The following is a 245,150-nucleotide window of genomic DNA, read 5'->3' as shown; positions in this document are numbered from 1 at the left end:
TGACTGGCTTTATTTGCCAGCGTGTTTCCAGAGTGGAGGAGAAAGAAAAGGATGGAAAATCCAGCAATCTGCAAAGCTCCCATTGCAATCCCAGTCTGCAGGGAGGAGCGGGGGCAAGAAGGGGGATTTCTAGTGCTTTAAAGGAAACAAGGGGCTGAGCATGCGAAGGAAAATCAAGGGGAGGAAGGGGCTCTCTCCTTGCCGTGTGTGAGACAGAGGGAGGGAAAGGAACTGAATTGATGGAAAAAGCTGCTCTGGGTTCAGTTTGGGGCTCTTGGTGTTGCTGAAGAGGAGAGATCGAGGGAGGGAGACCCAGGGCAGTTGGAGGAAAGTGGACTCTATCGCCCTCTCTCTGGCGGCTGCTCTGATCCCTTCTCCTCCTTTTTTTTTTTTTTTTTTTTCCTTAAATAATCCCAGCCAATTCCATTTTGCAAGAGCAGCAGCAGCAGGAGCAGCAATGCTGGAGGGGGGAAGCAGGCGCCTTGCCCTGGTGCTGGGGACCTGGGAAAGGGGAGTGGAAAGGAGAGCCCCATCCAAGCAACGCCCTTTTTCTCTCTCCCAGCCTTTCTTTCTTTCTTTCTTTCTTTCTATTTGGCTTTGGTTACTCCTTCACGGCTCCCCCCCTCGCACCCCCAAGGCTGGGCTTTGCCTGCAGGAATTTACAGTCTGCGCTGAAGGAGAAGGGCCAGTAGCCATGGAGACTGCTTCCCTGGGAGCAGGGAGGTCAGGCAGAGACCATGGGCGATCAATGCATCAATGCAAAGCCCCCCGCAACCCCCAGACCCACCCTGCACCTTGCAGCCCCTCGGCCAGCCGAGGGCTTGGGGTGGTGACAAGGGGAGGGGGGCCAGGGGGAGGCGTATGGCATGGGAAAAGGCAAAGGGTAGAAAAGAAAAGGAGAAGGAAAAAAATATATATAATTAAAAAACCCAAGAGTTTGCAGATGACACGACCTGGCTGGGCTTGGTGGCTGCGGGAGCATCTCGGGGTGCTGGTCAGGGGAAAACAAGGCCGAAGAGCAGCTCTGCTGGCTGCCCTGAGAGGTGGAAGAAAGACTGGGAATAAGGGTGGAGGGGGAAGAAAAATAACTTTCTGATATATTCAGGGGCAGTTTGTTTGCTTGTGGGACCTTCTCACAGCCCAGTCCCCTGGAGCTGGGGGCACCCCAGGGAGGCAGGGTCCCTGTCCCACCCGGGATCGTCCTTGCGCTGGGAGCTGCTGGCACCATCTCTTTTCCAGGGTGTTCCTGCTCCCCAAACTGGGAGAGGCATCGCCAGCCAGGAAACTGCAGTGGGAGATAAGGCTGGAGCCAGGAGCAGGATCGGGAGGAAGGTGTGCAGTTATTCCACCTGTGCAGGGATAGCGTCCGACAGCCCTAGCGGTCATCCTGCCCACAGGGTCATCCTGCCCACGGGCTCCCTCCCAGCCCACTGTGCTGCCCCTACACCCTCCCCTTTTGTCCTAATAACCCCTGAAGATACCACAAAGGGGGCTGGAGGCAGTGGGAAATGTCCAGCTAAGCCAAAGCACCCACGGTGGAGAGGAGGGACTGCAGCTGGACAGGAGGATGCTGACGACTCACTGGGTCTTCCCCTACAAAAACACCCCCTCCCTGGGCTGCCCTCATGGGACAGGGACTTTCCCTTTGGGAGGGAGTTTGCAGGAGCGCACCAGTAGCCCAAACCCATCCCTGGCACAGCCAGGCTCCATGGGAGCTGGTAAGGGGCAAAGGTGCACGAATGATTCCTAAAGCTGTAAAAAAATGTTGTACATAAAAATATGAATGTGGAGGTGCTGTCCTTAGAATGTGTTGGGAGAGAACTGTGACCCACCAGTGGCAATGTGCTGACCCACCAGTGGCAATGTGCTATCCCACTGAGCACTGCCACTGGAGGAAGCCAGCTCCAGTCTGTACCAGGAGCTCCTGGGTACAAAAGCTCCTTCCCTGAGGTGTGGAGCAGGATGGAACTCTGGTCATTGCAGCCCACATCCTGATCTGAAGACATCACCAGTGGGGTGCCACCACCCTCCTGTGAGTATCAGATCAGCAGCTGTGGCACTGCTTTTCTTTCTAGGCTGGATTTTGCTGCAGAAACACAAGTCTCTTATGGCAGAGACTCATAAGAGCAGAGTTAGAATGGAAACTCGGCTCTGGGTTACGGATCTCTGTGCTCAGCCACCGCACCTCGCACCCCATCCTGTGATCCTTTATCATCATAACCAGAGAAAAACTAAACAGTCCTCCTTTTTTCTCCTCTAACCTATCTTCTAAATCTGGAGACCAATCTTATGGCACAAGGGACAAGACCTTCAGCAATGTTGATTTATAACTGAGCTTCTAAATTGCAGGTTTATGCATTAGTATAAACACCCATAAACCAGCCTTAAATACACAGGACCATGTGTAATTAAAACGCCAAAACACTGAGCAGCCACGTGACAGCACGGGGGAATGAACAAACTCCTCACTCGCACCCACACTGCCTCCGTGGGGACAGGTCTCTGGCCCAGTGCTCCCAGTTAAACCAGTGCCTTGCACTGTTAGGGCTGGGTCAGGAACCAAGGGGCTGACCTACATGTCTCACTCCTCCAACGGGGTTACAAAATACCACAGCAAAGCAGTGGGGTTGGAGTGAACTGCTGATGTCCAGGAATTCCCAAAAAAGCTCTGGAATCTTCCTTTCTTCCTAAAGCACGCTGCCCGGCCTAGTGGCCAAAGGGCCAGCGGTGCTGCCAGGGCTGGGCATGCCTTGGTGCCCCTCCAAGCACAGGGCTGTCCCCCAGGGGGAAAGTCAGGCAGATGGGGATTCCTGACATCACACAGGGATTGTCATGGATCACTCTGAAATCACCTGCAGGACAGCCCAGCGCTTTGGCCCAGCGGCTCCTCACCAGCTCTTGCTGCTGCCTCACAGGGCTGGCATGGATCCGTGCCCAGGAGCTGTCTCCAAAACCCTTCTCAGGCATTGGGACAGCCCTGCCAGCCCGAGCCGTGTGTGTGTGTGTGTGTGTGTGTGTGTGTGTGTGTGTGTGTGTGTGTGGTGGGGAAGGAGGTGGCAGGACTCTCCTCCCTGCTGCCTCCACTCCCCGTTGTGCACTTCTGGGCAAAATCCATTTGCTTTGGCTTCATGTAGGGCCAGAAGATTCGGCCCATTGTGCTGTGGCGCTGAAGAGCCGGCAAGGAATTGTCAGCCATGCTGAAACGGTTACATGGGGAGTCATGAAAATTTACTGCACCACTCTCCGGTCCCTCGCCAAGAAATAAAAGCAAAAGATCACAACAGGCATTTTTTTAATTTGAAGCAAAATTAAAAAAAGAACGGATCTGCACTCAGAAAACAACAACCACATCCACAGATCAAAGCAGCTGTTCTCCTCTCATTCGGGGTTTTAAGAGGTTTCTGCAGCTACAGAGATGTTTACACAGGGAGAGAGATACATACATTGTGCTGTCTTGATGCTGCCTCTCCCCCCTTCATCTGGCAAAACATTCCCTGGGAGGCGATATGAGGTCATTCCTAGCCCCTGCCTTGTTTTCCTCAAGCTGCAAGGCTTCGGGGCAAGAGGCAATTCAGTTCCTATTAGCACACACACATTTGAGCTTGGAACCCTCCCATGTATATTTTGCCTGGGGGGAGCTCGGGATGGACAGGGAACCAGCCCTTGCCAGCTGGTTCCCAGAGGGAATTCCAGCAGCCGGAGGAGCTGCCGTGAGGGCCAGGGACTTTGGCAAAACCCCTGGGAAGGGACACGGAGCCGGGAGGTGGGCTGGCATCTTCTGCAGACCAGCCGTAATGTTTCTGTGGCTTCCACCACTTTTACGACGAGAGGGGCTGAGCGACTCTGGGGAGCACTAATGGACTGTAAAAGGCTTTTTCCCCTCTGCCTCCTTGGCTCCAGCCCAATTCTGAGCTGCAGTGAGCCCCACTCCGGTGCTTGCGCAGGGACGGAGGCCGTGGGAACGCGCCAGGGCAGGCTCTGCCTTCACCTCTTGGCATCAGCACCGTGGTCCTGCTGCTCCGTGGGCAGCACCCGCTTTGGCAAGCAGATGGATTCTGGCTGTGAGCCAGCCTGCACTGTCTGTGCGAATGATAAAAGCCTCCGAGACGATTCTCCCCACCTCTAGCATGGATTTAATGCCATGTGCTAGGAACGAGCTGCATCTTCAGCTGTGTGTGCTTGTGTGATGCTGAGCCAAAAGCAGTTTCTGAGGCTGCACAAGAAGCTGCTGAGAAGCAAAAGTCCCCGAGGCCCTTAGGGTTTGCAGAAGCAGCTATTGAACCAGGCAGGGATACTGCAGGCACAAGAGTGAACCCAATTTTCCCTTCAGTCCATGAGAACCAGAGGATCAGTGCTGCCAGTCCAGGGCAGGACCCCTCTCTTTGCCAGACCCAGCAGTTGGGGGGATGGATGCTGGCACCACATCCCCACCCTGAACATTGGAAGGTGCTGGCTTGAGAAAACAGCAGCCCAGACATTTCAATGCCCCAGCGAGGGCTGTGGTCTACAACTTGGAACAGAATAGACTATTTTTAAAAACCGAGAGGAAAACACAGTATTCCCAGTAACACGCCAACAGCCCAGGCTCATGCGGCTCAGCCGGTCCCCAACACTCGTCCCTCATTTCCCCAGCCTACAGTTGTATCCAGATGCCTCCAAGGTGGGTAAAAAAGCATCAGATCCCACTAAATGATTGCCTGGCACCTTGTGACACCTTTTTTCCAGAGTCCACAGGGCTGCCTGCGAAAGCCCTTGTTTGTAATTCCCAGTCTGCAGCAGGAGAAGGTGACACACACTGAGGTGAAGTGACTTACCCCAGCGTCACCAGGAAGGTTGATGGCAACGCCAGGAATAGCCCTGTTCCCTGTTAACCACTAACCACACTTATCCCAGAATAAGGGTCCCTTTTTCCAGCTGAATTTATAACAGCTTTCCAAGTGACATAAGGTCTTACAGAAATAGGCAAGCTTTTATTCCAGAATAATTACTGGGAGATCAGACTGGAGCGTGTATAATTACGCTGGTGTCGCTGCTGCCGGTGAGTCGGACCCTGTGCCACTGGGAGACAGCTTTTATCTCATCCTACTTTTCCACGAGCACATGTACGTCAGCTGGGAGATCTTCAGGATGTGGGTGGAGCGGGAAGGGGCTTTGGGTAGAAAGGAAAGTGATGTATCACTCTCTACAGCTCTGTTAATCACATTTCCCATAGAAGACGATAAAAGGTCTTCAGCTACTGAAGTCAAAAGGAGTCTTTTGGGGTGTGCTGGGTCACACCCCAGATGGACCCAGCAATGCTCGGTGCATCTGCTTTGAGTCAGATGCAGCTTTGGAGCAGGTGGGTTTTTTAAAATACATTTGATGTCCCACACTGGTAAAATCAAGCTCCGAGTCCAGGTCGAGGCTGAAACACATTTCTGACAAAAGCTGTGGGAAGACATCGCAGGATAGCATCCTTTGAAAGTGACCTCATCATTTATCAGGTGTTGATGTGTTTGTGCACTGGCAAGAATGGTGCCTCCAGGAACGGGGGTTGGGGGGGCTGTGGGGGGCTGTGGTGGCTGCTCTGCTGCCCACAGCCATGACAAGGCAGGGGTTAACTGTGACACCATGGGAACTCCAGGACCCAGACACACATGTTTAAAAGTAGCACTTCTCTCCTTAAAATAGTTTATGGATCTTACTTGGGGATAAATCCAACACCCTGGAGCAGAAGGAGACCTATTAATTCCTGAGTTTTTTCACGCCGTAGTAAAGCAGTGGTTTTATTTGCCTGCCTTGTGTAAGATGTCAGTCATTTTCCCACTTGCATTTCCATCTACAATTTAACAAGGCAGCAGTTTATTTCCAGAAGCCCCAGCCAGACCCCAGCCAACTGCGTCAATATTTTGTTGCTTACACAAATGCCACCATTAAAGTCAATACTGCGTTCCGGGGGAGTCTTTTTCCCTTTCTTTTTTGTTAGATGATGCATGTACAGCTCTGGATTTAGAGAAGGGTAAGAGCAGCCTCTCTGAGCGTGTATCTGGTGCAGAGGCACGGGCACACTGCTCAGGGCACTGACCTGACCAAAGGCATTTGCTAATTAATACATTGTTCCAAGAGACTTAACTGCATCTTGCTTTTGGAAACCAAGGCAAAACCCGAGCCTGTCAGAAAACATGGAGAGATCCTTATTGACTGCAGAACACTCCAGAGGAACGAGCAAGCTGGTGCCAGCTGCGGAGCCAATGGGGGCAGGTGTCCAAATCATACCGGCTTCGCTCTCCCACACGGCTCCTCAGTGCCACTTTTGGGGTAGAGAGGCAGAGCTTGGCTGTGCCAGGGGCTCCCCACCTTCCTCAGCCTCCTCCTACAGCACTGGGGTGTCTTTCCTGTGCTGCAGCAGGTCACCATGGGCTGACCACGGCTGCTGGCTTGTTTGAGGGATACTCCTGCAGCCTGCACAGTCTTGTTGCCTTTGGCACACTCTCCCAAAAATCCTCATAGGTTTTCTGGTCCAGCATGAGCTCATCCCTCTGCCCCAGCCTCCCTGGGGCTCTCAGGATACCCCCAACACCTCCCTGAATCCACACCCACCCACACCCCCAAAAACTGGGGGGGTTTTAACCCTACACATTGCTTAAACATCTGATAAAATCCCAAGGGGAACAAGGAGAACCCAAAGAACAAGGGGCTGACAGCCCAACCAGCTGGGGAAGCCCTGCAGGATCTCCTTCCTAATTCCCGAATCAGAGCACTTTTGCATGAGAACAGAGCGGCCTTAGTGTGTCAACAAGCCCTAAATGCCCGAGGGCAGCTGGAAGTGAGATGACATTATTTTTTTTATTTAAAACGGACTTCTTAACCTACAGGAAAGTAAATGTTCTTCTAGGATGGCCAAGAAAACCACACTGGGATTTTCCAAATGGGCATGACTGACTGTTTATGAGCAGAGGCTTCCAAACGCAGGAATAAACGGCTTGCTCTCAGCAGGTTTTCCTTTCTATATTTACCCTCACCTGAAATGAACATTATTGCACACTGCAACACTTATTCCCTCTGATCAGGGGAGCGGGTGAAGAACTAACCAGCCGCAACATGTCAAATAAATTGTTAATCTGGTGTTTGCACGGGCAGGGGGAGGAGGGAGTCCCCTGGGTTTGGGGCAGGCCCCAGATCCTGCTTACAACTCCCATCCCAGCTCTGCAGGAATGCTTTGCTTGCCTGCTGCTGCTCCTGGCTGCTGAGAGCTGGAGCTGGGCCCTTCATGGATCTGATCCATTGGTCCCCGAGAAGTCTCCAGCCCTGTGGCACCCAAGCAACCCTGATCACAGGCAGCTGGTGGAACGAGGTGGCATCTGCTGCAAGGACCTGCCCAAAGCTGCATGAGAAGACTTTTGAAGAGCAAGAAAGCGCACACAGATGGCAGGTGAAGGTTCAAGCATTAGATAACTCTCTCCAAAGGACTGGGCTTTGCCACCCATCTCCACAAGTTCCAGGTTTCACACTGGGTGTTTCTCTGCCTGTTCTCAAGGTGGAAAGTCCCTATGGATGCAAAGGGGTGGTGCCTCCCAGGGACAGGTCCCCCACAGGCACAAACAGTTGCAAAAGTCTTCTTGATAAGGGGCTGGGGGTTGAGCCATTGTGAACCAAACCTCACCATGAGGCTGGTCACTCAGCTGTAAAATCTCTCCTAATCCCAGCCCTGGGGAAAGGAGAGGACAGGGAGATCACCTGCCTCCCCAGGACGTCACCCACATCACATGGCTCCCTGGGTCACGCTCACACCCAGCACCACTTTCAAATCTGGGCTTGACCTCCAATTTACCTTGAAGTTCACTAACTAATTGTGCCATCCCGCACGCCAGCCGGAAAAGGGGCTCACATCACTCCAGGAAGAACGGGGGGATTAATTCTCCATGGTAGTGGGGGAAGTTGATCAGTCATTAGTGTCTGTGGGTGCCAGGGGCACTTGGATGTGGGCAGCAGGGATGAAACAGCCTTATTCTTCTCACAAGGCTTCCATGTACTCATGCCAGACAGGACCTGGCTTTTTTTTTCCCAGATCAAACTTTTCACTTTTGGAAAAGTCTGTCCTTGTCAGAATAGCTGAGCAAACCCTTCCCCAGCCAGCCATTCCAAGAGAATTTGTGTTAATCCAGATTAACGAACATAAAGCAATCTAGATAAACCACATTAAGCCAAAACCACCTTTGAACTTTTTTTTTTGCATCACAATCCCTCCCCGAGCTCTGTGTGTGGTTTGGGCCTCCCTGTACCTTCAGCTTCCCCAGAGCCATGCTCTCCACCAAGCAACAATTAAGTCAAGTCAGCAAATACAAAGATTATCCAGAGCCAGCGGCACCAACAGCAACCCACTGCTTTGCACAGGGAGCCCAAACCAAATTTTGGGTGTGGAAGTGTCCAGTGGGGTGAGATGGCACAAGAAGCATCTCCCCAGCTCCACGCACAACTCCCAGTCACAATGCCTGGGCTGTGGCCAGGCTGCCCATGTGACCATGAACCAAGCTCCTCCAAGCCTTAGTTTACCCAGCACCAACCCATCCCTAAACACACAGATGACAGATTGGTCTGGAATACCCTGAGACCGGGCACTGCCCACAGGAGGCTGGACGGGACAAGGGGTGGTTTGCTCCCATAGCTCAGAGACGTCCACAGGAAGGATCATGCACCACATGAGGAGCAGGGAATTGACATAGCTGCTGGTGAAGCACATGGTGTGTTATGGGCAGATACACACCTTGCATGCCCACACCAGGGCAGCACTGCAGCAGGCATCCACTTCTCCAGAGGACTCCCAACCAAAATCAGGGACTACAGCAAACCCAACAACAAGACATCCTCTCACCTGGACAAGGTGTAAAATACCCCTTCACACGCTTGCTGGGACACTGGGAGCTCCTCAGGATCCAGCTGTCTGACCACGTATTTGCACCAGCATCCAGCACGGGAACAATCCAAACCTTGTCTGGCGCCCAGGAGCTCCTGCAAAAATAGCTTTCCTGGCGAACTGGGCAGAGGAAAACTCCAGTCTTCCCCTGCCCTCCCCTCCACACCCTCCCAAAACACCTGCTAACACTTTCTGCCCTCCACCCCCATTGCCTTCCTCCTGTAAGGCAAATTTCTAACAGCCACAGATGCAGGCTCCAAATTCTGTCCCGTTTTGGAAGTGAGGGCTGGGACACCACCAGGGCTCTTCCTCTCCTGTTGGGACGGGGTGTGCTTTTTCACAGAGAGCCCTCTGCAGCTGCTCAGCATGGCAGCACACAGCTCGGAGCACTGTGCCTCACTCCCAGGTGATTTGGATTGGGATACACCAGGAAGTTTGCTTTCACCTCCTCAGTTGGCGCGTGGGCGTGAAAACAGTGACCAGCTTCTCCACTGGTTCCACTCCTTTAAATGGAGACTTTCATATTCATCAGGCTTGGAAAAACATTGCCATCTTTTAAACAAAAAATCCATTTCCCCTTCCATGGGGAAGGTATTCTGTTTGCACTGGCAGGCTCTCCCCCTTGCCGCGTCCAGCACAGTGATGACGGTGGGGCTGCAAAAGCGTGGCCATTCCACAGGTGAGAAAGTCCAGCCATGGAGCTCTCTCTGCTCCTGCCAGGACAATGGGAGCCTTCTTGGAAAGCTGAGCCCTCTGCACCAGGCTGGGTTTAATTTTTTAGGGAACCTGCTTCAAGCAGGGCAGAGGAGACTTGCGTGGGCTCTCCACAGCCCCTCACTGATGAGGTAAATTTGCAGCCCAAATGGTCCTTTTCCTATGTAATCACCAGGGTTACAAATTTCCAAGGTGATAAAAGGGCAAATTGGAAGTCTCCCTATGGAGTTTGCTGCCTAACACTCAAAGCGCCCACCCTGAAAAACTCAAAATCCCAATTTCCTCTGTTGAGATTTCAGCTAGATGGTTTGGCTAAAATAAATGAGATTAATCTAATCAGAGAGATGGATGGAGCTCATTAAGACAGTAGATTAAAAGAACCCACCCAGCCCTATTACCAGTGCTTATGAAGTCCTCTGCCTTTGTGGCAAGTTAAACCCACTCAGGAATTAGATTGCCTTGCAGAAATCTGCAGGAAATGCATTAAAAATACATTCTGCTATTACAATCCTTCATGTCACCAGTCACTTGAGAAAGGAAATTAATGCAGGGCAAATGCATATATATTTAAATACTTACTATTGCCTCCTCTGGGATCAGGATTTATAGGCTGGAAGCAACGGGCTCTGCTGTGTTACAGAGACAACTGCAGTCCGCTCAGGAGCTGTGCTGTTCTACTCTCTATAAATGCTATTTCCCCATCCTCAGCTTCCCCATGCAAAGCTGAGGATCAGAAAAGGGCAGGAGCTGGGTCTGGCACTGCACACAGAGCACTGAAATTCCTGGGCAGGATTTGGACCAGGTGGGTCTCATAATGAGTTTTACTGGTTTTGTTTCTGGTGCCCAGTTGCTTTCCCACTCTCACAAGCTGTCCCCACGGTTGTGAGCAGCCTCCCCATCCCCGTCCTCGTCCTCTTCCCCATCCCCATCCCCATGCCCTGTCCTGTGGCCCTGGGGGCTCTGTAATCCCTCAGTGCTGGCTGGCAGCTGTCATGGATGCTGAGGAAATAAATTAAGGGGGAAAAAATGCTGGGAGGGAGAAAAAGGGTAAACTGTTTAATGGCACACAAGTAGCATCATCCTAGGGTTCGAGGGTTTGCCCTTCGGAAGGTTTAACCTCAATCCCAGAGAAGTGCAGGAGAGGTTACAGCAGGTGACCGGAGTGAGGCCTTTCCTTCAGGGCCCGCCGGAAAGGAAAAGGGGCATCCTCAGAGGAATGAGGAAGGAGGAAAGATGCTGCGGTGGCTGCACGGCCAGGAGCGCTCCCTGCAGCTCCCGCTCCCCACAGCTCCCCGCAGCCGGGCCCCGCCGCAGCTCCCGAGATAGCAGGGCCGGGATGGCCGGGATGCGATGGCAGGGCCAGGATGCGATGACAAACCCCGGGCTGCCCCGGGCCTCGCCGTCGCGGCCGCCCCGTCCATCAGAGCGGCGCCAGGACCCGCCTCACACCGGGGCCATCTCCCCTCTCGCTCTCCCCCCCTCCGCCCCTAATGGGAGCGCCCCGCCGCGCCGCCTCGGCAGGGAGCCTGGTGCGGCCCATTCGCAGGACAGGGGGGTCCGGCCCGCCGGGCCCGAGGGCGGCTTTGGGGGTGGGCGCAGGACCCCAGGGCAGTGGCCGGGTTAACTCATTCAGTGCCGGTGTTAACTCTCTCAGTGCCGGTGTTTAGTCTATGTGCTCCAGGCCGGCACTAGGGGTCAGCCCCGCGCCGGGGATCGCGGGGACGAGAGGAAGGCGGGTCCCCTCACACCCTCACTCGGCAACGTGATTTGTACACCAACCTCACGTTTTCACTCAAAAGCTGCTCAGTAAATGCTTTAAACTCCCTTTTCCTCAAGAGGCTGTGGTTCGCGTTCCTTCCTTTACTTTTATCCTGCTTTTCTGCTTCCCTGCAGCAGTTCTTTCCTAGAACCAGCTACGGGCAATCACTGGTGACATTTCCGTACTGACAATTGTGCATGAAATTGTCCTTAGAGTGACTTTGGACTGCAAGGGCTCAGCTTCTTCCACACAGGTGTGCGTGTATATAAATCTATATATCTATATCTATATCTATTTTTTTAATATATATATATATATTTCTCTGTCTTGTAGCACAAAAATGTGTAAGAATGGAGGCGGGTTTGGGTCTGATGTAGAAGTACCAAGAAAATAGGATAGCTCCTGGAATAAGCAAAATAAGTTGGAGCCTGTTTTATTTATTCATTGCTTCATGATTTACTAAGAAGTTCTTAAATCTGATGAGTGTCAGGTATGAGTCACTAATATGGAAAGATTTGAAGGCTCTAGCTGTGTAAGCTGTGATCAGGAGATGAACAAAGCAGACTCTGCAGAGGAGCTCTTCTCAGAGGTGTTGGTGTCTCAGCTGAAGAGCTGTTTAAGTGACTGACACTCTCTCGCTGCAGAAACAAGCACTATTAAAACATTCTGTTGGTCTTCATGAGGGTGGGGAGTGTTTCTCTGAGAAGTGCTGTGCTCTTTTTACCCCTCAACTAAGACAGGGGAAGCGCTGCATTTGAACTTTCTCAGCATTCCAAAATAGCCCCACTTCACAGCATTTATTGCAGTGTAGAGCTTTCAATTCACTGTCTCATCCCAAGATTTTTGGGGTTTTGGACTTGTTCAATGTCACCATCCAGAGCCACTGCACTCACTTCAAGATCTCAGTGTCCAGGATGAATGGGAAGAAATTCCAGGAGCTCTTGAATAAGCTGCCTGTGAAGTCAAGGAGAAAGGGAGAGAACTGGTCCTTCTACAGGAGCTACTAAAGCACTAAATGGACCCTGGTATTCCAAAACTGATGCTTTCATCACCTGTTCAGTAACAGATGAGAGAAATGTCTCTAACAGCCAGAGGCCTTGTGGATCCCTCCCTCAAGGCCTACCACTGGCACATCTCACACAGTGAGCCTCTGCTCCTGCATGCAGAAAAGAGCTGAGAGCCTTCTCAGGAGGAACTGGGAGTTCTCACAAGTTTGAAGGATTCTGAGATCCTGTGAGGAATGAGGGAATGCAGTTAGGAGGCCTATTTAAAAAAAGAAAAGGTGCATTTTATGTAGACATCTTTTTTCCCTAGCCTGAAAAGACTTCTCCATAGCTGCCTGTCTCCTTCCTCAGACTTCATTAAAGTTCCTTCTTGAAGGCTGAAATCCTCTATCCAGTATAACATTCTGTGGATACCAGTCCCTGGAGCCTAACCATGTGCTGGGACACGAGTGCTGTGTCAGGGTAAGCAGTTCCCTGCTCTTCCTCCCCCACACACAAATCCCCTCAACCTGCAGTGCCCCAAACCTGCTTCTTGCTGGCTGAGCATGACCAGGCTGATCCTGCAAACATTTGGTGTGTGTGTTTATTTCCCTGGATCACCCCAGAGAGGCTGAGCAGCAGCAGCCCCTTGGCAGCAGCCCTCACCCCACAGTCAGAGAAGCACAGCAGAGCCAGGTCTCACCTCCTGGTAAACCAAGGATCCATGGATCTGCCCTGCTGGGAGCCTGGGCAAAAGGAATTATTCCTTGAGGTAGGAGAAGGGCTTGAATACCTTCACTTTGAATACCTTCAGCTTTTTTTCATAGAGACACACAAATAAACACAAATAAACAGCTGTACTGCCTCTGCACCTTCTATAGAAGGATCTGGCCTGACTCTGTCCCCTCCACCCCACAAGTCACTGATGTGGCTTTTTCCTGCATGAAAGAAATTGGATGTTTGACAATGTGAGACGGTCCAAAGATTCTCCCATCTGTCTCACAACTGTCTCAAGGACAGAGGCTGAGACCCTGAATATCACAAGGGGTTTAGGGGTTCAGGCCTAACTGAGGTGGATGTTTGCTAAGTGATTGTTTGCAGGTGGTTGCACGGTGCACTGCTCTTGTTCCTGCTGGTGAGCAGAGGTTTGTGCGTGGTACCCTGCACAACGGGTTTCCACGACACATTGCCCTCATTCCTGCTGGTGAGCAAAGACTTGCAAGACGTGGTTCGCCCTGTACCCTACACCTGCCCCCCTGCGCAATAGAATTCATCACAATGATCATCAATCTCCTGTTTTTGGCCCTGTGCCCCTTGCTCTGCAAAAGACTATAAAATTATACCCCAAATTTACCTTCCTTTGAGATCTCCCCAATGGACAGAAGACTTTGCATCGTTGGATGGCTGAGTGGACTTGGACGTTGGTAGCTGTAATCCCCTTACTCTCTTTTCCTTATGCTTTGCTTTCTCCTCTTTTCCCTCTATCACATATTAGTGCTGATGAGCACTCAATAAAATGTGTTTTGCTGTTTAAGTCCTTGGTTTGCTGATAATCTTTTGTACTCCAAGACCGACTAAAAGAACCACATCACGAATCCCACCTTGCGGATTGTGACAGACAAAGAGAAAGCAAGGTGAGTACACCTGATCCTGGAGTGCTCTCAGGTGCCCCACAGCATCACCTGGGTTCCTGTGCTGGATGCTGGTTTATCTGGCATCCCTCCAGAGCGTTCCTGGTTCCTACAGCATCCTCCTGTAACTTGGCTGTCCCTAATCTGCTCCTGGCTGTGTGAGGAAGCTTCTCTCACAGAAAATTTCAGTTGATGGACCAATTTTTTTTTGTTTCCATACTTTTCATCCCTACAGGGCAGTGGATTCATTCCCTCCTCAGTCTTTTAGTTTTCCTCAATGGACAATATTCTCAAAAAGATTTCCCAAAGGGCCTTGGTTCCATTCAGGAGGAGCTGCTCGAAGTTGGGTATGGGTTTGGAAGTGTGATCTACAACAGACAAGAGTTTGGGAATTCTCAGGAAGGTACTTCTCCCAGCTGCAAGCTGGATTATTTCTGATCACATTCTCCACATACCAGGCAGGGATGGAACCCATTCTCCTCCAGTTTCTCAGATCCTGCCTCACCTTGTAAAAGTCCATCCAACAACTCCACCGAGGCCAGCAGGAGGTTACCCTTTGCACATCAGGATCTGAATAAACCTCTCAACTAGAAAAAGCAGTGTTTTTTTTCCTCAAAAACCTGTCACTATTTGGTGGGGAAGGCAAAGGGCTGTGGAGCTCACTGAACTGCAGTGCAGATCAAGCCTTTTTAACTCATGGTGTTCATTCTGCAATCTGCCCACGGCCTGTAACCTTGCTGAGGTGTCAGTCCCAGCCAGGGCTGTGGCTGTGAGGGATAAAACCTCATGATGTTTCAAACCATTAAACCAGCTCAGTGTATTTCATGTCAGCCTGAAAACCTGACTTGCCTTGTTATTAGAAATGGAACATACGGTATAAATTTAGCAATCCCCGGTGTATTTAGCATTTCACATCAGTTAGATTTTACTTGACATGAAAATCTGAACTTTAACCTGTATTTAAATGTCTGGATTTCTTGCTCTAATTTTACATACTGAAATGTCCTAGTTCCTGGCAAGCCCCAGGTCTTTGCTGGGTAAATGTTCTGGCTGCTGGTGGGTACTGGTGCCACAGGAACCGCTCACTGCCACGCTGCAAAAAGGGATTTCAGTGGCTATCCCCAGTACATGACAGCCCCCAGGGACACAGTGCTTACAGATGTACATTAGTGGGCGTAAAAATGAGCTTTCATAAACCCCCATCACGTGTAGAACACACCCACAATGGCTGCAGACCCTTGTGCTGTTTTTAACAGAACATTTGGATGTGATTTTACACATAAATTAGTATCAAAATAATAATAATATTTAATGTTTGGGTCATTGTGACTGACTGCAAAAAAACCAGCTTCAACCAAAACTCCCAACCCCCCCCCAGGCAGTGTCTGCAGGATGAGAACTGCCCTGCTTTGACACAGACCCCCAGTGGCACAACACTGGGGCCACACACAACAGCACACACGTGTGTCTAAGGTTGTTTATTAATTCGGTCTGTTCTAAGTTGTACAATTTTGAAAACAACAAAACGACTGCTGGAAGCCCAGGAATATTTACAATCTCGCCTTGTTGTAGTGAGGTCAGTCTATGTTGTTGCACAGATTGGTTATGTTTGGTACCACAAGATGTTTAAAATTCAGACAAATTTGAACAGATTAACAATTGTATATACAGGAAATAAAAGGAAATTCAAGTATCAAAATACAGACAGATTAAATAACATTTGTATTACAAATCAGCCCCACTGCCATACATCACAATTAGCAAAAATGTCCACATTGCAAACTGAACTCGACTGTCTCTGCCCTGTCAGGGAATCCCAGGTTATTCTTCTGTGGGTAAGAAAAATGTCTGAGCTGGGTTGACTTAGCGAGAACAGCACAGGTACTTTTCTTTTGGGAAAAAAAAATTTCAGGTAATACCAATGTGAGATCTAAAAGGGAGACCTTTGCAACACGACAGCTTTGTGAGCGCTGTGCTGGCTCCAAAACACGGATCGGAGCAGAGCCGGGGAAATGCTGCTGCTGGAAACTTCTGAGGTGGGTGGAAGGAGCATTAAAGCATTGGCTCCACCTCAGCTGCACACAGAATGGGATGTGTTTGGGGCTTTTTGGCATCTGCTCTGTGTCTCAGCAGCCTCCTGAAGGTACAGACCACTACAGGTACAGCCTGGAAGGTGCTGCATCTTCTCCCTGGGAGGGGGAACAGGTGTGTACACCAAAAAAGTTACATAATTTCATTTAAAAAGAACAACCCCAAAGCAAGTTTAAGTCAGTTCAACAGCTAAGATTAGCGCTGTTTTTTTTTTTTTCCTTTGTAAACACAAAATAAAAAAAGGATAAAGCATCTTCAATTTGAAAAAAAAAAAATCATCCCCTCCTATAAAAAGAAAGACAAAACTCGGCAACTCCATTTGCCGGCTGTGAGTGAGGGCTCAGCCCACAAACCAAAGTCTGCGAAAGACAATCTGTCTTTAAAGAGAGGAACAAGGCCCAGGGCAGCCCCAGCTCCTCCCAGGCAGGTAACACAGCAGATGCAGTTGGATGCAATGTTATGTTCAGCACCAGAAATCTGGGGCACTTTCCTCCAGATAGCACAAAACCCTGCAGGGAGGAAGAGCCCCAGCAATGCACAGTGAGTGGGTGAGGGTGGCCGGGAGCCAGTGACTGGCACAGCCCAGGGTCTGTCTCCAGCACCGAGTCCCGAGAGAGACCACACCACACTGAACTGCCAAAACAACTGCTCTGTCTGTGAGATGAGAAAGGGAGTATCTGGCTAAAGAATGGATCACTAAAGACAACCATAGGTTTACACGTGGGGCTGGAATGGACCACCAGGGTCACCGAGCCCAGTGCCTGAAGACTGGAGTCTTCATCACCATGTCACCTCCAAGCCAACCTCCCAAAAAGCTCACGTGTCAGAAAGGAAAGGTGTCCCTCCTCCCAAGCAGAGTTTCAATTTGCAATCTCACCAAAGACTTGTTGCCAACACACCAAATATTTACACTTACACCAGTATGAATTGCAACATGTGCATAACAAGGAATGTTAGGTTTCCTAAATTTATCAGCTTAACCCAAAATCTCCACTCCCCCTTCCCAATCCTTTACAGGTCTGTGCCCCTGGGATTATGGTTCACTTCTCTCCCAGCCTCACTGTTGAGAGAGACTAAAGGAAATCCTGACATACAGCAGCAACTGGAGTTAAACAGGAATTACTCGGGCACAGCATTCCCATGTGGCAGCAGGTCCCACAGCCCTGACAGGGCCTGACGAGATCACGATGGATGCGCTGCGCTACACTTTGCATCTGAAGAATTCAAATCACAACCATTTTAACATTCTCCCCAGAGGGGAACAGTCTGAAAACACGTCAGTCACAGCCCAAACCATTGTGAAACACTGTAATTCGGAATAAAAGCAAGCACACAGCACCTCTGAGGTGATTGTCTTTGGGGACACTGGGCTCGGACAGGGCCAAGCCACCCTCAGGCTGATGTGGTTTGTCCTTGGGGATGGACTGTTTCAGTGTAATGCCCAAAATTTAACTCCATATTTGTTCATCTTCTGAAACGGTTGCACTAATAAAATAATGAGCTAGTATCAAAAAAGTGCTAAATCACAATTGAATATACTTAAAAAAATCCCAACCCTTCAGGGCATAACTGCATTTAAAAACAAGACAGGTGCACAGAGGCTGGAGCAGGGAGTTGTCCCCAGGAATTCAGTGCGGAAATGGGAAGAAACGGGGTCCTTGCCATAGAAATGTCAAGTATTGCAACATGATAGCTGGGGGAATAAGGAAGCTTTGTACCATTGGGGGTATTGGCCACAGCTGCTCTGGGGTGAAAAATCCTTTGCAGATTCTTTTCCTCAATTTACTTCCATTTGCTACAAAAGCTTGGAGTGGCTTGGAGAACAGGATGCAGACGTATCTCACCAGGTTCTCACGTGGGAGGAAGCGATCTCTGAGAATTTGGAGTTCTCTCCTGTTCACCCAGAGCTGAAGCAGAGTAAGTACCGTCAGAAATGCGCACACCACGCCCCTGCTAAGACTTTCTATCATGCTCCTCGCCAGACTGCGGGATTCTCAGTAAATAAAAATTCGGTGGGGTTTTTTTTCCTCACCAAAAAGCTGCAGTACTACCTTAAAACCATGAACCGGATTTGCTCTGTGTCACTTCGTTAAAAAAGAAACGGGTTGAAAGACATTTTGTCTCAAACTAGAAAAGGCGACATCACTCTCGGCCTCCGAGTCTCGAGTTTTCCTTCGCTAGGAACGGAGAGAACGGCTTTCCTCGGCGGAGGCTGGGTCCCTTCCCCCAGAGGGCTGCTCTGGGAGCTCTCACCGAGCAGCCATGCACCCACTCCGAGGCAGCCACCCGTGCCAGAGGGAGATGATCTTCGTGTCAGGAGGCCACCGCGTCCCAGGTCTCTGCCCCGCTACTACATCCCGTGGTAGGAGACGGCTGCCCGGAGCTCAGCTTCGCAGAGGCAAACAGAAAGGAAGACAATGGAATGAATTTCCGAGGCATACAAAAAACACGTGCTGGGAAAGGCGAGAATGGCTCGCAGATGGGACACAAAAATCGTCAGGGCTACGGACACAGAGCAGCAGCAGCGCGGTTTGGGAAGGGCTGCCTGTGACCCTGCTGGGTTTGGTCACCCTTAGAAAGGCACGTGCTCTCGTGACCTGGATTTAGGGGGCACGGAGGGACCTGCCCTTCCCAGCTGAGAGCAGGGGGAGGTGAAGAGCTCAGAGCCTCTGACACTGGGTGGATGTGTGGCAGCTGCGTGATGAACACCCACACGTAGAAACTGCTCTGCCACCCATGGCAGGGACTGAGTTTCTCTTAGAGGAGCACAGAAGTTTTCAGGGCACTCTTACAGCTTGGAAAAGTGCTGATGGAACCCAAACCCAATCTCCTGGAGCACCTCAGCATAGCAATGTTCTGCTATCCACAAGGGCTAGGGTGGCAGGGTGGGACTGCAGGCCCTGGGCAGTGCTGACTCTGTGGCATATGAAATGTCTGTACTAGACTGAGCTTTCCTTTGTGTTTTTTTTGCTTTAAGATAACACTTTTAGTCCTCTCACTGGGCTCCCACTAGATGAGCCCTCAGTCTGAGGTCATTTTGCCATTAAGTTGCAAATGACTTGGGAGATCCAACTCATTCCTGAGAAAGAGCTAAATAAGGACCGAAACATCAGATTTCACCGCAGGAAAGGGGGAATGGAAGCTCTGAGGCAGCAGTTCCAAAGCCACAGCAAAACTCAGACAAGCTGCTGGGCCCTAACACCAGGGGCAAATAACCCAGGGCTGCTCTCTGACCTCTCCCTGCTGATGCTGCTTGTGGTGTCCAGCTGACACCTTCCCTCCCCAGCCTGGGGCTAACAACAACATGTGCCTTTGGAAGCTTAACCACAGGCTGCCACTTGAGAACTACACCCAGCGCTCATGGGAAGCCTGGTGAGTGTAAACACAAGGACTATGAGGGGAAGAAAAACCTACAAGGGACTGAAATGCATGCAACCAACCCGCACCTCATCTCCGAGGGGAAAAGCTCACAGTGGGAACGATCACACCTGGCCCAAACCAACGCTCCCCCACCACCCAGAGCAAGTTCTGTGCTGGGTTTTGAGGAGGGAAATTGTGGGCCAGGGTGGCCGTGAGGAAATGGAAGTGCCCGTGTGTTATCTGCAGAGAGCATCACAGTGGTTAGTGTCGGTTCGACTGGCAGGGAAGGAGAGGTGAGTTCACTGAACAGTACACAGCCGTGGCTCAGTCGGGAAGAGGAGGATCTAGGAGGAGGGAGCGTGTGCACCGTAGAGACAAGAGGTCTCCATCAGTCCAAGGACAAGGTGAGATACAAAAAAAAGGCCTGGGGAGTATCACATTGCCCCAGGGATTCACAGTGCCAGAGTGAGGGGAGAAGACGTGAAAACGGTGGGCAGCTTTCCTGGATGCACATCTCCGACCGGCAGCCTGCCCTCTCTGCTCCTCCCGCCTCACGGGCAGCTACGGCGCGTGACCCTCGTTTCTGAGGAAGGAGATTCACAGTGTTCAGCAGTGATCAGGTACAAAAGCCTTTAAGTCTACAGTCTCATAAGTGCTGCTGCCTTGGACGCGGTGCCTACGCGGGCTCAGGGCGAGCAGCTGGAGGAAGAGGGAGTTTAGAAGAGCAGACAGATCAGATCGCAAAGGCACGGTTAGACGGGGCGGACACGGGCGTTTGCTTTAGAAGATAGTGGTCTCATACTTAGTGCTGAGGGTCCGCTTGGAGTCCTGCTTGGGGTCCACGACCCAGGAGACACTGGCATGAGACTGGGAGTCTTGGTCCACTTCAGGGGGATCCAGCTAGAAAATAAGGAGAGACAGGGCATCTTAGAGGGCATCTTAGGACACCCGTGCTTTTGGGACAGAATGAGTGGGGACTCAAAGCACGGAGCGCCTCTCTGCCTATTGCCCGTCCCAAAAATGTGCATGTGTGCAAGGAAGCAGCTCTTGCTGGGGAGGCATTTGAGTCCTTCACAGCTAAAACATGTCTGGCCACGTCAGTCTCAACCCAGCACCCCAAGATGACTCCCTGCATTAGGCTGTGAGTCCCTGTCACCATCAGCGACAGCTTCGCTCATCTCAAACAAGCATGAAAAACGGAGCGCTACAGAAATGGGACAGAGGGAGACAGTTCCTGGCAGGTGAGCTCCCACGTGATTTACCCTCCTGACCAAGCATGGCTCTTTCCTCTTGTCCTGCTAAATCAGGGTGCCAGGGGGAAATTACCACCCCAGCAGGAGCAGCGGGGTTAGCTGAGAGCTGCCACACTGCATCAGCGGGGCGGGTGGGAGCGGCAGGTCCCCGGGGTTCATCCGAACCCCCGGCGTGGGCCACAATGAGCAGGGGGAACAACAACAGCGAGGCAGGACACGGGGGCACAGCAGGAGATAAAGGAAGTGGGAAGGCAGCCCGGGTCAGTTCGGAAGGGAGGATGGCAGGAAGAAGGGTAAAGACCTTCGCTCCAGGACTAACAGACTGCAGCGGCAGGTAGGAGGGGCGGTGTGTTGTACAGGTGTGACAGTAACAACAGCGGGTGTCGGGAGGGAGCGGCACCTGAGCGGGGGGAGCAAGCAGAACACAGACAAAAGGAGACATTAAAGGAAGGCAGTGGCTTGTGCAGCAGTCCCTGCTCCTCAGCAGCTCCTCAGCAGCTGTGTCTTGGCTGGTTTTGGCTATGGGGAATCCCATACTGCAGCTCACCTACATATCTCACTGCACCTCTGCAGGGTTTGCACATGGAAGCTTGTGCTGGACCCAGTAGGGCACTAAAGCCCCATCCCACCTGGGCTATTTCCACCTCTGCCTGCCCTCCTGCTACCAGGAGAAGCTCCAGCCCCACAGCAGAACTGACATAGGCCCAGGCCTGCAGTACCAGCAGCAAGACAGGCACCTGGACCACATCTGGGCTCCTCCCACCACCCAGGGGAGGCGCAGGGGTGTGGTGCCCACAAGAACCCCCAGCTCAGCCCAGCAGGTCGCTCCTGCCCACACCCACATACCACAGATTTCCTCATGCCTGCTCGTGGTTTAGGCACCGGTTTGGAAGATTTTGTTTCAATCACTTCTCCTGCTCCAGCACCCACAGGCTTTGCTCTCTGGGCTTGCAGGGCGAGCTGGTAGGCGACCTCGAATGCCTGCCCCAACGTGAGGATGATCTCGTACGTCAGGTTCTTTGAGAGAACAGAGAGAACACACAGCTGTCAGATCACCCTGTGTACAGTCCCCCTTGTGCTCAGAAGCTGCTCTGGGCTCACAGACCTTGGCAGAACTGGTAGCAGGGTGACCTGTCAGCAGGTCATGTCCTGCTGTGTCCCTAAAAGCCACTGAGTTCCTGCTGTGGGGGAGCTGGGACCACGCTGCCTCCCCCAGGGCCCCCTGCCCACCTGTAAAGCCCCACCAGCATTGCAGTTCAGCAGCATAAAGAAAAATAGCCCGAAAGTCTTGTGCAATTTTGATTCTGCCCAAGTATAAAAGCTAATCACATTTCTACCCTCTCTGAGTTAAAAGGTTGTTAAATCAGCCCATTACGCTCAACATAATTTAGAGCATGTTAGGGGCTTGTGCACGGCACATTTCCCCAGGAGGGAAAGCTCTTGCCCTGCTTTATTCAATGCTGGAGATGGCAGTAATGAAGCCATACAAATATTCTCTTTGTCCACAGAGGTCCAAAGGACAGGCATTTGAAACCAAGACCACTTTTTGGTAAAAATGGCTGAAAGAACCCTAGAAAGGAGCAGTCTGTGACTAACCAATAAAGCTGAGGGATGAAACAGATGGGCTGTGAAGGACTGGGAGATGTGACATGACAATGCACTCACCACGTCCACAGTGCTAAAGACATGGCAGTAGTGATGGCTGGTCTGCAGGTCCTTGGTGATGTAGGCAAATGTGCAGAGATCCTCAGGGTCCTGAGCAGCACAGGAGATGTTCCGGATCTCGTGCTCAGCAATGACATTCTGCCAGGGTCAACCACAAGCACCCGTCACCCTTCTGGGGATGGCAAACACACCTGGCAAACAGTGGCTGTGGAGGGTGTCCTGGGGACAGGGAAGGGGAGTCTCCCAGCCAGACCAGTCCCAGTTCCCTCCCGTGGCAGGAATAAATGGGAACGTGGTCTACAAGCAGCCACTCTGCCAAGCCTTTGGCACTCAGGTGATTATCACCACCTTGGTGTTCTTCTCCAGCCCTAGAAGCTCCCCAGGACCAGTTGTGGCTTCTGGAGCCACAAGAAGTGAACTGCAGCTTCCCAGGCAGGTGGGATTGCAGGCTGTGTCCCTCCAGACACTGACTGAGGCATCTGCAGCTCACCTTGTTGGAGGCATCAATGAACTTCACCCCTTTATACGTGATGGACAGGATTATGGTTGGGATCTTCTTCATGTGCTCCGTGGATTTCTTCAGAAATGAGAATATTCAAGTGACCAACTGTGAATGGATGCTCCCTCTTCACCCCTGCCTTGCCCCAGCCCACCCCACCCCAGAGACCCCCAGGCCCCTGCAGGAAGTTCTGGGGATCTGGGACCAGGAGGAGGAAAGTTTGCTCCTGGTAGAAGCAGAGGGGAAGAGACAGGTACCTGAAGAGAACCCAGCCACCACCTCCCCAGTGAAAGCACCCACTCTCCCACAGACCTTCTGGATACTGGGAACAATGCTGGGAAGGGGCAGTTCATCAGACAGTGGCATTGCCTGTTTGGTGATCTGGGTTTGGGGAACCACTGAGTTCCCCCCTCCCCAACCCACATCATCTACCACAGGCTACAAGTGAAGCCCCCGGCCCCAGAGTCTCCGTACCCTCATCTTGGCACAGGCGTCCTGTGTAGACTCTGTCCCTCGGAGGTCTTTGATCAACATGGAGCCCAAGTACTGTGTGAAGGAGGGAGAAATGTTAAATCCTGCCAATCTCAAGGCAATGACATTGCCCTGACCCTCAGAGCCTCCTCATCCTCACCACCCCCACAAACCAAAAGCCACTTACGTTGGCCTCATACCCGCAGGACTCGAAGATGAGCTTCTCGGGCTGGTGCTGCCAGTTTTGAACGGGGGCATATGGGGCTGCCAGGCTGGGGGGGCGCAGGGTTAGCCTGGACTCCCGACGGTCCTCCTGCATGGGAAGAAACACAGATGTGAAGCCAAATGGGGTTCAAGATGGGTTGGAACAGCTCTCAAGGGGGCTTTTTGAGCTGAAGGGACTGAGGTTAGCAATGGCCAAGACCCCCAGGAGATGGGTAGAGGCAGCACATGGGGTTAAGGTGCCAGTGCTGATACAAGCGTGAGCTATCTGTTTTTGAGGTGAAACTGAGGCACAAAGGAGCAGCTGTCTCTAAGGTCTGAGGGAAACTGAGCCTGACCAGCTCCCTCCCTGAACTATCGTCCCTTCTCCCCAGCGCCAGAGATGGGGGAGCCTGTGCAGAGGGCCCCCAGGACACACAAAAGCACCCACTCACCTGTGCTTTGTAGCGCTCAGCTCTGGAGTAGGGAGCAAGCTCAGTGCCACGATCGTGTTGCCTCTTGGCAGTGTCCCCGGAGGGCAGCAGGAGGTCAGCAGATCTGCCTGTGCAGGAGTCGTTCTGGCTCAGGGGCGACGACGCCTGGGACATCAAGTCCTGGCACTGCAAGGAGCAGACACCACCAAGTGAGCTTGGGCTGTGCTGTGCTCCCCATCACTCCCTCCGCATCGCCCGACACAGGGTGCACTGAGTGGACTAATGGGGTCAGCTCCTGCTCTGGGGGCTCCTGCTTCAGTGCCAATCCCACCCTTTACCTTCTGTATGAGACGCCTGATTTGCTCCAGGATGGTTTCAGCCATGTGCTCAGCCCTTTGTGCTCAGCATGCCTCTGCCTCCATGAGCTCATCCAAGGAGGGCAGGGGACACATTGGGCTGGGGGCAAGGTGATCCCAGAGGGGTGGGTTCCCCATAAGCACTAAGCTAAGCACCCGAGGGTGATGATGATCAGTCACCCCAGCAGAGGAGCCCCAGGAGCCACCGCCAGAGCGCGCCCAGGGCCCGCAGGCATGGCCAGAACCTCAGCACAGCTGCGGCCGCGTTAGTCCCATTCAAGCCACTTGCTTGATTTGCCATTGACGTCCGCCTGTCTCCCGCGCCGCAGCCAGCGCTGGAGCTCACCAGCTGCAGCGCCAGGAAATGCTGCAAATGGCCCGTTCTCCCACCCAGCCCCCCTGGGCAGCATCTCAGTCAGCTGAGCCACACCAAAGCAGCCCTCTCTCCCTGCCACCTTCAGTCTCGCCCAGCTCACGGTGCAGATTCTTGGGTTGGTCCTTCCTGTGCTCTGAGGTGTTGAGCAGAAGGTTTGTACTGGGCACCCTCCCAGTGCAGCACCAGTGTGAACTCTCTGTTCTCACAATTGAATCTAGCTCCTAAAACATCCCATGTCAGCAAGCAGGGCACAGCAGCCCAACTCGCTTCAGCTAAGGCTGTTTGGGTTGGAAAGCCTTGGGAATCCAAGAGGGCAGAGCTCTGCAGCAGGGCAAGGACCAGATGTTTAGGATGGGTAAACTCTAATCACTCCAATTCCTGCTCCAGGAAGCTGATTAGCAATCTCTTGGAGGAGGCAGCATGACATACTACCCCATTCCTGAGGTCACAGGGTTGCTCTGAGCCCAGCAGCTTTTGCCAAACTCAGCTCTCCAAAGCCAGTTTTCAGGAAGAACGGGGAATGTGATGCTTCCCTCTCAGCCAAGCCCCATAACAAGGACCTGACATCCAAATGGTGCCACTCCTGCAGCAAAAATCAACATCCACATCTTGTCGAGTGTTATTTGGCAGCGAGAGCGGGAGCTCTCAGCAGCCCAGCCGGGCCAGGGAGAGAGCTCCGGATCCCAAGGGTGCAATCAAACACCAAGTCCCAGCCGCAGCCCCTCTCCAGCTGGGCTGGGTCACTCCTGCCTGCTGAAAGCTCCCACATCTCTGACCAGGAAACAAGGGCAAGAAAGTGGGCTCAGAGCTCCCTTCTGTGCAGGGCAGGGGTGGGAGTGGCACCCTCCAGTGCAGGCACCTGATCCCAAGGGGCAGCCTGACCTTTCCCATGGGGTCAGCATCCAGAGGCTGACCTGCAAGGGCTGGAATTATCCTTCCCCACTCACTGCAAGGCTGCCCCTGCACAAGTATTTTCTGCCTGGGTGGCTGGAGAAGATGATGTGAGCAGCTGAATGGGCACTACTGGCCATGGCAAGATTTCTCCCAGCACTGACACACGAGCCAGGCAGGGAACCAGGAGCAGGGACTCACTCTCAGCTGTGAGAATCGTGGTGGCTTGGCCGGTGGCTCCTCGTAGGGTCTGTCTGCCAGCGAGGCGATGATCCTCTTCCGATGGCCCAGCAGGTTCACTTTCAGCACCTGCAGGGAGAGATCATGGTCACCATGGGTACAGAGCTACTCAGAGAGACTTGGAGCAAGTCCCAGCCCCAGGGAACAGGGCAGGATCTTGCTGCCCTGGCAGGAGAGGGGCAACACTCACGTTTACTATCTCAAGCTCCCAGAGGTTTTTCACAGTGTCGATAGAGCTGTAGCCACTGGAGAGGAAGGACTGGATGTAATCCTGCAGCCCCAGGGAGTCGAGCCATGCAGGAACTGATGGCTGGCTATTCCCATCACAGCCCAGGGGTTTCAACTGTGAAAACACAAGAAAGGTGTTAAAAGCTGCAGGAGCTGGGATCCCAAGGGATAGGGGGTCAATGAAAATCAGTTTACAGGCCATCACGATCTCCATTAGCCAGTAAAAAAAGCACTGTACAAAAAGAGAATGTGCTTGGGATCAAGACTGGCAAGAGGAACAGTCCCAGCATGGAGCTACCACCATCCACATAGCCTGGAAGACCAGTATAATCCTCCCCCTCCTCCCTGCTATTCCCAAACCCTTCCCACAGCCCCGGAGATTCCTCCGTGGCCAGAGATGCAGGGTCTTTTGTCTCCCCTGTGTTCACAGCCATGCTTGGCAATGCCCCATCCTCGGCTGGTGCTGACCTTTGGGAGGGAGCGAGCAGCCTGGAGCAGCTTCCGGCGGTGCTGAGGGTCACCGATCCCGATATCCCGAAGGTCCTGGTCTTCCATGACATTACAGCCCTGTGGGGACAGCAGGGAGCGACATGAGAGCAGGGGACAACAGGAGCCACACAGGTGTGTGAATGGACATCACACAGTTATGGCATCCTCCTGACTTCACCTCCAGCACATCCTGGGAGCAGGAGGAGGAAGAGCGGAAGGATAAGGAGGGCTTCCAAGGCTGGGAACTCTGCCCCATGTACCGACCTTGGGCACAGAGAGGGCTGACATGAGCAGAGCTGCAGCACTTGGAGCACTGCCCTCCCCTCCCTGCTCCGGGAGCTGCTTCCAGCCTTTAGCCCGGGGCATGGCTTAGAGCCTCCCGTGAAATTAGACACACAGAGGCTTTAAACATCCTGTAACAGTGCCCAGGCAAATCCAACCCCCTCCATGCCCGAGCAGGAGCTCTGGGTTCTGCTCAACCTCCATGGCCACCGGGAAACCTGCACTGCTTTCCCTGGCAGCAGGGGAAGGTCAGGTGTCTCCTCTGGCCCTGGGCAGGGCCAGAGATGCTCCAGTCACCCCCACTGTGCTGTTAAAACCCATTTTCTGCCCCCTTCCCCCTGCAGAGCAGAAGCCCAGGGACTCCACCAGCCTTTAAAAGCCTCTGTCACAACCTCCTTCCCTGGCCTCCTACCTGGGCAGAGCTCAGCAGGACATGTCTCCCCACACCTTGCAGAGCCACTCTGCTGTGTAACTGAAGGCTTCAGCTCCAGCCCAGAGCCCGCCCTGGCCCTGCCTCCCTCTGCTCCCCAGAGAGTCCCAGCAGGTGTGTGCCGACAGCACTCCACTGTTCCACATTTTATTTTATAAGAGAAACCCAATTAAGGCCGGCCGCAGGGAAGGTGAGGGCAGGTAAAATTGCCAGGCAGCCTCCATAAAGGGCAGCAAGGGTTTCCTACCCCTTCCCATTAACACTTTGGTGGGATTTCAGCACTTTGCTGAGTGCTACCTGCTTTAAATGCTGCCCGAGAGCAGCCACCTCCCGAGCATGTCCTTGCTCCCGCTGCTCTGCCACTTCCATGGGGTGTGGTGACAGCAGAGCAGGGTGGCACATGGCTCTCCACCCAGGAGCTGCTCTTCCCAGGGAAACAGGGAATTAACACCAGAGATAAGAGATGCCCAGATATCTCTCTGCCACACAGGAGAGCTGCTCTGCAGCCCACACTAGTCATTTAGCAAACAGCAGTGGCAAATGAGCAGCGAGTGGCAGGAGGCAGAGCCCTCAATGCCCCCGACAAAGCTCCTCTGCCTCCCCCTCCCTTGGTGGGTCAGATCTCACACACTTCATTCCTGGAGAGCTGGGAAGGGACAAGAGAGCAGAGCCTGAGCTGACAGCCACGGCACAAAGGCATTTATTTGTCTGTCTGAGAGCTGTTTAAACAAAAGAAAAGCTGGGACTAAATGGCTCTGCAGCCCACAGAGTGGGGGGTTAATGCTGTGTTTTCCCAAAGGCCAGTTCACAGACTGTGCCAGTCAGGGCCATTGTGCTGGGAAGAGTTAATGCCACTGCCCCGGAGTCCCTGTGGACACCTGACCATGGCCAAACCCATCTGCCCCGCACCCCAGAGCCTGGGAGCGAGGCCAAGGGCACCAGGGGCTCACCTGAGTGGTGACACTGCACACCAGGAGCTGAGAGGATGGAACCACATCACATGAACTGTTTTGTGCACCCCTCAACTGCACAAAATCAGTAAGAGGCAGGTTGTTGCTGAAAGCTCCAGGCTGCCCATTTGCTGCACAAGCAGCAACTCTCTTGGACTGGGAATAAACTCCCAGCAATTAACACAAGCAGCTGCTGCTGCCAGGGCAGTGACCTCTGGCTGGTGGGCAGCAGCATCCCACCAGAAAGATGGAAACATCCCCTCCCCTTTCATGTTCATGAATTTTAAGCCAAAGAGCCACATTTAATGTGCATTCCTGTAACAGCAGGAGATTGTGTGCTTCAGGGAGGAGGGAAGGGATTAATGGGGATTAACTCCCCTGACAGACACCTCACCTGGCAGGAAGTGTGTGCAAGGAATTCACCTCCCAGAGAGAGATGGCCTCGAAAGGGCTTTTTGAAATGGACCAAGAGGGCCAGAGCAAGTGATGGGATTTCTCTCACAGGTTTGGAAAGCAAAGTATTCCTGCCCTGTGTGGGGGAGAAACAGGGAGGGACTCAAGTGCCCACAGCAGGTCACACCTCAGCTACCTGAAACCTGAAGTTCCCAATGCCTGGGCCTGCTCTGCTCCCTTGACCTGCCCATCTTGGTGCTCTGTGGCTCCATCCCCCTGCAGAGAGCCAGGGCAGAAGCTGGAGTAGTGCAGAGAAGATGCTGGCAAGGGCACAGCTCACAGGCAGCCTTCCCTTTGTGCCACCTGCACAACAGGAACAGTCAGCAGCCAAATGAGCTGTGACAACGGCGATGTGTAATTTTTATGTATCAAAAACAAGCTTGCCAATCCTATTCACATTTTCACTCACGCTCACTTTCCAGTGTTGAGCCTTTTTTAGTGCTGATCCCCTCTGGCATGGCTGCGATCCTACATGAGCAGCATGGAGCTGGTGGCTCTCACTCTCCCACAGGGCACCAGTGCCAGCCTTAAGGCAGGGCAGTAGGTGCTCTCCGACCTTTGGCATCTCAAATTCGAAGAAAATTGCTTGCTCTGTAGCAAGGATACAAGGTGGTTAAACACTGTGAAGCCTACAGCTTTCTCCTGCACTCCTTATTTTTATGTGTCACGTTAAATTCCCTAGGTGGCAGTCTGTGTTCCCTGGGTACTTAACAAGGATAGACAAAGCGTAGCAGCTCTGAACAAATCATTCCAGCCCCTGGTGCAGGAGAAATGTCCTTCAAACCCATCTGGATTTCAGCTCCCATGAAAAACAATAATCTGCCACTAAAAGAGAGAATTAAATACAAAGACACTTGAGATCTTTTAACCTTTGCCAGCCACACAGAGGAGCCAGACTTTAAACCTGTCTGCACTCAACCTCAGACAAGAACCAAGGGGCAGAGCTGCTCTGCATGGGCCACTGTTGCTTTTTTTTGGTTTTACCCAAAAGCTCCCTTTGGTGCTGGCCACAGGTCAGCAGATGGCATTTCCCAGTGCCCCCCTGAGAGCACAGAGCAGCCCCAGCTCCCACCAGCCCCTCCCCAGGTCCTCTGAGGATGGGCTCAGTGGGAAGAGCAGGGCTCTGGGATGTGCTCTGCCATGAGCCCAGTCCTCCAGGAGCTTCCAGCAGCAGCCTCAGAGATACCCATTAGAATCAAAAAGACTTTCCCAAGATGTGTTTCCGATTTTATTCCTTGTGACAAGTCCTTTTATTCCTTGTGACAAGTCCTTTTACCTTGTTCCTCCTGGGTGCCCCAGCTCCGTAGGCCTGAGCAGAGCGAGGGATGCTCAGGGCTGGCCCAGGTCAGAGCTCTCATTGTCACCCACACTTTGGGGCAGTGAGGGACACCCAACAGCTCCTTCATCCCAACATCTCACCCTATGCTCTGTCAGGAAGCAGCCCCTGCCTGGGCTCAGCCAGGGAAGAGACACAGGGGAGGAAAGGCATTACCTGGGGCAGAACTCTGCTCCAGGCAGAGCAACTTTGGTTATTTGAAGAGCTGAACCATCAGCCCAGTCAGACACCTGAACCTGGGTAGGCTGAGTCCAACCCCAGGTCCCAGCTGGCACAGACTGGCTGCCAGGCAGTCAGAGGGGCCTTCATCCCCCACCATGGCCTTCAGCTTCCTCCAAGCCAAAGTGAGCCCCTTCCATGGAGAGACACAAATACACAGCACCATAAGGGAAACTCCTGAGCCCTGTCTCTGCCCTCCACAGCACCCCGAGGGAGGGCAAGGATCTGCCAGTGACCCGTGTCCTCACTGGGAGCCCTGCGCGATGCTGGTGCAGCTGACCTGCCTGCAGAGACACGAGTTCTTGGAAAAAGGGCTGGCTTTGGTCACGCCTCACTGCCTGCACTATAGTTAAACAGCCCATGAGGCTCCAGGTTTCTCATTAAAGGAAAAAAAAAACCAGTCAGAGGGTACCTGGCAGAAGGCAGCATGCCCTCCTCCTACTGAGGTGACCCCAAAGTGACTGAACCAAAGGCAGCGCTGCCAAAATCTGCCAGATTCTTCCTCCAGCAGGACACTCTGCAGGCACTTAACTACCCAATTTTCAGATGCTGCTTCTTCCCCAGAGCCTGGCATCTGTCCATGCTTTCATTCCAGCTAAGGAAGGGCCTGAGGCACCGAGTGTTCCGTGCAGGACGCGCGGCTGGGCTGGCAGCGGATGGACCCCGATGCCAAGGCTGCTGTGAGCACACCCTGCATGAGCAACCACAGGGAGAACGGAGCAGGACGTGTCTGCTATCAAAAGCAACAGATGCAAAACCCAAACATGGCATTCCCAGACTCCAAAGGCTCCTGCAGACATCCCAAGCAGAGAGACAGCTGAAGGCTCTCTGTGCATACAAAGTGCACACAAAGCTCTTTTTCTTCTTCCCCTCAGCGCATTCGAGACAATTTGCATCTTGTCGTAGATTCTGCTGTCAGTGCTGTTACTCTGCTTTTGGCAGCCAGCATGTGGGAGATGGAGACGTGTCCAGCTCACAGTTGGGCCCTGCAGACCCAGATCTCAGAGCAGGGGGACCCCATTTGATCACACAAATCTGTGTATGTAATTGGCCTTGTGATCTGTGGGGTTTGGTGCCTTCCCTTAACAGCATCTGCAGTCTGGGGTACTTGAGTGGAAAGCAGGGCAAAGGATGTCTTTGGCCATGGGCACGATGATGAAGTCCCAGCTCTTCACAAAGCATCGACGGGGAAAGGGGCTCATACACAAAACCCCACAATAAATCTGAGATTAGCACACAGCCACTTCATTTTTGTTTAATTTTCTTCCCCATGCAGACTGGCAGTGTGACAATGGCAGTGGAGGGAATCGGTCATGGTTGTCAAGTTCAGGCAATTTTATTGAGAGAAAAAAAAAATTAACTGCAACTTTAATGGCTTTTGTAATGTTTATGGGGCCTGGAGCTACTAATGAATCAAATATAAGTATCATCTAAATTGCCAGTTCTGGTCCACCCACTTTGCTCCTCAAAATCCACTCCATCCTCTCTGCGCCCCATGGAGTCCATTCCTATTATCAGGGGAACTTTGGCACAGCTCTGCCACATTTCCCAAGATTCTCAAACTTCCTTCAGCCCCAGACTCCTGCATGCCTCTGCTCTCACCATTCCCTTCCAGAGACAACACAAACACCCCTACCATGGTGGGTAAAGCACAGCCCTTGGGAACCTCCCAAGGACCAGCCAAAACGCACTGGGGAGATGTCAAACAAAACTAATTTAATTGAATAAAGAAATTCCCACTCAGGGGTTTGGCAGAGACCCTGACCCCAGGGTCCAAGTCCACTCTTAGGGGCTCATTCAGTGCTGCACAGTCAGTCTGGGGACACTGGCATGTGTTCCTGGGGGCTGGCAGCAGTGACCAAATCCAGAAACAGCCACTCAGAGCTTCTGCCCAGCTGAGGAGAGCTTTCACTAGTTCCAGCCTGACACAGCCCAGGCCTGAGCTACACAGGGCTCACCTGAGTCTGCACAAAAATCCCTGCACCCACTGTGGTTCTTGCCGTGTTTCAAAAAGAGCAGATGCAGTAAAACCCTGTCTGGGGTCTCTGGTGGGCCCCTGTTCCTCAAAGAGCATTCCTGGGTCCAAACTGATACCAGAACGTGTTGGTGCAGTTTTCCCCAAATGGCTACTATAAAAGGACAAGTTCTGTATGAAAATAGAAAAAAGCTCTAGGGCAGACACATTCCCAGAGCATGTCCAAAGCCTGGCTGCTGCCCAGGGGACCAGCAGCTGTGCACCAAGCTGGGCTATTCAGAACTGGATCAGGCAGAGCTGAGCGACTGAGGACACAGGAGATGCCAGTGCTCCAGCAGGGCAGGTACCAGGTGAGAATGAGGATCGTGCAGATGTCAGGCCACACCCAAATCCCAGGAACCGAAGAGCAAAGGAGACCTGGCTTTTTTCACGTCCAGTCACATGTGGATCAGGCTGTTCTTGGCCTGGGAAGGCACGAGAGGCGCTGAGCTCAGCTCACACCCCCAGCCAAGGTGAGCCAACCTGAGCCAAGACCTCAGCTCCACATTTATCCTTTTTTTGCCTGCAAACACAGAGAGGAGAAGGGGGAATAAAGGCTGTTCCGTTAGCTAACAACACCACAGGCTAACATGGCCTTGAATTGCATTTAATCAAATTAATTGCATTTAATCAAATTAATGTCAGTGCTCTCAATTATTTGCAGACACCCCATTCTTCCACCACCATCATTTTTCTACCACTTCTCCCCAATTATAAAAAAATAAATAAAATGCCCCAGAGGAGCCCAGGGCACTACATGCAGAGAACAGATTTCCCTTTCTGACGCTGTCTCATTGAATCAGCATTATCTGCTTTCCACACACTCCATGGGAATCCAGGCTTGAATGACAAAAAAAGCCATAAAAATTGGTTTATGTTCTATTTTACCTGCTCATTTGTGATTCAAAATATCTTTGAACTGAATAAAAAGTTCAACTCCAGAACACTGGTACAACTGCCAGAGCACGCGGGGTTTGCCCTTCTCAGATATCAGCCCAGAGGAAGCTGTTGGGGCAGCAGCAAGATCCTGCCCTCCGGGGGAAGGGGAAAGCTTTTGCAAGCATCTCAGACACATTTATGGGATCTGTGGGATCACAAAACACTGTGTGAGAGAATAGGTAAATGGCATTTCCTTCCCCACTGCTGTGGAGGAATTCCACCATCAGTTATTACAACTCCTTCTCATTACAATGGCCACGTCCTTGTCCTCTCCAGACGGGCAAAATCCAGTCTGTTGTTTCCCTGGGTTAATCCCTGTTTGCTGCAGGGACCAGGAATGCACTGAGCATCCCAAAATCCATTTCCTATGGACTTCCCAAAAGGGGCATCTGTGGCAGATGCACTGGTGAGCACAGCAGACATGATGGGGCCATGCTCCAGGAGCAGCAGAATCCCTCTTGGTCCATACTCCAGTGACATTTTTCCTGCTCTCCCAGCTCCCCAGCTCATTGCCTGCCAAGGACAATTAAGTCCATTTATTGTGCACTTTTCTGGATGACACTTCTCACTCACTGCTGCAGTTTTGTGATCTGACCTTTCATTCCCCTCCTCTGGTGAGGGATGAGGCAATGAGGCTCCTGGAACTCAGCGCACGCTATGGGGCCACGTTCCTCCACGTGGGAAGCACCTCCTGGGTGGTGGGGTGGGCGTTCCTGGTTCACTGGAGCTGTTCACATTTGGCAGGCAATGCTGCTGAGGGTTTTACCCTACTTACAGAGCTGTATTTTTGCTAAGTCAAGGACAGTACAGCCACTGCCGGCTGCTTCGCCTCAGTTGTGTTCACCCACCGCAGAAATAAACTTTCCCCTCTGATGAAGGAATCCCAGCGGGCTGTGGAGCAGAGAAGGAGGATTGGAAGCACTATCTCCACTTGAGCTGTTCCTAATCCCAGCTGCCTGCACAGGCTGCTGCCCAATTCCAGCTCTATATGAAAAGCAGCAGCTGAGTGTCCCAGTCTGACTGCCCCGTGGCAGGGGTGCTGGCCATGAAGGTCACTCACTGCCAATGCAGAGGGTGAGGGAAAGAAGCTGCTGTCATGGAAAGTGGGGTTTGTGCTCAAGAGCAGCAAAATAACAGGGAAAGCCTGCTCCCTGCCTTCTCCATAAACATGGTGTGGCTACTGTAGGCAACTTGAAGGGAGTAGCAGAATTTCTGCAGACACAGAGATGTGGCCCAATATGCAGATGTGGGAAGAGAACTCCAGTGCTTTGGAAAGCTAAGCTACCTAAATCCATCTTTTATCACCCCTTTCTTCCCTCAGCCAAGAGAGAAGATTACACAATCCAAGATCTGTGTAGACCTTGGTCCCTTCCCAGGAACACGTGCACAGACGAGGGCGCTCCAACGTCACGTCACATCCATGTCCCAATAATCCTGCTGACTTGTGCCAGTGATACCCACCCCCAAGCAAAGCCAGTGCTTCATCAGGATCAGCTCTGTCCCAGATGCAGAGCTGGAACTCCCAGAAGCAAAGAGGAGGTTCCAGAACACCTTTCCCTTCCACAGCACAGCCTGTGGGACATGCGTGGCTCCCGTTGTCACCTGCAGGAGCTGTGGGTCCCCCGAGCCTCTCCCAGCTGTTGGTCAGCAGACCCTGAGAGAAGCAGGACTCTCACCCCCTCCCTGCTGCCCACTCCAGCTGCAGCCTGTCCACTGAGGCAGCCGCCACGTGGCCAGAGCACAGCTAATCCCCTAATCCCCACTTCCTGGAGTTCTGAAAATAACAGAATTATTATTTTTGGAAACAACACATGTTTCTGCCTTCCTATATTAACATCTAATTAAATAACCAAATATATTTACAGAGCACTTTTCAAACTCCCTTTACACACAATGTGCTCATGAACCATTTCCCTACCTGGGGGTAAAGGCCTTTGTGACATGGGGCATAGATTAACACAGGAGCCAGTTGAAAATACCCAGGGAATCAAAAACTCCTGAAACCAGACCCGGCTGCAGTACAGGCCACCAGAACATCAGCAAGCCTGGCACCCCCAGTTTGTGTCTCTCACAGCCCTGTCCCACACCCAGGGCAGACAGGACACTTTGGTTCTCCAGTGAAGAACAGCACCAAGCACCCTGGTGCCTGCAGACACAGCTCTCACAGGTCTCTGCTGCAGTGACAGGACACACTCCTTGTTAGACTGTTCTTAACCCTCCTCTAAGTATCTACAGGATGAGGATCTTCCTTAGTAATTAAAGGGCTCTTTTAGGATGCTGCCCTGTTCCGTAGCCACACAATCTCTGCACACTGAACACACTTCTTCTGCAAAACTCCTGGTTTGCCCCCAAAAGATACCTGGGGACCCCAGAGCAAAGGGACCATCCTGGCACGCCAGAACACCCTGCAGCTCTCTGAGCAGGGAGCAATGCAATGCAAAATCCTGCACAGAAAACACGTGTTTTAATATCAAAGGACTCAAATTTCCTAGTTTGGGCTACTAAAACTTAATTAACCTCATAACCCACCTGGCGATTTGCAAACCATTACCCGGCATTCTTTGGACCTCGAAATATTGAACACAGTAAGGGGCCCTAAGAGAGACTAATCCTTTCATAGAAACTTTAATTCCAGGAAAGTAACACTCTTAATTTGGAATATTCTCTGTTAGAGACTGAAAGGGGCAGCTAATAAAGCAATGGTTGTGCAAAGGACTGGGCAGCCCAACACTCAGAGCTTGCTGTCCTGAGCCCCTGCTCTGCCCAGCTTCAGTGTTCACAGCAGTTTTAATAATTCATCCAAGAACATCAAAAACACCACTAGAACCAAATTAACTACTTCTTCCTCACTTGTGTTCTGTCTGAAGGTTTTGCTCCCCCAACACCAGAAGCTGAAGGCAAGGAACACCACAGAAAGAAAGATTCTAAATAATTCAACTTTCCTGCTGGGCTGATGTATTAGCTTGGAGTTCTCAGGGCTGGGATGAATGGATTTAAACTCAGGGCTGGCACAGGTGCCAGGGTCAACTCCCTAGGAAAGGAGATAAGCAGCATAATGGAAATCAGCTGGGGTTTGCAGGAAATCTTTGTGAAATTATTTGAGCTTTTAAATTTGAGAGGAATGAGTAAATGAGTGTGCCATCCCCTGGATCCAGCAGCAGCCAACCTCTGCACTGGGAGCAGCCACCCAGCACTGGACAGGGACGAAAACTGTCCAGCTATGAAGAGAGACAATCCTACCATGTACCAAACACCAACACATAGAGGGACACACACAGGAACCTTTGCTACTGGAGTTCTGAGCTGAGTGAGGTCCATCACACCTAGGCAGGCAAGGGAAAGGTGTTTTATCTGCAGCTGCTGGGTGAGAGCAGCCACTGACCCCACAATGATCACAGATCCATCAGCAGGGGATCCCAAGAGGATCCACAAGGTTATTTCATTTAAATTTGTTGTACCATCTCCAAAGAGTCCCAGCACACACAGGGATGCTGAACCCTCACACATCCCTGGCCAAGAGTCCACTTTGTCGTTTGGGACTGCCAGGATGGGACTCAGAGTGAAAACCACAGCAAACCCCAGCTCTGGAGGAGAGTTTTGGCCCTGCCAGGGGAAGGGAAAGCAAATGGCCTGGCTGCTTTCTGTGGAGATCAGGAGGCACAGCTAGATAGATCCCACAACACTTATCCTCTTGGCCAGGTCATTTTTTAAAGTATAATTACATCCTGCCTTTAAGTAGCCCAACAGATGCTGCTCAGGTGTGCACTTCTTTGAGCCTCCATCCCTTTCCTGGCTTCCTGTGTCTCTCCAGCTGCCCCTCATACCCTCCCCACCAGTGATGGCCACCGTGTGTTCCCAGACCCCTCACCCAGCTCACATCCTCCTGGTGTCACCTCTCTGCAATGCCCCCAGCACCAGAGATGTCACCGCTCCCATTCCAAGGCAGGATGCTGCATTAGCCAAAATGACTTTTACAAGGTTTATGTCCATTTTCTGTTATTTGCCAAACTTAGAGTCCACATTCAAAAGCATTTTTTTAAGCCGTGCAGGGAGAACCCCTCCTGCAGCACCAAGATTTTCTCTCTTTGCAGTTCATCCATCATTTCACACGAATTCTCGGATTTTTACACCATGCTGCTGTAAGTTTCTAGATGCTGGTTATTAAAACCCCTCAACCCTCAGCATTACCATGTCGTCATCATTAGGTTTCAGAGCCAACAGTGTCAATGCAATTAGGTACAGCTCATTAACATACTGCCTGCATGCTCTGAGCAAGTACAGTTCCAACAAGAGGTCTGCTGCCTCCTTCACAGCCCAGAGCACAGACTGCTCAGGGGTTCCATCAAAACACCAGCAAATTTCAGTTCCCATTTCTGGAGTAAATTGGATAGGCAAAGATTTAGGGGGCAGATTAAATAAAATTTTCCATCAAAATTTTAGCAAGAAAACCAGTAACACCTGAATTAAACGTGAAGATCCAACATAACCCTCATCTATTCCTTCTGCCCAACCTTCTACACCCTCCAAGACCGTTGTGCTGGGCTGCAGAACCCGGCTCTGCCCGGCGCCCACACGGGGAAATGCGGGAAGCTTTGGCCAGCCTGTTCCTCAGAGCTCGGGGTCCCTGCCCGGGCACTCACCAGGAAGCGAACATCGTCGAAGCCATTCAGGAGCAGCTTGCTCTCGTACTGCTGCAGGCCGATGGACTCCAGCCACTCCCCGACACTCTGCTCCAGCATCCGCGAACCTGACGAGAGAGGAATCGGCAGCCGCTTGAACAGAGAGAAACCGTTCAGGCGGTAGCAGCGGCACTCTGAGGAGGACAGATGGCATTGCCACATCATAGTCATTACCATAAAGAAACTCAAAAAATTATGCTCAGAGTACAACAAATCAACGGGCAGACAATTCCTCTTGTGTGCACAGAGCATGGACAACAAGCTCTCAGTGCCTCCGTGGGCTCCGGGCACCAATCTGTACTGCAGTTCACACTCAGCAAAGAAACTCCTTGCCCGGGCAAAGATTCAGAGGTGCTGCTGGGGCACTGAGATCACAGGCACTGCTGTCAGGGCTCACGAGTTCCTCGCCAGGCAAGCACATGAAGCCCAACCCCACGGGGATGCGGATCCACTCCTTGGCTCAGCGGAAGGGGGCGGGAGGAGAGCGGCAAACTTCCACCCGAGGCATTCCCAGGCAGTCGCAGGTGCGAGGGAAGGGAGAGGAGCTCTGCCAGTCCTCTCATCCGCGCACCTCCGGACACAGCCCCAGCTCAGCGGGGAGCACGGAGCAGCCTGAGAGACAACAGCTTTGGACACGGCAGATGCTCGGGAAAGCAGCAGGAGCCCAGGCAGAGCGGCTGTCCGCGGGAAGACACGCAAGACAAAGGAAGCACAGACTGCAGCAGCGGAGAGTAAGGGCTTGTGCTCTTCCTCCCCAGCAGTCCTGAGAAGCAAACCATGGCAGGAGCTTTGTCTCACCGTTACTGCGTTATGGAGACCCCAGGCACACGGCCAGCAGCCCTGGCTCTGTCATTCTACCAGCGATCCCGTCGCTTGGCGTTCCAGCATGCTGGCCCCAGAGAGCCCAGCCCCAGCTCTGCACTGTGTGACAGCACAGCCAGGATGGTTCTCACCCAACACTGCTGGTCCTGCCAGGTGTTGGGCACACACCTGGATTTGCCCTTCCTTCATTTCCTTCGGCCGAGCGCAGCCGCCGCATGTAGCCCCTCGCTCAGACGGGGAGTAGCTCTGCAGGATGGAGGCATCTCGGTTCCCTGCTTCTGAGCCACGGCAAAAGGAAAAAAGCAAATGCAAGCACACTCTCTCCTCTTCCTGCAGCAGCTCAAGTCCGAGCTATGCCCTGGCACCTCCTCTTCAGCCTCTGATAAAGGAGATTCCTCCCAACACCTATGGAAGCCCTGGAAGATAAGCTCTCCCTTCCCTCACCCCTGGGATGAGTCCAGTGACTTGTTACTCTCCTCTAGTAAAGCTCAATACATTAAGTATGACCAAAAAAAAGTTCAGAGATCTCCTTTTCATCAGGGAATTTGCTACGCAAGACAGGCAGATTTCCAGGCTCCTTGGCATGTCTGTTTCCAGCACGGATACAAAGAAAAGGATGATCAGGAGACCCCCGTTTGCTTCCTTTGAACCTTCAGGTCAGCTGAAGCAGTTTGGTACCTTCCAGCCATCCCTCCCCACTGTGCTGTAATGGCTGCACACACAGAGCTCACGGTGTCACCTGCAGATTCCTGGGGTAATTCCTGCTGTCTGGTCCCAGGGGTTGCTCCTGTGCCGGTATTTGGGAGCGCTGGCCGGTCCTTCCAGCGTACGCGGCAATGCCGAGATCACAAAAGGCTTCTGCCTCCCTCCCCTGAGCCAGCCCATGCTCCGGGGCAGCAGCTAAGCCCGGACTGTGTGCCAGGAGCTCCTGCACACCAGCTCTCCATCCTCCCCTCCATCCTTTCCCCCTGCTGGTGCCTGCGCTCCGCCGGCGGCTGCAGCGGCTTTGTCTGAGCCGCGAGCCCCACACTGTCCCTCCCTTCTCCTCATCCTCTCCCCCCTCCCAGCTCTCCCACCCGCTGGAGGGAGGCAGCGGCTCCGTAACTCTCCAGTGGAAATCACTGACTCCTCAATATTTACTTGATGATGGACAACATGGCTTGGGGGTTTTAAAAAATGATGTCACAGGTCTGCTGTGACAGATCCAAGTGATTTGTGGCTGGCTCAGAATTAATTTATCAAGAGAGAGGTAAGGAAGTGCTTGCTGCCTACCACAGCATTCCTGGGAGCTGTTGGGGTATTGGCAGGGAGAATGAAACCACAGCAGCTCCTTCACCTGAGCTCCTCAATTTAATTTTTAAAATTACTTACTTTATTCAGCCTTGCATGCACTTGTAAATACATTTCTGCTTTTAAAAGGGAAGCCCACAGTGACACCAAGTGCAGATTTTCTGTTTGCAAAACCCTTTCAGGTCATGACAAAATGAAGAGAGGGAAGTATTTGGAGGGAGGGAATGGAGGGATTTCCTTTACAAAGAGAAGAACAGACACCTAAAACATCCCAGGCTGAAAAGTAAGATGCCCCAAATATTCCTGATATTTGTGTGATACAAGGATGATACAAGAACAGAAGAATCACAGTACTTTGTGCCCCCTGGCAAGACCCTGATCACAATTTCTGACTTGTGACATCACAGCATTCCCAAATCTGTGGTGCCTCCTGCAAGGCTCTTCTCAAGTCCCACAGCACAGAGAGGAAGAGGCTGCCAGGGTTCAGGAGGAGCCTTCAGGTTTTACTGTTTCAGTAACAATCTTTAGTGAAGTTTGCATTTTTCTGGAGGATGAAATCAGTGCATGGGCTGTGCTGGACCAACATCACCCCACCTACTCATGGAAATTTGGTGCAGAGAGACACAAACATCTCTTCCAAGGCCAAACTCCCTTAAGAAAAAGGGCAGGTGGAGTTTGATATCCCTAAAATGATGGTGCTCCAAGAAGGCCTTGCCAAGCCATTACCCAGACACAAGGCAGTTGTACAGAGTAACTGCTCATACAAGCAGCTCCAAACACTCTTATCCCCACAGGAACTCCCAATAAGGCATTTCACCTTTCCAGACCCCAAGCTAGTCACAAGCCCCAATATCCTCAAACCTCACTCATTTTAAGTATGCAAGAACATTTGGAGAGCTTGCTGCATTTCCCTGCACATTCACCATGACCTGAAGCACAACAGTCCCACAAAGCCCTGTGGAGGAAAAGCCAAATGTGTGGGAGCTCCCAGGGAGGAGCTGGCAGAGCTCTGCCTGCTCCAGAGAAAAGAGGGACAAACAGGGAATGTGCCCAGCAGAAGATCTGCGCATGAGGGATCCCAAACTGAGTGTGACAGAGCACTGCCTGTGGGAAAACCTCTGGCTCCAGGACACAGCAGCTCCCGTGCCCACCTGCTCCAGGGTGTCCATCTTGCTGAGTGCTCCCTGCACAGCTGCAGCTCTGCAGGAGCACTGGCTCTTCCTCTTCCCTCCATGTCAGACCTTTCCCTAGCGCTATCGATCCATCACAGCCCGGACTGGCGCAGGGAGGCTGTCAGAGCAGGGAGCACAAACCCACACAGAGCTCCAACTCCTCTGCAAAGCCACCTGACCCTGGAATGCAGAGCTCAAATCAGGCTAAACTCCCACTGGGAACAGTGGGTTCCTCCTCACCTAAGAAAAAACCTGAGTGACAAATGGGTATGAGGTGAGCTCTGTCACAGCCCGTGTGAGCTGCGTGTGCGGATCTGCATTAGCATCTCATCAGGAGGAGCTGCTGCCCACCCCGAGTCAGAGCTGTTCTGCTGCAGCAGCCTGGAGGTGAAGGATTTAAAAGGACAGAATCCCTTGTCATGGCAGCTCTCCAACAAGCTTGAGTTCTGCTTTTGCTCACAAATCAAAGGCACAGAAGAGAATTCACATTTTAAGTGTCCTCCAAGAGCCTTGTTCAGTGGGTACCAATAGCACTTAGAAATACCCAGGAGCCTCCCAGAGGCACCTGGCAGATTAACCACATGCAAAGGGCCACCATGGCACCCATACTGACCCACCACTGGCACCACCCAACCCTGCTCTGCACAGCTGCTGCCCTGATGGAAAGAGCTAGGAGGAAAATCCTGCAGCTGCATTCAGTAAAATTAAAGGAATCTTCCCAAGGAGTGTAGAATTAAAATTGCTGGCAGCAGCATTGAGCATCATGTGGGAACCCAGGTCTGCTCCTCCTGTGCCAGAGCATTCCTCTCCCTCCCAGAGCCAAAACAGGTTACAGACATCCACACACAGGAGCCAGCACCTTGTTTGTGTGCAGAGCACAGCCAGGACAGACGGACACATGCCGGGTACACTACCTGAGATCCTGTGCTGCTCCTGGGAAAAGTCAATGCCTTCGCCGATGGAACTCATGATCTTTTCAATCTGGAAATAAAATAAAAGCACGTGTTGCATTATTCATAAAGCCTAAGGAAAAGGCAAAAGCAGCCCAGGATTTCACCTCCCACGTGACAGCTAAAGAAATCCAGGAAAGGATGTTAAGGTATCTCTGAACCACAAGAGGTACCCTGAACACCTTGCCTGGGTAAGTCTTTGTTGGGATGGATGGCTCAGAAGGGATATGTAGAGGTTGAGGCTCTGCAGAGCATTCCCTTCCACAACTTGCCAGTGCCTGGAAATAAAAAGCTTCAACAAATCCATCCCTCTGGAGCACAGCCTGGGGGTCAGGAAGGAGCCCCAAACTCTTCACTCACCCTGTAGGGCACACAGCCCCCTACACCAGCAGCAATGCTGTCACCCACTCCTTCCCAGCAAGCAGACTGGGAACTTGGTTTCCCCACACTGTTTTGTTGGGAATTTTTGTTTTGGCTTGATTTATCTTTTAAACCACCACATTTCCCAATCCTATGCAAGGAGCTGTGCTCCCACTGGAGCAGGTGCTTCTAAAGGGTTTGAAAACAGATCATTTGGGATAGCAGCACCATGAGACAAATGCCTGAAGGACCCGGGAGAGGGAGCAGGAGACAGCTCCATCTCTGATGGAAGCGATTCACAGTCTACAGCTCCAGGGAAACCTCAGGCAATGAGGAAGAAAAGGTACAAACTCTGCTGGAATGGGTTTGAGTCCACTTAAGAGCTGCACAAAAATGGCTGCATTTGCTACACACACAAAAGAATAAATTCATGTGGCTTGCAATTCCCAGTGAACCTTTAGGAGATACCTCCTTAAATGAGAAGAGAAACTTTTCAAGCAATTCTTGAGCATAATTTGTAAATCAAGGCTTCCAGTGTAGTGGTGCAGAGGGAGAACTGATAATTCCCAGGTTAGTTTGTAAGAGGAAAGACCTGACAAACTGCAGCTCAGCTGGTCAGTTCAGACACTTCAATACTCTCAGCACTGAAACCCACTGTCTCTCAAAGAGTGACACACTCGAGAGGCTCAGGGCTGGTTGCTTACCCCACTCTTCAGTCCATAACTGAGCAGGAAAGGAACAAAACAAAACAAACAAACAAAGTGCCTCCAGTAAGACTCCCAGAAGGAGATCTCCCAAGCAAACACCCCTGTGAGGCATTTCTGAGTAGCTGCTGCTGAATGCAAAGTGACTGGCCATAGAGTGGGGGAATAAACCTCAATTCTTACTCAACTTTTTTTCTCCTGGTCATTTAAGGACATAGTTAGGGAAGGAGTCCAAGTTTCCCTGGACTTCACCCTGGGCTGCCTCGCTCCCTATGTGATGCTGCAAGAGGCTGTATCTGACTGCCATGCACACTCAGGGACAGCTTGGAGCTGAGCTCCACCAGAGAGGGGTTTTGGTGAAACAAAAAAAACCTCTTACAAGGCTCCTGCCAAGGCAGATCTCCAGGAAACCCCTCCTCCTGCAGGGAGCAGTGGACATGGCACCTGCAGTGTTAAATCTTACCAGGGACCAGGCAGTCCTGTGAGCTCTAACAGAGCTATTAAGGATAGGATTTCCTCTGCCCCTGGAAAACCATGAGGATGAGCACCTCTACTGGACTTGAAATACAGTTAATGCCCGTTTACTGGGAGATTTCAAAATTATCCTGGAAAAACAATCAGAATCCCAACACATATAGCAGAAAAGGGAAGTATGATCTAGAAAGAAGGGGTTTGGAGTCAATGGACACACAGATCCTGCCCTAAGGCAAAAACATTCTCTGCTCCTTGGCCCCTGGGCAGAGCCAGGACCTGAACGTAACCTTTGCTGGAACTACTGGGAGACAGCTGAGGCCTGCTGGATTCATTCCAACAAGAACCACCAAAGCAGATGGTTTTGACCCCTAAAGCAGTAAATTTTCTCCAGCAAAACCTTTGAATTTCACAGTGCCCTCAAGTACCATTCTGGCCACGCAAGACTGGAGGGAAATACAGGGATGGTGCAGAACCAGCTCCATTCCCAGGTACTGGGAATTCTCAGGGCCCTGGCACTGGCTGCTCTACTCCCTTCCATGGACAGGCACTGAGCCCGAGCTGCAGAGGATTTCTGGGACACTGCCGCAACCCGAGCGATTGCTGCACAATTTGGGTCTTGAGGTAAATTCAGTTCAAGCTCCAAAAGTTTAAGGACATTAAACTTTGCAGATTGGCGCCCATCAGCTTCAGGACAATGTATATCTCTGAGCTGGATCTGCTCTTGTACCTTGTCTGGGAATCTTTAGCTGGATTCAAATTTCAAATTAACTCTGAGGCGAAGTCCCTTTGTTTCCATCATGCTGCCCTCTCCTAATTTGAGAGACTTGATGCTGTCCAGGCTCAGCCCCCAGCACTGCCAGCTCTGCAGTCCCAACACTGCCTTGAGGACTTGCAGGTGCCTCTGATGCACTGAAACACCCACAACCTCTTCCTCAAAAGCAGGGAATTGCCTTGTGCTATATAAAACTGAATGGAAATTAAACAATCACGTGGCACAGGATTACCTTTCACAGCTCTCCCTTGCCAAGTGCCGGTCACGGTTACGCACAGTTCCAGCTACTACCATTAATGCCCAGGGAAATCCTGCCCTGCCCTCGGCTCTCCACAAAAAGCAAACACCTCAAACAGACTCACACACCACCTCAAACACAGGTTTATGGCTGACCAGCTCGATTTAACTGTCAGGACGCTGCACAGAGAAGAATGAGGAGAAGGACAAACCTGGAGAGAGAACCACTGCTTTAGAGCATCCCTATCCTCTGCAGCCTTTCCTCAGCTGCACTCCAGCATGGACTTGGGGCTGAAGAGAAGATACCTTGAAAATAGCCTATGCTACAGTTTTTTAGGCTGTTCTTTCCCACTGGTTAATTATTAAAATACAAAAATATCATGTTTAAATATAGCGCTGCAGCTCAGTCTTAGTTGTAGCCTGAACACTCAGTTCCGATTTGTTTTGGCTTAACCTGTATTTTTCCACTGAAGCACCAAGTGACCATCTCTGGTTGTGCTGTGGGGCTGGTTTGGGGTGGGGATTTTATGGTTTATTTGTTTTACAGCCACAGAAAAAAAACCACAAAATGCTTCCACCTTCTAAATTAATACAACCATATCTGTTATCCCTAATGCAGGGGGACAGCTGGCTCCAGGCTGGGATAGTGATGGGGAGCCAATGAGCCCTCAAACCCCACCAGGGAAGCTCCTGCACAGCTGAAGTGCTCTGGGAAAAGGAAAGGCTGCAAGGACGGGTGAGTGTCCCTCATTAACCCCATAGCAGGAATGTGCCTGGAAGGAGCTGTGGAGCAGTTACAGGATTGGAGCTCTTGGATCTATTTTCACATTTGCCTACATTTGGTACAAGATACAAATTCTCCGAAAAAAGGAGCTGGGTGCGGCCAAGAGTCCGGCCGGGGCTGGGGCAACCTCTTCCAGGCAGGCAGGTGGCCATGGGAACATAGCAACTGGCCAGTGACTCCAAAACAGAATCTGACTCAAAACAAACCGTCCCAAGCAGGGTTCTGTTAACACAGGAACAAGCATTTGTTTGCAGAAGGCCAGCGAGGCCAAGCCAGCCTTGTGGCATGCCGAGGTCTGTCCTGCTGCAGGACAGGAGACATTTCCACAGCAGTATAATTCCCCACCCCCAGTGCTCGTGGCAGGAGCAGCCAATAGCTTCATACATGGGTAGGATGAAGGATATCTCCTCTTTGATCCCAGCCTGCAGGAGCAGCAGGGACCCAGAGATGGACAGGTCCCACATCTGTGTAGAGGGCAGTGACCCCCTGTCCCTGAGGGCACACAGTGCTCTGCAGAGGCTCTGCTCCACAGCCAGCCCCATTCCACACCCTGCCCTGATGGCTGCCAAACGAGGGTGTCCATACTGATCTCTCCAGCTTTTCTTCCCCAAGCCACTGCTCAAGTTTGAAGCCAATAAATCCATTGAGAGAGACTGGGGGCTATTAAAGCAGCCCCAGTGCTTTTGTCCCCTGAATAAAGAGCTTCACACAACACAGGCTGTCTGCCCACACACAGGGCAGGAGCCTTGTTTGGACAGCACCAGACTGACCATGACTGTCAGGGTGACACTCACCCTGTCTTGGAGACAAGATGATGCTCCTGGAGCTTTCTGAATGGGGCTTCACAAAACCTCACCTTACAGTCAGCATCAATGCAAATGCCAAAGTTTGTCCTCAGTCTCTGCTCACAGCATCAGGGACTGCCAAAGACACAGCAAGGTCACCCTGAGCAAATTAAAATCCTCAAACAATTTGGGTTGGAAGGGACCTTAAAGCTCATCCACTCCCACTCCCTGCCATGGGCAGGGACACTATCCCAGGTTACTCCAAGCCCTGTCCAGCCTGGTCTTGGGCACTTCCAGGGATGGGGCAGCCACAGCTTCCCTGGGCAACCTGTGCCAGGGCTTCCCTACCTTGTGTGGGTCAATGTTTTTTGCTTCCTCTGTGGCCCCTTCCCAAACTGGCAGCTTAAAAATCACCAGTGATTCCTGAGCACCAGGAGGAGGACCTGCAGTGCACCTGCACAGGCCTCAGACTCTGAGCAGTGAAGTTCCTCAAATAAATGTCTGTAATTAAATAAAACCACACAGAACCAAGCACACACTATCTGCCATATGGAGGGCATTAGTGCACTATAATGACACCATGCAGCAGGAGTATAATTAAGAATATAGCAGGATTCCCATTATAAATCCTTATTACTGAGGGTTCATAACCTATTGTACAAACCTGCCTGGGGCTCAGGCTCAGCAGACTAGAGCAGCTCCAGCAGCCGATTTCAGTCTCAAAAGCTATTTACAAAGTTGGGTGGAAAGGTTATAGGTCTTTTAAATTTCTGCAATTCCAGGAGAGTGTCAGGAGTTAAGACTTCATTATTTCCAAGCTTTAACAGCTGGGGGATGGGGCAGATTTGGTTTCAAATTATAAAAAGACCAACCCTCAAACAAGCTGCTTCTACAGTTTCAAACCCCTTTGAGCACAACAAACCCTCAGTGATGATGTGAGCAGCCCCATCACAGCCCAGCAGGTCAGCTCTAAACTCCAGGGGAGAACTATCAGGTCGACGGATGATGCTGGGGCAGCACAGAATCATTGACACTTCCATTTTGCACCAATACCACAGCAAACCTCATATTACTGACTGATACTGCACCCTTGAAAGAGGAAGGAAGGCTGCTCAGACTCGGCTGGGATATATCCAGGAGCAGAAGAATGGCAGGATTGCAGCATCCACCAGCGTGTCTGAAAGGGATGGAGCAAGAGTGGGATCTGGGATGATACCCGCTGACTCCTTAATACAGGTACAGACCTGAAAAATTTGGATTTGGGCTGTGAATCTCATTTCTAGGTTGGTGACAGCCCATAAACCACTTCTGGTTCAGTTTATGATGCTTCAGCTTCTGTTCTCCCATTGCCATCTCACCGAGCACACGGCTCATATTTCACTACTCAATATATTCCATGTCTCCAAAAGACACCAGCCTGTATGAACTCAGCATAACAAACACCAGAGGCCTGGAAAACATAACGCTCCGTTTATTAATTCAAAGCTAAACTGCACCAGCCAGTTGTTCACGGCACATTTGAGCACTCGAATCAAGAGCTGCTGTGCTCCATCCTCCCCCAGCAGCCTTCCACACAGCATAGAGACTTGCTGAATTTATTTCAAATCATTCTGCAACTGTTTGCCAGTGATAAAGGCAAACAAATTTTCTGGCTTAATATGGTCTCTGAGAAATTCATTTGGATGGGGACCAGGGCCTGTTGCTTCACGCCACTCTCCAGCCCATGTTTTTCGTACAAATCCAAACACGTAGCAAAAGGAACTTATGGTATAAACTTGAATTTCACAACAGCGTGTGATGGATCCGCAGTATCACAGCCCTCCAAATATCAATGTTGTTTTGACAAACAGTAAAATCCAACGCTGACACGATAAAGAGAATGGCCAAATGCAGCAACACATCTGTCCACAGCAGGGAAACAACTGGACAATGGCTACTCTGACTCACAAGAAACAAGGCAAAGCCCTGGAAAGCATTGAATCAATTCACTGTCTTTCCATATTCCTGCATCCTAACTCAAACCCCAAAAGCAACGTAAGGTTCTCAAGCAAGGCTGGCTCTGGCCTGTGTGAAAGAGCAGTGAAGCTGCTCCAGGCTGGAGAGAGAGATTTAAAGACTCTTTTTAAAATAAAAACTTGAGAAGTGCTGGAAGATGCAACGCAAAGCGGAAGAGAACATAATGAAGGACTGGATTTAGCAAGGACACTGAGGCCGGACATTCCTGTTCCTGAAAAACAAAAACGTCCCCAAAAACGCCAATGATCACAAGGTTGTTACATAACCAAAACATCCGTCAGAGCACGAATCATTCACACAAGAATCAAAAGCTTCTGATTCACAAATATTGAGTTCACACACTTGAGTAGCTCCCACAAACACACAGAGAGGTGGATGGAGCTGCTCTACTGGCAAATATATTGTGTGCAACCCTTGCTGCTGGAACAAAGCATGCCTGGTCTTTACATCTGCCTTTCAGCACACTGGTTTTCCAGTAAAACCAGTAATTTGTCTTACATTGGCTTGGATTGGCTTAGTTCCATTGGCTCACAATTCCAGCAGGCTGATCCTTTGCATCAGATTTAAAAATGGTGGAAACACAAAAGCTTTCACTTCAAAAAGTTCATCAGGCTGGAGGAAATCTCACCACTGGGGGCAAAGAGAAGAGATTGGACATAGGGATGATGTAAGAATTCCTGACCTTAGCACAGGAAAAACAGGAGGAAACACTGGGATCTGGAGACAATAGAATAATCAGCCCAATAATAAAGCTGATTAAGACCCTGATGGCCATGCTTGCTTAGCAGAAATCAAGACAAAAAATACTGACCCCACTACTGCTTCAGCCCTAGACAAAAGTAAATCACAACTATTTCAGGCAAAGGAGAAACTGGAATGTGAGCTGTGGGTGAGGGTCAGCTTGGGGCAGGGGACACCTGGGGACAATTCAAGCCACCCTGCGTGGTCCCACCAGCCAAACCCAGGGCAAGGTGAGATTTGAACACGTGAACCAAGAGAATAAATGAAACATTTTGGGAGGCAGAGGCTGACGCCTGAGCTTTTACACCATGCAATTTCACCAGGCACAAAACCAGCAGCTCTTCCTGAGTAACAAGGGGAATATTTGCATTTTCTTTCAATGGTACTGGCTGGCAGCTCTGAATTTTAACTCCTGGGTGTTTTTAAGGCAGGTTTTGCATCAAAAGCTTTCCAGAAAGTTTCACATTTCAATGCAAATGTTGTTAATCCTCCACAGTAAGCCTGTAATTAAGACACTGATTCCACAGGGTGCTGCAGCACCCAACAGTCCAGATGAGGTTTAAAGGCACCCACCCACAGCAGCCACAACCTCCATCAAGTTGCTTCCCAGCTCCAAGCCTGAGGTGGAAGGCACCACAGATATGCCATCTGCTCCTGGCATCCACCCTCGGGGGACACCAACAGCCCCTGAAGAGGTCAGGAACCGGTGAAACACCACATCCATGGTTGCTGCAGATGCAAAGCATTCCTTTCAGGAGACATGGAGTTAGTCAACATGCAGCTAGTCATCAGAGATGAATGTCCAGTGCCATAATTAGCTACAGAATATTCATTAGCTCCTCAACTAATTCACTTGGGGAAAATAAAAAGTGGACTGTGCACCTCCTTTTTTCTAAAACAAAAAAAATAAAGTAACGTGCATGTTTTATTCAGTTCCCTAAATTTTTTCTGAAGGACATTTAATCTCTTCCTAAGAGGACTTAAGTCAGAACACAGAACTACAACCTCATTTTGTGAGATGGATACTCCAAAATTCAAATTCAGCATTGACTTGATAGCAGGCAGCTGGAAGTGGAGGATGTCAGGGGATGTTAAGGGATGTCAGGAGCTAGGTCTGAGGCTAATTCCCAGCAGCCTTCCTTGTTTTTTGCCCTGATCATTTAACAGATTGTTTTTCTTACCAGCACCTACAAGGCAGAAGAGCAGCCCCAGGCTTTGACTGCAGATATCCCTGCTCGGAGCCTGGAGCATGAACCAGGCTGAAGGGCAGGTCTGGAGCTGCTCCACAGAGCAGAAAGGCAGAGCAGAAGCAAATTAATCCACCCTGAAAAGGGGGCTGGCAGTGGGGCTGAGGGCCAGAGCTCCCCTCCCTCAGAGGTGCAAATACAGCTTGTTCTGAGCCAAACCCCTCCATGAACTGCCGCTGCCCCACTCATCCTTGTCTGCTCAATATTCATGAGCCAATGATGAACACCAAATCCATCACTTCAGCCCTCAGACAGGATTGGAAGGATTCAAATATTTATGCTGACTGAGAGCTCAAGCCCCTCACATGCCTCCTTGCCCCCACCCTGCTTCCCAATAGAGCAGGACTGAGCATTTTCAGTCCTCACCTCCCCGGGCAATACGTGGATGTTTGATGCAAGAGTTTCTCTGCCTTGCTCACACAGAAGTCCCACCTGACAGTAGCTGCAGGGGCACCACATGTGCGTTGCCACTCCAGCAAGGAGCAGGGGCTCAGGAGCAGATGGGACGTGGGCTGATGGGGCTACTGGACAGTACAGAGCACAAAGTAACACTCTGGGCCAGGCCCTTGGAGCAGGGGAGCTGCAACTGGGAACAGGGATGAGCTTTGCCAAGTGAATCATTCCTTCCCCATCCCACCCTTTTGGCAAAGCCAGCACCACCTTCCACTTCCAACAAAGGGCATTGGCAGCGCTCGGCCAGGGCAAGGATGTGACCCTTTGCTTACAAGCAGCAGATTTTCTGCTGTCCCCAGTCAGCCACCACAGCCCAGAGCAGGATCAGGATCTTGTCTGTCCAGGGACACCACAGATCCCTCCCCAAGCCCCTGTGCCCTGCACAGACACACCTACTGCTGACCAGACCATCAGGCAGAGTCCTCAGCTTGCCTGGTACAGCTGGAAGCCACAGAGAGCTGCACAAAAAACACCTTCCTCCTTAGTCATCTGCGTAAAGGCCATTAAAATTAATAGAATAATATAAATCTGCTACTGTTTCCCCTCAGCACAGAGGGAAAGCCAACCATTGCTGACAGGGGTGGCTCAACAAGGTTTATATTGCCCTGGTAAATGCAGAGGCTGAAAGTTGCCTTCAGTTCTGAGCAGCTGCATTATCCCATCCAGGGAACTAATTCAACACACAACCACAGAATTACATTTATGTTTAAATCTCACTGTTGCCATCACAACCAGCCAGACTTTCAAAAAAAGTGAGACCTGCCCCATTGCAGACAGATGTGAATTTTTCACATTCTTTCTCTGATTTCCTCACCTAAACATGAGGGGAAGGAAAAGCAGATTCCTCTCCTGGGGCACATCTGACCACCTCAGGGGAAATGAGGGATTTGTTTACAGGCAGGAGGAAGCAGCTCCAGGGTTCATCTGAGCAGAGGAAGCAGAGGCAGTGCAGGCAGCCCAGCACTTGACCTCTGCTACCAATACAGTCGTGCCAAAGGCTTCTGCCCTTTCAGTGTCTGCTGCAAACAGCTCAGATAAAAGCACAGGGAATTATCCAGCCCTTCCAAAGAACCTTCTGCTGCAGAGCCATTCCCTAAGCCATAGTACAACTGACCTGGGCAATTAACAGTGAAGCCTCTCCAGCCCAAGCAGCTGCAGAGGAAAATATCCATTTGGCAACCCTGAGACCCGGCAGGGAGTGAGGGGGAGGGAGAGAACAGACTGAGGGATGGATTCTCACGTTGCTCTTAGCATCTCCAAATATCTCCCTCCTCCCTAGATTATAATTTTCTCTCTGAGTCAGGGTTGGAGAGGCAGCTGAGCATCAGCCAGTGAAGGGGCACAACCCTCCCCCGGGTTTCCACACCCAACACACGCTGCTCCACACCCACAGTACCACCCCAGGGGTCTTAGTTCCTTTCAGAGTACAAAGAGTGGTTCATCCGAGCTTATCTCTTCTGCAGCCCCGGCTCTCCCAGCACAGAATCATCCCCAAAGAATGTTTCAGTAATGCTGCGGTGCTGAATTTCAGAGGGACACTTAATCTTGCCCCGGTGGCTCTCCAGGGCCAACTTTCTGAGCATGAAATATTTAACTGTCCGTGGGCGTCCGATATGATAATAAAGTGACAGCTAACCAGCCGCTGAAATAAGCGTGTGAGGAGGAGAGCGGGAGCTATCAAATACACAAACCAGCCTAATTACTGTCTTTCTTCCACCCCCACGAACCCCTGGGCACTGCTCACACTCCCCAGCAGCAGGGACCCAGCAACACAACACTTCCAAGACATTGGGATAGTCAACAGGGAAGAACTGGAAGGAGGAAATCAGGAGAAAGGTTGGTGAAGGGCATTGTTATCAAGTCTTTCTCGTTTTGGGGATGTGAAAACATCTGGCTTGCCTAAAAGAAACCAAGCCCTGTATTTGAGTAGAAAACTTTGAAACTGCTTGCAATTCTGCTACTCCCCCACTCCAATGAACTTTTATCTTTTGGCATTTGCAGGCTCCCAAGTTAGCACGTGCCTGTCAATGCCTTGTGAGAGTTCGCAGAAGCAATGGAACCCACCCAGGACCCCTGAGGGCAGCATGGCAGAGGGGAGCTCCAGCTGCACAGTCATTCCTGGCACAGAGGCTCTTTAGCAAGCTCAGCCTTACCTCATCCCACTCTGAAGCGAAGGATGGGGACTTCTCCAGCCGCTTCTTCCCGGTGCTGCAGTTGGAGAGCGATTCACTCCGGCTCCCCATGGCATCGTCCTCCGTTGGGGAGCAGGTCAGCAGGTCAGAGTCCGACTTGGACAAGCTGCGGCTGAGTTTGAGCTCAGCTTTGGGCTTGCTGCCCGGGTGGGCTCTGCCCACAGCTCTGTCCCCCTCTGGCTCAGCACTGCCGGGGTGCTGCGGCACGTAGGGCGTGACTACGGCCGCGGGATCCGCCCGGCTGACGTGCTGCACCGTGGCGTACACCACTGTCTGCGTGGGGTCCGGGGAACTGCTCCGTGCTGGTCCTGATGAGGGTAACTCAGCATCCTCCAGCTGCATAGCAGCGGGGTGGCTCGTGGCTTCCGTGTCCCCCTTCTCCGCAGAGGAAATGAGCCTGAAAGGGTCCTCGCTTATCTCACAGATGGGAGAAGAGCCATGGAGCAACCCTGAAAACTGCTCTGGCACCTGGATATCCTGGCTCTCAGCAGAGTCCTGGCTGCGGCTGCCGCTGCTCCTCCTGTGGTCTTCAAGGGGATGAAAACAGAGAGGAGGGGGAAATTCAAAACATGGAAGAAGCAGCAGCAAAATTCCAGCTCTCTCCCTGCCCTCCCTCAGCAAGGGAGGGAGAGATAAAGAGAGAACAGTTCCGTATTGTTCCGTGTGCTCAACTTGTACCCAAAGTCATGGCATTTATGAAATTCCAAACACTGGCCCGATTTACGCAATCTGGCAGCTCTCCGTGTTTTTTATTCCTGTTAACACTAACTATCAGGCCTTGCTATATAAGGCCAAGAGAAGTGCTAACTATATCCTGCAGAGAGAGCAAGTGAGGTGGGAGCAGCAGAGACGGAGGCTCCTGGAACATCTGATCCGTTTCCATAAAGGCCAGAGCGTTATTTAGAGCCGTGCGCCTGGCTCTTGGCACAGGCTGCAGGGTGGGAAAACGCCTGGACTGTAATTGACCTGCCAGTTCCAAAATCCGCTCCCAAAAAAACCCACTGCTTCCCTCCCTAGTGGCTTCCGAGTTTAACCTCTCCTCCCTGCTCAGGGGAGAGAAATAAACAGTTTATGCAAGAAAAAAAGCTTGAGTAAAAAGTCTCTTTTGCAATGAACTGAGCACAGAGTGGTCAGAGCTGGTGGAGCACCGGCTGCCCCAGAAACGTGACACTGGTTCCCAGCTACTCCTGCCCCAGCAGCCTTAATATCAGGTACCAGGGTCCTACATAAACCATGAACAATTGACTGATCCAAAGTGCTGAGCGCGCGCGCACACACACACACACACACACTCACCTTCGTCACTGCTGAACGAGCATTTCAACTGCAAAAGCAAAACTTTGTCAAGCCAACAAGTCTAACTTTGGTTTCCTAGGATTCCTTCACCCTCCCAGCATTGCTTGTGATTTTAACTGCTTCCATTTAGTGCTGAAGACTAAAAAATGATGCTGCAAGGGAACAATACAGTGAAATACTCCAATAATGAGGCTCTGAAGTGCAGGGAGGATGTTTGGATGTGAAGAGGAAATCACTTGCTTTGCAGACAGCAGCTATGGGAAGCCAAGGCAAAGGAACCCCCCTTTCTGTGAGCAAAATAATGAGCTCTACTCTAACTAAAAGCAGTCTGTTAGCAGCAGCAGAGAGCCCAACCCAGCTCCCAGCACATTTCCAGCACCAAGCCTGACCAGGGGATTTTCAAACACCAACACCCACTGGGCTTTGTGGTCTGTCCTCATACCAGAAATGGGCAGGAAAGGGCTAAAATAGTCATTTGCCTTTGTGTGGGGGTCCCAGGTACCCCATGCCTGATGAGCATGGTGAATCCTTCTTGCAGGCACAGGAAGGCCAGAAGCAGCCACAGCCCTCAATGGGATCGAGTGATGCGAGGGATTATCTCATCCTGGATCCTATGAGTTAGAGATTCCAGGACAGTGAAGTAGTTGTTGACTCTCTTGCACAGGCACATAAAACACCACTTCTGTGACTGGAGCTGCCAAGGGGAAGGCAGGTCCCAGAGCTGGCTGAGAGGGACCAGCTCAGCACCCCACATTACAAGGCCAGACTAAACCCAGTTACTCAGCACAAAGCTCTAAAGCTCTGATGCTGGAGAGAAACCTCAGAGGACAAATCTCAGAGGAAATCAGATGTGCTGCATTCACAGGACAGAGTGGTACTAATGCAAAGCCACAAAGAGGTGAGCATGACAGCAGTGATGGGACAGTCACATAAACCTGTGGGGAAAGATGAACTTTTGCAGGTTTTCTTTCCAACCTCTTCCCTTCCTTGGAAACCGTTGCTTCCATGCCCCAGCCAAACCTTTACTGACATTTCTGCTAAAGGCAGAGAGGCAGCTGGCCAAAGTTTGTGCCATGTGCTGTAATACTTGAGTCCAGCCAGAACAAAGTGCTTCAAATCCAGCTCCAGCACCTCACAAAAGGGCTCCTGTTGGACAGGAATCCCAATCACCCATTCATCCATGAGCTGAAGAGGGACTCTGAAACACAGGGCAGCTGCCAGGGAAGGAAGGGATGGAGCGAGGGCAACAGCATTTGCTCAGAAGTTGTGAGAAACATCTTGAAGGAGACATTTCAGAGCCTGCCCTGAAAGCTGCAGACAGAAGAACTAATACAGAAAGTCATCTCAGTCTTTTTGTCACTGAGGCGCACGCAGCAGGAACATGCAAGGCTCTCTACACCTCTCCTTTTAGGGGATCTGAAAGAATCATTCTCCTCCACTTGCACCTGAGTTACACTCAGAAAGGGTCCTTAAACAGGGACTTCTGCCCAGCTCCCTTCATGGATTTCAGTCCCTTTGCTGTTTTACACCCCAGCACAGATCATTTGACAGATCCTGCCTTTTTCAGCCACAGCCTGATGCAGGTCTCACCCACAGGAGAAGCTGCTCCCAACCCTTCCTGGGTAGAGACTGTCTACATCCCAGGGAGGATTCCAATAACAGCTTCCCTGCCAGCAGCCTGAGGACTCCAGATATGAAACACTTCCCTAAACACTCTGTGCTGAGCTGTAACTGCCCTGCCTCCACCGGATTTCTTTCCCTATATATCAACAGCAGGATTTGTCTCATGACCCTGGATTAGGAGAATGAAGCTGTTCCTGCAGCTGCTGCCTGCTCAAGCTCCCCAACCTTAAAATTAGTGAGGACATACAGCAGACTCTTATTTGCACGTGGAAAAGGCTGCCCATGTTACATCATGCCAGAATTTGTCCAGTGAGGAGCAGGCAAATCTCCCTCCTGTGAAACAGAAGGCCAGAGGAAGAAGCTGACCCTAAGGGGTGCAAAAAGATCCTTCACCTACAACAGAGCCAAATACAGGCCCATTCCACAGCCAGCTACCTGTGGAACCCAGCTGAGGATGGCACACTCCTGTGTTAACCTCACCAAGCTCAGTCATTCCAGGCAGAGTTTATACACCTGAATTTGTGCTCTTTTGTACTCCCCTCTTCAGAAAGGGCAATGAGACCCTGCTTAGAGAACATTAATGTGACTCTGCACAACAGAAGACAGCAGAACCACAGGCTTGGGCCCAGGATATGGGACAGAGGTCTGTCCTCTATCCATGATAACACCACATGAGGACATGTATGCTGCGGGTTTGTACTGTCCTTCATCTCACAGCAAACCAAGAGCTGTTCCCAAACCTTTGCCTGCAATAACCAAGTGTCCCCACAGAATCCCCACAGTTATGGCCACCCTGCTGCTTCAGCAGCCACATTCTGGCTCTCAGAAAAGAGTTTCTTTCAATCTCTCTGCAGCATTTTCTGACCTTATTGCTGGTTCATTCCAGCTCTCTGGTTAGCAGCACAGTCACACTGTGCTGGTTGAACCAGTATAACCACAAAGAAAATTTCTAACAAGAGGAAGGGCAAAGTGGGGACTTCAAGCTGGACCACCTATAGAAGCAGCACAGAACAACCTCAACAAGTATCAGTTTGTAATAACTACCAGAAGGCACCAAATCAGTCCTACCTGCAGCTGATCACTGCTGACAACACCTGGGTGTGACTCCTGAGAAGCCAAACAGGTCAAAACTCAAGTGTTTTCACCCTCCTTAAGTCTCTCTGGAGGCAGCAAGAGCTGAAAAGCCTCCTCGTGGTCACTCCACACACATTCCTCCGCTTTTCCCTTATTTTCACACCCTGTTACAGGGCCTGAGTGCCCTGACTTCACACATGTGACTGCACACCAAAGTGGATGGGAGAGCATTTGGCTTAAGCCACTTCTGATACTCTGCCCAAAACACGAGGCCAACTTCTCCCAGTGCTCCAAGCATGTGACAGCGAGCTGCTCTAACAGACACAAAGGCCACCAAAGCCAGTGGATAATGCTACATTCATCTGCTTGCTGGACACAAGACAACTGGCAGCCAGAGGAACAAAGGCAGCTATCACAGATGAAAGGCACCATTAAACCCACTTGCCTGAAATTCAGCCTTTCCGCTGCCCTGAAACGCCCTTTCAACAGCCACAAGAACCCAAGCCCTCCTCTCCTGACCAAATGCTGCTCCAGAACTCATGCAGAAGGCCAGACCTTCAGACTGAGAGCCAAGAAGCAGTTCAAAGCCATGCTTCAGCCTGTTCCATGTCTTGAGCGATTGAGCTGCTGCCTTTGATGTTCCAGGACCCTTCTGACCCAGAGGTGGGAAAATTCTCCAACACCCCAAGTAAGGCTCTGGTCTCTCCCTCAACTCTCCTGTTTAATTCTGCCACTCCTTAAATTTATCTTCCCCCCCCGCCCCCCATCAGCCTCAGTGCTGACTGCGTTTAAAGAATGGGAAAGTCAGGGAAGATGAGGAAAAACTCAACTGAATCCTTGTATTTCTCCCACTGTAACAGTGGGAAGGGTTCCAAGCTTGTTACCAACACTTTCCATGGAGTGCAAACCGTGAAGTAACACTTTTGATCTTTCCAACTGTACATTAGAAGATGGGACTCTGCTCTGGATCTATAAAAGGATCCATAAAGATCTTCCTGCAACCTCTCCTGTCTTCAGGTGTTCAGTGGAAAAGATCTGCATCAAGAATAGGCAGCTGTGTTACTCTCAGGTTTTATATTAAGCTGACACATAATTAGGACACACTTCCACTCTTATCAATCAAGCCTGGACACAGCAGCCAGGGGAAGGAGTGGAGCAGTTGGAATAGCTTGTGCCTGAATAACCAGCAATAGCTGCCCACTGATGAAAGCCTGAAAGCCCAGGCTCAGTGGCTGCTGTACAAGGACTGTTCCTGGCCCAGACTGCAAAGCATCAACCTGAAACGCTCCCAGAATTTGCCTCTGGCAGTGAGGGGCTTTGGGAAGTGCTAGTGGAAACACAATGACCTCTTGTGCCACCCTGGAGCAGCCAGGAGAGCAGCAGGACCTGAGCAATGATAGATATTATGCTGCAAGGAGGGGAAAAAGCTGCAGGTCTGACAAAGCAGTCAATGAGGCATCAACTCAAGTCCTCGTTAGCCCTGTCCATCCTCAGAGGGAGAGGGGTTCCAGTGTGAGAATTCAAACTAAATCCACCCAAATTCCTGCTCAGGACTTCTGAATAAAGCAGAAATCTTTTCCCTCTAAACAAATCTTTTGTTGTTATTGTTGAAGGAAAGCCAAAAAGCCAACAACAGCCAAACACAAGAGACAAGGTGTTCCCAGAGGCTTTGTAAAGCTCAAAGGTCCTTCCAGGGAAGGAGAAGCTGCCTCAATATCAACCTGTGTACCCCAGTGGTCTCAGACAGTTCTAGTTCTTGCTCTACACATTTTTATTTTCCTCCTCTGTTAGTTTCCATCTCAAATTAGCTCTAACATAGAGCAGGATGTTGATTTTACAGCAGGACAGCAGAAATCTGCAGCACCAGCTGGATGGAGAACACGGCTCATTGGAACACTCGTGTTGCTCATCTTCCCAGGCAGAGGCGCAGCCCCCAGCCTCTCACCCTCTGCCTTTGCTTGGTCAGGCATGAGATTTGGGCATTTCTGAGGTCACAGAGCAGATCCTTGCAATCTCTGAACTGTCCCTTTCTCCACGTACAGTCCGTACAGGAACGCTCAGAGCTCTCCTTTACAGAGAGATTACCAGGAAACACAACAATCACCCTCCAGCCCCCACCCAGTAGAGACTTCCATTGTTTCATTTGCCCTCTGCCCCCCATGCTTTCCTGAAGTGCATGCAAGCAAACAGCTTTGCTTTTTGGATGGTCACTCACCTTTTGTTTTCCTGTCCACTGCAACTGGCTTTTTAGTTTCTGCTGTAAGCAACAGCTCGTAGGGGTGTTCCTCTTCCTCAGCTCCACTTCCCCTGTTCCTCCCCCGGGCAGCAGAGGCCTAATGAAGAACAGCACAATGTGGTGCTCTGCAAAGCAATGCTTTGTCCCAGCATAAACCCCACAGCCTCTATGCCACGGGTTAAGCAGAGGCAGCAGCTTCACTGCAGAGTGTGAGCCAAAATGTAATACTCCCCTTCGGGTTTTTTTAACCCCCTCAAAAAAACCCCACCCAAACCCCTTTAATTTTTAGTATTTCAGGCTGCTGACAGCTTTCCAGCACTGACCAACTGTGCAAGTTGGCTGCAGACAGCCTGGGAGGGGGAAAAGAGCTGAGACCATTATTCCTGTTCATCCCATCGCACACTCACTGTTGCTATTGGAATTTGCATCGTCATTCACTTTTTAGCTGCCGGCCCTATTAGGACAGGGCCAAAAAGAACAAAAGCCCAAATCCCCGCCACCGTCTCAGGCATCTCAGATCTGCATTTGTGACCTCAGGATGTATGGCATATTCAGAACTAAAGAGTCCTCAGGAAGCACTGTATGAACTCAGTTTAACTTCAGGATGTGCAGCAGTGATTGTGCTCATTTAAATCCCCCAAAGCCTCTACTTAGAGTTGGTTTGTAACCCTGGCAGTTTCTCAGCTGTTCTGGAAAGCCACCAGCCATGTGCAGGGATGAGGTTTTGGTGCAAGATCCAGACGAATCTTGCTGCAGACTCGCACATGTTGGTCTGCATCAATGCCAAGGATGAGAGGCACTGGATACCCTCGTGTGCCATCCCAGTGCTGAAGGAGCTAAACTGGCCCAGTCGGCTGAAAACAGCACAGTCGGCTGCCTTTCAGCACCATCTCCTGGCCAGATCCTGGCAGGTTGATGCAACCCTGTCCCAGGAGCTCAACGTGACCCAAGAATGCACCCTATGAGGTTCCAAGAGAGCTGGGGAGGGGCATGGAGTGAGAGAAAATTGTGAATGCCCTGGAAGCATTCAAGGGCAGGTTGGATGGGGCTTGGAGCAACCTGGGTAGTGGAAGGTGTCCCAGCCCATGAGAAGAGCTTGGGACTGGATGATCTTTAAAGTACCTTGTAGCCCAAACCACTCTGTGACCCCAATGTGTGACTACACCCAAACCACAGTGGGACAAACCCAAGCCAGAAAGCAAACAAGCTGCTGCCAGGACAGGGAACAATAGGTCTGAACAAAACATGCCCTCTGGGAGGGCTCCTACTGCTCAGACCCCTGGACATGCCACTGCCTTGCCAGCAGAGCACAAACCACCTCCTGCTTCTCCCCAGAGTGAAAGCATCAGAGCTGCTCCAAGGGCAAACCGGGGCCTACCTCACTGCAACCCAGCCAGGAGCCCTGGAAGCTTAAAGGAATCTTGGAGAGGCACCCAAGAGTCAGTAGCACAGACAGGATTCTGACATCCATGTGCTGTTCTGCAAGAACCCAGCTGGCTTTTAAAGTGACTTTCCCAATGGGAGAAAATGGGCCATGTCCAACATGGAAAATATTTATTCTACCTCCTTTGAGCAGGAGCTGCCAGGTAGACCTGCTCCTTTCCAGGTGAAGGAGCTCATAATGAGCAAGTTAGGGAAAAATTCTGACCAGATGGTGACACAAAACCATCAGACCAGAACAGCAGGTAAGAGGTTCTTGCCAGTGATCTTGGAAAAATCCTGCCCAGCAGCAGCCTGTTAGCACAGCAGCAGCCTGGACCTTCAGCCAGGCTCTGGTGCTCTCCTGACACTCCTGTGGATGATGACTCCTGTGCTGTCCTATTTAAATGCACCAAAGGCAGAAGCTCTCCAGCAGCACAGTTCCCAGCTGCTACTCTATGAACTTTCACAGGCCTGGTGATACTTGATTTTCTCCATCTATCATCCTTCCAAGCTCTAAATAGTGTTCCAGGTTCAAATTCACTCAAAACAAAGACCAGTGCTGCAGAACCCTGCTTGCTCTGTGGGCTTTGTGACCAGGAGCAACACCACCAAGTAAAGCTTTCATCCAATTCAGCTTTTAGTTCTTCACCCATGCTGTTTGCACGTATAAACATTCATTGCTAGCAAAGCCCAACAATAAGATGCTGTGAATAATGAGGATGCTCTTTAAGGTATACTTAATCCACCACAGAGGACTTTGAAAGACTTTTTAAAGGGTAACTCATCCTTTCCTCTCTTCTCCCTCCCCAGAGATGCAGACCAAACTCCAGGAGCCAACGTGGCGCCTTGTCCTTGATCTGCACTTCCCTTCCAGAGACAAGCAGTAAACAACTGGAACTGAAGTTTAATTTGACAGTGCAGACTCTTACTCAGCTCCAAACCCAGAAGGTTTCTGCAGATAGTGAAAGGCATCACTCAAGCACCTCCAAACAATTAGCTCCTTTGCCTGTTTGTACCAATGCTTTTCCGTGATGAAAGTGAAGTTTCTTGTTTAGGCTCAGCTGTTTTGACTGATAGCCGCAGCTTGGCAAGGAATAAAAAGACTACTTTGGAAAACCAGAGTTTGGCCCAACCCCAGAACACTCAATGACTAAGTGTCCTGGCTCCAATGGGAGAGTAGGGCTGGAGAGTGGCAGATTGGGATGCTGCAGCAGAATGTTTACAGCATTCCCAGAGCATGTGCACACCTGCCTGGCCCAGGGAGAGCAAGCTCTGAGGTGATAAAAGATGGGCAAGAGTCAGAAAAGCAGAGCAGGACAGGAGGAACAAGCAGAGTAAAAGGATCAACCCAAACTCCTCATCAGTATGTCCAAAAGGTCATCTCCTGTCAGCCACATGCTGCCTGTAAGTTTTGTCACTGAAGTTGGTCACAAATCAAGATCTCCCCAGCGAGTCACTCTGCCATTTGCCAGCAAGATTCCCTTTAATGGACTGTGCTTCCAAAGCCATTAAAGGCAGGACAACACAGCAGGTGTTTGGTAATTAAACATGGCAAGAAAGCTCAGCAGGAATGGTCAGAGCACGTTTCCCTCCCTCGTGTTTATTGTCATAAACAAGTTCTGCTTCCCAATTACTCCATGACCTGCTGCCCAGCTCTCCTCTGCCAGAGCCAGGCACAGGACTGGTCACCATCCCCTGCATTTGAACAGCAGTGCAGGGATCAGTCCACAGTGCCACATCCCAGTTTCCTTGCTCACACGCAGCTCAGAGTTAACTCCCTCTCTGCAGTCAGTTCTACTACAGCAGGCCATGTTCACCCATGTCTTGTGTGGATTTCACACTCTCCAGAAAACAGATCCCATTTATGCCTCCAGCAGATCAGCACATTCAGAGAAAGCACCTGTGGAACCAGAGCCTGCTCTGACAGCAGAGGTGGCACACGCTCCACAAGCTTCACACACAGCCCACTGCCTTTGGGAGAAGGCACAGAAGCACAGAAATCCACAGGATTTGGATTTGCTTTGAAGGTTTTCTTAGGTGTCAGCAGAAGTTGCCAAAGCACATTTGTGGTTTCTCACTGCCGTGTCTCCCAGAGAGTCCTTACATCTGAGGTTCACAGGCCGGTGAATAAGACAAGCAACAGCCCCAGCAGCAACAATATGAAATGAGAGAGCCTGAGCTCCATCAGAAAGCAGCTCACATGCACTGACCCCTGCAGAAGGCAACTTTAACACATGCTGGGCCAGATCTTTGGCTGAATTCAAGCCCCTGATCCCTGCTGATGTCAGTGGGACCCACAAGCCCATGAAGCTCCTCCACAGCTGGGAGCTCAGAGGAAGCAGGAACTCACGGCCCCTCTGTGTTTCAGTCCAACTGAAGATGCCTGTGGTGGGATCATTGCTAGTGGGCAATGGTCCACATTGCAATGTGGGTCAGAAAAATCTCTTCCTAAGGGAATTCTCAGCCAAGAATAGGAAAGTAAGGCTGAAGGTCAACTCTGAGGTGCCTTGGAAGAACCAGACAAAGGAAGTTCCCATGGTAAGGGACAGCAGCAATGCTGAGTGCTGGAATACTTCACATTCACAGCCCAACGAGCACAGGAGGTAACAGCATCCTTAGCTCCTCCCAAACTAGTAAAACTGATGTTTAAACCACTCTCCCACAAAACACCCCAGGAGCCAGCCCCATGTACCTCACAGGGAGCACTCTGGCCTGTCTTCTTCTCCACATTCTGTTCCTCCTCTTCATCAGGCGGAGGCTTGGCCGGCGGGGGAGGACGTTCTCTCTGCAGGTGAGACAGACACTGTCAGCTCATCCCTTCTGCCCCTACCAGCTCTATGTCCCCAGTGCTGCGGAAGCAAGGACCTCTTCAAATTAATCTGGGTGGAGGAGAAGTTCAGCCCTAACAGCACAGAGCTGGGCAATGGCTGCTGCCTTTTGTTCTCCTCTTCCTCAGGACACCGATCTGTTCATGCCAGTCTCACTCAGACCCAAACCAGTATCTCCACAGCATTACACACGGGAGTGAGCAATGAGCTGATAAGAAGAAAGGGTTTGCAGCTTAGTGAAACTGATGCCAGAGGCACCTTTTATAGTGGAAAGCTCTAGGGATCAAGAAACTATGCTGCACTGCTCTCCTCCAATATCCCGGGATTGCAGCTGGGCAGCTGGAGCTGCTGCCTGGTCTGAGCACATCCTGGGCCACCTCCTGCCCAGCCACAGCTCCATCTAATGGCAAAGGGAGCAGCAGAGCTGCACTGCTCAAACTCCAGCGAGCTACTGGATCATGTCCCTCTTCCTGCTCACTTTCCACTGCAGTTCAGCTCTTGTCTTTCCTTACTTGTGACAGAACTGAGTTCGTTTCACACCAGACACCATCAGCACAGGACAATGACAAGATCTGATCAGTAGCAGCACTGCCTGGTACTGCACACTTGAGAGATTTGGCCAAAATGTCCATCATCCAAACCTTTTCTCTCATTTCTATTCTGCTTGCTCTCAGCACAAGCCAAAGGCTGCACCTCTTTGCACAGAGGGGAACCATGGTTACTGTGCCCCCAGCAGTTTAATTGTTCACTGCTGCTCTGCCTTTTGTTCAAAAACGCCTCCACAGAGCAGGCTTTGGAAAACCAACCAGAACACAGAGCCTGAAGCTGACCTAGCACTGCAGGGCCTGTGTCCCATCTGCCCCACAGCAGCCTTCCTGCTGATTGCTACTGGGGCAGCAGATGCAGCTGACAGAAGGTGAGGAAGACTTCTCTGGGGACAATTCCAGGAGCTCAGCACTGCCTTGTAAAGCCTGGAGTACCCTCTAGAGCCAGGCAAGTAATACACAAAAAGAAACCTTCCTCTGCCAACTAGCCTCCAACAGGTTATTACAGATAATTTCCTGAGAACCTTTGCTTTAGTAAAGCAGTGAGACATGAGAAGATTCTCCACACAAGTTTCCAGAACTGTTTTCAGAACAAGAAGTCAGCCCTTCTACGAAATGCGATCTCCTAATAGATCACAATTCACCTGCACCAGTGAACTGCCAGAAAACAGAAGGATACAGTACAAGGTGAAATGAAGCAGCAGCAGCTTTTAGGCAATCCCTGTGAATCGGGCAGGGAAGGAGAAGCACCTGCCTGCTCTCATCAATGTCAGGAAAGGATTTAAAGATTTCCTCAAGCTTGGGTAGCCTGCTGCAAAACCTGACCCTGCAGATCAGCCCCCTGTGCCTCTAGGGCAAGCAGGGGTGAGCTACATACAGGCCTGACTCCGGCTGCTTTGAGGCCACTTGGTTCAGTTTCTTTATTCACAGATTCCCGGTCGGAGGATCTCCCGCTGGCCAGGCTATCCAGGGAGTGGCAGGACGTGGCATTGTACAAAGCTTCGTATGGGCTCTCCTCTTCGGGGTTCACATCGAAATCGATGATCAGCTCTGTGACAGCTTTGTCCACATCACCTGTGGGGGGAAGAGAGAGCCAGGATTGTCACTGGATCTCCTGACCTCAGTGCTGTCAGGGAGAGGAATGCTGGTGATACCTACCCTGAGACATCTGGCCCGAGGGATCGGTGGCTGGAGTGAGTGGGGCTGGAGTAGATTTCTCCACAGCTTTGGCACTTTTCTTCCCAATGGTGTAATCTGCAAGGGGATTGGGGAACAGGGTCAGCTCACATCAAATCTGGTTTTCTGTCCCCTTCAGCACATGGCACTTCCTCCCTTGCAGGTGGAAGGCCAACTGTCAGCTTAGTAAGTGTCAAAAAAAAAAAATAAAAATTAAAACTTGCAGCTAAGATCCCAAAATAGAAGCAGGCAGCCTCTTTAATCACAGGCACTAGGGTAGGGATGGTCTTTTGAACTTTCAGAGTCTTTAATCAGAAATCTGCAAAGCTGTTGCATGGACACAGAGCCATGGAGCAAATACGTATTGTAGACACAAACTCTATCACTGAACAGAGTCATAACAAGAGAAACCAATTCCAGCTGCAGCCCCCAGCCACAGGCAAATCCAGAAACATTCAGCTGATGTAACAGCCAACAGCAGCTCCCACCCTGGGAAAACATCCTTTACCTGCAACACCTTCAGTTTTAAACCCCATCTTTGTCTTCAGTTTCAGAATAAAGCTCAAACATTGCAGCCTCATAGGCACAACTTAGTTAAAAGTCTGAGAAGTGCTTTGAACCTGCAAAGCTCCCAAATGCTCAGCATGAATAACACACCCCATCTCTAAATGCTTCTGATCCTCCCCACAGCTGAGAGGAAATGCAGACAGCGTAATTACAAGGTATGAATTTAGCCAAGATGTCACATTCCATTCCCGAGTTTGGACAGACACAATGGACCAAGCTGCTTTATAAAACACAAGTAATCAAGGCCTTTTCTGTAAATCTCATCTGCAAATTCCATGCCCAAGCCTCACAACAAGGCGAGGAGCAGGATGTGAGATCTGTGGACAACAATTTGTGTACACAGACACGTAAAGGGGAGTTACACCAGAACCATTTCTAAAGCTGTTACTTTGCATTCTGCAAGCAGATTTAGGCTATCCTTAATTTTAATTAACTTCTAAAGTGAGCTAAACAAAGCTCAATTAAGCCCATTTAGACTGTAAAAGTCATGTCACACTCCCTCAGCAAAGGGCTTATCCTCCTAAATCCCCCAAGTCGTCCTCCTCCAAACATTTGGTCTGGAGAAGCTCACCCCAGCATTTCAGCACAGGTTCTTCCAACACAGCCTGAAGCTGCTTTGCTTTCAGCACTTTCCAGGTCTAGAAAAGCACATCCTGTACCTGCCCTGGCACAATCAACACCCCAAGCTTTCCCCTCCTCCCCAGAGGCAGAGATGCATTACCCACCTTCAATGAGAGCTGCTATGTGCTGGCTTTTCTGGGAAGGGAGCTCCCTCACAATGTCCAGAGCAGTCAGGCCTCTGTTATCCTTTATGTTCACATCAATACCTGTGGCCACAGGGGTATAGAGGGCAAAAGCAAGAATATTGTCTGTGTGCAAGTTCATGTATTTCATCAAGTCACATCTGTGATCATCACTGGGGGAAGCTAAAAGGCACTCTAGAGACAAATCTAAAGCCAAACTCCAAGAGCCAACCTCTCCTATATCCTGCTCCAAGGAGCTCCGACAGCTGGATGGAGAAACCTGCTGCACTAGAAAGGGATTTCCTCAAGCTCTGGGTGAAGGCATCACCACATTAGTGCTTCAAAGGGGGAACATTCTCTCACCTGCAGCCAGCAATATTTGTACCACATCTGTCTTGCCAAACAAAGCAGCTTCGTGCAAAGCACTGCCTTTCTCAGTCTGCAAATTAAATGGAAACATAGCATGAAGCCAGACAGCAGGGAATGGTGAGGGAGGCATGGCTTAGAGGGTTACAGAAGCAATAAATACACGGTGTTGTACACGAGGTGTGGGCAGCACTGCCTACGGCTGAGGACAGACTATCAATGTTATTACAGTGCTGAGGATGTGGGATGGAAAAATGGGGATGGTTCCATCAGAGAGACCAACAAAGGGCCTTCCACAGCTTGGCAAGAGGTTTCCTGACAAGGAAAAACGACCCACATACAAGCCATTGCTGTGAAAACATCACATTCACAAGTGGCTTGATAGGAAGAGACTTGTTTGCCTGTCAAGAGCTCACAGCACTGCAGGGCAGAACAGCTTCGGCCACAGGGTGTTTCTCTCCCTCGCTCCGTGTCTGGGGCTCTGCCCGGCCCCTGCGCAGGCGTGAGGCATGCACAGCACCCGAGTCCCTCCGGGCAGCCTCCCTGAGCAGCCCAGAGCTGCACAGACAGCCCAGCAGAACACAAAGCTCTCCTCAGCTTCTGCGAGCGCTCCCTCCGTGAGGAGGGTTGGTGGAACTCTCCAATCCCCAGCCACCGGCCCAGTCCCACTCAGACACACCAGATACCTGGTAGTTGCTGTCCATGCCAGCATCTAGGAGGACGTGGACCACTGCTTTGTGACCGTTCCTGGCTGCCAGGTGCAGCGGGGTGTGTTTCTTAGTGTTGCAGCTCAGCAGGTTTGGGTGGGCGTTCAAGAGCATCTTGACCACTTCCAGCCTCCCATAGAGCGCAGCCAGGTCCAGGGGGGTCTCAAATTTGTTGTTTCTCATGGTGGGGTCAGTGAGCTCCTCCAGCAGCACCTTCACCACCTCGGTGTGGCCGTGCTGGGCCGCACAGTGCAGCGCTGTCTCGTTGTCGTTGTTCTGCGGGGCACAAGCGGCAGCGTGTCAGAGCCGGGGCAGCGGCCACCCCGCACCTCGCTCCAATATTGAAGTTCAAATGCAAAAACAAGACAAAAAAAGCAGTGGGGAAGCAGAGAGCCCAGTCTGAACCAGCCTGAGCAATGTTTCATCATCTCCCTGGGTGTTTAGCATCCCCCTCACAAGCTCATTGATTGGCCAGCCCAGCCACAGCTTCGGGTATGTTCAGAACAAAGCACTTCAGCTGTGGGAGAGGCACTGCAGGTGGACCAGCCTGCTTTCCAAGTACTAGGGTCAGAATCCAGGGACCATGCTAAAGTTTAAGGGATGTTGAGCTGTATACAGACTCTCATTAATGCTGCAGGCACCCAGGGAAGCCAGTCTGGTATCCTGGCAGCATCCACACTTCAGGGTGCCACAAGAACTAAAGGCTGAATATAAGGCAGGCAACCTGTTGTGTGAATTGTATTTGCCTGAGCTTCATCATCATCATTTTATATTTCAACTTCAATTGTTTCAAATCCTACTTATAACAGTCATTCCACCTCTGCAATTCTGGCTGTTTAGAGAAAGGATGCACCCAGTCCCACGCAGTTTGTGAACCAGAGAGCCGTGCAATTCCACCACCGCAGGAACGAGCCAGGGCTCAGGTCTCAGCGACAAGGGAGCACCCCCAGCTGGAAGCCAGACCCAAACCAGAGCGTGCAGCAGCAGCCAGGCTAAGAACCAGCAATGCAAAGCCCAAAAATGAGCAGTCCAACACCCCGCATGTGTAGGTGCAAAATAGGAACATGGCCAGATCTAACAGGGCCTTTTCTCAAATTAAGTTCACCTCAAGTTTCTAGTTTTACTATTGTGTGCCATTCACAGAGGTAAATTTGGTTTAAGCACTTTAGAAACAACTATCCAACAATACAATCCCCCAAAAAAGTTTAATACAAATAGTTACACACTTCAACTGAAAGAATTGTAGTTGAATTTGTCATTTTAACAACATTTCCAATAAAATACACAGAATGTTCTTGTCCTGCTGGAGGCAGTAGCACCACTGCAGAAGGGAATTTGATCCCTGCCCGCCTGCTGTGAGAGCACACTTATGCCTTGGGACACTGCTCAGTATTTTGCACCATGTCACAAACCCGTGAGGCTGCACGAGCACTTGGATCTTGTTGAGGTGTTCAACCTCTCAGGCTGTCAGGAGTCCCTGTCAATCCCCCAGCTGTTTGCATCTGGCTTTTGCATCGCCTCTCAGCCACAGGCAAAGCAGGAGGGGGGCAGGAGCTGGGAGAGGCTTGGGCAGCTGCAGTTTGTACAGCAGTGAGGGAAGGAGGCAGAATCAGGCACATGCAGGGGGAGGGGGCAAAGCATCACTGCCAGCACAGAAGATCCAGGCTCTATCATGGGGGGAGGCACATACACGTGGACAAAGGGTACTGCAGGATACAGAAGTCTGCACAAGAAATATACAAATGGAGTGAGAGGGGACAGAGTAGAGAACATCAGAGCTTGCACCTGCCTGTCAGCTCACACTGCTGCTCTCGGGCATTTACAGGGTTGGCAAATCCCATTATTTCCGTTTGACAGGGTCGGGAAAGCAGGGATCAGGGAGCCCACGACAGCTGGGCCCAGGCTCTCATCCTGCCCTGTGGCACGAGGGATCCTCACTGCCAGGCTTTGTGGAAAGACTGGATGACCCCAGCCCCTCTGAGCAGCAGGTCCCTGCCCCAGAGCTGTGGGGGCACACAGCAGGCCAATGCCAGCCCTGGCTACTGGGGATTTCCTTGGCTAGGACTGCCCCCCTCTCCCTTCTCCCTAGCACAGTGTATGTATCACTCAGGGGGCTTTAAAGCATGCAGCAGCTCCCAGCACCTGCCTGAGAGGTCAGAAATGGCAACACAACATCATTTAGAAATGTAATTTTTAGAGACTTCCCTCATCTTCTCTGCAATTCAATCCAATTTTCCTTAAGCAGATTTGGGCTCCAATACCCGAGGCAAAATCCCCAGACTTTCCTCCTGCAGCAGAGATCACCAGGCAGTAAAACTCCCCTGAATCATCACAGCAAGCCTCTCCCAATTCCAGACTGTGCAGTGAAAACTCCCACTACTGCCTGAGTCTTTATTGCCTCCATCTTGGGAGTTTTGAGCAGCCAAGAATACTACAGTTCTTCCAGGCAAGGGAGTTTGCTCCCTTCCAGCGTCACCTCTCCAGACACAAACCAGAGTAGCAAGCAGGAGTGCTCAGACCTACAGATGTATCAGAGATGGAAAAGCAAAATTCCATTCCAATAGCCAGAAGGCACATGGCTTCAAATTTCAGAATTAGTTAGAAAAATAGAGCACTCAGGAGGGCCAAGGGGCTGCATTCCTCCAGAAATCCTTGCATTCCCTCAGCTCTCAGCTGGAAGAGAGGAGTTGGGAGCAATGCCCGTCTGCAGAGCACAAACAGGACACGAGCAGGGATGGCTCTGCTTTCTTATGGGCTCCAGCACAGGTTTCAAGCCCTGGTACTGTGATACCACTCACCACACACAGCCCTGCTGCTCCTCATCCCATGCTCAAGTGGAGAATCCACAGCCCCTTCAAGAGCTGTGCCTGTTCTGCACCCCCTGCTCCCAACACACCATGAGATGGCTCCGAGTGAGCAGATGGAGACTTGGGTTTAAATAAGGGAAAGTTTTCTGACCTGCAAAGATCTGAAAGGTTGAATGAACTGCCAAAGAAAGGCCACAGAGCTGTCCCTCTCTGAGGTTTTTGAGAAGTTGGTGGGCAAACCCTGGTCAGGAACGGTGTAAGGAAATGATTGTGCCCCAGGGTTGGGGAAAGTGGCTACATGGCCCCTCAGTCCCACCCTCCCTACTTTTAAGACTCCTTGGTGGGATTTTTGTCGGTGTCTGAGTGTCCAGCAGAGTCCTGCCCTATTGACAACCTGCTGTTTGGCTGCTCCTGAGGAAACACCAGAGTCTGAGACATGTACAACTCCACAGGCTCTTTATCACACCTGGCCAGGAACTGGTGCAAAACTCCTCAGAACTTGTGATGAACTCAACAACTGTGTGAAAATCATCTCTCTCTTTTTTAAAACCAAAGCAAAGATTCCCAAAATCTTGTCTTGCTCTAGAGAGCACCTTGGCCATTGTGAACACTGAACTGAGGCTTTAAATAATGCACTTCTCCACAGTATAAAACCCAAATTAGCAGAATCTGTAAAGAAAAATTCACAAAAAAGGAAACTCCCTGGATATTCCCTCTTTACATTCCTTCTTCATTCAACATCCCAATACTGGAGTGTGTAAGATTTTATTTGGTTACAATATTTTAAGAAGCTCCTTTCAGGCAACTGAACTGCTCAACTATGATGTTTTCACAGAAGACATAAAGGCATAGAATTCCCACCTGGATTTATAGAAAAATCCCCAATTTGGATGAGCTTCACTGGATGCATTTGTGCTCAGAGGGTGGGCACTGGACCCTGAAACAGGGTTCTGCAAAGCCAGGCCTAACTCCCCACAAGCACAGGAGCTCTGGCTGTGTGTTTATAAGGTCCTGCAGACCGAGCAGAGGGAAACTCTGAAAGACAGAAATCTGCCATGGATGGCTGGATCCAAAATAACTGGTTGAAAGCAGCTGTGGCACGGTGGCTCACGGCAGAGGTGTCTCAGGACAGAGCAACAGATTATCTGCCACACCCGGCTTGCAGATTCACTAGAAATAAAACTGAAAAATGGTGTCTGAGAAACCACAATTTGATCTGCTTCTTCAACAGCTCAGTCTCAGCACATTGCACAAGCTCATGTTGTGTCTTTTGTAGCTCAAAACAACTGAAAACAAGAGAGGAGCAAAACAGGCCAGAAAACAGGAACAGGAGACCACAGCTGAAGGGTCAAACAACACCACAGACTGAACATTAAAAGAGAGACTGATGTAATAAGCAGGGCATGGAGGACTTGGGAAGGGAGGCAGGAACATCACTGCCCTCCCTTCTCCCCACCACCACCACAGGAATTAACTGTCCACTCAAACAACACACAGAGCATTATGCATTTGGTAGGAGAAAAGGCATCAAAATTCACTCCAAACAGCCCACAGAGAAAATGCAACCATGGTTAAGCAGGGGAAAAAATTCCTTCTCTTTGCATTTATCAGCAACATCAGCACATGAAACAAAACCTACAACATTTAATTGAAGTAACATTACCTTTGGGAAGTCATCCAGCCCAATCAAGCAAAATGACCATCACTGCGAGTCCTACAAGGCTAAGCAAGGAAGGAGCCCCCAGGAAAGTAAGGAAAAGCTTCCCTTTAATTATGTTTCTATAACTGCTTTGAAGAGAGAAACCCACAGTAAATCAATGGTCCCATTTTCCTTTTGTCCAAGCAGCTGCGAAGTGAACAGGTATTATTGCACCTGGAAGCACGCGAGTGCAGCTTGGAGTGATGATGCAGTGAAATGCTGACAGCAAAGTACACACCTTGGCATTGATATATGGGTCAAAGGGGCCGTACTTTTTGAGTTCTTTGATCTCAAGAGCATTCTACAAAAAGGAAGAGGAAAAAGAAAAAAATGTGATAATGAAATGGGTGAGATACAGCAACAAAGCAATGGGTGACTCCAAGGGGTGGAACGCCAGGACATAGCATCTTGTTCCAGTCAGAGCCATGGCCAGCAAAAGCCATTCCAGCTGGGATTGCTGTAACCTGGACCAGGCTCCAAGCACAGGCTCCTCAGCTGACTTCTCTCATTTAACAGGGTTCCTACTGAACAGACATTAATGAAACATTACCTGCAAGGATCATACTAAGCTCTGGATCTTCTGCAAAGATCACCCCTCTAGCTGCCCTACTCAGAGCAGCACATTTACACTACGGGCTCTCACTCAGTTCTTGTGTGATTAAAAAAGGTTACCTGCACTCAAGCCTGTGTAAGTGTGAGTGCCTGCAGCTGTGCCTGGAGACATGATTAACCACAGCCCCAAACTGGAAAACTGTCACCAGAGACATCAGAACACACATTCGTCCTTATTCCTGGAATAAGGAATGATAGAGAGTTGCACTACAACCAGATTTTTCATTCCATGATGTTTTAGCAGCATTTATCCCTGGGGCAGCCTGGTGCATCGAGTTACCCGTCCTGGGAAAATTCAGTGTGGCACTTGGGTCCCCATAAAGAAGGGCTGGGATTCCTGAGGCTGCCTCTGAAAGGAGTTTTCTCCCCAGCCTTCTGAAAAACTACTATGGAGCAAATCAACAGCAGGGACTCCCCAGCTGCTTACCTTATCTGTGAGCTGAACTCAGGCCAGGTGTATCTGACCTACCTGGGAATTACTTCTGGAACAAATATCCAGGTTTAGCTAGCACCAAGGCAGGGAGACCTATTTTGGTTTTTTCCTTTCCTCCTGAAAGAACACCTGAATGATTTGGGAGTTGATTCACAGGGACATCAGATGTTCTTGCCTTAGGGACAGGACAACACAGCCCACTGCAGCTTTAGCCACCTGATTTAGGCCTGTCACTCTGTGTCTGCCAGACTCACCCAGGGAGCACTCAGCTGGCCTCATTCATGAAACCAGTTCCTGTAAATAAAACTCTGCAACAACAGGAATATCTGGGCCTTCCAGCAGTAGCATTTCAGAAGTTCCCAGGAATTTTAGGATACCTCTGATGCCCATGGGGCAGTTCCACAGGAGCCAGCCCTCTGTAGTGGACACAGCTGTCTCATAGTCCTCACTCCCTCTGCAGCTCAGACCAAAACTGTCAGCTTAACAAAATGAACAAATCCAAGAGGTTTGGTTTTTTTTTTTCTTGCCTGATTGCAAAAATAATTCTTTAAAATTAAGCTAGGGATTTATCTGAGGGCAAGACTTAACACTTTAAAATTATCTTAGAACTTACAAATTAGTGAACTGGAGCAAGTGCCAGAGACAAGCCAGGAGAGCAGCTAAGAGAGCACGGCCAAAGAGACTGAACAAAGCTGCTTGGATTAATTCCCAAAGGAGGGAGCCAATGGATCCTCTGCAGAACTAGAAACCTGCTCAGCTATCCAGCAGCTGAAAGGAAAACTGTGGGTTAGTTTTAGAAGCCCAGAAGCAGGAGACCACTTCCTAAGTATTGAGCAATTCTCATATTTCTGTGTCTCTCTATAAAACTTAAATACCTTTTCATCCTAGCACTAACTCAGAACTGAATGTATTGCTTTATGCAGTGCCCCTCTTACCCCACCAGCAAGAAGGACCTCACAACCATTGCTATTGGTTTGGGAAGGGTCAGGATTCAGCTGAAGGAGTCTCTCTCCATGCCAGGGAAGTGATTCAATGATACATTAGAGAAAATCAGGCAGACCTGCTCATTCACTTTGGTGTGCGAAGGGCCCTGGTGGATGAGGAGCTTCACTATATCAGCATCTCCCTTCCAGGCTGCCAAGTGCAGGGGGTAACAGCCCTTACAATCTGCCACATTGGTGAGAGCATCGTTCCTCAGCAGAACTTCCACGACATCCCTGCAAGAGACAGGAACCTCAGTGAGACATTCAGTCCTTGTTTCACAGCTCACATTCTGCAGCAAGTACTGAACAAGAAGTTAAACTGGAGTCTTTCAGAGACCCTCCTGAAATGTGATTTTTAAGTGCTCTTATTAAAGAAAATGGAAGAAAAAAAGCCGACATGAGCTCAGGGAAGATCCGTACTAACTCCATCAGCCTCTGCCATTAACAGCCTCTGCGACAAAGTGAATTGCACCAGCACAACGAGGGTGAACAAAGATTTCAACTCTATTTGATTTCTCAATACCTCAGACAGCAATGAGCAACATGAGATCTACCACACTAAAATTTCTTAAAAATGTGATATGCACACAAAGCAACTGTAAAGTGGTGCAGGCCCAGAGCACCCTGGACACCAGAAAGACTGTAGGGACTGTGGCCAGAGGAGCCCCTTTCACACGCTTAAACAAATTGCTTAGAAATAAAAGGGTGGTTGAAAACCTCAGCCTTTTGAGATGTAAGATCACACATCAGCCAAAGCACTGACATTCTCCACTTCCCCTGAAGATGGAGTAGTGCTGCACCAGTGCCTCAGCTGCTGAATGAGCCACACAACGGTGGCCACGGAAACACAAAGCATCCACCCCCTGCGACCCCAGGCATGGGACCAGGACTCACTTGTGGCCGTTCAAAGCAGCGTGGTGCAGTGGGGTGTATCCAGTACTGTCAACGCAGTTCACGTTTGGCCCCCTCCAGATGCTGCAAGACAAAAAACGGACAGGGAACACTTAGTCAAACACCGAACAGGGACAGGACAAGGGCAGGGCCAGCACAGCTCACACCAAGGTGAGTATCTGACAGCTGTGGTCAGGGCAGTCACACGGAGCAGAGAAGAGGGGTCAGTGCGTCAGCACACAGAATCACTCCCCTGCTTCAGCTCACCCTCCTGCTTTCCAATCAGAGCTCCCACATCCTTCAGCCACACACAGGCTTGCCAGAAAGCATCTTCAGAGGAACACGTCTATTAGACTGAACCACAAGAGACAGCAAACCATCAACCCACTGCTAATTCACACCCCACAGAAGAATTCTGATGGCTCTGGGAAACTGTCCTTCTCCACAGCAAGAGTCACAAGGGGTGGGTGTAAGTCAAAGACTGTGGGATACAGAGTCTGCTCTTGGTCACCACTGTGATTCCACACTGACTTCTCACTGTCCCAAAATCACTTCCATCTGTCAGCTGTTGGCAGTCTGTACCAAAGAGTAGGTGGTCTCCCAGCACTTCTAAGAGCATTAACTTCCCTCCCTTGCTCAAAAGTCAAGCAGCAGAGATTTAAGTATTAACCCTGGCAAGGATTACTCTTCCCCAGCCCCTGCAGGGTGTCCAGCTCACATCAGCACAGAATAGCACAAGTAAGAAGCAGGAATGTGGTATCTGCTGTCCCTCACCAGGGTGACCACCCTCTTCCAGAAGTAGCCATGAAACTCAAACCAGCACATTCTTATAAGCAAACTGGAACTGTTCAACTTTCATAACAATGGCCCTCTCCAGTACAACACATCATCTGTGTGTGCTGGCCTGTTTTACATGCCATCCTTTTAGGAATTACACGGGGCTTATTACAAGCCCTGACAATCCCACTTGTGCTAATGTGGTGCATCTTCCTGCTTTGTTACATCTGGGGGTAAAACCTAACAGCACCTCTGATAACCAGCTGAAATGGTATCAAATCAGCCAGCTGTGGCTCTGTTTGAAGCTAGCCTTCTCTCAGCAATCCATTTCCTCCCCAGCATGAAATCACAACGATTCACATGGCCCAGAAGCTTTCTAAAACAGCAGTACTCACTGCGGGACTGCTAGCCAGGAGCACCTCAGTGCCATGAAGCAGGAAAGGCACCAAACCAAACCAACAAGAATCTCTTGCAGACTGAGAGGAATTCCAGAAGGGAATGAAGCAGCAGGCTCACTCTGCAGCATGTTTCAGTGGGAAATGGAAAGTCTGTCCCTGTCCCTCCCAAGTGACTCCTGATCTGCAGAGCATTATAAAAGGCTTTGCAGTCCTGAGACGGACCCGAGCTCTGCTAGAGGAGAGGCAGCTAACGGGAAGCTTTATCCAAGAGGACAGGCAAGTGAGCCACAAAATCCAATTTACAAAGGATCAGAGGCTTATCCTGAGGCATACTGCACGCCACACACCATCCTGTGCTCCAGGTGGATACACACATGCAGATGCAGATCAATACATACATGCAGTGCACCTCCAGCACTAACAACATTGTTCACAGGATGGCTTAAACTACATCCAGAAGGTCAGTGAGACACCAAAAACCCCCACTCAGAGTGTGTGGGAGTGCCCTGCCTGATCCAGCTCTGCAGTCCTGAAGTATGAAGGGGACTGAGTAGCACTCAGCTCTGGTTTGTTCCTGGCAGCGGGCTCTTGCAGTGTGGTTGCCCAAATAATTTATTGCTGGATTTAACGTGGCAATTAATGGTTAGAACTCATGCCAGAGAGCCTTGTGTGCAGTCTAGAGCAGTTCTAACATTGCACCTGTGCTGCCTTTGCTTGGGCTGTAACCCAGGCAATGCCAGCGTCCCGTGGTTTTACACATTAAACTGAGCTGTGTTTGGAAGCTGAGCTCAAACTGCTTGAGGGTGAACACATGAAAAACCAGCAGCAATTAACACAAATGTTTCTTTCAGCTGAAGTTATGAAATGAGGAAAACCAGGGTCAGTGGTGCAGTGGGCAGGGCTGGGGACCAGAGCCTGGGGCATCCATCCCCATTGGAGCGTGGTGTCCCCATGATAAAACACTTCCTTAGAAATCTTCAGGTCAATGCTTCAGAGTAAAATGCAAAGTTTATTCAGGGAGCTCAGAGGAGGAGAAAAGCTGGAGCCCAGGAGGGAGCTGGCCCAGCAGTGAGAGCTGGGTGCTGCAGAAACCAATTGCCAGAATCTAAAGATATTTTTTAAAAAAATCTGTTGTGTCCTCTCCTGCCCTTTGCCTTTTTATTCCTGCAAATAAAGAAAGCTTTTATCAAAGAAAGGTCAAATCACCCATAAGATCAGACTGGAAGGATACAAGAGGAGAACTGTTTATATTTAGATGTGGGGACTGCAGTGAAGTACATCACTCCCTTCCCTCCTCTTCAGCTCTGCCAGAAAGGCGACACAATTCTCCTGAGATATGGAAACTGGTACTGAGAAAAGCAGAGCACAAAGCCCAGAACTCCCTGTGACTTTGGGCTGTTTCTGATTAAACAGAAACCCCAATCCCAGCACAGGCAAGAGAATGCTGTAAATACAGGTCCCCAGTAAAGGTCTGGAGCCAATTTGACCATTTCTGCTTTTTGATTTCTTTTCTTCCCCAATCGTCCAAAACATCTTCACATCAAAGGAGTTTTTGCTTTTACCCTGTGGTCTCTGTTCTCAAAGGATTACCCAGGTCCCACCTGCCCTTTGCTGCACCAGGGCAGCATCTGAAGATGCTCCTGATGGCATCTGCTTAAGAAAACTAAGACTGAACATTGAGGATGTCAGGAAAGTTCTGAAAACAGCAAAATCTGCTCCATTTAAACTATTTATTGTGCGCAGCTTTCTCTTGCTCCATGATTCAGCAAGTGCTGTAAGCCTTAAATAAAGCTTCCTGCTGTGAAAACTGCTGAATAAAGCATATGCTTTAGGTCACAGTAAAACCCCAAAGTAACTTTAAACAGGACCATATTGTCCTCTTGCTTTTCCATTTCTTTCTTCCCAAGTGCAGTAGTAACTTTTCTCACAAAACCACCCTAGGCAAGGAGCTAAAGCAGGGCCAAGCCTAGCGAACAATGTGGGGTTTTCAGCTCAAATGATGAACCTTTGGGGCTGGCTTCTAGTCTCACTAACATGGGTTAAGGAAGCACCAGGAGAGCTCAGGGTGCTCATAGAGGCCATTGGACCCCCTGTATTTACACACCCAACACCAAAGACAAAACGCACAATCAAACACCAGCAAACATGAGGGGCTTGGCCCAAAGGCACCAGGAAGTTTAAAGCAGCTGAGCCTCAGATCATGTTTGTGTACTTCACTTAAAACCTTAGAGACAAAGTGTCGGGAGGACAAGTGAGGGTTGGAGTTGGATTCCCTCGAGTCCATTGCCCAGAGGCCACCACAGCAGGTCACTCACATATCCCAGCTATCCACGTCCATACAACCGCTGGATTCCTGCAACCAAACACGGCCCTCGCTTGGTATTTCCTGCTTACACAGGGAACACAAACAACCCAAAGGCTTTGGGCAAGGCCTCAGGGTTAGGAAGCTGCTTATGTTTTTCTCAAGCGTGAGGAAGGCACTGCTGCAGCCACCTCGTCAGCAGGCAGGGTTTGGCATGGTGGGACTCCCAACAGAACAGAGACAGTGCTTCTTATGTGCCCCAACCCCAGAAACTACAACAGCTTTTATAAACAAGTGGCTGATGCAAGGCTGGAGAAGATTAGAGTATTGCTGGGGCAAGGGACTCTTAGCCCCTTTTGGCAAGTTTTGAGAAAGCCCAAGGGGTACAGCTGTCAGACTCAGCTATCAGAGTGGCTGCAGAGGAAGCCAAAGCCATGAGTTTCTGCACTCCTCAACTTCTTGGCCCAGATTTTAATTTGCAATAAGAAAAGTGGTAGATTTTCCTCAAAGTCAAAGGGTCATGAGCTCAAGTACAAGATGCCAGAATGCACAGGCAAAAAGCAGGGACCATAATAAAGGCAGGACACATAGAAGTGACCCAGCTGACATTGCACAACACCACAGCCAGAACAAGAGCTGCCAAGCCTGGGCTCTGTAATCAGACCCACTTCCAGCAGAGCCACTGAGCAGGGATCCCAATGAAAATCCTCAGGTTCAGTCCACTTTGACTGACACACTGCAGCAGTCAGAGCCACGCCTGGCCCTCTGCACAGAGCCAGACCTCAAGCTCCCACTTCACCAGCTCATTCTGAGTGAAGCAATAGCTCTCAACAGCAATTGCCAACAGCTCCAGCTTCGTTGCCCAACACCTGCAGACAGTTCAGCCAGTGTAAGGTCAACAGGGCACTGAGCAGCAGCAAATCCTCTGATGGCCAAATGATCCCTTCTCCCATGGAAAGGAGCAGAGCCTTTTGTTCCTCAGATGTAGCAGGTGACCAGGAGCAGGAAACCTGCATGGGTTTGCAATGTGACAGCAGCCTGTGAAGGATCAGTTCAGGAACTGAGATGCAGAAGGTGAGCTCATCTGCCTCCCTCAGAAGCAGCCTACCATCTCACACTCCTCATTTCCAGGGGAGACTGCTTTGGGTTGGCACAGACCCATGACAACCACACATTTAACTCCTGGGCTTGCAGACCACACTAGAAAGGAGCCAGACAGGGTTGGCATCGCTAATAGAAATGTGTCCATCCAAGCTAAAATCCCCCATTAGGAAGAGGCCAGCCCTAGCCTTATGGATGGCTCCTGGCAGTGAAAATGCATTTATTTAAACTTAATGTATGGTGGGGGGTGGCAGCGGGGACAGAAAGGCTGGGTCAGGCAGGCAGCCTATGCTACCATCAGAGAATCCCTCCAAGCAGGGGCAAATAAAGAGCTGCAGGACAGGAAAAATATAGGTCCGGCTTGAGTGCATATGCTGCTCTTTATTCTTAAAAGCATTATAGGCACTCTGCAACCCACTCCCATTAAGGAGCATTCCCAGCTGATGACAGGCCACAGAGCAGGGGCAACCCCACAACACAGGCTCCAAAACTGGCTCTGACCTCAGGGCCAGAGCCAAACAAGCTTTGCTGGGAGAAGTGCAAAAAGAGTCGGTCACTGAGTCAGAGAAATCCAAGCAGTGTCTTTGGGAGGGGTCCAGGAGCTCTGGGGTCTGATGTGCGCAGCAGCAGGAGCATCCCACTGTCCACACCTGAGCCAAAGGCAGCATGATGACAGGGGAAGAGCAGGGAAAATGGGAAGGCAGGCACCCAGCATGGAGATGGGAGGGTTTGAGATGAGGTCTAGGCTCTTTGAAGGCAGGAAAGTGACCCCTAAAAGAGGACAGAGATTTAACATTTGCCAAATGCACACTGACAAACCTCTCACTGAGGTTTACTGAACACGGATTGGCCCATTCTCTTCTTTTGCATCTGACTAGATGGGGTTTTGAAGATTAGGAACAAAAGGAACCAAAACATTCCTGCAGAAATTCAGTGAATTGAGCAGCATTATCAATGTCATAAACCAATATCCCGGAACTGCAAACAGGAACCAGAGCACTGCTCAGGTAAACATTCCCCACTCTCCATTTGCAGCTCAGCTCTCCTCCCACAGCACTGGAGAAAATGCACTAAGTGGAAGAAAATACAATATTTAAAAAATAAATAAGATGCAGGGAAAATTAGCAAGACACATGTAGATGGTGCAGGCCACTGGGTTCCACTGAAACACAATTCCTTAGAAAGGTGCCAGACTTTTCCGTTGGCCTTCCCTTCATTGAGCACTTCCAGAGAAATACAAGGAAACCCTGTGAAGCCACAAATTCCTGATCAAAACCACCAAGCAGCTGATGCTGCAGCACTGAGCTGGCTACAGCTGGCAACCTCGAACCAGGCTTTCCCTCCCCCTTCTTCTTTGTGAGATGATTTAACAAGCTGCAGAATCCCACGGGACATGTCAGTCAGCCAACAGCAATGGAGCATCGTGTCTGGAGCCCAACATGTCCATCTGCGCTGTTCCCTTCTGACAGGCACAAAGCTCTGAGCTTGGAGTAAAAATGTCATCAAAAGGAACTTGTGCAGAAGGAATTGTGGTAAAACACGTGCCCTCCCCCACCTGCCAGTGCCCTTGCACGGGATGGATGTGTCAATTAAGTGTTTTGGGATGGCAGAAAACGTGTCACCTTGTGCTCACTGTCAAACAACATCAACAGGATCAGAACACCTCAAAGTTAATGTTTGTTTCCAGCACTCACAGAGATCTGATCCAATACACATCTTAGTGGGAATTTGGGATTTCTAACACCTTGCACTTAGAGAAGGGTATGGGGATGGTGTTGCTTTATTTAAACACAGACACCCTCCTCCGGGTGAAGTCTCAGACCTCTCTACAGAGAGACAGTAAATCACCCCACATTCTCCCCATCTCAGCACTAAAAGACTTCTCAGGGTCTGCCAGCTCAGCCCAGCCAGCCATGCTCCAATGCTCCTCTGGGCCACCATGGCTTCTTCCTGGGCACTGGCATTGGCCAGCTTTGTGCCATATCATGTCCTCCTCAGCCTGGCTGTTGCCCACCCCTTCCCAAATCCTGCTCACACCCCTCTCTGCTTGGCTGCTGCTCAGCTCTTCCCAAATCCTGCTCATACCCCTCTCTGCCTGGTTGCTGCTCAGCTCTTCCCAAATCCTGCTCACACCCCTCTCAGCCTGGCTGCTGCCCAGCCCTAACGCCTGGAACACTGAACTGCGACGTGTCTGACCTGGGGCGGATGAAAAGCAGGTAAATAGGCCAAGTCAAGCAGAGACAGAGACTCAGGGACCGAATTACCCCTTCCCTACAGCAATTAAAAAAGAAAATGCAATTATTTTCTACCAACAACTGCACACAGAGTGCACTTTTGCCTTAGGGAGACTGAAACCAGTGAGACAGAGATTCGCACGACATCGCCCTTCCCCTGTGACATTGCCCAGATCAGTGACACAAGGACTCTGAATTGGTGCTGGCACTGCAGTGCTCAATTCTGTGCACATGGGGAGACCCAGGACGTTGGGAGGGACCCCTGGGCTGCAGCCCAGGATATCAGGACAGGCAAGAGAAACACGGTGCTGGAGTGAAAAGGAAATGAGTTGCTCTGATACCAAACAGCAGAATGACAGGATGAGAAGCAAGGCCCTCGAGGAAGGGGACACTGGAGTGGAGAATTGAGAGCCACAACAAAGCTTCCACTGAAACATTTGGAGCACACTTTACCCTTGAACACAGCAGCCCAGCCACTCACCCACATGGCTCCATTTAAGCCTGTATCAATCCCAGCTCCAGCTTAAGCAGGAGTCCCTGAGGGCTAAAGAAAGACACAGTGAGGAGAGATTAACTGGCAACAGTGGGGACACAAACAAGGCACTGACATACCACTGACTCCAGAAACATTCCTTCTTGATGAGTTTTTTAATTGGGTGCCCAAAGAGCAAGTGACAGGGAAAGGAGAGAGCAAAGACAGTGGGAGGAGGAGGAGGGCAAACAGAGAAATGACCCCATGGTGGCTCAGATGGGAACACAAGAGACACACCTGAGCAGCCACAGAGCTCTGTGACCTGCAACTCCACCAGGAAGGCTATAAAGCAGAGAAAGAACTGACTTGGACAACAGTTCCTAAGGAAAAGCAGGATGGAAATCAGAAAGGACATCCTTTTTCTCCAGAAGTATCCTTGAAATCCAGTCTGTTAGAGAGCAGGAACGGGAGTGAACGGCCAAGGCAGGAAATTATTCCTGAATCCTGAGATAGCTCCTAGAAGTTGTCATTACTTGTGTGCACTATCTGAACAGAGATAAGGTTAGAGCTGAAAAACAGTGCTGAGAGCTGAGGGCATGAGCCAGGCAGTCAAACAGAGGGATGGATCGTGACAGTCCTGCCCTGCTCCAAGAGCCCTGGGGAAGGGTAGAGACTACTCCCCAAGGGCCACCAGAGGCAGCTGCACCCACCCCTGATGCTAAAAACTGAACCAATAATGGAACAGGGCGCAAAGAGAGATGTTCTCACATATTTCATGGTGGATCTGCAGCTTCCAGTCCTGGTTTCACCCAAATGCCAGCTCTGATTCTGCCTACAATGACAGCCTCAAACAGCTTTTTTCCTCACCAAAAAAACCCGTCATTCTTTTGGGAACATTTACAACATAAGATGCTCCAAACCCCTTGAAATATTTCCTCCTGCTTCTCTGCAAGAGTAACAGACCCGGCTCTGAGCCTTTTCTCTGTTCAATACAGCTCTTCCAGCCAGAAGCTGCTTTCAGCAGCAGAGCCTTTCCCAGCCTGACATTTTTAATGTACAGAAGGAATGTACATATGCCAGTCAGACTCCTAAATATATGCAGGATAAAACTCCCCATTACTTCAAACGATTTCAGGGTTACTGTGACTGTCCCAGCAAATAATTATATCTCAGCTGTAACAACTCACACCCATATAACACAACCAGGATCCTCTGAGCTTTTAAACCAATTCTCTTTAGTCTTTATTTTCAGGGAAAAGGAATGTCAAGGTCACATCCTGTTTCACTCCTTCTGTGAAATAATTTCTGTTGAGATTAGAGGAAATATTTTCAAAATGCCAAATCCAGCATGAATTCCACACATCCTCCAAGTTCCATTTTCAGCTGTTCTGACCCAGAGCAGATGAGCCACGGGAGCAAAGACACAGCTTCACAGCCTGCACCAGGCTGAAAAGAGCTGTGAAGGGGCACAGGGGCAATGCAGTAGCTGAAAATCATGCAAAGGTGGTTACTAACAACACTCCAGGACATTCACAAGTCATCCATGGGGATCATGGGATGAATTGAGGTCAAACATCTCTCACAGGGTAGTCAACTCTACCAGAGTCCCCACCGTGCAGTGAGAAACCGTGGCTTAAGAAATCACTGGAAAGAAGCACTAGGAAAAAGCCAACACAAGTCCACAGGACTTGTCTCTTATTTAAATCATCTGATGGATTTCACTGTCCTTGTAACAGAGCCAAGATCACAATGCAAAGCTTTGAAGTCTGCAGAGCTTAAGGCTTTATCCTAATCCTGTTCCTGATTCTTAAAAAAATTGTGCTGATTCCTGAAACTGAGAGCATTGAGGAAGAGCCTGTAGAGCTCACCTGGGTCCCTGCATGGTGGTCCTTTAAACCTCAGCAGGCACCCAGCCTCTGGAATGGGATTCTGTTCTAAAATGAGGCACGTTGTAATGCCAAACTTGAGCGGATTTCTCAGTGCCTTAATTAGGATGAGGCAAAAGTCAATTCACCTAATTTCCAACCCACTTCAATATTAGATTTGAAAGACCACCTATGACATCTTCAGCCTTGCTTGCCTCAGGAGCCTGCACAACAGCAGCCAATGGGATTAGATAAAAATCCAATGAGATAATGTATTTACATAATATTTATGGCATTCACTCTCAGACAGGGTTTCGTCCTTGTGTCCTCAGTTCATGGCACTACAGACGCTCCATTGGAACTGGAAAAAACTTGAGGTTTATTTTTAAATCTAATTTCCCTTTAGAAGAAGCCATGTATTTAAATAATAAGGGAGGAGTGTGGATGTACCTGGGCTTACCAAACCTACACACCAACTCCAGCTCACTTTTCCTTCAGCTGAATAACTCAGGCTCCTGCAGTGTCCAGTAAAGCCATGCACAACACTCCTCCTCCTATAATTCCCTCAGCATCCTGCTATGTCAGATGTATACCCCAATTTTCACCTGAAAACCTCAACAGCAACACGACAGCAAGCCAAGCATGCACCTAAACACACAGTCCCAGCACTTTGCATCCTGCAGCCTCCCAAGCATTTAAACAGCCACCTTAACATCCTACATGTACCAGAGCCAGCTAAAATACTTGGCTTAGGAAAAAGTAAAAACCACACAAAACTACACACTGCTGAGGCAGCAATAGTTCCAAACTCAAGTCCCTTATCCAGTAGTCTGGAGGCCCAACTGGATTTTCTTCCAGGATACAATCACCTGCAGGAATCCCTGCCAAGCATCCATCACCATGTTCAGTTAAAGGGCAATCGAAAAAGTTTAACTCCAATCTGATCCATCCAAATTTCTCAAAGCTGAGTATTTCTCATTGAGTTATGGCACCAGGACAAATTAATTTTGGATTGAGGTCTAGAAACATTCATGTGATGTGATGGATATCCTGGTACCATGTGGCATTAATGTCCTGCCTGACCCAGGGCAGGGCATTTCCCCACCCATGAGGGTGCAGGAGCACAACCTTTTGGAAGTAGGACATAAAGAGCTCTGAGGTTACCCAGGTTTTGTGAAGGGCACATTCACACAGACCAGCTCAAATTTCATTCCAAAGGCAGCTCACACCTTCCTGCCCTGTCTTTATTTGAGCCTTTGCCCCCTCCCCAGCCCCCAGGCTCTCTGCTGCAGACAGCCAGCCCAGGTGCACCGACATTTCCAGCTCTGTTTTCCTCCCTCCTGCACACAGCAGCTGTGTTCACTTTGCCAGTCGGTTGCTATAGAAACAAATCAATCCTCAATAGTTTTATTTTTACCAGTTTCTGTGAAATAGGATTTATCTCATTTCCATGACTAAGCTGTACTCTGGAGCGAGCTCTTTGGGACAGTGACAGTGCCAGCTCAGCATCGGGCAGAGCTCATGCTGCAGTGACAAGAGCAAACTGCCATCACCCATGTTCAGAGGCACCTTCTCATCTCAAGGATGGTTCACCTTGAAAGGATTCCACAGCCAGAGCACCACAGCACTCCACAGCTGCATGCGAGGAACAGAACAGAGCAGGTGGATGGCACAGCCTGGAAAGGCAATGGGCTCACATGGAGTGGAGGTGTCAGCACATGTTCTGTACTGAGAGCCAGCCTGGCAGTCCCTCAGGCACTGCCACTGGAGGGGCTCAGCCTCCAGGAACTGCCTGTCCTTTGTCCCAGGGCAGCTGAGAGGGGCTTTCCTTCTGGTCTGGCATGACATGGATGCATTTCCTCCATTCTGTATTACTGGCAATCTGTGTCACACCTTTCACCTATGTCTTTTCTATCCTGTTTGTTTGTCCTTCAGTCTCACTGACATGAGACCTCACAAAAATCCAGCTGGATGAACGCTGTTTCTTGGCTTGGCTGCTCCCAGTACACCAAATACTGTTCAAATCATTAATCTCCAGAAAGTTCTGCTTCCTGCCAAAGGGTGGAGGGGACCTGTGACAGCGAATGGAGCAGTGACACGCATTGCTGGGGCACAACCGGCTGCACACAGGAGCAGAAGGCAACAGGAGACACTGTTCCTCCTGCCTTTCCCTCCTGCTGGATCCAGGAACTGCAGCCTCAGGAGAAAGGAGTTTGTTAGACCTGCCAGCTGCAGTGTTTCCCCTGGCACAGCCAAACCTCGAGAAGAGGAGCTGGGGATGGCTGAGCCCCTCATTCCAGCCAGGCCAAGCTGAATTCTTTACACTGCACTGTAAAGTGCACAGACCCAGTGTCAAACATCCAACATCCAGCTGAGTTCTGCATCACTCCTGCTTTCAGAACGCAGGGTGCTCTGGCTGTGCTCAGATCTGCAGTGATATTTCTTCAGTTTTGGGACCAATGACACGAGTGAAGGCCACAAGGCCATGGAAACATCAGGATCTCATCACCCCAGATTGGGTGACAGGCATATCTGTGTTTTGTTCCCAACAGCTCAATGGCAGGATAAGAACTTGGGGTACCCAAATCAAAAAGTCATCAGGGAATCTCACAGACATCCCCTCAGGGCACTCGAGTTTCAGAAACACCTGAGCAGAAACAACCCAGGCTTCCTACAGCTGATAAGGATCCTCCAGCCAGCACTGGAGCCGGGCCAGGGCATGGCATAGGAAATAAGTAAATGCATGCAGTGGATGTGTTTTGCTGCTCTTTCCATGAGAGGAAAGAGCCCAAATCTTAGGTGAGCCCTGCAAACACTCCCAGGAAGGTGTGTAAGCTGGCAACTGCAAAAACACCTGGGAGCCGTGTGCCTGGGTTCTGCTCCAGCCCCCAATCCCTGCCATAGTGGGACACTGTGACTGTTCACACCCTGCACCACCAGAAGTAGCTGCATTGGTTCCAACATCCTCAGCATCCTCAACACAATGAAGCCCACCTGATGTTCCTCACCTGAGACCAGGACCCCCATGACACTCCTCACACCACATCTTAGCTTACAGCTACTTCCTGATGGAGCATTTGAGGTAACCTGCATGAGCATATGGATATTTCCAAAAGTCTCTTGGCACTTCAGAACACTCTCAAAGCAAGGCAAAAACTGAGCTTGTGTTCTCATCCTCTGGCTGACACAAACTCGATGACACATTGACATTCCCAAGACAGCGAGTCCCAGAGCACCAGAGGACGCAGCATGTGGGTAAAGACTGATGGGAAGCCAGTACCTGGAAGATTGTTCAGCCCCTCCCCAACACCCACCTGTGCAGAACCTTCCACTTCCAATCCCCCTCTCTGCCAACCAAACCCTGGAAACCCAGGGTTGCCACAGCCCATTGGGAAGGGAGAGAGACAGGGCTCTCTCAAGGGGGTTTCACAGGAAAGAACCCACCCACCCATCAATTCCCTCATGTCCAAGAAAGACCCAGGTGCTGTGAAACCACAAGTCCTGCTTTGCCCACTGGCTTGGGCGAGTGGAGCAGGGCAGGGCTAATGCCACTGCTCTCAGGTCCCTGAGCGAGCAGAGCCCGCTGCTCCTGACCCAGCCCTGAACACGGAACTGCGCTGACCACAGCACGCAAACAAAAACTTTCCAAAACTGCATCACAACATCACACAGAGACAAAACACTGCAGAGTCACAGCCAGTATCTGCAGCCTTTGAATTCTTAAGGGAAGTACTTAGGAAACAATTCCCAGCCGAGCGCCGGTGCACACCTGTGCCTGTGGCACAAGCATCTTCAGCAATCCCTGTGCTCAGGTGTGTAATTAAAGAGGGACCTGTCCCACCTTGCCGTGTGCACGGGAGGGTGTGGAGAGGAGAAGGTTTAAAGTGGATGAGATGATTAATCACGGCAGCAGGACCACGGGAAGACCCAACGTTGCCTTGTTTGTGGGAATGCAGCAGGAGCAGCTCCCTTGTGATGGGGATGGGGAAGGGGAAGAGAGGGAAGCACCTTGCTTGCACAACCCTGGAAGCTGGACCTTGGAGCCTTCCCTGCTGCTCCTGCAGGAATTGGGGCTTACCCACAAGGAGGGACAGACCCCCCCACAACAGCCCGACCCTGACCTCAGACAGGGCAATCCCCCCCCCTTTCCTGGCACCCTGAGTGTCCCTTCCCCTGGGAATAACAGCAGACAGGCACAGTCAGAGCCTCTCCCACAGGAGTACACATGGCACTACCAGATCCCTGCTGTAAACCATCAGCCACACCAGAACAAATACCAAACCAAACAAATACCACTGTTTTAAAAAAGAACTCATTTTTCTGACTCCTAACCACACTTGGACTGTTGGAAGCCACCTCAAGTGTTCTGCCATCCCACCACGTCATTCTCTAAACCAACCAGACCCCTCACCAGCAGCAAACGCTGAAAATGGGCTGGAACAAGAGATGTGGCTTCTGTGGAGCAGCACTCGACCCTTCCCACAACAGATGTGCACCCAAACTCCTCATTCCCAGCAGAAGCATCGCCTTGATACATTCCCTGGGGACTGCATAGCCCATCTGGGGCTCAGAAGCAGCCTCAATTTCCCCCTCTGGCAACACAGATCCAGACTTTTTCACAGCAATAGATGAAAATAAAAAGCCACTTCTGCAGATTTGGCTTTAACACAACCCATCCCTCATTGCTCCTGGCAAAACCTCCTGAACGCATCCTGATAGCTCAGCCACAGATTGTTCTGTTGTTTCCCGCCTTTAACTTCACTGTGAACCACCAAAAAAAATACAATAAATCAAATTCTGCAGCCTCGATGCAAAAGTGGCTCATAACCCCAAGAAACCTCAAGGATTCACAGACCATTTCTGATTTCTGGACTTGCTGCTGCTCATAAGCTGCACAAGCACAGAGTGGGTTTTCTCTCTGGCTGCTCCCTGCTTCTCACACAGTGCTTCTGCCTGTGCCATGATCCATGGCTGGAACCAGAGAAGCCGAGATCTGCTCCTGACTCCTGGGCCAGGCCTCCAGCAGCTCCCCAGGCCCTGGCAGATCCCAGGGGCTGCATGGATGCCGGCAGGGAGCTGAGCCTCCCAAACCCTGGCAGCCATCACCTCTTTGTGAGCCCACCATCTGCTCTGGCAAATCCACACTCCCATTTTCCCCCTCCTGCATCCTTCTCATTCCACCAGCCCGCTGTCAGCACTCCCAATTCCCATCAGCTTCCCACTGGGATTTATTTTTCTGCCCAATGCCCTGAGTGTTACACCCTGGCACATTCACCCATTGAGAGAGACTTAAATTGTCTTTCAAGTTCCTCCTCCTGTGGCTTATCCCACTCTATCCCATGCTGTTTCCTGCTCACCTGAAGCCATAGGTAATTGGAATCTGTGCTGCCTCCACACCCAGCAGGCCCTGCTCAGCCTGGGCAGGAGCAACGCCGCCGTGACAAAGTTCACATTTAACTGATAACAGACGGATGGCAGTTCAGGTTACTTGATAAAACACCACATTCCAATGAACTTACTGCCAGAGGCATCTTTACCACTTCATGGAGTAGCACTTGCTCTCTTTGGAAGAGAAATGGCCCAAAACAATGAGTGCCAGCTCAGAGCAGGTGCCAGCTCAAGACGTACCAGGTGTCATGTGGGAATTCCTGGTTTGTACCCCATCCAAAATTGTATCTTTGAGACACTTGAAATGCAGAACTGACAGAAAAAGCTGTGACAGGCACCTTAGGAGCCAAGAGCTTTGGGAACAGGTTATCCAAACAGCGGGACTTTAAAAAGAAATAAAATAGGAACCTTAAATCAGGTAGAGAGAAGAACAAAGGTGCCGGCCCAGCAGAGCGTTCATGATCCTATTCTGGGAATGAGCTCTGGGGGTGGAGAGCAGCTCAGCAGTTCCTGTGTCAGGAGAGATCCTTACAGACACGAGGAGCCTCAGCAGGACTAGGGATCAGCCTGAGCAGGGCCAGGGACTGCCTGAGGAAGGGAAAATATGGAGCATGCAGACCTGACTGAGGACAGGATTCTCCCCATAAACAAGGAGGGCAAAATCCTACATTAGAAAAATTCCCATGTTCTAGCATTGGAAAAGGTGAGGTTTTCTCCACCCTAAAATTCATCTGTCTGGTCCCTACAGCCTGTCCCAGCCTGTCTCCTGCACCCTCTGGCCTCTCCTTGCAGGGACACCCAGCAGCTGCTTCTCATCAAAACCTCGACACAAGCTCCTCACCTGGAGGAGTCTTGTAACACAGACTCCAAAACATGGTTAGCAGGTGGGAAACAGTCACAAAGCCCCTAAATGGCAGCAGCTGGCACACAGGACACATTGCCATGCCCCACAGTGTGCAGTCAGACCAGTGTCACTGGCACAAATCCGACCTGTACAGGGAGAAACAGGTTCAGGGACTGGGACATGGGCAGGGGAAGGGGGTAGTTCCAGTGTCAGCAGCAGGCACATCCAAGAGCCACGGTCCTGAACACAGAACATGAGTGACAGCTGTGACAGTCACTGTCCTTCACACACACGTCTGTGCACATGTTCACATGTGAGAAACACAGCAACAGGTCAGAGTCAAAAGGATGGCGTGGCTCACTCTGGCACCACGGGACCACTCCAGGACCATGGCACCATGGGCACTGTCCCAGTGAAAGGCAGGGAAAAGACACCATCGTGCTCAGGTGCTGTCAGGCAGTGGCAGATCTGCTTCAGCTCACAGGGTGTTCAACTGCACTGACCCTCTGCACTGATCTGAGCCCCCTGTGGGCACATCCATCCCACTCAAACAAGGGCTCAAACTGTTTAATATATCAAAAGAGAAGAACAAAGCTCGACCCAAGGGTAGATTTACGTTTCAGAAAGGGAAACATGTGCCCCAGGGTAGGATGAGCTCTCGAATGTCTGTGGGCCTCTGCCACCAGCACAACCTGCAGGTATCCAGTTGGCTTACATGAAAGGAAAAGCAGATCAAATTCGGCCAAAAGGGGCAAGACACATCCCTCTGAACAGTCAGGCTGCGTGTCAACTGTGTCACTTGGCACTGGACACACATCTCCTCCACACCTCCCAGTACAAACCAATTGCTTATGGATCTGGAGCGTTCCCGGCAGAGGCCGAAGAGGCCCAAAGCTGCAGCTCCAGAAGCGCAGCAGTGAGAGATGATGCCAAAAAATGGGGAAGAGAAAAACAACAAAAGTCCAAGAGCTTCAACCAGCAAATTCCACAGGCGACCCCAGATCCGGCAGCGTCACCGCCAGCCGCGACAATGCCAGCGCAGGGCACGGACACCCGGCTGCACACCTGCCCTGGAAAGTCACCCCGCAGCTCTCCCACCGCTGGAAGCTGCCCGGGCCATGGAGCCCTCCCAGAGCAGCACAGCTTCCCCGTGCCGCCAGACTGCAGCATCCGCACGGCAGCGGTTTGATGCTGGACAGGGGAACAGGCAGCACCCAGCCCTGGCAGTGCCGCCTCCAGACAGACAGAAAGTCTCTCCCCTCTCCTCTCCCAGCCCACCAGCCCCTAGCTGCGAGCACAGCAGCCCGAGGAGTTCCGCCGCAGCTCCCTCCGGCACGGCCCCCTCGCATCTCTGCTTCCCCAAACTCTCAGGGGTGCCCAGCTCACACGCCCCTCACAGCCCGCTGCAATGTCTCATCCCACCCCCTCGGCCCTCGATTCCTACCCGGGGAGCCTCCAGCTCCGGCCCACGCCCCCGGGCACAGACCCCGGCGTCCCCCGCAGCTCTGCAGCCCCAGGAACCCCCGGCATCCCTTTGTCCCGCAGCCCTCTCCAGGAGCACATCCAACCCCCACAGCCGCCTGTCAGCCTCGCTCCCCTGCAGCCCCCAGCCCCACGCACGCCCTCTTCCCGTCCCACAGCCCCACAACCAACTCCCGGTCCGCGCAGAGCCCCCACCTCATCTCAGACCCCTCGCTCCCCGCCCCCGGGGCCGATCTCACCTGAGCAAGCTGGACAGCGGGTGCCCCACACCAACGCTCCCGCCGCTCCCGCCACCGCCTCCCCCCGCGGAGCCGCCGCCGCCACTGCCACCACCACCGGAGCCGCCGAAGCCGGAGCTGAGGCGTTTCCCCGAGAGCAGCTTCTCCACGGCCGGGAGGTTCCCGGTGCGCGCGGCCTCCAGCAGCTCCTGCTCCTTCCCCATGGCCGGCGCGGCCCGGGCGCCCGCGCGACTTCCGGGGCGGGGCGGGGGCGGGGCGGGGCCGCAGCCTGGTGGGCGGGGCCGGGCCGGGGCCTGAGTGGGGGTGTGAGTGGGCGTGGTCTCGCGCAGGCCCCGCCCCCAGCGCTGCCCGGGGTCCTTCAGCCGCGCTCGTTTTGGGCGGGTCTGGGGAGGTTTCCCCTGCGGGGCCCGGGCAGCGGGGCCGCTCTAACCCCGTGTCCCGGCAGGGTCCGGGTGTGGGGAGGGCGGCTCAGAGCGGGGCCGGCCGGTCCGAGAGCGCAGGGCCCGGGGCTGAGCCCCGCAGAGGCCCCCCTCCACAGTCCCGCTGCCATGGCGACAAGCCCCGCCCCGGGAATCCCCTCGCGGCGCCCGTAGCTGTGCGTCAATACGAGGCGCCGTTGGCGCGCCGTTGGCATGGCGACATGCTCCGCCCATACCGCGGCGCCCGTGGAGTACGCCATTAGGATGCGCTGCCGAGTCGCTATTGCCATGGCAACCGGCACCGACACCACCTCCCCCCCTGGCGCGGCGCTCGCAGTCCTTTGTCATCAGGAGATGCCGTCGCATCTCTGTTGCCATGACTACAGACTCCACGGCCCCCAGCGTCGCCGGGAAATGTGCGTCATCACGAGGAGCCACGCGTTACCGATCCCGAGGCGATAGGCTCCGCCCCCTCCCGGCTCCCGTAGTATTTCGTCATCAGCACGCGCCGCGGCGCGGCCATGGCGGATCCGGCCCGGGATGCGCTCGGTGCCGCCACTGTCCCGGAGCCGCCGCCCGCAGGCTCATCCCCGCCCGCCGCCGGCGATGGGGTGGTGGCCGCGGGAGAAGCGGCAGTCGCAGAGGGAGCGGGAGAAGGCGAGGTGGGGGAGGCTGGCGGTGGCAGCGAGCTCAAGGCGGAGGTGGCGGACGGGGAGGTGAGGCGGGAGCGGGAGCGGGGCCGGGCCGGGCCGCGGGGCCGCAGAGCGAGCGCTGTCCTCTCGCCCAGGTGAGGAGCGCGGAGGGGGAGGCGGCGGACGCGGAGGACCCGGGGCTGCAGGCATGTGCGGCCAGGAAGGTGAAGCTGGAGCTGAAGGAGCGGAAGGAGAAGAAGCAGAAAGTAGACGAGGATGAGATCCAGAAGATGCAGTGAGTGCCGGCTTGGCGGTGCCTGGGAGCTCGGGAATCGTGAGCCCGATCCCGAGCTCACCGCTCCCGATGCCCCGTCCCAGATTCCCCCTCCCACGGCGCTCCCCTCTCCTCCGGGCCCTGGGAGGGCCTTCCCGCGGCTCTGAATGATCTTCGTCTCTCCCGCAGGATCCTGGTCTCCTCCTTTTCCGAGGAGCAGCTGAACCGCTACGAGATGTATCGTCGCTCTGCCTTCCCCAAGGCCGCCATCAAGCGGGTACGAGGAGGCAGCAGGAGCCGAGCGGGGCGGGCTGGGCTCAGCCCATTGTTCCGGGACAGCTGATCCCGATGGATTCCAGCTCAAATTCCCGCACCGAGACCTGGTGCTGCAGCTCGGGCTGGGCCCCGAGCACCCCTGAGGGGCTGGGCGGGGCTGAGAGGTCACAGCGGGTGGGGCTCTGACTGTCCTCGCCTGTCCCTGTCCTAGCTCATCCAGTCCATCACCGGCACCTCCGTGTCCCAGAACGTTGTCATCGCCATGTCGGGCATCTCCAAGGTGTTTGTTGGGGAGGTGGTGGAGGAAGGTGAGTGGCACCTGCTGAGTGACATGTGAAGGACCCGGGGTACATACCCTGCTTGGAGCAGGACGTGGAACAGGACCAGGTTTTCCATGGTTCTCCCTTCCAGCAGCAGCCCCTCTGATCCCACCAGTGTTGCTGCTTCTCAGGCAGAGAACCTGGGGTGGCAGCTCTGTCCCTCAGCCCCAGAGCAGCTGCATAATGAGGATCTGTGCTACAGGGACAGAGGAGTTCCTTAAGCCTCTAAACCTGCCCCAGTCTTTCCTTCTGGGACAAGCTCGGAGCAGTTTGGTACAGGGGCTGGGAGCTGAACCTGTGTTGTATCCACAGCCTATCCAGCCCCCAGGGCCCCAGAGCAGAGGCTCTGAGCTCATTCATCCCCTGGATCCAGCATCTCCACAGTGCCTGAGTGCTTTAGAAGCTTTTTGTCCTGGTTGCTGTCCTGGGACTCCTGTCAGGGAGGAGCTGGTGCAGCAGGTTCATTCCTGGCTCTGAGCTGCAAAACCCCAAACACAAATGTGACCTGTTTCAAACTGCACTGAAGCAGCAGCAGGGGTTGGGCAGAGCTCAGCTGGCCCCTGCCATGACCTCTCTCTCTGTTTGTCCAGCTCTGGATGTGTGTGAGAAGTGGGGGGAGCTGCCCCCCCTGCAGCCCAAGCACATGAGGGAGGCTGTCCGGAGGCTCAAGGCACGCGGGCAAATCCCCAACTCCAAGTACAAAAAGATCATCTTCCACTGAGAAAGGTTGAAATGAGCTTTCTGTAGGAGGTTCCCAGATGGACTCTTCCATAAGGCCCCTTTGGGGTGGACTGTGTGACCTCAAGGATGTTCCTGATGTCCACACTGGGCAGAGCCTGGATGCACCCTTCACCTGGACTTGGGGTCTCAACACAGCAGGGAGAGGAACATCCAGGGGCTGCAGAGCATTTCCTGCTCTGTGCCCAGATGTGTGGCTTTTTTGTACATTAAACTTATTCTTGTGTTTGTAACCTGACTGGGATCTGCTTGTTGTGTGACCCAAGGTGCTCCCAGAGCTGCTCCCAGCCTGGGGCAGGGCTGGTTCCCTGGGAACATGTGCTGGGAGCTGGGACATCTGCAGTCATGGCTCAACTGTGCTTCCAAATTCAGTGTTCCAAATCCAGGAGCTGCCCTTAAAACAGCAGCGTTGGGAAGGGAGGGGGAGGGAAAAGCAGGAAAAGAGGCCCAAGCATGGAAGGAGGTTAATGAGTTTAATTTTGCTGGTGGTTCATAGAACCAATAAATGCATCAGTGGAAACAAACTGCAGCAAAGTTGCAATACTGCCTAAAATTCAAATTCAAGTTCAGACTTGCACATTTCCTCTGTCCCCTTCCAGGGGCCCTAGGAGTTTCTCCTGACCCTGTGAGAGGTGCTCAGGCCACGTGCTCTCCTGCAGCACCTGTGCTGGGCAGGACTCCCTAGGCTCTCCCTGGAACAGAGGAAGAATCCTTAAATAAGAGGCTCCACAAAGTAAACTTTGATATTTACAATCTGTGGGGATCCAAGAGGTTTTGTCCTCCCACCTGTGTGGATTTTGGGTTAGTCCTTTTTTCTGATTCTTCAGAGCAAAGGAAATGCTTGAATTCTTCAACAAAACCCATTGACTGAAGTTGCTGGAGCAAGGAATTTGCTGTAAACAACTTGGCCCCAGCTGTGCTCAGCCTGCACACATGGGAGGAGCTGTGGGTCCCTGCAGGTGGGCAGCAGGGCTGGGCAAACCCTTGGCACACCCTTCCCATACTCACACAAAATGATAGGAAAATTTGAAAAAGCAGAAGAGAGAAACCTCCCATTTTCAAGCAATTAATGAAAAAAAAAGCAGGAATACTGTGGCATTCCACCTCAGGCAAGAAGTTCTCGGAGCTCTTGCTCCCCACAGGGAGAGGGAGCTGCACAAAGGTTTGGTGAAACAAAATCCAACTTCTGCTCGCAGGCTCTGGGCAGTTCTCAGCAGTGCTCACACAGAGCTGCTCCACACGGCTGTGTTCCAGTGTTTTCCTTTTGGGATCAGGGCTGGCAGGTGGTTCTGGTGCCCCTCAGCCCTGCTGAAAGATACCACCCAGTGCTGAAAACCCCACAGCTCCTTCCTCAGCAGCTACGGCTGCTCCCCCTCCCCCCTGGGGAATTTGGGCACACAAAGAACTGAGGACAGGGTGCATCCCAAAAATCACTCAGGTCATCTCCTGAGACTGAACCAACCTCCCTCACCCTGTTCTTTGATAGTAAACTTGGAGTTTAAACAGTGCCTTGTAAGGAATTAATTCCTGCTTCAATAAAGCTGAACACTGGGATTAAGTGGGAATAAATTGGACTAAGTCTTATACACTGCATCCATTTCTACACAAGGAATCATTGGTGGAAAAGGGAATCTGAAGGAATTTCCATACTATCTTGACCCCCTTGTGGGATAGTGAGCTGTGTGCCCTCATTCTATAGTGGGAAATTCCATCTCTGTTTCCAGGTGATGGCAGCCCTGCTCTCCCAGGAGAGCCCTGACCCTTCTGCCACCCCTGTCCTGTCACTGCCCACGTGCTGAAGAGATCAACCTGCTCCTGCCGTGGCCCCTGGTGAGCACAGCTGGGCAAGAACACAACAAGGAAGGGTAAAAAAAGCAGAAACCCCAACATGGACCATCTCCAGATGTCACCACAAAAGCTGGAGGCTGAAAGCCACCCACAGATGAGGAGACATGGGGTGTCCCCCAACATCTGATCTGGTGTTTGTGGGCTGACCATGCCCTGGCTCAGTGCAGCACTCCCAGGCCAGAACAGAGCAAACTCCTCCTCTTTCTTCCGATTTGTCTCAGCCAGGCCCCCTCCCTCCCTCTCCCCAGTCCTCTGCAGTCACAGCTGCTTTCAGCCCTGAAGCTGGACCCGTTTGGCAGCGAAATGACCAAACCTGCCCTGCTGGTGCTGGTCCCCTGTCCCCGGCAGTGCCGGCACGGTCAGAGCTGGAACAGGGGGTTGTACTTCCTGATCTCCTGAAGAAGGCGAGCCTTGTCCATGTTGGCTTCTGCCAGGGCCAGTTTCATGGTCTGGAGCTCCCTTTGCAACTCTGGCACTTGCTTGAGCTGCAAGAAACAGGCACAGAGCAAGGCAGGAGTCTTCAAGGTACACAGTAAGCTGCTCCACAGAAAACCAAAGCAGGAGCTTTTGGGATGAATTACACACTGAGACACAACCACACCGACAGAATTTTTTTTGGGAATCTCTCAAGTTCTGTTTTTGTAACTGGAACTGGACACAGTGGGGAAGATGGAGCCAATCAGAAAACAATCCCTAACCAGATTCTGAAAGAGAACAAGTGAGTTCAGGCTGGGCAAGATGCTCTCACTCCTCAAAACACTCATAGGAGGAGGCCCAGGCTGCTCCTCGGGGCACTCCCTTCCTGCAGCTCCCCACACCTGCCCAGGACTGCAAACACATGAAGGCAAAAGAGAATTTCCAGCTCTCTGTTGTCCAGATAGCAACAGGCAGCAGTGACTCACCTGCAGCCCATGTGCTCCTCCTGTTTGGGCTGGTGAAACAGACTCTGATGGGGCCTTCTGCTCCTCAGGGACTGACACAGGTTTTTCCTGTTTCACTGAGTCCTTCCCCTGGGAAGCTGGAAAGCAACAGAACCCACTCAGGTGTGGACATTCATACAACAGAGCTCTCAGAACAAAAAAATAACTGGTTCATTTCTTTCTTCCTTTTTTTTCCCCCCCTCTTTTTATACAGGGGAAATAAAATTCTCTCTCCCCTTTTAAAATAGAGAAACTAAAAGGTAATAATGGATCCAATATGTGTATGCTTAAGGAAACATCAGACACGAATTCTCACACCAGAGTGAGGCAGGGACTGCTCCCACAGCAGGAAACACACACAAGGACTGATCCCTCCTCAGAGCCCATCCTTCCCAGCAGCAAGTTACTGACCTGTGAGATAGAAGATGCCGTCATCCCTGCGCCTCACCACGACGTGATCCATTGCCAAGGTGATTGGGACAGGGCCAGGGGAGGTGGGGTACACTGGGGGGCTGTCATCCTGGAGAAACATGAAGCACAGAAGGGATGAGCAGCTGTGACAGCTCTTGAAAGGACTTCCCTTGCCTGCAGCATCCTCAGGAGCAGCATTCCTGACCAGCAGCACCACCAGACTCATGGGGGTGAGTCCACTCTAGGGAAAGGCCTGGCTTTATGAACAGGGTGTACAGGTACACACTTCCCTCGTGTTCTTCATTCATCCCTAGGGCAACTTTCAGAAGCAAAACCAAACAGTCTCAGGAAAAGAGAAGCTCTACAGAGGCCCCCAGCAATCCCACAGCATCCCTTCCCAAGTGGAATCCTGCGAGTGAGCTCTGCCCTGGGGGGAATCTCTCACCTTCAACGTGATTTTGGCATCCACCACCTCTATCTCCATGGGGATCACCTCTGGGATGATTTCATCCTCTAGGAAGGGTCCCAGGCTGGTGAGGCAGGACATGCAGAGCTCTGTGGAGCGGCTGTGGAGCAGCACCCGGAGGAAGCCGTTGCGCTCAGCCAGTGGTGAGTGAGCAGCCGCACATGGACCCGACTCCAGGCGCAGGCACACCTCGGGATGGGGCTGCCTGGGCTCAGGGCTCGCAGGCTTCTCCACACCTGGATCTCCTAGAGCTGGGGCAGAGAGATCTCGCTGCACAACAGGACGCCAGTGATCAGATATCAGCTCAGAAGGCGCATCATGGAACACCCATTTCAGTCCAAAAGCAGCCGAGTGACCTTGGTCTGACATCATCCCTCACATGACAGAAATCCAAATTTCGAAGGACTAAGAGCCCACACCACTGAACTGGCACTGGAGCTGGACCATTTGAGGTTCCAGGCACATCCCTCTCTCACCACACTATAAAACTGGCCCCTGTTTTGCATGTGCAGGACCTTGCCAATGCCTCATTCATTTTCCAGAGCTGCCTCAACTCTGCCCCCCAGAACTGTCCCAGCTGTCCTCCACAGTGTCCCAACTCTGCCTCCACAGCTAACCCAGTGTCCTGGTTCACTCTCCAGAGCTGACCTCATCCCTTTGCTTCACCATGGCCACTGGCAGGACTGGGAAAGGCAGGATCAGCAGCCTGGAAACTACTCACACTCTCACTTCAGCTTTGGGGTTGGAGCTACTTTCAGTTTTGTTTGGGTTACATTTTATGGGGCATTGGGGAAGATAGTTGATTGTTTTTAGGTTTGGCTTGGTTTTGTTTGTTTTTTTTAATTCAAATTTAGGGGAAGTACTGTAGACCAAAAGTATTTTTCTCAGAGCAGGAATAACTTCACGGTTTCCCTGGATAGCTTTATTCACTCTTTTCATGCATCCTAGCAGCAATTTAAAAAATCCCAGTCAATGATTACTAGGCACCACAGAGCCTGACTGTGTAGGCACTTGGGAAACATCTTTCAAATGCCAGATCTGAACCCTCACACATGACTTGTTAGGGTGTAACCACCCTAAACACTGAGGCCCCAGTTAATGGAATATTCCCTGAGGGAGGCTGGTATAAAAGCCACTTCTAACAGTGCAGCTGAGTCCCAGAGCAGCATCATACCCACGTAGCCACGCAAGAACTGCCACATGCCGACGTTGTTCAGCTGCTCTGGAACCACGTTCATCACTTGTAAAGCCACAGACAAATCATCACCTTGTACTTCTATTGCACAGTTCACATCATTCATCTTCAGCACAAGGACAGACACCTGGAACAGCCACCAAGAGCTCATTGGTTACAGCAAACACCTCGCTTCCAGAGCCCCTCAGGGACACAATCCCAGTGCCAGGTACTGACCAGCTGCAGACTGGGGTCTTCACTCTGGGACGTGGAGCTGTTCACCTCAGGGGACACTCCACCCTCATCCTCTGCCACCAGGCTGCTTCTGCTGCCCGTGTCATTGTGGGCCTGAGGAAGCTGCCCTGAAGAAAGAGGGTCCAGGCTGGGTTCTGAAATGGAAGCAACAACAATTCAATTCCATTTCTTTTTCTGGAAGTCCTGATGTCAGCACCTGCCTGAGTCCAGCCTCTCTGGAGGTACCATCCTCTGGAGAGCTCTCTCCAGCTGCTCAGATGAGTTTAAGCATCACAGGGTTGAAGTGAAAGATGTCCAGAGTGCCCAAAATCCAACCAGCCCTCCTAAATGCTCTGGGCAAGGTGCCCTTACTAGCACATCACAGCCCCTACAGCCCTCAGGACACCACTGGGATGTGCAGGGTCACCTCACACTGATTTACCCTCCTCCTCTCAAAGAAAAGGCACCTACAAAAGCAGAAAGAGCCACTGTGAGGCAACTCCTTAAGACCTTCAAAGTGATTCCCAAAAAGTGATTCCATAGGAACACAGCATGGATGAGTTGTCTGTGGCACAAAGTTATCACCCCTGTGAAATGAGGAAAAGCCAAGGGCTTTACCAGAGTCTGTGAGCATCACGAAGCCATCACTGCCATCACTGTCCACAGACAGCCCGTCCTCAGGGCCACTCCCATCCACGGATGTGGTGTCAAAGGAATGCTGGGAGGAGGTCCTTTTCATGGAGAAGAAACGCATCCGGCTGCTGCCTGCCCCGCCTGGGGTCACTGCTCCTTCCTCTGCTTTGGGCACGGAATCCCTATAGAAAAACCCAACAAAAGCCAGTGATAAAGGCAGGCAGCTGAGCCTGCAGATTGGGTTGGTCTCTGACCATTTGCAAGTCAGATTTCAGTACCCTCAGAACAGCCCCAAGAGATGAACACTTAACCCATCTCCAATCTAAACAAAATGGAAAGAAAGCTGGTCCCTGTCTTCCCCTCCTGCAGCCCGGGAGCCTGGCCTGCTCACCTGGCTGGGGGCAGGGACAGCATCCTCTGCATGGTGGAGGTCATCTTGTCCCGGCTCAGGCTCAGGGCGTCCTTGGTGAGGGACATGGCCTCCTTGGTGAGGTCCATGGTCGCGTGCAGAGCTTCCTTTGTGGCGTCCTTGGTGATGTGCAGTGCACTGGAGAGCTCCACCTCGATGTTCCGCAGTGGGATGAGCTCTGCCTGGCCATTGAGGGCGGTGCCTCCTCTGCCCGAGGGCTGCGTGTCTGAGGCTGGGCTGGAAGGGAGAGCAGGGGGGCTCTGAGGGTGGCTGCTGGTCTCTGTTGGTCCTTCTGCAGCCAGGGCTTCCACAGCTTCGTGCGCTTCCTCTATCAGGCCTTTCTGCTCTGTGCCCTTACCGCGGGGAGCTGCGCTCAGGGCTCCGTCGCTGGCGGATCTCGGGAGCCTCTCCTGTGGAACACTGGCACCCATGTCCTGCATCCCGCTGTCTTCTGGGAGCTCTGAAGTGCTGCCTAAGCCCTTCTCCGAACTGCTCTCTGATTTCAGCTCCTTCTCCTCAGCTGCCAGCCCCTCCTTGCTGTCTGAGGGCGAGAGCTCAGACTCGATCAGGCTGGTTGTATCTGAATCCAGGGATCTGGGTTCCATGACACACCCTGGAGCAGGGGTCATGAGCAGGGCCACCTCAGCACTGTGGAACATAACTCCCACACAAGCAGACATGGGATCTAAAGGAGACCCAGTAATTTCCTGGGTATCTTGGGCCAGCTGCTCCTGTAGTGTTTGCAGAACTTCCTTCATCCTGAGCAGCACCAAGTACTGGTAGTGGTTGAGGCGAACTTTGACGTGGACAGAAGAGGACATGAGCACATGGATATCAGCAGAGGCTTCCAGTTCCTTACTGTCTACTCCATCATCAACTTCGCAGTCAGATTCTCCCAAGACATCCATCGTGTCTGGAGCCTTACAGATATTCTTCAGATCCAGGTCAGTCTTTGATCTTTGACAAACACTGTGTTCTCTGGAGAGGCTGATGTTCTTGGAGTGGTTGCTAAAACTGGCAGAAGGCTTGATTTTCACCTCAGAGGTGGCCAGTTCCTGTCGTTTAGATATCTGAGCCTGCCTCCACCTCTTGGGCAGGCAGGCCCATATGGAAAGGGGAAAAGGGTCAACAAAGCTAAGGGCTCTGCCCTTGGAGCTTTCGGCTCCCTCAAAGCCCAGGGAGAGCTCACTGAAATTCAGACACCACAGATCCTCAGAGGCAGAGGTTTTGTGAGGCAGCTGGGGAAAGCCTGGGTGCCTCAGTGGCCTGTCATCCACCTGGTAGGCGTGGCGCAGGAACAGGGTGTGCAGGAGGCTGAACCTATCCTGCGCCCGTGGGAACTTGGCATAGCTGGAGTGGAAGAACTCTGACCCCGTGAATTTACGGAAGAGGCTCTGGAGGTCCTGGCAGCTGCAGGAGGGAGCGTGGCGGGTGTTGGTGGCTGTCACCTCTGACATGCAAACACACAGGGCCTGCGGCCGGTCCTGGTGCTCTGTGACTTTCTTATCCACAGGGATGCTGACCTGCAGGGGGAAGAAAGACACGACAAGGGACGAGGTGAGGAAGGAATAGCAGAGGTTTATTCTGGATGAGAACTCCAGCACCAGCTCTACTGCCCACAGACCAAACAAAGCCAACACAAGTGGCAGACAGAGCAAAGTCAGAGGAAGGCAGCAGGTTTGTCTCCTCGTTATGGACTCCAGCTATGTCCTGGTCTCATGTTCCTTTCACAGAGAGAACACTGAAGACTGGGAAAGGAAGGAAAAGAATGGTACCTTCAGCCTGAAGCCATCCAGCCGGACATCCACGTGCTCATCCCGCTTGCCTGAGTCCTCCAGCTTGTAGATGGCTTTGAACTGCTCCAGACTGCGACACAGATCCAGGCAGAAGAGGTTTATCCAGAGCACACTCGGTGTGTCCAGGGTGAGCATCAGGCCGTTCAGCTGCATGTACAGGTTTGGGCATGGAACTAGAAGGAAACAGATTAATGACAGCAGGAAAGGCCGCTTGGGCACTCTGCAGCTCAGTCAGTGCAGAACCTGCACTGACAGCACCAATTCAGGGCTTCACCACCCCTGGGAGACACATCTCGGAAGGAGAGCAGCTGTGCTGTACCCAGAGGAATGAGGTGACCCATTGGGACAGCACCCAGAGCACCCCATGGCCCTGCTCCAGGGCTCTCAGTAAGGCTGAGCCCCAGGAACTGGGCAAACAGCAGCTGCTGCAACCCCTTCCTGCAAGCACAGCTCTGTTTCCACATTGTGCACAAACTCCATCCCACCTTCCCAAAGGCAAAAAAAAAAAAAAAAAAAATTGGGATGGCAAACATCAGAAAACTAAACAACAATGGACAGAGAATATCTAAGAGGGTTAACACATCTAGACCATTGATGACTCTTTAAGAAACTTGTGAAAGAAGGTGCTAACCTTGATGTATTACCTGGAAAGTCCTGATTGTCTGGGAAGTAATATTCTGTGAATTCAATATGGATTGCAGAGACCTGATCAGGGAATTTGAAGATTTTTCTACTACAGGAAAGCAAGGTGGAGGGTTTCTTACTTTGCTGCCCAGCTGTAGAGACCTGAAAACAGAATGAAATGCAGTTGTGCAGAACTCAGACTTGGCAAACCCAAGTGTCCCAGTGACCCCACAGTTGTCTGTATTCAATCTGCCTCATTTGCACATCAAACATACACTGCTTTCAAGCAAAAATGTAATTTTCTTCTACCTGCTGATACTGCCAACTCCTCTCCTTTGAGGGAATTTAGTTCTTTGTGTCTCCTGTCACTGCTAGTAAGAGCTGTGACAAGCAGAATTAGGTGACGTGAGCAAACAGAACAGAAATCTGTTACAGCTGTCTGCAATATCAGCAGCACATTGGCAAGACCATCATAGTATCTGGTGCTGCAAAGAGCAAAAGCAGCTCTTGGATGGACACAGGGCACATGGATGCAGGGCCTGATCCAGGGCAGAAAGCCTGAGGTGAGACTTCTCTGTCAAAAATCCACATCCTCACTAACTTCTCAAAGGCATGAAATATTTTACACTGGGCCTGTGTTACCGCTGAAGATGAACAGATCACACGGACACAGGTCGAGGTGTGGTGAAAAGAAGAGAGAGTTTATTTTTCCTCCCAGGATTTATAGGCTCCTGACCACGGCCAGGGATTGGATGGTCAGGATAACACTTTCTCACTGCACTGGCCATGAGAGATGCCCATCACAAGACGTGGAACAGAAAGAATGTACACATATCTATGTTTACAGTTACTGTCCTGGGAAAGTCTTTAGAAAACCATGTCAGCAAGCTCAGAAGCTGAGTTTTCAGGGCAACAGGCCTGCCTAATGCTTGGTGTATGCTTAGACAGGAACAGAGGGCAGAACCCGTGGTTATACAGCTCCCTCTGAACATGAAAACTATCAGCCATTCACTCTTGGGTTAAAAGTTTTACAGGCAACATCATAACAGCATTTAGGTTCTCTGGGCAATGTTTTGGATGTTGCAGGATTTGCATGATTCTTTCAGTCATATCTTGAATCATATAATTTCGTTTTTAGAAGTGCCATTACCATCTGCAGACAGTGCTGAGGTTCCTACCTGGTGCACATCCAGGTCATCCACCCGCACTACCAGGCAGCTGGAGCGCAGCCGGTGCCAGGGCGGGTGCCGGAGCCGTGGGAGACTCGTGGGAGGAGCCCGGCCCTTCTCTGGGGGGCTCTTCTGGGGACTCTGGGGAGGGTCTGTGGGGACAGAAAGGCAGAACCAGCAGGGTTTTAGTCACCTTCTTTGCACCATCAGTACCAACACCTCTGTGCTTACTGAGCAGAACTAAGAGCCCCAAAATTAGAAACGAATGAACACAGCTGGGCAGGAGAAACATTCAGGACTTTTGAAGGAAGAGCATTGTGAAAGGTGAGTCTGGTCTGTGGCCAGAGAACACCTTCCTAAGGCAGGTCTTAAGTATGTAATTTCATCCTTGTATCTTATGAGAAACTCAACAATAATCCGCTGCAGCCTGTCTATCCTTGCTGCAGTGCTCTCCCAGCCACTTTCCTTTGCCATTATATTTATGATTTTTAGAGAGCTATGCATTCCTGCACCAACAAACCAGCCTGCTCAGCTGGGGACAGGCAACTGAAGATTTTGCTGGATGAAGCAATATTGGTACCACCTCCTGCTTCACTGGTTTTATCAAATACCATTACCTGGTTTCCTTTTGAAAGGGGAAAGTGGAGCCCTGGCAAACACAAGGTCTGTTTCTTCATAAAGCTTCTCCATCTTGTTTTGAAATTCACTGACCAACTTCTTTGCCCACTGTCCCCGAGTCTCCATTGCTTCACTGTACCTCACCCAATGCTTGCAGGCATCTCCTGCAGAAAAGCAAACATCTCAGCTTTAAAAATGTGGTTTCTTTCTTCCAGTCCAGCCTGCAATCACAGAACAGTTCTTTAAACTCCTTTTTTATCCCCCTCCTCAGGTTGTGAGGTCACAGGCTCCCTACCTGCCCTGTGGAAAGGATAATAATCAAAAGCCATCCTCCTGAAGGTCAGCTGGATGGCACCACCCAGCATCCCGTGCTTCAAAGCACCTGTGAGGAACAGAGCACAGGAAAGCATGGTCAGTTCTGCAATCCCAGCCCTGATCCAGGAGAATTCAGAACCACATTGCTCTGATTGCCACCACTGATTAACTGACACCACAGCCAGGATTAAGGTACCATCTTTAGGAATCTGCACCAAAATCTTGTCCTAGGCAAGGAAAAGGACACCTCAATCAACTGCTCAACGGTTTATATGGTAAGAACCAGGCCTGGAAACTCAAATCCCAAACTGCAAAGTCCCAGTACTTCCCAACCCTCTTCCAGACAGAAAATTACTGCCTTGGCTGTTGTTTTATCTCTGCTGCTGTTTTTCTTCTCCTGACCTGACTCCCGGGCATGGCTGTCATCGCAGATGTGCAGGTCCAGGCGGGAGATGAGCAGGTGGTAGGAGGACTCCTTCATGTCGTGCTTGTCAAAGTACTGCCCGATGCTGCTGGCGTTGGGGCTGGCTCCAAAGGGCTGAGCCCAGGACTGCTGGGCACTGGGAGCAGGGGGGGTGATCTGTGGCAGAGGAACAAGCTCAGTGAGAGCTCCGAGAGAGGGAAAACACAGAAGTTATAATGTAATTAATCAACTCATGCGAATCTTCCAGCCTGTGAGGCATTGATTTATTCAATGCCCAATTCAGGCACTGAATTGGGATTCCCAGCATCTGGAGCCTTTCCTATGCTCTCATAAGCAAAACCCTTTGTCTGTGGCTCCACCAGCTGCATGCACTTCTCTTGGAAGACCTTTTAAGATTCCGTAGCAAAAGGGCCAAATATTCCCCATTCCTCCTGTGCAACCTCACTGCACTCCATGTGTATCCCTGCTTCCCTGGAGCTTCCAACTCCAGCAGAAATCTCCTCTTCCCTCATCCTTGACCTGGAAAATGTATTTTATTGGCAATGAATCCCACTCATTTGGTCACCTCACTACCCCAGAGCAGCCCTGACCTGACGAGTTCCCATCAAGGAAAATGCTGTGAATACAGGCCAGATGCCACACAAACAGAAATTGTCCTCTTCCCTGACAGACCAATATCCAAACTCACTCACCTGTACAGACTCTGGTGCCAGGCTTTTCCTCTGCTGAGCAGATTTCTCCATGGCTTCACTCAGAGACTCAGCATATTTCATCATTGCTTTCAGCTGAGAGTCTGTCAGCACCCAGAGCAGATCATCCAGAAGAAACATCAGCTTGGAGGCCACCACGTTGCAATCTTTGGTCTGAAACAGCAAGGAAGGACTTAGGGACTTCAAAAGTTGCCTCCACGTAGTCTTCATAAAACACAAAAGCAGAAAGAAGGGAGGCTGCTGTGAAACTCCTCTGAGAGATGTTATCTGGTGCACGTCCACAGCACCTCCTCTCACATAGAAAGTAGTCACAGCCACCTCCTCTGTAGGAGACAAATTGCTCACTGTTTAATTTTTTTTTTTTATTTTTTTTAAATCATCACATTTCCACTGACAGCTAAAAATCAGGCTGCCAGCTTTCAACTCCCAGTAAGGAGATGACAGCTCTCCTTGGGAAGTTTGAACGGATTGAAAAGCTCATTCCATCCACGAGATCCTCCCCTGGGAAAGAAACTGCTTTGACATTTGGTAAGAACACAGCTGTCTCTGACAGAAAACATGGAGAGATACATCAGTTTGGGCTCAACATTTCTGAAGGGAGAGAAGGGTTGTTGAGGACTGTGGGAGGAAATATGCATCATCTCTGCACCAGGCAATGAGACCACATCCTGCAAAGCATGGAGGAAACTCTCACCCTTCTCTTGAGAGAGATCTGGATCCTCCCCTGGTTGGTGATGAGTCTCAGAGGAGTAGTGATAGGATCCTGGTCACCACTGTCTGTGGCGTCTGCCTCTATCCGCAGGGTCTGCCAGGTGAGCTCCTTGAACGTCAGAACCTGCCCAGGAGGAGCAAAACAGGAAAATCCTGAGATTTTCACAACTTCAAGGCTTAAAAGAAAAGACCCAGCACACTCAGAAGACATGAAATGAAACAAGGAAAAATCATTCATCATACTTTTCTTCTGTGATCCCAGAACAAAACCAAGGACCCACCTCTCCCCTCTGCGGGTCTGTGATGCGGGTGAGGCGCAGGTCACTCTGCTGCCAGTTGGGGTTGACACTGTAGCCCTGGAGCTGCCACAGCTCAAAAGAAGCGTGAAAGGCCTTGGAGTGAATCTTGATGGTGATGGAATTGACAACAATAAACATCCCCTCCACGACCTTCTCAGCAAAGCCATATTCACTGCAAAGAGAAGATCCCCCCATGTCACGAGAGGCCTGGCAGAGGTAAGGCTCACACAGAGAGGTTTATAAGCAACACCAAAGGCACTTAAACCCAAGAGCAGGCAGGCCAGTGGTGAATCAAGGAGAACAGCCCCCACACCCCAGCAGGATGTCAGGGAGAAGCTGCAGGGCTCGGGGTCTGACCTCTGTCCAGCAGCAAGAGCGATGGGGGACTGTCCATTGGGTGGCCGAGGCTCCTCACACGTCCTCATCTCCACCTCCACTTTGTCCAGGTACTACAGAGACACAACATGGGAGCCATGAACACCACACCGAGCCTCAAGCTCAGCCCACCAGCCCTAGGGTGAGATTCCAGGGCAGGGACAACCAGTTCTGGAGTCTCCAGGAGTCCCATGTGTTAAAGCTCTCACACCATCAGTGCCAGTGGGTAACCTGAAACCCTGGGAGAGGGGAAAACAAACATAAAACAGGCACAGGCTTGCCCTGGACTTCCCTGAGAGCTCATCTGCTTCCATCCTGCAGTGAAATGAGGGACACATGGGAGGGCACTCATGGCTAAGGGCCTGGATTCAGGTGCAAAGAAAACTTGAGCACTTGATGGTTTCCCTCTCCAGAATTTTTCTCAAGTAGAAGAGATTTAAAAGAGTGAGGAAGAAAAGAAGAGGGAAGGAAGAAGGGAGAAACAAAGGACAGAAGACAAGAGAGGTAACATTACCAGGCAGATTGGGTGTGTTTTCAGCTTCGTCCACTGGATCTGAAACAATAAAGTTGAGGTTATCAGAGTGATCTCTGCATTGGAAAGTTTCAGAAATTGCAGGAAACCTTCTCAGCCCAAACTTTGAACCCCGTTTGTCTGAAAATGTCTGCAATGTCTCACTGTCTCCGGACGCAGACAAGGGAAACGAAATTCCAGACAACAGATCTACAAACCCAGCTGAGCTTTTGGATCTCATATATCACCAGGAGTGACAGATATTCTGCAGGTCAAATTCTGCTATGGGGAGCATTCCTGGCCTTTAAGAGTTTACAACTAACTGCTGCTGTTACTGGAAATCACACAACTCTTTTGAAGACTGTGCACAGACCAAAAAGCTCAATTTTATTTTCATACAGCAACGTTCACTCTGCAGTTCTTGTAGGAGGGAGAACAAATGTTTGTTACTAAACTGAGCAGATCTGACTCTAAAAACAGAGCACATCAGATGAGTAAGACAGGCTCATTTCTACTGTCACTTGGCAAAGTAGAATCATATTTCTTTTATAGAAAGTCTCTTTGATGTCCTTAAAACTTTTGAGTTCATGTAATGCAACAGTGGTTAGTACCATGTGCAATTAAACAACCTGGCAGCTTATAACAACTAAAAAACCACAATTTTTTTGCTCTAAAAGACACAAGGAAGAAGAATTTGTAAGAGTTCAGCATGCAAAGTGCAAGTCCATGCACAATTTCAGCAATTCTGCCTGTAAATGGATAACTTTATCCATTTAAAGTTGCCTCTGCTCACCCTGATGGAAGCCTTATTGCAGTAGACCCGGGTGATGGCGAGCCAGGTGGGCAGCTCCAGCACATTCTGCAGCACCTCCTCATCCAGCTCCAGGTTGGTCAGCTGCCCCTGACCTTTCAGTGTGCTCAGGTTGATTTTGTCTGGAGAAAGATTCTTTGTAAACCTATAAGGGAAGAAAGAGGAAACTTGAAAACAGCCCCCAGCAAAGCTGCTGAAACTGCAGGAGCATTTCAGAGCTATTTTAATACTGGAGTTTGTTTGCTGTTTTGTTAAACCCTTTCTGACATTTTTAAACCCAAGGCAATTTGGTTGCTTCAGAAAAAAAAGCCATCAGAGATGTCTTGACATTTGGAGGATTTTTTTTGTTTTAAACTAAAGTCAGGTTTGAGAAACTGAAAATTTCCTTCTAAAGATCTGGATCCCAGAAACCAGCAAAACTGCTCTAGGACAAAATCTAAGAAAACCAAAGCCAAACTCCAACAGCTCAGCAGTTTTACTCCCCTCAGAATTGCCATGTCAGCAGGGGAAAGTTTAATTCTCTAGATCCTTTTCACTCAGGAAAGCAAAAGATCATTAATGAATGACTTTTGTGGCTGTCTCTTTTTAACACCACCATTGCAGCCCAGCTTGCTCTCTGGCCAGCAGGGCCAAACAGCAACTCCCCTCCCAGAGACTGCCCCAGCTCTGTCCTCTGTTTTCTCTGCTTGAAATTCCTCCTCCCCGGGGTGGCCAGTGTTTCACCTCCCCTGTGTGCAGCCCTTCATATCCCTCACATGCCCGAGGTTTCAGTGTTGTGGATGAAATGCTTGCAGCAGGACTGCTCAAGAGCCTCTGACTTCATTAAAACCAGAGTGGCCCCAGAGGAGCCAGTTCAGAGGGCAGCAGATCACTTAGGCTGTACAAGTGTTAGGAACACTTCTCCATGTCAGAGAACCCCTCTGTGGCAGCAGAACCCCTTCTGTCTCCATCAAACCTCACTCCTGTGCAGGAGCTGCCACCACAGGAGCAGGGGGCTGCACTCCAATGTCACCAGATTCAAACGTGAAGAGTTCCTGCCAGACAATTTTCCCACCACTGAATCCAGGGCTTACTTCACACATTCCTCCATGCCAATGCTAATTCTCATTCTGTACAGTGGTCCAGAAAGCAGGATGGAAAGAAAGCTTCTATTGTCATCGTAAGCAGGAGCAGGCTCCCAGTCACATGCTGCCCTGCTCATTCTGCCCCTGCACCCAGAGTGTGGGGACTGCTCTGGGATGGGCATGAGGGGATTCCGGAACAGCCACAGCTCAAGGAGGAGAGGAGGAACCAGAGCCACACTGCCAGGATGCAGCTGCTGCAGCTGCTGTAGGAGCTCAGGGTGTAGCACAAACCTGGCTGAGTCACTGGAGCAGCAGCTGAGCCATCAGCCCAGGGCTTCCAGGGGCAAAAGGGCCTTTCCAAATCAAACATTTTGTTAGAAGAGAAAGTGTGACAGATGTGTTGAGATGTTGGTGTCAAGCCTGTGCTATGGATGTAGCACTGCTGGAAGGGCAGGGCAGCGCACAGCTGTGAGTTTGTTACTGCTGCTCTTCCCCTGCAGACAGCTCCTGTGCCCTGCTGACCCCTCCCTGCCCTGAGCCCAGGGGACCTGCTCACAGCTCAGACCAAGTTTACAACACCTGCCAGGCTGCACATTCCCTTCAAATTCGTCACTCCCTTTAACCAAATGCTTCTTGTTTGAACATGCCCAGGAAGATGGCTGAGGTTAACCTGGCTTCTCAGCATCCATACCAAGAAATTGAAAATTCCAGACTGTGCTCCAACAGCTGCTCCACTGGCAGGGAGCACTGAGAATCCATATGATTTGGGCCTGGAGTCCTGCTCTGAGCACCCACAAATCCAGACATGGCTGAAAATAAGAGCAAACACCTCCAAAGGCAATCCAGGAGCGCCCTTGTGTTGTGTCAGAGAACCAGTTCTGCTGAAAGCTGATGTCACCATGTCTACTTGGTATTGGATACTAAGAATAAACCAAACACAACATGGACAGGTAGGTAATACCCAGAGCTTAAGCTCAAAAGCTGGCATGGGCAGTGATCAGCTCCCACTGGCTGAGCTTTCTCACACCTGCACTGAAGGATCATCCCTGTGCTGGGAGCCTCATCCCAGGATAAGAGTGCTCAGAGGAGAAGCTGCTTTCAGTTGGTAATGCAGAGAAAAAGTGTCACCTATAATTCTATATCAAGTCTCTAAAGGGGGGGAATGATGCTTAAGCTTTTTATATATTTTTCATATTGTTGTAGCTTTGTAGATTGCTAATGCATGGCTGTAGCTCCAGTACTTTTCCTACCCTTTCCCCCTAGATTTTAGAACAATAAGCTGACCTTCTAACCACATTCCTGAAATATTGTTTACTCTTATTCCAAGGAAGGGACCTACAATAAGGCATAGCTAGAAATGGGGCAGAGAAGCCCTTGGACCAACTCCAAGGGGCTGACCCAGGGGTGGGTGACCGGGGCAACTGAATCTCCTATTGATAGGAGATTCTCTTACCTCCTACCTTTAGATATCCTAATTAATTAACGTTATAAAATTGTAGAAATTCAATTCCGGGTGCTCCCATCACCACTGGGACACCTGGAAGCTTCCAAACAAAGGTCTGCTTTTTACTTTACTATCCTAACACAAGGGTTATTTTTCTTTTGATTATAGGCAACACAAGCACGTGTCTGAACCAGGGCATCACATTCCTTTCGTTTGTGGGTGTATCAAAAATACCAGGACACCAGTGGAAGAAGTAAAGCTGTGAAACAGGACACAGTGTAGACTGAGGTATGAAATTGATCTAGCCAAACCAAGCAACTCTTTATCACCATCTCCTGGGGAAGGCTGCAGAGATCCTGCTGAGCAGGTACCAAACTCACCTCCAGTGATATCAGACTCCATCTAAGAATCCTTTCATGGGGCATTCCAGATGCACCAAAATGTGCCATTCCACCCCCAAAGCAGAGCTTAGAGACCCCACCTATGATGGCACAACAGAAGCTGGAGGTTTTGGAAAAAAATAAATCTCAAATGGAAAGAGATTCTTACTTTTAAACCACAGCCCAAATTTCTCAGGGTATGTTGCCCATTGTCAAACCCTGCTTTCAGCTGCTGCCCTGTACAGGAATGCCAGATCTTCCACTGGAATAAACGCCACACTTGAGTCACTTCACCACCCACATATCAGACAGGGCACAGGAGGCCTCAGGTGAGAGTTCACAGGTGCCAGGTCTCTGCTGTTGCCTGCAAGAAGCTGCTTTGGTCAGTGCTACGGGAGGAAAAGCAGTGAGAGCAGAACGTGTCAGATGCTTTCTGGCAGGCTCTCTCCATTCACACTCACCCACAGCAACGTCCTTGGCAGCACGGCTGCTGGCTTAGGGAAAACTGAATGAAAATGGTGGCTATTGGGAAAACTGACACAAGAGGATATTTGCTTTTTTTTTTTTTTTTTTTTTTTTTTTTTGGCAGCTCTATCAGAAGTCAAGCAGAGTTGAGCCAGTAAACTCACAGGGCAGCACTCCTTTTGAGCCTGCTGGGATTACTCTGACAAAAGTCAACCCTGAAAATCTATTTGCTCAATCATCAGCTTGAATATATATCAAAACATGATGTCACTACTGAAAACAACTGCCCAATTCCTCAGCCTGCATATCCAGAGGCCACAAATACACTTACTGCAAGAGAAATTTGGGTAAATCTGACTGCTGGCCCAAAGCCAGGCTAGAATCATAAATAAATTTATGTTCACATTTTTAACTGTCTCGCCACACTGTCTCCAACTGAGCAAATGCATGGACAGATAATGTCAGAAGACATCTGAAATCATAAAACTTCTCCTCAGACCACTGTCTCATTACCCTGCTGCCACATGGATCAGGAACCTTCTTCTCAAATATTCAGCTTCTACCTCAGCCTCCTCCCTGCAGTCCTGCAGCCATCACTGGCTGTTGTACACAGCCCCAGCTCCACAAGAACATTTCTATTAATACCTTTGTCACTATGGCTATTATATGGGGGAGCTAATTAGCTGTACACCAGCGACCTTGATTTTGCTTAATGACAAGCAAAATCTCTTGGCAGAAGGAAGTGCATGGCCTGTGACACCAGTCACAGCTGCAGTGAGCAGCTGGAAAGTCTCCCCAAACACAGGTAAGGCAAACAGGAGGAACTGATCAGCTCAGTGGAAAACCAGCCCAGGGACCACTGGAGTTTTTGCCTCCACAAGGGTCACAGCAGGAAAACAGATCAGGATTTTCTGCTTTGATTTGGAATATAAATACGTTACTTAAGCAACTCTGACAGGAATTGGACATGAGCGAAAAAAACCCCAACAACCATATTCTGACCAACGCAGATTTGCTCCTTCCCAAAAATCTTTTGAAGTCTTGCTTGGTCTGGTTTTGGACAGGGATTTTAGTGGGATTTCCATCTTCCTCAGGAAGATCTTTTACAATCCAAAAATCTCTGTGACGTGACATTTCACCTCAAATTAAACCTCTTATCTTAGAAGCCCAAGAGTATGTTTACTAGAACAAAAGGTTCATGACTGCTAAAAGGAAAGGTCAGTGACTTTCAAAATCAGGGCTGCTCTCAATGAAGGCAGCAGCAAAAGTTTTAAGTGCAGCACACATGACTGAGGATGAACTTAAAAATAATTTTGAAGGAAATAAAACTGGGCAAGTGATCAAAACTTCTGTAAAAAGGGAAAAAATAGCTGCATTGAAAATGCACAGGAAGAACTAAAAGCTTTTTCAGGAAGAAAAGCCATTTTACCTCCTCGAACTTTCGGTGTTAGCAGAGACCATTCTGTCTGAGAGTGGGCACAGAACTGCTCTGCAGAGTTGCACAGGAGGAAGAGAAACTCGCTGAATTAGCAGAGGATGGGACTAATAATTGCACAGTATGAGATGGAGTTGGTATCACACCCTCTTAGCACAAAGCCATTTAGAGTTTAAGGGAATCCGATCTACACCAAACTGCCCAATTGTCAAGAAGACAAAGCACCTTTATAATTTATATTTATAATCATCTCATTTATAATTTCGAATCATCTCATCAACTGTGTACAGCTCTGTGTACCCCAGATATCCTGGGAGGCAGGAACACCTTCCCAAGTGGACAATCAGCCTGAGAAATTCACCCTGCTTGGGTTACAGGTCAAACAGTTTCCATGTAAGGAGGTACCAGCCCGTCCCACGCTCCTTATCAGGGTGGATTTAGGCACATCTGGTGTCCTTTTACACACATGCCACTGTTGGTGGCTTTCCGTTATCAGCTTTCTGTTTTTCCAGGCTTCAACTGCAGTGCATGAACGGCTGGGCCTCTCAGCCACCCAAAGCCAAACACAAAACATCCTGAGAAGTAATCAGTTGTCTTGGCTCTGTGTTACCTCCTGCAACACAACGAAGCTAAGGGAAGGCTTAGGAATTCAATTCCAAGTTAAAATCAGCATTTCCAAGCAGATCAGGCACGAGACCGAATCATTACACAGAGCAGAATTCCAGCTCACTCCTCCCAGAAGGCTGCAGCCTCCCTTGGCACCAAGGGCACTTTCCTTCCTCAACAAATATTTCTCTAGAGCGTTCTGAATGCTGAGAGGCTCCTTGCTTCACACCCATCAGACTTCACTGGGTACTGGGAGCCCTGGAAAGCAAACCAGGAACTCATCTGAGAGGAGAAGAGGCCGAGTCTCTGCCAGGGGCTGAACTCCACCTTCGCTGAGGAGCTGCTTTGCTATTTCCTCGCCTGGACACTCAGTAAAGTTTAAATGCCAGCTGTCCCATGCCCTCAACAAATCCGGAATGCAAACCCTGGAAACTGGCCAGGGAATTTCCCAAATCCTCAAGCAAATAACGGATGAAAGAAAGCAGGAAAGAAACCTAATAAATACAAGCACTAGTCCAAAGCTCTACTTCTTTGTCCTGCAATCATTTTCGTTTCCAGTGTGCAGAAACAAGCAGGTTATTACCTAATTCTCACTGAACTGAGCAGCTGCAGGGGAGGCAAGGGCTCAGGGAGTCCAGGAGAAATAAGAAGAGCCCCTTTAACAGCCCCCTTCCCTCAGTGAGGCTGAAAGGCTCAGGAGAGGGTCCACAAGGTCAGCACAGGGCTTTGCAAGCCCAGAGCTGCAGTGAAGGAGCTCTGGCCACACTTTCCTCCTGAGCTACTCAAGGGTAATTTACCTCTGCTGCAACCAGAGTCTATTTAGCATTCCAGAAACGGCACACACGTGTCTGGAGCCGAGGAGAAGTGGTTGGAAACACTTTGCACCCAGCAGCTCCACAAAACTGATCGCTTGGTTCTCCCAGCAAAGTGCAGCACAGCAACCATGACTTTACAAGGGAAGACTTTAGACTCTGGGAAGGGAAAATGCCACGTCCTGTCTGTGCCCGTTCCTTTTCTCCACCCTGTCTTGAACAAAGAGGCAGATGTGTGCAACTTTACCCATAATAGCTTGGGGTTCTGCCTTGCCATCAATAATTCCTCTACATTAAAATTTTTAAGAGTAAAAGAAGCCATCAAAATGTACTGGGAAAACAAGATATTTCCAAACTAAAACACTGAGTAAAAAGGGTTTACATCCAGCCTTACATGCTTTGCTGGGCACAGCATGTAAGAACTTAGAGACAAGCTCATCACCAGGAGTTTGGTGCTGGGACCTGAGAGAGCTCCTTCCTCATAAACTGCCTCATAAAGTCCTGCCACAAACTGCTTCATGCTCTGGATCCACCCTGGGTGCTGGGGCACCAAAGGAACCATTACCTGGCTGAACAGCACATGCTGAACTGCGGGAGCAGGATGCTGTGCAGATGGAAAAGTAACGGTTTTTATCAGCATTTAACAGCTGGCAGCTCTGTGGTTTCATGTACTTCCCAGTGCTGTAACAGCTATTTTAGGCAAATGATCATCTTAGAGATCATCACAGAAATTTCCCTGATCACCGAAGGAGGATATTAAAGCAGCTAAAGCCAAAACTGAAAAGCTGGTCAGAGGTTTTGCTGCCTACATCACTTGAGATTCTGTAGCTTCCTCAGGCCATTCCCAGATGCAATTTCTTTGGTTTCCTCCTTACCCACCATGCTCACTAAATTGCTTCCAGGTAATTTATAATCAAGGTCAGGAAACTGGGAGAAGCCTGGAGGATTGGTAGTAAGCAAATCTCTCTTATTGGTGGTAGCTTTTCCTGACTCGAGGGTGTCCCACAGCCCTCACGAGCTGCATGTGCCATCCTGTGACTGCAGCAAGGGCACAGCTGCAGCGCAGTGCTCGAGCACACAGCGATGCTGCAAAACACTTCAGGGCAAGGGAGAGGCAAACAGAGCAGGAATTCAGGGTCTGATCTCTTACAGCAGTTCCCAGACTGCAGCATTTGGGCAAGAAATCTAAGCTGAAGGGGAAAAGTGCTCTTTAAACTCAGTGAATTCCCCACATTCGTGTGCTGGGCAAAGGCAGAGCTGTTGACATGGCCTGACTTGCCTGGTGCAAGCCACAGAGCCCATTCCAATGATTCCTGAATGGCACAGAACAAATCCCATCTTCTAGGTGGAAGAACTGCTCTGTCTCACCTGCCCACCTTTTCTGAGGAGAGGGATGGGTCCCTTTGAAATAGCATATCTCATTTCTGCCATCCTGACCCCAGGGAGTCTCTCACACCCTGGCAGGATGATGACAGCTGCAAAGGCCTTTCTCTGCCCTGCTTCAACCTGAGTGAGTGCCAGTCTCTGATGGTGGGGATGGACAGGGAGGAGTCCCAGTCCTAAACAAGGACTCCCAGACAGCTTCACAGCCAACTGCAGAACAGGCAGGACTCACACACAGTGCAGTGCTGGGTCTGGGAGCCAGCTCTCAGCTCTTTGTGCTGACTGACACAGAAGCAGCACAACCGTACGGAAGGGGTAATGCCAAAGGCATCTTCAGGGCTAGGAAGGTTCCAAGATGCTCACATCCAAGTTAGGAAACAACAGCCCCCAGGAGCCCAGCACAGCACACGCTTCCACACCCACACGTCCCTGCTGCCAACCTAGGGTCTAGGACAAACCAAAGCCACACCATGAGCCTGCCTGGTCACTTCACTTACCCATCAACTGCAATTGAGAGAGGGCAGGAGTCAGACACCTTACTTGGGAAAAAAGGGATGCGAGGTCTAACCCCTGAACTGGAGAAACACTCCTCCATTCCTCCTCCACTGAGGTGCACCACCATTTCTGAGGAGCTACACAATGCTGTTTCTCCTTGCTGAGTACCTGAGCTGCCCTGATAAGCACCTCAGTGTTCTTGCACATGCTGCTCCCCTGCTTTGTTCTCTACCGGTATTTTTAATTCTGTTTCTAAAGCCTATCTCACTTACCTGAAAAGGTGGCTCCATCCTATGCTGAGGACAGTTTCCAAGTCCACAACCTGCTACCCACCCATTTCTGTGCTGCACATCTGTTACACGTCTGCCTGCACCGGTGATACATGCTCTGCACTCTCCTCTGCAAACAGCTCTCGTTTTCCACACAGGTTTTCCTCTCTGGTAACACAGCTGCTGTTTGTTAACTCCTCTCTCATTTCTCCTCTGCTCCCTTTCCACCCTACTTCCAGAGGTTCCCAAAGTTACTCCTCAGCTGCAGTTCTCTGGGGTCGCTGTCAGAGTGAGACACATTTGTGGTCTCCTTCCCCTGTGTTCAGACCTACCCCCACACCCCAGTCCAGCTCCTCTGCTGACATCAGCTTTTATTTCTTCCCAGCAGGACTGCACATTGCATTTCCTCTGGAAGCCATGTCCTGTGTGCCTGTTACTCCACAGGCTCACAAGCTTCAACACGTGTCCCAAAAGAAAACGTCACAAAGCAGCTGTTATAGGCAGCAGGGGATAAACCTCTCCAACAAAATTAAATAAAAGCCATTTTGGCAAGGATTTCCACTGCAGTGCTGAGAACTCAAAATACCAAAGTAGAACATGAAGTTGAGGCAGTTGGGCTTGTGGATAAACAGGGCCTTTGTCACATCCTGAGAACTTGGATCTGCTGCAGCTACACCAACAGTGGTTAAACCAAAAAGACAAGAAGCAGCTACTTTCAAATAAGGCCAGGAAGAGGTAAAGGCAGCTCACTGATTTTATTTTAAAGCATTAGATGTGATTCCATGAATAATTATAGGCTGGGAAACACGACTATGCTCAGAGCCGGCAGCCAATGCCCAGGCAGCTCTGAGGGAGCCCCTGATGTTGGGTTCCAAACACTCCCCAGCACTGCAGCCCTGTGCCCGCCCGCAAGCAGCAAGAACTGAAACCACCTCATCTGTTTGCTTTTCCAAGCTAAATATAGGACAAAGGAGTGAAAGGCACAGATGGTGAAAGCTCTGCAAGTTTTTAGGTTCTCCTGCTCTAGGAATTTAAGCTGCTGAACACAAGGCTGAGCCTTCTCAAATACCTTCACAACTGGGCAAAGCCCAGCTGTACTGATCCCTGCCGTGACCACCACAGCCATCCCACACACACATGATGTGGGATCACAGGAACAGTCAGGTGAAACACCCCATTCATGTTTCCCTGGTCCAGCTGCCTCTCCTGACCGTTTTCTTACAAATTTCCACATAGAAGAGGGACAAAACCACACCCCCGTGCAGAAAGGACTCCGAGTGGAGACACAACAAAAAGAACAAGGAATTACTTCATATGCAAATGTGAGCAGAAAATAAAGGCAGATTAATGATTCAGTAGCAAAATTCTTCCAGGCAAACGAGCGTGGCTGAAAGAAAACCCAAAGGGAGGGTGAAGATGAGGTATTTGGAGGAAACAAAACTGGAACAAAAAAACTTAATCTTTTTCATCCACCATTAAACTGGGTTCAAATTGCATTTCTGCAAGGATCCAGAATCCTTGTGCAAGTGAGGGGCAGGATCAGAGTAATCACCCAAACAACAAAGTCCAGCTAGTAGGAAAACAGGCAGAGATGCTGAATGTTTTGAGACTCCTTGTTCTCCTTGGAACCGCCCAAAGGATACACAGATGAACACTAAGAACTGGCCCGATCCGAGGGAAAAAGGGGCGCTTTGGGTAAGAATATGCTGCAGCAGTGGTAGGAGAGACTGAAATACAAAATTAAGCAAAAGCACCTGCAAAATTGTATTTATGTAAAGAAAGAGAAAGAAAAACACCCACAGGAGCAGCACCCAGGATTTCACCCTCAGTCAAGAAGTGCTCTCAACCACCTCTCCATCCTATACAATACTTCAGTGCCTCCTTACCAGGAGGCTGAATCTGTGCTGACCACAACACACCTTTGTGAGGTGAATGAGACAGAAATCTCAGAAGCTTGCGATGTCAGGCCTCGCAGAAATCCATTTAAACTAACACCCAGAGCAGCTCCAGTAGCAGCTCCATCACTCCTCCTTCGGGACAGTGCCGAGAGAGCTGGAGCACGGAGCAATTGGTGGCTCTAAGACAGGTCCTGCACTGCCCACTCAGGGTGTGTGGGGATGGTCACTCCCAGGATCCACCTCAGAGGTGCATTCGTGCATCACAGCAGCACTGACCCCACGCAGCCCACACAGGTCACTTCAGGCCCCTCACTCTGAGCGTGTCCAGCAGCAGGGATGGACAGGAGCTGCTCAGAAAGCACAGAGGACAAGCGCTGTGCCCTCACCTGCACCCTCACAGGCACGGCGCCTTCCTCTTCACACTCGCCTGATCCCGCAGCGATGCAGAGCGAGGTCGTGCCCGCAGCCATGAGGTAACACAGGCAGCTCTTTTGTCGCCGTGAAGGGAAACTGAGGCACCGCTATGCGCTCAAGGCCCGCCCCGAGCAGCGGCAGAGCCGCGGCCGCAGCTGCATTTCCCGGCAGAGCCTCACGCAGGGACCACCCGCTTTTCCTCAACGCCCCTCGCAGCGCCTTGGATGAACTTCACTGAAAATGTCGGAATACAACGCCAACACCCCCCTAGAGCCGGTGCCACCCCGGGGCTGTTCGTGTTCCCCTCTCGCCTCCCGAACTTCCACTGCCGCTGCCCGCGGCCCAGAGCCGGCATGGCCGGGCCGCGCCGGCACCGGGCACCGGCCGGGCTCGCAGGGCTCCGACCCCGGGGACGGGGCAGAGCCAACTCCGGGCACGCTGGGCCCGCTGCCCTCGGACACCAGAGTCCCCACGGCCCTCGGACACCCCCTGACCCTCAGACATTTCCCCGGCCCGGCGGCTCCCCAGCCCGAACAGCCCCTCAGCCCCCCCGGGCCCGGCAGTTCCCCACCGGCGCTGCCCAAACCCCCAGGCCCCGGCCCTCATCCCCCGCAGCCCCCCGGGAGGAGGACGAGGACGACGACGACGAGGAGGATGAGGAGGAAAAGGAGGAAGAGGAGGGGGAGCCTCACCGGGAGAGGTGCTTCAGGATCTGCTTCTTGATGATGCCCGCCATGCCGGGCCGGCGGGTCAGGCCCGCGGGCGGCGGGACCCCATCGCGGACCGCCCGCTCCGCACCGCCCGCCCCCGGCCGGCCCCTTCCCGCACCGCCCCCGGTCCGCCCGGCCCGGCCCCTTCCCGCACCGCCCCCGGTCCGGTCCGCCCCGCCCGGCCCCTTCCCGCACCGCCCCCGGCCGGCCCCTGCTGGCACAGCCGCAGCCGCGCTCCGGCCGTGTGCGCGGGGAGTGCGGCCACAGTGAGACCCCTGACGTTCAGGGACCCGCTCCAGGACCCCCACCCAGAGCCCAGGAGCCCCAGGAACCCACCCCGGGATCCTCCAGGACTCCCCTTCCCAGGGGTTCCCCCAGGACCCCCATCAGCCCTGAACTTCACCTCACAGCCCAGCACTGCTCCCCACCCTTACTTTCTTCCTCAGGAGAGAGTTCAGAAGAAGGCTTTGAGTCCATATGGAAACAACACCAATGCTTTATTCTTGTTTTTATCATTCAGTGGCAGAGGGGGGAAATAATAATACAATTGAAGAGACACCTAAAAAGCTAGACCTCATACAAGTCAGTGCTGGCTGTGTCCATCCACACACTGAGGTGACAGCAGAGTCCACACACTGAGTACAAAGCCCCAGGGACACAGGTCTGTGGTATTTATCATAGGGAAGGTCCGAATATGAAAAGGCAGCTCCATCTCCATCTTTATCTGTCTGGACGGGTCATTCCCGGCCTGGTTGGCACCATCATGGGTCTGGAGGGGGGCCTCATCATTGGGGGCCCTGGCATCATTGGCATGTGTCCTCCCATGGGCGGCCTCATCCCAGGAGCTGCCAGGGGAAAGACAGGTTGGAGAACAGCTCTTGGGAACACCACCTGCCCAGTCATGGTAGAACATGGATGGCTTGGGTTGGGATGGACCTTAAAGATTTATTTCCATTCCCCCACCATGGGCAGAGACACCTTCCACTATCGTCCTGTCCAAGCTGGCCTTGGGCATTTCCAGGGATCCAGGGGCAGCCACAGCTTCTCATCACAGCAACATCTGCCTTACCACCCTCAGAGGGGGGAAATTTCACACTATACAGTGGGCAGGTTCTCTACCCTGCTCCAGGGAGCTCCCATTTTCCAAGTCTGTAATCTCTGATGTGGCAGCTGCCAAGACGGATTCCATTCCTTAAAGGAGCTCAGCCACCAGCAGAGGAGGTTATACACCCATTCTGATAATATTCACTCACTACTTATTTCCAGCCACTCAAGAGACACATGAGCTTAATTACTCATCTGGAAAAGTGTTCATTCGGAGAAAAGTGCTACAAAACCATCCCATGTGCTTACAAACAAGCACCAAGCACCTCTGCAAGGGAAAAACAGCCCTTAAATAATGGCTTCCATCATATTTTGCCATTTATTTTTGCCAGGCTGCTGAATATCACAGACTGTACGTTTATCTTGTGCCTTTAAAAACATTTAAAGAACACTTTCAAGCGCAAGACAATAATTGCAAAGACACTTCACTACTTTCAGTGCACGTGTGTGTGTGTGTGTGTGTGTGTGTTCCCACAGATTTGTTCTGGGAACTGCTCCAATAAGATATCCCTTAAGAACTCTTCAAATGCCAGGAAGCTCAAGAGTGGAATGGATCAAAGACAGTTTAGTTTACAGTTCTGATAAAGCCTTTTCCAGGCCCATTGTTTCTCTGGAACACGTTCCCCTGAGACACTTTAAAAAGTAAAATCCACTTAGTGCAAAAAATGCACCTCTTGTGCAAAATGTGAGACCTGGAGGCACCAAACTCCTAAACAATTACTGCTCAGAGCAGAGGCAGAACAGCCACGACTTCCCAGAGCTATAATTCCAGCTGCAGTGGGTTGGTGACTCTCAATGAGAAGCAAAGGGGCTTTAAGGAGTGGTTGTAAAATTGTTATTATCTCCCCATGCAGGGGTAACAGTGACACAGGCGTGACCAGAATGTGACCATCCCAGCACTGAGCTCCCAACAGATGGTGGGACAGGAAACATGAAACATCACCCAGACCCTCCCAGCCAGTCCCCCATGGCAGAGTTACCCCATCCCAGACTTACCAGGTCCGACTGGCATCATTCCTGGGGGCGGTGGGCCCATCATTGGCATCATCGGGGGCCCCCCCATGTGTGGGGCTGGCATCATGCCGGGCCGGGGGGGGCCAGCTGGACAGACACAACAGTTACACACTGGCACTCTCAGCCACCAAAGGACACACTGCAGTTATTCACAGCACATGGCAGTAACTAATGCCTCAGTGACTTTACATCTGCCTCCATTACAGCCCTGATTCAAGGTGCTAGGAAGTGACCAGTGGAGGAATATGCTGGCTACCAACTCCAGCTGTGCACACCCAGCACAGGGAGCTGCCACTCCCAACAGCAGGACTTGGGGCTGGGAGGGCTCTGGGCCCTTCAGCAGCTCAAGGGAAAAAGGTTACCAAGGTGATTCTGTTTAGAAAAACCAACACAAACCAACCCACTGTGCAGTTCTAACAGGGCCACCTGCAAGGAAGCCCCCTTGGAATGAGGGGCTGTCACTGCTTCTGGTGCACTCAGCATCCCAGAAATCAGAAACAGTAAGGACTGATCTGCTCTTACACAGAATTTCTGCACACCGTGGGAGCACAAGCTCAAGATGGCTTGGCTTGGCTTGAAGCTAAAAGGCCTTTTCTTTCCAAGTTGAGGACACCAGCGATACAGCTCCAGAGGGCTGTGACCCCAGTCCCAAAGTGTCCCAAACTTACGGATGCTGGGAGGAGGTGGAATCATGGCTCCGGCTGGAGGTGGTGCCGAGAACGGGGTCGGTGGAATTTTCCCTTGCTGGAATGCAGCCGCTACATTGGGGGGGAAAAGAAAAAAAAAAAAAAGGAAAGAAAGAATCCCAGGGAAAAAAAAGCCAGTTACTAGGCTGAGGAAGCGCTGGGTCACTCGTCCGTGTCATGCCCCGCGGTCACGTCATGCTGTGTGCGCTGCTGTCCCCACACGCCGGACACATCCCTGGCACCTGGGGAGCACCTGAGACTCCTGGAGACAATTATTGTTACAGCTGGGACTAGAGAGCTCCTGCGTGGATGTCACACCCCTGGGCAGGGTGGGAGTGTGTGTGGGAGAGGAAAAAAAAATCAACCACATGGCGGGATCCGCAGCGTTCCACCAGGACATACTGTGCTGGAATGGCAACGAGGCAAGGGCTGGGGAGGGGGCAAGGAGCAGGAAATAGGGGGCAAGGAAGGGGAGAAATTCCACTGAATTGACTGGAAGGAAGGCAAAAGATGGGGAACTTTGAAGCATCACAAGGAAATAGACAAAGGGAAATGGAGTGAGGATGAGTTAGGGAAAGTCTGGACTGGACATTCTAGAAAAGCTCTTCACCAGAGGGGATTGGGCACTGAACATTCCCCAGGGAAGTTGGCACAGCTCTGAGTCTGTCAGAACTCAGGGAGCAGCTGGATGATGCTGCTGGTCACATGGTTTATTTTTGGACAGTCCTGCACAGAGCTGGGAGCAGGATCAATGATCCTTAGGGGTCCTGTCCAACCTGAGATACTGAGATATGAGCCAAGGAGTGCTGCCATTAAGTTAATCTGGTGTTTGCATTTCTTCCACAGAGGAAAGAGACATTCCTCAGAGGAAAAAGAACCTCTTGAAGTGACAGAGGAAACAATGCTACACTTCAGGTAAGCCTTTAAGTACCAGAAGAAAACGTAACTTGGGAACTGAGGGTAAGCAACCCCAGCATGTGAAAAAGGCAACAATCCCCTGTTTTAATGTCCATTTTCCTATATTTTTTAATTTTTTCCATGTTCTCAGCATAAATGTGCCACTGCCAAGCAGCACAGGTTTGTTATGTGGCCCTGTAGGATACCACTGAGAGCAGTGGCACCGACAGCCCCCGTGAACAGTGACATGGAGCCACTGCCACCAGCCCTGCGAGGGAACCTCAGCTCTTGTGTGGTAGGCAAAGCTCTCAGGCTCCCCTAGGACAGCTCAAAACCTGAGGAACTCAAGATCTACGCTCCAAGTTTTCACTCATGACTCACTAAGCGAAGACTCCCCAGGGAAGTGAGGAAAAGTCAAGGTGGAAGCAGGGAACAGCAGCTGGAGGAAAGGCAGGGGAAGGAATGGGGAGGCAGCCAGGGTCATAGAAAGATTGGCCTTACTTGTTTTGTCAATCAGGCTCTGGGCTTGCTCCTCCATCCATTTCTGGTAATAGTCCTTCACGTTCTCCTTGTGCTTCCGGCCACTGCAGTGGGTTTTTCTCACCGAGGGCTGGGAAAGGTCACAGAAACCCTAAGGTTACGTGGTGTTCGTTATGATTCTAAACACGTATAATTTAGCAGCATCAAGCAGGTATGTTTCTGTGCCCAGGCAGAGGAGGAGTGATGTGCAAAACCTTTATGTAAAGTTTTATCAGAACAATAAGTGTTGGCTCTCCAAAGGCTGCCCTGAGCCCCCCCCCAACTGCTTTCTCTGACCCTGCCACTGCCCCGCTGGAGAACTCCAGGGACATTCCCTCCCTTTTTTGCATGGAAGGGGAAAACACTAAGGAACACCGCTGTGTCTCACGGGACCTGTTTTAGCCGAGGTCAATTTTATTCTAATGCTCTTGACACACGAAAGAATTAAAGCCGAGGCTTCGGTACTCACCGAGTCATGGGTGAGGTACGTGTCACAGTAATCACAGTAAAACCTGCGGGGGAAAAACCTGGTTATTCAGAGCCCCCTTCGCGCTGTGAGCGTTAACAGAGCCCCGGGAACAGCCCCGCAGGGCGCCAGGGCTCGGCCCGCCCGGTCATCCGCGCCCCTCACGGCCCTGGGCTCCCGGGGAGCACCAGGACCCTCGAAAAGCACCGACCCGCGCCCGGGGACCCCGCCCGGGACCCTCGGGGAGCCCCGGCCCGGCCTCCCGCACCCACTTGGGCATGGTGCTCCCGCCGCCGCCAGCCGGAAGTGACGCCCACGCGCAGTGACGTACTCACACAGCGCCTCCGTCCGCGGATTGACCCCCACCAGCTGCCGTAGGGCCCGGAAGTGACAGCGAATGGGCCCCGCTGTATCGTTCTCCCCGCCCGGCAGGTGGAGCCATGCCGCGCCCGTCCCTGTCTGGTCACGCCACCATCGCCCGCCCACAGGCCCGGCAGAGCCGACATCGCCCCCCGGCGCACGGCGCGCAGGTTTCATTGGGGCCTCCGATGCTGCCAAAGCGTGTTCTCCTTGTTCTCTGTGTTCTCACGAACACACCCGGTGGTTCCGATCCCGAGCCGCGCACAGAACAGTCTCGCGCGGTCGAAAGCTGTAGGAAAAACATTGTTTTTAGGGGGAAAAAGACACCGAAGGAGGTCCTATGGAGTCTTGCACCTATATTTGCACGGCACCACGTGACGTTCAGCAGCTCATTTACATACACAAACACGCGCACTCGCCGCCATATATGGATGGCAGCGCGCGATTGTGGGCGGAGACGAGCGATCGCCCCGCCCCCGGTGACGCGCGCAGCCCGCGCAGGGGCCCCGCCTCACGCGCGGCTCTCATTTGCATGCGAGGCACCGCCCCCTCGCCCTTGCCGCGCTCCCTCTCTCCCCCCGCATCGCGCGTGAGGTGACGCCGGCCGGGGGTGACGTCGCGCTCCGCGCGCCGCGGGGCGGGGCGGCGCAGGCGCAGTGCCGGCGGCGAGGGCGCGCGCGCACCCACTTCCCACCACCCCCCCCCCCCGCCCGCCCGCCCCCGCGCGCCCCCCCCGCGCGCGCGGCGCTGAGGCGGCCCCGGCCCGGCCGCGGAGCCCCCGGGACCCCCGGCCATGGAGGGCATGGACGTGGACCTGGACGCGGAGCTCATGCAGAAGTTCAGCTGCCTCGGCACCACCGACAAGGACGTGCTGATCGGCGAGTTCCAGCGCCTGCTCGGCTTCCAGCTTAGCCCCGCCGGCTGCGCCTTCTTCCTCGACATGACCAACTGGTGCGGGCCCGGGGCCGGGGGGGGGGGGGCGGGTGAGACGGCCTGAGGGGCTCGAGGGGCCGCGGGCCCGGACCCCCCCCCCCCCCCCCCGCTCGGTCGCCCCAGGGCCCCGCCGGGGCGGGGGGAACGGGCGGTGTTTGTGCTGGGCCCTCTGTCCCCTGCCCGGGCCGGGCGGGCGGCGCGGGGCCGGAGGCGGCTCCCATGGCGGTGGGAGAGCGGGACGGGGCCGGGGCGGAGGTGGCTGACTGTCGGCCCCAGCCTGGGGTGCGGGTTTGCTGGTTCGCCTCTCCAAGGGCCGCGGTCAGGGACGGGCTGTGGCGCCCCGACTTTGAGGCAGCTACGGAGGAAGGGAAATTGTGGCAGAAAGGCGCTGTAGGACCCTGGAAGCTGCCGCGGTGCACGTGTGAGAGTTACCGGGGTGTTTGGGGAAAACTTAGCGTCTGTCTGTGGACTGAGGGTCTCTCTGACTCTCGGGTGTGTGTTTGTCTTGATAAAGGCTCTCTGTTACTGCCCACGGAAAAAGTAGGCACGGGTTATCAGGGAAGCTGTAGCTCGAGAAAAACAGGGGAGCTATTTAGTACGAGGGTGAAAAACAGTAGCTAGGAGTGTTCTGATGCAGTGAGCCCAGGAACTGTAAAAAGGATGTTGTGGAGCAGCTGCTCTGCGAGTCGGAGGGGTTTTGAGCCCTTGCACCTCTCAGCTCATCTCCAAAGTGTGTTCACCTGAAAGCTCTGCAGAATGGGGGCTGCAGGAGAGCAAACGACTGCTGTGTGTTTCAGACACGGTGAAGAGCGACCACTTAGCAAAGCTCTGCTTAGAGATAGAACATCAAACCCAGAAACCTTGGCTTTGAAAACTGAAATCCAAGGGGAGGTCAGAATATCAACAGTTGGGAGAAAACTTGTGTGAATTGTTGAGCTTATAAACAGTGATAAGACAACTTCGTTGGCTTTTTGGATTTGCTTTTCCTTCCTAGGAAAGGAATTCTAGTGGCAAATAAGCATCTGCAGAAAGAGTAGGGGAATAACAAGTAATTCCTTGTGCTTTGTAAGCTGACACAGTGTGAAGAAAGGTCTCGAGGAGTTCAGAAGTTTGGAAGAAACTATAGGTTCCCAGCAGAAGATGCTTTCCCATCTCATCCGTTTGTTGGTGATTTGACTAAAACTGACATTGCACTGTAATCCTGGGGGTTCTGTGAGGTTCCTTGGGATAGCAGGGAACAGAGCTGAACCTGAAAGTTACTCCTGAAGATGCTCTGTGTAGCCAGAGTGTTCCTGGTTTGTGCTGAAGCAGCTCTTTTTCATCCAGGAATATTGAATTCTTGTTTGAAATAACAGCATTTCAAATCCAGCCTCAGAACCAAGGGCTTTTTCAAATGTTAATTTCAATTGAAGATGATCTAAAGTGGTTAAAGTAGCCTTGATTTCCCAGCTTCAATAGTTTGGTTCTGAAAACATTGTTTTTCACATTTTTTCTGAAGTACTAATTGATAAATCTTGTGGCTGGATGGGCATGTGCCTGTTGGGGTGGTGAGATGTGTGTGCATACAAACACGGGCTGTGACTGCTCTGAGAAGGCTCAGAGCCCATGTGAGTGCCCATTCTCAGCCTGGCAGGGGCTGCTTCTTCTACCCCAGCTTGGTGCTGTTCCTCGTGCTGGTGTCTCCATTTGCCAGCTTTGCCCTGTGTCTGTCCCACTGCCCAGCTCCCACCCCTTCCTGGATGGCCACAGGGTCATTGGCCCTGCTGGGCTGACCCTGCACTAACCCTGCTGTCCCTCAGCAGGGACAATCAGGACACGTGTTCCTGTTCTGGAAGCGCCTTTCCCGTGTCATTTGAGGGGCCCTGTGCAATCCGCACTGCCCAGGTAATTCAGGTGCCCTACTAGGTTTGTCTTGTGTTGCCTGGGATTAGGGTCAGAACCTTCTGTCCTCCAAAGAATTTGTCTTGATGACACTATCAGGTCACTTTTCCAAGTGTTAAAGGCATGGCACATTCTTTCAGGGATGATCCTTCTGTATCAGGATTGATGTTCACCTGCAGGAAATAGTGAGGGACCTCATAGTGGAGTGACAGAAGTGCACAATTGGGTATTCCAGGTTTTCTGTAGCAGTGTCCCATGTGTGAGTTAATTAACAAAGACATAAATAGTTTCACTAGAACTTGTTCCCAGATGTGAAAGCTGCTCTTTGGCAATAACTGTCATCTCCAGACCTGCAGTTCCTTCCCCACTTTGTGTCTTTCATGTACTGTAGGGAACACTCAGAGCTTAATGTGCTTTGAAAGACTATTTCCAACAGCATCATTAGTAATTGTGGTCAGAGGATTTACAATACTGCTGGAATAAAGGAATTCTTTTTAAATAGCTTGTTTCGCCAATCTGGGAAGAAGAATTAGTGGCTGACTGGGGAGGAATACCTGTAAGTAGTCTCTAAAACTCTGTGTCCACTTCTCCAGTTCCCAGGAATGCCCAGTGCCCCTTCAGACCTCTGTCAGGCTTGAGCGGTGCTAAGGAACTGCCAGTTGGCTTTATTAACTGCTGCAGAAATGCTTTGGGTTGAACATATGCATCCAAAGTTTCAGAGTTTGTTCCTTGATCTGCAGGAAATGCAGGTTGAACCCTTTGTCTTTTCATGGTATTTATTGAACACTTTCCTAGAGTTCTGTCTGTTTTTTGTGCTGACTCCTTGCCTTCCTGTTGCATAAATCTGATTCCTGAGATCCTGCAGTACATTTCCTAGTAGCAGCATACACCATCCTTTACCAAGAAAGTCCAAGAGGCTTTACCATTTAGTTATTCATTTTCCATTCTTAGAGGCTGCAGAGGGAGAGGCTGAGCTTTTGCTTTCGGCCTAAAACCAAAAGTGAACTTCTATATTCAAAAAGCAGAACCAAAAATGGAATGTTTTGGTGGTGAAATGTTTCTTCCTGGGGAGGAAACTCTGGGCAGTGGAGCGCGGAGGGCATTTTGCTACTGTTACATCCAGGATCAAATCCCTCTCAGTTACCTTGGCTCTGCTCCCTCCCCTCCAGATGTTGGGCCCCACCACAGGTGGGAGGGAAGGGACTCGTGGGAGAGATTTTTGTGGTGCAGTGAAGTTCCACACGTTGCCTGCAGCTCCACAGTGATCTGCGAGATGGGCAGAAGTGGGTCTGAACCCCTTTGGCCTTGGCTCGCCTTCACAGGAGCTCCTGGAACTCCATAAAAGTCATTGGATTCCTCTAAAGCTGGTGTGGAAATTGTATTGGGACAAGAAAAAGAAATTATTTTCTTTTAATTGGAGTGTGTGCCAGCTTTGTGGGTGAGAGGCTTGGAGGTGCTTTAATTTCATGAGAAAGTGAATTAGTTTGAAGTAGCTAATGGTGGTGGATTTAAAATCCATATTTTAGTGTAGCTGGCTCAGACATTCCCAGTTTGGAAGAACAAATGTATATTTCAATAATTTACATGTGATATTTCTTTACATTCTCCTCTTTTTAGCTCTTGTTTAGAAAGCTGAATTTTTATTAGTGCAGTAGGTGTGATATTTAATTGAAATGTGTCAGGTAATGATGGTTTCCATTGTGTGTGGGGGAAAAAAAGCATTATTGTAATAAAGCTTTTTGGATTCAGCTTTAGGTAAAAAGGTCATTATTTGTAAGGTTGTCAGATCTCTTCTGGAGGTCCTTGTGTTTTTTCATCTGTTAAGGAGAATTTGTAGCTGTGTCATGGTTTAACTAGTACTCCCTAGGTGATGTTTTGCATGAAGATAAGTTTATCACTGAAAATACCACAGAAATCTGTGCTAGAACCTTGTTCTCTTTCATGTCAGGTGTGAGGCAGTTCTGTGCTACAATTGCCTTGTAGATTCACATTTCCATCCCTGTGGGGGGGGTTGTTCCAAGTTCTTTATATCCAGTGAAACACCTGTATTGCCCAGAAGTGCATGTACTTAATTTCGTTTAGCTGATAGGGTTTTAATTGCTTTTCGCATGACTTATACGAAGTGTAGGTGCTACTCAGAGAAATACTTGAGGTATATTTGTGTAAGAAGTCACGACACTCAGAATTTAATAGAACAGACCAAGTGAACTAAGGGGATTCACTCACACAGGATGTTTCCCTCAGGGGCTCACACTAGCATTGCTCCTGATTTTTAACCTCAGGTGTTTGCAGACATCTGCATCGTGCAGGTGTCCTCTGAGAACAGATGTTTGGGCTGCTTTTCAAACTGGATCTTTGTTCTGACAAATGTGAGGAAAACTTCCCCACTGCTCTGTATAGACCTCGAGCTCAGTTTTGACATCCCTTCCCTTTGGTGGGGAATCCTTGTATCATGGAGGAGGCAGGAAACTGAGACCCGATTCTACAAATAAATCATCCTTCCCTGGGGATGCCTGTGGGTTTTCATTCCTTACCCAGTATCCGTGGGGCAGTGACAGCAGTGGCTGGGAGTTCCTGTTCCTTTGGTTCTCGTCATCGTTATCAGGTGACAGATACCAGAGTCCCATGTTTTTTCTGTGACTCAGTACACATTTATCGAGCAATCTGTGTCTTGGTTTGACTCTGGTCAGGTTAATATTTGTTTATGGTGACCAGCTGGGCCAAATCTGGTGAGAAGGGTTGCCTCAAAACATTGATGGGGTGTTGATAAGCTTTAGTAGGGAAGAAGGAAGCTGAGGCTTTGGACTTGATATCCATCTTACTCTAGCCTGATTGGTGACACACTGTCCTCACAGGCAGAAGTGGCACCCCAGAAACAGATCCGATGGTTGCTGGTGTGCTGTCACCAGGGTGTCAGGACAGTCTGGGGAGCTCTGCCTATTGTGACAGGTGCAAGGTCATTTACACCCTTGGATTGGGGAGGGAAAAGAGATTTTAAACTGTTCGGTCTGTTGTGGCTCACTTGAGACACAGTGGATGTCTCTTAGTGCCTGTGAACCGTCCCAGACTGCTGCCTCTTTGTGTCCACAGCTGTCTCCTAATGCTACTAAAAATAGCAACATTACAGAATTAAACAATTTAAAAATATTTTCTTTTAATCTTTTATCTAGTGCGTAAAAAAACCCCAAACCCGCACCTTTTGTCCAAAGCAACTCAAGTGTTTGATCTGATTATTTTGAATGAAATCTAGACTCTAAAGAAATCGTATTTATAACTGTGGAACATACTATAATTGTGCTCCAAGGTACAAAGCATTGAAAAATTGGTGCCTGTGGCCAGGAAGCATAAGCAGGTAACTGTAGCAGAATTGAGAGTTGGGTACAATATAATTTTGATCCAGCTGGACTCTGCCTTATGTGCCCCAACTTGTTCTCAGACGGTTTCTGTAGGATAATCCCCCATCACCTTCCTGCAGACACTTGTAGATTGGTAACATAGTTTGTGCGGAGGAATTGGCAGTTACAGGATCTCCTGTGTACTGGCAGCTCTGAATGATTTTCCACTGGGAAGAGCTGTTGCCTGTTTGCAGTGGCAGCTCCTGCTGGGACATTCTCTGGATATTTTACCCCCCCACTTAAAGCTGCTGGGACCAACTGCTTTGGGAAGGCTCAGCTGCTGGGGATGGTTCTGGTGGCTCCTGCTAGTAGCATCATTATTGTGGTGCTGCTTTGGGCAACGGGTTGTGCTCAAGTGCTGTGCTCAGCCCTGTGCAGGTATCTCAGGAAGGTTTCAGCAGCTCCTGTTCATGTTTTTGTGCACATTCAAGCTGCTCAGGGAAAGTGAGTTGATGGTTTGGTGCTCTGAGGACACTGTGCCTCTCCTGTGGGCTCTCAGTTTCTCTCCTCATGCTGCCCCTGCAGACACATGATTGCTTCTGTCACCACAGGTTTCTGTCTTATTCCTAGAACGCTTGAATGCTCCACTGTGGAACTGCTGCTTTCAACTGAGACAATGAAATGTTTTTCTGTGTCTTCATGTGAAAAAATAGATAAACTTTAAATTAGCCAGATCTTCTCCCTGTCATCCCCTCCCCCCCCCCCCACTTCGCTTCAGCTGTGTAAATTCAGCTAAAAGCTTTCAGCTTCCCTCAGTGGTCTTTTTCCATCATCAGACACTTTCTAAGGTACTTTCCCAACTTCATATATAGAATTCAGTGCAACTTTAGTGTAAGAGGGGTCAAAAACAAATAGAAATTTTGCTTTCTGAAATTCTGTCTGCTGAAAGATATGCACTGATTAAAATTCCAGCCCTTCAAAAGATCTTGAGACTTTGCACTTAATTGCCATGTGTCATCCCTATTGAACATTTGAATTGAAAGCTCCAGGTAGAAGTGCTTCCTTGCAGCATGATGTGCATGTCTCTTCCCCCACCCCCTTTGGCCTTGGAGTGAGGCATCTCTTGCTTCAGGAGCAATAGGAGGTGTTGCAGACATCCCAGCCTCGAGTATCAGCAATCCAGGATTGGTGGATCCAAGAGCTGGGGTGAAGAACATGCAACTAAGATTGTGGAAATTAAGAGACAAAAGGGGTTTCCTCACTTGGATGTTTCCCATATGTGTTTTTAGTCTCTCCCCCCTGTATCATGTGGAGAAGTTCCATTATTTGGGAGTGAGAAACTGTCCATCTGCTGCACTATTTCTTTTTGTTTTTAACAATAGACACCTTATGGGGTGCTGTGGTGCCTGGTTACAGACTGCATTTGGAGAGCGAGAGGAGGTCTGGGAAGGTGGGGACTTGAGTTACAGGAGTCTGAGGTGTCCTACACCACATGTTCTGTGCTGGAGATTTTATTGGGCTGTTTAGCAGTGCCCAGTGTCTACATTGCCTATTTCAAGGATATGTCACCTGAGTAGTTGCTTGGCTCATGACAAAACACTGCACCCTGTGAGTGCTGAGGGCACCTGCCTGGCTCCTCCCACCCTCCACGGGGATGGACCTTGGCACCTTCCTTAAAATGACCAAGTCCGTTTGTTACCTAATAAATATTGCTGGCTGTCTCTGCATGGCCTGAGGGCTGCATCCCATCTAAAATTCAAAATGGAAGGTGCCACTGCAGGGAGCATTCTTTCCATTGTGTTCTCCAACAGCTCAGGAGAAGCAGTGTTCCCCAGGAGCAGGCCATGGTGGGTGCTGTGCTGTGGGCATGGGCAGGAGCCAGAGAGAGGGAAATTTGCAGGCTGGATTGTGAGCCTAAGCTGTGATTTGATTTGATTTGAATTTTTACCCCCAAAAAATCTGTTATTTAAAAAAAAATTACATGTTTTTCTTCGGCTCTCTCATCAAGTAATGTGACAATATATGAAAGCTTGCAGATTCCTGTAACATTTATAGTGCAAATTCTAATGTCCCTCTTCTTGTATGAGCACTTGCTTGTACTGCTTTTCGTCCAAGATACTGAACTTCTCTATGCTGAAAGAATTCTCCATATTCTGGGGAGCAGAAGGGTCTTGGGCCCATGCCATGCTTTGCTTGAGGCCTCAACAGCCTTGGTGCTTCAGTGTCTTCAGTCTCCTAAAAAAGTCTGATACAATTAATTAAAAGACAATTTCCATTTACCCATATGCTGCTGGTTGTTTGCAGGACAGGGAGGTTGTGTAAGGATGCCTCGAGTTTGTGAACTGATTTGGAAGAGTTTCTTCTAATTATGAACACTGAATTACTTTAATTAATTAATGACTAAGTATATTGGTTTAACATAACAAAAGGCTGTCTGGAAAAAACAGGGAAGGGAAAAGAAGGGCTCAAGATGAGCCACCTCTTTGCTATCACTTAAGAGTTGTTAAGGGATGTCGACAGAGCTATTAGCAGGAAAGTTTTAACTTGACTATTGTAATTTAGCTCCTGAGGCTTGAAATGAATCGGCAGAGCAGAAGGATTGATCTGAAAAGGAACACTTCGGTGTTGTGTGGGAAAAGCACTTGACACCCAAGAGTTACCGGATGCTCTTGGAGAGGAAGGAGTGGGATACCCAGTTAGAGTGGATTTGGTTGATGAGGTGGAGCTACAACCTGTATATGCTTCCTACTCCCCTCTTTCTTTCTGGAATCTTGTTCTTAGGACTAAAATTGAGCAGGGTGCTGAATCCTGGGCTCACCTCATCACTGGGGTGACTTGTGACTGCAGGCTTTTCCCAGGAGTTAGGGCTTGGATCCTATCAGACCTGCTCTGTAAGTGTGGCAGGGCTACAAACTGCTGTGGTCCAGGACTGCTCTAAAAATGGAAAAATTGCTTAATTTTGGGAATGTAAGGAGGTCCTGAGACCTGGAGGGCCCTGTGAAGAAAGAGCTGCATGGCCACCCCTGTAATTAGGAGAGCTCAATCATGTCAATTACACTGGCTGGATTTGCAGAGTTGTTTGGTTTATAATAGTAATTTATCTCCTATGGCAGAGAGCAGAGGGTAGTAAGTAGTGTGGTGTAGGTCACACTGAAGAGTGAAATCAAGCAGGCAGGTATGTGTGAACAGAAGCCTTTAGATGATAACTGGACCCTCTGAGGGCTGACCTTTGTGTCTGTCCCTGCAGTGTCTGCAGCTGGGGCTGTGCAGTTACAGCTGGACACAAGGGTAAAGACCTAAAAAAAACCCCAAATATCTATTTAAAAATAGAGAAAATTCAGAGCCTTGAGTGTGTTTGCCCTAATGCCTCTCTATCAGTAGGGTCACATTTGGCTGTGGGCTGTGCTGTGCCTGTAGCAGAAGGGTAAGTGCAGGGTGTGCTGCTTGGGCTCAGCTGCCTGCACACCACCAGACTGCAGAGAGTTCACCTCTGCAAGTGGCATTTTCCCCAGAGTGCTGCCCTCCAACCTGGGGTTTGTTGTTTGGTTTTTTTTGGGATCTTGGGGGTTTTGGGACACGGGAGGAGGGGAGCACTGTCTCTTGCAGAGATGAGTGGGACAGAACCCGTGGTTGTGCGAGCTGAGAATACAACTGAGGTGTGAGCTGGGGGTGCCTCTGTCAGAGAGTTTGGCCACTGCTGCTCTGGCCCTGCCTCCTGGGGTTGTCTGTATCAAAGAACATGAACTCAAGGCAGATTTGCTTTGTCATCCTGACTTTGGCTTTTGCCACAGTGAATTTCTCTTCAGTTTCTGGAACCTTCTTTTTAGTTCTCTACTGGGAAGTCCAAGAGGCATTGAAACACATAGAAGGGCTCACCCCAAACATCCCCCAGCACACAGGTGATATGGTGGGAGTGGAGAGGTGGTTTTGGGAATATTTGATTACAAATGGGGTAAATCTGTTTCCAGCATGCGTTGTTCTTTAGTTAGTTTTTAACTCAATGCTGCAGAGGAGTGTTGTTTCCCAATGGCAACACGCACTGAAATATGACCCCGGGATGGGAGTGCTGGCCCCAGGCCTATGTGCACAAATAGCCCACTACCTTCTGAGGCCTGTTTGCAGCCCAGCAAACAAACACAGCCTGGCTGTCTCACAAAGAGTTGCAGTAGAAGTCTGCCCCTCAGAGCTTTCATTTTTTCCTCTCAGTGTCAATAAAACGTCAGTACCACTGATTCCAGAACCATCACTCACAAGATGTTGTGGTCCATCTGAAAATGTAGTTATGTAGTAGTGGATTAGGAAGAGAAAGAGCTGCATTGCTGTCTTTTGTATCTCTTACAATACCTTTTGCCTTGGATTGCTGTACTACAGGAAGAAATCCTAGTGCAAACTAAGCTCCAGCTCATGGTGTTAGCTGGGTGAACGAGCAGGAGTCTCTTGGCACAGCCCTGGTGTGAGTTATGTAAATCTTGTGCAGTGTATAAGCAACAGGCGGTTGGTGACGTAAAACTGAGCATTTGTCTCTGTTTACTGGCTAATGTGACATGGCCCCTTCCTGCAGCATTTGACTGAGCTGGCGGGATTAGAGCCCTGACACTCCTAAGTAGAAAATGCCTCAGGCTGAATAATGGTTTCTGCTCTGGAATTCAGAGTTCTGGCCACAGCATGGGACCCAGTGGCTCCTGAGTTGGACCAAAGTCCGTTCGGCACAGATGGCAAAGGTCTGGCTGTGAGGCTGGGATTGCTGAATTGTTGATCAATCCCCGTGGCCATGTTGTGCAGGACATTCCTCCAGTGCCTCCTTAGCAGAATGTCAGGAACTCCTGTGACTCACACAGCGATTATCTGCTGGCTGCTGGTGCTGTGATGGATGGATTGATTGCAAAACTGATGGAGCTCTTTGGGTCCTCTCCCAGTGCTCCCAGTGCAGCTCTACCACCTGCTGTTGCCCCACCCCCCCCCACCCCCCCCCATCAGCTGCTGCACTTTGGGTCCCCTGAGTTTTCTGTGAGGAGAAAGTGACACTGCTCCCATGCAGTTCAGATTTTATCCGGCATGTCTGATTTGAATGTTTTTTGCCATGAACACTGTAGGAATTGAACAGGAGGCAGTTTCTTTACTCACTGTTTCAAGCCTCTTTCCAGCTGGCAAGCAGCCCCACAAAGCCCTGTGTTTGCTCTTGCTCAGGGTCACACTGCAAATGTTTCTCTTGCTTTCACCTTGGCTCTCTGACTTGGACACATGACACCCCACCACTGTCCAGCCCCTCAATATGTCACTGTGCCCACACAGAGCAGCTTCTGCAGGGCTTTGGTTTTAGGTGGTGGTTCCTAGTTCCTGAAAACTTGGTTTTGGGGGTTTTTCTATCCTGCTCAAAAAAGTAACACAGATTTCTGCAGTCATGAATAAAAAAACCAGTTGTTACACCCATTGCATTTGGGGAGATTTTACTCATCTCCATTCTCACAGCACCCACTCAAAACATGTAAATCAGGGCCATAACCTCTCAGACATGTATAAACAGAGGAATTACATGACTTGCCAAACACTTACATAATGACTTAATAGTATATCGTGGAACTCAGCTAAGGCTCATGAATCCTCTTCCTGCCTGACTGTTCCTCTTTTCACATTAATTATCATGAGTTGTAGCTACACTGTGGCTCAGGAATCAATAGCATGGTGACTTTATGAATGTCCCTAATGTATCACAGACTTGCACTGTCATTTATCTTTATTCAGTGAGAACTTTTGACTCAGGTGGTTTGTAAGTTCCTGTGAGTTGTGACTACCCAAAGCTGAGCAGGCACTTCATTGATGAATAAACAGTTTGTACCTGATGGTATGTTTCAAAAACAGTGAGGCTGGAGTTATTATCTGTAGCTACTGGTGCCCTTTGGCTCTGAGAGTTATGAGAAGAGTGTTCTTTGTGTTTTGTTCCTCTTGTGCTCCTTTTGGACCTTTTGTGCCAAAATAAAGTGGAGAGATTTGGTTGGTTCTTTTGAAATTAGCTGAGGTAACAAGCTCCTTCTGGTGAAGGAGCTGCCCAGCATTTGCCTCCTGTGGCATAGCTCTTCTCTGGATGTCTCCTGAACTGTTCAGCAAGTTTCATAAAGAACTGTTGGAGCAGAGGTCTCCAAGACTTGTAAGTTCCAAGATTTCCAGGGAAAATAGAAGCAGAGTAGAAAAGTGATCTAAACCAGTGTCCCTGACAAGAAAAAGTGCTGTATTTTGAGCTCTCTTATCTTGGAGAATCCACATGCAATAGAGATAAAGCTTTTAAAAAACACATGAGCAGCAGAGTTATTACAGTCTGGATATTTTTTGCTGAACTGTTTAGGATGACATATGACCTGTGCAATGGGTCTGACCCACCTGTACTTCAGGTTGTAATGTGCTTTTTTCCTTTCCAGGAATCTACAAGCTGCCATTGGAGCCTACTATGATTTTGAGAGTCCAAATATCAATGTCCCCTCCATGTCATTTGTGGAAGATGTCACCATAGGTGAAGGAGAGTCCATCCCTCCTGATACCCAGTTTACAAAAACGTGGAGGATACAGAATACAGGTGAGGCATTGGGACTGCAGCAGGTGCTGGGGTCCAATGGGAGGGATTCTGGCTTGTGGCAGGAAGCTTGTGTGCACTCACCTGGGCTGGAGGCACCCTGAGGTGCTGCCAGCCCATGCAAGTTCCCTTTCTTGGGTTGGCACAAACATTTTGTGGTGGGATGTGCAGCTTGGTCAGATCACCAGTCTTGTTCCTCATGCCACCACACAAACAAACTCTAGGAAACTTGTAGACAAACAAGGCAGTGACACAAGGGTCATGTGGCAGGTCCACTTTGGGCCCAGTTACCTTTTCACATTCTGAGAGGATGCAGGGCTGGAGAGACCACATTCCAGTTTGAAATAAGTCAAAGAAGTGACTGGGATCCAGGAAGTGAGGCTGGGCAAAGTGCATTCCCTGTGCTTGATCTGGTGGGATGCAGTCAGAGAGGAAAATGAGATCCATGGATGTGAAGGAGTCCCTTGTCCTCAAGCAGTGCAGTGATGGGATGTTGCATGAGCATTTAAAATTGTGTGCCTGAATTTAGTTGACCTGCTTGTACTTGTGTGAGGGAGAACAGTCCCACACCCCGAGGTGTTGGGAGTCATCACGAGTCCAGTTCAGCTGTCTCAGTATGTCTGCTTGTGGATAGCTGCAGTGCTTGGACTGCAGCTTGGAATATCCACACTAAAACCTAAGAGTAGGTTTAACACACTGAAAATCTAAGAGTATTTCTGTAGAGGGGATGTTTAAGAACGCTTATTTATAGAGAATGTGTTCTAGAGGAAGGATTTCATATTCCAGTGTACTTTTTCTGCCTCCTTTTGTTTAGAAGTACAATGAAAGGGTGACATGTAGAATTTGCTTGAAATTCCGGTACTGTGAAAAGTTGACTGGCAGTTTTTTATAACTGTCCCAAATACAGCTCCTAAAAATCTAGTTAGTGTGATAGGTCTTGTTTCTCTACTCTTAGTGTCCCAATTTTTGTGTGTTATGACTACACCTCTATCTTGGGCCCTTCCAACTCCTCCCTTCCTTGTTCCTCTGATGTGCCATTTCCTGGATGAGAATTCAGCCTTAATTTAGCATCCTAGTTCAGGGGATGTTTCATTGTTCTTGGAATGTTTCACTTTCTGAAATCCTGGGTCTTCTAAAATGAGGGACACGAGCTCATCTTGACTTAGGATTTCCTGATGAGGCTGACATGTTTTGGCTTCTGTGTGGTTTGAACTTGGCTTGTCAGACCATCCATCTGTGCCCTAACAGTGGTGCTGGAGGCCAGGGCTTGGTACAACCACACTGCTGAGGGTTAGTGGAAGTGCAGCTTCACATGGTGGTTATGACTGTGCTGTGTGAGGAGGACTGCAGCATTTGAAAATCATTCTTTGATTTAATTAAGGTGTAGTATCAAAGGGCTGTAGTGTTTCCAGATAATATCTACTTGTTAGGCAGATAACTGAAGCAGCGCCAAGGTTTTTAACATCTCTACAGGAGTCCTTGATTACATGACTTCAGTTCTAGAACACAAAATACCTGAGGCGTGTGTCACTGGAGCGTTGCAGGTCTGATGAGTGTGACAGGCAAAGCTCAGAGATTGTCAGTTTGAGGCGTGTGAGCTGTGAGCTCAGTTCAGTCAGGTTCTCATATATGTCAGTAAAAAACAGTGCCCTGCTCTGGTACCTGCAGGACAGTGCTGCCTTGTCTAATAAAAGAGCAGTTTGTGTAGTAGAACCATTGCTGAAAGAGCAGCAGGATTTAACAGCCTGGCTTCCTCTCCCCACTCTGCCCCCAGCTGCTGCTGGCTCTGCAGGACACTGCAATTTATCATCTCAGAGATGAGTGTACTGAAATAGAATGACATAATCATAATTTCATTTTATGAGGCTTATCAGTTGCAGTGTTCTAGGCACCTTGCAAGCCTAAAGCCATTAAACCTGATAAAAATCACATAAATAATTTAAACTAAACCATGTTGCTGAGCTGCCAGCCTCTGCAGATGAGGCTTCATGCTCAAGTGCTCCACGCCCCAGGCCGAGGTCAGCCAGACACCCAGCTCCTCTTTCAGAGCCCTGCTCTCTCAGCACCTTTCCAGCTGTACTGGTACATCCCCCACGCCGATTATCCCACTGCACTTGTGCACATCCTGCTCTCCCTGCAAGGCTGTGAATTCCACAAATAAGGATTTGACAGGAAAACCAGTCCTTGCTGTGTCTTCACTGGAGTATTAAATTAGCAGGCAGGCTGTTGCAAAGGATGGTCCTCGAGGTAACCTGAGGTCAGAGCAGCCTCCAGCACGCTCGCCTCGGACCAGTCGGAGCAATTCCAAGCTTCGTGGTGGTTCAAGCTTTCCGTAACCATTTCCGTCAGCCTCAGCTGAGCAGGAGGCGTTCTCAGTCCCTAGCTGAGTCATGTGATGTGACTGGGGAAGAGGCAAAAGAGAATTGTGCTAAACTGATTTTTCATGAGTCTCAGAAGCACTTTTTCTTTCTGTCTGCCCCAGCACTTGTTATCTTTGGCAGCAGTGACTGCACACAGGAGCTGTTTTCTGTCTCTCTGATGGCCAGGTCATGCTCAGTCCCAGCGTCTGCAGTCCAAACATGGATCTCCACAGATAAATCGTGTGTTCACAACCCTTCCCACCTTTGCACAAGCCCGAGAACAGGGTTGGTGCAAGGACAGAAATAAATCCATTCAGGAAATAGTGCTGGCACTTCACTTACAGCTCAAACTATGAGTTCCTCTTGAGACTCCCAACAGGTTTAGAAAGAAATGAATCCCTGAGAGGACATGTTACCAACACTTTGTGTAAATAACAGGTATTTGATGTGGCATGGTTCAGGAGCTTCATGGAGGGAGGCAGAAATGGGGGCACGCAACACAATCCTGCCCTTGTCTTTGCCTCTGGCCCTGGGAAAGGGAAGGTGTGTGTAGGTTAAGTTGTTTTTTGGGTTGGTTTGGTTTTTATTAACAGCTGTTACACTGTGACTTTGAGATTTTTTTTGTGTAACAAAGACATAGAGATTGCTAAAAGCAGAATTGTTCTGCCGGTCCCTAAATGCACCAGTTAAGCCTGCTCTGAAAACCAGGCTTCCTCAGCGTCCACTGCTGGTGTGTCCTGTGTATCGTGGTTTGCATTGGCCATCCAACAATTGCACAACTGTTTTAACAAGCAGGTTTCATCCAGTCTTACACAAACAGACAAAGCTTTTCCTGGTGCACTGTCAGTAATTCCCTCTCCTGTCTAATCCCAGGGACGGAGGCGTGGCCCCCAGGGGTTTGCCTGAAGTATGTCGGTGGAGACCAGTTTGGCCACGTGAACATGGTGATGGTGAGGTCCCTGGAGCCGCAGGAGATGGCCGATGTCAGCGTGCAGATGTGCAGCCCCAGCACTGCCGGAATGTATCAGGGACAGTGGCGGATGTGCACTGCCACAGGTCTCTACTACGGAGGTGAGCAGCCCTGTCCCAGCCTGCATCCCCGCTGGGGACAGCAGGGACACCACGGGAGCAGGAGATATCTGCCAGTCCCAGGCCTAAATATAGAACATGCAGTGGAGGAAAACATCAAGGGAGCTGCTTTTGTCTTGGTCAGTGTTTTCTAAGCACTGGAACAAATTACAGATTACATAAAACTCTGGAAAACAAAGGGATGTGCACAGTCTCGTGGAGACTTTCCTGGTCGGTCCTTGCTGAGATTCTTTCCCAGTTTTCCATTGCTTAACGTTGTGAACTGCGTACAAGCATAAAATAGTAGTGAAAACCTCATGTGAGAAGCTAATACCCAGGGTTTCATGTAGTGATTTAGTGCATCCCCTGTGAGCTATTTCTCTGTTTAAAGAACACATTTGGCTATTTTGCCTGGTGCTTCAGCCTGGGCCTCAAGCATCTGCCTTCAGTGCAGCCTTATTCCCCTTTTCTGCCAGCTTTAGTTTACACTGAGAACATCTTTGTGTCTCTGTTGGCAGCTGGGAGTATCCCAAGTTTCCGGATATGAGTGAGAGGTGTTGGCATATGGAGGCAAAAATACCAGTGCCCATAAGGAGAGGGCTTCTAGCAGCACTGTCACTGCCACACGGCTCTTCAGAGTGTAGGGGACCCAGTGTGTCCCTGAGGGATGGACAGGGATATCCCCATGCAGGTGGGACAGCCTGGCCAGTTTGTGTTGCTGGTCCCATGTGCTCACAAAGCCAAAGGTTTCTCAGGGTTTCTAGGGGGTTCCCAGCCCCGGACAATGGGAGATGTCCCTGCATTGCCAGAAGTTGTCACTTCTGCCAAAACATGACCTGAAGATTGAACCCCTTTGGCTGCCAAGTTCTGAGTCCGAGGGACTCTCACCCTGCAGTTGAGCTGGTGGCTTTGCCGGCGCGGGCCCGGAATTTCGTCCCGTTTTGGGGCGGGGGCCCGGTGGTGCCAGCCCGGGGCGGCACAGGGGCCGCAAGGCCGGGAGAGAGCGGCAGAGGGCGCTGCGGGGCCGCTCCAGAGCCGCCTCTGGGGGGACGCGTATGGGGGGGTGGGGGATCACTGGTGGGTGTGGGTGTGCACAAAGGGGTCAGTGGGGGTAGGTGTGTACAGTGGGGTCAGTGGTGTGTGTGTACAGTTTTCAGTGAGGGGGGGTTGTGCAGGTTGTGCACAGTGGTGTGTACTGGGGGTCCTGACCCTGGTACGGTGTGGAGTTCCCTAAGCAAGTCGTGTGCCCCTATGAATTTTAGCTCCTAAAATTCAAACTGCTGATCCCAGGCCTGTTAAACTGGGGGCACTGGAACCAGTACTGCTGAGGCTTTCTAAAAACATGCTTTAACAATACTGTAAAGGATGGAATTAATTTGCTCATTCTGACCCTTTTTCATAAACTCCCATCTAGTGACAACCCAAACGTGTATCTTTCCGCAGATGTCATCTGGGTGATCCTCAGCGTGGAAGTTGGAGGACTTCTGGGTGTCACACAGCAGCTGTCATCCTTTGAAACAGAGTTCAACACGCAGCCACACCGCAAGGTAGAAGGAAACTTTAACCCATTCGCCTCTCCACAGAAGAACAGGCAACCAGATGAAAACAACCTAAAAGACCCTGGGGGTTCCGAGCTAGGCACAATCAGCAAAAACACATGGGGGCCTGCTCCTGACCAAATCGAACAAGATCAGAATGGACTGTCACAAAACTCTGTAAATCTCTCCCCCAGCAGTCACTCGAACAACTTGTCGGTAGTGACGTACAGTAAGGTAGGTGCCCTGGGCGAGCAGGAGAACGGGTAGGGGAGGAGCCTGGCAGGTGTGTAATTGCTCTTCCTTCCAAACTGCAAAGCCCTTTCCTTCTGCTTCTGCCAGACCTGCTAAGGAAGGTTCTGAATTTGACTGTCTGACTCTGCCAACTCCTCATGTTATATTAAAATATTTTTTGCCTCTGATAGACTCTACCAGATCCACCTTTTTGTTTTTGCTTCAAGTCCTTAAAATTTATATAACCTTGTTTGGGTGCTGTAACCACAAGTGTCCGGGGCCTGCTCCGGTTGTGTGTGCAAATAAGTCAAAATATCTCTCTAGATGTGTCCTGAGTTTGACATAATTTTGAACAGAAAACAAACAACCACACCCTCAAACTTCAGATTAGCCAGATAATTCTTTTTAGCTGGTGTGGGGAGACTACAGAGCTCACCATTTGATCCCAGAAGCTGCCTGCAGGAACAATCAATCAAAGGACTGTTCCTGTCTGTGTCCTTGTCTTGTTCATAATTGTAGGTGACTTTTAAATTATCTTTACTTTAAATCTCTCTCAAAAGCTTGCTTGGTGGATGCTATATGAGTCTGAGTGATATTTTGACTGTTTTTATTTGCTTGTGTGTGAAAAATGAATTGCAGGATTATTTACAATTCAGAATCCACCTGTTAATGCAGCAGTATGTGTAGGTGTGTACTGTCGTATGTCAAACTAGTTTGATTTTTAAAATCCTTTAAAAATGCTTTACTGTACTTTGAGCAGGCTGTGTAGGACAATAACACTTGGTTGCTGAATGACTTAATAAAGCCCTAATGTTAGTTCACCTACAGCACTTTAGTTCCTCCCTGGATGACCTGCCTGTCCTGTGCCAGTGGATCTTGTTTTGGTGACCTTTACCCCAGGGCTGTGCATTTTTTATGGCCAGCACACGTGGGGTGAGCCTGACTGCCCCCACTTAGTGCTCCCAAACACCATCACTGGGACGGCTCCTGCTGCCAGGTTCTGCTCATAACAGTGGAGTGCATGGCTTGGCAAGTGATGAGCTTTCAGTGAAACCCCACCTGAAGTGGCAGTGCTGAAAGTGTCTGCTTTAGTGCTTGCGTGGTGGGGTCATGGTGCTCCCTGAGGGGCCGGGCTGGGACTGGCTTCAAAGAACATGGGTGTGAGGAACCGGAGCCTGTGGCAAAGAGCAGCTGTGCTGTGGGACAGAAGCCAACAGGAGAGTGAAACACCACCTGAGAGGTGTCACTAGATTGAAGTGAGCTGGTTTAGCTGGTAACCCAGAGCTCCGTGCTCTGAGGAAATGGGGGCAGTTATAATATATCCCCAAACATAGGGCAGGTGACCTTTCCTCTGCTTTTTCCTGGCTGTTTTGGGGTTGTTTGTTGTTTGTTTCTTTTTGTATTAGCAGAATTTTCTTGGGTGGATTTGAGGTGGATTGTCTGAGATTAAAGCAGACATGTTTGCTGGCTTCAGAAGGGACAAACTTCATGGTCCTTTTTTGGTTGGGGGTGGGTGATACAGAAAAGCTACTCGATTTTTGGGTTTTTTCTCTGTACTGCAGTTCTTTTTGTTTGTGACATACTAAGATAAAATTATTTCATCTTTTGGAGGCTCTTCTGGTAGGTCTGAAGATCTGAGTCCCATTCCAGCCTTGCCCATCCTGCCCGGGGCAGGAAGTTTTCTGCCACAGACCCAGTATTCATATTGGTTCAATACTGGTTCTGTAGTAAACAAGTTTGAGGGAGTTGGACATGGCCAGGTGAACATTCCCCCGTGGGAAAAAAAGATGCAGTTTTGTTTGGTTTTTTCCCTTTATGTGCATGGTTCCCCAGCTGGGGATGCTGCTGGAGCAGAAAAGGGGTTATTAGAGGTGATGTCAGGAGTATTAAATTACCTGAGGAACAGATGGAGCTCCAGTACCTGTTGAGAAAAGCTCTACCTGTCTATCTTCTCCACATCCCCAGGGGATCTCACCGGTACTCTGCTGCTGCAGAGGAGAAGGAAAACTACTGCATTGGGAGTTGTTGCCCTGTGATTGAATATTGATGTGAAAGGCTTTATTTCAGGTTCTAGAGCAGACAGAAGAGCACTGTGGGTTGGTTAGGCAGTGGCACAGACTCCAGGATTCCTGGATTTTATTTATCTTGGGTAGGGCCTCTGATATTTTTGTCTCTTTTCATGTACCTGGGAGAGGGAGGGAATCCCCAGTTGTGTATGACAGGCCATTTGGTGAGTGAAGGAGAGGGTTCATGTTCAGTTAAAATGTTGAAAAAAGCCTGTGTCCTGTATTTAGAAGTAAAATAAGCCTTTAAATATTTCTCAGATGACTGTGGAGGCTTCCTCTGCTGCCAGACACTGGGGACACCCAGTCATGCAGTGCATGAGACCATGAAATCTTTGAGATAAAACGAGCAGTTTCTGGCATCTGCAGGTGTAAAACATACTCAAAGCTGCCAGACCTTGTTGGAATTAGTTCTCCCTCTGGTGCACAGAGCAGGTGTGACTTGTCCTCTAGAACTCCCCATTGGAGTCAGGATTGTGGCGACGCCGACGTGCCATCTGCTGCTGGGTTAGACAAGTACAGCAGCATTTCATACCTGGAAACATTCAAAATGCTTTTATACAGCAGCAGAGTATGTGGTTTGGGTGTCCTAGGGAAAAACAAACAAAACCAGACACAGAATTCCCTATAAGTGGGTAAGATGAAACCTGTGGCATGGTTGGAACAAGCTATGTGCCCTTTATTCCTGCTATGGCTCCCACCTCCCTGGGGCCCCCTGCCCACCTTCCACACACAGTGCGGGAAGGCTGCAGGCCAGGGCCTGTCAGGGCTTTGTTTGAAGCATGTTGTTGTTAAATCTGTTCCCAATGGAGTTTTTGCATGTTCTTAAATGTAAAGATGTGCCTAAGTGCAGGATAGGATGCCCAGAAATCCCCGTCCACAAATACTTTATTCTCTGGCAGTCGCTTTCTCTGGAGATCTGAGGTTGATACAGCTCCCTCCAATTTACTCCCGTCTCATAGCAACCCTGCACAGTCACTGCTGCTCTCTTGTGACTGGCTTTTCCATTAAAAGCCCAAGATCCAGTCTTACAGTGCCTGGGAATTAGAGTTTAGTTGCTTAACTGGGGATAGAAATGTACATGTTTCCATGTCTGGGAAGATCAGAAGTGAATAGCCATATTCTGACACGTAGATTGTACTTAACATCTCTATATAAAATCCATAGATCTGTATCTAAACCTGCTGCCCAGATGAATTGAGGAATCGCTTCTCTCTGTGTCATGCAGAAAACTGTACCTGGAGGTTGTGATTCAGCAAAGATTTGCCCAGACAGGACACTGAGCATCATCCCCACCACAGCAAATAGTGCCTGACTGCCCTGGTCACTGTTCTTCAAAGCCCAGTAAAACAGAAACATATTTGGAGTTCACAGCTTTAAATTCTGAACTTCTTTTTTCCTGCTGTGTTTATGCTCCTCATCTCCCTCTGTTTTGTGTGGAGCTGAGCTACTTGGCAGCTTTCTGTACATAAGAGGAAACCAACCCTGTGTCCTTGGAGCCTTTAACTGGCTTCCACTCTCTGAGCTTAAATGTTTGCTTCTAGAGCCATGCTTCTCCCAAACCAGGGCCTCCAATCTGCAGATTTTTGGAGTATCCCTGTAAACTTTAGACAGAAATACTTTTACTGGAAACTGGGCATTAGATTGTCTTTATGCATGAGAATGATGCCCCAAAAATGTTTGCATCCATGGAGGAGAGAAGCTCCTTCCATCCAGGCGTCTGGGCTTCACACTGGGCTGGTCACCGTGTGGTTACATCCATTTAGACACAGCGGAAGAATGTTGGAGCTCCGACAGCAGTGCAGCCTGGGCTGGACTGGCACAAGCTGGTTTGCATCTCCAGTGAGAGATCGGTGGTTTGGGTGCTGCATGTCAGTTTATCCATGAAATCCATGTCCTTCCGGACTGTGGGAAGTGCCAGATAATCTGATTTCAGCCCAGCTTTGCTCCACTGCAGCCCAGCAGAGTTCCTGTTGTTTATCCTGGCCCGGCAACACATCAGGGAGTTGTGCATGAGAACTCAATCAGGTCCCTGAGCATTGCCACCTCCTTACCCATGGGCACCTGAACCAGCCCTGCCAGTGCCTGCTCCCAGAAGGTCCTGAACTTCCTGGTGGTCTCCCAGCCACGCCATGTTTGCACAGCATGCATGGAATAAAACACAAGTGCTGGATGCTTTGTTCTCTGTTTGTGCTCAGTTTACGTAAGCGAGGTTGGAGCAGCGTGGGGTAGGAGCGGCCTGAGGGGATGGGGCCCAGCAGTGTGGGCTGTGGCCACTGTCAGTGTCCACTGGGAGATTCCTGTATTGTTGTGCAGCTGTGCATCCACCTCCTGTCCCTGGAAGTGTACCTGCATTGGTGGTGACTCAGTCACAGAGGTAAAATAAAGAGCTGTCTGAAAGCCTGTGTGTGATGGTTTATGAACACTTAATCCTCACTTTGTTCTCAGCACAGGTACCTCAGTTTACAGAGCTCAGTATTCACAGAGGGTTTTAACTTCACAAAACATCTCATTTCCCTTCTAGAGGCACAAGTCAAATGATAATTTATACCAGTAGTTGCCATGCAGAGTCTTTGCTTGGAAAATCTCAGTCCTGTGTTGTCACACGCTGGTCTGTGTGAAGAGCCAGTGCTCCAAACAGCATGTGAGCAATTACTTCTGGGGAACATTCTGGAAGAAATTAATTTGCAAAGCTGCAGCTGAGCTTTTCATAAAGACAGTGATCCCACTTGGAGGATAGACGGGAACGCACCAAAAATAGTGGAAATAATCCTTCCATTGGAACAACTCGGAAAAACTGCAATTGTCTGCAGAATTATTTTTGCATGTTTATGATCTAAAATGTTGCATAGAGGGGATAATTAGGCTTGAAAATGTCATACAGGGGTTCGGTATTTGCATTGCAGCAGTAACTGAAGTTTTCTGGTGTCAAACCCTTACATTGTGTGTGGTGACTAAATGTCATGGGACAGGAGAGGTGGAGTCACCTGCACAGGGTCAGCAATAAAGCAGCTCTCACTCAGCTTAAAGGTGCGAATGGGGTTCAATTTTGCCAAGTTCTTATGTCCAATAATGAACCTTGGGTAGGTGAAATGCAGTGAACAGCAGCAATTCCAAAAGGAAAGATTTGGAACTTTTCCATGGTGAAATTCCTTGCGTCAGGAGGAGCTGACCATGGTCATGGATTGAGGAACTGCTCTGGCATTGCCAGGGGAGCTCATTCCAGGGTGTCAGGTGTTCAGTGCAGGATAGCAGGTGGTGCAGAGCTGTACATGCTGAGGAATCTCTTGTGCTGAGCTAAATTCTGGGTTTAACTGACACAGTTTGCATAATTGCATAGCTTTAAATTAGGTGCTCCAGAAACCAGTCTGTGGAGAGCCAGAGGGTTTCCCTACAAACCAGCTCATGGTGACTTCACAGGCTCTCTGCATCCAAGAGCAAATGAGCTGCTCTGATGTCAGACTGAGGGTGACTGACAGTTCCTTACACCACGGGGGAAGGCTTGTGGACCCCCAAATTAAAGCAAGCAAGGTGGTTTTGCCTCTGGCATCCCCTGTGAGGTGACACAGGGTAAGGGACTCCCAGGGTGCTGCATCTTCCAGCAGAGGAGCAAGGGATGATTAAACACCTCGCCAGGCAGTGCCTCACACAAAGCCTTATGTGCAGGTAGCTCAAAGATGAAGCAAATTCTGGCAAATGTGTCTGTACAGGTAATCGGCAGCAAATCCTGTTTTCCTTCTGCAGAATGCTAAGTATAATAGCTTAATCCCTGTGAGGTGAGACTGCTTGGGATCCTGTTTATACATTACTTTTCCTCTGTCCTTTTTTTGTGCACCTGCTCACACCACTTTTATGTTTCTCTCCTGCTTCTCCCCTTCCCCCTGTTTCAGTGAGTGTATTTTTGGGAATGTTGGATTTCTCAGTCTCTGGATTTTGATGGGAGCATCTCCTTCCTTAGGTGAACTGCCATGCTGGAATCTGCTGGCTGTTTCTTTTGAAAAGCTTTACAAACTGGCACTGCAGCATATTCCTGGGGTAGAAGCATGTTTGTTTTTTCATCACTTGCGTGTATTTCTGTCTGCAAACAGCAATTTCCACGTTCCCAGTCTTTCATACTTCCCACGCAGTTCAGGAGATGTCCTGGTTAATTGTCTGCTGATCCTCCTCTCGGTTGGATTCTGAGAGCTGCTGAGAGCTGCTTCATTTTGCCATTTGCTTGTATTTACCACCTGATTATATGCCCAGGAATGAACTTTTTCTCTCCAGCTGTAGCAAGATTACAGACTGTTCATGGCACTTCCTTCCTAGTCAGATCTGCAGCAGAGCTCTCCACCCTGGGGTTTGCCAGTGACGTTGATTCTTTACACAATCAGTGTTCCTACTCATGGCTCCACAGCCCTGGCTCCTGCAGTGAGGGGGTTTTAAAATTGTAGAACACATAGGAAATGGTATTTCCTAGGAAATTTGCCCTGTTAAAGGCAGAGTAGTGAAAACTGAGGTCAGAGCTTCCTGTTCAGCTGGAATGGGAATGGTTTGGCTTCTCTCTGCTTTACCCAGAGTGTGCTGGGAAGAGCTGGACTGTGTTGAGAAGCATTTGCATGATGGCCTTCCAACTCTGCCATGAGATACAACAACTTTTTCTCCCTCATCTGCCTCCTGACCTCAGTCAGTGTCTGGGTTTGTGTGGGGGTTGTACCTTGATGGCAGACAAACTTCATCTCCTTGTGAGCTGGGGCATCCCTTGCTGCCCGTTGGTCTTTCTTCTGCTTCCTGATGAAACCCCGGATAACTGATCCAGACAATAGAAGTTACAAAAGGAGTTCCTGTTAATTTGAGACCTGTGACTAGATCTGACATTTAGGTGACTCACTTCAGGATGTAAAGGAGGGAAATGGGTTCTGTAGGAAACATTTTGGGGGTTTTGGTAAATACTCTGGTTGATTTCACTGGCGGCAAATGTGTACTGTCACCTTGAGAAGGCACGCATGGCACTTGTGGGAACGTGGAATTTTTTTTTTCTTGGTTTTTTTTTTTTTCTGGCATAGCCTCTTCCCTGGTTACAGCCCCATGTCTCTGGGACAGACTGGAGAGGCTGCAGGGCCTGGGCCTGCAGGTGTTGTAGCATCTGTAGGGAATTCTGGTGTAGAAAACACAAGTTATTTTGTGACCATCATCTAAAATCATCTTGCAGAGGTAAGTAGTGGAATCTGCCCTCTCTGGGGAAACCAACCCTGGACCATGTGATTTAAGAATGTCCTTGGAGCCGCAGTGGGGATGGTGGGAAGCCCTGGGCTGGGCTGGGCACTTTTTGGACCTGAGCATTGAGCGTTTTGTTTCTTGCCTGTTGAAAATTGATTATGTCTCCAACTTTCTTTCAGGGTTTCCACGGTCCTTATCACTTCGGACAGTCTTAAAACACAAAAACACAAAACGGGTATCGACAAGACAAGAAAAAGCTGACTTTTGGGGGAGGGGAGGGGGATTCATGTGGCAGACAGACACAACGTGGATCCCCCTTCTCTGCCTCCGTGTTCTGGAAAAGAAGAAAAAACAAAAGCCCAGTAACTTAAGACTAGCTGTTTCCAGAGGAAAATCCAAAACCTGAGTATGCATGTGTGACTGCTGGATTTCAGAGTGGTGTAAATGCTATGAGGAAGAAGAGACACCAACACTATGGGTTTTTAGAAATCATCTTCACACGTAATTAGGTAGCTTAAAAAGAAGTTTAAAAATGAAAATTTAAAAGCCATCTTTAAAAAAGAATATTTTGCCTACAGAGCGGTTGTAGTTTGAGCAAATGTTTAATTTCTGTTTGTTTCTTGTTCTATTTTTTTGTTCGTTTTTTTTCCTAAGGGACAGCGTGCATTTTCCCAGAATGTCCTGGTTTGCTGCCGAACGGGACTGGCTCAGCACCCGCTGGGGTTTGTGCAGGGACTGCTTCTGTCAGGCTTTTTTAATGCCAGGTTGGGTCTGCACCCAGCACTGCGTTTTTAACAGCATCTGCTGGTTTTAGTTACCGACTTTTTAATATTTTATTTCCTCTTTTCCTTTTGGTTTGGGTGTTGCTTTTAAGTTGTCCTGCGTGTCGTTGGGAACCACGCTATGGACAGGTCTTGGTATCAGAGTTGGAGAGGGAGACTCCGGAACTTCTGGGATAACATGGAGGGCTCATCTCCCTTCCCCTTTGTACATGAAGTACATATATACACACCCATGTTAATAAGAAACTGATTTATTCAAGTTCCTGAGCTGTCCTGTGTGGTTAGCAGTTTAAAATCCCTTTTTGTTCACTTGTGTGCAGTAGCTGTGCCTGGAGCTGTGTGCCAAGGGGAATCTCTGTAGCTGTAATTCACCTGCTGGTAGTTGCAAAGCTTCACAGACATCCTGTCCTTTTCATTTGGAATTTCCCCTCTCTCTTTCAGAGCCTAAGTTTGCATTTGTTTCTCCTGTGCTGAGGTGTAGCTTAGAGGCTGATCCATGTGTTCTGGAGCACAGAGCAGGAGTTGGTACCACCAGCTGGGTCCCACTGTCACCTCCTCTTCTTCTGCCTTTGTCATCTGGGCTCAGGGCTGCACTGAGGCTCTGAGTGGGCTCTCATGTTAGGGGAGGGATTGCAAAAGATTTGGGCTGCTCTGCTGTTCCTCCAGCATGTTTTCTTCCCGTTCTGGACTGGGAAGTGCAGTGTGACGGGATGCAGCTTGGTCTCAGGCACAGTGGTGAATTTATTCTGAAGTGCTTTCCCCACAAATAGAGGGGAGCAAGCCCAGCAGCACCATCCTGCACAAATGAACCAGGCTGGAACAGCCATCTGCCAAAGATACAGGAATATGCAAAGCTCCCTTTACCTTCTTCCAGATCTTCCCAGGGAAGGCTTTTCCCTGTGTCAGAGCTGCACACTGCATGGCTTTGCCCTTGCTGCTCTTGGCTGCTTTTGTTTTTGTGGCTGGTTTCAAATGGAGGAATCTTGATTGCAACTACCAAGGACTGGTACCTGGGTGCATATGGATGGACCTTGTGGGGCCAGTGGGAGTTCCTTGTGTCCAACAGAAGAAGGATTGGGTGATGGATTTTGTTCAAATTTCAGAGGTTCAGTTGTTACAGATCACCATTAGCTGAAATCTCCCTTCAGAAATTGGTTAGCTGGGAGAAACAAGTACAAGATCAGAAACTGTCTGCATGGAAGTGGCACCACAGGACTTGAACTGCCTGACACTTGCACTTGCAGTCTGGTGGGCAACTGGTTGTGCCCTGAATCTGGGGGAGAGTTGGGATTGGAGTGAACCTGCTGAAGTGCTGCTTCTTGGAAGGTTTGGTTCTTGTGCTCTAACATTTTGCCTTGGGTTAGTTCTGAGCATTAGATCTGAGCATTGATCTGAGTATTGATCTGGGGGGTGATTTGCAGCCAGATCTGTGGCTGTGGGCAGGTGAAATCTTTGCTCACTCCCTCCCCTCCTCACAGGTGGCTCACAAGCCCCTCTGAGGAAATGAACATCACACCTGCAGCACCACTGCTCCCCTTCTGAGGGCACTGAACTTCTGGAGACAGCTCTTGGTCCAAGTGAAGAGGTGATTCCTTATCTTTATTAGCTCCTTGTGTCAGCTGCATAGTGGAAAGGAAGGGAAATCAAGGTCTGAGTTGGAGAGTTAGAGCTGGTGCTGTGACCTTTGCCTGGTGTCAGCAGAGGCTCCTGGGAGACCCTTGCACTCGGATACCCCCATGCTGGCTTTCTGCTCCCAGGCACGTGTGCTCCTCCTGTGTCCCCTGGCTGCCACACTTGTGTTCCTGTGCTCCTCCTAAGGCTGAATTTATTTCCCTTGTCTTGAAAAATCAAAACTTGCATGCACCCCAAGTAGCCATGTGCTTTCCCCCTCTGAAGGCATGCCCATTTGCAGTCTGTGGTGTCCTGGTGACAAGGGTTGCATGTTCCAGGGTGTGAGGAAAGGCAGGGCTCTGAGATCTGCAGCTCTTTCTGCTCACATCCTGCTCTGCCCAGGCAGCTGAGGGATCCACGGAGCGCTGGCTCTTTGGGGCCAGTGTTGTGGCCCCTGCTGTGGCACTAGAAGGATGTTTTAAAACAGGGGTTGGTCTATCTCTGTGTTTTTCCTCCAGTAAAAACTCTTTCACTGAGGCCAAAGGTGCTTTTATCTCCTGATTTCTTGGAGCTTCATGGTGCAGCCGGCCCTCAGATTGCTCATGCTTCAGGTGTCCAGCTTTTAATGGGGAGATTAAAGTGAATTTGGCAAAATTCTGCTACATGACACTGCAGTTTATTTCGGCTGCCATACACAAAAAAGGGTAATGTAGAACATCTCTGATGGCCTCTAAGTGGGTCCCTGTGGTAAGCAAGAGTCACTTGGACCCTGCCACTAACACAGCTCAAGCAGTCACCTCCCAGCCTTGGCAAACTGGAGCAGGATGTCCCTGGGACTGGCCCTGAAGTGACAGTGCCATGGGAGGGGTTGAGAAAGTGGGAATCTTCTGCCCACACTTCAGGAGTGCTGGATTTGAGCCCCGCCAAGGTTTGGGAGCTGGGGCAGAGCCGTGCAGTCAGAGAGCAGTGGTGTGGGTGGGAAATGCACGCTGTCCCATGTCTGGGTTTCTGTTGTGTTTAATTTTTTCCGTGTGTGAGTGCGTGGGTGGTTCCCAGCCTGTCTGTGCTCGCCGGGACAGTGCATGTGTAGCACAGGATGGTGTGTTGCCTCTCTGAGTCTGGGAGAAGTCCTATGATAGCACATTGGGGGTGAAAATAAAGGAAGCTTTTTCCTTAATGTATAAATGAATATTTGTATGATTAAATTAACACTGAAAAAAACCAAAAAAAAAAAAAAGCTCATAGCTGTTGAGAGTTTTATTGAAGCTGCAAACCTTCTGTCACTTTGTAGTTAAATGTTCCTGATTTGCTCCATCCCCAGCGTGTTTCCAGACATTCAAGCACAAAACTCTTAAACCCAGCTCCAGCCCTAATTTAGTCCAAATTGCTGTGAAACCAGACCCAATTTGGTGCATACTGAGGTTATCAAACCAACTGTCAAGCCCCTGGGTGAGGGTGGGGAGAGGCTCTGGGGATGGTTGTGAGGCAGGGGGAGGGAAGGGACTCTGGATTCCCTTGTGACAAGGTCAGGTCACTTCTCTAGACAGCTCCTGAGGAGGAGTGGGATGGTCTCAGCAATCTCCATAGGAGGGACACCAGCACAAAGCGATGCCACTGCTGTGTTCCCAGGTGCTCCTTGTGTGGCTGATCCAAATCCCAGCCGTTCCCTCAGAGCCTGGTGCAGGATGGGGTGATACTTCACACTTCAAACAGCCTAGTCCTGAGGGATCACATCTTCCATCCCCTGAGTGGCTCAGGAAGGCAGGAGTGGGAGTCTGAAAGGAGGAAGATTAGCTTGGGTTTTATTTTCTCACAATCCCTAAGGAAACAGCTGTGTATTGGGATTGGGGCACAGGAAGGTCTCACTTTGCTGGGCACCTGCACAGTTGTCCCAGGTGGATCTGAGTTCCCAGGTGAGGCCTTGCTGCTCAGGACACCCAGCCCAAGCATTACTTGGATAAACTGCACCATGGAGCAGCTCAGCTGAGGCCGTTCCTTTGCTTACCTGGGAGTTTGTTACTAATCCCCACCAGAAACCTCACTCTGTGTGTGCTGGCTTTGCTTTTATCATTTGAATAAATGCCTGGAGCTTTCATGTGCCGGTTAAGCTTGACTGAAAGCCTGACTGGGAACAGACATCCTGCTGCCTGTGCCTGGGGGTGTTTGTTTTGTGCCCTGAGCAGAACGCGCCCCTCAAGCTCGAGGTGCTCGCAGGTGTCCCGAGGCCGCTGTTTGGGCAGGGGAGGATTGCCCGCTCTGCTCACTGCCCAGCTTTGCATTTACTCCTTATTTGCTCGAAAGAATCTGTTTATCTTTAGGGTTGCAACCTGTCAGGGGTTGCCAGCACAGGACAATCCCATCACACCTTTAAAGGTATCTCCTGAGTGGGCAAATACCTGGCGGGATTGCTGTGGTGGAGGTCATCCTGCGATCCCAGCAGCCGAGCTGGGCAGGTGGGCAGGAGGCCAAGGCAAACAGCTGCCACAGGCATCTGGGAGCTGCTTGGGTGCTGCTTTTGCTGCTTGTTTTTTTAGGGGAACCAGATCATTGTCCATTAAAAGTTGAAAAATTAATTCTGATTTTATGCAGGTTTTTTTTTTTTTTTCAGTTCCCAAAGCACATCAGTTGGAGGAAGGGTATTCCCAGATTTTTGTGATGGATTACAGGGATGAGGATGTGCTCAGCACCCAGGACTGCTCAGGCCCATGCCCTGTGCCTTGTTGGGTACTCATGCCCCTAGGGCTGGAGGGAAGAGCAGATCTGCTCCAAAAACTCCCCAGCACCACTGCATGTCCTCATACCTGCAGGCATGACCCCAAGGGCTCCAATGGGCACCTGCCCATCCAGGAGCAGCACCTGGAACAGTGGCAGAGAGGATTTTTGTGATTTTTGTTTATTTTTCTTCCTCTACCTGCTACAGCCTGTGGTGCGCAACACTCTGCTCGTGCATCTCTGCAGATCCCTTGGGAGGCACGAGGGAATGTTAATGGACCAAGGGGGAAATGAGGCCAGGCCAGTGGTGTGATGCTACCAGAGGTCCATGGGGAAGGAACAGAATCAGGGGGAACTTGGGATCTTTCTGGAAGCTCTCCACAACCTGCTCTCTCTGCCTTTGTGTTTGTTGGAAAATTCCCAGTTACACAGGAATTATTTAAGGAAATCTAATCTCAAACATTTCCTACCCCATTGATAAAACAGCCAAGTAGTAAAAGCTCGCAGCGGAGCCCAGCGGGGAGGCAGATGGCATGCGTGGGCACGGACCAGCCCTGTTTGCCCCATGGAACGCTGCAGGCTCAGCTCTGCAGAGCAGCTGCAGCTGGGCTGGCCCCAGAGCTGCCTCTTCGCTCATCCTATTCCCGTAGTTTGGTTATCTCTCCCCTGCAGGAGTGACGCCTTCATAGAAACTTAAAGCAGGGAGAGGAAAGTTTGGTTTTCACCACTTTCCACTCATGGTGAGCGGTGCAGTGTCCTGTGAGGTGGCTCAGCTGTGCCCAGGAGTCGGGGCACCGCAGGAATCACAGCTCCACGTGCTGCCAGGGGATGGTGTTGGGTGCAGGGGCTGGTCTGGGGGGGTTGATCTGGACCCAGGGGCTCCCAGTGGAGGTGTTCAAACACAGTTTGCTGGCGACGGGCCCAGCCTGGGGCAGGTGCCAGCAGAGGGAGCTGAGGTTGTTCTTCGTCCACAAAATCCTTCAGAGCTGCTGGATGTGGTTTTTCCACAGGCAAGAGTCCTGTCCGCCCACCTCCCGGAGCAGCTGCTGTCCTGGCCAGGCTTGGCTGGGTGGTGGGGTGGCACATGTCACTTGGCCTGTCACCACCACTGCTGGAACTGGAACAGTGCTGCAGAGCCAAGCAGGAGCTGCTGGGCAGGGACAGCATGGGCACAACCCTCTGGGTTGGGAATGAGGAAGGGTCTGCACACCAGGAGGCCCATGTTGTATCTCATTTTGAAGGGTGACGTGTTGGGGGCAAAAGGGGGTCTGGCTGCTCTGCTGTGGCCTCAGGGTGGTGCACAGTTCTGTGGGAGGGAGAGAGGGACCCCAAAACCTTGGGGCTGGGGTATGGCCCTTTTTCCAGGCCCTTTTCTAGGAAAGCCATCCCACAGGATAGGGCTTTTCACCTCTCCTGGGTCTCTCTGCACCTCTGGTGTGGAGCAGCTGGGCTTGGCAGGGTCTGTGCAGCATTGGCATCCAGGGGGAAACACAGCAAGAACTCACATTCCTTATCTAATCTGCAGCATTTTCCCTCCTCGCTGTTTATTGTGGCCATGTTTCCTCAATTAATTGACAGCTGCAGGCTGGGCTGTGACATCAGACAGTGGCATTGAAGCCCCAGACCCAGGGTGTCATTGGAGGGACCCTGGGATGAGCCCCTCGAACCCCTGTGAGCCCAGAAGGGCCAAGGACCCTTGGGTAGGTGACAGCAAGAGGCACCTGAGGACTGACACGGCTGCATTGGGCAGCAGAGAGGGTCCCTGTCCCCAGGGAGGCCACAGGGTCATCCTGGCAGTGCTTGGGGGACACTTGAACCTGTCCTGTCCTGCCTCCACCCCAGCAGTCACTGTGCTGCCCTACCTGAGGCTGCTCGTAGCCAGAGCTGGATTTTGCAGAGGGTCTTGTGCAATCGCGGCCACTGTGCCCTTAGGGGTGCCCTCCCGAGCCTGGCAGGGCATGGCAGCAGCCCCAAAGCCCCTGTGTCTGCTCCACAGTGGAATGAGAGAGGACAAATTCCCAAACTACAGCTTTGGAGCAGCCTGGTTTATCCCTCTTGGGAAGGAGGGGGTGAGTGGGGGCTCAGTGCCCTGCAGGTGCCTCCCCAAGCAGGGAAGTCTCCTTAGGATGAGCCTGGCTGCTCTGCCTTGCCCATGGGGAGCAGGCTGGGAGGAAGCAGCTGAGGGTGCCTGAGAAGCAGGTTTGTCAGAATTTTAAAGGTATCTAAATCAATAGTGATAAGGAAACAATTATTTAAAGAGCAAACAAATGAAAATTGCTAAATGTACCTTATTTTTTCCCTTTTTTTTTTTTTTTTTCATGTGGGTGAAGGGTGCAGGGCTGATGCCTCTGGGTGCTGGGAGTGGGTCCTTGGGACCACCCTGGGGTGGGCAGTGGGGCAGCTCTGCTTGCTCAGCCCAGCCCCAGACAGGCTGGAAACGAGCCTCACAGGACAAAGTGTTGTTTCATCCCACAAGGAAAAAGGTTTTATGGGTCATCTGGAAATGCTAATCCTCAGGTGAGCCCGTTTGTGACGTTTGTGAGCCTGCTGGTGTCACAGCAGGTGCTGGGTCAGCAGGGACAGGGACAGTCCTAGGCTGGTGTGGGGACACTGCTGTGTGTTGCCTGCACCTGCTGGCTGCATTTGGAGGGGGAAGGGAGCCAGGACTGGTCACTGAGGCCGGGCAATCCCTACAGAGCAAGGATAATTTCTGCACCTTCTCCGTGGAGCTCAGGATCCTGCTTGGGTTTGTGGCAGGGCCAGGCTGCAGCTGGAGACCATCCCTGCCCCATGGAGAGCATTTCCCCTGCCCTGCCTGGTACAGGGTCCCCAGGAGCAGAGAGCCAGTGGAGGATCCCAGCTCCCCACACACTGGGGCTGTGCCTGTCACCACCGGGACTTTGTCTCAAAGGGCAGTTCATTCCCATCCTTCCCCCCTATGGTGTTTTCATCGGCTTTTGGTTGGGGATTAGGCACATGTTGACAGAACAAACATTTTGCTGCACTCAAAATCCACTGCTGAGGAGAGAAGTGATGTCCCTGCTCTGCTGGTGCCTGAGCCAGCACTGGGATGGGGATGGTTGGGATGGGGAGAGCCAGGCTTGAGGCCGGGACAGCCCTTTGAGGGGAACATGGAGCCATTTCGGGTCACATCCTACACCAGGGCCAGAGCTCAGTCTCTCTGCTCCCTCACAGAGCATTAACCATTTTCTGCTTTAATATCCTGCCCGTGAAACCAGGGATGCCACAAGGAATGCTGCCTGTGTCCAGCAAGGCTTTGACAGGTGCTGGGGGCCCCCTGCCCAGCTCCCGGTGCCCATCACAGCTCCCTCCTCCCCAGACCTGGCTCCGGGAACTGCGGCTCTGCACGGTGTCGGTGTCGGGAAGGCTGACAAGGCTGGGGATACCCAGGAGCTGCCCCCAGGAGCTGCCCCCAGGAGCGTGTGTTTGCCGGGGAAAAGGAAATTCCTCCAAGCTCTGTGGCCAACCCAGTGACTGCACAGTGGGGAAAGATAGGACAAGGGATCTCGTTTGGGATCCTGCCCTACATCACACACCCCGTTTTCCCTGCATGACTGCCGAGGTCCTGGCTCCTTGCTGAGCCCCCAGGACAAGGTGCCGGACCCGGGCGATGCTCACGGGAGCGACACGTTTCCTTCGGAGCTCGGTGAGTCACCGCTGAGTCACGGCTCGCTCTGCGGGCAGCTCCGTGCCCATGGAAGGCTGCGGGATGTGAGGTTCCTGCCCTCCGTGCACTGGGGAGCCCTCCTCTCCCTGCTCCCCTGGCCTCACAAACCTGGCTCTGCGGCTCAGGAGCGATGGGAGATGGGCGACTGGTCCCTGCTGATCCCCTCGTGCCCCTCACCACGCAGCCCCTCCAGCCTCCAACCCCAGCTCTTCGAGCTGAGACCAGACAGTGTGGTGTTTGGGGTAACCTTAAGGGGTTTTCTCCCTGGGACGGGACCTTCTGCAGTTCTCCTGGATTGGACAGTGCAGAACCCAAAGGGAAATCACCACCAAGAGCATCCCCTGCTCCGGGGGCAGAGTGTGCTGCCCTGGCCCGCAGAGCTGCCCGTTCCACCCGGGGTGTTTCCCTGCCCCGAGGCTCCCACGCTGCCGCTCCGTGGGGCCATTATGCCCGAGGATCGTTTTGCATGTGGGGAGAACGGGCAGCAGAAGAATGAATTTGCATTTCTCAATGGCACCCAGTGTGGGAACCAAAGCCGAGGAGGGTTCTGCTGCCACTCGGCCCCGCACCGGGGCTGTGTGAAAAGACAACATCCCTTCTGCTGGCACCGGGCCCGGCCCGTCTCACCTGGCTGCCCCTGTGTACCTGGGAACTGCTGCTGCCGAGCGGCCCCGGCACGGGCAGGGGCTGCTGACCCCCCCTGCCCCGCTGCCCCGTGTGCCGCTGGGACGAGCAGGTGACAGTGACAGAACAAGAGTACGGTGCCTGTGTGGGTTATTTTGGGGGGTTCTCTCATGCTGGATGGGATTTAGGGTTGGCGTGCTGATGCAACAGCTGCATGGAGAGCCCAGACCAGGATCCTTCCCCTCCTCTGCACCCCAAATCTCCGGTGGCGGTGCAGGGGGAGCCGTGACCTTTCCTCACCCTGCGGCGAGCGGGGTGTGCCCACGCCGCGCTGAGCCCGCTCTTCCTGGCACCGCCGGGCGACCCGCAACCATTTCCAGGCTTTTAATCCCAAGAGACAAAGGCAGGAGTTTAATGCCACCGGAGAAAGAAAAAAGCAGGGCTTTGGGAAGGGAACAGCAAACACGGCGGTGTATCCGCTGCTCCCTGCCTGGCTGGGTGTCCCACGAGTTCCCTTGTATCACTCGGGGTGGCACCGAACCTGGGGGTGCTGGGGGGGGACCGAGGTGGGAATGGTGGGGAGCTGGTGGTCCAGGGACTGGTGTCTTCATCCGCCTCCCCCAGCTCGTCCTTCCCCAGCTGCCCTCCCAGACACGGCCAGGCTGCAGAGGCAGGACTGGGGCAGCCCAGAGACAGACCCTGTCACCTCCTGGTGCCTCTGAAAGGTGCCGGGTGACCACCAAGGTCTCTGTGCTCAGCAAAGGGATGGCACCTAGACCCCTCATGCCATCAGTGTGGAGCAGACACCAACCCTTGTGCAGCTGGATGGAGCCGACTCCTCCAGTACCCCCTTGGCACCCTCGGGGGCTGCCCTGGGGTGCAGGTGACACCGCGGTCCCCTCGCAGCGGCACGGGAGCAACCAGGAGCCACCTCATGCAGTGGGGATGGAGTGTGGGAGCAGCGAGCAGGAGCTGGAGCAGGCTCCGAAGGGGGACCGAGTGGCAGAGCAGGGCCGGGAGCCCCGGCTCCTCTATCAGGGTGGGCCGCGGGCGGGGGCACGGCAATAACGCGGCTGTTTGCCCCGAGCACACACGCGGCCCCGTAAATGGCATTTATGGCAGCAGCTGGGAGATGGGGGAGCCGGGGGGGTAATAAAAAGAATAAAGAGGAGCGGCCCCGCTCGCCCTGGGACTGCAGGGGAAATGGGTAAGGTCTGGCTGGGATAAGGAGGAGCCAGAGGGGATTCCGGTGGTCTGGAGCAATCCCAGCAGTTCGGGAGCTCTGGACGCTCTCCCAGGTAAATCTGCGCAGGGACATTGCTCCATCAAAAGCAACCTCCGCGCACACCTGTGGGTTCCTGCACCTCTGCTCCCTGACCCTCTGGGTAATTTTGGGCTCTGCTGGAGGGACCTTCTCTTCTCCCAGGACCCCTCCAAGGCGTGGGGAGAATGCATTAAAGGAACTTCAACCATTTCAACCATTTCCAGTCTCCTTGAGCTGCAAAAAAGCCTCAGAGCACCCATCCCGCAGCCTGGGAGTGGGGAATGCTCCTGTCCCATTATCGCCCTGTGGCACAGACATCGGGTGCAGGATGTGGCCTCTCAGAGGGACTCTAGTTCTACTCAGGGGCCACCACTGTCCCAAAAGTTGTGCAGGAGCTGGAGCACAGGAAGCCCCACCACTGCAGGGGACCAGGAAACACAGCTGCGTGTGGGGACAGGTCGGGCTCCATGCTCTCTGTGGTTTGTGCAGTGACATCAAGGGCCTTCAATAGTTTTATTATATGTGACATGGCTGCTTATCTATTATTCTTGTGATGCAGCCAGAGATTAGCTGCAGGCAGGTGGGCAGAGATTCCTCCAGGCTGATTCATGAGTCGTTTCTCCATCTCTCCCCTCCGGCCACGTTCCCAAGCACTGAAGTTTCAGCAGTGGCAAAAGACACCGGATTCGGAGCTGATGGGTTGACAGGGAGGACAAGGAAAAAGTACCGAAAACTGCGCACACAGGGCAGAAAAGCCAGACTTCATTTCCCTCTTTTGTTGTTCCTCAGGTGTTGCAATCTCTCCTTTTCCTGGTTTGCATGTGCAAGCAGAGCTGTGCCGAGCTGTGATTGCGAAAGGTGTCGAGGAGAGCCCGGCACAGCCAGAGCCCAGTGTGGCCAGAGCCTTGTGTGGCCAAAGCCCAGCACAGCTGGAGCTCCTAGAAACTGGTGATACTGGGTGGCTCCAGCCTCCGAGCCCTCTGGGAGGGAAGCAGAGGTCTCGTTTTGAGGCCTTTCACCCAGTTTTGCAGCACTGTGCTGCACTGCCCAGCTCTCCCTGAGCCCAGAAAAGGAAATGTTTTTCCCTTTAATCTCTTTCTATTATCGAGATCCCGCTGCTACCGATAAGAGAAATAGGAAAAGCTTTTTCAGACTGAGGTGTGAATTTGGAAACAGGTCCCAGACAGCCCAGGATGACCCGGGTCTGGGATGCTCTGGATCTGGGACTGGGAACTCCCCACTGCTTGGTGATATCTGACACTGTCCAGTGTCCCCAGTCGTGCCTTCTTCAGCTTTGCATCTGACTCCTTCTGGTGCTCTGGTCTAGTGTTTACTTTGGTGAAATGTTGTAAAGAAGCCAAATAAACACAGGTGACCTGGAGGTGGTGTCACAGCAGATCCAGCTTGCACAGCCTGCACAAACCAAACCCAGCTCACCAGACGTCCCCCACGCCACAGCCCGGCTGTGGGGCAGGAGAGGAGCGGCCACAGGGACAGCAGGATGGGCATGGTGCTTTCCCAACATGGCTGGTGCCAGCTGGTGTCGAGTTTACACGTGAGACACTCGTGTTTCTGCGCTGTGCAGAAGGGATCCATGCTTGGAGGGCTGCGGCCCCAGGGCTGTGCTGGGATGCTCCTGCTCCAGGTGCCCTCCGGGGATCCTGAGGTGTGCACGGGAGCAGCTTTGGGAGCTTGTGGGGCCTTGTCCAAAGCAGTGGATGCTCTGAATGGGCTGGGGAGCTCTGCTGTGGCTGCCGGGAGCACTGGGAGGGCACTGGGTGGCCTGGACCCCCTTCCTGGCTGTGCCACATCCCAGTCAGACATGCCCAACCTCTGGCAAAGCCCGGGCAGGGGCTGGAAGCTTCCCAATACAGCTGCTTGTCCTAAGGTCCCCCCACAGCCCCTGCCACGTGTCCCAGGCCCAGCCGAGTTTACCAAAACAGCAGAAAAGAACTCCCCTGAGACAGGGAGCCCTGATCCAGGGGGAGCTTTCCCCACGATAAGATAACATTGAGGCGTTTCAAAGGGAGGCAGAAACTCCTGGCGCTGCCGATAGCAGCGAAGCCCTTTCCCAGTGCCCGCAGCGGGGTCTCCTTCCTCCAGGGTTTTCATTTCCTCACGGCAAACATTTCTGACGGGTGGCTTATCGGCTGTGCCTGCCCCGGGTAAGGGCAACGAGGGATGCCAGCTCTGCCACCGGTATGTGGGCTGGGGACGGGCCACGTGCCTGCTGGGATATGGTGACGTGGGGCCAGCCTGTGGGTGTTTGTGGCGGGGTTTGGTCTGACGTGGGTTTTTAGGGCACGTGGGAGTTTGGTTTTGGCAGCGCTACGTGAGCAGGAGAACTGCCTTAACTGCCCTGCCTGCTTCATGTGCTAAAAAAAAGACCATAAATACCAGCTCGGTGTCTGTCTTGCTCAGAACTGCTTTTTCCTGCTCATGCCGGTGGAGACAACCCGGGCCTGGAGTACGGCACATTCTCGCTGTGTCCCCATGCCCCATCCCACAGTCACGGACCCACGGGCAGGGGACAGAGATGTGTCCCTGAGATGGGAGGGTTTGGGTGCTGTCAGGGGCTGCCTTCACCCCAACAGCTCTGTGCACCCTCACTCACAGGCTGCGTCCATGGCTGCAGCCCTCGGGCAGGGGATGGTTCTGGGGTTCGGCTCAGGGGTGTTCCTGGGTGCCACTCAGGGATGCTCCCAGGATGTCCCTCAGGGATGCTCCCGGCCCCAGCAAGGCCCAGCCTCCTCTGGGAGTGATGTCATGCCACCGACGCTCACACATCCGACAGGTCTCTGTGCTGCAGGTCTGAGTCCAGGAGGAGCCAGGTGTCTGTCTGTCCCTGTCCCTGTCTCTGTCTCATCCCATCTGAGGGTGGGAAGGGGTTAACGGTGCCCGGGTTTGCCCCACTCCCCTCCCAAGGCCCGTTCTGGCCTAAGCCTGCCCTGGACGCACCTGCCAAGGGTTAACCCGGCCCGGGCTGTTCAAACACCTCGGCTGAGGTAAGCGCTGCTTGTTTGTTCAGGTAAATAAGGAAGGAATTGGATATAATGGGCAAAGGCGGCTCTGGCTGAGCCCTGACACTCACTGCCGGCATCCCCCTCGCGCAGCCGTGCCGGGCTTGGTCCCTGTCCTGCCCCCGGAGCCACTCGGGGTGCCCGGTTCTCACTCCCGTCCCGGCCCGGTGCCGATGAGGCTCAGCCCGGCCGCGCTGCCGCCGCGGAGCAGGCGCTGAGCGGGGCGCGGTGCTGCCGGCCGCACTCCTCGCCCGTGCTCGGACACCTCAGCCGGGGCCATGTCCCCCGCAGACACCGCGCCGAGTGCCGCAGGGACGGCTCTTGCCACCCTGCGCTGGCATCCATGTGGCTTCTGAGCACGCACACCCTCGAGGTAAGGAGCCCGAGCTGCCGCGACCCCCGTCTCCCTGTGCTGCCCCAGCACCCACCCAGCCCACCTTCCCTCCCTCCTGGGGGTCCTGCTGCTTTTGGCACCAGTCTGGTGCTGTCCCATGTCAGTATCCCATTCACAGCTCCTTGCTCCTTCAGGTGTCGTTAGGGCAAAACAGGGACAGGTTGTCCCTCGGTGTGAGGCTCTGGCATTTCTCTGGATGGTGTCACCCGAAATAATATGGGATTTGCTATTTTTGTGTCTTTGCAACCTCCTCCTGTTCAAGCAAGGAGGGTGGGATGGAGCCAGAACTCTCGGGGCCGGCTCCTCCTGAGCCCACCTGGGAACAGCTGGGACACCCAGGGTCCTACCAGCCCCTGGGCCAGGCAGGGGACCGTGACCTTAGGGGCACTGTGTGACAAACCAGCAGCCAGGATCCTCTCTGGAGCGCCCTGGGTGGCTGTTGAGGAATTGCCAGCTCTGGGGTGTCTCTGTGAAGCCAAATCCCTTTTCCAGACCTGAACTGTCTCAGATGCTTTCCTGCTGGGGTGGTTTTTGTTTGTCAGCCCTAGAGTCACTTTGGCTGCGGGTTTGGTTTTGTGGTTCTGCTCGGTTAGTGAAACACAAACACTGTGAGGGTGCCAAATCCCCACAATACCAGTGTTCTCTGGGGCTGGGAGCACGGGGGGGAAGATGCTGCTATAAATAGGGGCTCCCTGGCCCCAAATGGGGAACACCAAGCTCTGCTGCTCACCGGGGGGACACCGAGCACCGAGCTTTGCTCAGGTCACTGGCAGGTTGTGCCTGTCACTGCTGTTTGCCTCCCTGCGCTGATGGAGAGGGCAGCCTGACCCAGGGCGTGGGGACCCATGGGGACACCTGGTCCCTGTGCCAGCAGCCATGCAGGTAACAGCAGGAGTCAGGGCACCTCGGTGGTATTGGAGGAGGCTGCTGGGGAGCCAAGGGTCCAGGACCCCCAGGAAGGGCTGCATCCCCCTGGGGGTGCATCAGAGTGAGCCTGGGGCTTGCTCTGGCCCCAACCCTGTCACCATGCAGGTACCAGAACCAGCCCCCTGCTCCGTCACCTCCCCAGTCCCCCAGCGCCGTCCCCGGTCCCTGCCCTGGCTGTGGGGAGGTTTTGGCCAATGCTTCCTCCACCCAGAGATAAGAAGGGTGCATGGCGCAGGGTTTGGCGCAGGACATGGCACAGCTGTCTCTCCAGGGCTTGCAGGGTGCATGGGACATGCTGGCAGGATCTCAAATTGTCAGCAGCCTCTGAGCACCCACCTGGGTGCCTGCTGCAGCTCTGGCTTGTGCAGGGACCCCAGCTCTCTTTTCCTGCTCAATCCAGGCCGCTCTGGGCAGGCTGGGACAGCTCTGGGTCCTGCACAGCCCCAGTTCCTCCAGGGACAGCACATCCCTGTGCTGTGACCCTGGAGGGGTGACCCTGGAGCCTGGCCCTGGCCTCCCACCCCGGCTTCCTGGGAAGGGTTTTCAGAATTGCCCGGGGGCTTGGGAGACATCCCGGGTGCTGTGGGCAGCACCCCTCCCGCAGCGGGCCAACCTCCCCGGTCCCACGGGGCTTCCGAGCCACTCCGGCACAACCTGTTCCACCGCAGATTTGATTTTAATTAACGGACCCATTGTTCGAGGGTGGGGGGTGGGTGAATTTATTTTCCCTTCTTTTTTTTTTCTCTCGCTCTCAAGGGCTGATCCCAGCGTTCCACCCTTGCTGGTGCTCGTGTCCCACCCTGAGCCATGGTGGGTTGCACTTACCAGGAGAGCTTGGGGAGACACGGGGGTCCTTGGCCCCATTGTTATCCCCTGTGGGGTCTCTGTGGGGCTGTGTCTCTGCAGGCCTGTGGAGCTGAGCTGTGACCCAGCACCACCCATGGCCCTGGGCTCATGCTGGCAATGTGCCCTGGCAAGTGCAGGAGCTCCATCCCAGTCCCACCACCCCATCCCAGCCCCGGAGCTGGAGCTCCCCATGGAGCGTCTGCCAAGGCTGATGCAATGACCCAGCTCAGCTCGGGCAGGGAGTGGGAAGGGTTTTGGGTGCCTTGTGGGCCAGAGCACATGGGGCTGCTCCTCCAGCTCTCCTTTTCCAGGGAAATGCAAAAAGGGGTAGGGAAAGAGGGGGAAAAAAGCCACCTGAAGTGGCATCTCAGTGCAAACAGGTCCCACCCAGCCCGGCCGCCCGCGTGCCAGAGAGGGAGAAAGTCAAACAGTGGCCCCCGCCCTGAGAGTACAGTGCCCTTGGTGGGGCACAGCTCAGGCTTTTGGGGACACTTCCCAAGGGATTGGGTCTCTCTGGTCCCATCAGGGAGGAAGGGAACAGGATGAGGGTGAAGCTGGGGCCATCCATCCTGTGGCATTCCCGAGGATAGTTCCATAGCCCTGCTCCTCCATGTGTGAGGATGAACCGTGGCCTCAGAACATCCCAGAGGTACTGGGGATGAGGCCCCTGTCCCCTCCTCAGAGATCCCCATGGCCAGCACAGTGCAGGAGCTGCACAAGCTGTTACCACTTCCCTTTTGTGCTGGGAGCAGCGTGAGGTTGGATTTATTGCTGATCTCCTAAAGCTCTTTTAATCCCAAGCAAATCAAGGAGAGGTTTGGAAGCAGGCACCATCTCTCAGGGAAACTGTTTGGATGGTGGAGGCAGCCCCAGACTAGAAGAGGGTCTTCTTACTCCTCCTTGCTGCAGTGCCATGAAAACCACTCAGGGATGTGAGTTCCAACTCCTGAACTCACAGTCCCTCCCCAGATCCCCACGGGCTAAGGCTGCTGTGGCAGCTGTTTTGGTGTCCCTGGCTCTTCCATGGGTTTTTCTGAGCTCTTCAGGCTATTCCAAGGGTGATGAGCTTCCCCCAAGTGCAGGCAATTCAAAACCCACATTCCTGGGAGCCCTGAATCCTCAGGAGCTGCATTAGCGCCTCCCTGAACATGGGACATGGGGCTGAGTCCCCAGTGTCCCTCCTTCACTGAGCAGCCCCACGCCTGGGGGCTGTGCTCTGCCTGGAGGATCTTTTCCTCTTGTATCTTTTAAACATTTTTCCCCCCAGCTAGGGTTTGGAGCAACAGGGTACCCCTTTTCCCTGGTCACTGCCCCCTGTTCCCCTTCAGGGCTGCCTGGTGTCCTGAGGGGTTTCAATCTTTGCATGCTCCTTTCCCAGTGCCGGCTCCATTGCTAAAGCTGCTTTTTCTGCTTTTAAACCACCAGTTTGCTATGGTTCTTCTTGTGAAATGCAATGCTGAAGGTGGAGGAGCTGGGCAGTGCCCTGGCCGTGCCCATCAGCAGCTTCTCCCTGGCAGGGGCTTCCCCTCCCCAAAATCTCAGGATGGTTTTTTGGGAGATTTCTCCATGGATGGAGCCATTCCCTGGTGTTGCCATGGAAATTCAGCAGGTTCATCCTCTTCTCCATGGCCTCCAGGACTCCCTGCACGTAGAGACAGATGGGGACAGGCAGATTTTGGGTAGTTTTTCTTGCAAGAGAGTGAAGGTAATTGCAATTATCCTGTCCTTAAAAGGAAAGTTCTCATCTGGGAGTTGGCAACAGCGGCCAAGGGCTGGGTGCTGCGGTGCTGGGCTCAGTCCCTCCCAGGACATCTGGGTCTGGGGGCTGTTGTGCCTCAGGTGGAAGCAGCAGAGGATGTTTTCCACCCTCAGAAATGCATCCCTGCGGCTCAAGCATCCATCATCACCCCAGGGCTGTCCTGCACAGGTGCTGGGGAGCCCCCCAGTGCCCCCCACTGTCTCACACCGAGGCCTCAACTCCACCTGGGACTGAGCTGCTGCCAGCCTGGGGTGCAGCCTCCGGGGAGACCCTAAACACCCAGATCCTAAACAGGGGCCAGCTCCTGCTCATCTCCTGAGCTCCTTCTCCCTGCTGGCTGCTGCTCCTGTTGGCCCTCCCAAACCGGGGACAGCCCCCCCAGCCACGGCTGACCCCGCACTCATCCGCAGGCTCCGGGCACAGTGGGGCTCTTCGGAGGGTTTTTCCCCTCTAACAGGCTTAGTTCCTCCCTTTGTGCCTGGCTGCTGGGCGGGAAGGCAGGAGCGGTGCAGGGCTGAGCTCTGCTCCTCTCTCATCCCCGGGCAGGTTTGGAGGCAGCGCTGAGCGGAGGGATGGGCAGTGCCAGCCCCGGGCTGACCGCTCTGCCCCCCGGCCGCCTCGCCTGGCCGGAGCCCACGCTGCTGCCACCCCCGCGGGACCCCGACCCCCGGAGCTGGGGCTGCCCGGAGAGCCCCAGCCCCCCCAGCACCCCCGAGCAGCCCGTGCCGGCCTTCTGCCTGCACTACTTCGACATGCTGTACCCGGAGGACACGGCCTGGGCCACCAAGGGCGCCGGGGAACCGTCCCACGGCAGCGCCCAGGGCGGGCGGGAGGAGGCGCGGAAGGAGCCGGAGCAATGTCCCATCATCGACAGCCAGGGCCTGGGGCTGGGGCCCGAGGGGGACCTGCAGGACAGCCTGCACCTGGAGGAGCACTCGCTGGAGCAGGTGCAGAGCATGGTGGTGGGCGAGGTGCTGAAGGACATCGAGACAGCCTGCAAGCTCCTCAACATCGCCTCAGGTGGGTTCTCCCGGCGCTCTCGTGGTGCGGCCAGGGAGGGATGCGCTGGCGTGGGAGCCAGAGCCACGCTGCATTTGAGGGTCTGCAGCCGCGTGTGGGGATCTGGGGGAGTGCGGCTGCTCTCCCGCGGGAGAAGGGGCCGGCTCCTGGCTGGCCACACTCACCCCCTTCACCCCCAGACCCCACGGACTGGAGCCCCGGGAATGTGCAGAAGTGGATCCTGTGGACGGAGCACCAATACCGGCTGCCGCAGATCGGGAAGTCCTTCCAGGAGCTGTCGGGAAAGGACCTGTGTGCCATGTCCGAGGAGCAGTTCTGCCAGCGCTCGCCCGCCTGCGGCGACATCCTGCACGCCCACCTCGACATCTGGAAGTCTGGTGGGTGCCAGGGAGCAGGAGGGAGCTGGGGAGGGTGGGCGATGCTGTGCAGCAGGAGATGGCCCCCTGAACCCCTGCTCCTCCCTTCCAGCCGCCTGGATGAAGGAGAAGGCTGCCCCTGGAGACGTGAGATACTGCGGTGAGTTCTGTGTGGGCTCAGCTCCACTAGCCCCACTCCTGTTTCGGGCGGGTCCGGGCTCCTTGAGGGGTCCCTCCCTGTTTAATTGCAATTATCCGGAGCACTGGAGCAGCTGCTGCTGTGGGATCTGTGCGGTTACACTACTTCTGCCCCAGAGCAGCCGCACGGCTCTCTGCAAAATGCAGCAAAGGGGAAATGGCTCCAACCCCTCAGTGGCCCTGTCCCACACCCCCTGAGCAAAGGCAGGACCGAGCTGCTTCAAGAGAGGGAGGAGAAAGCAAAGCTGCCAGACCCAGTGCCTGGGCTGAGCCCCTCTGGCATCGAGCGGGGCATCCTTGATTCGTGCAGCTCCTGGGATGGTGCACAGCAGCGAGCTCTGTCCCTCCCCTCCTCTCACCCTTCCTTTCCCGTGGCAGGAGGTGACACCAGCTGGGCCGACAGCGAGGTGGACTCGTCCTGCTCCGGCCAACCCATCCACCTCTGGCAGTTCCTCAAGGAGCTGCTGCTGAAACCGCACAACTACGGGCGCTTCATCCGCTGGCTCAACAAGGACAAAGGTGGGCGGGGATGCCCCAGAGGTCCCGAGGCGGGCGCTGCGGGGCTGAGGTGGGGCAGGAGATGCTGTAACTCTCCGTGCCCCGCTCCTCTGCCAGGCATCTTCAAGATCGAGGATTCGGCGCAGGTGGCCCGGCTGTGGGGCATCCGCAAGAACCGCCCGGCCATGAACTACGACAAGCTGAGCCGCTCCATCCGGCAGTACTACAAGAAAGGAATCATCCGGAAGCCCGACATCTCCCAGCGCCTCGTCTACCAGTTCGTCCACCCGGTCTGAGCGGCGGCGGGACCGGCTGAGCGCCGGGAGGGATGGGGGACCTTCACTGCCTCCCTCTGCCAGCAGCAAGGACCTCGGCTGAGGTGCGGGGCTTCCCCTGCCAGGACCTGCTGGAAACGGATGCAGGGACCCCTCACCTCCAGCAGGCCCTGGTGCGGGGCAAGGACCGTGCAGAGCCCTTGTCTCCCATGGGAAGGGTGAGCACTGTGGCTGGACTGTCCCCCCTCCTCTCCTCCCTCCCGCGTTCTGGCTGTAGGTGGCTTCACCCCAGCCATTGTTCAGGGAGGAAAAAGCCTGGGGCATGAGCTGAGACAATGGCACCGACAGGGACATCCACTGCTGCTCATGGTGGGGTCCTGTCTCAATCCCTGTGGCAGCAGCCTGGCACCAACCAAGGGTGCTGCCAGCAATGGGAGCTGTGCCTCCGGGGACCTTGGGCACCCCCTTGAGACAGGTGCATCCCCCCTTTGCTTTTCACTCCAGCACATGCTCAGCTTCTCCCCTTCACTGGGATTTGGGACTGCAAATGGGAGTTCTGCAAGGGAAGCAGCTGTAAATGTGGGTGTGGGGCTGTGCACATTGTGGGTCCCCCATCCTTGTGCACGGGGCCACCAGCATCTTCCAAAGAGCCCAGGTTCTGTGCCCTGGCACAAAGCTCGTCCCTTGATTCGGATTTTACTTGGACTGCCTGATTCCAGAGTCTGGGGAAATGGAGATGGCAGCTTTGCCATTTCCCTCTGGACAATAAAGCCAGAGTGTGATCCACCAAGGCTGGACTGGGGCAGAGAGCTGGGAATTGCTTCACCTGATTATTGCACCAGAGTCAGAGTTACCTGGCAATGTTGATCTTTTATATTATAGGGTTTTTTTATTTGTTTATTTGCTTTTTGGTTTTGGCTGGTGATGAGTTGTGCAAATGCCGAGGGGTGGCCTGGACTTCCAGAGATGTTCTGTGGCAGCGTAAAAGGAAAAACACCTGGTTCTTTGTATTTTGATTTTTCCCCTTAAAAAATCTGCTGGTGCCAGATACTGCCTTTCCCTTCTGTTCTTGCTCTGTGCTGCTCCCACAGCAGCGGATGTAGACAGCCCTGCTCACATCCTGGCAGGAGGGATGGAGGGCGGCAAGGAGCAGGAGAAGGAGGAAAACTACCTTGGCCTTTGGAAAAGGGGATGAAAAAACCAAAAAAATGGGGGGAAAGAGGAAAAAAAAAAAGCAAAATGTGTCTTGTGATTTGCTGTGTGCCCCCAACGCAGCCGGTGTGGGGCACTGTGAGGATAGGCCAGGTGGGCCGGTGGTGCCCCAAATCTCGTGTCCCCCACACAGGTCCTCTGGCAGGTTGGGGGAGGGCAGGAGGTGACATCAACCTGCTGTGCCGGGGCTGTCACAGGCTCAGGAGAGCGCTGGGTCAGGGCTGGTGCTTGGAGCAGCCCCAAAACCTTTCCCAAGGCTTTGTCTGGCAGTGGCACAGGAGTCCCCAAAGGCAGTGGTTGTTCCCCTTGTCCCCCCTTGCACCCAGCAATGCATGTGAACCCCCCATCCTGCTGCACCCCAAAACCTTGGGGTGGGGGTTCACAACCTCAGCCGCCCCCCAGGGGTGAGACAGACGCACAGCAAAGGAGACCCCAGAGCCAAGGACGCTGACAGAGCTCGGTTATTTTCTCTTGCTGCTTTTTGTTGTTGTATCCACGGAAATACAATCACGAGAGATATATATATTATATATATACTTCTTAAATTACACAATCAATGTACAAAAACCAGGGTGCATTGCTGAGACAGGTGGTTGGTTGGGTCTTTTCTGACTTTGTGGTTTTTTTTCCGGTACCTGGTAGGGGCCGGGATGGCTCCCACCCACCGTGCCCAGCACACGGTGCTTCCCCTGCATCCACAAGAACACTGGATCCCTGGGGCCAAAAATTCACGAACCAACGGAGGGGGCAGGATAGGAGCAGGAGGAGCGTGCGGGAAGCTGATGGCATTGATGCTGCTAAGGGTAATGGTATGGAAAGGAATGAGAGATGATCTGTAGGGAAGAGCTCGGGATGGCAAATGCACCCGAGGCAGGGGGTGGGGGTGGCCATGCTGGGTGGCAGCAGCCACGGGAGCTGCAGGACCAGGGGCAGAGCCCGGGGGAGGAAGGGGAGAGCTCCGTGGGGACAAGCAAAGGGCAAAGCCTGCGGCCATTCCCCTGCCTTGGTGTGTCTTGTTTTCGGCCGTCTTTGCCAGGCAGCTGCTCTGCCTGGGCTGGGTATCCTGAGCCCTCCTGCTCTGGCTGCAGCTCCTGCCAGCAGCCTGCAAGGCCAGGTGATGCTCATCCCCCGTCCCTGCTCTGCTCCTGCCTCTCTTCAGGAAGGGGTGGATGGGGACCATCCCCAGCAGTGCCCAAGGCAGTCCTTGCTATCCCAGGCTGGGTGTGAAGGTGCTTCCAGCAGTGCTGGGCCCTGGTGGGTCCTTCTCTGGAGGATTTTAGGGCCATCTCACCTGGATCTGGTGTGCGTTGGATACCTGCCCACCCGAAGGGTGATGCTGCTCCCTGCAGCACAGACCGGGCATCGGCTTGGGAGCCTCCGCCCGCTCCAGGTGTGCTGACAGCCCAGCCGGGAGGAGGAGGAGGAGGAAGCTGAGGTGATGCCAGCAAGCTCCATGGCGGGGCTGGTCCCACCTCACCTGGGCATCTCAAGGATGGCCGCGGGGCTGAAGGGGCATTCACCCCCTTCCTCGGGGAGGGAGGAATAGCTGGGGAGAATGTGGAAACACCCAAAAAAAAACCCAACGGAGTCAGACTCCAATCCCTCTCGGTTTTCTGGGATGAATTTGGTTGGTCCCAGGAACTTCGGCGCCTTGCGTTTCAGAACAGTTCCAGCCAATCAGAAGGCGGCTCATGATTTCAGTATCTTTAAAAACCAACCAATCAGGAGCTCTCACTGGTTGGGCTTTAAGATCTTGAGGTATCAGCTTTTCGCTCAGAAAAAAAAAATAAATTCAACTAACGTAGACGAACGGACAACGTCATCTTTCGCTTCACGTTATCTTAGAAGAAAGCGACTATGCAAAATACTCTTCGGAGACAACTCTTAAAAAAATAAAAGCTTGGTCGGAAAATATGTCTGAATCTCTAAGGGTGAGGGGTGAAGGACCAGACGGCAGAATGGCTGGTTGGCTGGTGGAGAGATGGAGACAACGGAGGGTGGATTTATCTGCTGACGATGACGAGGAGCACATCACAAGACTTAGATTGCCTCCACGTAGTTGGCGGGGTACAGCCCCAGCTGCCCGTTGTCCAAGCGCCCTTTGCACCACCCCTGCTCGTCTTCCTCACCGAGTTTGGTTAGTTCATCACCTGGAGAGGAAGGTGGAAGGGAAGAGCTCATTGCAGGTGCTGGAAATTCTCCCACCCGCTTTTTCTCCCTGGGATGGAGATGCAGGGGGTTTGCAGGACTCATCCTGGGCACACCAGTTTGTACAACAGAAAGGTGAGGGGTGACCCTTGAGCCCTCATATGCCCTGTCCCACCATTGCTCCTGCCCCTTCTGCATTTGGGCTCAGCTTCTACCTTCCCTTTTCTGACAGTTCAACTTTCTGAAAGGCTGGGCCAACTCAGAAATTGAGGGATTTCACACCCACAGCTCCAGCAAACGAGCCTCATCCTACCTGGCACTGGCAGACCGTACCTGCTTTGAAGCTGAGCTCATCCTGCTCCTGCCCGTCGTAGTCGTACAGAGCCCGCACCCTCACGCCCTTCCCCGCCGACTCCTCGTCGAAGGGGTTGGCGCCGCCATTGGCCTCGCTGGTGTTGAAGGAGTTGCTGCCCTCGTCATCAGACCACTCGGCGCTGTAGGTCTGCCCACGGTCATGGCTGCTCACGCTGGAAGGGGAGGCGAGGGAGGCGTGGCTGTCACCATGGACATCCCCATCCCCAAGTGCTTGCACAGACAAAGGCCGTGCCTGTCATGGCACCTCTCCTTCATGCCGGCCCTCACCTCCCGCGCTCGCCTGCCTGAGCTCCCGTGTCACCCGCACTGCTGGCATTGGTCAGGGCCACCCCCTCGCCCTTCTTCTGCTTCTCCTTCCGCGTTATCGTGTGTGTCAGGTCTGGGTTCCACTCCTGCAAGCACAGAGCGACCAACCCCTGAGTGCCCGGCTGCTCTGCAGGGCTGCCAGCACCCAGCCGGGGCCCCCAGTCTCACCTCAAACTGGGGCCAGTTCATGGGCATCCCGGGGCCACTGGTGCTGCGGAACCACCGGAGGTCCTCCTGTGCATCCGACATGCGGATGGTCTGCTCCAGCTCCCGGTACACGTTGGCGTAGCTGTGGGGAGAGATTGAGGGGCTGTGGGTCAGGGTGGACCCCCGGGGACAGTGTGGCACAGGGACAGGGACATACCCCGGCTGTCACCTGGAGCCCAGGCTGTGTGTCCTCCGAGACACCAGGGGGCGCCAGGCTCCTGCACAACCTCCTGCCACTCTGGTACCTCTTGGCGACCATCGTGTTGGCTGGGATTCACTGCCCCTACCTGCTGCTCTCGGCCAGGTTCAGGTGCCTCTTGATGTCCAGGAGCATTTCCTTGAGGAAGTTGAGCCTCTTTTCCTCAAACTGCTGGCACTGCTCGAAGACCTGCTCCATGCTCTCGATGTACTGCGGGGTGCACTTGTTCAGCTCGTCCAGCACCTTCTCGTACTTCTCCTGAGTCTGCAAAAATGCAAGAGGGACCCTGGTTGTACTTCAAGAGTCTCAAAGGCCATTTCTGGGTGCTGTCTGCTTTGGGGGGTCTCCAAAGCTGGGGAGCCCAAATTGAGCCAGGAGCCTCAGTGGGTGGAATCAGGCCCCATAAGTGGGGTAAATCCCTGCCCAGCTTACACTCCCCTGAGCACTGCCTGCACATCTTTATCCTTCTCCAGGAGCACAGGGATGGGAAAATGGGAACTGATGGTGGAGAATGGGACATGTTGACCATCTCCACTGGTTTCCCTTCCCAATTCCCCATGCATCTGGCACAGGGCAGTGTCTTGCACCTTTTGCACATCTTGCTTGCACTTTTCCACTTTGTCCTGGAGCTTCTTCTGCTGCTCAGGAGTGTTGGACTGATCCGCCTTGCTGTTGGCTTCACGGGTCATGGCCAGCTTCTCCTCCTTGCATGCCAGGTGATAGGCTTTCTTGGCTGTCTCCAGCTGTGGGGACAGGGAAGGGACATCAGAGTAGTGGTCACAGCCCCCTGCCAACCCCTCTGCCTGTGAGGAGGTGCCACACGTCTCTCCCAGCCTGGACTGGGCACACAGAGCTGGACCTGGGGACACAGGGATGCCCCAGGACACTGTGCTGCTCTCACCTCCTTGAGCTTCTTGGCCCAGGGCTTCTGGGCTTTCCGGAAGCCATCCTCAGCCTCCTTGGCCTCCTTGAAGCCCCCCATGATCTGCTTGTGGTAGGCGTCCTTCTGCCAGTTCTTGACCTTCTCAAAGTCATCGTTCAGGAGGCTATTCTTCACCTCCTGGTGCAGCTCGCTCACCTTGTCCGCCTCCGTCATGATCGCGGCCCATGCCTTCTCCAGGCTGCCATACTGGGGACCTGGGGGCCAAGGGGACAGCTGGGGGTCACTCCACTGCCCTTATCCCCTCCATTTCTGCCAGATGAAGCTGTGATGATACACGGGGACCCAGGTGTCCCAGGGAAACCCTGCCCCTGGGGAAGCCACGGTACCTTTCTCGATGAGTTGCCTCCACCGCTTGGACCAGTCGGTGAGCTGCTGGGCATAGGACTTCTCGATCTTGGCCCGCTCGTGCACGCAGTTCATGAGGTCATTGCAGAGCCGGTGTCCATCATCGATCCGCTTCACCGTGCGCTTGTAGTTCCCCACCTGGGATGGGTGCAGGGACAGGCAGCTGTGGGCTCTGACCATCCTGCCTGGCTCAGCCCCAGCTGGCCTGGGGTGGCTACAGGGGAAGCACCAGGCAATTTGGGGGTGCAGGGATGGAGCTTTGGCTTGGGGCTGCTCAAGCCAAACTCCCTCCAACCCCTCTGTCACTCAGGGACGGCCAAGATTGAGACCTTCGGCAGAGCCAGCTCAGAAACGGAGCCACCACAGTAGGGATGCTCTCAAGCAGAGAAGGGAGGGCAGCCCCCAGCCCAGAGGACAGCCTAGGGTGCAGTGACTGTGGCAGTGGGGTCTGTGGGAGGACAGGATGGCCGGGACTCACCTCCCAGAAGCTGTCGGTTGTTTCCTCGGCAGCTGATGCTGACTCGTCATAGGAACCCGACATGGCTCCCGGCGCTGCCTCGGGCGTCAGAGCAGGCGCTGGGGGTCTCTTGGGCAAACACAAGCCTCATGCACTGAGGGGACAGGAGAGGGGAGTCATGGGGGGTGCAGAGGACCCCCATTCCTCCTGCCAACAGCTCTGTGGGACAAACATCTGGGTACAGGGGACAGGCATGGGGACGGTTCCTGCTCCAGCTCTGGACCCACAGACTCCTCCAGTGCCCACCACCCTCTTGGTGCCATCCAAACACCCCTGGAGCCAGTGGTGCTGGGAGGGAATCACAGGGAGCAGCACAGTGGGTGCTCACTGGACAGGGCCTGGCTCAGCACTGGGAGCCTCTGGGCAAGGGGCCATGGCAGGGTCAGAGAATGCGCCGCCCAAGGAATTCTCACCCTGATATTCCACCCTAATCCGTCCTGATCTTCAGAAAAACGGCATCCCCAGAGCATCACGTGGCCCTGCTGTGTGGCTTAACCCTTTTCCGCTTTGCCAAGAGCTGGGAGGGGGCTGGTGGCATTGCACGGGGATGGAGCAGAGACCGTGGTGGCCGTTTCCTAGGTGTTCTCATCATCCCCATCCTGACCTGGATTTGGACAGTGTTTCCACAGGAAAGCACTGGGCCTATCCTGCTTGGCATCTGCCACTGGGATGGGGACAAGGTGGCCACAAGCAGTTCAAATTTCCTCCTGCCCTGTCCCCAAAAGGGGTGTGGGAGAGGGATGTGGCTGTGAACAGCACATACCATCCCTTCCTTGGGGAGGTGGGATGGGCAGAGGGGAGGCCTGGCTGCCTGTGCTCTGCCCTGTGGTGGGGTGGGAGGGCAGGGCTGGGGACAGAGGGTCCTGTGGGGAACTCTAGTGAGTGCCCACACTCTCCAGCTGTGTGCACAGCTGGCCCTGAGGTCTCCCAGGGCTGGGGCAGGGCATGGCCCCAGGAGGACGAGGACCTGAAACAGTTACTGGAGCGCGGCGCAGGGCTCGCTGTGCTGGAACTAACAGGGCCTGGCAGGGATTTAGTGATATAACCAGAGAGGCACCAATCCCCTCCACCCTCCCCAGATGGTTAAAAATAAACGCATGACTGTCCCTCGCTCAGCCGCCGAGACGCAGATGGATGGGGGACAGCAGCGTCCCCCTGCAGCTGGCAGCACGCAGCGCCAGCGCCTGCCTGGTACCCACAGCACCACCGCCACTCCTCCTGGCACCCACAGCAACGCCACCACTCCTCCTGGCACTCACGGCACCACCACAACTCCTCCTGGCACCCATGGCACAGCCATGCCTGGTACTCACTGCACCACCAATGCCACTGCCTGTCACCCATGGCATCATCACCACCACTGCTGACCAGCATGGCACCAACAACACTCCTGCCTAGCATTCATGGCACTGTCACTGCCTGGCACCACAGCACTGCCACTGCCCTCCCCACCCCAGCACCCGCAGGCTGCCCCGATGCACCCGCAGTGCTGACAGAGCACATGGTGGCACAACCCCAAGGGACCCTGCAGGTGCTGCATGCATCATCCCCTCCCGAAAGCTGGCAGGCACAGCGCAGTGCCTGAGTGTTGCACCCCTGGGTTTTGCGGCAGAGGATGCGCTGGCATGGCAAGGGCACCCTCAGGGTGACATCCCGGGCCTGGGACGGGCACTGCAGAGAGGGAATACCCCCATGGCTGGGCATTCCTCAGGACCCACAGGCACAGTGCCAGCCCCAGCTGCCCCCAGCGAGCCACTCGTGCCATGGGGTACTGTGGACGTGGATGCTGCAGCTCCCTCTCCAAGCTACTACCTGGTCTGAGCTGCAGCCTGGGGGTTATTTTTGGCTCTGCATCACTTCCCAGCTAACGCTGCCGCCTCGTTCCCACTCTCCTGCCACGCGCCCCCACGCACGACCATCCTGGCGTGCCCGCGCACATGCGTGTGCCCCCACTGTGCCAGGCCGCCTCGGCTGCCTGTGCTACATGTGCCAGCCCCCTGCCAGCCCCCGGCCCAGCGCAGCCCATCACCTCACATCAGGGCAGCTGGCAGTGATCAGATGCAGAGCTGGCGGCTGAGCCGCGGCGTGGAGAGCTGCCAGCCCCAGCCACGCGCTGCCGCTTGGGTACCCTCGGCCTGGGGGCTCCGCTTTGGCCCCTTGCATCCACGGAGCTGCCAGGGAGAAGCCACAGAGCGTTTGGCATCAAGTGACGGTGGAGTTTGTCCCAGCTCCTGCTCCACGTGCCCTTGAGCTGCTCCTTCAGAAGCGGCCCCCCTGCGCGTCTCTCCTGTCAGCCTGCTCAGCGCTGAGCACTGACACAACTCTCCTCACACTCCAGGCAGCTTCTGCTCCCCGGCTGCTGCAGGGGGGTCTCTGCCCTCTGTGGGGGCCGGGCCGTGGCTGTGGCCCTGTGCAGGCAGGAAGCTGCTGCAATGCAGAGGCTGGTGCAGCTGACACCATGGGCAGGGCACAGCCCTGGCTGGCAGATCCCTGTCCCCAGCGAGGTGGGACAGTCCAGTCCTGCTGTCCCCTGTCCCCAGGTTGCTCTCCCCAGGTGTGTTTGTTGTCCCAGACCCAGCATATCTCCTGCAGCCAAGAAGCATGGGATGGGGCTGTCACACTCCTGCCTCTGAGCACATTGGCTGAGCCTGGTGGGGAGCAGGGGCAGGAGTGGCTGCAGAGCCTCTGGTGCAGTTTCCTCAGCTGCAAAGAGCCCCTGGCTAAGGCAGGATGGTAGCAGATGCACTGCAAGGAGAGGAGCAGAGCAAAGAGCAAGATTATGTCCCCATACCTGTCCCCATCCTGTCCCCAGGCAGGAGGTTCACACCAGGCGTGAGCCCCGGTGCTGGGAGGGCAGTGGGTGAGTGACCATTGCTGAGAGCATCCAGGGCAGGGGGAAGCCACACTGGGAGCTGCACTGGTCTGTGGGGATCCAAGCAAGTGGGCTGGGCCTCGGGCTTTTGGCCACAGGAAAGGGCATTTGCTCTCCCTTAGCACAGGGCTGCTTGAGGGCCCATTTCAGGGTGCAGCGCCAATGCCACTGTGATGCACCACTGTGGCCACATGACAATCACTCATGGCAAAGACAAATGGATTCAACCAAGGAGGTCCAGAGGAGCCTGGCAGCAGCATCTCCCACCATATTCTGGGGCTGCCATGCTGCATCCACTGAGGGTACCAGTGCCCATGTGCTGCTCCCACTGTGGCCACACACTGGGGCTGAGGTGGCCACATTTGGGGGGTGAAGTGGCCAAGGCACAGCAGCAGGGAAAACCCGTGACACTGACGTGCATCACAAGAGGCTTTGCAACTGCAGGAGCTGTGCCTGGTTTGCTGCTCAACCCTGACCCAGCTGAGCGGCTGTGGGGCTCCCACCCCATGGCTGGTCCGTGTGTCCCATGGGGCTGCGGCAGGGAAACGCTCCTGGGGCTGCTGAGGGTCAGAGCTCAGGGAGTCTGGGAGTGTGGAGGGGCTTGGCTGTGGTGTGGCTGGAGTGTGGCCCCCTCCAGAGCCCATGGGGACCCTGTAAGGAAATGGTTAAATGGGTGCTGCTGATTCATGCTGGCAGCTCCACAGCAGCAGCAGCGCCCAGGGTCAGGGCTGAGCAGCCTCAGCACCCATCCTGCCCCCTCATCATCAAAGCAAGCCAAATGGCAGGCAGGTGGTGAGCCTGGGCCCTTGCAGGGTACTGTCTCCATGGGAGCAGGCTCAAGGGTCCCTCCTGCATTCCCTGGCAAAACCCCTTTGGCTGCAACATGAGCAGGGCTGGAGCCCTGGGACAAAGAGCCAAATCCAGAATGGTGGGTGATTCTCCATGGGATTTCAGCCAGAGCAGCACCTGGTGTTTGAGCAGGGCATGAGACGGCTGCAAGGGCAACAGGACCCTGGAGGGAGCACATAGGAAATGGGAAACTACTGGGAGCCACTTTCCCAATGAATTCTGGGTGGAATGTGCCTATGGCAGCCTCCTTGTTTCCATCAGAGTTATCTGCATTGATGGGGGGATCTGAGGCCTGGGGACCTGCAGGGTCAGGGCTTGTGGGCTCCCTCAAACCAGAAAGGAGGTTCAAAGATGCAGGAGCAGTACCAGGAGCCTCGTGTCCTGTGCACAGACGGGAGGCTGCTGGGGGCCAGGTGCTGCCAGGTTGCAGTAGCCAGGGGAGACGCATTTGCTCCAAGCCCCGGCAGCGATTGGCTTCACAGCTCATGTGGGCTCTGCAGAGACCTTCCCCCTGTGCTCCCAAAACTGCCCTGCTCAGGGCACCCATTAATCTTCTAGGGATTTTAGGAGCCTTGTGCAAAAATTTCTGGAAGCTTGCTTGGCATTTGCAGATAACGCAAGTGTCTCTCCAGGGGAGCCTGCAGCCCAGCTCAGGGACAGCGAATGTGCCGGGAATGCGGATGGGGAACGTGGATGGGGATCCCGGGAGGGGCAGCAGCAGCAGGATTGCCAACCCCCTGCATGTGCTCAGGCCTGGGGAAGGGAGAGGGGGCTCAGCCTCACATGGGGGTTCCACTGGCTGCCCAGCTCTGCAGCTCTGTCTCATCCTGCTGCCTCGGCTCACCGCGGTAAACAAGGCTGCTCGGACACCAAGCAGGGATTTGTGTGGTCCCAGGAGCCGGGTTTAGGCAGAAATCCAAAGATGAGGTTTGCAATTAAACCCAGAAGTGGCAAACAGGGATGGTGGAGGATACGGCAGTGCCATCCCCCCGCTTCCGCATCAGGGAGGGGGGAAGTGGAGCGTCACGCGCTGGCACGGGGGTCCCATCCCCTGAGCCTTGGTGGGATGGTCCCAGAGCTGGTGGTGACAGAAGGCAAAGGGGGCTGCTGGGAGCAGGAGAGGTGGAATTTCAGCTGTCTGTGGTGGAAAAACAGACTTGGAGCCAGAGGGGACAGGCAAGTGGGGAAATGAGGGGGACAGCAAGGGAGAAGCTGGGGTGACAGTGCTGAAAGGAGGGGGTTCAGTGATGGCGTAAGGTGTTTATTTGGGCGGGGGGACAGCGATGACAGGGACAGCACAAGATCCCCCCACTATTTGCAGATGGGGAAACTGAGGCACAAGCCCGGGAGTGCGGCACCATTGCAGAAGGGGTGTCCCTTTCCCCAGCACCCCATAGGACACACAGAGGGGGTGAAGGTCATACATCCCCCCCAACCTCCCTGCCTTGCAGAAGGGATCAGGGGACATTGTGTCCTGCCTGGGGGTGCAAAGCCATGCCTTACTGTCCGGTCCTTGCACAGCATCCCCCGCGCCGTCCCCCCATCCCCGCAAGGGACCCGGGCATCCCGCACCCCATCCCCGCAAGGCACCGGGCATCCCGCATCTCGTCGCCGCAGTGGACCCGGCTGCCCCCGCGGGGGCCGCGCTCACCTGCCGGGGGCCGGGGGGGCCGTGGGCCCGGGGCCGGGGCTCCGCTCGCTCCGCTCCGCTCGCTCCGCTCCCGCCGGGCAGCGGCGGCGCGCACGGCCGCGGGCACGCGCCTGCCCGAGCCGCCCGTTGCCATGGCAACCGGGATGGAGCCGCTGCTGCGAAAATCATCCGGGGGGGGCGGAGGGGGGAACGGACCCCCCCCCCCCCCCCAATCTCCGCGTCCACGCCCACCCCGAGGTTTCGCACTGCCCCCTGCCCCAGCAGGACCCGCCGGGGCCGCCCCACTGCGGGGACCGCGGGCACGGGCCGGGGGGTGGGTACCACGGCCGGGCTATGGCGGGTCGGACCTCGGGCTCCGTTAGGGCCTAATCGGACTCGTTGTCCCCGGGCCATTGGGCGGGGGGGCTCTTTGGGGACCCCCCCCCGGGGTTCCTGGTCCCGCTATCCCGGGGGTCGTTGTCCCTCCTGCACAGGACAGGACAGAGCCACGCACTTCCTCCGCTGCTGCCCCGGCCTCTCTGTCACCCCCGCGGTTGCAGGGGGGTTTTGGGGCTGAGCCACAGCTTTTGCAAGAACAAACACCCCAAAACGCCTTCGGAGAGGCAGCCGGTGCCGCCTCCTTGCCAAATGTGCCAGCTGGGAACAGGCTGGCAAGAGAATCAGGAACAGTCTTTTCCCCCCCGGCAGGGCTGGGGAAGGGGGTGAGGGGACTGCACCCTCCAAGGCTTGTTGGAGGAGAGCAGGGCAGCTCCCCCTCACCGCCATCTGCCCATCTCCCTCCTCCTGAGCCCCGGGGCTCATGCCCGGGGTCACCGGGGCTTGTTATGGGATGGGAGTCCCGGGGGCAGAGAGGGCTGAAAGCCGTCGGGAAGTAGGCAGGATGCGGGTGGGGGTGATGACAGGCTCCCCGACACTGCGCCTGCATCCCCCCGCTCGCGGGGGATGTCAGGGAAATTAAAAGCCAGCAGGAGACGAGAGCGTCCAGGCGAGTAACCGAAGCCGCTGCAGAGGCTGCAGTAATGAGGCTGCCGAGGCCGCTGCCGCCGGGATCGGGTTGCCCAGAGAATGCGACCCGGTCCCGGGGGGCTCTGCCGGCCTCCGACGCCGGCTCAGCTTTCCCCTAACAAGCGCCTTCGACTGCCTAATGAAGTTCGGTGGGGCTCTCCAGCCCGCCTGCCTTCCGGCTCCTTCCAGCTCCGTGCCACCCGAGCCAGCCCACCTCATGGCCAGACAGAAAGGCCCCCGGAAGGTTTCACTCCCGGCTGCAGCTTAGCTGAGACCCCAGTGATTTAATGCCCCCAGTCCCGAACAAGAGTGGGATGGATGGTGGTTCCTTCAGGATGGGGAATCTTTGCCTGTTGGCGTTTCAGGGTGAGGAGCCAGAGGGTGCTGGATAACTGCTCATGGTCCTTTCATGCAGTGAGGTGGCAGTTCCCAGCACAAGGGCACTGCAAGAACCACTGGGATGCCCAGCTGCCACCTGCCCTGACAACATCCCTGCTGCAGAGGGGAAAATGTCCTTGGCGTTAAACATTAGGTGACAAATGCTCTCCAGGATGGTGATGGGGGGACCTCAATGACTTGGGGGGGATTCCCCAGTGCAAAGAGCCGTTGCCACCAGTGTTGTGGTCTGTGTGGGTGGCACCAGCTCAGGTCCCCTTCCCTGCAGCTTGGGCTGTTCCATGCAGGGAGCAGGTGGGAACTCTGCCTCCTCAGTTCTTCACCAAAAACTCGGTCACGACAAACTTTTCTCCGGCTCTCACCATCCCACCGTTTACTGTTTTCAGCGGTAAGTCACTTCTCCTCCTGTAGATGACTTTCCTTGTGGGAAGCAGCAGACGGTATTGGCAGGAAATAAGCTCTGATTTATGGGGCCACTTGCCACTCTGGAATTACAGCTCAGGGAGCACAAACAGAGAAGTCGGAGCACATGAGCCCACACCGTGATCCCAGTGGCTGCTGGAGCCAGAGCAGGCAGGAATGAAGAGATGCCACCAGGGATCAGCTGCCTGCCCATCACCCAGGCAGGAGTGTCGGCCTTCGCACGAACGGGGGGGTTTCGAGCACAGCCAGCTCCTGTCTGCCTCCCCGGCAAGGAATGAAAATGTGTTCCCTAAATCCCGGCAGAGCCCCGAGTTATGAGGCTCAGCTGTTTCTGGGAGCAATGGGAGGGCCCATGGGTGGTCCAGGGAAGACTGGTGTGCATGGAACAGAGGGCATCCCAGGCATCCTGAGCCCATTCTTGTCCTCCACTGCCTCTTCCCAGAGTGGAGTGGGAGCTGGGGCTTGAGGGGCCGGATGGGGCCAGTGCCCCACGCTCGCCCCATGCCTGGGCTGCGTTGCCGCTGCGGATGTGCCGCCGGTCCCAGGAGCCCTCCGGGGAGCTGGGAGAATGCAAGCGCGACTTTGCATCTCTAATTAGCCGCGGAGGATAATTGGCGGTTCTGCGGCAGACAGGCAGCCATTGTGGAGGGCCCCGGGCGGGGCAGGTGCTCCCAGAAACCCAAATCCCACCGAAACAATCCCCTTCTTGTCTGCCTGTGACCGGCCGGGGCATCCTCCGAGCCCTTCCGGGGAAGGGGCTGGGGCCGGGACATAAAGGCTCCATTTTTCCTGGGAAGCAGCGTGGAGCTGGCTGCAGGCAGCTGCCTGAGGAGCCTGCACATTTCACCCACAGCCACAGCGGTGCTGGGGCTCGCTGCCCCCACGCTGTGCCACGCCAAGGGCAGCTGGACACTGCCTTGGCTGCCTCTGCAAGCTGGATGAAGCCTCTCCTCCTCCAGGATCATCCACAGGAGCTCAGCAGGTCCGGAGTTTGCCTTCAAGGTGTTGCACAAACGCCGGCCGGGCTGGCACCCCCAGGACAAAGTCTGTCCCCGGGCAGAGCCGTGCCAGGGTTGTGCTGGAGGTGCCTGGTTACATCCCTGTGCCATCCTGCCCTGGCAGGGACCAGCACAGCTGGGCACGGGGCATTCCCAGTGAGGGGGATCCCACACAGGGCCCAGCCCAGGCTTTGGGCTCAGGACGTGGCCCTGGTTGGTGCTGATGTGCTTTGCTGATGTCCCTTCCCTTCTCGCCCTGCGCTGTGCACGTCACTGTCGAGCCCTGCCAGTGCCTGGCTCTCTTCTCTCAATCCTTTCATGGTTAAATCCCGCTCCCGTCCTGCCACAGGCCCTCCGGCGGCCACACACCCTGTGAGGGGACGGAGGGGAGGGAGAGAAAGCGGCCAGGGGGGCTCAGATCAGTGCAGACCCTGGGGCAGAGCAGCACCTCCAGCACCGGCCGAGCCGCTGCCTGGTGAATTCCCCAATTTTCCCTGAGCTCCTGCAAAGGGAACACAAGACCCCAGGAGGTGGGAAGGACCCTCAGAGCTTCAGCCAGGGTTTCGGGGTCAGGCATGCTGGGAGCCGCAGTGCCTGATCTCTGCTGTGCTGCGGCCACGGCCTCCACCGGGACTTTTGGCTTAGGGATAGGGGTTTGCTCGAGGAAGGCGACAAGGGGGCCGAGGGATGCGGGAGCAGCCGGGGAGGCTGCCGGGAAAGCTCTAATCCGTTTAGCAAAGCACTTGCTTTGCCATTTCCAAGGCAGGAGCTGCAGGAGCTGTGAGGAGGAGATGCAGCCGAGACAGGGACAGCGACACCGACAGGGACAGTGTCCATGGGCAGCATGTCGGGGCCAGGAGGGCAGGGACAGCTCCTGCTCCGCGGGACGAGCCGGGCTGGGCGTTTCTCCCAGGGGATGCCGCAATAGTCGCAGCATCCTGGGGGTCACCCTGTGGGAGCTTCGCCCCAGCTCCGTCCATGCTGCCCCCGAAAGGAAGAAAGGAGGGGATGACACGGTAGCAAAGCCCCAGCATGGCACCGGGCAGCTCCAGGAATGCGGCGCATCCCTCGATCCCTCCCGTTCCTCACCCGGCACGGTCCGGCACAAGTTGGAAATCACTTAAAACGGGTCGAGTGCGGTTTCGTTTCCCAGCGCAGGGCGCGGACCCCGTTCAAACACCGGAGCCAACAGCGCTGTCACAGCGCCCCGATCCCCGGCATCCCCGGTGCCCCCCGGGGCCAGCCCTCCGCCCCCCGCCGCCCCCGGCCCGCCCCGCCGGCCGTACCTCGGGGCCGCGGGGACAGCGGCAGAGCCTCTCCCGGGGCCGGCGCTGCGCATCGCGGGCAGGTCGCGGCAGATGGGGCGGAGGGAGGGGGTAAAGATCAGCTCGGAGATTAGGGCGGCATTTTTAGCCGACCAATCCCCGGCCCGGCGCGGCGGCTCCTCGGCCGCGCAAGGTGACAACGCGGCCGCGGAGAAGATGGCAATGAGCCCCGGGGGTCGCGGGCCTCCCCCTGCCCCTCTTGCTGTCCCCACCCGGCGCTGCTCCGGGGGTGCCATGTGCCGAGTGCCCGCGGTGTTTAGGGGGGAGCGGGGACGTCTCCCCTTCCCCGCGGACCCCACTCCTGTCGCTCCCGGAGGGTTCAAACCCCCAGACGGGGCGGGAGAGCCCCGGGCTGGGCGGGGGGGACACGGGGTGTGCCCAAGGGGACACGGCTGCAGTCCCATCCCCCCCGGAACGAGAGCTCCCAGACGGGGGTCAGGGGAGTCGCGGCTCCCGGGCGGGTGTTTTGGGGAGCCGAGCACTTCGGTGCCTCCGGGAGCCTCGAGCCCTTGGCCCGGGGTGGGACCCGCGGCTCTCCGGGAAACCCGGGCAGGGCTTTACAGTCCCGCTGAGAAGGACAGCGGGCACGGCGGGGAGCCGCGGGTGACACGGCTGGGGCCGTGGGGGGATGGCACAGCCGGGGGTGACACGGTGTGGGGCCGTGGAGGGATGGCACAGCCGGGGGTGACACGGTGTGGGGCCGTGGGGGGATGGCACAGCCGGGGGTGACACGGTGTGGGGCCGTGGGGGGATGGCACAGCCGGGGGTGACACGGTGTGGGGCCGTGGGGGGATGGCACAGCCGGGGGTAACACGGTGTGGGGCGCGCGTCTCGGTGCTGAGCCCATCAGGCACTGCCGGGGCTGCCCGTTCCCAGGCGGGAAGGGTCCTGCGCTCCGCACAGGCAGCGCCGTGGGCAGCCCCGCCGCCGGGGGCCTTTCAGCGGCGGAAGCGGCGGCGCGGCGCACGCGCAGTCCTTTCCGCTCGGGCCCCGCCGCTGCCGCCACGGTGAGGCCGCGCTCGGGCCATCGGCCCCGCATCGCCGCCATCCCGGGGCCTGGACCCCCCGGCGGGGCATCTCCGCCATCGGGGCTCCGGGCCCGGCTGTGCTGGGAGGGAGGGATTGGGGGCGCCTGGCCGCGGGGTGATACCGGAGGCCCAGCGCTAGCACCGGGACCTCCTGCCTCAGGAGCTGTCGCGGGGGTAGCCCGTGGTCCGCGGGGGTTCAGTCATGGCGGAGCACGGGGAGCCCAGCGAGCCCAGGGCCCGGCGGGTCCTGGAACGCCGCCCGTAGCCGTGTTCCCGTCCCGAGGCGCTGCCGGGGTCGGCACCGGAGGGGCGGGAGGCTCCCACTGCTCCCGGTTCCCGAGTTCAGTTTGACTTAACGGCAGCAGTAATGGTGTCCGTGGCGGGACCGGGACAGCCCCCCCCCGAGCTGCGGCCCTGCCCCAGCTGTGCCCGGTGTCCCGCTGTGCCCGGCCCCGGGCGGGGCCGGTGGTTTCAAGGAGCAAAAGCTGGGGCTGCTCCGTTTTCCTTGCCGAGGTGGAGCGGCCCGGTGGGAACCGCGTCACGGGGCTGCTCGGGGGGCACTGCGGTCACCCAGCAGGGTTCACTGTCCCCCGTGCAGATGGTGGTGCCTAGATGTCACCGAGCCTTGTTTCCTGTGCCTTCTGCAGATGTTGATGCCCAAGAAGAACCGAATCGCCATCTATGAGCTGCTGTTCAAGGAGGGGGTGATGGTGGCCAAGAAGGACGTGCACATGCCCAAACACCCCGAGCTCGTGGACAAGAATGTGCCCAACCTGCACGTCATGAAAGCCATGCAGGTGGGAGGGCTTGGGGGCATTTGAAAGTGTTGCTCTCTGGGGTGGTGCTGTATTATGTCTTGTGCATGTGAATTGTTCCCCGTCCCCATGTCCCCATTCCTCAGTGCCCTGCTGACCCCTAGTGCTTGTGAACTGGGAGAGGCTCACCTGTAACTGGGAGTAACTGGGAGCTCTCCCCGCAGTCCCTCAAGTCCCGAGGGTATGTGAAGGAGCAGTTTGCCTGGAGACACTTCTACTGGTACCTGACCAACGAGGGCATCCAGTACCTGCGGGATTATCTCCACCTGCCCCCTGAGATTGTCCCGGCCACGCTGCGCCGGAGCCGCCCCGAGACCGGCAGACCCCGGCCCAAAGGTAAGCTGGGCCACAGGGGAGCTGGGCAGTCAGGACAGTGCCAGATCTGTTGGGATTGGGTGTAAAATTGTGAACAGAGCAAGGAAATGGGGTTGGGATTTGTGGCTTTTGTAGCTGGTGTGCACTGGTGTCTCCTGAGTGGGATGGGGAGAGCTGGGACCCACAGGGACATGCTCTGAGTGGTGATTGGCGTTCCCCAGGGACTGGGATTGCTGGGAGCATGCCTGCTGAGATTGGGATGTGGTGGAGCCCCACCTGGGGATCACCTGTGGCCAGGTTGGGTGTCCCTCTCTGCCTTCCCCACGGATGCTGAATGTGATGCTGGAACAGGGCTTGTTTTCAAAGGTTAACTGCAAACCCATGGAGGAGGAGCAGCAGAGCCCACAAAAATGCTGAGGTGTTTTGGAGCATCTCTGTGAGGAGAGACTGAGGGAACTGGGCCTGGTTAGTCTGGGGGAGACAGATATCCCCAGGGGATGTACCAGAGGATGTTGCCAGACTCTGTTCAGTGGTGCCCAATGACAGGACAGGGAGCAGTGGCCAGAAACTAAAATACACCAAGTTCCACCTCAGCATGAGGTAGAGCTTTCCATGTGGGCAGAGCACTGGGAGGGTGTGGAGTCTCCCTGCATGGACACATTCCAAACCCACCTGAACATGTTCCTGTGTCACCTGCTCCGAGTGACCCTGCCTTGAGAGGGGTTGAGCTGGATGATCTCCAGATCAGCGCCCAGCTGCTCTGTGATTCTGCATGTTGGACTTGCAGCACTGATTTTTCCTTTGGTGGGTTTTCACATCCCTGAGTGCAGGGGGTGCAGCCAGATGTGCTCTGGCTCTGGGGACTTACATGGGTTGTGCATTTTTATGTCTGAGCCACATCAGGGGCCAGGGGGTGCTGGGAGTTCACCCCCAGCTGCTGCAGTTTGTGTCTGAGCCAAACAAAACGGGAGCATCACCTGTTTCAAAGGAAGGAATTGCAGAGAAACTGGGAAGATGCTGCTTTCTTTGATTTCTGAGTTGCTTGGATGTTCCAAGATTTGTTCTTTAGATGCTGTGTTTATCCAGTGAGCTAAAGGAGCTGCATCCCTGCTGGGAGGGAGGGGTGGCAGCTTCTGGCTGGGGTTTGTGCAGGAGGAGCTGTGTGTGGTGTCACAGCCTTGTCCTGGCGTTGGAACCCTCCTCAGACCCTTTTGGGCAGGAATATTTAGAAAGGCTGCACTTGGTGCTCTTTTTTGCTATTGATGACCTGCCTGAGGCAGCAGCAACCTGGGAGCCACTGAGGTGGTGCAGTAAAAGAATTATTACAAAAACTGGGATTTGTATGGCCAAACCAGTGCCTGTGGATGTGCAGGAGGACACTGGGGTGTGCCAGGCACAGCTGCCCCTCACTGGATCCTGCCTGGGTGGGCAGACCCCAGCCTGGGCTCCAAGGACACATCCCAATCCCTGAGATGGTGGTCCCACCATGGCTGGGTGTTCCTGCAGGAATTTTGTCTGGTATTGATCTCAGTTTCCACAGATAATCTGCTTTTACTGTCATGAATGTGTTCTGTGGGGGGATTTGGGGTACTGGCAGTGTGGCTGTTTCAGGTTGGGGTCAGAATTGTGTCTTTCAATTTGTGACTCAGCTGTTAACAGGACTGTTGGACATGGCAAATTCCTAGTATTTCTGGGATTTTTACCAACAAAATGTTCAGCACTAGTTTGATGACCAGAAGTCTGTTGAGATGATGCTGTAAAGCCACTTCTCACGTTATTTAACTTCCACCCTACCACAAGCTGGGACACTTGAGCAGATTTCACCCTTAAAGTGAGACTAAAGTCACCCTAAAGGGAGACTTCCCTTATTAAATCACTGTTTTCCTTAGGTTTATTCTCCCTGAGCTGCCCCAGGCACAGCACTGCTGGCAGACCCGATGCTGTTCTGCACTTTGGGGTGCAGGAAGGAGCTGTTTGTGCCCTGGCTGAGCAGCATTTGAGGCTCTGCTCTGTGTTTCAGGTTTGGAGGGCGAGCGCCCGGCGCGGCTCACGCGGGGCGAGGCTGACCGGGACACATACCGCCGCAGTGCCGTGCCACGTGAGTGTGCCTCCCCCCTGCCCTCTTGGGGACACTTGTCCCAGCTCTAGGGCTCCTCTCAAGGAGAAAAGGGGGAGATGAGACTCTTGGCATAGCTTAGAGTCTGTATGTGCGGGTGGATGGGAGATTTTCTGGAGTTTTGTCCAGCTGAGGCGTGGGATTTTCTTCGGGGTTGGTTCAGTAACTCAAACGTGCTCAGTTACAGCTGTTTTGCTTTGCTGTGTTCAGCCCCGGTGTTAGTTGTGTGTGATGGTTAAAGCTTTGCTCCCAGGCAGGGGCACTGTGCTGGGCAGGGGGTTCTGAGGGCACTGACTGCTCCTCTCTCTGCAGCTGGTGCTGACAAGAAGGCTGAGGCTGGTGCTGGAGCAGCCACAGAATTCCAGTTCGTGAGTATCTGCATTGGAACTTGGCTTCCTTTGTTGAAGGCTTTGATGGGAGAAACTGGAAGGTCCTGCCTGTGGGACTCTGAGGGTGTCAGAGAGGCTGGAAACTGTCACCCTTCACACACAGCTCGCTTGCTGTAGGGAAGGGATGTGGTGGGACAGAGAGCAGTAACAGGTTTGAGAGCAAGCTGAGCTCTTTGGAGATCCATGATTTTATACTTGAAAAGCAAAAGTATTTTAGGTGTGGTCCACAGAGCTGGCTGGAATGGGTTGATGTTGCAGCAGCTGGCTGACCTGTGCCATCACAGAGCTTTGATGATGTTTGTTCTTGCTGTCATTGCTTAACACCATGATTTCTGACACTCTCTTTTTGCTGTTGCAGAGAGGTGGATTCGGTCGTGGACGTGGTCAGCCTCCACAGTAGAGCTTCATGCTCGTGTTTTGTGTATAATAAAAGAGATGAAAATGCCACTGGGTTCATGCCTGTGTCTCTCTGAAGTGCACAGAGCTCACGAAGAACGGCGTGACTCAGATCTTCAGCATCTGGAGCAGCACTTTGGGAGTGACTAAATACAGGTTCTAGTGAAGGAACTCTCCAAGTTTAGGGGGTGTGGAGGTGAGTCCTAGAGGAATGCAGGAGCATTTCCCATCTGCCCAGGGCGATGCTGGTTGCCAGCGATGCAGAAGGGCTGGGCTGGGACTGAACTGTTCTGCAGATGGAAAACTCAGCTGTGCCAGGCCATGTCCCTCTGATCGGGACACAGCTCGCGTGGGCGGGTCCCCGTGTCACCGCTGCGCTGTCACCTGCGCTGGCATTGGGGACCGAGGGTGGGGCTGGCGGCAGCACCTGGGCAGTGGCCGGTGCCCGCCGCCAGGTGTCGCTCGGCAGCCGGTGGCTGATCGGTAACGGACCCGCCATGGCCGCGGTGTCACCGGCGGAGGGAGCGGACACACGGACACCGACCCGCGGTGTCAGGGCGGGGGTGAGCACACGGAATGTCACTGGGGGGTCGCTCACGGACCCGCGGTGTCACCGGGGGGGTGGGGCCTGGCGCCGTGCCGCAGCGCCCCCGCGCGGCGCAGAGCGGGCGCTGCTGTCCCCGCGGAGCCGCTGTCACAGCGGGGCCACGTGCGCGCCGCCGGCCCCTGCGCCGTTCGCGTAAGGCCGAGCGCCCGCCGCCGCCGCCCTGCGCCGCCCGTCCTATTCCCGAACGCGGCATCCGCCAATGGCGCAGAGCGCGCGAGCCGGGGCGGGGGCGTGGCGGCACCGCCTACGCGGGGGGAGCCATTCTGGAAGCCGCGCTGCGCACTTTGCGTAGCGGGCGTGCCGTGAGGCCCCAGGGGCAGCGCCGCCTCTCCGCCCGGCGGCGCTACGCCGTTTGCGTAGCGAGCCCCAAGATGGCGGCGCGGTCGTCGTCGGCGGTGGCCGGAGCGCGGGCGGTGGCGGCGGCGCGGCCGGGAGCGAGGGCAGGGGTGAGGCGGGCGAAGGGTGGCAGCGCGTAGCGAGACCCACGAAGCGAGACCCAGAGAGAGACTGTCGCGGGCAGGCGGTACCCCCGCGCCCCCCCGTCCTTCGCCGCCCGGCGGGTCCCGCCCGCCCCCGCCCTGCGGACCGCGCGTCCTCCGGCCCCGCCGCCCCCGGAGCGGAGGATGATGAAGCTCAAGTCCAACCAGACGCGCACCTACGACGGGGACGGCTACAAGAAGCGGGCGGCCTGCCTGTGCTTCCGCAGCGAGAGCGAGGAGGAGGTGAGGGCCGGGCCGGGGGCGAGGCCGGGCCCGGGACCCCCGAGCCGCCCGGGGTGGGGGACTCGTTTCCAGCGGGGCTTTAGTTTTAATAGGCGTAATTCAGCGTCACTGGGAGAGTTAGTGCTTCCCACTCGGTTATTGCTGGAGCCGGGGATATGCCCGGTGGGCGGCGGGACAGGCTGAGGGGAGCGTAGGAGGGGGTTTGGCAGCCGAGGGGACCGACCATGCTGGCAGAACTTCAGTCCAGCACATCACATGAGATGGGAGAGGAAACCTGACCTTGGATTTATAAAAAGAAACTGGGATAAAAGGGGACTGATGGAGTGCCAGAAGTTGCTGTCCAGAGAGCTTGGGAGGAAGTGGGAATTAAAGGTGGATTGGTTGGTTTGAGAGCGGCCGCGTTGCTAAGGGGCTGCATTGTCGGGGAAGTTACAGTGAGAAACTTCGCTCCGATGTGCGATTTTACACGAGGCTTTATTGACACCTCCTGAAGGTGGGCTCGGGGTGCTCAGAGCAGCAGGGCTGAAGGTCTGCCTGCTGCTGCTGCTGCTGCTGGAGTCAGGCGTACACACTCCACTGCATTTGCTGTGCCCGAGTGGCTGTGCTAAAGTCTTTGTTCTCCTGATTATCATATTTGTAGCTACAGGAAATCGGAAGGGAATGCAGATAGTTCACTGGAGGAAAGGCAGTTAGCATACATCCAGTTATTATTTAACGTGAAGGAGGCTGCACAAACCCTTTGTAGCTGTGCTGGTGTGATGAGGAGTGTCAGCATTTCAGCAGTAATGGTCTGAAATGACAGCAGTGTGTTTGGTGCAGCGTTCAGTGTAGCTGGTCCTTCCCATGGACTTTCAGGAAATTTATGGACTGACTGTGAAGAAGAACATCATTGTTTTGTGTGGTGATGCTGGGGGTGTTCAGCACGGGTGGGTTGGAGTATCCCTGATGCCATTGTACACAATTAGTGGGGCAGTTTGCAGGCTCTTCTCGACAGGTGGAGGCTTGGCCATGTGTGACCGCAGTGTGGTTGAGGATAGAAAAGTACTTTTAACAGGTGCCTGAGGCAATCAGCCTGTGACTGGTTGCAAGTTTTATTTCAACAGACCTCAGTCTGCAGTGTTGTGCGGGCTCCAGCTGATCCCTCCGGCCTGTGGAAGCTGGTGACAGAGCCCTCGTGGTGCCAGGGACACCTGGCAGGTTAATGACAGGTGTCAGAGCCCTCACTGTGCTGGGACACCAGGCTGTGTGGCAGTGTCACTGTGCTGACCCAAGAGGTCGAAGGAGGAAAGTTAACTCATTCCAGAGGTGCACTGGTGTGGGATGGATGCTTCCAGCAGGCTCAGCTGTCAGGTTTGTGTAAGGCTGAGATTTAAAACCACTTTTAAATTTGTGTCTCTGCTGTGGTCTCCACCTACAGTGGATTGAATTTAAACTCCTTCAGGCTCTACTTTCTAGGTAAGAGCTAGAGTAGAATGGTCTGTTTCTGGTTTCAGGCAGGGTTTGAGGGAACTGGCTCCCTTTGCTGGTTGTGCTGGGTCATTCACAGGGGTCTGTAAGCTATGGGAGGTTTTTGTGTGCAGGGCAGTGGAGGTTCTGGGTGAGCATCGTGTTGTCCCTGTGGTTGCTGTTGGTGGCCTTGTTCCTGAGCTCACAGTGACAGCTGGCAGTGGCTGTGCTGCCCTGGGACAGCTTGGGGAGGGAGCAGTGGTTGCTCTGGAAGGGCTGCAGTCCAGGCTGGGATGGGTTTCCTCAGTATATGCCATGTGGGTGTTGCTGGTGAGGAGGCGCCACAGGAATGAGGCAGGGAAGGATGGTTCTGATCTCAGAGCCTTTGAAGGGCTGTGTGTGGTACCTGTGAGTTGAACCCTGAGCTGAAACTGCATCCTTTGTTCCCACCTGTTGCAGCCCTGCTGTGGGAGCTGCCCAGGAAGGGGGCTTGTCACAAACACATCGGGGAAAGTTCTTACCCAGTCCCACAGAATTAACCCCATTGGGATGGACACAGTGCCCAGATCCTGCTCTTGGCCTTTGCCAAAAGGTGTTGAAGTTAAACCTGTGTCAGTGAGTGAAATCAGCAAGCAGGCCACCTGATTAATTTTCCTTTCTAATTATTTCTTGGGTTAATTCTCATTTGTTGGCTTTTAATAAACTGTGAGAGAAGCTGACTGGTGTCACTTGCACTTTTTTGGTAGCAAGGAAGGTGTTACCTGTACATATGTAAGTGCAGAATTTAAAATGGCTGTGAAAGATTTCTTGGTTTGCTCTTGGACCATAATACTTTTTAATGTTACTGGCATATTTTATTATTGATTGCTTCTATTTAAATGGAAATTGAGATCTCTTTAAAAGGTCTCTCCAGAGAGGGGAGAAAGAGCCAGAGCCAAAGTATGTACATTAAAGAGCTATTAAAAGCTTAGTGTTTGAAAAGAAGATAGAAGAAGCATGTTTTGATAAATAAATTAAACTTTCTATTTAAAAGTAGGATTTTTCCTAGGACTGGCTGTTTCTCATTACTGTTTCTTTTAAGTGCTTAAGAAATAGTAGAACTTTGCTCTTGCCTTTCTTCTTCATTTCCTGCCATGAATTCAAAAACCCATTTTTTCTCAGTTTTTAACCCCTCATTAGTTATTGAATTGAAAAAGTTTGTCAGTGCACAAGAAGAAATAAGAGAATTTTGTTTACACTTACAGAGGAGGCTACTTCTGTTTAGGTGTTTCCCCCTGGCTCTTCAGTTTACTGATATATTTTTCTCTGAAATCTTTGCAATCCCTGGAGATTGATAAAACACCATGTCCTTGGTTTAGTGTTACATTTGCAAATAAAGAGTCTTAACAGAAAAATACTTTGTTCTTTTTTCGTTTTTAAGTGATTTATTTTTTCCCCTATGCGGCTGGAGGTCGCACATTGTCTCTGCATTGCATTTGGAGGCCGCTGCTTTTGGGCATGAAAAAAAAGCTCTGGAACGTTTTTGGAAGACCAAGCATTGGCTGAAAAGATGCCTTTGTTACATATTCCTTTAAAAAGCAGCACAGGGAAAATTAATTTCAATGTGAATCTCAAATGGAGAAAAAAGGTACATTTTTTGGGCATTGTGGAAACCCCCCAAATTGTGTGTGGTTTCCCAAACCACAATCCACCTCCTTGGGCAGCAGGGAGAGCTGGGGCAGCAATGGGATTCATTCAGAGAGGAGAGCAGACTTCAAAGGACCTTCTGGCAGCCAGACGCCAGGACTTTGCTATTCCCATCTTTTCACATGGACTGATGTGACAAATACCCCGGGATATTTGCAGAACTGTGGAAGGAGAGTGCGTGCGCAGGGAGATCTCCCAAGTCCTGTGGTACCTCTGGAGTCGCTCAGTTCATTGCTTGGGGTGTCCCTGCCCCTCAGCACTGCCACCAGGATGTCATTTTTACATAACACACTTATTTTTTGTGTGGACCAACTGTTTCCATGAGGAAACATCCCAGAAAATGCCCCTCGTGCCCCAGCAGCTGGAGCCCTGCTCCGGGTGGTGTTTAAAGGAATAAAGAGGCACCGTTGGGCTGTGGGTCTGCGCTGGGGCAGCAGCGGGTTTGAACATGCCCACATTGTGTCTGTGAAAGGACAAGCTGCTCGTTAAGCACGGGCATTTTTAAAGACTTTTTTTTTGTAATAAAATGCCTCGGGAAGAATCTTTTCTGAGTGGTGAATGAGGCCTGAATGGAGCCCAGAGAAGAGAGGTTTCACCCAGGGGCCGGTGCCCTGGCACACGCCGAGCCCTTGGTGGTCACGGTGGTCACGGGGAGAGCTGGGCAGAGCTGGGCCGTGTGGCCCCTGGGAAAGCCATTGGAATGCAAACAAACCTTTTTTCTTTTCCTTCTGGCCTCTCCTGGGCCAGTTTTACTCCAGCTGTGATGTAACACATCAGAGCTGGGATTGGGAGTGTGGTGGGGATCACGAGGTGCTCCTGGGCTGTCCCCTGTGCCTTGGCTCCAGTGTAAGCCAATAACAGCTAAAACCTCTCAGAGTACTTCACTGTTGGGATGTAAGTGAGCCCAGCATCATATGATCATCCTGCTTTCCGTGGAATACGGTCTCAGAATCCCTGCTCTGATGGCTGGGCTCGGCTGTGTGCTCCCATCTGCTGCATAGAAGAGTTGTGGTTGAACCCAGGTGAAGTTCTCCTGGTCTGTTGCTGACCTGTTACCACATCTCCAGGGAGATGAGGGCCAGCTTGGAAGTGAATCTCTTGCCTGTGCTTCTCCTGTCCCTCTCAGCCCTGTAGATTGTGTAGAATCTGTAGGTTGTGTTCTCCAAGCATGGATAAACCTCTGCAAAACCTGTCTTTCATCTTAAAAAGTGTTTTGCATTCCTACAAAAGCAGCTGTCACTAAACAGTATTGCAAGCAATTCCATGGTCTCTTGTACTTTCCCAAACAACAAAAGAATGAAAATTGTTAAATTTTCACTTCATTTACTGGAAGCTCAGCAAGCTGTTGTGAAACTGAAGAACTGAGTCAGTTTTGTTCTGCTGCAGCTCAGGGAAAAGTGATGACTATGGAAAGAGGGTGTGCTCCACCCTGGTCTGTGGAGAAGGGCACAACAGTGGTGGCTGTGTCTGTTCTCTGCAGAACACTGCTTTGGAATCAATTCCACCTCAGATCCATTTATTGCTTGACTAGGAGCTGTTTTTCCTACATTTTTCTCCTCACTCCATGTTTTCTGTGTTCCCCACTTTTTAAAAAAAACCCTTATGCCCAGTTGCCTGACTTGGTTCATCTGAGCACCCTTCAGACAAACTCGTGCAGTGTGGAGACAGGTACCAACATTTGGGGGTGCACCCAGCAGGAGCTGCTGCCAGGGGACCTTATCTTTCCATGGATGGTCTCTCACAATCTAGAAAAACAGCTCTTTCCCTTCTTAGTAAAAAAAAAAACAAACAACCATGTGCTTGGACTTTTATGTTCTTTTAAAATAAGGAGAGTTCTTCTGGTTTGCTTGAATGGAGCAAAATTAACAAAAGTCAGTTCTACATGACAAATAGCAAACATCCATGTGGGAGTGCTGTAGGTGACATCCATGGCAAAGGAAGGGCTCTGTTTCTTTAAACACTTTTTCAGCCCAGCTGAAGGACTGGCTGCACAGACCAGTCAAAGATCTCTCAAATTTTGTGTGTATTTATTTCAGAATTCCTGTCTCTGCCACAGGATATTGCTCACTGACTCTTTGTTCTCAGAAATTTCACGTTAGCCTGTGAAATTCGGAGTGATGTGATTACCTGACGGGTAGATTTTTGTTAGATATTTCAGGGGTTACTTCACCTCCTGCAAGTGGCATATATTGATGCTGTGTGTAGAATTGACTACTTATATTTGAGCAGCTTCCCGAGAGTTTGTGTGTGCTGTGTTTCCTGAGTAGGGTGGTTAATCAGAACAGCGTGCAGCTGCTGACAGCCAGAGTCATCTGGGCTCTGTAAAAAGCTCAAATACCTCTTCATTGCTCTTTTCCTCCTTTACTCAAAAAGGCATTTTACAAGCCAGCATTTCTCCTGGAAAAGGTGTGCCTGGACAAGTTGTGTAAGCACTGAGTGGTCACCAAACTGGTTTTGACAGGCAGAAATAGGTTCTGGGGTTTGGGGTCTCTCTGGGAGTGCCCCTTATCAACCCTCAGCTTCTGAAAGCAGCGGCTGCTGCTGCAGGCGGTTCAGCTTCTCCTGGAGCATGGGAGGACATGTTGCAGATAATTTCTGTGGTTATCTAAACCATAATTTTGCTGGACAGGGAGGACTTGTGATTGTGTTCTGCCGCGGAGCAGTGTTCCTCCCTGGTAGGGGCAGGCAGTGGCTCTGAAGTTGCAGGAGCACTGCAGTAGCAGTAACAGGACCTGTGGAGTTCTGGAGCCAGAGCAGCAGCCCAGTACATGGTGATTTATTATTGTTATTCTAACCAGCAGCCTAAAAACCAACAGAATCTGCTGTAATTTTTCCTCTCTGGCTATAAGACTGTAGGTGCGATCCAAGCACTTGAAATGACTTGAACTTCTTCCAGTTCACCTCTTGCTCCTGTTCCAAAACTTGTGCTTTACTTTTGTTAAGTCCTCTAGTGCGAATCCCTTCCCTTTTGCACGTCCTGCTGTGAATTTCCCACCTCCAGCTCCTGGATCCCAAGTTGTCAGTTAAATCCCATTATCCCACGGAGCCTGGCGCAGGTGCATGTGCGAAAATAACACTTGTCTAAGGAAACATATCCTGTTGAGGAGCTGGAATGCTCCCGGCAGGACAGGCTGTTTTGGGCAGGGGAGGGATGGTGAGAGCGTGTGTTGTGGTCCCAGCTGCTGACCCTGCCAGGTGCAGGGCTGGCTGTAGCCCTGCTGACCGCTGGCTGGACTCACTCCTACCATGTGCAAGCTCCAGAACGTGCCTGGAATAGCAAGAGGGTGGGAGAAGCCCTCCTGTAAGCCCTGGGGCCATCCTGCCTTTGCAGTTCGGCAAAACGTGATTTGTTGGGGAGTCATTGAGGCTGCGTTGCTGCTGGGGAAATGAGATTAATTTTGCACAGCTTTGGTGACAGCAGTATCCCTCTTCTCCTCCCTGCTCCTCCAGTTCTCACCCCTTGCTGGTCAGAGAGTTTAAAGGTGATTTGGTTTGCTCAAATGAGCATCCCACTTTTGTCAGGTAGAAAAGCATTACAGTACTGTGATTCAGGGCTTGAGAGGATGTTTGTTAATTTTGCGTGAAGCACCCAAGGTATTTGTTATGCTGGACACAGCAGCAGCTCTGGGATCTGATGTGGCACATGGGAGCACAGCTCAGCTCCTGAAAACACACTCTTTTTAAACTGAAACTTTGAGACAAAGGCAGATTGAACAGCAAAAGCCTTGCAGTCAGCCATCTTCTCCTCTCAGCTCCTGCAGCCTCTGCAGCAGTGTTTCCTTGCAGGCTGTGCTCTGATAACTGATGCTAGAGTGGGAAATGAGGTGCAGTGCCGGGAGGTTTGTCGCTGTGCAAACGATGTGATTTATGGCATAATGTTGGTAGAAAGCATGACAGTATTGATAGAAAGCATGTCAATATTGAGGGAAAGCCTGAAAATATTGAGGGGAAGCCTGTAAGGCAGTGCAGAGGCTGTGTCAGGAGCCAGCAGCTATGGATCAGCTCCTGGCAGCAGAAGACTGCTGGGCCAGACCCTGGATTTAACATCTTGCCTGCTGTTCCCTGTGCTGGCTGCCAGCTTGTTGGGCCCCGGCTGGCACAGGTGGGTAGCACTGCCTTTTCCTGGAAGTCTGGAAGGTTCTCAGCTCATTTTCTACTCAAGCAGTGGCCCAGCTTCTCTCAGGCCTGTGGCCCTTTCTGTCTGCTCAAATGCTGCTGCAGAGCCTCTTTCGAGGAATTGTGTTCCTTATGGTGTAGCTGCTCTTGTTTTATTTATGGGTGTTGGATGTTGTTTAAATCCACCATAGCATGGAAGAACCTGGGAATCTCTCCTCTGTTCCACAAATGGGGAGTTAATTCTCTGCCTGATCCTGGTTGCCTAGTTTTTGCTTTGCAGAGCCCCATTATTTCTGAAAAAAAAAAAAAAAAAAAAAAAAAATCCCTCCATGTGGATACAGCAGGTTTGTGTAGGTTCTTTTAAAGACAGCGTTGTATATTGGGGATGCCCAGATTTATCCCAAGGACAAACTCTTCACCCTTTTTCTCATGGAGCTCCTTATTCCATGTGGCTGGCGGGGCAGCCTTAGATGTCTTGGTGTGTTTCCTGTCTCCTCCAGGCGGGGTTAGTACAGCTCAGGTTTGTTTGGATTTGTTTGTTGTGTGCAGCTTTGAAGGTTCTTGCCATGAGGCTCTGCTTTGAGCCCCTGCTGCACACTTCAAACTTAGCTTATTTTTCTAAACTTTCTCTTTTGTGGGGGATTGTGTGGGAGAGTTTCAGCAGGGCCACCTCCTGTCTTGCCAGAGAGGCTTGTGTTGCTCATTTCCCTGCTTTGAAATGACATAATTGTCTTTGAAATCCTGGAAAACAACTTGGCCATGTGACGTGTTACCTGCAAATGCTTTTCCAAAAAGTCTGCAAGACGTGGCTCCAAAATCCCTGTCAGGCCAAGAGTCTCAGTTGCCATTTTAAACACAGTTGCCTGGCAAGGAGAAAATGGAAATGTCTGACCTTCCTATGTGTTTTAGCCTGATTAAAAAAAAATAAGTAAATTTTGGTTTATTTTTTGATGGCTATTTAGATTAAATTAACTACTTAAAATGCATTAAAATAAACTTATTTATGTAATAAAGAAGTTAATGAGCTAAAAAGCCAGCTGTACCTTGGGCTGGTCTATTGGAAGGTGGTAAGGGGTGGAATGTGATGGGCTTCAAGGTCCCTTCCAACCCATACCCTCTTGGGATTCAGATGATGACAACTTTTTCCTTGATCCCTCTGAATGCGTTGCATATGTCAGGATCCAGGACTGGTGTTGGAAATGTGGGGGTTTTTTTCAACACAGCAATGTCTCCCCCTTGTTTGGAATTCAGCCCCTTTGTCTTGGGAGAGCTCATTGGTAGCAATATCCTGTTTGAAGTTGTTTTAAAAGAATGACCTTGTAGGGCTTGTTTCCTACACTCTCTTGATGGGATTTCCTTTTTATTAAACAGGAAATAGTCTGATTACATAAAAGTGTGAGAATGACAGGTTTTTCCTTCCCAGCAAAGGTTGTTCATGTTAATTCTATTCAGAAAATGCTCAACTGCCAGAGCAGCTGAAGTTAATTTGCTTTGCCTCAAACCATTGTTTACACCCAGAAGTTCCTCCTGGTGTGTTGCTGAGGCATTGTCTCAGCCTGAACAGGTTTCCTGGAGCAGTCTGTGTCCATAGCAGGGTTCCATAGCAGATCCTCGTTCTCACGCCTGGAAGGTGGCAGGAGTTCAGGGGTGTGAGATGTGCTGTGCTGAGTTTCAAAGATCTAGTTCTGCAGCTTTTTGATATTTTTCTGCTTTTTTTCCCCTTGAGCTAGAGCTCTGAATTGCAATGGGAAGTGGCAGAGCTGGCGCTTCCTTACCTGGCAACAAAGGTGCACTTGAAATGGCTGTTCCTGCTCTCAGCTTTGTCCTCAGAATCACCAGCTGACCTGGAGTCAGGAATTTGAGTCCAAGTTCTTCTGGATGATGAGCAAGGATGGAGCAGAAGTCAAGTACTGTGCTAGGAAGAGGCACAGTGGCAAACCAAGGTGGCTGGGGATGGCCTGGTAGGGACTGGCTACTGTCCCAAGGGCTCTGAGGATGAATGAAGTTTACATTCCCTATTTAGGCATGGCTTTCTGGTGGTGTTTTACATGGACTGGATGCCTGAGGGAAAGGAATTCTGTCTTCCTTTTGGAGAGGACCAAACACTTGGGATATCACTGTAAAGCAAACCCTGTTCTGTCACAGCCTGGCCAGAGGACGGGGCAGGAACCATCCCACTTGGAACGGTGGAACTGAGGTGGCCTATGCAGCTTCATTTGTTTCAATATGAGTTTGGTCAGTTGGCAGATGAGAATTTTCAAGATAAACCAACTGAAAACCCCTGGAAATCTTGTGCTTGTTTTTGTTTTGGAAGTTTTATTTTGAGTTCTGTAGGTAGATTCCTTTGGGTAATTAGTGCAAATCTTTTCATATCCTACTGGCAAATCACTGTTTCCCCAGTAAAGCCTGGGATTTCAGTGTCTCCACAGTGCAACTCCCAAATGTCTGACACTGTTACAGCTGGCCTCGAACCTAATTGGACTGGTATGTTGGAAAGTTTCTGGAGCAAGTCTCTTTGGCTCTGGGTTTTGTGCCAGTGAAATGATGAAGTACAGCAGGATGACTCTAATGAACGAGCTTTGTTTAGAGAGCTGGACAACAGTATTAGTGTTGTTTTAAGTTTCCATCTCTGCTCATGGATGTGTTGCAAGTAGATTTAATAAGCACAGTGTCTCGGTGTTCTTTGGGACAGTCTGTAGCCAGTTGAGAGTGTTAGTTAGAGTTTGTCTTGCTGGGAGGTGGCAAATCAGAACCTGAACTTCTACAGAGCAGGATTACCCTGGAATAAAAAATACTCTTTCAAGAAAACCTGCCACAAAGCATGTATATGGCAAATCCCTGCTGGGAAGAGGGTTGAACCATTTTTCTCGTTCACAAATGTCTGCCCTTCAGTGCAGCCCTTTCCTAGGGGGTTTTCAGTTTAATAGGTTCAATATAGGCTTTTATTTTGCTTATACCTCATTGAACAACCTCCTCTAAACCAAAAGTAGCCAAGTGCTGGCTCCAGAGCTGAACTCCTCAGTGTCTACTGCAAAAGAAGTGACAAACAGTGGGGCTGAGAATCTGTGCTCAGACAATTTCACATAAACAGTGCAGTGGGAGTTCCCGGACGTGTACGTGTTGTTAGTGACAGAGCTGCAGGGACAGGCAAGGCCAAAGGCGCCAGGATAATTAAATCAAGGTACTTTTACAAAGGGTGGAGGTGCTGAGCAGCATCTGTGCATTTCTGTTGTTGCCTGAGGTGTATCCCAAGCTGCGAGGACCCTGCAGTGAATTCACACTGCGTGATGCTGTGTCCAGTGCTAATGAATTTTTTGGTGTGCAAGGACAGTTTTTCCTACAATGCACCAGAGGAGGGAGAGGCAGTGGCTGAAGTGACACAGAGTGTGGGAGTGCCTCACTGTCAAAATTTCCATGACTGTGTGCATGGGGCTGAGAGAAAAGTGAGCAGTGGCAAGGCCTTGCCTTGGGTGGGTTGTGTCTGGGGGGGTGTGAGGCACGAAGACAATCTCTGCCCTTCAGCTGGGGGTGCCCCATCAGCTGTGCTCTGCTCTCCACAGGTGCTGCTGGTGAGCAGTAGTCGCCATCCTGACCGATGGATTGTCCCCGGGGGTGGCATGGAGCCCGAGGAGGAGCCTGGTGTGGCCGCTGTGCGTGAGGTCTGTGAAGAGGTGAGTGGCTTCACCCTGCCCTGTTAGCCCGGGTTCTGTGGGTTTGTTTTCATCGCTCTTCCTTCTTCTCCTTGAGGTGGAGAGGGAGACGGGGTCACTGGTGATATCCCCATCCCACATGGGAGAAAAACGGAGTTCTAAATAAAGAGAACATGGGAATGTAATTAAACTTCTCAGCTGGAATGAATTTATCCTTGCCTGATACCTTTAGCTGAAAATAAAGTTCAGCTCTAGTCACTTCAATGTACGTATAGTCTCTGCTTCATTTTCTCTGTAAGAGAACTTCAAAATTCAGCTGTGCCTTTGTGGACCTGTCTAGTAATTGGGTAGAAGGTAGAAATAAACCCTTAGGAGACACTAAAAGCACTCCAAACATAGGGATCTAAGTATGTTTTGGTTTAGAATACATAGTGAGGTTTATGTGAATAAGCGAAATTGACTGTAAGTTACCAGCAGCAATTCCTAAAGTGTGCATGGGTTGGTTGGTTTGTTTTCTCTTTTTTGCTCGAAGCTGTTACAGGAGGGAGATCAAACAGGAGATCAAACACAGATCAATGGGCTGTAGGGAGAAGGCACATTTTTCTCTTAAAGCTGGAAGAGCAATTTTTTCTTTGTAAGAAGTATAAAGACAGTGAATGGCAGTTGACTGCAGTGTATGTAAAACATGTCTTTAGAATGTGCTTCTGAATATGAACCAGTTGGGGAGATGCTTGGGTTCAGAAACGATTGCATGATTATAGATGGAACGGCCAAGTAGGTTCACAGTTACATAAGGCAGGATTAAAAATGCTTTTGAGAGGGTTATAAATCTTCGGGCTCTGTGCAGAACAAAAAGGAAGAGCTAATTGATGGGACTTGCGAGGAAGCTTCCCCTGTAGCTGCTTTATTGAATTGTCTGGTATATGCAGGTTTCTTCCTGAATTATTTGGTAGTACCTGCTGCTATCTAACCAAACTGAATATTCAGACTGTTGGACTAACCAAATGTAGCAGATTGCGTGCTTCTCTTTGGATGTTTTTATAATCTAGCAGTTTATCAGAAAGAGATTATACAGTCAATGTTTATTTTTTTAAGTGTCTTTAGGTCTCTCTAATACTGGGAATTGCTGCTTGCAAATTTTATTTCCAGCTTGTAACCCAGCTCCTGCTTTTCCAGTAACTCGGCAACCTTTCAGCTACTTTACAAGCTAAAGTGAGTGTAACCAGAACAATAGAAATATTTTTAGCTGCAGACTCCTGCTTTTCAGCCTAAGCCTTATTAATAATGAAGTGATTGGATACAGAAGTCCAGGGTTCATTCAGAAGGTGCAGAGCTTTGCATCTCAACCTTTAAAATAAATGTTCAGGGGCACTCCCTGTGCGGGCAGCAGCACCCTGGGAGAGCCGTGCTCTTTCCATGACAGCGCTGGCTGGAAGGGAGCCCTGGCACGGCTCCGGCCGCGCAGGAACTGGTTTGGGCTGGCTGAGATAATCCCGCTCCTCGGCTGGTGTTCCCTGCTCACGTGGAGCTGTGCCCGCTGCCAGTGTAACTCAAGCCCTGGCAGCCTGGCAGGGTGAGCTCTGCCCAGCGAGGCACCTCTGCCCGGCTGCTCCCAACATGGAACAGCAGCATCTCAGAGTGCTGGGAGCACCCAGGAATCACCTGGGCACCCCCGGCTCCCCTGGGCACCCCCAACTCCCCTGGGCACCCCTGACTCTCCTGGGCACCCCTGACTCTCCTGGGCACCCCCGACTCACCTGGGCACCCCTGACTCACCTGGGCAGCCCTCGCTCACCTGGGCACCCCTGACTCACCTGGGCATCCCTGACTCACCTGGGCAGCCCTCGCTCACCTGGGCACCCCTGACTCACCTGGGCACCCCTGACTCACCTGGGCACCCCTGGCTCCCCTGGGCAGCCCTCGCTCACCTGGGCACCCCCAGCTCACCTGGGCAGTGCAGGTGGAAGAGCTGACACGGAGCTGTCTGACATGAGCGCCCTGCCGCTGCGAGTGGTGCTGGCAGAACTGTAGGGGTGTAGAGCCTTCTCCAGATGGGGTGTGCGGCTGAGAATCTGCACACAGAATTATCCCCCACATTCCCGGCCTCGAGTTCCAGGAGCTGTTTGATTCCTGCAGGGGCTGTTGTTGGAGCACAGCAGGAGTGTTGGGAGAGACAGGAGCACCCACCTTCCCAGTTCATGCTGTTGGTTTGGCAGGAAGGGTTTCAGGAGGCTGCTGGGAGCCCTTGTTCTCCCTTCCATGTGAATCCAGGTGTTTTGGGGTTGGTTGGAGCTCAGGCTGATTTCTGAGTAGGTCTGAGGTCTCTGCTTCTCTTCTGGGACAGCCACTTGTGGGGACACAGATTAGCTGAGCAGTTCCAGTCTGTTGCTCGAGGTAGGAGAGGGAAAATTAGTTTCCCCCATGTCAATGAACAGTGCTGCTCAAAGCTATGGGAGAAACGTGTGGGGTTTCTTTCCTTGACTTTGCTATGCCTTTTCCAATTTTTAACAAGAGCCGGTTGGAAGAGCCGTAAGAACTTGTGATCCTTCCTGTTGCTTGTGGCTTTTGAGGATGACAATAGGCTGTCTCTTCTCAATTCATTATCTTTTGCACGGTGTGCTTTTTTTTTTCCAAAACATGCTTCCCTAAATGAGCATTTTAACTTCTGCATTCCCTATTTTAATTTTACTGTGTATGTGTTTGGGTTTATCCACCTTATCCATGCTGGAATAATTGTCATCTAAAGTTACCTAACTTTTCCTTCTTTCTGTTCCAAAAATGAAATGTTGATTCTGAGTGAGGGCTGTGATGCCTCTGTCCCAGTCTGAGTTCAAGTCCTTGTCCTAGTTGGAGGTAGTCCTTATCTATATTAGTCTGTACCAGCACAAGCATTAAAGTAGACAGGTACCAACACTTGTCATGCTCGCTGTTGTCTGCATGAAATTGGAAGTGACTGGAGTTGTTGGGCATTGTTCATGCAGAGTGACAGCAGACACACAGCAGCTCTGGGTCAGAGCAGCCTCTTCAGAATAAACCCTCTTATTTCTGACAGGCTGCTGAGAAGTGCTCTAGTCAGTCTTACAGAGCTGGGAACTCCATGTGTGTTCTAAAGTTCACCTTGTGGAAGGTGTGTGCCCTTTTCAAACAGGTCGTGTTGCTCATGGACTGTGTTTTTTGCTTAGGAATAAGAGGGTTTTATGGGTGTGAGCAACTGGTGAACATCATGATTTAGAAATAGATGTCTTAAACTTATTATAGAGTGACTTTGAAAAAAGCCTCCACACTCATCTGTGAAACTCAGCACCAGTTAATTTTTCACTTATAGCATTCTTCACATCCTGACCTTTAAATACTTAGTAAATGTCATATTTTATAACACTGCGGGAGTGTTAGTTGTGCTTTCTTCATGGGAGTCAAAAGCCAGATAATCTGTGCTTGATCTGTGATCAAACAGGCAATTGGTGCTAATATCAAGAATAGCCCATCATGGCAGTACTTTGATCTGGTTGCTGAAATGTTTTTTTCCCCTCTTCGAAACATGCTTTATAGATGATCTTTCCTGTTTCATGTATTTTATTAGTGATTTAGAACACAGATACTGATATATTTCAGTGCTGAATTAGGAAGATTTCTTTTAAAAGTACTGCAGGGCCCACAGATGAATGACGAGCTGATGGCCTTGAACTCCTCCTAGTTGGTTATACCCAGTGCAAGTGGCTCAAAGTCACTGTCCCTTACCCTGTGTACTCAGACTTCACAAAAACGAGTGCAGTGTCTGAAAGTTCTTCATTCTGACATGGAATTTAATTTCTGTTTCACAAGTGTAGAAGCAAATAAAGGTGTCGTGCAGTACAGAATTAGATGAATGAGTCTGATCCTCTCTGAGACGGCCGAGTTTGCCCAGCTGGTGTGGAATCAGCATCCTTCAAAAACAAGTCCACAGCCCTCCTGGGTGGGATTTGCACCTTCAGTAGTGCAGGTCTTGGAGCAAAGATTTGGGTGTTCCACCACAGTCCTCTTACCCAGCAGCAATCTGTAGTAGATGCAGGCTTTGAGCCTAATAGAGCAAAGTAAAATAGCTGAAATTCCAACCCACATTTTCCTTAGCTCAGATGGAAGGAAATAAAAGCTGTCCCGAGGAACAGATGGTGTTGCTGCAGGCTGCTTTTTGCATCTGACCTCAACTTATTTTCAGCTTTGAAACCTGAACCTGCTGTTCTTGGATGTCTTCAGTAATTTTTCTTTATTAAAACAAGTTGTTCCATGAGCAGTAGAACTAGTAAAGCTTCATTTCCTTCGGGTTTCTGTTCCTTGTCCTGAGCTCCCACCTGTCTGGGTGCAGTGGGGGTTTGAAGTGTGTGCTGGGCAGCTGGCTCTGGCAGCATCTGTGGCTGATGTGCTCTTGCCAGAGCTGCCTTTTCCTACTGTCCTGGACCCTGGACACTGATTTAGATCAGCAGAGCAGGGAAAAAGCTCATTTTGCCAGCACTGTGTATCCTCTTGTACCTGAGTGTGCCTCTCCCAGGGAATCCTGTCGTGTGATTGCCTCGCTTTGTTTCCACACCTGCAGCTGGAACAGTTGGTGCTGGTGCTCTCCTGTCCCTGCTGATGGGTTCAGGAGCATCTTCCTGGGATCCTCCTGGGATCCTTCTTTGTACTTTGAGGATTGCAGCACTTCCAGTGCTTAGAAGGGCACAAAATGAATTGCCCTGCCTCTGCTTCACTCACTGTTCTGGCCCAGGAGGGCACAACATTCTTAATTCATTTACTATCAAGGAGAAAATTCCTGAGTAATCTGCTGCAAATTAAGATTGAGACCCTGCTGCAATCCTGGGTGAGCCTGGGACTGTGCTTTAACTCTCCAAGAAAATGCTCATGGCCCATATGAAAGGAGGAGGTGGGAGCTTGCCCAGAGAGGAGCGTGGCAGTTTTCTTGCTGGTTACCAAGCTTGACCTGTTAGTGGTAACAGCTGTAGGTTATTTCCTCAGGTGTCTTGGGCAACTTCTATGTTAGAAATTTGTGTGAGACTCTGAATTCCACTTGCATGCTTGTTTGTTCATTGTACAGAGACCAACTCTCCTGTTGGTGTGGGAATTTAGTGCTCTATCAAAAACAGGAGTATGACAATCCTGTTGGTGTTGGGTGTCCTGTATGTTGTCTTTAAAATCCACTGTACCTGGAAATTGGCCCCCAGGAGCAGTGGCTGATGTGTTTTGCAGGCTCTCGTAAGAACTTGCTTTATAAAATCAGCCCAATGTTTTTTAACCAAACCATTCTTTTATGTCGCCATTTACAACTGTACATGAGAAGTTCGTGCGTGAAGCAAAGCTTAGAGCTTTCTCCAGTTGTCTGATGATAATTCAACATGATTTTTCTACGAGACATGTTTGCCTTGGCATCGTTTTTTGTGCCTTTTTGGGCAAATAAGATCAGGCAGGACAGAGCAGGAGGATCCTGGTTTGCAGACAGCATTACTTCCATCATCTCTCTTTACCAGCACAGAAGGAAGGGCTCCTCACCTCCCTCTGCTACTTCCAGCACAGTTCTAGAGCTGGGATAAACTGCCTGGGAGGCTGCTTGAGCAGAATTCATCCTTCGTCTCCAAGTTGGCCAGTTGCCTGGAGATAAATTTATTTCTAGTCAGACTTGAGAGTTCACTAAACCATCACAACAAAATCCCTGGCTTCTGATTCAGTGCCTACAAGTAGGGAGAGCAGAAATTCGAAGCCTTTTCCAGGAACTAGTGAAACATTGGCTTAAGACAGTTATTTTTCCAGAAATATTTGATTGTGCTTCACCTCTTAATGCATTCATGTCCGTATGTTGTGAAGGTGGAAGCCTCCAGTTCCTCCCTGTGTTATTGCTGCCTGTTGAACGAGGCTTAGCTAAAAATAAATCCCAGTGCTGAAGGAGTTCCTTGAGGGAAATGCATTTGAAACATTTGCATTCCAGATGCCTTGGGAGAAGGCTGAGCCCAGGTCAGCAGGGTTGGCAGAGGAGGTGGAATCGCTTGGCTGCAAAGGTCGGGCAGGCTCTGCCCGGCCTGTCCTGTGCACGTGGGCACCGACCTTCATGGAACTGCTGCTTCTTCATGGAACTTCTGCTTCTTCATGGAGTTGCTGCTCCTTCATGGAATTGCTTCTCCTTCATGGAGTTGCTGCTCCTTCATGGAATTGCTGCTCCTTCATGGAGTTGCTGCTCCTTCATGGAGTTGCTGCTCCAGAAATAGCCCCCGGAGTCACAGTGGGTGAGGCGCCTCTGGGCTGAGCAGGATGTTACAAGTATTGGTGAGACAATAAAGCTTGTGTCCCAAAATGAAGTAGAGGATTCAGTTGATTCACTTCCTAGAAGCAGAGCTCAGTGAGTGTGTTACCAAAAGGATTTACGGATTTCTGTGACGGCAGCTCCAAACCTTTTGCTCCTGGGGCAGTTCCACATCAGCACCATTTGGAAGCAGGAGTGAGGTGTGCTCTGCCTGGAATGTTTGGTACCTGTTCATGCAGTAGGCTGGAACTTAACCAGGAAAATTGTCTCATTAAAGAAAGTCCTTCCTTTCTGACAGCACGAGACTGTGCAGCAGCTGGTCAGTAGGACAGAGAATTTGCCTTATCATTAATGTGACTCAAACATCTTTTTTTTTAAAAAAAAAGAGAAGCCTGGCATAATCACATCTCTGTATCTCATCTGCAAGAGGCACAGTTTCCCTGGGCTGTTCATGGGATGTGTTCCAGCTGCCAGAGACTGAGCTGACTCTACCTCCCAGTTGTGGCTGGGTCATGTGCCAGGCTGTGTGGGCAGGTTCAGACGTGTTAAATCATGGAGCAAGATCTCATCTTGTCTGTAGCACTTGAGTTCCAACCAGTTTACAGTCATAAAACGGAGGGAATATAATGCAAGGGCAGGAGAATGGGCTGGGATTTTGCATGGGAGAGCTGAGGGGAGCAGGAGGGAGCCAGCAGAAAGGTACCAAAAGGGACTCCAAATGTGATGGAGTGGTACATCCTCAGTAGTATTCAAACAAAACTGTTACTTAGATCTCTTGGTTTGTGTCTCTGCTTGATTCAAAAGCTTTATTTCAGGGTGCATCTGTCCTTTGTGTTAAATCCAAACCTCTCTTGTTCCTGCTGCTGGGGCCACATCACAGCATTTTGTGTTTATATTGGCTTGTTTCAGGTATGTGCAGGACACCCCTGAAATACCTGGGAGCTGTCACATCCCTCTTGGGGTATGAATGTCTTACACATACTTTATTTCCTTAAACTCTGATTTTGAAGGGGTAAAACTGCCAAACCCCAAAGCCAATGTTCCCTGTGTTCAGGCTGTAATAACCTGCAGAGGAGATTCTGGTCACGAGGACTGTATTGGTATGCAAGGAGTAACTCCTCAAATATTTCTTCTTCCTCCAGATTGAATTCAAAATTGTTTGAATGTAGGAAAACAAGAAAAAAAGCCCTGGGAACGCTTGGGTATTGAGTGCTCGGCATACATTTCTGTCTTTTGCCTTGTGACTGTGTTGGTTTAAGAGGAGCAGAATTTTAGAGCATTTGCTTCCTGTCCTAAAGGAACTGGTCCTGCACAACAAGTAGGAAACACGTACTGAGCTGTTGTTAAAGCTTGTTTCTTTTCTCTTTGAACTTCCCTAGGCTGGAGTGAAAGGGACGTTAGGAAGATTAGTGGGAATTTTTGAGGTAAGTTTCAGACGTGGGTGCTGTGAAATCTTGTTGTAAAAAAATCATCTTGGAGTAACAATGGCTCTGCAGGATTGTGGAGTGAGCAGGTGCGGGTTTGGTGCAAACGTCCCTGGTAGATATAATCAAACCCACTCAGCAATTCTGATCTTTGCAATGGGTACTTGAGTGAAATGATGGTGATAACTGCTGTGGCTGAATATTCTTGGTGCTGCCAAAAGCTGGGGAGTAGGGTCCCTCCTTTATTTTTAACACTCACAGCCACACCTGGCACAGTTGGCAGGTAGCAGACACAGCTTTTCTTGCTGTTGTTCCATCACTTACTCCTTCAAACTCATGTGAAATAGGTCAAAACCTTCCCAGCTGAAGAACTACTTTGTAAACACATCAGTCCACAAACCACTGCTCCACAGATCAGGAGCTACACTTTTGGATGTTCCTACTAACACTTTCAGACATCTCTGATTTAAAACACAACAATGTTTTAATTTAACAATTCTTAGCTTTAGTAGATGAGTTGTGCTGTGAGAGGAGCTGCACCCAAGGTAGGCAGTTTGCATCTTGCAGTGGCTCAGTGCCCTCCTGCCTAGAAAGGTTTGTTGTTGCTGTTGGGTGGTTGTTACTCTGTCCCCTTTGCCTTGCAGAACCGGGACAGGAAGCACAGGACATACGTTTACGTACTCATTGTTACCGAAGTGTTGGAGGACTGGGAGGACTCTGTCAATATTGGTAAGCTTGGTGCTTGCTGCATTAACTGATGGAAACAAAGTCAGCTCAGCATCTCTCTGGGACCTGGAGTCTGTGTGAGTGTCATTGGGAAAAGTTGCAGTGGTGTGTCCTTTGGTTGCTTAGGAAAAAAATTTGTCATGAAATTGATGCTTTTGTCACCTGTGTGGCCCAGGAGAAGCCAAGTAAGTGTCCAGCTGCCTCTGCAGCAATTTTGTGTTTAATTCTTGCGCTGGAAGGTACCAAGCAAAGAGCATGAAGAACTATCCTGTCTGAGACTAGAGGAAATGCATGTGGGCAGTGTGGGTTAATCATTCCCTGTTATCTTTGAAATCTTTGCATTTAAAGTGTATGCCCAAATGGAAATGAATCTGTTGTTGCCACAAGGTTTGTGATGGCACTTCAGCAAATGGAACAGGACTGTCCTTAAGCTCTTTACGGAAAGAGTAAGGACTGAGAACTGTCCACATGAAACTGAAGTCCACTTGCAAACTGATGGAAATTGGATGCTGCTTGGTGTGTGTGTTGTGAGTTGTCATAAAATGAGCATGTGGTTTGAATAGAAATTGCAGAAATAGCAGAATAGTAATTTTTTTTTAATTAAGAAATGCAAGACAGGGGATGTATTCCCCTAATGAAACACCTGTCCCTGGGGATGGTGTCAGTGTGGGGTTGGAGGGGGAGGCCCTTGAGATCAGAGTACATCATTCTGTTGCATCTACTGATTTCTCTCTTTGCCCCCAGGAAGGAAAAGGGAATGGTTTAAGATAGAAGATGCCATAAAAGTTCTGCAGTATCATAAACCAGTGCAGGCCTCGTATTTTGAGACCTTGAGGCAAGGCTGTCTGGCCAACAATGGCACCCCAGTCATGACCACGCCGTACTCCGAGAGCTCCGTGTCTGACATCAGATGACTGACGACGTCCCTGCGAGAGTAATTCCCAAAAGCAGACTGAGACCTGGATTTCCCTCCCCTCCCCGTTTCCATGCCTCCTCCCTCACACCAGGCATGGGCAGCCGCCTGGGGCAGAGCAAGTGTTCAGAGTGCTGCAATTTAGTGCAAGGTGGGATGATGTTTTTGGTTGTTTTTGTTTTTGTTTTTGTTTTGGTTGGCTTTTTTGCTTTTTTTTTTTTTTTTTTTCTTTTTTCAATCTGTATTTTGTAAAATACATTTTGTGCATGAAGTGCCCCTTTCCCGGTACTCCGCTCCACGGCTTGGAGGCTGCCAGCCCTGCCTCTGCCTTGTACTCTGAAGTGTCCCAAGTGTCCCCTTTGTGTCACCCCAGCCAGAGCCACTTTTTTTTTTTCTTTTTGTTAAATTAAAAGACTTCTAATGTGAGATCAGCTCTTCAAGTCTTAGTCTGTACTGTAAGGTGCTGCTCAGACCCGTGTGGGGATCACTCGCAGCGCATCTGTATAAACTTTTTTTTAGATGGAGGATCTAACATTTTAATTTTTTGGGAATTTTTTTTTTTTTAAATCCTGGTCTGCTTCTGAAAAGAAGGATTCATAATTAATCTGTTTGCCTTTTGTTCTGTTTTTTAAAAACACACATTCTGTGACAGTGCTAGTGGCTGGGCCAGTTTACTCCCCATCCAGTATCTCCCGATTTAGTGCAGTGACACTTGAAGTTGAGGGCAGAGTTCGGATCAGCTGCAGACATCCCTGCAGACATCCCTGCGGCTTCTCCGACAGCTTCCACCAACATTTCTGCGTTTCCATCCGAGCGAAACCTCACGGAGCTGCTCTGGAACCGCCGGCCAAAACCAAACAGCCTCAGCAGCGCTGCAATGGCGCCCAGATCACGGGAGCCGGGGATGTGGTGGGGTCGGACGGACGCACTGCGGTGTGGCTCACCAACACTGTCCCCTGCTCCCGCTGCGTCCTGCTCATGTCTCTCTTGTCCACATGCCTTACGCCATGCTGAACTGGACACTTGGGGTTTGTGCTGAAGCATCGGATCGTGCTCGCTGAGCGTCGCCGCTGCGCCCGGAGAAGCCACGCGCACGTCCCTAAAGAGAAGTCCCGGGGGGAAAATTCAGGTGTTCGGTCTCTTGTCCTGTGGTTCTGCAGCACTTAGGGTCGCACCGTGGAGTGAGCTCAAAGTGTGCTCTCTGTGAAAGGTACAGCTGCCTCCCGCAGGCAGCATTCCCGGGGGAGCGGCACAGGAGAGCTCCCCGATGGCGTTGGCACACTTCACACGGGGGTTTGTTGTTTTATTGCTGTAACTTTCATGCTGTCTTGATTTGCCAACAGTGTTGTCTAGTTGGGAAATAAAATGGGAAGGGTTGGGGTTGGGGGTGGGTTGGGACAGGTACAAGTTTTGGGAGGGGCATTAATTAATCCCTGGCTTGGGACAAGAAGTGGTTGCTGAGTTCAGTAACTTCTCCTTTGTCAGAGCAGAGCCAAGATGTGAAATTAAATCTGCAGTACTTTTTTTTTTTTTCCTTTTTTTTTTTCCTGCTCTTTATTTAACAAAAAAATATTCTAATAAACACTCACTGTTCTGGAGTTTTCTCTCTTCCTGAGAAGCGCTTATAATATGAAAATCTGATAGAAATATCCATGGAGCCTGGGACAAGGGGGAATGGTATCCTTGCTGGTTTGGCAAGAAGCTGTTCATTTTAAGATCCTCTTCTGTTCCTTTCCTTGTTCTCCCTGCTTTCATCGGTGTGGAGTAGCAAGGCCAAAAGCAGTGCCAGTGATCGCTGACATGGAAAACCACGCGTAAGGAACAGCCCATTATTCAAGGAGTAGCTCAAACCCAAGCGTCTGGAATTGAGCCTAAATTACACCAGTTCAGCTCACTTCAACTTAGAGACGAATGTACAATCCTTTCTCACTATGTGCTGGTCAGCCTGAACCAAACTCTCAAAAGGGCTTGAATATTCTATCTGGAAGTGTCCAAGAAATTCCCAGAGTCGCTGTCCCCGCGCCCTGCGAGGCACCTGACACAGCCATCTACTGCCTTCAATGAGTCTTGGTCTCTACTGTACAGATTAGTATGTTGGAAATGCTTTGCAACAAAACAGCTGGTACTCCTGAAAGAGTAACTGCAGTTTTAATATCAGCAGCATGCACACTTTTGTTTTTAAACTAAAAATGTTTTTACAGGGCTGTTAAACTGACAATTTAGGGTAGAATATTGTTAATGACTTGCTAATGGCTTATTTGTTTGGGTCAGAAAAAATAAATTGTGCCAAGAAAGTGTTTTAATGTGGCATGGATTGATGCTGTTACCAAGGAGTGGCTAATGTTATGCCTTGTAACTGGAAATGGCTCCTGGGGCAGGAATAGCCTTGACTGAAGAGATGCAGATTTCAGACCAGGCCTGAGCCCTGTGCTCCCTGAACCTCTCCCTGCAACACACAATTCCCATCTTCCTCAGCATCTGAGGTTCTCTCTAGAGCTGGTACAGCTGCACCCCCAGCAGCTGGAGTGGTTTTATCTAAACTGGTGTTAATTGGTTTGGGACTATGTGTGTGAGGCACAGGGGAGCTGCTGGGAGGGTGGCTGTGGTTCTGCTGCTCAGTCTCAGTGCTGGGGCCACTGTTCCAAGCATGTCCTGGGGCTCCCAGCCATGCTAAAACTGGTGCTGTTCAAGCTGCTGGTGTTTGATAGCAGGATTCTTGCCTCATCTGGCCTGGCCCATACGTGGAGCGTCACTCTGTGTCTCAGCAGCCCGAGGGAGCAGTTCTGAGCTGGCTCCTTGCCTGGCTGTGCGCTCTGGGCACTGCTGGGCGTTGGGTGCCACACAGGCTGTCCTCAGCAGTTGCCTGGTCCCACCATCACTGCAGGTCTTGAATGCCGGTTTGGAGTATGAGCAGGGTGCAGGTGAGGAGAGGCTGCTGCTCTTCATCACCTTGGGGCCCTGGGGGGTCCCTCTGCAGCTCCTTAGGGGCACAATGACATCACTAAGGGAGTCCCTTCTTCCCTTGCCTCTTTCCATTCCTGTGCCCGTGGGCCAAGGGCACTGCACTCTCAGTACACCTGTGAGGGGCAGGGAGCTCTGCACCAGTTTGGTGACTCCAGCATGGGAACAGGAGAAAAGGAAGACACCCCTGGAGTACCCGTGTATCCAAGTGCTGCTCGATCCTTCCAGCAGGATTTGTCAGATCCCAAACCTCTGCAGTGGTCTTACATGATGTGTAAAGCGGGTGGACATCCCCTTGCAGAGAGCTGAGTGTAATGAAACCCAGCAGAGCTGGAATTGTGTGGCTCTGGCTTTGGGGAGTCTCTCCCAGACAAGGATTTGTTGTGGTGGAAAAGGGATTTTGGTTCTTTGGTGATCAGCAGCTTGGAAATGGCATGTGGCAGGAGCCACACAGCACCTTGGCTGAGGTGATTGCTGTTGGGTGGGTTTGGGTTTCAGATGCTCATGCAGAGGTTGTTCAAAGGCACATTTCAGAGGGAGGAACCCTTTTGCAGTTCAGAGTGGTGAGCAGCAGGTGGGGATTGGGGGATTTCCCTGCTGTGGGGTGGGTGCTTGCCTGTCTGGGGCACTGCTGGGCCTGGGAGGTGCTGCCTTTTTCTAGGAGAGAAGAGTGAAAGCAGGGAGGGTTTTTTCCCATCCTCGCTGAAATCTGAAATTCAGTGATCTTAAGGTACCTCTGGTGGCTTCCCAAAGATGGATTGTTTGAGTGGTTTGTTGGAAGCTCAGTGTCACAGCTGTGCCTCCCCCATCTCAGGGCAGTGTTGCTGCTTCCCAGCAGCGCTGACTGAGCTGTCCGTGCTCTGTGTGGTCAGCAGGGCCAAAACACACCAGCTCAGAACTGCTGTGGCACTGGGAATTCTGAGCCGTTGGCATTTACCTCTCCAGGTACAGCGTTAGGCAGAACGTTCCCTGGATGTTTGAAGTTAACAGCTGTTGTCCAAACTAAAAAGAGTTTTTTCAAATAGAAAATGCATTAAACTTTGGGCAGTAAAGCCTCTCCAGGACCGAGGCAGTGACAGCAGGGAAGGGACATGGTGACAGTCTCCTTAGGTTGGTTTGCTTCCAGCTCAGCCAGGTGGGTGTGTTCTGGGAATAGAGAAGGGGGCAGAGCCTGAGGGCTGCGTGTCAGGGTCCCCCAGCCGTGGGTGCTGGGGAGACAGCACCCAAACCTACTGGTGCAGGGGGGAAGATGGGAGCTGGGTTTGGGGGCTGGAAGGAGCAGCAGTATCAGCATTCCCACCAGCTCTGTTCCTGTGGAGATGGATGCTGTGGATGCTGTGAGCTCTTCCCTACTCTCCTGCAGAGCACCGAGGCAACTCATTCACCCTCGGCTGGAATGTGCCTTAAAGCAAACTCTGTAAAGGGAAAAATGAAAAGGGATTGGAATCTGCAAGTGTTGCTTTTTCCCTTGTGTGGCCACAAAGTATTCAGTGGCTACAAATGTGGGTAGGGAATGTCAGGAATCCTCAGTTCCCTTCCCAGGTCTAGCAGGGGCTTTGGGCCTTTGCCTCAGCTTTTCCATGCAGAAGCTGTGTTCAGCATTCCACAGTGAGCGGGGATCAAAATCCTGGCGGCTGCACAGGTCCAGTGAGTGCCCCTTGTACAAGAGCTGTAGGTTTTCCTACCTGTTCCCTGTGTTTTATCCCAAATGGACGTGTTTGTGTTTTCACACAGCCACATGCAGCATCCATCCCTGTGCAGAATGCACAGGGAGCACTGGGGGCTGCTGAGGAGTTGGTTTGGGATTTGACTCTCCCAAGTGGAGCCTGTGGCTGCTGCTGGGGGGAATCAGAGCTGCATCTTCAGCCAAACCTGCCCCAAGCAGTGACTGTTGCAGTGTGAGGAGCTTTTCCCTCTGCCTGACCCAGTGCCTGCTCTGGTCTTGCTCCCAGGCTGGGTTTTCCATCCTGGCTCCGTTCTCCTGCTCAGTCACGGCATCATCTGGTGGCTGCAGCCCTGCAGGGAAGTGGTGACCTCATGGCTGGGGTGTCCCTCAGCTGCTTCCTGAGCCCCTGACACAGGGTGTGATCCTCATTTTCCTAACCTTGGAATGAACTAGTCCAGCTGCTCTGTGCTGTAGACATCCTGCAGTGCTGTGCTGGGATAGTGTCAGGGCTCTGGACATAACTAAGGTATAGCTGGTGAAAAAGAAACTGAGCTGGTGGAAAAGAAACTAAACTGGACTGAAGTTGTATTTAGGAGATTTATAAATCTCTCTTTGGTGCTAGTCCATAGAGTTGGGGGGTTTTGGGGTATTTTTGGGGTTTTTTGTTTGTTTGGTTTTTTTGGTGGGAAGATGGGAATTTTGATGTTATACTTGATTAATTTGCTCTAGAATTGCCTCAGAAAACTGGGGAGGTCTGAGAGTGTTGAATTTCCTGTGTGTCCTATTTTATATTTATTAAATCAGAAAATCTGGAATGATCACTTTTCATTTGCTGCTCAGTCCTTCCATGAGCTTTGTGTACGTGGGGAGCTCCTGGCAGTCCCCACAAATCAGGAGAATGGGACCCCAGACCCCAGCTGAGGGATGGATGGCCAGGCCCCATTGTCCAGCCTCCTGTCCATGCACGTGTTTGCCTGAGTCTTCTCCATTCCTCCCCAAAACAAGGAATTCCCATGGCTGGTGAGGGCTGTGGGGCTTTGACTCTTTCTGGTTTGTGTCTGAGTTGGTACCTTCAACCTCACCCCCATGACTGAGGGTGGGACTGAGCCAGGCACTGACCTTGGCGTGAGGGAAAATGGGTTCTGAACTCTTCCAGATATTGATCCAAGTCATCCAAATGTGCAGGCCTGGAGTAGGGGCTGATGGCAACCACAGAGCCTGGTGAGGATCCCTGGGTGTTGTTCTCCATGGGGTTGGTTGAGATGTGGTGGGGTCAGCTAGGATGTCTCATGGAGGTTCTTGTGCTGCTCCTGCCACCTGGCTTTCACAAGGAAGTGTCAGCAAGTTTGCAGAAGGAAAACTGATACAGAGAACAAACTTGCTGATTTGTTAGGATTAAAAGAGGCCTGATATTTGCAGTGATTTTCAATGAGTTGCAAGTGAAATACTCAATTCCCTGTGAATTCGAGATGGTTTTGTACTTGTAATTCCCATAATCTGTTTGGGTTCATTTCCTGGCTGCAGATCTCTGTTCCTCATTCCAGCACTTGATGTTTCTAATCTCCTGGTGAACTTCACATGGGAGGGTTACAATAAATTACATAGTTTGCAGAAACACTCTGCAGATGCAAAGGCCCTTTGGATATGGAATATTGCAATGGATGCTTTTTCTCTTACTGACTCATTCTTACAATACCTTTGTTCTAAGTCCCACAAGTGAAGTAGAAAACATGTTCTGTTTCCTTTGGGGCTCCATCTCAGTTGGAGCCCCTGGATAATGCAGGTGTTCTCCTGCTCGGTCCTGGCTGGCAGGTGCAGGACATCCCTATGTGATTCTGACCTTTCATCTACAGTGTCCCCAGAAAGGCCAGAGGGCTCTGCATGTGTGAAACTGGCTGGTGCAGCGGGGCCCTGTCACAAGGGGTTTTCTGTCTTGTTTATGAGAGGGAGGCCATCACTGTCTTTAAAAGAGTGAAAAATTAAAAATGTTAAATTGGTGGATGCCAGTTTGCCGAGAGTGTGGGCTGTAATCTAGCGCCAACCAATAAACATACCAGTACTTCACACAGCTCTGCCTCCTGCCTGGTCTCTCCATCCCAGCGCTGTTCCCCACGTACGTGAACTTGGAAATTGGGTGATGGTGTCACCCGAGGAGAAAGCCCTCCCTGCAGTGGCTTGGGACAGTCACAGCCTGGAAGAGGAGCTGGAGGGATGTCACCAGAAGCCTGGAGCTGAGATGGGCTCCCTGATGGGGCGTGCACCCTGCAATAAAAAGGAGCTTTTTAAGGAGCCTCGTGGAGCCTCCCACCTTTTTCACAAAATCCTTCCCAAGGGAATAGCTGTGGGAGAGGCCGGGTGGAGCCTGCACGGAGAGCACCAGCACCCCCGGCTGCCGTGGTGCTCCCGGCCCGGCCACACAAGGGTGAGCTCCCGCATTTCCCCGCAAACGTGTCCTGATGTGGAGACCCATCCCTAAGCGAGCCTTTGCAAATTCCCTGTGGGATCTGGATGTGACCGGGCTCCTCTTGCAGAGAACACGGGGGCCGCTGCACCATAGCCTCGTGTCGCAGCTGCGGCGCAGAGTCCAGGGCAGAATTAATCTGTGCTGACGGCGGCGTTAATGCCTGAGCGGGCGAGGCAGCCGGGGCGGCTGTGCCCCCGAGGGGACGGCGGCCCCCGGCCCCGCACCCCGGACTTTCTGGGCGGATGAGCAGCCGGAGGGATGCGCTGGCTGGAAATCCGGCCACTTGCGCTCAGCTGCTTAAACGGCAGCTTAGCGGCTCAGCAAAGCTGTCCCCAATTATGTGCTGGGGGCCGAGCAGCGCAGGGGAGGGAGCTGATGTCTCACAGCGGGGTTTGGAGCAGAAATAAATACCCCGTGTTGCTATTCCAGCTTTGCCCCCACGGCTGACGCCCCTTACACCCCGGTCACGAAGGTGCCTTGTCCCCAGAATGGGTGGCGATGCTGCCCTCAGCCCCCCGACATCCTTCCCCACCCTGAGGTAAACAAGGGAGAGATTTCTCCAGGGACGAGCAGGTCCTGTGCCGCCCTGGCTTTGACTCCCCTTTTCCCCTCATCTAGGGGCTCTGGGAAGCAGTGGATTGGGAAAAAAATGTTCACTTGGGATCTGGGGATGTGTTCTGGGCTGGCTCTGGCCATGCGGAGGGGCTTGGTGACCCCCGGTCTCCTCCCAGGGGTGCTGCTTCCCTTGGACCACGCATGCTCCTCCTGGCCATGTGCTCCCACTCGCTCATGCTCTCCAAGGAGCTTTCCTAGAAATTGATGGATTTATTTTTAGCCCTGGCACAGCAGGGTTCAGCAGGGAGGGGATGGGCTGTGGTGCATGGTGGCAGCTTGGAAGGACCCCGAGGTGTCAGGGGGGCTGGGGGTCAGGTCCCACTCTATGGTTCCCCCATTGCCATGGTGAACAGGGGCTGGGGCTGGTTTGGGAAGGATCTCTGGGGCAGGGGGAGTCAGCACAGACAAGGAGACCAGTGCCACTGCTGGGGAGAGTGGGGTCAGCGTGGGCTGGTGGGGCCAGCACTGGGAACTGCAGCTGTTGGCCACTCTTGGGACAGCTGGTGCCCTTTTCTGGTCTGGAGAGGGGAAAATAACCCTGCATGGGCTGGGCAGGAGGTGAGGTGCAGGGAGCAGGGAGCACTGCAGGCAAGTGCAGGCAGGGGCGCAGGCTGGGTACAAAGAATTGTGCCATGGACAAGTTCATCCCAGAGGCTGCAGACCAGGAGCTGCTCTTCCCCACCAGCTCAGGAGGCTACAGATGCTCTGCAGTGGCTGAGCCCTGTCCCACTGCCAGTCCAGGGGCTGTGTCCTCCCAGTTCTGCCATGTCCAGACTCCTCTTTCACCTCATCCCACTTGATGATTATTTTTTGTAGCTGTTGGGAAGCGCAGTGGGGCCCAGTGCTCCCTGGTGTCCCCTGCTACTGCCTGACCCACTTAGCGGGACCATCTGGTCCCCGCGGGCAAAGCGGATTAGCCCTGCAGCCGGGATCAGGGCTGGGGAGCTGCCACCACAGTGGGTGACACAGCCGGCATCGTCACAGCCCCTGCCACACCTCCAGCCTGGGGGACAGTGGCCACAGCAGGAACCCTTGGCCAGGGAACCACAGCAGCCTGCAATGTGGATGACCATGCCCGTGTTCCTGGCACGCCCTGAAATGCGGCCATCCCCAGCCCTGAGGGTTGGTTGTCTCACACCACACCTACATCTCCGTCCATCCATCTATCCCTCCATCATTCATCCACGGATTCCATCCATCCCATCCATCCATCCATCCATCCATCCATCCATCCATCCATCCATCCATCCATCCATCCATCCATCCATCCATCCATCCATCCATCCATCCATCTTTTCCCACCCACACCCCCAGCTGTGCACTCACCCGGCCAGATGTGCAACTCCCCCATCCCTCCCTCCACCCACCCCCCTCCGCCTGTCCTTTCCTTGTGCCCCTCCTGGGCCTTTTCTTCCTTTCTGCCTGTTTTTTTTCCCCGGTTTTTCCCTTCCCCCGTCTCCCGGTTCCCCATTTTCCATTTTCCCTGGGTTTCTTTGCCCTGTTCCCTTTTCTCCCCTCACGCGTTTTCGCGCCCCGCCCCGCCCCCCCCGCCCGGTCTTTGCTGCCCCCTGCCGGCCGCGCGCCGCCACCGCCCCGCCCCAAGCCCCGCCCCCTTTCCCGCCCCAAGCCCCGCCCCTTGCCTCTTGCCCCGCCTCCTCCGGCGCGCGCTCGGCCCCTCCCCGCGCCCGTCACGCGCCGCGCGGGTTCCGGGTACGGGAGGCGCGCGCAGGTGGGCGGGGCGGGGCGGGGCTCGCGCGCGGGGATCCCCGGAGTGGAGTGGGGTGGGGTGGGGGGAGGGAGGGGGGAGCCCGGGCATCCCGAACCGGACCGGGGGTGGGGGGGAGTTGGGGATCCGAGGGTGTCCCGGGCAGAACCCAGTGCGAGAGTCCCTGCGGTCCTCCCGCTGGTGGAGGCAGATCCGCTCCCAGCCCCAGCTCTGCAGGGAGGGGGTGCGGGGTGACCCCCCCACGGTGATACCTGGCGGGGGGGGGTCATTACCGGGTAGCTGGTTATTAGCGGGCGGGAGGTGGGTTATTACCTGTACGCTGGTCATTCCTGGGCGCTGAATTCCCGGGGGGGGGGGGTCATTCCCGGGCAGTGATTCCCGGGGTGGGGTTCATTCCCGAGCGGTGGGTCAGTGTCGGGGTGGGGGTCATTCCCAGGCGCTGAATTCCCGGGCTGGGGGTCATTCCCAGGCGGTGATTCCCGGGGTGGGGGCCATTCCCGAGCGGTGGGTCATTCCCAAGGCCGGCTGTGGGTTGCAGAGCTCCCGTCCGTGGGGCCGAACAGGCGCACCCTCCCCATGCGGGCAGGAGCCGGAGCTGGGCCATGAGCAACGCCACGGCCCCCACAGCCCCGGGCGCCGCGGGGGACTCGCTGGTGGGCTCCGTGCTGGGGCCCTTCCTCCTCCTTACCCTCCTCGGCGCCCTCCTGGCCGCGGTGAGTGGGCGGGCGGGGGGCACCGGGGGGCGCCGAGCCCAGCGCCGAGCCCCGCGCCGCTGATGCCTTTCCCCGCAGGTGATGTATGTGAAGAAGAAGCGCAGGTGAGCGGGGCCGGGGGGCTGGGGGACGCGGGGGGCAGCGGGGTCACCGCTCACCGCCCACCCCCGGCAGGTCCGACCGGCTCCGGCACCGGCTGCTGCCCATGTACAGCTACGACCCGGCCGAGGAGCCGCCCGAGTCGGAGCAGGAGCTACTGGTGGAGGCTGAGGAGGCTCAGGTGGGTCGCTGTGGTGGGGATTGACGTTTATCCAGTTTTTCCATGAAAAAGTGAAGCAGCAGCGAGTAAGATGCCCATCCCAAGGGAGCTCTGGGAATCATGGAACCATTAAGATTGGGAAAGACTTACAAGAACATTGAGTGGAACCTCGAGAGAGTCAGGCTTTGGGTGTAATCCAGCAGGTTTTGGGAGGGTTGGGCTGCGTGGGCAGTGCCTTCCCCACTCGCCCCATGCCCTGGGCTGCAGGTGTGTCCCTCTGTGTTGCAGGTGGTGCCCGGCTGGGGGGGACCCTCACCCCCTCGTCCCCCGCGCAGGGACTGGAGGGCCTGACTCTGCCTGGAGCACCGGGACCGGATCCTGCCCGCGGGAGGGGAGGGACGATGCTGTCAGCACTGGTACCATCAGCCAGGACATGCCCGCGGTGGTGCCACAATTCCACAGCCACCCCCACCTGAGCACTGACCAGGACCAGACATCTCCCACCTCAGTGCCTGGTTTTCCTTTTTTTTCTCTTTTTAATTTTTTCTTTCCTTTTCTTGGACTGCTCCAGCAGCCCCTTGGAAAGCTCCGGGAGGGCCCACTGGGGCTGGCAGGGAGCAGCAGGCTCTGCCGGCACAGGATGCCTGGGGGAAGACAGGGTAAATAAACGTGTTTCTGCCTTGGCCCCAAGGCTCAGTGTGGGGCTGGGGGTTCCCAGCCTGGGGGGAAGCAGGGCTTTGCCTGTTTGTGTTTCCATCGGCAGCTTATCCCCATGGATGGATGGTGGCCGTCACCAGCAGGGATGTCCCTGTGGAGGAGATGCCCTTGGAAGAGCCACCCCTGCCCAACCCCTCCGGGGCCCGGGACAGGCGTCACAAACTTCCATAAAATGTTTTATTCAAGTAACTGCAAATAGGAACCCAAAAGGTCGTTAACAGTGAACCAAAAAAAACCCCAAACCAAACCCCGATTCTCTCCCGCCGGGGCCGCCCAGCACCGACCTCCGTTCCCGCTGCAGCCGTCGTGCCGGAGCAGAGGGGCAGGGGGAGCATCCCATGGTCCCCCCACCCCTCTGCCCTGCCAGCCTCGATCCCTTGAAGCAGCAGAGCAAACTAGACCTCAAAATAACAATTAAAAAAAAAAGAAAAATGAAGCCCAAAAAAAAGGGGAAAAAAAAAAAAAATACCCCACAGCCCCCAGCAACACCCCAAAAACAGGAACCACCGAGCCCACGGTGCCCCGGCAGCGCAGCAGCACGTCTGTGAGTTCAGAGAGTGGAACTTAAATATCCAGAGGTAGTTGTGAATGAAAGGAAAAAAAGTACTAAACAAAAAAATATATATATATATACCAGAACCTATGAGGAAAGGGCTGCCTGGAGCCAGCCGTGCTTGGGCACCCCTGGGGACTGACACCCCTGGGGACTGACACCCCGGGATGGGCACCCCGGGATGGGCACCCCGGGGTGGGCACCCCGGGATGGGCACGGGGCCCCAGCAGCGCCACAGGAGCTGCTCCCACACACAGTGCAGTCGCCCAGGACTGGGGGGACACGGGGGGTTGCCCAGGGTAGCAGCAGGCCAGAGCAAAGATCTAATGCATTTTGGGGGGGTGTCACCTTCACTGCCCCCCCATCTGTTCCCTGCAGAGGCCCCAGGGCAGAGCCCAGTGCTGGGGGGCTGCCAGCACCCGCTTTGGCGGGGCGAGATCACTGCATGGGGGGCAGCGAAGGTGGGGGGTGCCAGCCCCGGCTCTCTGCCACGATCCCCCTTTCCAGTGGGGCTGCCCCAAACCCCAGGGCTGGGGAGGGGGAGCTGGGGCAGGTGCCCCCCCGGGCAGGGGCTGCGGGGGCCGCCCGGGTTGGGCCATTTTCCAGTGCTGCCGTTGTCTGAGGGTGAGGAGGGAGCGGAGGAGGGAGGAGGAGGAGGAAGCCAGGGCGGCACAGTGGGTCTCTCCCCGTCCCTCTCCCCCGGCCGCTTCGGGGCCGTCGGGCGATGAGGTAGCGCCGGTTTGGGAGGTGTCACTGCTCCTCCTCAGATGACTCCTGGGAAATGTTCACCTCCTCCTCGTCCTGCTGCTGCAAGGCAAGGGAGCGTGGCCGGGGGGTGTCAGGGAGTGCAGCCCCACTTCACTGCCCCTGGACAAAGGGCTGGCCAGGCACGTCACACCCCTTGTGCAACGAGGGAAACTGAGGTATGGCACCCTCCTGGATTAAAGGACTGGCCCTGACTCCAGTTTGGAGATTAAATCCCAGGTGAGAAGTCCCCCGGGTGGGCTTACAGTGAGGAGGGGACTCCACAGCCCCTGGGCTCACAACACCTCTGAGCGTGGGACTGTGGTCCCCGGCGCCACGGCCGGGTCCCCAGTGGCCACTGACGGGTGGTGGCAGCCGTGCCAGTCCCGGGTGTCCCTGTCCAGCCCCCACACTGGGGTGGGCGGCCATGACCCCGCACACGGTGGTGACTCAGGGCTGAGTGAGCCTGAGTCACACCGGCCCCCGCTTCCTCCCGCTTCATTCACAAAAATGCCACTGCGCCTGCCAGAGCAGGACATCGTGTCCTCAGCATGGCCCCGCTGGCACAGAACAGGCTCCTCCCATGCCACCCCCCACACTGGGGGTCCCCAAACAGCCCCTTGCACCAGGACATGGGCACAGGAGACCTCAGGACACCACCTCGGGTTTGCAGCACTGCCTGGTTTCAACCCCTCGGCTCTGCGAGGAATTTCAATGGGAAAAGTAGCAAAATCTGGGACAGGCAGGAAAGGGAGATGAAACCATCCGGGTACCTGGCACCCGCCTGAGCTGCAAACCGAGGGGGGAAAGGGGAAAAAATGGAATGGAGGAGGGAAAGCTCAGGGAAGGAAAGGGGTGGCTGCACCCGCGGGCTGTGCAGGGACCTGGGCAGGTGTGTGCCAGCATGTCCCCAGGGCAGGACCAGCCACCCAGCGCTGCTCCTGGGCCCATGGGGAGATGGGGGGTCCAAGATTCCTCAAACCCCCAGCCCGAGGGGGTCCAGAGCCCACCCAGTGCTGTCCTACTCGCTCAACTGCTCTGAGCTCCTCCGACCCAACAGCATCCACCCCACACTCATGGGGCTCTCTGGGGAGCTGCTGTGCCCCCAAAGTGCCCAAGGCCCTGCCAAGGTGGATAGGGAAGAGAAAAGCCCGCTCACCGATTTTTTGGGTCTCCCTCGAGGTTTCCTCCCTGGTGTGACTGCAGCTTTCTGAGCCAGGACAACAAAAAAGGCATTTTGATCAGGCTGTCACCAGGATTCTGGTGGGGGTGGGCGGTGTTCCCCTTCCTCTCACCCCTGACTGCCAGATTCATCACCCCAGTGGCATCTCCTGGGGTACTGCTGCCAGCCCCCTGAGCCCCCCTGCCCCGGGATGCCCAGTGAGTCACGAGGTGGGTGCAGGATGTGAGTCGCGTGTTTTGCAAACAGCTTTATCTCGGCTGTCCGTGCTGACACACGGCCCCCAGCACCCCCACCTTCCCTGGGCCAGATTCCTTCCCCCGCCCCAGCCCCACCTCTTAGGCAGATCTGCCCTGAATTGTCCATAATTGAGCTCAAACTGGACCTGTGGTGCCAGCAGCCACCTGGAGCAGCCCCGTCCCTGGGTACCTACCCTGCCCTTTGGGGTGGCCTTGTTTTTACTGCCCTTCGGCCGTCCACGGGGTCTCTTGGGGGTCGGGGCCTCACTGGGCTCCTGCTGGAGGGAGAGCAGAGGGGATTGCATGCCCAGAGTGGCTTCCAGTGCACCCCAGGATGCTCCAGCCTGGGAGTCCCGTTGTCCCCAGCAGACCCTGCCAGGCCAGAGATGCTCTTGCATGTGGTACTGGGAGCAGTGGTCATGCTGGGATTGGCGATCAGACGCCAGGCACAGGCTTCTGTGTGTCCTTCAGCTGGGCATACGTGACCTTTTCCACCCCCCAGCATCACCCACTCAGCTCAGCTGGACGGTGCCCACCGCCCCTCAGCCCAGACCCGCTCACTGCTGGTGCCACAGCCGAGGAAGTGTCAGGGAAGCTACAAATCACCTTTTCTGCAGGAAAAGGCTGTGCACAAACCCCACCTGCCTCGAGGGGGGGCTGAGCGGGGTTTGGTACTATAAAGGCTCCAGCAGCATCTTATCTCTCTGAGCAGCTTTTGCTAATGGGGCTTTAATTAGCCTGTCTGCAAAGGCAGGTTCAGCAGGGACTGGGGAGGGGCAGGAGAGACCCCAGGCAGGGCCGGGAGCTCTGGGATGCTGCAGAGCCCTCCAGGAGTGTCTTGCTGAGCCCTGGGGAGGTGCTGCCCAAAGGGATAATGGGGCTGCACTGGGGGCTGTAGGTGTGGGGGGATTTCCTGCTGCCCCACACCCTGCGGGTACCCAGCCCCCCCTTTCTCATAGGGGACCCCACGTACCTGCGGCTTCTTCCTAGGCCGCCCTCGGCCCCTCTTCTCCGACACGTCTTTCTCCCCTTTGGAGGCCAGGGGCTGGCTAGATTTGGCGCTGGATTCACTCATCGTCTGTCCCAGCAGCAGTGAGGAGGAGTGGGAGGGAGGAAGGACAGTCAGCCACAGCTCTGGCTCGCCATGCCAGCCGTGACATCCCCCAGCCCTCACCCTGGGGCAGGTGAGATGCCCCCTGCATGCTCCTGACACCAGCTGGGGAGCAAAATGCTGCAGGACAGTGTCCCAAGGCCACAGCACGGCCACCCTGCAGGAGCAGCCAGTGCCCAGCGCTCAGGCAGCTCCTGGGGTCCCCTCAGATGTTTGGGGAGCAGCAGCTTGGCCAGCCCATCCTGCAGAGCCTGGCCCCTTTTCTCAAAAAGAGGAGAGTTGCTCCAGATTTAATCTGGAATCCCACATGTGCTGCTGGCACCAGTGAGTTGAAAACAGGATGAGTGGTGGCACTGGGCACCTTGGGTGTCCCCAGGGGGGTGCCAGGGCCCTGGAGTGGGGCTCAGAGTCCCACAGCCCTGCTCCCCACCCCAGCCTCGGTTCTGCTGCTCCCCTGCCCCTGCTCCTGCCACCCAGCTGGGATAAGGGACAGGCACTTGACCTGGGGACATTGGGTTGTCACTTCCCTCATCCACGAGGATGTGCATGTCCCAAAAGGGCTGGGCAGCTCTCCCATTCTCTTGGAGCAATCCCACAAAAGAAAAGGCTCCATCTTCCCCTCTACACCTCGCCGCTTCCCAGGGGCACAGGGAAAACCTGCTTTTCCAGAGCCGTGGGGGTGGCTCCATGCCCGGCTGGCAGCCCAGGAGCCGGGAGGATGGACCCAGGCTGGGAAGGAGCAGGATTGCTGCCACAGTCCTGGTACTTGCTGGGGACCACACACAGGTGGGGTGGCTGTGGCCATGCTGGGGACACCTGCCCAGAGTGGGGATGTGAGGCTTCCCAGCAGGAGCAGAGGCAGGTCTGGGGTTGTGTGCCCGGTCTGTGTGTGCTGATGGAGGCACCCTGTAACCTCTGGGATAATAATACTCAGTTTTGAGGAACTGGTCCCGATTTGATGCTGTTGGAATGGCTGGGATAGCGGGGCTGCAGGGGGCAGAGGGTGCTGGGCCCCCTGGGACACTGAGCCTCACTGGGGAGGGTGTGGGCAGCACATGCAGCCTGAGGAGCCACTCTCAGACCTCTGAGCCTTTTCAAAAAACAGGCGTCAGCTCCTGCTCCCCTCTGGAAGTGACTCATGAGTGCAGAACAACAACAACAAAAACCACCCTCGGAGTCTTTTTTTTTTTTGGGAGACAGAAACCATGCCGTAGTGTAAACACCCCGAAAATATTACTCACAGCATCCCAGAGCCCTTCAAGGAGTCTCTTAGGAAAAAAAAAAAGAAGTATGGTTTAGATTTAGGCCAGCAAAGGGCCGGCTGCTGGTAGGGCTGGGACGGGGTTTTGTCTCTTTTTAAGTCAATCTCTGTCAGAGGCAGAGCTGCTCCGTGCCCCCTCCTGCAGCTGGAAACAGATGGGCCCAGCACGGCCCCCACCCTGCCGTGCTCTCCTCCCCTGGAGGAGGGACCAGACCCCACAGCAGCTCCAGCTGGGAATGCCAAGGGGACCCTCCATGGGACGGGGATGCCGCTGGCTCTGCCCTCCCCCCCCAAGAGTAGCGGCTGCTGCAAAGTTGTTGGTGCTGGGGAAGCATGTGCACCTCCCACCCATCCCTCTGCATCCCACCCTCCATCCCCCTCCAGCACCTCAGAACTCTCCCCAGGGGCTCCAGAGCTGAGGGGATGCAGAGGGGGTTGGGAGGAGGATGCTGGAAATGAGGAACGCTTCTCTGCCATCCCAGCACCTTCCTGGCCAACCCCCCAGTCCCCAGAGCAGCCCCAGCTCCCCGCAATGCCCCCAGCTCGGCGGCACCTGCCAGGCCCTGGGTGAGCTCCGAGCCTGTGGGACGATGCCGGGCACATGGCGGGAGCAGCTCCAGCCCTGCTCATGCATCAGAGCCATGGAGGGAGGGAGGGAGCAGCTGGGTTGCCATGGAGGAGAGGAAGCAGCTGAGGGAGAAACCTTTCCAGGCAGGGAGGAATCAGTGGGGGACGCGGGCAGGGGCTGCCGGGCTCCCCGCGGCCGAGGGAGGGGGGAAAAAACATCTCTGCAGGGTTTGGAGGTGGAGGGGCCACATCTGCCTCTCGATTGATGGAGCTGGCGGAAGGAAACCTCCTCCCCTCTCCATCCCTATGGATGCTGAGCCACCGGGCTCTCCTCCCCCAGCCCCATTGCTTTCTCTGCTCCACAACGTGAGCTGGGCTGTCCCCAGCAGCCACCTCTGGGTTGCACAAGGGCCAACCTGTCCCCTCGGAGCGATGCTCCCGGCTGCTCCTGGGCCTGGTCCTTCCCTCCCAGCTGCCTGCGCTGGCTTATGCTGCTCCGTGCAGATAACCCCATAAATCCCCCGCTCCTGCCACCTACTCTTAGATTAAACAAAGTGGCCCAGGAGAAGAGGGGAGACAGGCGGGGCCTTAGATCTTAAAAAAAAAAAAAATATATATATATATATATATATTTATATTTGTGTGTGTGTGTGTGTGTGTGTGTGTATAAAACCTCTTCACGCCCAGAAAATCCAGCCTGATGGCAGCTGGAGAAGGATCCCAGCCGCACCTCCTGGCAGAGGGATGGGGAAGGAGGAGGGGAAGGAATCGTGGAGCAGAAGTTGAAGAGCCTGTTGGGCAGGGGTGCGGGCCGGGAGGGATGTGCGGGCTCCTCCTTAGCCCAGACCCGCCGTGGGGCTGCTCTGAACCCCACCCCGGGGCTGCCATTGAGGAAAGTCCCCCCCTTCCTTCCTGGGATGCATAATAAAAGGAAGTGATAAAGGAAAGGAAGGAGGGAGGTGGAGGAGAAAGAAAAGAGGCAGGAAGGGCACCATCAGGGCTTTGTGAAGCCCCTGTCCTGGGGGGGGTGGGTAATAAAACCCCTCGTGGAGCCAGCGCTGCTGGCGGGGTGCGGGGCTGGCGGGGTGCGGGGGCACCATCCGGGGGGGCGGCTCAGCCTCAGCACCGCAACTTCGCCCCGAGCCGCGTGTGCGCGGTCCCCGTGAGCCGGGCTCGGCCTCGCACCGGCCCCACGAATCTCACGCCGCCCTGGCCCCACGGCCGGGTCCCGCTCCCACGCCCGTGCACCGACCGCGGCCCCACGCACCTTGCACGGTCCCGGCCCCGCGGGCTGGCCCGCGGCTGGCCCGGGGCCGTGCGGGCCCCCCGGGCGCGGTGCGGGGCGTTTGCATCACCCGCAACCGAGTAAGTGGAGCAAAGTCGCTCGAGGGTGGGAGCAGCGGCACCGCGGACCCCGGCCCGTTCCCCCCCTCCCCACCCCCCAGCTCGGCCGCGGCCCGCCAGGTGCATCACCCTGTTATTAACAATAATTAATACCGATAATAAAGCGAACACCGCGAGCCGCACGCACCCACGTCCCTGCAAACCCCGAGGCCGATCGTGCCCCGCATGCGGCGAAGGGAAGCAGAACCCAGGCCCCCCGCGCCCCCCGCAGCAGAAGGAAGAGGAAGGTGGCACTCACAGTCAGCTTGATCCCGGAGCCGGGTGCTCGGGGTGGGTTTTGGGGGCGGTTCGATGGTTTTGTTTTTCCCGGCGGGTCTGTGTTGCGGAGCGAAGGGACCCCCCGCCCGCGGCGACTGCGGATCTGCAAGGAGAAGAGAGAGGCTGCGGCTCAGCCCCGCATCCCCGGCCTCGCCAGGCCCCGCGTATTTATATAAATAATAAAGAGAGAGAGAGAAAAAAAAAATTGCTCCAGGAGGAAGGAAGCTGGGTCAAAATCATTTGCAGGGAACGAGGGGGGAAAAAAAAAAAAAAGGAGGGGGGGAAAGGGGGGAGAGGGGGGGAAAAAAAAAAAACCGGAGCGAGCTCCTAGCCTTACTGGAGGGGATCCAGCTGCTAAAAATAGCAAAATCACACTCGAAATTAAATAAGGGCAAACAGGCGAAGGGAGCTCCCAGCGCCGGCGGAGCGGGGGAGGCGGAGCCGGGGCCGCATCACGGCGGGGGCGGCGCGGGGCGGCGCGGCCGGGAGCGATAGGGCCGTTCAAAGGGCTGCGGCGGCGGCGGCTGCGCCCCCAGCCCTGCCCGCCGCAGGGTCCCCCGGGAGCCTGCAGGCAGCGCTGGGGGGGATTGAGCCACCCTCGTTCTCCCGCCCCGGGATGCTCCGAGAATGCTCCCGACTGGGGCCGTGCTGGGAGGGAGGGGGCGGCTGCCCCCGGCTGGGTGACCCCCCCCCCCCGATGGGTGACCCCCCATGGGAACAGCCGCGGCTCTCCCCACTCCGTGTTTTGGAATGATGTGGGGGGTTTGATGTCCTCATGGCGGCAATCGCCGGCTGAGGCCGGGCCATGCGCCCATGGCCAAAGCACGAGGCTCCTTCTATTTGCTGCCTCCTCACCAGGTCAGCCCCCACAAAAGCTTTCGGTTCCTATCTGGAGGCACCAGCAGTGGGGGTTCCCTCCCCGGGACTCCCAGGGCCGCCTGGGTTATGTCGTGATATTAATTTACTGTATTGCTGCAGCACCGCTGCCGAAAGGGGAGGCTGGCGTGGGAGTGGGTTCTGCTCGGCACAGTGGGGTTTGGGGGGCTCTTGAGCGGCCCCGAGGCTCTACTGGGCTTTAAGCAGATGCTGGGCTCAGTGAAGAGCTTTGTTCAGAATTCCTCTGGTCGGTTTGAAAGTGTTTTGGGTCGGTCTGGAACCAGCTGAGATCAGCTCTTGGGTGAGGTACCCCAAAACCCAGGTCCCTGCTGTGTCAGGGCAGTGTTTCTAAGCTGTGGCGAGCATCTGGGGTCTTGTGGTGGTTTTCCTTGATGGGATACCAGGAAATCCAGAGCTCAGCATCCCGCTGTATGAAATTTCTGCAAACTCCTGTAAAAACAATCACAAATCTAATGGAAACTCTGATTTAGGAGCTTTTGACCATCCTGACTAAGGGTTGAACTCTGAAGTGAGGATCTGAACTTCAGATTGCTGGATTTCAGTTTCAGGCGAGTTTTATTAAAAGAAAAAAAAAAAGGAGACCTTTAAAAAGATGAAATGTGAAAGTATCAATATCTGCCTGTGCAAAACTACTCTGGCAGGGAAGGCTTGTGATGCAAAACAAACCAAACGCAGCCAGGCTTGGGGCACCTGTTTCTGCTAATTGTTATTCGGATTTTTCAAATCCCCTGCAAATTCCCCTGCCTAAAACACAATCGGAGCAGTGTCCCTTTCTGACAATTAAAAAATGGAAGCAAAGAGGGGGGAGAACTCTCCTGGAAGAGAGTTCGTGTTCCCAAATGCCTGCAGGAAGGGCAGGCACACCCTGCCCGTACCCCGTGCAGCTCCTGATCCAAGCTCTGGTGGGTCTCCCCCATCCCAGGGCCTTGTGTGCAGCAAGGGGTTGTTTGCAGACCCCAAGTACCCTTTTTTTTTTTGGCTAAAATTAGCCTTTCCCCAACTGTAGGCAGCCCTGCCTGGGTTTGGATGTGCCGGGGTGCCTTTTACCCCAGCGCTGCTGCTCAGGCTTCCCCCTTTGCCATGAGGCCAATGAGGAACTTGGTTTTTGTCCTGGCAGAGGCTCGTTGTTATTAATATCCCTCGTTATTTACTGTGCAGCGCCGGTGAATGGCAGCAGCCCGAGTCCTGCAAACGACCAGGGCTGCTCTGCTTTAATCCCTCCAAGTTTTGGCAGCTCCCCACTCTCTGAGCCCACGCTGGAGCCTCCCCACACCGGGTTCACCCGTGGGGTGAGCACTTGGTCTTTAAAGAAAAATAGTGCTGCAGCGGTGCCCCGGAGCTAAGAGAGGTGGGGGGATGGCCTAGCAGCCAGGTACAGGCACACAGCCATGTGAAAGGAGGGGAAAACGGGGAAAAACTGGGCTGGAACAGAGCCCAGGGCTGGGCCTAGGGGAAGAACATTTTCACTTTTGTTTCTGCTGTTGGGCTCCTGATTTACAGCTCGTTGCCGAGTGGGTTTGGGAGCAGGACCGGACAAGCTCCCCCATCCTGCGCTTTCCGCAGGCGGAGAAGAAGCTGAAAATGGCTGGAAACAGGGAAACAAATGATTTATTATCCCACCCCCCCGCCAATGGCAGCTGAGCCCAGCGCGGGGCACGGCGAAGCATGCACGGCTCGGAGCCGGGCAGCGCCGGGATCCCGGCGGCCGAACACGCTGGAAACCCCCCCGGGATGCGAGCGGGGATTGTCCCAGGCCGGGTGAGCACAGGGCTGGCCGGCCATGGCGTGGGAGGACAGGGACAGGGACGTGGCCTTTGTTTCCCCTCCCGGCTTTGTTTCCCCGATGGCCCCATTGATGAAGCCCCATGTGGCCAAACAGCCCAGGACCCACCCCAAAACAGGCCTGTTAATTTGATTAAATGGCTCCTTTCTCCTTCTCACCCCTGGAGCAGATTGAGCTCTCACCAGGGCAGCGTTTTCCTGCAGCCCCATTCTGGGGACAAATTCCTAAATCACTTGATAACTCACAGGCTTAATTCCTCCGATTTGAGCCCGAGCTTTGCGGGACACAGCCCCAGGCTGCAAATGGGAACTGCACACATTAATTATTTCGTATTTCGATTTATTTAGCCAATATTTCAGGCTCAGGAGGAGACCTGATGGGTGCCCAGTGCTTGGGAAAAGCTGCGCCTCTGGAAAGTGGCCTGAAAAAAAAAAGCTGCTTGAAATCACCCCCAGCTCCTTGGGCTCCTCAGAACCGCAGGTGTTGATCGGCTCTCCCGAAAAGCATCCAGGGGGTACGTGGGGGAGCAGAAGGCGATCCTGAGCGGCACACACCTTATCCTGCCCTGCGTCCTGGCACTGCCACCGAGCCCCGCAAAGCTTCCTTTGGGATTTGGGTGCCTAATTCCTGCTAATTTCCCTGGGGAATGGGAAACTCGATCCTCTGAGTCAGCTCAGGTTGTTGGGTGATTGGAAGGGGCCACCTGGCTAATTACGAGCGGGTGTTTGCCACCTCCAGAGCCCTCGGGAACAGCAGTCAATAGAGCGTGGTGGGAGCTGGATCCCCGACTCGGGAGCTGAGGATTCCGAGGGGAATTTGGTGGCCGTGGGAGGCAGGAGAAGGATTTGGAGGTGCTCCCTGCCCTGGGTGCTTGGGCTGCAGTAAGCACAGCCCCCGCACAGGGAAATAGCTCCCTGTATCCTGCTGGTCCTGAGACAGCACAGGCTGATCCATGGCGGCCGCAGGGCGAGCAGGATCAGCCGGTGGGGCTGGAAAGCTGCTCAAGCTCAGCCACCCCTCACCTGCACGTCCTGACCTGTGGGGACACGTCCCTGCCCGTCACCCCTACTCAGTGCCAGCAGGGTCTGGTTTAGTGCCACTCCTGTCCCCTGGGATGGAGAGGATGCATTTTGGGTGCTGGTCGGATGAGGATGTGTGAGGGGCCGTGTCTGGGGTGCTCTGGCTTGGGCACTCGATGCTGGAGCATCCCATGAGTTTTGGGGAGCTGCTCGGGCCCTTGGCGGGTGCCCTGAGCTCATCGGACACTGGCTGCGTCACCTCCTGGGCCCGGGGTGGCTGCTGGCTCTGGCAGGGAGCGGGATGCTCCGGGGCTGCAGCCATCGCTGCGCGGCTGCACAATGGCCTTTTGTCTGCGGGGCTGCCCCGGGAACATCCCGCCATCCCAGTTTCCCAGTAACATGAAACCTCCTCGGGGCTGCCTGCCGGGAGCACAAAGCCTGGGGCTGCTGCGGGGGGTAGCCCTGGCCCCGTTCCCGGCTCCCCCCACACTTCGCACATGTGCTGGGGGCTCAGGTGGGTGGGGGGACGCTGCCAGCCCAGCTGGGGTCCCGCAGGGCAGGAAGGAGGTGGCAGGAATCGGGGAAGCAGCAGGAATGGAGCCGAGCCCGCAGAACCTCCATGCGAGGATGCGGCCGATCCATGCTGGGAGTGGCGGCAGCTCCCTCACCTCTGGTGTCCTCACGCAGGGAATGTGCCGGGGGGTGGGTGAGAAAATCCCTGCGGGTGCTCCTCGGAGCCCCTTCCCCTCTGCCCTGGCCTGGGGGTGCCGGGGAGGAGGGAGGGGACAGGCCGGGGAGGAGCCGCTGTAAATCATTAACGGGACGCGGTGGAGGGGAATGCGAGGGGTCATTAATCGAGGGCTCTCTGGCGGGCTCGCAGTGGGGTCTGGCCGCCTGGTATTTTTTTAATCAAGATATTTTATTGCACATCACATGTGAACAGGGCAGAGAGAGGTGGTGGCTGCCGGCAGCATCCAAGGAGGGGTGGGGGGATGCACTGCAAGGGGAGCTGGAGGACACGCGGTGCAAAGGACAGGGAAAGTTTTTCCTGCTTTTCCCAGCCTCTCCTAGCTCCTCCATGCCCTGGAACCTCTCTGTATGATAGGGAAGGAACCCCCCACTCCCGGGCCAGCTGCGAGTTCACTGTGTCAAAGGGGACACACCAGAGAGGCTGCTCCTAACCGGGGCTCCAAGAAAACACTTTTCCCAGCCAAATACCTTGACACTTTCCCTTTTACTCAGCTCCGGCTGGAAAAGCATCGAGGACCGGGGGACTTGTCTCCGTCCCGGTGACTCAGGTGGCGGTCACCGGGGTGACTCAGCCGCCGGCAGAGTCCCGGCTCTGGGGGCACAGCGGGGCCCGGGGTGACACAGAGGCAGGGGAAGGGAAACGGGAGGCGATGCCGGAGCTGACCGGACGGGGAACGGGGCCAAACTGGCTGCTGGTGAAAGGGAGCGAGAGCCGGAACAGCCCTGCTCGTGCCCCCTCCATGGCCTGGGGGTTTGACCAAAGGGCTTTGGGAGGAGATGGATCAGGGCGGGCAGAGGGTCACCTAATGGCCAGTGAATGACCCGAGGCGGCAGGGCAGGGCGGGATGGAGCATCCTGGGATGGAACCGGCAGGTTTTCCTGCGGGGAACGTGCTCCCACGTAGCCAGAAACACAGAATTATGGAATAATTTACGCTGGAAAAGCCAACGCTGCGGTTTCCTGCTGCCACCTAATGGGGAGAGGCTCCGACTGTGGAGCGGGAGGGCTCCGCATCCTCCCCCCGCCCATCCCTGGATGAATCCCAGCATCCCTCAGCCGTAGCAGGACTGTGCTGGCGTGGGCTGGGGACAAAGCGGGGCCAGGGCTGAGGCGCGGTCCCGTCTCTCCTCCTGGCAGTGCCCGTGGGGAGGTGCTTGGTCCCCTGGGAGGGACATTCGGGGGTGCTGTGACCCGACTGCAGGGATGAGCCCTCCACGTGCTGCTCGCTTTGTTCCCGGACCTCAGAGACCTGAAGCTCTGTCAGGGGACCCCCAGACACATGACGTATCCCTGCCCCTGCGGTTCGGCTCTCCCGTTCCCAGGGGAATGTGACACCCGGAGTCACCCGGGAATGTGACTGGAGCCGGGATTAGGGCCGGCTATAACGGGCTGGGGGTCACCGCTCGTTCCCAGCTCCGGTTACTCGGTGCCTGGCCCGGCTCTGCCAGGGGCTCATCTTTCAAATGGCAGGGCCAGGCTGGCAGGGGGGCTGTGGGGGCACCGAGGGGGGATGCGAGGGGGGGTCTGCGAGGCTGGAAGGCACCATGAGGCTGAGCACCCCAGCCCTCTGTGCCCCTAAACCCACGGTGGGGGGAGCAGGCTGTGGTCATCCCCACGGCCCCTGCCCAGGAAAAGCACATTCCCCACCTTCAAGGCTTCACTGGGGAGGGGGCAGGATGTTCCTCATGTGTTGCTCTGCCCTGGTACCCCCCATCCATCAGGAGAGCAGCCGGGGGGGAGTTTGCCAGGCTGTCACCCACCCTCCCAGCCTGCTCCGGGCCTAGGGAGCGGCTCCCTTGGCAACTGCTCCTCCGTGTGTGGGAGCGGAGCCTCACGCGTGGCTCCCCTCGAGGGGAGCGTCACGACACGGCGGGCGCGGGCTGGGGGGCGGCTCCCCGTGACTCGGAGCTGGGGGAGGACAGCACTGTTCCCATCTCTGACGAGCGGTCCCAGAGCCCCTGCGGGGCGGGAGAGAACACCCCCGAACGAGCCCACCCCGGCACCCACATGTCGCACTTAAATAGAAGATGTGGCTTCTTGCAGGGTCCCTGCTCCCCAGCACCTGTGGAAGAGGCTTGGGTGGCATCGGCTGGAGCAGGGATGTGCCCTGAAGGTTTAGGGAAGGGTCCTGAGGGGGTTGTGGAGGCGAAGGGAGGCCGATGCACAGGAACTGCTTGCTCAGGCTGTGCCACACCTCTGCACGCGGGGCAGGAAGGGACGGTCCCCACCGCAGCCGTGCGTGTGTGTGTGGATTTAGGACAACGATTGCTCCAGACACCTTTTCCCCATCCCTGGGCCGGAGGGATTCCCCGAGCCGAGTCTGTTCCGCTGCACGGCTGCAGTGAGTGCGGCTTCCACGGGAAGGCACTGCTGGCCTTCGCTGGAGATGCTGAGCCCAGCTCCGGGACTCGAGCGCCGGAGCGTGGGCTGGGGTCTGCGGCAGCCGCGGGTCCCCCGGGCTGGCAACTCCTGCGGGACCTGGCCCTGGCCAAGGCTGGCTCCACCCTGGCTGCACAGGTTGCTCCAGATTGTGTTTCACCACCACTCCGTCCTGAGCCCCCCTCCCCTCAGACATCATCTCCCAGAGCACTGCTGCGGTGCTCTCTGCCCCTGGGACCCACAGACATCATCTCCCAGAGCACTGCTGGGGTGCTCTCTGCCCCTGGGACCCACAGACATCATCTCCCAGAGCACTGCTGGGGTGCTCTCTGCCCCTGGGACCCACAGCCCCCTCCTCTCCTTCCCCACCGCTGAGCCCCCTTGAAGCTGAGTGATGCATTCCCTTCCTTCTCCCCCTCGTCCCAAGGGACAGGGTTTTGTTGGACTGTGCTGTAGCCAGTGCACAGGAGAACCCCTGGAACCCTTTGCCTGGGGCTCAGGGAGATGTGGGAGAGAGAAAAAGCAAGGAAAAAAATATAATAAAGGTTTTGAATACTGTGCAATGAAATGGGGCTGGAGCCTGTGCTGAGCTCTGCAAAAGCAGGGAAATTGGAAGGAGCTCCGAATGGATTGACAGCATCCAAACTGGGAGCAGAAGGGAACAGGGGGGACTGGAAGGGTTTGGGTGTTGGCTGCTGGCAGGTGCACGAGCCTGTGGTGTGTGAGAGGTGCGGATGTGACTGGGATGGGTTTGGATGGGATCCATGATGGTGCCAGGGCAGCTGCTCCCTCCTGGGATGACTTGGCTGGCTCAAAGATGCAGCCGCAAGGATGGGGAACCTCTTGGGATGCTGCTGCACAGTGCAGGATCCTTCTTCCCTCTCCCTAAACCCATTTGTGACTTTTCCAAAAGCCACTTTCTGGCACGGGGAGGGGGTTACATGGGGGGGCCCCTCCCAGCCCAGCCCCTCACTCTGGCACCCGATCAATGACCGACATAATTACTCCTGCAAAGGCAAATCCGTGCTGGCCTTGGCTGCTTGGTTGCACTCCAAGGAAGACAATGTTTCCTTGCAAGGATGAGGCCATGAATATTTTATGTCCGAGGAGGATATTTCTTTCAGGAGGTTGTTGCATGAATTATGGAGAAGTTGGGAGGAGAAGACGGGTGCTGCTCGCCGGGGTCAGCTCTGAGCTGGAGGCTGAGCTGGCACCGTGGGGCTTTACCTTGAGTTCCTTTCCCTGGCTGCTGGGCAAGGTGTGCCCCTCACTCCCCGCTGCAGCATCCATCAGAGTGTGCTGGAGGAGCCTCTGGTGCAAATCCAGCCCAGTTTGGGGCATTTTGTGTTCTCCGGCAGAGCAGGTTGGTGCACGCAGAGTGAATGGGGCAGTTCTGGTTGGGGTTGAGTGCGGGATGGGGGCTCAGCTGCCAGTCTGGAGGTGTCTGAGGGGGGTACAGCAGCTTCCTTGAGTGCCTGGAGGGGACAAGCAAGGAATGGAGCCTTTCCCTGCTTTCTCCCATCTCCTTATGCCTGGATGGGTGCTTGAGATGCTGGCGCTGGGCCAGCATCCCCTGACCTTCCAGTGCCAGCCCCTCAGTGCTGCTGCTCTCCTGTCCCTTCTGCCCTGTCCCTTCCCCATGTCCTGCATCCCAGGTGCTGCTGCCACCTTGTTCCAGCATGGCTGGTTGGGAAAAATGAGGGGGCTGTCTTCCATGCCATCCCTGCCTTCCATGTTAGTTAATGCGTAAAGATTTTCCTCTAATTGTCCTGTGGGTGCAGAGGGAGTGTGTGCTGCCTGGCCGTCACAGTTAATTTTACCACCAAATGTTCTCTCTCCTTCCCTATTCTCCCCTCTTCTTTCTTTTTTTTTTTTTTATTTTCTTTTTTTTTTTTATTTTAGATTTAAAGAAAGCATTTCCAGCTGCTCATGATCCCTGTGGGTGGGTAAAAAACCCCTCCTGCACTCAAATGGAAACACAGACAGAGCTGTCTCTCCTTTTTCCCTTTCCCAGTGCCAGGTTTGAGGGACAGGGTTGTGCCTTTGGGATGTTGCACCTGGGACAGGGGGACATCTCTGGCTTTAAAGACAAAATTGGTGGGAGAACAGGAAGGCTGAGAGCAGGGTGGCACCCCTGGGACCCCTCTGAGGGTGCTGGTTTGGGGGCAGGTCCTGCTCTTTCTGCAGCATCAGCACAAAAAGCTGCTAATGGTGCAGGACAAGGAATTTCCAGAAGAACACTGTGCCTCAGCTTTCCATGTTTCTGTATTGATTAAACCCTAAATCCGGAGTAATCACCGCCCAAAACAAACTCTGGCCACTCAGCATGTCCCTGGGCCTGATCCCTTTCCTCCTTTTCTATAAACCAACAGCTTCTAACCGGGATGGGACAATTCACCAGCTGCACTGAGTGGGTCAGACTGGAGGGCACATCCAGCAGCAGCCCTCATGTTTTCCTGTGAGCAGCAGAGTGGGGTGCAGGGCTGGGCTCCAAGGCTTCCAAATCCTCTGTTCCTTCCCAGTGCTGCCATGCTGGAGCAGCAGCTACAGGAGGGAGGCAGGACATGGCCCAGAGCATGGAGCTGACAAAACTCCCTGGTTTTGGAGATGCTGGAACCACTTCATGGTCCAGGGGCAAAGCAGCAGCTTCTTCTTCACTGGGGGCTGTGTCCATCACTGTGCTGAGCTGTGCTGGCCTCTGCTCTGCCTGGGGGTGTTCCCGTGTCCCCCTGGCCTGGGCTGGCTGTCTCCTCTCCTCCTCTCTCACCATTAGGTGGAAGTATTGTAGAGGAGAAGAGCGACGGTGCTGCCTGACTTGGGGCTCCATGAGCGGGGACAGCCAGGCACGGATCCTTTGTCCTTGTGTCACAGCAGCAGAGAGGTACAGAGGGGAATTTTCAGGCTGGATACACCCAAGAAAGAGGAATAAACCCCTGAGAAGAGGTTCTGAGGCTTCAGCAAGAAGAGGTTTGGCAAGAGAGAGGCATTGCCTCAATGGCAGCTCCCCACTGTACTCCATCACCCTGCCCAGGGGGAAAGGTCCAGAAGGCCAGGAAATGTCCCCTTGGTGGCCTCTGAGAGGCAGGGCTGGTTCCTTGCTCTCACCTGAGGCTTCTCTGGGGGTCCCACAGCAGCTGGGGGATGTGGGTTCCTGGCAGGACCCTGGGCTGCCAGAAAGCCTCTGGTGGGAGCTTGGCAGCCGCCAAAGTGGGTGAAGGGCTGCCAGGGAGCTGCCAGGGAGCTGGCACAGCTGCAGGAGCCTTCCTCATGAGGAGGAGGAGGAGTTGTCATCACTCCCAGCCTGCAGCCGAATCATCCCTCGTTCATTGCTAATTCCTCCCCGCAAGCCCGGATGGGCTTTTTCTTTTTATTTTTTTTTCCCCGCATTTCTTTAAAATGCAACTTTTCCCATCAAGATCTGTTAGTCATGAGGCGTATAATGAGTTTTATATATATTTAAGTGGTCTGACATTCGGCATCCCATTATCCCCACTCCTCGAGAGAGGCACGGACCCGATGTGTGAATGTCAAGCCCATGCGAGCACAGGCAGTGCCGTTCCTGCTCTCGAAAGATCCAGATCTATTACCCACATTCATGTGCTGGGGGTGTGTGGGAGTCTCTTTCTTCAGGAAAGAAATCCAAGGCTGCAATTTTTTTTTTAAAATTTTTTTTTTTTTTTTTTTTTTACCTCCTTGGCCTATTATTTAAGTGTTTTTGGAGGGGCTGAGCTGAATTATTCTGTTGGTTTTGTTTTGCAGTTTTGTTTGTCCGTTTGGTAGCTGCCCAACTCAGGGTGAGCTGATGGATTTTTGTGAGCAGCTCATGCAATTCTTGCTGGAAAATGTCTGTGGGGGCTGAGCCAGGGTCACCCCACTCATTCCCTGCCAACTTCCACAGGGATTCTTCCTATCCCCATCCTCTTGCTATGGCTGGGCTCTACCTGATGTCAGTGAAAATCTTCCCTTTGCTGCAAAGTCCCCCAGGAGCAGGACAAAAGTGTCATCATGGCTCTTCTTCCTTTCTTTTCCTCCTCAAATCCTTCTTCTGCTCTTTTCTCCCGACCTGTCCTTTTACTTGTTCCAGTTCCACCAGCACTGGCAGAACCCGTGTCCCTGTGCTGCTGCTCCTCCTGGCCAGAAACCTCCTGTTTCTCCCTCAGACAATTGGGACACCAGAAAAGCATCCCCAGCCACCCCCCACCCCTTACCCTGCAAACTTATTTTTCTTTAAATACACACGAAAATAGCGCTTGCCAGGCCTCCTGCTTTTTAATTGTGTAGATATTACAGCTAATTACAGTTCTATTAATATTTCACTTTGAATTAAAGATTTATTTTCCTCACCCTTCTATTCAGGAGGGAATTGAATCCACACCCAAGGCAATTGCAGGCAATGCAGCCCCCAGATGAAAAGGGCTGGGTGTGATTCCTGAGCCTCCATCTCTTTGACAGGAGTGACCCGTGAGGAGGAAGGAGGAGGTGGTGGCTCAGCCATTAATTATTCATAGCCCTTTTGCAGAGCTGAGCCGGAATGTCCAGTCCATAAGATGCGGTTTCAAGTTTTCCTATATTAAAAAAAAAAAAAAAAAAAAAAAAAATCAAATTGCAAGCAGTTGTGTCTCCTGGATGGCGCTCGGTGGCCTCAGCAGTGGACACGGTGACCTTCCCGACTGGCCGGGGGCCAGGGCAGCAGAGGCTGTGAGCCTGGAGCTGTGCTTGCCTGGGGACAGCTGTGGGCTGAGCGGGGTCAGGGCACGCCGAGCCTGGATCCTGTGAGCCAGGGGGTTCAGGGGAAGGCTGCTGGGGGCACTGGAGGTGCTGGGGCACCCTGCATGAACACGAACACGGAGCTGGGAACCAGCTCGGGCTGTGGCCCCAGCCCTTGGGAGGAGAGGCAGCGACTCGCTCAGTTCCTCTGGCTCTGCGCCTGCCGAGGGGATATCGATCCTGGCCGACTTCTCTGTGTCCATTTGCTGATGGCATTGAACTCTCCTGGAGGATTTTATCAGCTCTGACCCAGGCACTGAGCAGGAGCCCTCACAGCGACCTTTGTGGGGTTTGCAGAGCTGCCCTCGGGGTAACCCCACACGAGAGCTGCACCCCTGGAATCACCGGGGTGTCTCCCATCCTTACCCACCATCCTCTGAGCCCCCACGCTGTGGCCTTTCCCGTTGTGCCGGGGGAAGCATTGCCTCAGCTGGATTTCCAAATGTTAATTGGGTTCTGACGTTCCTGCTGGTGACACGAGCGCTGTGCTGGTATTTTGGGTTCTGGCTGGCGGCTGGGAGAGGGGTGTGAGAAGGGGAGATGTGCAGGCTGTGAGCCTCAGAGAGAAAAGACACACTGCCAGTTCAGCCATGGTGGGAAGAGCACCCTGCAATCCCTGGGATTCAGGTTCCCAAGGCTTTGGAGGGGCTGGGTTATGATTTTCCACTGGAGCCAGGGCAGCAGTGAGGCACTCCTGAATGAGCCAGCGGCTGGAGCAGCTCAGGTGGTGCTTTGGCCAAAATTCTCCATAATTTATCCCAAACACCTTCTCCCAGGGATTCTTTGGTTCCTGGGAAGATCAGAGCAGGGCAGCCTGGAGTCCTCATGACCCAGGCTGTGAGCAGAGCACCCTTGTTTCTCCTTGAAGGCGAGCACATGTCTTAGAAATCCCCATCAGCTGAGGGCTTCACCCGATTTGGAGCAGGGACTTTGACCTTAGAGTGCCTCTAAAAGCTACTTTTGGCACAGGATTTGTGCTTGGCTTATCCTGTGGTGTCTGGAGTTCCCTCAGCCCTGACTTGGGGCAGGCAGGGGGTCCTGTCCTCCCAGGGGCTTGGTCTTTATGTCCCCTCTCCATGGACCACAGCCCAGCTTTCCTTTTGCTTCAATTCCCGGCATCAGCGCTGCCAAGGCCAAGGCTGCTCACACGGGGGGGTGGTGGGGCTGTGACCCCCCCTCTGTCCCACTAGAGCAGAGTAACAGCATACACCACAATTGTTCTTGCTGCAAACGAAATCACTGCCACAGCCTGGTCCCTCTGGGCAGCATCCTGTGAGCACCTGGATCCACGGGAATATTCCAATGGCAGGAGGGCGGCTGGGCAGCTTTTCAGGAGCTGCATCTCACTGGGGAGCTCAGAGTTCTTTCACAGGCCCAGCCGGGGCATTGCTGGAGCTGGGCAACCCCCAGTGCTTCTTAAAAACCGGCTCTCTCCAGCCTCCTGACCAGAATTTGGGTGAAAAGGAGTTCTTTCCAAGGGCAACCAACCTGCCTGGGGCCTGGCTGACCCTCACCAGAGCTGGGATTTCTCTGTTACAAACGAGCAACACAAGTCACCACTCGGGGAAGATGAGGCTGGAATTGTGGGTCTGTGCTCCGTGCTGGGTTCTTTCGTGCTGGAGGGCGGGCAGAGAACCCTCCCCACAGCCAGACCCCGCTTTGCGTGGGGATGGGTCCCCCCAGGAGGGGCTGGGAGCTCTGGCAGCCCCGCACGGCCGCAGGTGAGCGCCAGGGTGTACCCTAATTGCTCCGGTGACCGAGCAATCACCACCGTGTCATTACCGTGATGGATCGCAGCAGTTTAATGTGTCAATGGCCATTACCAGGGGGTTGTGTTTTCTCTGGATTAATGAATCGACACAGCACGACGGGCTCCTCGGAGCCGCGGGGCCCTGCGAGGGGGATTGATGGGGAAAGCAGGCGAGGCAGGAGCCGAGCTCCGCGGGGCGGGGGGTGGCAGCGTTTTATGGGAGGGAGAAGGGCAACGGCTCGGGGTGACGAGCATCCTTCCTCGTCGCTGCTTGCGGGAGCTGCTCGCACCTGGGAAAGGGAGTTTGAGGATGGCTGTCGCTGCAGGGAGCCGGAGACCCTCAGCAGCCTGG

The 245,150-nt window shown here is 52.9% G+C and overlaps 12 protein-coding genes across 36 annotated transcripts; 6 read left to right on the top strand and 6 right to left on the bottom strand.

The window, feature by feature from the left end:
* Positions 1-15,443: 15,443 nt before the first annotated feature.
* Positions 15,444-92,162, bottom strand: ANKS1A (ankyrin repeat and sterile alpha motif domain containing 1A). 9 transcript variants are annotated; one of them, XM_058855598.1, is made up of 25 exons: positions 91,946-92,162; positions 74,847-74,927; positions 74,030-74,186; positions 72,163-72,225; positions 67,398-67,694; positions 66,709-66,784; positions 66,328-66,429; positions 65,018-65,113; positions 64,737-64,933; positions 63,179-63,271; positions 59,044-59,161; positions 52,797-53,362; positions 42,035-42,101; positions 37,798-37,904; positions 26,514-26,612; positions 26,008-26,160; positions 25,779-25,886; positions 23,976-24,140; positions 23,507-23,632; positions 23,323-23,394; positions 22,840-22,926; positions 22,350-22,487; positions 21,531-21,701; positions 20,986-21,084; positions 15,444-20,331 (listed from the first exon to the last, which is right to left on the bottom strand). In XM_058855598.1, the coding sequence occupies exons 1-25, from the start codon at positions 92,146-92,148 to the stop codon at positions 20,212-20,214; spliced, it is 3,561 nt and encodes a 1,186-aa protein (XP_058711581.1). In that variant the 5' UTR covers positions 92,149-92,162; the 3' UTR covers positions 15,444-20,211. The 9 variants fall into 9 exon arrangements, with proteins under 9 accessions (XP_058711581.1, XP_058711575.1, XP_058711574.1 ...); XM_058855592.1 differs by lacking the exon at positions 20,986-21,084 and having other exon boundaries at positions 15,444-18,459; positions 20,234-20,331; XM_058855591.1 differs by lacking the exon at positions 20,986-21,084.
* A 679-nt stretch (positions 92,163-92,841) lies between these two features.
* On the top strand, positions 92,842-94,837 carry TAF11 (TATA-box binding protein associated factor 11). Of its 2 annotated transcripts, none has more exons than XM_058856143.1 (5): positions 92,842-93,026; positions 93,152-93,291; positions 93,460-93,547; positions 93,758-93,854; positions 94,457-94,837. In XM_058856143.1, the coding sequence occupies exons 1-5, from the start codon at positions 92,886-92,888 to the stop codon at positions 94,585-94,587; spliced, it is 597 nt and encodes a 198-aa protein (XP_058712126.1). In that variant the 5' UTR covers positions 92,842-92,885; the 3' UTR covers positions 94,588-94,837. The 2 variants fall into 2 exon arrangements, with proteins under 2 accessions (XP_058712126.1, XP_058712125.1); XM_058856142.1 differs by having other exon boundaries at positions 92,843-93,080.
* A 226-nt stretch (positions 94,838-95,063) lies between these two features.
* Positions 95,064-120,574, bottom strand: BLTP3A (bridge-like lipid transfer protein family member 3A). Of its 4 annotated transcripts, none has more exons than XM_058855832.1 (22): positions 120,420-120,574; positions 109,045-109,207; positions 108,255-108,293; positions 107,723-107,814; positions 107,348-107,537; positions 107,050-107,190; positions 106,338-106,508; positions 105,624-105,801; positions 105,202-105,288; positions 104,906-105,070; positions 104,298-104,440; positions 103,140-103,281; positions 102,475-102,668; positions 100,682-102,222; positions 100,276-100,472; positions 99,661-99,812; positions 99,424-99,571; positions 98,229-98,500; positions 97,784-97,892; positions 97,355-97,470; positions 96,766-96,937; positions 95,064-95,912 (listed from the first exon to the last, which is right to left on the bottom strand). In XM_058855832.1, the coding sequence occupies exons 1-21, from the start codon at positions 120,461-120,463 to the stop codon at positions 96,812-96,814; spliced, it is 4,410 nt and encodes a 1,469-aa protein (XP_058711815.1). In that variant the 5' UTR covers positions 120,464-120,574; the 3' UTR covers positions 95,064-95,912; positions 96,766-96,811. The 4 variants fall into 4 exon arrangements, with proteins under 4 accessions (XP_058711815.1, XP_058711814.1, XP_058711813.1 ...); XM_058855831.1 differs by having other exon boundaries at positions 95,064-95,909; XM_058855830.1 differs by having other exon boundaries at positions 95,064-96,937.
* A 335-nt stretch (positions 120,575-120,909) lies between these two features.
* Positions 120,910-125,870, bottom strand: SNRPC (small nuclear ribonucleoprotein polypeptide C). 4 transcript variants are annotated; one of them, XM_058856040.1, is made up of 6 exons: positions 125,459-125,870; positions 125,127-125,169; positions 124,640-124,748; positions 123,224-123,316; positions 122,538-122,642; positions 120,910-121,282 (listed from the first exon to the last, which is right to left on the bottom strand). In XM_058856040.1, the coding sequence occupies exons 1-6, from the start codon at positions 125,563-125,565 to the stop codon at positions 121,158-121,160; spliced, it is 582 nt and encodes a 193-aa protein (XP_058712023.1). In that variant the 5' UTR covers positions 125,566-125,870; the 3' UTR covers positions 120,910-121,157. The 4 variants fall into 4 exon arrangements, with proteins under 4 accessions (XP_058712023.1, XP_058712024.1, XP_058712026.1 ...); XM_058856041.1 differs by having other exon boundaries at positions 123,224-123,313; positions 125,459-125,869; XM_058856043.1 differs by having other exon boundaries at positions 125,396-125,517.
* Positions 125,871-126,191: 321 nt separating this feature from the next.
* Positions 126,192-154,234, top strand: ILRUN (inflammation and lipid regulator with UBA-like and NBR1-like domains). The gene is made up of 5 exons (XM_058856176.1): positions 126,192-126,434; positions 138,046-138,200; positions 141,431-141,628; positions 143,069-143,397; positions 150,836-154,234. The coding sequence occupies exons 1-5, from the start codon at positions 126,277-126,279 to the stop codon at positions 150,869-150,871; spliced, it is 876 nt and encodes a 291-aa protein (XP_058712159.1). The 5' UTR covers positions 126,192-126,276; the 3' UTR covers positions 150,872-154,234.
* Positions 154,235-160,598: 6,364 nt separating this feature from the next.
* On the top strand, positions 160,599-170,665 carry SPDEF (SAM pointed domain containing ETS transcription factor). 2 transcript variants are annotated; one of them, XM_058856158.1, is made up of 6 exons: positions 160,599-164,730; positions 168,830-169,303; positions 169,483-169,680; positions 169,772-169,819; positions 170,236-170,376; positions 170,473-170,665. In XM_058856158.1, exons 2-6 carry the CDS (start codon positions 168,856-168,858, stop codon positions 170,649-170,651), a joined length of 1,014 nt encoding a protein of 337 aa, XP_058712141.1. In that variant the 5' UTR covers positions 160,599-164,730; positions 168,830-168,855; the 3' UTR covers positions 170,652-170,665. The 2 variants fall into 2 exon arrangements, with proteins under 2 accessions (XP_058712141.1, XP_058712142.1); XM_058856159.1 differs by lacking the exon at positions 160,599-164,730 and having other exon boundaries at positions 167,416-169,303.
* A 2,724-nt stretch (positions 170,666-173,389) lies between these two features.
* PACSIN1 (protein kinase C and casein kinase substrate in neurons 1) lies at positions 173,390-186,443 on the bottom strand. 2 transcript variants are annotated; one of them, XM_058856156.1, is made up of 10 exons: positions 186,363-186,443; positions 176,844-176,976; positions 176,347-176,503; positions 175,979-176,214; positions 175,665-175,820; positions 175,166-175,341; positions 174,840-174,960; positions 174,633-174,757; positions 174,324-174,517; positions 173,390-173,992 (listed from the first exon to the last, which is right to left on the bottom strand). In XM_058856156.1, exons 2-10 carry the CDS (start codon positions 176,904-176,906, stop codon positions 173,883-173,885), a joined length of 1,338 nt encoding a protein of 445 aa, XP_058712139.1. In that variant the 5' UTR covers positions 176,907-176,976; positions 186,363-186,443; the 3' UTR covers positions 173,390-173,882. The 2 variants fall into 2 exon arrangements, with proteins under 2 accessions (XP_058712139.1, XP_058712140.1); XM_058856157.1 differs by lacking the exon at positions 186,363-186,443 and adding an exon at positions 182,255-182,332.
* A 277-nt stretch (positions 186,444-186,720) lies between these two features.
* LOC131587574 (uncharacterized) lies at positions 186,721-187,449 on the bottom strand. Its single transcript, XM_058855575.1, has one exon. The coding sequence runs from the start codon at positions 187,447-187,449 to the stop codon at positions 186,721-186,723; it is 729 nt and encodes a 242-aa protein (XP_058711558.1).
* Positions 187,287-191,511, top strand: RPS10 (ribosomal protein S10). Of its 2 annotated transcripts, none has more exons than XM_058856161.1 (6): positions 187,287-187,408; positions 188,077-188,226; positions 188,409-188,580; positions 190,580-190,657; positions 190,988-191,043; positions 191,423-191,511. In XM_058856161.1, exons 2-6 carry the CDS (start codon positions 188,077-188,079, stop codon positions 191,462-191,464), a joined length of 498 nt encoding a protein of 165 aa, XP_058712144.1. In that variant the 5' UTR covers positions 187,287-187,408; the 3' UTR covers positions 191,465-191,511. The 2 variants fall into 2 exon arrangements, with proteins under 2 accessions (XP_058712144.1, XP_058712146.1); XM_058856163.1 differs by lacking the exon at positions 187,287-187,408 and adding an exon at positions 187,503-187,955.
* Positions 191,512-192,438: 927 nt separating this feature from the next.
* NUDT3 (nudix hydrolase 3) lies at positions 192,439-215,313 on the top strand. 2 transcript variants are annotated; one of them, XR_009279459.1, is made up of 6 exons: positions 192,439-192,789; positions 203,598-203,708; positions 211,332-211,376; positions 212,021-212,105; positions 212,847-213,166; positions 213,668-215,313. XR_009279459.1 is itself a non-coding variant. In XM_058856160.1 (5 exons), the coding sequence occupies exons 1-5, from the start codon at positions 192,691-192,693 to the stop codon at positions 213,014-213,016; spliced, it is 510 nt and encodes a 169-aa protein (XP_058712143.1). In that variant the 5' UTR covers positions 192,439-192,690; the 3' UTR covers positions 213,017-215,313. The 2 variants fall into 2 exon arrangements, 1 of the variants encoding a protein (XP_058712143.1); XM_058856160.1 differs by having other exon boundaries at positions 212,847-215,313.
* A 7,502-nt stretch (positions 215,314-222,815) lies between these two features.
* Positions 222,816-224,535, top strand: SMIM29 (small integral membrane protein 29). Its single transcript, XM_058856023.1, has 4 exons — positions 222,816-223,160; positions 223,239-223,264; positions 223,335-223,440; positions 223,708-224,535. Exons 1-4 carry the CDS (start codon positions 223,050-223,052, stop codon positions 223,768-223,770), a joined length of 306 nt encoding a protein of 101 aa, XP_058712006.1. The 5' UTR covers positions 222,816-223,049; the 3' UTR covers positions 223,771-224,535.
* An 8-nt stretch (positions 224,536-224,543) lies between these two features.
* Positions 224,544-231,921, bottom strand: HMGA1 (high mobility group AT-hook 1). 6 transcript variants are annotated; one of them, XM_058856017.1, is made up of 6 exons: positions 231,791-231,921; positions 231,434-231,556; positions 227,826-227,930; positions 227,047-227,130; positions 226,593-226,643; positions 224,544-225,496 (listed from the first exon to the last, which is right to left on the bottom strand). In XM_058856017.1, the coding sequence occupies exons 3-6, from the start codon at positions 227,925-227,927 to the stop codon at positions 225,440-225,442; spliced, it is 294 nt and encodes a 97-aa protein (XP_058712000.1). In that variant the 5' UTR covers positions 227,928-227,930; positions 231,434-231,556; positions 231,791-231,921; the 3' UTR covers positions 224,544-225,439. The 6 variants fall into 6 exon arrangements, with proteins under 6 accessions (XP_058712000.1, XP_058712001.1, XP_058712005.1 ...); XM_058856018.1 differs by having other exon boundaries at positions 227,047-227,127; XM_058856022.1 differs by having other exon boundaries at positions 231,786-231,860.
* Between the last annotated feature and the right edge of the window lie 13,229 nt (positions 231,922-245,150).

Source organism: Poecile atricapillus, chromosome 23, assembly GCF_030490865.1.
Source record: "Poecile atricapillus isolate bPoeAtr1 chromosome 23, bPoeAtr1.hap1, whole genome shotgun sequence".
Taxonomy (NCBI): Eukaryota; Metazoa; Chordata; class Aves; order Passeriformes; family Paridae; genus Poecile; species Poecile atricapillus.
This window is presented reverse-complemented; position numbering and strand designations above follow the sequence as displayed.

Coding starts and splice junctions, on each gene's coding strand:
- ANKS1A (XM_058855598.1), bottom strand. CDS start 92,148: ATGGGGAAGGAGCAGGAGCTGCTGGAGGCCGCGCGCACCGGGAACCTC. Junction 24,141..25,778: donor CACGATTCTCACAGCTGAGA/GTGAGTCCCTGC, acceptor TGCTCCTTGCAG/TGCCAGGACTTGATGTCCCA. Junction 22,488..22,839: donor TCATTGATGCCTCCAACAAG/GTGAGCTGCAGA, acceptor TGACCCTGGCAG/AATGTCATTGCTGAGCACGA.
- TAF11 (XM_058856142.1), top strand. CDS start 92,886: ATGGCGGATCCGGCCCGGGATGCGCTCGGTGCCGCCACTGTCCCGGAG. Junction 93,292..93,459: donor GATGAGATCCAGAAGATGCA/GTGAGTGCCGGC, acceptor TCTCTCCCGCAG/GATCCTGGTCTCCTCCTTTT. Junction 93,548..93,757: donor CCAAGGCCGCCATCAAGCGG/GTACGAGGAGGC, acceptor TCCCTGTCCTAG/CTCATCCAGTCCATCACCGG.
- BLTP3A (XM_058855830.1), bottom strand. CDS start 120,463: ATGGCGGGCATCATCAAGAAGCAGATCCTGAAGCACCTCTCCCG. Junction 108,294..109,044: donor GCAATAAGGCTTCCATCAGG/GTGAGCAGAGGC, acceptor TTATTGTTTCAG/ATCCAGTGGACGAAGCTGAA. Junction 107,815..108,254: donor AAACACACCCAATCTGCCTG/GTAATGTTACCT, acceptor GTGTCTCTGTAG/TACCTGGACAAAGTGGAGGT.
- SNRPC (XM_058856040.1), bottom strand. CDS start 125,565: ATGGCTCCACCTGCCGGGCGGGGAGAACGATACAGCGGGGCCCATTCG. Junction 124,749..125,126: donor CGTACCTCACCCATGACTCG/GTGAGTACCGAA, acceptor GACCTTTCCCAG/CCCTCGGTGAGAAAAACCCA. Junction 122,643..123,223: donor TCCACCTCCTCCCAGCATCC/GTAAGTTTGGGA, acceptor GTGTCTGTCCAG/CTGGCCCCCCCCGGCCCGGC.
- ILRUN (XM_058856176.1), top strand. CDS start 126,277: ATGGAGGGCATGGACGTGGACCTGGACGCGGAGCTCATGCAGAAGTTC. Junction 126,435..138,045: donor TTCCTCGACATGACCAACTG/GTGCGGGCCCGG, acceptor TTTCCTTTCCAG/GAATCTACAAGCTGCCATTG. Junction 143,398..150,835: donor CGGTAGTGACGTACAGTAAG/GTAGGTGCCCTG, acceptor ACTTTCTTTCAG/GGTTTCCACGGTCCTTATCA.
- SPDEF (XM_058856158.1), top strand. CDS start 168,856: ATGGGCAGTGCCAGCCCCGGGCTGACCGCTCTGCCCCCCGGCCGCCTC. Junction 169,304..169,482: donor GCTCCTCAACATCGCCTCAG/GTGGGTTCTCCC, acceptor CTTCACCCCCAG/ACCCCACGGACTGGAGCCCC. Junction 169,820..170,235: donor TGGAGACGTGAGATACTGCG/GTGAGTTCTGTG, acceptor TTCCCGTGGCAG/GAGGTGACACCAGCTGGGCC.
- PACSIN1 (XM_058856156.1), bottom strand. CDS start 176,906: ATGTCGGGTTCCTATGACGAGTCAGCATCAGCTGCCGAGGAAACAACC. Junction 176,504..176,843: donor CAACCGACAGCTTCTGGGAG/GTGAGTCCCGGC, acceptor CACCCATCCCAG/GTGGGGAACTACAAGCGCAC. Junction 175,342..175,664: donor GCAAGCAAGATGTGCAAAAG/GTGCAAGACACT, acceptor GCATTTTTGCAG/ACTCAGGAGAAGTACGAGAA.
- LOC131587574 (XM_058855575.1), bottom strand. CDS start 187,449: ATGGCGGCGATGCGGGGCCGATGGCCCGAGCGCGGCCTCACCGTGGCG.
- RPS10 (XM_058856163.1), top strand. CDS start 187,797: ATGGTGTCCGTGGCGGGACCGGGACAGCCCCCCCCCGAGCTGCGGCCC. Junction 188,581..190,579: donor CGGCAGACCCCGGCCCAAAG/GTAAGCTGGGCC, acceptor TCTGTGTTTCAG/GTTTGGAGGGCGAGCGCCCG. Junction 191,044..191,422: donor CAGCCACAGAATTCCAGTTC/GTGAGTATCTGC, acceptor TTGCTGTTGCAG/AGAGGTGGATTCGGTCGTGG.
- NUDT3 (XM_058856160.1), top strand. CDS start 192,691: ATGATGAAGCTCAAGTCCAACCAGACGCGCACCTACGACGGGGACGGC. Junction 192,790..203,597: donor GCAGCGAGAGCGAGGAGGAG/GTGAGGGCCGGG, acceptor TGCTCTCCACAG/GTGCTGCTGGTGAGCAGTAG. Junction 212,106..212,846: donor GGAGGACTCTGTCAATATTG/GTAAGCTTGGTG, acceptor CTTTGCCCCCAG/GAAGGAAAAGGGAATGGTTT.
- SMIM29 (XM_058856023.1), top strand. CDS start 223,050: ATGAGCAACGCCACGGCCCCCACAGCCCCGGGCGCCGCGGGGGACTCG. Junction 223,161..223,238: donor TCGGCGCCCTCCTGGCCGCG/GTGAGTGGGCGG, acceptor CTTTCCCCGCAG/GTGATGTATGTGAAGAAGAA. Junction 223,265..223,334: donor TATGTGAAGAAGAAGCGCAG/GTGAGCGGGGCC, acceptor CACCCCCGGCAG/GTCCGACCGGCTCCGGCACC.
- HMGA1 (XM_058856016.1), bottom strand. CDS start 227,250: ATGCAAGAGCATCTCTGGCCTGGCAGGGTCTGCTGGGGACAACGGGAC. Junction 226,644..227,046: donor AGGCCACCCCAAAGGGCAGG/GTAGGTACCCAG, acceptor GTCCTGGCTCAG/AAAGCTGCAGTCACACCAGG. Junction 225,494..226,592: donor GAGGGAGACCCAAAAAATCG/GTGAGCGGGCTT, acceptor GCCTTGCAGCAG/CAGGACGAGGAGGAGGTGAA.